At 46.5% G+C, this 288,358-nt stretch overlaps 1 protein-coding gene across 4 annotated transcripts; it reads left to right on the top strand.

The window, feature by feature from the left end:
• The first annotated feature begins 24,677 nt into the window (after positions 1-24,677).
• On the top strand, positions 24,678-228,596 carry BMPER (BMP binding endothelial regulator). 4 transcript variants are annotated; one of them, XM_059655832.1, is made up of 15 exons: positions 24,693-25,597; positions 26,627-26,712; positions 58,619-58,718; positions 75,145-75,227; positions 78,245-78,335; positions 82,634-82,716; positions 134,078-134,177; positions 135,738-135,847; positions 138,727-138,867; positions 141,391-141,495; positions 145,483-145,528; positions 162,825-163,154; positions 170,410-170,746; positions 223,131-223,261; positions 228,127-228,596. In XM_059655832.1, exons 1-15 carry the CDS (start codon positions 25,465-25,467, stop codon positions 228,306-228,308), a joined length of 2,058 nt encoding a protein of 685 aa, XP_059511815.1. In that variant the 5' UTR covers positions 24,693-25,464; the 3' UTR covers positions 228,309-228,596. The 4 variants fall into 4 exon arrangements, with proteins under 4 accessions (XP_059511817.1, XP_059511818.1, XP_059511815.1 ...); XM_059655833.1 differs by having other exon boundaries at positions 24,697-25,458; XM_059655834.1 differs by lacking the exons at positions 223,131-223,261; positions 228,127-228,596 and adding an exon at positions 192,740-193,371 and having other exon boundaries at positions 24,678-25,597.
• Positions 228,597-288,358: the final 59,762 nt, after the last annotated feature.

Here is a 288,358-nt window from a genome sequence, read left to right on the forward strand (position 1 = left end):
AAAGGAAAGGAAAAGGGAGCATACATACCACATGCACATTGCATTTAGTTTCAGGTTCCAAAAATGTCACGTCTGGAACATAATGATGGAGAATTTCCATTAGGTCTATGCAAAGAACACCCATGATAAGCAGGGGAGGAAAGACGTAGGGGTGTGGCCTTGGGCGGTGACATAATTCCTGCTACTGGCGACCAATTAATCCAACCCATCAGAATGACCTTTGCCCTTGCTTTTAAGTAGTTTATAAAAAGGGCCAATGGAAAGAGCAGTGCTAGGAGCTTTTCAGGATTGGAAATAGTATCAAATTGGCTCCAAAAACAAACAAACAAAAACAAACACAACAACAGCCACAAAATACATATAATATAATATACAACAAAATCAAGTTTTAAGTACTATTCGAGCCAGAGAGGCCAAGGGAGAAGTGCTGATCCTTTGGGGGAGAAATGACGGAGGGGTGAGCTGGGGAGGAAAATGGGAAGGGAAAGCTAGATATTTCATTTCCAGCATCAGTGTTTCTGAAGCCAAGAATATATTGCTGACCCAGGCATGATAAAATGTGCAGGGATTTCCAGTAATCCACAGTCAGCTGACCTGTGTAAGGAAAAAAGCAACAACTTTAAAATAATAATGTTTGGGCTGTAAATATAATTTCTTATCTGGGATCCTGGTTATTTATACCTCGAGGTGAATAGCTACATGAAGATCTGACTGGTTCTCACTGGGAAAGCCTCAAGCCCAGGACTGCCTTGACTTCATCAGAAGAAAATGCTGTATTTTTATGTGAGAGACTGACAGGTTTCATTCAATAGCCACTCAGACAGTTCCCAAGACGCTATCCATGATATAAAACCAATATTCATCTTATTGCTGGCCATGTGGCAGTCCTGTTCTCCTTTCAAAAGCTTTTCGTTTGAGCCATTTCACATGTTTGCTGTTAGAATAAAATGATTTTGCTTGGCCAGTGTAGCTCAGTGGTTGAGTGTCAACCTATGAACCAGAAGGTCAGGGTTCGATTCCCCATCAGGGCACATGCCAGGTTGCAGGCTCGATCCCCAGAAAGGGGGCTTGCAGGAGGCAGCTGGTCAATGATTCTCTCTCATCATTGATGTTTCTATCTCTCTCTCCCTCTTCCTTCTTCTCTGAAATCAATAAAAGTATATATATATTTTTTTTACATTTTTAAAAATAATTTTTTATTATTTTTTAATTCTTTATTAGTTAAGGTATTACAAATGTGTCCCCCCCATTAACTCCCATCCTCCCCCCCCGCCACTCATGTTCTCATCCCCCTGTTGTCCATGTCCATTGGTTTGGCTTATATGCATACATACAAGTCCTTTGAAAAGTATATCTTATAAAAATAAAAAAAACCTCTAACATGGGTCTCCAAGAAGTTAACACAAGGTGAGGCGAGCAGCCTCCTAGAATTCTCATCCTTGAACAATCCCCTCCCCTTGAAAGCAGGCTGGTGTCTCCATTTCCCTCTTTATTTCTCCATTCCTTTACCGCATGTACATTTATACTTCTTTGACTTCTTCTTTGAATTACTTACAACATCCACCTGTTTCCCTCATTTAATTGAGATAAATACAATCTTATCTCTGTATGACAACCATGATTTTTGCCTTATTTTGAAAATTAGCTCTTAACATGGTTATTTTAAGCCATTAAGTTTTGAAGTGCAGCAATGGGTGAGTGAAAGCCATAATAGAGCAGATTTCTATTTCTTTGCTGTCCATATCACTAGTAGAAAATGCCGCTTTTGTGGCATAGGTGATAAGCATTGATAACGGAAAATGTTGAGAGCACAGCCCTGCAGCATTCTGACTACAGGGAGGCGGAAGAGGGATGGGGTCAAGGTCGTGATGGGCTTTTGCCATTTAATGTGCTTAGGTTCAAACCTAGACTTCACCAGGAATCAGCTGTGTGAACTTGGACATATTTATTAATATCTCTAAGCTTCAGTTTCCTCATGAACCAAAACCATACTTACTGCATAGAATTATAGCAAACACTAAAGGAGACCGTGTAGCAGACACCTCGGATGGCCCACTTGGCATCCCATTCCTCACTTCTGAACAGAGTCCCAAGTTAGTGTAGGCATCTGCATGGTCTCTAGCTCCCAGGGGTGCTCTGAGCCATGAACCTTGGAGCCCGTGGCCCTTCCCTGGCACCTGCTTTTGTTCAGGAGCGGGCACAAGGTTGAGCTGACCCAGTCATACCAGCTGGAATAATTTGCATCCCTTGTTGGGAGAGAGCATTCTTTTCTCTTTTTTCTTCCTTTTTCTGCTGGGTGTGAACCAGGAAGTATGTGAACCCTTATTGCTGTCGGCAGCCCTCCTGCAACCAAGAGGCAAAACAGCCTTGGAACCGAGCCTCGATGGGAGTCAGAACAGAAGGTCCGGAGCTGTAAGCCCAGGGCCTGCCCCGCCAGGGTTGAGTGTGTGGGACCTGCTGGCAGCCTGGGCTCTGCAGAGCTGGGTGGGGAGGAGCCCTCATTTGAACCTGCCCCAGACGGACTCCTGAGTGTTGGCCCGCGAGGCCTGGAAGGGCTGCTCTCTTTCCTGTATGTTGTGTAAGGAAAGCGCAGTTGTAACATGTGACCTGCCTTGAATGGTTGTTCTTCTTAAAACCCAAACTCGAGCCCAATTGGGACACTGGCCTCTGATTTCACTGCTTGTAGTTATAATTCATCTCTGTCAGAAATGCCGTCCTTTTCTGCCAAATGGTGGAAATTACAATTTTCAAGAGTCTGAAGCGTTTTCCCATCAGAGATAGCATTTCTTCTGTGGCTTTTGCCCATTACATGATACGATAATAACAGCCGGAGTCTTGCTTCTGGTAATAGAAGATCCTTCATCTGCTATCACCACCACGAAGCATCACTTCCAGGCCCAGCCCGTGTTGGGGACGTGATAACAGAGCAGGACATCGGTGCTGGCCGACACGTAGCATGTTAAATGTACGCTTCCGAGCACTCTTCTGCATCCAGTTTTGCCAAGATGCAGACGTGCACGCACACACAGTTGTTTTTTAAAAACCAAAACCAAAAACCACATGAAGGAGGAAGAAGCACAGTCTTTGACAAGGCAGGAAGTCTTGCTTTTCCCCCCTAGCACCTTAAAAGCACGAGTCTAGTTTTAAGATGTGGGATGAGACACAGAGTGTGTCCAGAGTGATGCCTCCCCCCCCCCCACACACACACACACTTTTTAATATGAGACTAACTGGGAAATATGTAAAGTTTGGGAAAATGGCTAACATGGCATGTGTTTGAGTCACAGGACCAATTCTTGAGTGATTTTTTTAAAAATATGTTTTTATTGATTTCAGAAAGGAAGAGAGAGAGAGAGAGAGAGAGAGAGAGAGAGAGAGAGAGAGAGATTGAAATATCAATGATGAGAGAGAATCATTGATAGGCTGCCTCCTGCATGCCCCACACTGGGGATTGAGCCCACAACCAGGCATGTGTCCTGACTGGGAATTGAGCCGTGACCATCTGGTTCATACATCAGTGCTCAACCACTGAGCCACACCAGCCAGGCTCTGGTGTGATTTTTATAATCCTCTACCTCATCTCCTGACGACGCCCTGGTGGGCGCCTCCCCTGGGGCAGGCTTTGGCACTCTTCAGCAGGAGCCAGGAAATCTCCCCAGTCAAAGGTCAGCTTGGGCTCTGGACTGGAATCGAGTCCTTCTGTGATCATTCCGTGCCTGAGAGAAAGTCCCAGTCCCAGTTAGGGTTAAATGTAAAGTCCTGTCTGTCGGTACAATTCATTAAAAGACCATTTGCCTATAATAGCTACTTAATGTGTCTGCAGTATATTTTCACTATAGACAAAATCAATAGAGGCGATCAATAAAAAGAATTATCACAAATTTCCTGACAACTCCGTGGTGGCAGCAGCTGGGAAGCCACGGCGAAGGGGCGGCCGCTGATGTTGGGCGGGGGTTGTCTCCCAGCCACTGGAAGGCGTCAGGACGGCTTCTCTCACAGGGACAGCCATGGCGCCCTCCTGGGAGAGCTGCCTCCAGACCATCACCTTGAGCTCCTCCTACTTCTCGCCTTGGCTCCCAGCCCTTCCCTGCGTGGAGACTGGATGGGTGAGGCCCTGAGCCTGGACTGTTTGATCTTCATTCTTGTTAACCCCAAGCAGGAACCTCTTTTGCACCAAGAGAACCAGCTGCTAATTCAAGCCGAGAGGGGTTACAGCGGAAGGGAATGCGCCTTCGTTCCCGCTGTCCCCATACTGCTCTGTGTTTGTGTTTGCCTGCTCTATTTATGCACACAGGAGCTGAGCCATCTCACAGCAAGGACAACACGTACAATGTAAATGGGATAGGAAGTCAAAGTCCTGGACCAGGAGGCGTGGGGCTGCTTCGTGGCTACAACTGAGTTGCACAAAAGGCCATGAACCGACAAAACTAAACAAAACAAAGAACACAGGTCTGGAGGGTGGTGCCCAAGCCAGACCTGACTCCTTCCCGCTCAAGCGCCAAGTTTACTCGGGTAGCGGGTAGCGAAGATGTCCAGGCCTCAGAGAAAGCCATTCCTTGCAGGAGCCCCACAGGGAGCCTGTCAGGGCTTCGGTTTCCATCTGCCTGGGACCTTTCCCCCAGCCCCTTGCAGAGCAGGTGGCCTTTCAGACCAATGACCTGCGAGGGGAGGTCTCGCATTCTGACAGAAACGCCTCAGCCACCCTGTCCTGCCCTCTTATGACCTTGGTGTGGAAGCTTGACGGGCTGTGCTTCTACTCAGTCACTCCGAGGGGAGGTCACGGGCATCTTATTTTGAGCCAGAGGACAGGCGCTTCAGGACAGAGGCTTCCTGAGCCCCCGATTGAGTCTCGCTGACTATTTATCCAGCCCCTCCATCAAGCTCACCTCTTCTTCCCCCACCCCTGGGCTGATGGCCCTGCAGCAGCCTCGCTCCCCCGCCTCAACCCCAGCACAAGGTGAGATCAGACACAGGTCTACTTTAGCCTAGAGACATCGGGGCTAACCCTAACCCTAACCCTAACCCTAACCCTAACCCTAACCCAATTCTTTGGGATCTGAGGCTGAAAAGTAAGACCAACCAGGAAGGAGGGGAGAGACAGTCTCTTCTCCTCTCCTCTTAACCAATATTTTCTCATTTGTTAAACTGGACAGCCAGGGTGGTCACCAATGGAAACAACCAGCTCTAAGCCTTACTTATTCCATTGATCAGCCAGCTCATTTACTTGGATGTCATCTCCTTGGACAATAGTGAAGTGAATCGTCGTGAGGATTTGTTTTGGGGGAACATAGAGGAAAGGGGTGGGGAAGGTAACACATTCATTTTTTTTGTATTTTCTATTACAGTTGATGTTCAATATTACTTTGTATTGGTCTTGGGTGTACAGCATAGTGGTTAGACAATCATCTACTTTATAGTGTTCTCTCCAATGTTCCCAGTGCCCACCCGGCACCACAGATAGTCATTCACACACTCCTCTGTTGCATGGAAGCCTTGGTGGCTCGCTGTCCATCAGCAAAGATCAGCCCTGGCTCGGCCTGAGACACAGGGTTCAAACTTTATATTGTTGGAAGCTGTGAAACCAAAGTTTTGAATTTTACTCAAGAATTTTATTTTTAATAATAAAAAAATCACCAAGCCCATGTGTCCCATAAAAATAAATGAACGTTTTCACTCTTGAACCAATAAAGCAGAGGAAAAAGTTGGAAGCCACGGAGTGCTTTCTGTGTAGCTCATCCAGGCCGCACAAGGCTTTGGAGAACCCATCGCTGCAGGCTTTGCAGATGGGGGAAACTGAGGAAGCACCAGGTCCCCGGCCCGTCTGCCAGCTGCCCTAGGTGGGAAGAGCGGCTCTCCTGCAGGTTGGCGAAGAGCCTGGATTCCGCAGCCTGGCAAGTTCCAGCCTCTCTGGCCCGTTCAGCTGCATTTCCTGCGGAGTCGTTCCTGCACCCAGCGCCCCCCGAGGTTCTTCAGAGGGTCATGTTGCCTCATGCCTTTGTCCTTTGTGCACGCTGCCCCTTCTCGCAGAGATGCTCTCCTGCTCCTTCCCCACACAGCACCACCCTCACCCTCCGCTCGCTCCTCATCCGAAGCTGCCGGGCCTCCTGTGGGGCTGCCCTGTCCGGCCTAAGCACAGGCCTTGAACTCCAGGTGACACTTGTGTTCCCTTGTATCTGGCCATCGCACCACCTCCCACCACCACATACAGGGAGCGTTGTGAAGGCTGGATCCTGTCTAATTCATCTTTATGTTCCCAGGATCCGTCAATAGATGCTCCTTCAATGCTTGCTGAAGGCATAAGTCAATGAGCTGTTGAAGACATGGGGGAATGTTAGAAAAAAGATAACATTTTCAACCCCCTAAAAGAAGCTAGAGGAAGAAACCGGAAGGAGAAAGTCCATCCAAGTTTCTGGCCCGGCCATCTTTTCCCAGGGGCTGTGTCTTCACTCCTGGTCTAAGGAATAGAAACACTCAGATTTCTTTCATTAATAACTTCTCCTTCCATTAAAAAAAAGGAGGGGGGGGGGAGACTGACAGATATTGGGTGGGGGTGGGGAGAATGATTTCTGCTGGGCTGCCAGGGAGCATGTTTGTGGCTTGTGATAGGTATTTGGGCAAAGACACTACAGGGAGAGCTGGGATCACTTAGGAATTCGGGGGAGAATTTTTTAAGACTTTTCTTCCCTTGGCATTTGCTGTCACTCTAAGCTCAGTTGGACCTAAATGAGAAAACTCTGGACTTTGGCAATATGGACCCTCTTGCTCCTTCAGTACAAAGGCTGGGAATCCAGTAACAGTCCTAAAATCGGAGGAATTTTCCCTCGGGCCTGCGGGTGTCAGCCTCCCCACCAGGGGGTGGAGTCAGGCCTGGTTAAGGTATTTACCCAGGCCTCCAGGCAGGGCAGCCCGCTGTGATGGGGCGAGGGGGGGCAGGTGGCCCCCAGCCTAACCTGGGCCATCCATCCTGCAGACTTTCTTTCCAGGATCCACCAGATCCACACTATCTCTAAGCAACCTCCCCTCACAAGAGGGTCAGGCATTGGAATTTTTGTCATGGAGACTGGAAAATTGGGAATGGTTACCGATGGGAGAGGCTCATGAGACAGGGTTGGAGAGAAGTTCTAGAAGTTTAGAGTGATCTTTGCTCACTTCAGTGAGGAATAGGGATTCCAAAGAAATGATGGGGGTGAAATGGGGCAGGGAAGGGCATTCATCTTCCCGAGAGCCTGGTCCACTGGTGCTGCTTTATATCTATCATCTTATTGTAAACCCGTGTACCCCTGATTCCTGTATCACTATCCACTGCAGACATGACAGCGCTGAGGCTAAGGGGGGGCAGGTGGGGGGGGGCGGTACAGGGACTGCCTGAGGCCACACAGTGAGTAGATCTGGGGTCAGGATGTTAATATGGTCTGTCTGGGTCCAGACCATGAACAAGATATAAAGAGCAGAAAAGTCGTTGAAAAAAAAATAAATAAAAGAGAACTGTGTGTTGCCCAGTTTAAAATCAGGGCAGCTTACATTCTGTGAGTGGCTTTTCTCTGCCAGGCGTCATTGCTTTGGATCCTTATAAATGCCCATCTGTAGATGAGGAAACCGAGGCTCAGAGAGAGGTCATGCCTCTGGTCCAAAGTCATCTGACTTTGAATTCGTGGAGTCAGGATTCAAACCCAAGCCACCTGGAATTCTCATCATGTGGTAAGGCAGGGAGGAATCCTCTGTACGTAATGGAGCAGGAGAACATCAGAATAAACTTGTAGACTCTGATGGACCATTAGGAAAATAATGTCCTCCCAAAGTTACCCAGTTAAGGGAGGGCAGAATCCACCTGGTTTCAGGGGACAAGTAGGGGGAGCAATGGTGAGAAGAAAGGGAGCAGAGAATACCCGTGTAGGTATTCTCTATCACGCACTTCTCCTAGAACCTGAGATAAGTGCAGGCTCCCTGAATGCCAGGATATTTAAGTTCTTCTTGGGGGGGGGGGGGGGCGGCTATGTGCCCTCCCCTTGAGTCCCAGTGGGCTTATGACTTGTTTATAACCAATAAAATGTAGCAAAAGTGACTGCATGCTTTTCAAGGCTGGGTCAGAAAAGGCCATGCAACTGCCACCCTGCTTGTTGGGGCGCTCTCCTTTGGCGCCCTGAGCTTCCCTGTGAGAAATCTGACTCCCATGGGACTGCCGTGCCATGAGGAAGCCCAGGCCGTATGATCTGGCCAATAGCCCCAAGTGTGGTCCCAACCGACAGCCATCATCAACCACTAGACAAATGAGTCAAGACTTTTCCAGATGTTTCCAGTCCCCAGCTTCCAAGTCACTGCTCTGCTTCCCCCTCCAATCTTTGTATCTTCCCAGTCCAGATAGCATGGAGCCAAGACAAGCGATGCCCGCTGTGCCCTGTCAGACTTCCCAACACATGGGATCCAGGGCCATAACAAAGTCATTGTTCTGTGTCACCAAGTTGGGGGTGGGGGGTGGACTGTGGGGCGGCAGCGATAGTAGCCAGAACATCATCTCACTTCATTTACTTTTAGGGGCAGCCCTATGCCCCCTTCCTTGCCCACTCCCCCTGCCTGCCCCATGCCAAGCTCTTACTTTTCAATAAGCTGTGTGGACAAAAGTGGCCGCAGCTCTCTGAAGGCGATGAGGGCTGATCTCCTTTCATGAGGGCGGGCACTACTAGACTGGCAGAGACGAGCCAGCTACTTTATGGCGGCCCCTCCTGACCCAGCTCCCAGCCCTGCTCCATCCTTCACTCTGGCTGACAGCTTCGCACCCCTCCCCTGTGCATCGCATTGGGATGGCAAGCACCTTCCAGCCCCTTCTGCCCCCAGGGCAGAAGCTTCCCTTCAACTCCGGAGCCATTTATGCGGTTCACGCCTCCATTTACCACAACCCTGGGAGGCAGGGCCTCCAGGCTTTTATGCAAGGGGCTGGTATGAAGCCACCAAAGTGGGTATCTGTCTGGCTCAGGTTCTACCCCACTGGTGAAATTCCATGGTTGTTAAAATTCTTCAAAGACCTAGATGAGCTCATTTCTCCTCAATTAGTGCCGGGCAGGAGATCTCTCATCTTCCCAGCGCAGTTCATTATGGCGCTAACTCCCCATTAGCAAGCCTGTCCGCCAGTAGCCAGAGAGGGAAGTTCTGAGTCCAAATCAGGCTTTTCATCTCTTTCTTTCTGAGTGGACTCTGAAAGGCGGCATCCACACAGCATGGCGTGTGATGTAGCTTTTGGCTCTACATAGATCAATGTGCCCTCTACTTACTAGTGAGTGTCCTCAGCAAGTTACATGAACCCCCTGAGTGTCGCTCTCCTCATTGGCAAGGAGGAGACAACTCCTCCCCAGGGAACTGAGATAACATCAGCAGCCAAGTCGCCAGAAGTTAGGCGGATTGAAGGATGTGGCCTAAGATCTTGTTTGTTTGTTGTTATTTGTGGCTGCTCTTCTCCAACTCTTATCAGCTCTGCCTTCCAAACTCACCCGAAATCTGGCCACTGCTCACCATCCCCACTGCCCATCACCTGGTCCAAGCTCTGATCACCTCTATTTGCAGGATTGCAACCGCCTATCTTGTTTCCTGGTTTCATCCCAGATGCCTCTTGCCCCTCCTCACAGCAGCCCGAGCAACCCTGTGTCAGCTTGCCATGTCACTCCCCGGTTCCAAACGCTTCCATCGCTCCCCTTCTTATTCTGACTAAAGTTTTTACAGTGCTCTACGCGTCCGTGCGAGATCGACTCCTATTACCTCTGTGGCTTCATCTTGTCCTCTTCCTCCCTCTCCCATCCCACTGTTCCTCAAACAGCACGGACCCGCCCTGCAGCCTCTGCACTGTCTCTCACTCAGCCAGAGACTTCCCGGCTTGTGCCTTTATCTCTTGAAAAGCTCGGCTCAAATGCCTTCTCCTCATTGAGCTCTTCCTTGACTCCCCCATGTAAGACCTCCACCCTGGCTCTTAATGCTTTATTTTTACAATCAATCACCTCCCGTATCATTGACTTGTTTATATTTACTGTCCATTTCTCTCAACTGAAATACAAGCCTGCTGACAGCAGAGATCGTTATCTCCTGTGGTGCCATCTCCAGCGCCCCAAACAGTGCCCGGCACACAGTAGACCCTCAAAGGGGAGGTGGAACTGGCCATTGACCACAGAAGCAACTTACTTGGCTGCTTCATCTGTTGTAGTAATGAGGATGCCTGTGTGCATGTACTTCATCATCAGTAGTTTTGTTTAAAAACGCTCCCACCACCCTGCTGCCCTCCTGAGAGACTATGCTGAGGATTAAAGCTCAGAGTAAATCCATGGGAGGTCAAATGACACAAGAATAACACCTAGGTCTTCTGATTGCTGCTCAGAAGGCCCCCCAAAGTCAAGTGTGGGTTCTCGTCAGCACCACCTCTATCACTGGCAGCGCTTAGTGCAAAATGGACATGCGGTGTGGCCCCTTTTTCAAAATTATGAAGAATTTCAAGACCAGGGAGCCAGGGCCAGCCTCTGTCCACACATTCCTGGATCACGCTAAGATTCTCCTGCTCCCACCCGCTCCTCCCCTTCTCTGATCTTCACATTCTTCCCTTACATATGCTAATGGCCCCTCTTCCCAGCTACCTGGGGCAGCCTGTCTCCTGGAGAGGATTTGGTATCTCTAAGACCATTTATGGCTCCCAGAGAGTTGAAGTCTCAGAAAGTAGGCCTGTTTCTCTTGTTTTCAAGTTCAGGTGAGGGTTGCAGGCAGTGGGTACCGCTTCTGGGCCCCAGATGTGCCTGGCAGATGTTTTAAAGCCCTCACTCTTGGGCTGTGCTGAATTCAGAGCTAGATCTTGAAGTAGCCATTTTTTTTAATTGATAAAAAGTTGATAAAATAATTGATAAAATAGCTGACAGCTGATAAAAATTAGGTTGAATCATAGGAAACTGCTAATATTCGACCATTTTAGTTACAAATATGGCAATTCCCTGTGGTTCTACCTAGTATTGAAAAATGTTTGTGTTGTGTGCATCAATGAAGATATTGAAAGATTTTTGTTTCATCTATCACTGTGTTTCACGTCCCCTAACTTCTTTTCCCGTACCCTGCATACCTCCTATACAAAATAGCAATTACACACACACACACACACACACACACACACACACACACACTGTGACTTAATCTTCCTCTTCTGGGACCTCAGCATTAAGAGAGTCGGATGTCAATGAGGTAACACATTTACATGGATAAAAGGAAGGTTTGGGTAGTTCTACTCACAGTACTCTTGTCCTTTGTCCAGGGTGTCACCTCTCCTTCATCCTCTTTCCCCCAAACCCCCAGCTGTGCATGAAATCATTTTATTAGATTGAAAGCAGTGAAGGCAACCTCATGCCACAGGCTTGGCCAGGCAGCATGTGTATGGAACAAGCCTCAGCTCTGAGCCACAGAGATCTGCATCCTGCATTTGGTTTGACTGTTTCTTGGTCCGTGAGCATACCAAGCATACCATTTTGGGGGCAAGTTACCTAACCACAGTGTTTTTTCGGTTTTCTCATCTGTAAGATAGGGATAAAAATGTCTACTTTATAGAGTGGAAGGGGGCCAAAGGCTGTATATAAACGCCTCAAACTGTGCGTGGGACGTAGGTGCCTCAAAATGATGAAAACCCAAACAGATGAAATTTCCTATCCCCTGGAGCTTCCAGCCTCCAGGCCTACTCATCTACCACATGCGGCTCAGACACCAAAGAGCCGCTTTACTTGAAATGACATGTGGCCGGGGACATGGGGTGTCTCAGTGGTGACCAGTCAGCCGGTGAGTCACGGCTAGCAGGGTCTTTGCTGCCTCGGGAAAGATAACTTGCAGCTGGGGAGGCACAGAAGTGGCTTGGTGGCGCCAGTGACATTTGGGTTGGTCCCCGAGGATGGTTAGGATGTAGATGTACCCTCCAGGCCCGCGCCATCTCATGAAACTTTCTGCCGTGATGGAATATGCTATAGCCGGCCCTGTCTGAGGCATGTGACTACTCAGTCTTTGAAATGTGGCTCGTGTGATGGAGGAGAGAATTTTAACTTTAATTTTTAAAGATATATTTTTATTGATTTCAGAGAGGAAGGGGGAGGGAGAGAGAGAAACATCAATGATGAGAGAGAATCATTGATCAGCTGCCTCTTCCTGCATGTCCCTCCCCCGCCCCCCCCCCCCCCACATGTGCCCTTGACCATAATTGAATCCAAGACACTTCAGTCTGCAAGTTGATGCTCTATCCACTGGGCCAAACCAGCTAGGCTTAATTTTAATTTTAACTAAACAGCCACATGTGGCTAGTGTTGGGAAGTACAGGGCTAGGGGGTGTGAAGTGATAAGGGAAGAAAGTCGTGGGGCAGGCGTGGGGTGCACAATGCTCAGCTCAGCTGAAGCCCAGACTGTGTGAAGGAGGCGTGTGCCCCAGGCAGCTGGAGAGGGACAGGTGGCAAACGCTGCTCACGGGGTTGAAGAGCTTAAATGTGCTTTTCTCAGCTCTGGGAGCCAGTGGGGGTGCCGGAGCCAAGGCCTGACAGGCAGCAAGCGCCACCATCTCCACTTATCCAGCAGGGGGCAGGGCAGTGGGGTCTCTCCCATGTGACCAGATGGAAGCTGGAAATGGAGAACCCTTGGGGGTGACTGCCAACTCTAACTGAGCGCTGGCCACTGTGCTAACAGCTCTGCCTGAGGTATCTCGGGTGGCTCTGGGGAAGGTACAACCCAGTGATCCATTCTATAGACAAGGAAACGGGGTTCCCCATGTGAATTCACATGGCCTCAAGTAAGTACAGACACAAAAACTCGAACCCAGGTCTGTTGGATCCCAAAGACCAGAAAGGAAGTATTTCAGTCCACTCTGTCTGTGTCTGAGCTCTCCCTGGGAGGGGAGGAGAAGCTGGTCTCACCCGGCAGAGCTATCAGATGGATGAGCAGAGCCAGACACATAGGTGAGGACCGGCCTGTGCATCTGCCGGGATGTAGCTCTTCTCATGACTACCCACAGGAGATTCTTCTTTCCACACGGACTTCTGAACGGGACTCCCTGTTTTGTTACCAGCCTGACCCCTCTCATCTCCCTACTGCCTGGTGAGAGCCCAAACCAGGCCATGGCTGAGCCCACTGCTGGAGAATAGGCCAAAGGAGTCGTTATCCGCCTTTGGGACACATCCAGGACAGAAGAGCCGCTTTCCCCTCTTGAGAGCGCTTCAATTTGCAGGCATTTACCTGGCGGCTTGTACAGTTTCTTCTACAAACTTCCCTTAGGTGGCAGCTCCATGCGGTGTTGAAACCACCAGTTTGAGGACCCCCTCCCTGGGTTTGAACCCTGGCTTGCAGTCTGACTTTGAGCAAATTCCTGACAATATCACCTACCTCATGGCCCAGTCTGAAGAGTGAGTGAAAAGCGCGTTAGGATTGTGCAAGGCATTGATTAAATACGGTTTTTGAGCATTAGTGCTTGTCCCAAACTGGGTGGCATGGGGGCAGCAGGAGGAAGTGACTTTCTAAAATACTGGCATTGGTTAGAGATCAAGGAAGGCGTGTTGAGTTCAGACTCACATTTTCTACACGCGTGGGAGCAAACTCTTTGCAGGATCCGGCAGATGACAGGGGCTTAACCACAGCCCCGTCGCCGCGGGAGCTTAAAATGCGGCATCCGGGGCTGCGCTCGCCCTGCGGCCTCAGTGCTGCCACCTACAGGGCCTGCGAGGCCGAGCGCGCAGCCCTCGTGGCTCCTGGGCTGCTGGGCGCTGGCTCCCCCGCAGCCACAGTTAGCTCCCCTTTGCTCCAGGTTTTAAATGCGTCCGCCCCTGGACACAGCCGTTCCGAACACGCTTCTAAACGTTGTTTCTAACAGGGGGACATGACAACTAAAATCAGACGGAGCTCCACGCACAGATGCAGAAATGTCACATTGACAAAGCACCACGTGCCAGGCATTGACTCAGTGAGGGGGCAGGTTATTGCATTTAATCCACGTAAAAAATAGCACCAGTGTGATCACCCCCACGTCACGGTAGGAATCCAGTACATAACTGTTTAGAATCCGTGCCACTCACTTTCCAAAGTCCATATAGGTCATGACACAGGACCTGACAAATCATTTTTCCATCTTTCCCAAGCGTAAAAGCACACACAACCGAGTGGACCAAACCGTCACAAAGAGCTTCTGTTTGCACGTGGGAAACGCTGCTTACCTTGGCTATTGCTCTGAAAATCTGAACATGTTATTGCAGCACTTTTCATGTATGTAAGAGAGTCAGGTCTTCATTAGCAGGGCCTGAATCTGTGTCCACTTGTAAATTAACTTATTTCTATTCGTGCAAGCCAACCTGAGTGAATGAATGCCATAGGCTACACTACAAAACAAAGTGCCCCGTCTGGCTTTTATCTGATTTAATCAATATTTGGGCACACTTATGCTACATTTATATTACAAAGGTCATGCTTATTTATTTATTTCTTAGCCCTCACAGAGATATGTTTTTATTGATGAGAGAGAGAGAGAGAGAGAGAGAGAGAGAGAGAGAGAGAGAGAGAGAGAAAGGGGGAAAGAGAAGAGAGAGAGAAACATAAATTGGTTGCCTCCCATATGCGCTCCGATGGGGATCGAACCTGCAACCTGGGTATGTGCCCTGACTGGGAATCAAACCCACGACCTTCCAGTGTACAGGATGATGCTCCAACCAACTGAGCCACCCAGCCAGGGCTACAACGGTCATGTTTAACTGACCATCCTGTGGCGTTAACAGTGCTTCTCAAACTTGAGTGTAACTTGCTGAAATGCAGGTTCTGACTCAGGGGACCTGGGAAGGGGTCTGAGATGCTGTTTCTTATAAGTTACCATGTGATGTGACGCAGGTGCTGGTAGAGGCACTGGTCCAGCACCCACACTTTGAGTTCTGAGCAGTTTGAAGATCGCAAAGTTCCTTTGCATTGTCCAAGTAAAATTTTAATGGCACATTTATTCTATTGTTTCCTAATGCTTTGAGGATCTGTAAACTCTGCATTCCACCCAAAATACGTTATCAACTAGAGCACTGAATTTATCAGGACAGCCTAGTCCTTTGCCCTGCCTGGATTATGAAGTCCTTATCTTTAGGAAGTCTGCGACCTGCAGGAATTTTGCCTTCAATCAGAGAGTAATTCAGGCACTGTGCGAATTATGTTCCCAAACTCCAAGGGAGAGTAATGATGACACCAACTTAAGAAAAATGTGTCAAAATTAAACTTTCGTCTGTTCAAGCTGACCCTTTTGCCCTTTAGGGAATTGACTGCATGGAAGAGAGAAGTGGTCCCCGTGACCCACGTCAAAGCCAAGAAGCACCTCCTCACACCACCCAGATCGGGGCGGGGGGGTGGGGGGGGTTCTTTATGCTTACGCTTATCATCAGAGTCGCCAGTTGATGAAGGGCGAGAAGTAACACATTCACATGTGATGTGGAGCAAACGCCTATTATGATGCCCAAAGGACGCGCTATTCATAGCAGTCAAGAATAAAGTGACCCACAAACAGACTGCCACTTACTGGTTTGTTTTGTCTGGGGTCCACTTAATGGCATCTGTTAGTACTACAGTCGCTAATGCCCAGCAATTATTTCCACCAGGAACCTCTCGGGGGAAGGGCAATGCGACGGAACTAGCTCTTCTGGTTGGAATTGATTTTCCCCCAGATCAATTAAAACATTCAGCAAAGGTGCTGAGCTGCTCCCCACCCCTTCCTATTTACACACATAAAATGTATACATGTAGACGGTTCAACGTTTTGGAGAATATAATGTCTCAAATTCGAGTAGTGGAAATCAGGGCAACTCAAACGTGCAGAAAGTGAAAGTCCGGTAACTTACTGGGCACGGAGGACCTGTTATGCACACAGGAGCTCCAATCAAGGTGATTTACAGCCTCCAGTGGCCTTAAGATGGACCGCTAGGTTTGCATAGCAAAGACCAGTGTGAATTCTGAAGATAAGGGTGGGCTCCAGAGTGGGAAACAGGCCGCTGCTGTCTGTGTCTTGTGATCCCAGGGCTCCAGCAAGGCCAGGCTCTTTCCTCCTCTGAGGTCACATCCTGTCGACCTTTAGCTTCAGTCCCTCAGGCTGAGGCCTAGAGCAGGTGCTGTAGTGTGAGAATAAACAAGTCACCTTTTCTGTCAGAGAACAGTTCAGACAGCTGCCATTTTGGACTGTGTGACTTGGCAGCCACCGTGTTGGCCGCATGACTTGCAGCTCCCGTGGGGGCCACCATCTTGAAAGGGCAAAGGCCAACCTCTCCCTTTGAATTATCCAATCGCAAAAGACTGTGCGCCTGAGCTCCAATCAAGAGTGAGGGGCAGGTCACGTGCGTCAGGATTAAAAAGCCGAGCAGACTGCCTGCTCAGTGTGCACACCCTCCTGCAGGAGTAAAGATGTTTGCCTTGCTGCCTGGCTCCACGGTATGTTTTGTGTTCTACCAGGACCCCTGAATTTGGGGGCTCACCTTATTTCTTACATGTAGTACCTAGATATTGGTAATAACTTTGTATACTACTACTACTACTACTACTACTACTACTACTACTACTAGAGGCCCGGTGCATGAATTTCATGCACTTGGGGAGGGGCGTCCTTCAGCCCAGATTGCGAGAGGTGCACAATCGGGGCTGGGGAGGGACACAGGAGGTTGGCCATCCAGGGAGGGACCACAGGAGGGCTCCAGGGCGTGTCCAGGCTATCTCACTCAGTTCTGATCAGCTGGATCCCAGCAGCAAGGAAACCTACCAGTAGGAGCATCTGCCCCCTGGTGGTCAGTGCACATCATAGTGACTGGTCGACCAGTTGACTGTCTTCCCCCTGGTGGTCAGTGCATGTCATAGCAAGCGGTTGAGTGGCCTTAGCATATCATTAGCATAATATGCTTTGATTGGTTGAACAGATGACTGTACAACTGGACACTTAGCATATTCGGCTTTTATTATATAGGATTGTTAGTAATCTATATGTTGGCAACATTGATTCAGGGCCAACCACGTGGCAAGCTTCACCCAGAGAGGAAGAGGTACTTCCCCCTCAGTTCAAGTGTGAGAAATCCGGAAGAGCTGGGGTCGTGTTTCCAACCCTGGACCAGTGAATGTGGTCAGAGGGATGACATGCTACAACTAGCTCAGCTTGGCCATGGATCTCTGTGTTTGCCCGAAGTATGTGGTGGGGGAGGGAGGGGAACGGGGGTGAGGGGACTGCAGGGAAGGGGGTTAGGGGGAGGGTACAGTAGTCCCTGTTTAGCAGATTTCACCTTTTTCAATTTCAGTTACCCACAGGCAATCTCTGTTCAAAAATATTAAGTGGAAAATTCCAGAAGTAAGCAATTCAATAAATAAGTTTTATTTACTAATTTTTTAAAAATATTTTTGTATTGATTTCAAATAGGAAGAAAGAGATAGAAACATCAATGATGAGAATCATTGATTAGCTGCCTCTTGCATGACCCCCACCAGGGATCCAGCCCGCAACCCAGGCATGTGCCCTGACCAGGAATTGAACCATGACCTCGTGATTCATAGATCGATGCTCAACCACTGAGCCACACCAGTCTGGCTATAAGTTTTAAATTGTGCACCCTTCTGACTAGCATGATGAAACTCGCACCATTCAGCTCATTCTGCTCCAGATGTCAATCATCCCTTTGCCCAGTGTCTCCACACTGTACGTCTCCCCACTCATTAGTCACTTAATAGGCAGCTTGGTGATCAGACCGATTGTGGTGGTATCTCAGTGCGTGTGTTTATGTAACTCTTATTTTACTTAATAGTGGTCCCAACGTGCAAGAGTAGTGGTGCTGGCAACTCGGACATGCCAAAGGGAAGCCATAAAGTGCTTGTTAAGGGCCAGAAGGTCAGTAGTAGTCTAATGCTCCATCACAATGCTTAGGTCTTTCATCTCACCTCATCTTGTCACATAGGCGTTGTATCATTTCACATCATCACAAGGAGAAGGGAGGATAGTACAGCAACATATTTTGAAAGCAAGGGAAAGAGAGAGACTTTCCCTCACATAGCATTTATTACAATATCCTATATAATAAAAGCCCAGTGACCGAATGGTGGAACAATCAGAACGACCAGTCGACCAGTCGCTAAGACATGCACTGACTACCAGGGGGCAGGAGCTGCCGCCTGATGGTCAGTGCGCTCCCACAGTGGGAGCAGCTGCTCAGAGGATGGGTCCACAGCTGCTCAGTTGACTGGGATGAGCGGCGCTCCCACGGCAGGCCAATCCACGCAGGTCAAGCCCCCCCCCCCCCCCCCCCCGCCCAGTGCACGAATCCCGTGCACTGGGCCTCTAGTATTGTTATAATTGTTCTATTTTACTATTAGATATTATTATTGATCTCTTCCTGTGCCAAATTTATTTTTATTGTAGATTATACCCATTATTTTAAGTATGTTTTTATTGATTTCAGAGAGGAAGGGAAAGGGAGAGAGATAGAAACATCAATGATGAGAATCATTGATTGGCTGCCTCCTGTATGCCCCTCACTGGGGATTGAGCCTGAAGCCTGGGCATATTCCCTGACTGGGAACCAAACCGCGATCTCCTGGTATTTGCCTGATTTATAAATTAAATTCTATTATAGGAATGGGCATATAGGAACAAACATAGCATAGAGAGGATTTGGTACTATCCTCGGTTTCAGGCATCCACTGGGGGTATCGGACTGTATTCCCCATGGCTAAGGGAAAACTACTGTCTGATGATTGGCCGTAAAACCACATATTTTGAGGAATATTTCTCAAAGAGGGTCCTCGTTCTTCTGGAAAAAATTCACGCCCACTATAGCTGTGGCAAACGTTTCTTTGAACCTCAGTTGAAGAATTTGTGTAATGAAGGAGCAGGATTTGATGCTTTCTGAGAGCCCTTTCATATCTGAAATCTCTAGTTTGCACTCACCTTTCCTTATGCTGCACTTTGGGAAATGATTTTGCTTTCTGTCCTGACAGGCAAGCGGAGGTGGTGCTATTTCACCCTCTTATTAGACAGGGAAACTGAGCCTCACAAGGTCATTAATTTGCCTTACATCATTAGACTGTCAAGCAGCAGGACTGGGACTAGATATTAAGTCATTGGCTTAGTTTCAAAGAATCCCCTTTGAATGCTCTCCACATTAGTGAAATTAGTTTTGTTCATTCCGTAATGACCACTAATCTCATTGATAGCAAACTACTATAAATTAAGCTAGAGTTGATGGGCAACTTCTGATGAATGAAATCTTGGGCACTGGAATTTGTTATTTTGCTGTCTTCTGAGAGATGCTGAGATTGTGCATTAATATGATTACTGTCTTTCTGATGGGAGCTACTGGAAAGTGTGGTTTGGAGAAGGAGAAGCTACTGAGAATTCAAGTTGAAAGAGACCGATTTTAGGAAGAGATTGCAGACAAAAGTGGGAGGAACTGGTTATTGTCTTCAGCTCACAGACACTTGATATTATGCCATGAAGCTGATCGTGGTCAAATAAGTCACTATTGTTTAAGATTTCCCTAAATAAATATTTCCACCACACAATCAATGAAGCCTAGAAAGTCGATGGAATGTGTTTTGTTTTTCACAAGCCTTAAATTAATTGTATATCCTCGGCCTCTGCAAACATCTATTAAAATAACTCTGAGAAACAGCTCAGAGCTCCCACTGACTGGCTCTCTTTCTGAGCAAGTCTGTCGTCTAGCAGAGAAAAATGTTAAGACCAAAGGGAAAAATAATCTTTGATTAAGAATGTATAAAAGTATGCTTCAAGAGCCTAATGCACATGCCTTGGTCTGCCAGTTAATGACTTGATCCTCAGGAATTAAATATGAATAATAAAAGGATGTTCGTGGAAGCATCGCTTATAGTTGTAAAAAACTAGAAACAGCTTAGATGGGAGATTACTTAAGAGGACAGGGTATCTTCATAAAGTGGAATATTGTATGATTACTAAAATGATGTTGCCAAAGAATAATTAGTGACACAAATGGTTTTAATTGCTTAACCAGTTACAGCCTGACCTCCAGAGTCAGCCTGCCTGGACACTGATTCCAGCTCAACCCATTCCCCGTGCGTGACCTTGAACAATTTACTTGATCTCTTTTGTGCTTAACTTTACTCAGATGTAAATGGGGGCTGATGACAGTACCTGCCCCATAAGCTTGTTGGGTGAATTCAGTGAGGTAATCTACATAAACTGCTTAGCACAAACCAGCCATTCTCATAAGGTTACAACCCAATACATGTTTTTCTTTGCTAATCTGTATTTCCTACTTTTTGGGTCAACAATTATGTTAATTGGGTAATGAGAAAGAAAATCTAAACCTTTAAAAATTATTTTAAATGTTTTAGTTGTGGTAAAGCACAACAAAATTCACGGTCTTCACCATTCTTGAGTGTATAGTTCAGTCGCATTAAGCACACTGGGTTGCTGTGCATCCAATCTTCAGAACTCTTCATCTGCAAAAGTAAAACTCTATACCCATTAAATAATAATTCCCCACTTCCTCTCCCCCCAGCTGTCAGAACACCATTCTACTTTCCATCTCAATGAATTGGACGGGCTTAAGTACCTCATAAGTGGAACTGTACAATATTTGTCTTTTTGTGGCTGGCTTATTTCACTTAGCAGAATGTCCTCAAGGCTCATCCATGTTGTAACACATGTCAGAATTTCCATTTTAAAGGCTGACTACCATTCCATTGCATGAACACTAGAGTGCTTCTACCTTTTTGGCTATTGTGAATAATGTACCCATGAACATGGTATACACATATTTCAAAGTTCTTTTTTAAAAAGAGTATACTTTATTGATTTTTTTACAGAGAGGAAGGGAGAGGGATAGAGAGTTAGAAACATCAATGAGAGAAACATCCATCAGCTGCCTCCTGCACACCTCCTACTGGGGATGTGCCGGCAACCAAGGTACCGGCACATGCCCTTGACCAGAATCAAACCTGGGACCCTTCAGTCCGCAGGCCAACGCTCTATCCACTGAGTAAACCAGTTAGGGCAAGTTCTTTTTTAAGGAAAGAATATTATAAGCTCCCCTAAATCTCCTAAAGCTCATAAAACACATGTAAACGGGGACCACAGATCTGTGGTCTTTGGCTCTGAAGGTGCTTCCATCTTTAATTAATAAGTACATTAATGAATATATTTAGCTTTTTATTGGGTACTTATTCTTTGGTGCTAAATATATTTCAGCAGATTTATTTGGAAGTAACATGGTCAACAAAGAACGGCTATAAGATAGGTGCTACTTTTCCTTCAAAGTCAGGAAGGTCGGAGAGAGTCAGCTCCGGGTCTCATGTTGCCTAGACTGGTATCAGAGTCTAACCTTCTCTTTCCTTGTAGTGCCCCATCGCTGAAGCTTTCTTCTCAAGGTCTTTTGATGAGTCAAGGTGGTTGCTGCATTATTTATGCCCACATTCCAGCCATCAGAAAGGAGGAAGAGAAGAAAGAGTACTTCCTCCTTTAGATCCCCTGCCATTTCCACCCCGTGGGCCAGAAGTTAGTGGAACGTGGGTGGAAACGGTGCCCTCCATGTTGGGATTAACAATGACTCAATGTGCACATTGCTGAATACACCCACAGGAATGATTTCCATTCTAGAGAAAGGTAGCCTGGTTGTTTCTAAGAATTAGGAACTTACTCCTTGGTCAACTTCCTGTTGCTCAGGGGTGGGGTGGGGTGGATCCTTCAGGCGCTCTTTATGCATTCCTCATTATCTTTGCCTTCCCCCAGCTTCAGCTCAGCCTACAGAGCGCCAGAGAAGGACTGCCCCCTTCTCTTTACTAACCCCGTGTTTCCTGCTGGTGCTAGCTCTCTGAGGTTCCCGGACTGCCCTCCCCACAGTGAAAGTCTCCCCCTCCCCCCACCTTCTTCAAGGCTCAGCTCTGGAGCCGCCTTCTCCCAGAACTTAATCTCATCTCTCTTTAAGCTTCCAAGGCAGGCATGCTACCTCTTCCTCTTACATTCACTCCCTACCTTGCACCGCACTCATTTACAAACTTGCTGTGTCGTCCTTACCAGACTGTGAGCTCCTGGGTAGCACCTTCCCTTATCAGGTCTACAGCGCCTGGCCTGGCGTCCTTTGTGAGGTAAAGCCCAGGCGTGTTGGGGAAGACTGGGGCCCTCCTCGGGGTTGGTACTGCAATTCCTTTGCCAGGGCGCCTTTGGGAAGGGTCTATTCACTTCTGTTTATAAGACAATGGGTTGATGTAGCTTCTCTTGAGGTAACTTGGAGTCCACGTTACTAAGTTCTGTACATAGTTGGATTTTTCAGTGCAGAGTAAGCACCAGAGCTTTGCAAGGCGCTGGAGAGAGTTTCTCCTGCCTGTGTGGGCCTGGCTCCCGGTGACTCTGGTTCGGCTCTACACTTCACCTTAAAGGGGAGGAGGCAGCGCTTTGCCTGAGACGGGGCAGGCCCTGAGCTACACATGGTCTTATGGACCCATGACCTCCATCCCCTTGCAAAGCGTCATAAACAGAGAGCCAAACACACGTCGTCCCCGGTTTGATTTCTGGCAAGAGCATTTTGGATTTGGATATCGCCGCCATGTGTTTTAAAAGTGAAAGTAGATCTATGTGCCTTTCCTAGAGGCCTGCTTGGTCTTCTGGTTCTTTTCTGACCCCAGCGTATCTCAGTCTTGTGTAGGCAGAGACCACGGGCAGCTGTAGACCAGTCCCTTGGAGGGTGGCGGCGGCGGTGGCAGTGGGTGCACTCAGACGCGTTCTGATCAGCCGTTTGGGGAGAAGGATGCTCTTTCACAAGGTGGGCCCATTTGCTGAGAAGACAGCAAGCGAGGTCACTGGTGGCAGCTGATGAGAACAAATAGGAAGACAGACAAATAGGAAGCTTTTGCCTAAGGCTTCTGTACATCATCCGGGTAGACGAGAGGGTTTTCCAGATGGCTTGGGGATTTGTACCTTCAGGGAGAGCACCCCCAAACACCAGGCTCCTGGGTAGAGCAGTGCCACACACACCGAGGTTCCTCATGAAGGACTTGGTCACGCGAAACCTGGAGGCTGTGTGACCGGTGCCAGGGGAAGCCTATCAGAATACGTCACCCGCAGCTCTTCCCAGGTCCTGCGAGTCCATAACGTGTACTAATTCCAATCTACTGCTGAATCCAGGGCAAGGAAAGGCCGCCCAGCCGCCCCACTATTCCATTTCCTGAAGTCGCCATTAACACCCTTATCTGAAAAACCCTGCAGGGGGAATCTTTGTAGATGGAGGAGATAGTGGTTTCAATTGATGGTACTTATCTGTAGTGATAAGTTCTGATTATATTTTTTTGGCAGTCACTATAGATTGGAAGGCTGTTTTTTTCTTTTGTTTTTCTTTCTCTCTTTTTTTTTTTTGCACGTTCTCTTTCTTTATGATTAGTAAACACATTAAGCACACTCTGATTTTCAAGAAGCTGCCTGGCCATGGTTGTTATTTGAAGGGGGGTGGGGGGGGGGCGCGAACCCAACCACACATCATCTTTCATCTCTTTTAATTTAAGTTTTACCCTAAAAATCTGTTTTGAGAAGGAAATGGAGCATGCCAAGCTAATGACAGCCTTCCCGTCTCTTGTTTTTCCCACGTCAGAGCAATGCGCTCCTGTGAGCTCCTTGGCGTGCCGGGATGTTGGCAATGCTGCATTAATTAAGTGAAACCTCCAAACCACTCGAAAAAAACGAAAACAAATAAACACCACCGTCCCCTCCCCCGAAGCGGGGAGGGGTTAAGATGAAACTAGACTAAATGTGTCAGCAAACAAACTAATTTATTTTCAAAGGCACAGTCTCTGCGAATGCAGACAGCCCGCTCTGCTGGGAGACTCCTAGGTGCGCGCATTCCGCTGAGAAAAGCGCTGGGCGAGCCAGGGACAGCCCCTGGGATCCACCCAGGCCGACCCGGGAGGATGGCGTGCGGGTCCCAGTCTCCAGTCTCGGGGAGAGGAAGCCGGCGAACCACGGTCAGCTCCGAGGACCACTGACCATGAGGTCCCACACTTCCCAAGCACCCCCTGATTCCCACCGCACCGTCATAATTTGGTTACAAAAATCCTTCCTTCCTCTGCTGCACCTCCCTTTGGGCAGAGGGCGCCTGGGCTTGGGCGGGAGGCCGAGATCCGGCCGCGAGGACGCGCGGGGCTTGGGGGCCGACACCCCGACACCCGCGGCTGCGAGGCGACTAGGGCGCAGCCGGGGCCGCGGCGGCGACAGGACTCCCAGCCGCCGGGCGAGTCCCTCCCTTTTCGCGGGTGAATGAATGGTTAGTCAAAGGGCATCTCCCCGCCCGGCCCGCCCGAGGTTGGAAGGGAGGAGTCTCGGAGCCACTGTTCCTCTTTTTTTCGGGGCTGAAGAGCACTCGCCTCCGCGCGTGTTTTAACCGTCCCGGCGTGTCGTGTCGTTTCTGCCTCTGCCCCCCGTGGTGTCGGGACGCGCAGACACGCGAGCTCAGGGCGCGGATCTCGACCCCTCCGTCCGCCCAGCCCGCGAGTCCGCCGTCGCACCCCCGCCAGAGGGAAGCAGAGCGGAAAGTGAAAAGTTGCGCCTCCCCCACGCCCCTGCGCCCCGTTTGTCGCTCCTTCCCAAAGCTGGGGCACCTGGGAGCGAGCAGGGGTGGTATGGCACCCCTGAACCCCACTTTCTGCTTCCCTGTTATAACTGGGGCACCCCGGCGCGAGCAGGGGTGGCGCGGCATCCCCGTTAGGGGAGGGTTCCCTGGGTAAAGGGAGGAGGCACCGAGTGCGTGGGGCGGCGGAGACACGCCTGCCCCGCTCACATCTGCACTCCGCGGCCGGTGGCCTCCCTCGAGGGACACGGGAGCCAGGGCGCCCTGCGGGGACGGGTCGGGCGCGGGGCTCCGGCGCCCGGGCGCCCCCAGCGGGTTCCCGGAGGCTCCCGGTGCGCCCAGGCTTCGGCGCGGGAGCGAGCGTGCGCGCCGGCGGGCGGAGAGCCGGCGAGGCGGCCGGAGGTGGGAGGCTGGAGCGGAGGACGCGGCGGCGGCGGCGGCAGCGGCAGCGGCAGCGCCCGGGGCAGTGGCTGCAGCCCTGGCGGCGCGGAGCGCGGTGCGCAGCGGGCAGCGCTGCCAGCCCCGTCCGCCTATCTCCGGCCGCTCCGACACCCCCTCCTCCGGCCCCCTATCTGGCGAGGAGGCCGACGACTAAGCTTCGGGAGCAACTCCCTAAAAAAAGCCGCATTGGAGGAGCCTGGCCGCAGGACCCCTCCTCCCGGGTGCCCCCCACCCCACCCCTCGCCTCCCTCTCCCGCCTCCCCGCCCCCCCCCCCCGTCCCCCCTGCCTCTCCGCCCTCCCCGCCCCCCCCCCCCGCCCCTCTGCTCCCGGGCGCCCGCCTCCCTCCTTCTCGGACTGTCTCCCGACTCGCCCGCTGAGAGCCCTTTCTGATCGCGAGCGGTGGTGGCGGAGCCGAGGCGGCGGCACGGGACCTGCAGTCGCCGGGATTCCCTCCAGGTGACGATGCTCTGGTTCTCCGCCGTCAGGGCTCTGGCTGAGCGTCCCCGCCGGCGCTCGCCCGGGATTACCTGCTGCGTCTTGCTGCTGCTCAATTGCTCGGGGGTCCCCATGTCTCTGGCTTCCTCCTTCTTGACAGGTAGGGGAGGGGGCTGGAGGGACCGGCCTCTCGGGCGCCGGCTGGGTACCTGGGAGAGGAGGCGCTGGCGCGCCCGGGGATGGGAGGGTTCGGAGCGAGCACCTAGGCGCCTGCCCCTCTCTGGCTGGTGGGGATGAAGCGAAGCCCGCGGGGTTGAGGGGTGGGAGGCAGTGAGTAGGTTAAGGGCGGAGAGGATGCTGACATCAATATAGTGATAGAAACTCTTCCATCTGAAGGGAAGAAACCCCTTGATTTGTTTTTAATATCCCCCTCAACCCTTATTTTGACCTACTCGCCCCGGTACAAGTAAGGAAAAGTGCGCACCGTCTTTCACACATCCTTCTTTCTGACCCTCTAAGGTTCCAGTATATCTCGTGTTAGGAGTGCCTTTTACAGCACCCGCTCTTCAGACCTTGAATTTAGAGAAACGACCCTAATTTAAAAGGGCAATAATAGCGGGATATAGTAATTACATGCTTCCCGGCAGGTGAGGGCCTCAACTGCTATTCTGAAGGACATACTTTACTGACACCTGGTGCAGAAAAGAAAATATTGAGTCAATTTCTAAGAGAAGAGGAAAGATGATGTGATTCCAAATCAAGACAATAAGAGGCAGATTCATAGAAAGGCCTTTTCATTGACGCGGTCCTGAATGTTGTTCACATTTAAAATCTGCCCGAATGGCCAATTTGAATTTATTTGTCACATGGGGGTGTGTGTTCAGTTGAAATGCCTGTGTAAAGGAGGAGTATTATTAAAGATCCCGTGAATTGTGCTTAATCCCTATGGCTACAGTCCTTTAAAAAACACACAACAAAACCTGTTCAAATAAAACTATTTAGGATAGATTTTTTTAAAATAGGGGGGTGGAATTATATTTATTTCTGGTGAGTTTGATCATTTAAAACTCATTAGGAATTTCTGAAATTTGGGTAGTCATTTCAAAAAGCATTAGTGTAAAAATTTTAAATTTTGTAATAATGCCAATAAGCTAAGTTTAAAATATTTTTTTTTCCCTCTTCATTTCAGGTTCTGTTGCAAAATGTGAAAATGAAGGTGAAGTCCTGCAGATCCCGTTTATCACGGACAACCCCTGTATAATGTGCGTCTGCTTGGTAAGTAGGGAGGGCAGGTCACGGGAAGCCAGCCAATTGCTCCCTCTGACCAGGGAACCCATTCAATGTAATTATATAACCAGATCTTAAACATGGTTTTTGGTCATTACAAAACTGTGCATAGCTGGAGAATGGAGTTCAGTTGAATTTCCTAGTTTTATGGACTTTGGCAATTTCTATGTCATCTGGCTGGGAATTCTTCTCTTTGACCTCATCTTTACAGAAGTAACTTGAAGGATGGACTTTGTATGGCATTGTCTCGGTGACAATTGCCATCTGCACTGTCTGCTCCCAGGAATGGCCGTTGCCATCAAATTGCAGGCGCCATCAAACTTGTTGCCTTGATTCTGTCATCTGAGCTCAGTGTGAAAATGGCGAGATAACATGTAGGTATCTTACCAGTGATAAGGTGCGTTACAAGGGGAAGGAGAAGTGACAGTTACAAAAGGCAAACGTGAGGACAAGATGTAACCTGGGATTTCTTGGCCTGTTAGAGCCTAAACTCTCAAAAAACCGTCCTGATATTTTGGATTTGGAAACATAAGTCAGGAAGGACATTCGATTCTTAATAGAGAATGACACTTGGCTGTCAGCTTCTTCGTTAACCCTGGCAGTGGCAGTAGATTTTAAAAAAAAAAAGAATTTGTTTCAATTTATTTTAGCTTAATAGTTAATGATAAGAGCTAGTAAGTAACCACATGGGGGAGATTAAGTTATAGGAATAAGAATCTCTGAGATGAAATGTAGACTCACAAAGAGCAGCGTTTTTGTCTAAGGGAGTGTTACCTGCCAATCACTGTTGGCAAGCCTCGATGAAAAGCTACACACCACAAAACCCTGTTGGAAATGCATGAAGGCGTCAGTGCGAAACTGCAAAGAGAGAGGTGAAGGTTTGTGATCAGATCAGCATTCTGCAGGGAACTGGCGAAGGGGTTCTTCTCTGTGTAGGTGGGAGCCAAGCCATCTGGGTTTAAACTACCCAAACTTTTTCATGACGAGAGATGAGGTCAATGTTGTGAAATGATAAGTGGGTGAAGGTGCGTGCCTGGATCAAATGATGATCAGGTTCTGCTCACGAAGGGAACCAGCAGAATCAGAGGTGACCATGCCTTTCGCCGGCCGGGAGGAGAAACATTGCTGCCTTGATAGGGAAGGGCTCCGAGAGGCAGGCTCTTCAGATTTTGTGTTTGTGAGCTGCCCTTCATGATCTTTCACTAAATGACCTGTTGAAAAGAAACTCTGCATTTGAATTTTGACGCAGTTATATATTTATAAATGCAGTGTGTGTGTGTGTGGGGGGAGGGGGGGGAGGCGGGGTATGACTTTCCTTTCATTTTCTCTTATCTTGATATCGTGAGTGAATTATTTTATCTTAATCTCTTTATAGGAAATTACCCCGACGAACATGTAAATGTGCTAGGAGCTCCGAGCACATGTGAAAATATTGTTTTTTTTTCTTCCCCGATATTACTGTGCTTAAAGTGCAAATGGGCTGCTTGGGTTTTGCACAAGGTTCCCAAATTACATTATGAAAAATTTCCCGCAGAGCGTTCCCCTTCTTGGGACCACACCCTGGCGGGAAGAAGTTCTTTCTCTCAAAGTGCAGCCTTACTGATCATCCGATCAGGGCTAGAATCCTGCCCTCTGAGAGTAAGGAGTGACTCAGAAGAGAGAAAAAAAAAATGCATCTGCTGGTAATCCAGTGAAAATCATGTATATTTCAGAAAAGTATTGATTAAGCTTAGAAGGATAGCAAGTCTATGTATGTCTTGAAGTAACATTCGGAGGTATCTGCCTTGGTGGAATCCTTTTGAAATGTGCTCAGGGGGAACTCTGGCTCCCCAACTCAAGTTACTCAGAAGATGTCTCGGAGCCTCTCCCTAGCAAAGGCTCAGTCACGTGCTCTGTGGCCCGTGCATGGGTTTGGGGTCCTGGGCCCCAAGTTATCATAGTCATTATTGCTTCCTAAACATTTGTAATGGCTTGACACAATGGAGTAAGGATAGCCGGTTGGCGTGGCTCAGTGGTTGAGCATTGACCTATGAACCAGGAGGTCTTGGTTTGATTCCCAGTCAGGGCACAGGCCCGGGTTGCAGGCTCGATCCTCAGTGGGGGACATGCAGGAGGCAGCCGATCAATGATGCTCTCTCATTATTGATGTTTCTCTTTATCGCTCCCTCTCTCTTCCTTCCTTTCTGACATTAATAAAAATATATTTCAAAAACATTGAGTAAGAATAGATGGATGACCAGATCTCTATTGGTATATGCTCTTGTAACTTTCCACCGCAGCCCGTGGGTGTCGGAGTGGCCCGCACTGCTCTGAGGCTGCTTAGCCTTTTGATACATTTAACAGATGGATAATATTAGCAGTAGCAGCTAATATTTATGAGCCACTGTATTTGTGGCGCTTATCTACATCTGCATTGTTTCACTGAACCCTCTGAAAAATCTTTCGAGAGCCTTTACCCCCATTTTACAGATGAGGAAACTGAGGTCAGCGGAGTTAAAGGCATATTTTAGCAAATATCGGAGCTGGAACTCATTGTTTTCCTCTGCCTCCAAGGCAGCGGTTCTCAACCTGTGGGTCGCGACCCCTTGGGGGTCAAATGACCCGTTCACAGGGGTCGCCTAAGACCATCCTGCATATCAGATATTTACATTGCGATTCATAACAGTAGCAACATTACAGTTATGAAGTAGGAATGAAAATAATTTTATGGTTGGGTCACAACATGAGGAACTGTATTTAAAGGGCCAGAAGGTTGAGAACCACTGCTCCAAGGCACATGCCTGTTAGCAAGTGAAACAGGCTCTTTGCTGAGTGGACACGTGGAAAAGCGAGGAGAAAGTGGAAAGACCGTCACTTATTTTACTACTTGGCGTCGCTTTGAGTTATTTTGTTTTTTTCTTTGGAGTCTCTCAGGAGCCCGCTTAGCTAACATTTGTTAATCAGATTAGATGAAAGGAAAGTCTCGTTAGGAGGTCGGCTGACCTGTGGGGAGCTCTGGTTGTGAGCTGGTTTTGTGTACGTATGTTAAGAAGGTATGTAATAGTCAAAACTGTACTTTGGATAAAGAAAATAGTCATATTTAGTTTGTGTTGGTCCAGCCTTTTGGCAGAAAGGCACCTAAGACTGAACATAAGCTCATATCTTATTTCATAACATGTATTAAAAAAAAAAAGCTAACCTCAACGTATGCTTAAAAAAGACGTAAAATGTTACAGTTGGGAGGAAATAGGTGGCACAAAGTCCTGCATATAATTACGCTTTAAAAGCTTGAAAAACCCCACAAAATCAACTTGGCCTGATTTAAACTTTTAAGCTCCGAAATGTTTCAAAGGCGGAATGAGCTCATTTCTGTGGGAATTCTGAGGATGACAGCGAGGGCAGGGGCCCCGGCGAGCAGAACCGGAGGATTTTCTTCTCGTTTAGCCTCGCCTGCATGGCCCCCAGCATCTTGCCAGGACCAGCCGGGGTCCAAGAATAACCTGTGTGTTAGCTGGTGATGGCTATCGCTTTAAAGCGTGTGGGGCAAACAGCTTGGGTGCCTCTGTTCCAGGGGGAAGGTGAGAAGCCGGGACCCTGGCCTGAATCTGGGGGAGCGGGAGGCAGTTTAGGTGAAAGCTGCAAAGTGTTCCATTGTTTAGTTAGGAAGCAAAGCAGGGCTGCTCACCGTCTTACAAAATGGTCTTGTAAGAGGCGCAGGAAGGCGGGCCCAGACTCACTGCTGGTGTGTGTGAGTTTCTTTACCCCGTTCTTGCTAGAATTATTTTCCCATGATGTCTGGGGAAGCACATCAGTGCTGTCCCTGAGGCCCAGCCCAGAGGAGCCAGCCGCATCCAGATCAGGAGCCTAAAGCAATTGTCTGGCTCTTTCGGGCGTCCCCAAAGCCACCCAGTGGCCCTGAGACGTGGGGTCCTCCGACTTCTCACCCCTTTTCCTAACGGGCGCAGAGAGGGCGTGGCCCAAGCCGGTGCCTTCGGCCCAGTCCTGGAAACCCGACACAGCTTCGGAGGCCGGGACTCCGAAAACCAGAAGTCAGCCAGAGAGCTTAGTTTGGCAGACATTTTGTTCAGCGAGAAACATTATTCCGAGGTTTAAATTCCCTCTTTTAAATCCAATGGTGCCATGTCGACGTGGACCCTCTGCCCATGAAAAGCAACGTGAAATTCGGTGTCACACAAAGCGCCCCCCCCCCCCCCCCCCCCCGCCTCCCTTGGAGCCCAGCAAGTGGTGAAAACAGAGGAGACTTTGTCTGCTGTCTTCCACTTCTTAATCACAGAAGTCTTCCGTCACCGAACAAGTAGCTACCAGCATCTTGGGTTCTCTTGGGGGCCTTATCTCTATAAAATCCTCATGTATTTTTATTGTTCAAATTAACTGGCTAGAGAAAAGATATCTATTATCTGAACAAGTGTTAGGCACATGTTTGGGAATGAGAGAGATAACATTGCATCAGGATTCAATTCGTGTGAGTGTGCATGTGTGTGTGAGAGAGAGGGGGAAAGGAGTTGGGGTGCAGATAGGGAGAGAGGAAGAGAGAGAGAGCTAGAGAGATAAAGGAATCCAGATGTGTTCAGAAAGATACAGCACTTAATATATGCACATATACATAGGTTGCAGTAATTTTTTGAAAATTGCTTTGTATCATTTTTAGACTTTGCATTCTCACTAAGGAAGTGATCAGGATTCCTTCCTTCCTTCCTTCCTTCCTTCCTTCCTTCCTTCCTTCCTTCCTTCCTTCCTTCCTTCCTTCCATCCATCCATAGAAAGTGTTGTGACCAATTGCCTTTCCATGGAACAAGGTATTCAATAGAACAGTTTCAGGGAAAGGTAATTAGTTTGTGGCAATGTGTTGGCCAATTCACCAACACCAGCTCTGAGGCCATTGTTTTTACCGAGGCCTTATTGAGGCTCAGAGAGCAGAGCAAATGTCCTGTGGTCACACAGTTACTAAGAGACTGACTGGGATGTGAAGCCGGTGCCTTCCCCACTAAACCAGTTCGCTGCTTAAACATGTCGAAAAATACCTCCAAAGTCATCAGAGAGCGGTTTTGACCTCTGCAGAGCTGACCTGGGCGCTCTCCGGGGTCTTTGAGAGCGGTCTGGTCTCGTAGTTCATATCGTGTCTGGAACTGGGAGGGCCCTTTCAAAGGAAGACACAGTCCAGGTAGCTTTTGGTGGGCATCATGTCATTTCCGCCAAGGGCTTTGGCTCCGGCATCAGCTAGGCCTCGGTTCAAATTTTGGCTCTGTCACTTACTGGTGGTGAATTTGGGGAAGTCACCTCACCTTTCTAATCCTCAGTTTCCTCGTCTGGACAGTGGGGTGGATAGCAGTGCTGAGCTCACAGGCTGCCGTGAGGATTAAATGAGATAGAGCATCTAAGGCCTGGCATACAGTGTCTCTCACGATGACGTTCTTGCCTCAGTTCTCATTTCCTCAGCTGGAACAGGCTGCAGAGCCTCATCAGAAAAGGGAAAAAGGGGAGCTGGTGGAGAGGAGACGGAGGGATGCGGATGCCAAGCCCACCCACCGTGAGGCATGACCGGGGCTAAGTCAGTAACAGTTAGCGGGGTTTTCTGTCTCTCCAGGCTTGGACTGGGCCGCGCCCCGCTGCTTCCTAATTGGTCCAGCGGTCTGTGGGCCCGGGGATAAGTTTTCCTCTTGTTCTCCATTAAGCACTAAAAAGAAACTTTCCATGGAAGAGGGGCCTCACTTTTCTGCGGAGTATTTACATCTCGGAGCCTGTGGGGTCACCTTCACTTGTACTTTTGTTGGCAGCGGGGTAGGGTTGGGACCCAGGAGCGCTGTAATTCTGGAAAAACTGCCGAGTGGTCTGGCATCGCGGGGATTTTCCTGGCCCGCCTGGTGGAAGGCCCTCCATCCAGACCCCGGTGGGTTTTGCTGCCTAGCGCACGTGCTCCCCGGCCCGGCCCCACCCCATTGGAAACACCCTTTCATTTTGTTTGGCGACACCCGCTCTTTCCAGCGCACATCAGCAATCAACTGCGTTCTGCGATTCGCCTGCAGGAAATTCTGTGAGACACTAACATGGTGCAGGCCCGGTGCTGGGAAAAGCCAGGCCAGGCGAAACCATGGCGAGTGAAGGCGATCAGTAACAATCCGCTGAATAAATACAGGGATCAGTTTTTCACACCCTCTTCCACGGGACTTCTGTCCAACCGCCTGCATATGGACTCCTTTGTGCCATAAAAGAATAGAAATAACACCACCTTTCGTGGCACCGGGGGGTCAAGTGTGCTTGTTGAACTTAGCCAAGTCCAGCCAATGAGCTGGGTGTGTATTTTAAGACCTCTTGATTTTCAGCTCTAATTCTATAAAACAGCACTCAAGGCACTCGGGATCGCAGGTTATAAACTCCATAATATTATTCTTTCTTCCTTCTCTCCACACTCGGTTCTCCCCTTCCATTTCATGTTATTATTCTTAGCCTGCGCTGTGTTGGAAGCATTGTGCCGCGTGGGCACCTTGGGGAGGCCAAGACCAACAGGACGGATTCTTGCTCGTAGCCGAGTGGGGGAGACAGACACAGGCATAATACATCTTACAGGAGCGACCCAGACGCAGGCGCTCAGGGACCTGTAGATGCATTCTGACTGGGTCACCCAGGGCCTGGAGGGCGGGGGACGGGGGTCCTGACAAGGCCCCTTTGGGGGGAAAGGCACAGAGAAGTACATGTGTGAGACCCATAGGAATGACGGAGTGCCCTGCACCCAAAGCTCTGATGGAGCCCGAGTCAGAAGCTTGGTGGGCGCCAGTGAGGGGAGAATCGTGAGTGCCGTAACAAAGACATTAGTTCCGCTCATTAATCGGGGGAGCCACTTACTATGTTGTGCAGTCATATGATCTAATAAGATGTGTTTTATGCCCGGCCGGGATGGCTCAGTGGTTGATCATCGACCTATGAATCAGGGGGTCATGGTTTGATTCCCGGTCTGGGCACATGCCTGGGTTGCAGGCTCCATCCTCAGTGGGGGGCATGCAGGAGCAGCCGATCAATGATTCTCTCTCATCATGGATGTTTCTATCTCTCTCTCCCTCTCTGAAATCAATAAAAAAAATTTTTTTTAAAAAGTTGTGTTTTATGTGAGCTCCTCTGGGTGCTTTTATGGGGGGTGTTCAGAGTGTGCAGGGGCTGGAGCTGGGCTGGGCGTCCAGGAGTGAGCAGTGGTCAGGTGGAGCAGATGGGCAGCAGGAATGGGAAGCAGGCTTTGGGGTAAACCAGTGGGGCTCACCCTTCTGAATGTCTTTGAGCACCTTTTAGTTCTAGAATATTTGGATCAAAAGGCTCTAAACCAGCCGTAGGCAAACTACGGCCTGCAGGCCGGATCCGGCCCGTTTGAAATGAATAAAACTAAAAAAAAAAAAAGACCATACCCTTTTTTGTAATGATGTTTACTTTGAATTTATATTAGTTCACACAAACACTCTATCCATGCTTTTGTTCCGGCCCTCCGGTCCAGTTTAAGAACCCATTGTGGCCCTCGAGTCAAAAAGTTTGCCCACCCCTGCTTTAAACCATGCCCAGCAAGACGCGGCAGTTAGCCTGCAGCAGCCACCACAGTGGAGCCAGGAGTCTCTGGAGCAGGACGCTGCTACCTGGTTGGTTTACTTCCCAGAGCTCACTCTAAAAATTCTATTTTGGGTGCCAGCTCTCACTTCTTACTCACAGTGACAACCTGCTGTACATGACCCATTTGGCCAATTATGTATTACCATGATTGCATTCTCAGTGTTAGCCAAATTTTATGCAATAATTGGAATTGGGTGGCTCACTATAGAAAGGGGTACCAGTATGCTAGGACCCCTACGCTTGCATAGGAGTTTTGGAGCCCAAGTTGATAGCACTTGGCGACAAAATAGATAGTAGGGGTGAGAGGGGGGCGATTGAAGGGAATTTTGAGACTCACCAATGTTTTTTTTTTCCTCCATATGTTAAAAATTATTTTTACTGCTTTCAGAGAGGAAGGGAGAGGGAGAGAGAGAGAGAAACATCAATGATGAGAGAGAATCATTGCTTGGCTGCCTCCCACAGACCCCACACTGGGGAGTGAGCCTGCAACCCGGGCATGTGCCCTGACCAGGAATTGAATTGTGACCTCGTGGTTCATAGGTCGATAATCAACCACTGAGCCACACTGGCCAGGCATTTAGCCAATGTTATAGCCAATGTAGGAAGAGAAGAGACCAGGATGTGGGTGGGTGGTGATAGATTTAGACTTGATGAGTTGGACTGCGTAGACCTTCCAAGTAGAAAGCCGAGGAAAGGTGGATCTTGGTCTCAGTAGAGAAACCAGGACTAGAAAACACCAATTTGTTAACTGTCTGCAATGAAATAAACTTCAAGACTTTGGGGATAAATGACTTGTCTTGGGAAGGGGTCTAAACTGAGATGTCAAAAAATGGGCTTAATATAGTAATGAGGAGAAGGGTTATATTTAAGAGCATAGAAAAGGGAGAAACCCATGGAAGAGGTTGAAAAGTGGTTATGGACGAAAGAGGAGAACCACATAGAAGATGTTTGAAGAAGAGACAGTCCAGTAGTATTAATGATTGCAGAGTTAGACCGAAGATTCTGGAAGAATATGAAAGAAGGACTTCTCACAGTCTCGGATGATTCGGAACAGGCAGTAATGGTGCCCACCTCCCTCGTACCTGCTGCACATTTGCCCATGAATTGAGTTGTTGGTAGATGGAATTTGACAGAAATCCAAAACTTAAGGCTGCTGTAGGGATTTTGAAAATTGAGTGCAAAAATCACAGATTTTCCAAACCTGGATTTGAAAAGACCTTAGAAAAAGGGACTAAATACCACATGAAAATTTTAAAGGTACCAAAACAGAACTAATTTCATGGATAAAACTAATATACTTTTGCAAATGTCTTCGGAACGTTTCTGTCGTTAAGTGCAAAGTGGACAAGGCCACACTGAGGCATCTTTTTTTATTATGAAAAAAAGCAACAATATAAAAGAGGCTAATATAAAAACTTACCATTGTAAACTTTCAAGTTTGCTCTATTAAACTGTTAATGGTGCTTTTAAAATATTATGATATAATTTGATCTTCAAGAAAAATATTTCCCCTTTCCACTGAATTTTTAATGCCCGTTTTATTATTGAAGTACAGCGATGGCGTGCTGTCTGAAATTATGGATTCACGTCTCATCTGGGCTGCCTGGTAGCTGTGCACCACCAAGCAGGTGCCTTGCTCTCTCTGAGACTTAGTTGTGAGGACTGGGCAGGCCACAGTGGGGTGTGTGCCCTTCAGCTTCATCTCTGAGGAGGAATAACATTGCAGACCATGGCTGTTGGCAGTCGCAGTGGACAGAAGGGCTGTATATGGGTGGAATCTGCTGAAAGCCCTTTGTAAGCAGTGTAAGTGGCATTATTAAGAACAAGAACTTAAATAGAAGAAAATGAACGATAGGCCATAAACCAGTTTTTAGTACATCATTTCAATATATATTTTTTAGATTTTGGGTGAGTCTTTATTTTCATCATAGGGCTTTTGTCAGATTTGTAAGTCAAAACAGGTAAAAAATTCTTAAATCAGGGTCTGGCACATGGTGGGCACCTCAGAAATGACAGCTGCCGCCACCACCTAAATGCTGTGCAATTACTGTCTAGAGCAGTGGTTCTCAACTTTCCTAATGCTGCGACCCTTTAATACAGTTCCTCATGTTGTGGTGACCCCCAACCATAACATTATTTTTGTTGCTACTTCATAACTGTAGTTTTGCTACTGTTATGAATCGTGATATCAATATCTGATATGCAGGATGTATTTTCATTGTAACAAATTGAACATAATTAAAGCATAGTGATTAATCACAAAAACAATATGTAATTATATATGTGTTTTCCGATGGTCTTAGGCGACCCCTGTGAAAGGGTCGTTCGACCCCCAAAGGGGTCGCGACCCACAGGTTGAGAACCGCTGGTCTAGAAGGTACTTCTAAGAAGTGATGTAATGCACTGTTCTTACTATAGTTTATTGTCAACTCTATGAACATGTGTTTACTTGGAATTTCTGTTCGCATCAACAGTGGAACTGCAGTGAGGTGGCAGCTAGCCTTTCTGGGAAACCCTGGCCGTACCTGGGGCTTAGCAAGATGGGTCGCTCCTCCATTTTTATTTAAAAACCGGCGCATCTGCTTGGCTGGTGTCCACCTGCGGACAGCTAATCACAGGGTTGCATTTCTTTTTAAATATGTTTTTGTTTATTGATTTTAGAGAGAGGAAGAGAGAGAGAAACATCCATTAGCTGCCTCCTGCATGCCCGCTACTAGGGACCAAACCCGAAGCCTGGGCATGTGCCCTGACCTGGAATTGAACCTGTGACCGTTTGGTGCACAGGACGACGCCCAACCAATTGAGCCACGCCAGCCAGGGCCGCAGTGTTGCTTTTGCAGTGAGGGCCAGCTGTTGTCCTCTGGCACTGAGTCAGGAAGTGACAGGTGGGCGGCGAAGATGTAAAACTAATTCCTGAGTGGACCCACCGAGCCCGGTACCGTGAGTCCTCCCCACTTTGGAGTGTGCGGAGTCCCGCTATGGGACTGACCAGGTCACTCGTGCGTCCCCGCGGTGTGGGCCTCACAGCGTGGCTCCTGATGGCTGACGGGACCGGATTTTGACCTGTGGACCTGCCGGATGCACACCGCTTTGTGTATTGGTGATCAGAGGACCCGGCAGCTCCTCTGAGAGCCTGCGTCTTCTCTCCATCTGTGGCGTGGTTACTTGGGCGAATTCCTGCCTGAAAAGAGGAGGCCCTCAAGTCTACGAACCTCGTCCCGTCCTGTCTGCGAGCCCCATAGCTGTGGCGAGAGGTCCGCAACCTTGGACTTGAGTGGGAGTCGGGCCGGAGTTTCCTGTTTATAGTTTGCGTTGTTAACACTTGGGAGGGCTCCCCCCAGCATGGGACTCCAAGTTCCCAAACACGACTCTCCCAGGAAGCTTGTCACAGGAGGTCAACCTCTGCCCTAAACGGCATCCTAAGGAATCATTACAAAAACACATTCCCCCCTCCCCCGCCTGTAAATGGATTGGACTCACATTTGAAAATTTAGAGTCATATAGACACCCAGACCTGCTTTCCTTGGCGACCAGAGGAACATTCCCCCTGACAGAAATAGCAGCGATGCAGGCGACGGGGCGGGCACCTGGGATCCTCACTCCTGCTCTCAGAAGTCACAGTGAAAAATGCCTCGCGTCCCTGGAGCTGCGTCCCCCCTGTCCAGCGAGGCTGACTCCGCAACCTGGACACAGCCTCGTGCTTATGTTCGGGTTTGGATGGTAGCTCCCTTGGCTTCTGGGAGCTGCTCTGTGGAAAATTATGTTTTTCTTTTAAGGACAAAGGCCTTATTGTATGTGCATGTCGTGTAGCATAATGAGGTGTTTTTTTTAAATGTGAGGTGAGGGGTGGTGCTCACCCAGGTCTGCCAGATGAGAAAGGCAGAGGTCTTTGCCCTGAATGGCGAGTTAAGGTTTCGCTCAGGTAGCTCAACCAGAGGAAACCAGAGCGGGGACAAGTGGCATCTTCACTGGCCAGAGCATGTCCCCAGGTGACGTGCTTTGATGGAATAACCATAAACGAAGGCGGGAGAGGACCTGCAACCTGAGAGATGGCACCCAGACACTTGGGACAGAATGACAGTGACGATAGAAATCACCACGATTACAGCGTCACGTTTTCACTTACAGAAGCACAGTTTCCAAACAGCTCCCGCGCTCTTGGTCAGATCATGAGATGTGGCCGGATGTGCTCTCATGGCCGCTAAGGCCGCTGGGCGCAGGCGGATCCTCTTCTCAGACCCCGTGCGGCGGGCCTCTGGCGGGCTGCTGGCCTCCTGGCCGCACCCATCCCGGGAGACCAAAAGAGAAGCCCAAAAGGAGCTGGCACTCTAGGAGGCCCAGGGCTGTTCTAACATTTCTTCGGGCCTCCTTGGGAGGCGATTTTAGCATATGGACATGTTTTTATTGATTTCAGAGGGAAAGGGAGAGGGAAAGAGAGAGAGAAACATCATCAGATGAGAGAGAATCATTGGTCGGCTGCCTCCTGCATATATGTCCCTACTGGGGATCAAGCCCGCGACCCAGGCATGTGCCCTTGACCAGAATTGAACCCGGGACCCTTCAGTCCACAGGCCAATGATCCAAACCGGCTAGGGCCGTTTTTAGCTTTTTTATCTTCATTTCTTTTCCTCCTTCTCCATAAACTGTTTGTTTGTTTGTTTTGTTTTAACCTAACTTCCTAGGTTTCTCTTCGAGGCAGATCTGTGGATGGCAGCAATAATTAAGGCTCCTTTGGCCTCGCACTGATTTCATTTGATGAGCAAAGACATGGCATTTTCATTCTGTTTTGCCCCCTTTTTAAAAAAATAAGCTTACCTTTATTGTCGAAAGGAGGACAGATGTCCCTTTTTTCTCCCGCATTGTCTCTCCACCCTGCTCGGCATTTTCCTTCTTTTCCGTGTTATCCTCAGAGTTTGTTACTTAAAAAGTCCCGGGCCTTCCTAGTCCATATGATGCTCTAATGCAGCGGTTCTCAACCTGTGGGTCGCGACCCCTTTGGCGGTTGAACGACCCTTTCACAGGGGTCGCTGAAGACCATCCTGCATATCAGATATTTACATGACGATTCATAACAGTAGCACATCACAGTTATGAAGTAGCCACAGAAATAATTTCATGGTTGGGCCACAACATGAGGAGCTGTATTTAAAGGGCCAGAAGGTTGAGAACCACTGCAATGGGACAGAGCGGCTGGAGCGGAGCTGTGGCAGGTGCCCCCTCGGCCCCCTGAGCCTGCGTGTGGCCAGGGTCCCAGGAGCCCGACCCTTCTGCTCCATAAAGCCTCGCTGTGCTGTGTTTGCCTCGCTCTGTCGCTCTGTCCCTTTACTTCTCAGAAATTCACAAATTCTCGTGGCCTGCGGGGTCCCTCCTGCTTTGTGGTTTGTAGTGTGAGAGCAGTAGATGGGGACACTCACAGAGTAGTGCTTCCTGGACTCCGGGGGACACTCATTTCCCGATTGAGAGGACATGGAAGATCAATCAGATGTTTTCCCATGTGAGAGCTGCTGTGCCAAACCAGTTTGTTTCCCGCCAGGACCTGTGTTCATGACCCTGGCGGGGTGGGGGAGCCCGCCTATTAGAATTGAGATGTGGCAACTTCTGTTTTCAAGCCCGTGTGAACAATGGTTCCTGTGCCAGTGGGACCCGCCAGAGGCCAACTCTGAGTCCATTAGTGCACAGGTGGCCCCCGGGGTAGAAACCCCTTTCCTCTGGTGACCTAAGTTAGAATTTAGGGAGGAGCTGGATGGCAGCGAAGGGCCAGGAGCCTGCCCTTTTGTGATCTGGCTGGTCCAGGAGGAACCAGCTCCTCATCCTCCATGCTGGGATGAGCCGGGATGTGCTGGGATGTGCAGGGATGAGCTGGAATGAGCCAGGATGAGCTGGGATGTGCCGGGCTGGACCCAGATGTACTGGGGGTGCAGGTGCCAGAGGGCAGCTGCTTCCTTCTGTGAATGCCAGTGTGTGGGGGGAAGGAGCTGGGATTTATTACAGAATGTGATGTGGGTTTTTTTTTCTGTAAATCTTACCATGGACAAGGACAAAGGGAAGTGTGCTGAGAGGACTGTGGACACGAGTTCAGGTTTTGGTGTTCTGCTGAGCATAGGGACTTTCCATCGCCGGTGCTGACCTGTAGAATCAGCAGTTCCTCCTGTGGTTCCACCTGAGAGCGCGTTGAGCACCTGGAGACTTTTTCCGAGGGAGGAAGTCATCCGTCAGGTTATTGTGTGGGCCTTAGTGAGGGGGCTTTACATTCAGGGGGACTTCACTCTGGGTTCATAGACTAACAATGAAATGCAGCCAATACAGTAACATGCAAACGCCCCTTAATTTCCCACCCCCAGCTCTGAAGGAACTGGCCTTCCCTCATCCCCAGGAGCCCTCTGACCGCCGCGGGGAAGTTCCCTTGGTACCGATGATGGGAGCCCCTGGGTGCTCTGCAGGGCCGAAGTGGAGCAATGATTGATGGTCATTCGACTCAGCTCACAGTTATTGAGCATTTATGTTAATAACGGCCCAGGGCACTGTGAGATTGGAAAAGTCGCTTTTTTTTTTACGTGAACAAAGAGATTAAATTATGTTTCCAAAGGTTTTGAAGTTAGCTATCTTTTATTGCTTTAGAGTTCTTTGAAAACTGATGAACTCACGCAAGCCACAGATATTAACCCTTGGTTGGAACAGTTGATTAATCAGAACCGACCGCTAGATTACATATATGGATATATATGAGCACGTGCATATACACATACATATGTAAGGATATATATGTACCTAATATAAAATTCGGGTAATGGGTTTAGGTGGCAAACTACCTTCTGTCATTTAAAAAAAGTGTGACCATGTGATTGAACTCGAATTTGTGCACAAGCTGGGGGTGGCGGCGTTACAGTGGGGACAGGGGGCCCTGCGCACTGGGGACAAGGAACAGACAATCCTGTTCTGGCCCTGGCAGCCTGTCCTCTCCCTGCCCCGCACCCACACACTGACCCGACTCCCACCTTCTGTCTCACAGTTGCGGGTCATTAACGAGTCCCTTCCTCTGTTCTCCCACCAGGGCCCCAGCCATGGTGGCTCTCACGTGTAATGCACAGATAAACCATCAGGGAACTTGTTAAAAATGTAGATCCTGGGGCCTTACTACAGAGGGTCTGACTCAGCAGGTCTGACAGAGATCACAGAATCTCTGTTTTTTCTTTCTTCCTTCCTTCCTTTTCTTTCTTGTAAAGGAGGGATAAATGGTGAAGGAAGGAGACTTGACTTGGGGTGGTGAACACAATGCAATCTACACATGACTTATTATAGAATTATACACCTGAAACCTATAAGAATCAATGTCACCCCAATACATTTAATTTTATGAATCAGTGTCACCCCGTAAATTCAATAACAAAGACAAAGAGATTCTCTATTTTTTTTCTTCTCAGGCTTTTTAAAAAAATTAAATCTTTATTGTTGAAAGTATTACCTAAAATAATCTCTATTTTTAATACTCTTCCAGGGACTCTATGCAGGGGCTAATTTTTGAAAAACTATTTCAGCTTAGGGAAAGGGAAGGCTATATAAATATAAGTTCCCAGTGAAGCAACATATGAACGAGTGGTTAGGCACAGCCGACCTTCTGTTGTTGGTAAAACCCAATAGTAGGTCAGCTCTCATTTACGTACCGTTATTGTTGGGGGGTGTTCTCAGTCACCATGCACGTTAACCATATTCACCCAATGCCACTTCTCCTCTCGTCCTCTCCTCTACCAAGCTTCCCCTAGTCATCGATCAGAATTACTTATCCTTTGAAGCCTCACTTTGTCCCTTCTTCCTGCCCACCCTGAAGTTGTATGATTTGCACGGCCATCTCCCCGACTGGACGTGAAGCTTCTTCGGGGCAGGAATAGCGTCCGGTTCTCCTCAGCACCACTTCCAGCACCCAGAGCAGCATCTTGCGCACTGGAAGTCTCCGCAACTATTTTACGAAACAGTGGAAAGGCCACGTGGGTTAATCTGGGGCAGCCTGAGTGTCACTGTCCAGGCTGTGAGGTAGGGCCGGTTTTCTCAGGAAACCTGTCCACAGTCGAGATCATCAAGGCTCAGAAAAGTCAAGCAAGATGAACTCACACTGCATGCCATGGAGCCTCGGGACTGTAATTCAAGTTAGGAATCCTGGCCAGGCCGGAGACTCCATGAGATAGGTATCTTGCAGACAGTGCCTCCTGACCGCAGGGTTGAGAAAGCGCCCCAGGCCGGGTGTGAGAGAGACCCAGCAAATCGCTTCCCTGGGGATTCTGTTTTTCGCAGTCCTTGTGGTTTGGTTAGGTAGGGTTCTGCCTGGCGCCTTTGGGTGGGACAGGCTGGCCCTCTGGGGGACAGCCAGCCCTTTCCCGGGACGGATTCCCACGGGGATGCACTCCATTTCCTGTGGTCTTTCTGTGATGGGCAGCAGCTGCGCGATGCAGCTGATGTGACGTCTGTGTGTTGATCCTTCAGCATGAGCCAACTGGATGGAGCAATTCGACACAACGGCCAGGGTTTTATGACGGACCTGCCGGGCCGGCAGCATCTGAGGGAACCAGGGACAAGCGGTGGCCCCGCTGATGGCCATGTGAAGGGGTTGAGAGATGCCCCCACCCCCTCCCCTTCCATTCTTTCTGGCCATGCCCACCCAGCAGGTGCCTTCCTCATCCAGAACAGAAGCCTCCTGGGACATCTTAGCTCTTACCTCTCTCTTTAGGCTGCCGATTGCTGCCCACCCCAGCCTTTACCTGATCTCGGAGAGAGCGAAGCCAGGCATACCTGGTGCTGGTTCAGCCGCCTCCACACAGTTCGGGTCACGTTGATGAACTGTTGTCCGCGCTTTAAATGAGAATCCTTAAAAATTTTTTTTTTTTAAATTAGCCTGGCATTCCATTGTCCCTGGGTTTCACCTTTATCATCTCCATCTTTATTATTATTTTTTCACCATGTTATTTTCTTTCTCTGTAATTAGCCCAGCATTTCCATGATGTCACCACTCCCCAAGTTCTGTGGCTTGTTTTTCTCGGTTTCGGTTTTTAATTCTTGGTTTCAGCCTGATAATGAAATGCACCAACAAAATCACAGTGGGGTGGTTGTTCTTCCTCCACACACTGGGCCAGATGTGTGGGGGCTGGAGTGTCCAGTGGGGAGGTCTCTGACACAGGCTGTTGGTGATCATGACTAAGGGGTCAAGACCAGGATGGCTGGGAATAGCTACGGGGCCAGCTGAGAGCAGAGCCAAGCGCCGAGGTGGGGGCTAGGACATATTTTTCACCAATGATGACGCCCTGATATAATGTAGCCTGGTGGAGAGAAAGCCCGGAGGGACTTTCAAAGCCTTCAAATGCGTGGGAAGGAAATGTCTCGAAAGGACAGAGAGGAGTACAAATCCCAAAGTTGGGTCGTTTCCTCAGCTTGACTTCTCCACCGGCCTCTGCCTCTTGCACACACATCCAGAGTGAGCCTCAAGGCAGTTGTGGGGTGTCGGCTCCTCAGCGTCTTGGCCGATGCCTCCCGTGAATGCAGGCATCTTCCCTAGGGCCCTACACCCTAGGTACCATGGAGGAGCTCTGCTCAGCCACGTGTGTTGGGATCAGAAATTGAAAGCAGGGCCTGACTGTGGACTCGGTGGACTCTTGTCTTCAGACCTTGGTGTCATGGAGAAGGAAGACTTAAAATGAGGGATTTCCCCCTTTTCTTTCTATTACTCCATAGGGTTTACTATCCTCTCACCCCCACACCCACCTTTAGCACTTACCTAACCTTTGGTCGCGAGGCTCTGGTGGGCCCCAGCCCTGTAGGTTGGGGACATTGGTCCTAGAACTTTCCCCTGACGTTCTCGGCTCTTCCAGCCACTCAGAAATTTCCTAAACTTGAGCCTATTCACGCAGGGATGTAGCGTGGCAGGCATGGTGGGTCTTAGCACTCGGGTAAGGAGTGGCCAGCATGGCCAGGCAGCATCTTTGTGAGCCTCACATGGTGGACAGGGACAGGGAGAGGTATCTTGGCCTCTCGGTAGCTGGCACAGAGGCAGGTGCTGAGAAAAGGTGACCTCTGGTGATCACTAGATTAATGTCATAATCTCAACCAGTGACCGTGTACAGTTGTGTATGTGCGTGTGTGCGTAAGGACTTACGAGTATAGAGTTCTCAGCAGTTGCGTGATGGATTTATAAGAATTCTGTTTATTTGGCTATTCTTTACCAGACCTTTTTTGGTTGGGTCTTCCTGATCTTCTTAGACTTTGAATGTTGGAGGGCCCCAAGGTCCAATGAGGGTGTTTTCCCGTTTACAGCCCTTCCTGAGGTGAATTTATGTTGCTCCGTGGCTTCAAAGCCGCCTGTCTGCTCAGAGTTCCACGGTGATGCCTGACATGCCCTCAGCCCCCGAGTGCACACGTACATCCAGATGTCTCCGTTACCTCTCACATGCGTGTCTAGGAAGCATCTCAAACTGAAAATGGCTCCAGCAGAGATCTTGTTCTCTACCTTCCTCCCCCCTGAATCTAGCTTCCTCCAACCAGCAACCTCAGGCCACCAACCATGGGTCCTTTATTCCGCCTTCTCTTACACTCTACATTCAGTCTATTAGCAGATCTGGACAGCAAAGCCGTGACCATGTACCTGATCATGCATGTCTAACTACCTCCATGATCACTTTTGCCTCCAGACAGTAGATTATCAACTAGTGATCATTAAAAACATACAAACATCCAATTATTTCACTTTTTAATGAAAAACCCTCCAGTGACTTCCCTTCTCTCCGAGAAGACACTCTGAAGTATAACTTGGTCCACAAAGGCCCTACCTGACCTGGCCCTGATGCTGCCTCTGGCCTCGCCTCCCAGGGTATCCTCCCCTCTCCTCCGCTCCAGCCGCACCCCTCCGCTCCCTGCTGCTCCTGCACAGTGCCGGGCACTCATGCTGTCCAACACCCTCTCAACAAGAGTATTTGTGCTCGCTCTTTCCTGCACCCACAATGCACTGTCCTCTGCTTATATTTCCTCATTCCATCATTCTGGTCTCTGAGCAGTCAGTTCCTTTTCTGACCAGTCTCCCCAGTAGTACCATGCCTGACCATTCTTCCCTTGTCCTGCTTCATTTTCTCCCAGATCCTCCTCAGTGCCCAGTAAATGGTGCATGTCCATGTCTCCTGTAGGTCTCCCTACTGGAAGGTCAGTTCTGTGAGGAGGTAGACTCACTGTCGTGCTGTAGCCCAGGCCTGGGCCAAGGCTGGGCCCATTCAGTGCGTAACTGTTGGATGAATGAGTGTGTGCTGTTTGCATTTAACTTTTTTGTTGTTGTTGTTAATCCTCACTCGGGGATATTTGTCCATTGATTTTTTTTTTTTTTTCAAGAGAGAATGGAAGGGAGGGGGATGGACAAGAGACAGAGAAAGAGAAACATTGATATGAGAGAGACACATTGATTGGTTGCCTCCCACATGCGCCCTGACCAGGGCCTGCAACCAAGGTATGTGCCCTTGACCGCAATCAAACCCGGGCTCTTCAGTCTTCGGGCTGACACTCTATCCTCAGAGCCGAACCAGGTAGGGCACGTTTAACTTTTTTAACTCAGTAATTTGAAGATCTAATTCTCTGTCTCCAAAATAAATTACACGTTTTTTTTGGTTTCTACTTTACACTCTGCTTTTGCTGTAGTGGTGACTTGCCTTTTTCATAGCTCACATTACTTTGCATATCGAATCTGGTAGCAGGAAGATTATACAAATACACTGGCTGGAGGATGAAAAGTTGTCTCCAATGACCAATAACATAATCACAGGAAACTATATAATAAGCAGTAATAATTATAAAATGATTTTTCTATAGAAAACTATTTAAAAAAAATAGATAGTGCCGTTCCCACTCGGCAGCACGATTCTTATTGCTTTTGGGATGGAAATTAAAGTTCAGTGTGTTGCTACTTTATGCTTTACCTAAAGCATAAATATCCAGGCGCAAGGCTAGCAACCTGTTTTCATTATGACGATTTCGTAGAGAAGAGGAAAGCGGCACAGAATATTTCCCCACGACACACATAAGACGGATGGGTGTTCTGCTCGCAGCGCCGAGCCAGGGGGCCCCACCCGAATTGGAGCGCCCTGGGCTGTCGTCACCGAAGGAGGCCCCTTTGTGGGTTCTCAGATCCCAAGGTGCTGACGTATGTAGGTCAGATCCTGCCTTGGTGACACAGTTGTGCAACAAAGCTTTATTTGGGGCTTTTTCAGGGGCTCGTGTGGGGGTCTAAGGAACCGAGATGCATGGATGGGCCCTGGGAGTCTGTGGCAGTGAAATGCGGTTGAAACTGACCTTTCCCTCTGAACTCAGGGATGGCTGCGTGCCTGTCACGTTGCGGGGTGCGCGGTGCTTTTGCTGTGTCTGTGCCCTGGCCCCGCCCTCCTGGATGTTAAGCTCTGGTAGGGGTAGGGCAGAACACGTCTCCGATTCATACTTTCTGTGCCCAGCAAAACCTGGCACAGTGCCTGGCCCACAGCAGGGGCTCGAAAAATATTTGTTCAATAGGTTCGTGGATTTTCCGTCAGGTAGCCTGGAGTTCTGTAGCGCTGAGTTTTAGCCTGCAGGAAAACCCAAGCTCACAGTCAAGATGTCTCCTTTCCTAAGGGTCATTTGTCTTCCGTTGACACTTTCATCTTATTTTAGACTAGAGGCCTGATGCATGAAAATTCGTGCAAGAGTAGGCCTTCCTTCCCCCGGCTGTTGGCACTGGCTTCCCTCCGGCACCCGGGACCCGGGACCTGGGACCTGGGACCTGGGACCTGGTACCCGGGACCCGAGCTGGCTTCCCTCCAGTGAAACCCTTTTACTAGTAAAAGCCTTTTTTTAAAAAAAAATGGGGCACATGTTACAAATCTCATTAGGGACAAATTCATGTTCATGTTTTGTGGGTAACTAGTCCTTTTCTTGATCACCTCTCAATCAGAAGTAGATTATTGCAAAACTAGCATTCGTTGTTTGTTTAATGAGTTTAACGTGGAGGCGAATGGATACACATTTTGTTCTGAAGCTATGAAATACATCAGTGAGCCCTGGCCGGTTTGGCTCAGGGGATAGAGCGTCAGCCAGCCTTCAGACGGAGGGTCCCAAGTTCCATCCCGGTCAAAGGCATGCACCTCGGTAGCAGGCCCTGGGGAGGGCGTGTGCAGGGGGCCACCAATCCATGTGTTTCTCTCACTTTGATGTTTCTCTCTGTCTTTCCCTCTCTTTTCCACTCTTTCTAAAAATCAATGGAAAAATATCCTCAGGTGAGGATTAAAAAAAAAAAAGGAAATCCATCGGTGGCTTCTCCGGTTCTTTCTGACGTCTGCATGTGGCCCTCGGGGAGCCATGGCAAAGAGTGGGTGCCTCCCAGGGCCCTGGGGGGTGAGTCAGGACAACCTCACTCATGGGGCTGCCTTCCTGTGGGGGTCGCTGTGAGAGGCTGGCCTGTCTGTGTCCGTCTGTGAGCGCCCAGCCAGCCAGGGGCTCCTGCCCCCTCGCTCCCCCGCCTGGCGTTCCTCCCTCGGGCTAACTGGCCGCCCTGTGTAGTGGCCACCGCTGTGGACAGGGCCCAGGAGCCGGATCCTCCTGCACCTGCCACATCGCGGCGCCCTCACTGCTTTCCGGAGGGGGCTGGCGGGAACCGGCTCGCCAGCCTGGCGTCCCAGGGGGCCCTTTGAAAGCCTCTGCGATGGCTGGGGATCGGGGTCAGTTGCGCAGATGTCTCTGAAAGTGTCTCACCAGCGATCAGAAAGTTACTTTGTCAAGATGACAGATGGGCTGCGAGCGGCCCCTCCGCCGGCCTAGTCCCTGGATGTCAGCTCCGGGCACTTGTCAGAGCAGGTGTTTCCCAGCTCCCAGTGGTGCGTGGGCTTTCCCGGGCAGCCGGGAGCAAGCCGCTCTGTTCTGTTCTGCTCTGTGAGAAATCGGTTCGGTGGGCTCGGTGGCTTGCTGTCTGTCAGCCCACAGGAGGGAGAGGCATTGCAGATCTGGTGAGTCCCACCATCGTGGGTGGGGGACATGGGTAGGGACAGGTGTCCGGGGTTCGCCACCGCCGGTCACAGGTGGGAGCTGGGACGCCGGCTGCCGTGTGGGGGAGGTGTTCCCCTGCTTTGGCGGAGAATCACTTCTGTGCACGGGTCCACGGAGTTCTCCGTTTGTTTGCAGAGTCAGGGAGCTCGGCTTCTTCTAGTGACTGAGTCAGAAAAGGGGCGCTCAGCAGAGCCCCTCCAGCCCTCCAGCCTTCACCCATCACAGCGCAACCTTCCGCAGGGAAGTCGCTCTAGCTTTATGATTATTTATTTATTTTTAAATATATTTTTATTGATTTCAGAGAGGAAGGGAGAGGGAGAGAGAGATAGAGACATCAATGTTGAGAGAGAATCATTGATTGGCTGCCTCCTGCAGGACCCACACTGGGGATGGAGCCTGCCACACAGGCATGTGCCCTGAACCAATCCGTGACTTTCTGGTTCATACGTCGACACTCAACCACTGAGCCACGCTGGCTGGGCTATTTTTAACTCCTTAACTTTCACTCTACAGTTGCTCTAATGCCCCTGACTACCTGGCGGACAGCCTCTGTTCGGTCCTCCCCCCCCCACCCCCCCCAGACTGGAGAGCCTGCTGTGACCCGCTGAGCTATAGACCCTGCTGGTGGTCAGAGTTGGACCCCATCATCTTCTTGAGAATTCACAAGAACTCAGTAGAAAGGTACAAAAATGTTCCTAGAATTGCACCTCCCCTTTCTTTTCTGTTTTCTTTTTTGGGCAGAAGCAGCAGCTGATCCATTATTCCTCACGCGCTGAAGGGCGCCCTGCCCTGTAAAATAACCAGAGATGTTGGCAGAGGCAGCCGGGCCGCGTGTGCGTGAGGCCGGGTTGCTTTTCAGGACCCCGTGCCCCTGACCCTGGTTCACACCTTCCTCTTGTGGGGGGGTCTGTGGCCGTTCCTCTGTGGCACTGACTCGGTCCCACATCCTACTGTTCGAGTCCCTTCCGGTTGGGTAGACTTGGGCATGTGGGCCAAGTAAAGGAAGGATGCTGACACGGACTCCGCTCCTCCTGGTACCTGGCTTCTAGCTCCTGGCAGATGGGGACATGGTCCCGTCTGGCTTTCAGGTCTGCCCCTGGGGGCCCGAGGATGGTGGCAGCGCTGCTCCGGGACGGCCCTGTGCTCAGGCACTCTGACCCTGACACGGGTGGCGGCAGGCCCCTTGCTTACACACACGGTAATAAAAGCCAGGCGGTGCGGCTTTCTTTGGGCTACTACTTTTATTGGGTGGTTATTTCTTTCGTGTTCTGCCATCTCTAATGCGTTGGTTCTATTTCAAAATACGATTAAACAGAATAGGGAGCTGTTTGACACTGCCCTGTTTTAAATCAGAGCTGTACTTGAGGAGCCGGGACATTCTAATGGCCTGCATTTCTTTGTTCTGAGAGTTCCTTGAAAAGGCCAAAAAAAAAAAAAAAAGAAAAAAAAGCCAGATCTCAATCCTTAAATGGCATAGGACCCACAACAACCCCTGCAACAAACGAAAGCCCATTAAACGAGAATTGAAATGTTAGGTAAGTTAGATATAAAGGGGGCCTCCTTGTTAATCCCCCGTTGCTTCTGCTGGCACGCGTCGTATTTTCAAGGTACAGGATCGGGAGAACACTGTCATCTCGTGATGTATGAGGGCCATAGATCACCCGAACATCGTCTTTGTAGACGACACGGGCACTAAAAGACACGATTCTGGCCAGACGGAGCCACGGGGGGTCTCGCTGCTCTTCTGCACCCCCTGCCTTTTTCTTTAATCTCCCTCTGTTTTGTGTTGCAGAGAAGTGAATTTCTTCATGGGATATGACTTGTTGCAAAATAATCGGGGGGCCCCCGTGGGCTTCATAAAGTCTTTTAAATGGCTGGGCTTCAAGGGCAGCTTTGTTCGGAGTGCGCACTGTTAGCCGGGCCGGAGGAGGCGGCGTTTGCCAGGGTCCAGGCCTCTGGGGTATAGGCCGCTCAGCCTAGACGGCCCGAAGGAAGAATAGCACTCTCAGATGTGGTGCAGTGAGTTGTGGGATGTTTTTGTTGTTCTTGCAAGATGCTTCAACATGAAGCCTCCAAAAGCAGGGCCATGGGGTGCTGCTGGCCTCTCAGGAGAGACGCTCAGGGTCAGAGAGAAATCAGAGGACCTGGAGGCCTGGGGTCCGGGCCCTGGGCCGTCTTGCAGAGACCCAGACTCGTTTTGAGTGGTGAGGTCAGAGACTTCACCTGCCTTTCCGACCAGGCACTGTGTTTGCTCTTGGGTTCCGAGTGAAGCCATCAGCCACGGAGGTTTTATCATGTCTGAACGGGAGGCGTGCTTCTCAGAGGCAAACATTTAAATTCTCAGCTGCGAGGAGGACATGGCTCATCTCAGCCTCGAAAGCCGGCTGGCTGGAGAGCGCAGCCGGGGAAGCACCGACAGATACCGCTGCCCTGGGTTTGAATCTCTGCCCGGCCAGCTGGTAAACCTGGGCGAGCCACGAGAGAGTATTTTCTTACCCCAAATAGGGGTAAGTCAGAGCCTTCCTCGGCTCGTGGCAAGGGTTGAAAAGGACGTAATCATGTGTGTTCCCCGCAGCCTGGAAGGTGATAGATCTGCTCTGACAGTCAGGGGTTATTATTCTTAGTCGTTCAACAGCTGCCTGCAACACCATGTGCCCTCCGTTGGCCGGAGGTGGCTCAGCTCCGTGGCTTTGACTATCCAAGGGACTTGCCAAAGCAGTGGAAGTTGGGGGTTCAGAAAGATCTGAAAATGCTAATTTACGTTAAAAGCTAGGGCCAGGCGGCACCCCCACCTCTCCTGCCGACCCCCCTCAATTGGGAAAAAGAAGAGATCTTGGAAAACCATTCTCCTGGCTGGGAAGTTTGGGTTATTTTCCCTCTTAAACAGAGTTTCTTCACTTTAGAAATGGTTTTGCTAGTTGTTTAAAACAATTTTCCCCCCAAATTTTGCCTCCTCCCCCACTTGCTTTGAGCTGAGAGTCGTGGACCCAAAGGTTTTGCAGTGGACCAACTGCCTCCCCACCCCCCTCCCCCCAACACACACTTCCAGCTCTTTCTGTGCAAGAGTTATGGGGAAGTCAATTGCACTATTGGTAACAAAGAACAAGCCAGTAAAAGCTTAATTAAAATAATAAATTATCAGTCAAATTTAATACTGCCATTGGCAACCACTGAGCTATCTCAGGCCCCCTACCCCCACCCCACCGCCCTCCTCCCTCCTCCCTACCCCCCAGGCCTCCTGTGACTCTTTTCTAAGAGATGAAGACCAGAGTTTGTCCTAAGGAGACAGGCTGGAGCAGGTCTGAGCTAGTGTTGTCTCTTCTGGGAGGGGCCATGCTCGCTGGCAAAGGATTTCCCCTGACCACCTGTTGCAGGGAGGGAGCCCCTTTACTTAACATTGTTCATTATCAAAACTGGTGACAAGCAATGGAAGCTGCCCCCTGGGGTCTTTTGCCCACATCTCTGCATTCTAGACCCCTGACGTTTTGAAGTCAGGTCTGATTCCCCGAGTTTTGGCCCGTCCCTTCCAGGTTACCTTAGAACAGGGCGGGGATCATGGCAGGAGACCCGACAGGTCTGGCCGAGGGGACCTGTCTTTCTTGAAAGTTTCCCGATCAGCTCAACTGTATGCTGATCTCTTCCTAAAATCTCAGTGGTCACGTGGAAGCTAACCGAACACTAATAGGATGCATCCATGCATTTTAATGCTGTGCCTTAGCAACCAGCGTCCCTGGCCGGCCCCGTAACCCAGGCCCGGGGACCAGGTTGCATTCCCAAGTCCACTGCTAGCCAGCTGTTGGAGGGACCCGAGCCGCCTGGATTCATTGTGGGCTGTTCCTCCGCCTGTAAATCACAAGGAACCTGTGAGCGGAATGAACTGATGCCTGCAGACTTCGTTAGGAGAACGGCGCTGTGCGCACATGAAGTCTTCTGTTTATGAGACGTTTTAGGATATTGCTTAGAAGAGGTTGCGGCCTGTGTTCAAAAGCACCATAAAGTTCCCTTTAGCTCTTTGGGGACTGGAATTGGGTTACCCTGGGGGCACTTCAAGGAGAAGCTGACCTCTGTGACCTCATGCAAGCGGGGGTGGGGGGGTGGGGTGGGGTGGGGGGGGTTGCGGGGGGGGGGGGGAGAGAGACTGGAAATGCCTAGGAGAGTAGTGTGCTGATGTCGGATCACCTTCCTTGGGAAACTTGACCTACGACATCATATTCCCAAAAAACGAATTCCTCTGTGAGCAATTTGGAGACTCTGCAATAGTAAAACCCTACTGTGCGTCTGCTCCAAAGGAATTCTTCAGTAAAAAGACTTCAATTACGGGTCAAACTGTCCTACGTGTTCGCCAACCATGATGGCTTTGGAGCAGGTGAAAGTGTCCCCTGTAAGCCTCTCTGGGGACAGAAGCGACTGCAGTATGTGTGTGTGTGTGTGTGTGTGTGTGTGTGTGTGTGTGTGTGATCGGCAAACGTCTGATGTCTTGTTTGCTCGGAGACGGCGTACGTCTCTGAAGAGTGGATAGCACACGTGTAGCGTGGTTTCATGCTCATTCCCACAGCCCTGGCGCAGCGGCACACATGCCAAGCCTTTGGTGCGGGCCATTCTAGAACTTCCTCTCCGGTATTTCTCAGAGCCGCTGGATGTCTGTGGGGTGTTCATCCCCTGACAGTAGCTGATGACAAAGGGAGCAGCTCATCCAGAATTAATATGGGTTCCCCTCCCCCCATGGATATTTGCATTGTGGTAGGGCAATTCTTGTTTGTTTGTTTGTTTGTTTTAAATCAGCAGGGATGAAACTCACTTAAAAAAATGTTTTTTATTGATTTTTTTAGAGAGAGAGAGTGAGGGAGAGGGATAGAGAGATAGACACATCCATGTGAGAGAAACATCAACTGGCCGCCTCCAGCACACCCCCTACTGGGGAACAAGCCTGCAACCCGGGCATGTGCCTTGACTGGGCATAGAACCCGTGACCTTTTGTTTCCTGGGTCAGCGCGCACCCACTGAGCCACGCTGGCTGGGCAAGACTCAGCTCTTTTGGAACCACATATCACTGTATTTCTATTTACTGATTTTGGAGGGAGGGAGAGGGGGAGGGAGGGAGGGGAGAGCAGAGAGGAACATCGATTTCTTGTTCCACTTATGTATGCATTCATTGGTTGCTTCTTGTATGCGCCCTGACCCGAGATTGAACCTGTAACCTTGGCGTACGGGGGTGACGGTCTAACTAACAGGGCGGTGGGTAGGGCGATTCTTGAAGGCAGCAACACCCATAGAACCCCTTCCCAAGTAAGACACAGCGATGCAGCGACAGAGGGGCGTGTGCGTGTGTGGAGGAGGGCGGGCGGCCTGGGCGGCTTCTCATTTAGGACGGAGAGTTGCTGGCACCTCTGTACCCCTCTTGTGATACCGATGCTGCCTGGCCTGTGTGTCTCATGGGCGTACTGAGTGCTGTTCGTTTGGGCGGGGAAAGCTATTGCCCCGTCAGAGCCTTCTTGACTTTTTAAAAGCGGGGCTGGCACTTAGAGCCTGCTGGCTCGCCAAAGGACAGCTGTTTGCCCCCCAGGCAGGCGTTGCTTTCATGGGACGAGGACGCCAGGGAGCAGATGCCACCTTCTAGAGGGGCCTCCCGGGCTGCCCCCTTGCCTTCCCCGTGGGGCTGCCGAGGGTCCCAGGCAGGGCGCCAGGTATGTTTGTTTACATTCTGATTTCAAGGAATTTGTGGCTCCGTTTCAGTCTGAACGGAGGGTCTCTGCCCGCTGCCTTTTCTCCCTGCCCTGACCACTCTCACCGTCGTAGCTGCTGTGTGTCCCTCCCCAGATTTCTATTTTATTATTATCTGAAACATAGAAACGGAAGGCCAGGCAACACCTCCCATATTCCTGGAAGAATCTTAGAAAAAAAGTATCTTCAAGACATTGGCTTGACATAGAACCAAAGCATCTCAAAACTTCTTTTTCCTCCCTTTTTTCCCCCCTGGTTTCTCTGAGGAAAGCAAACAGGACAATCTCACAGGGGTGATTTGTTCTCTTCTCTGCCTCCGGTCCCCTCCCCGCCTCCCCCCGGCCCCCCCATCAGGAAGCGGTTCCTTTCCCTCCACACCAGACCCTGGAAAAGGCTCAGGGAGGAGGTCCTTGTAGGTCTCAGGGCCACAGTTCCCAAGGCCAGGGAGCCGGCGAACTCGGTGCTGCCATCTGGTGGCGCATCTCCGACACAGCAAGCTGCTAGCCAGATCCTGTTTGAACTTGGCTGTGGCGGGAGCTGTGGTTTGGCGCGCATCCTTAGGGAGCTTTGTTGCCAGCCATGTAGGTTTTTTCCCTTTTCACTCCCGATGGCCCCGCTCGTTTCTGTACGTTGGCACTTAATTCCATGTGTCTCCAGAGGCTGCATTTGGGGTTTTGGTATATTTGGTCTTTGAGAAAGGAGACACTAATGCCAACGGGTGCCTTTGACAAGGGGTAGATCACAGGCTGGGCGGCCCTGGAAAGAGCTGGGCTCGGGGAGACAGAGGCTGTGAGTGAAACACGCGATGAGGTCTATTGCCCGCATTCACGGGCAAGGTCGGTGTTTCAGAGCGTGGTGACATGTGCCTCCGACCTATGTGCCGCCCTTTCTGTTGCTTAGATTTGGGGAGGCTCAGACCCAAGCTGGGATGTTGAGGGAAATTTGTTGGAGGATGCCAGTCTGGTTTCCAGAGGTGTGATTTGCCCAGAGACTTGTCCGTATCCAAAATGGCACATCCCCCTCGTTGCCAGGAGGCGGCCGGTGTTGGCAGACCTCCCCGCGGTGGGTGATGACCCGGCTCCTGGGAGTTTCTCTGCGCTTGTTGGGGAGCTCGGGGCGCACCCGTGGGGCTGCCGAGGTGGTGCCAATCTCCCCCGGAGCCTCGGGCCCCGCATTGTTTTGCTCTGCTGTGCATCCTGCACACCTGGAGGCCGCCACGTGTGACCTTTCAGTGCATGCCTTCGGAGTCAGACACAGGTCTGTGTGTGTGACCCGGGGGAGCTCCTTAACCTGGCTTCTTCATCTGTAAAATGGGACCAAGAGGAGCTTTTGGTGACGTAGCGTATATAAGATTCTTAGCACAGAGCCTGGTCCATAAAGGTGTTTGGTAAGTGTGAGCCGGTATCCGGGAACCGAATGAGTCGTGACCTTGAATCAGAGCAGAGGACACCTGGTCACGTGGGGGATGAGGCGGCCAGTGGAAGAGGCCTCCGAGGCCTGGCTTTGTGGGTGTCGCTCCTCACCGGAGCCGCTGGTTGAAGACCAGTGGTTTTGTCTTTTGGCAAATCGGGAAAAGTGAAGCGAGGGGGCCTGGTTGACCTGTGCTCCAACGTCCTCTGTCGCTGCTGCACCCACTCAGGGGATGGGGGCGTCGGCCTCTCCCCAGGGGCCTGTGTAGCTTTTCCTTCTTTCTTGGAGGGCCTGGGGCTCTGAGCAGGTGCTCCTTGTCCACGCCGACCAGACGCCAGGGGGATGATCCGAGATGGCAGCTCCGGACCCACGTGACCTTTGGTAGAATGTAAAAAAGCTCCAAGGGTTCGTAGAAGGAAGGAAGAAAACTCCTACTAACAGATAAGGTTTAGGTTTGTTCCCTGTGTGTGTGGACAAAAAAAAAATTCCAGATGTGACTCTACAAGCCATCTGGTTGGAATAACTTTTGTGCGGGGCTGTAATTACAAGCTATTTACTCTGAAGCTTGGGATCCTGTTATGGATCTTGACTGGCTCCCAGGTTTCTAACTGAGCACAGAGTTCCTGTACTTAGGAGCGTGCATTCTATGTATCAAACCCACTCCGACGCCCTCGGAGCCTGAGTTCTTGGGCCTGAGTCTCCCCTTCGGAGAGGAGATGCCCTTGAGGTGGTCCTTCCCTAAGGCTGAGCCAGCTTGGGGGGGTGGGGGGGTGTAAGGGGGCGAGGCGGGGGAGGGTGACAGGCTCTGCTTGGGAAGGGGATCGGGGATCGAGCCCACAGCCAGGGCATGTGCCCTGAGTCGGAATCAAACCATGACCTCCTGGTTCATAGGTTGATGCTCAACTACTGAGCCATGCTGGCCGGGCCTATTGCATTTTTTACTAGTAAATATGCTTCTTTAATGGCCATTGTGGCCATAACTCTATTCCATTTGTAATATAAAGAGAATTATGCCGTGAGCTGAAGGGCTGTGACTCACAGTGTCTCCCTGCCACCACCTCTGCCTGCCCCGCCACAGGAACGCTCTGTGGCCCTGGCTGACCCTTGGAATGACCTGGGAGCTTGGGGACCGTCTAGGCCTGATCCTCAGAGACCTCAGACCCGACCTGCAGGGCGGGAGGCAGAGCCGGGCGTGCTAGGAGCTGCCCGGGTTCTGAGTTGGAGCCTTGTGTGGGGACCACTGCCTCACGGGGCTTTCAGGAATTAATGAGGGCCCTGACCACATAACAGACACCCCGGGGAGAGAGAGGAGGAAACTGGATTACTCAGGCCAACCACCAAAATCAGACACCGACAGCTACTAAATAAAAACCCAAAAGGTCTGCAGCGCCAGCCCGCGGAGTGGGTGCAGGCGGCTGAGGACGGACACCCTGCCTGGGCCAGGCAGGCCCTGAGATGGCCTCGCCAGCGAGTTTACCGCGTTGGCCTCAGGGGTCCTGACCTGAGATGCTGGTGAGATGCTGTGTCGTCCAGTGGAAGAGGCGGAGCAGCATTCTTCCCTGGTGGCTCGTGGTTCCCAGCTTCATGGCCGTGCGAAGGGAAGCAGCAGGACTGGAGAAACAGCTGTTGGAATGGCAAGGCCCCAGGCTCCATACACTCCCGCTGTGGGGAGCTGAGTTCTGGGGGAGTGGGGTTCTGAAGGAGTGGGATTCTGGGGGTAGTGGGGTTCTGGGGGGAGTGGGGATCTGGGGGTAGTTGAGTTATGGGGGAGGGGTTCTGAAGGAGTGGGGATCTGGGGGGAGTTGAGTTCTGGGGGAGTGGGGTTCTGGGGGGAGTTGAGTTCTGGGGGAGTGGGGTTCTGAAGGAGTGGGATTCTGGGGGTAGTGGGGTTCTGGGGGGAGTGGGGATCTGGGGGTAGTTGAGTTATGGGGGAGGGGTTCTGAAGGAGTGGGGATCTGGGGGGAGTTGAGTTCTGGGGGAGTGGGGTTCTGAAGGAGTGGGGTTCTGGGGGAGTGGGGCCCTAGGGGGGAGTAGAGTTTTGGGGGGAGTGGGGCCTTAGGGGGGAGTGGGGCTCTGGGGGGAGTGGGGCCCTAGGGGTGAGAGGGGTTCTGGGGGAGTGGGGTTCTGGGAGGAGTAGGGTTCTGGGGGAAAGGGAGTTCTGGGGGGAGGGGAGTTCTGGGGGGAGGGATGTTCTGGAAGGAGTGAGGTTCTGGGAAGAGTGGGTTCTGGAACGCTCAGTGGTTCTGATCACTTGGAAGGGGAAGGGCTGACAAGCTGGATTCATTCCAGAATTAGACCCTGGGAGCATCTTGGGGGCTGGTGAATTCCTAAGGACTTGAACGAGAATGAAAGCCACAGCCCCTGGCAGTTAGCAGACACTTGTTAACAAAGCCCAAACTCTGCTGAGTTCTGGGACGCGGTCATTTTGGTTCCTGTGCATTCAGCCCACAAGCAGGCACGTGCATCCCCTCCGCATGGGTCTCCTCCAAGAAGCTTTACCAGCTGACCTCTCAGGGTAAAGCCAGGGTGCCCGTGCCCGCCTCCTCCCTTAGCCGCGCTAATGGGCCGCAGCTGTCCCTGGCTGGGCTGTAACACTGCGCACTGTGTCCTGCTTGGCCTGGGGAGTATGCCCTTCCCTCTTCCCGAGCCCAGGCAGTCCTCCGCCTTCCTTGGCATTATTTGAGTTGGAACTGCAGGTCGCTGCATTTTAATGCACTCCACTCTGAAGGGTTGTTGGACGGCCCTGTGCAAATATTTTTGTTCTCACGATGCAGTCCTGGCCCAGGTAGCCCAATGGGCAAAATACGATTTACGCAAATATTATGGTTTCTGTGGTGCGTGCTGAGCGGAGCCCTGAGAGTGGGGCGGAGGAGGCCTCTCTCTCCGTCGGGGATCGGGTGTCCAGGTGAAGCTGGCTTGGCAGGAAGGGCCTCTCCAGGCCCTCGGTCTGCCCTGGATCTGAAAAAGCCGTGCGCTCCCGGATGAGGACTTCTGCTCCAGAGAGAGCACGACCCTGCTGCTCTCACAGAGCGTTCCTGCCAAGATGCAGGCCAGCGGGGGAGGGAGCGGGGAGCACCCCGCGTGGGCTGGGATTCGGGGCTTCTGCTTGAAGTTGATGTCGAATGTCTCTTGTCTCTTTGCCCAGAACAAGGAAGTGACCTGCAAGCGGGAGAAGTGCCCGGTGCTGTCCCGGGACTGCGCCCTCGCCGTCAAGCAGAGGGGAGCCTGCTGCGAGCGCTGCAAAGGTGACTCACGGCTGCTGGCGGCCTTCTCTTGCCTCCCCTTTTATTCCTCTTTCTCTCCCCTTCCTCTCTCTCCCCTTCCTCTCTCTCCCCCTTCCTCTTCGCTCAGCCCTTGGCTGGGTGCACATGGGTGTTGGGAGGGAAGCTGGTGTGTGTGTGTGTGTGTGCATGCATGTATGCATGTGTGTATGTACATGTGCGTGCATGCAGGTGCGTGTGTGCATGGTGTGTGTGTGTGGGTGTGTGTTGGGGGGCTGGTGGTGGTCAGGGGGCTCTCCCGGTGGGGGTTTGGAAGCGTGGTGAGCATCTCTCTGCCCATTGCGCTTGTTTCTGCGGCGAGGTGCTGCAGTGTCACAGAGATGTCCACGTGAGGGCTGTGCACGCGCACGTGGGCATCTTCGTCTGTAAAGTAGTTCCACTCTCAGATTTTCCCAGGCTCCTCCTATGCCCTGCCCACCTGAGCCCGAGCCCCGAAGCCCAAACGCTATCACTTTGGTCCCCGTTGCCTGCTTGCTTTCCTTCCCAATGAAACGTCAGCTTTTGTCTTTGATGCATCCCCACGGCGCCCGCACCCCGACCTCCTTTCCTGTGGCCTGCGGTGCACATGTCCCCCGGAACACACTGTGGGCTGTTTGTTTGCTTTTGCTTACTTGTTTATCATCATCTTCAACATTCTAATTACCGAGCGTCCCCCGCGTCCGACGCATGTGAAGGCTCTCTGAGGCTGTGATGGTGTGTGTTTGTTTGATACTTTCAATATGGGAGAAGCATGGAGAGAAGAAGGCAGAGAAGGCGTATTGTTAGCTCATTCATTCTACTAAGGGAGTTGGACCATTGCAAATTCCCGTATTAGGCTGTGCTTGTGTTCAGACTCATATTCTATCCTATGTGTACTACCATATATTTGGGCACTTCTGTAATTGTGTTGATAGTTTATGTATAACTATTGGACCCCCACTTCATCCCTTAAACCATTACAGGAGTTTCTGTGCATTGCACCCTGGTAGTTGTGACCATGGCCATTCTTGATGGGTTTTTCCTGGCTCATGGCCAGCCTTTGATTGAGGCCAGGCCGCTGGTCAGGATCATCTTTCCTGAGTGAGGACACTGTTCCTTGGAAAAGCCCCGGGCCTGTGGGTTGTGAGGTGTGAATTACCTGGTTGATTTTAAGACCCCCCCCCCCCCCCCCCGCTGTAGTTTTCATCATGGTCCAGAGGGACTTGCTTTCCCAAGATGCTGGGTAATGGGTTCATTGTTTTATACTCATCACGTAGCCCACACAACAGCAGGTCATGTCGATCTCATTTCCATATGAGGAAACTGGGGGCCCAAAGAAGTTAAATCATAGACCCCAAGATCAAGCAAAAGGGTGTCTGTGCCTTCAAGGAGATTGCTCTACTGGAGGGGTCAGAGAAATGCCATCGTGCGGGACATTCTCCAGGGAAGCAGCCAGAGGGGAGGCGGACAGCGGGTGGGCCCGGGGCTGGGAGTGTGCGGGCGAGGGTTGCCTGAAGGGGCAACCCACTGAACAAGAAGGAGTTAATCACATCCAAAGAGGGCTGTTCAGGGGAAGGCTCCCAGGGAAACCGGGCACACAAAGGCACGAAATAGTTCTTAGGCCCCGCCTGCCACTTACAATCACCCGGGGAACGTGTTAAAGTGCCAGTTCCCGGGCTTCCCTCCAGATCTGCTGAATTAACACAAATCTGGAGTAAGTTTTTGTTTGTATGTTGCTGATTGTTTGGGGGAGGGGCAAGGGGCAGGCAAAAATGGAACAGAATTCTCTCATGATTTCTGTTTTCCTCTGAAAGAGTTGTTGCTGTTGAAAAGGCAATTCGGGTTGAGGACAGAAATATAAAAACTCAGGTTTCCAAGAGGATTCTTGATGGTGTGTGTGTATGCATTTGTGTTCTCATTTGTGTTCCTGTTTGCTTCTGATTACTCATGTAGTTCATTCGTTCGTTCATTCATTCATTCATTCATTCATTTATTCTCCAAGTACTTACTAACCTACATGCCGGGTGTTTATGGCATGGCACTGCTTTACCAATTGTTCTTAACTTTTAGGAAGCCAGAATATTCTTTTTTTTTTTTTTTTTTTTTAAGTAAGTAAATGATAAGGAACTCTTCTCAAGCCAGTGTTTCAGTGTACTTTTCAGATCATTTTATGTTAGGAATGGTTATACATTTTTACCCAACTTTCTAACAACACTGCAAAAGTCATCTAATTAGAAAACACTCAATATTGCTTGAGGAAAACAAATGAGATCATTGAGAGTCAAACAGGCATTTTTGGCCTGTTTTCTGTATTTACTTGGACTGAGAATCACCCTTTCATTTGGGGTTCTTTCATAAACAATAATGTATTTGTTACCCGACTATATGTTTGTTATTAGTGGATCGTAAACAAATAAGGTGTGTTTCAAATATTTATAGGTCAGATTCCATCTCCTTCATGTGGAGCATAAAATATTAATTGTCTGCAATACTTCGACGAAAGACGTAAGAAAAGAGTCTTTCATTTGTCAACTGGGGTTTGTTTTCCACAGCCTTCTCTTGTCTTTGATTTCTGTGAGCTGGGGCTTGTTTTTCTGAGTGGTGATCCCATGGGCTGCATTTTTTAAAACAGTTTAACTTTCATATTTGATTTAAAAAATATCCTCCGATGTCTTGGAAAATGAAAGGAAAGAGGTAAAATGTAAATCTTTGCACACCAATTTCCAAAACTAGGGCAGCCTTCCTCAGTTCTGATAAATAAGATTTAGAGAGCAGAACACGCATGGAAAATTTTCAGGGATTGGGCTCATTGATGTAGACCAAGGACTGACCAGTGTAACTGTGAATAATAGTTAAAGATGGAGCCTTATTCATTATCACTCGCTTTTCATACAGTACAAGGCCGTGGATTAGGGGCCTCTTCTCAATGTTGCCTTGAGAATGACCTGGAACATGACCGTGTCTTTTAGAATATTACTATGTGGCTGTTTTTGAAGAGGTCCAGCCACTTATCATATACAGGAATGAGCATTAAAAAAAAACACACCAAAAAAACACAACTAAAAAAAATAAAAAATAACCACACTCTCTTATTGATGGAGTAAACTGACTTATTGTTTAAACTGTGGAAGATGGAAAGGCTGCGTTAGCCATGCATGTGTCCGTCTGTTTGTTTTTAACCAAATTTCCTTTGGCGATTGCATCCATGCATGGCCCAAACAACAGACCGTCACTTCCCTCCACTTCTGTGTTCCTTCCCCTTAGTCACAACCGAATTCTTAGTAGCATCGATCGTATTTATGATGCTGTTTGCCCAGGTTTCACATCCCAAATAAGGAGCGACCTGGACTTGCTTCAGGTCCACGTTCTGTCATTCGTCCTCACTACACTGCGAACGAGACTTGGAGACTATTTGGATACCCACAAACCCCGTCTTTAGATAGTCAGAGATACCGCTGTCTTCAGCCTGTGGTGGTGATGGTTATCCTTCTGCCTGAACAGATGGGGAAACAGAGGTTGAGGGAGGTGATCGTGTTTTCCAAGATTACACAGTTGTGAGAAGTTGCAGGGCCCCTGGTGCAGGAGGCTTTTCTTGCTGGTATCACACTGCCTGTGAGATAAGGAGGGAGGAGAGACCAGGGCAGTGAGGAGGGGTCTGGAGACAGAGGAGAGAGAGAGAGAGAGAGAGAGAGAGAGAGAGAGAGAGACCTGAGGTCAGTTGGCCTGCACCAGTCTGCCACAGCCTCCTGGGCGGACCCCCGCGTCACAGGAAGGATGCGGATGGAAGCTGTGTGTGGAGGCAATTGCAGATGGCATGTGGCTTAGAGGCAGGGGCTTTCTTACTAACTGACATTCTTTTGGGAAACCCTAACTTACTCTTTTCCTCTTCAGCATCCAAGATGAGCTTGACTCCTCTGTGAGGATGTGTGTGCCTGATTTCCTAAAAGAGTTTTAATAGGCAATTCAAAGTATAGAGGCATCGATAGTAAAACCAGGCTTCCTCCCTCTCTTGACCCCGGCCATCGGGTCCCCTTTCCTGGGGACAGCCACTTAGCAGGTTCCTGGGGACCCTCCAGAGCCAGGCTCTGCATGCGGTGAGCGTGGTTTTCCATTTCCCGCCGCACAGAGGTCTCCACCAGTTTACTCCCAGCTGGGTTGTTGTTAATCCTCACCCGAGGACATTTTTTCATTGATTTTTAGAGAGAGAGGAAGGGAGGGGGGGAGACAGAGAGAGACAGCAACATCAATTGGTTGCCTCCCACACGTGCCCGGCCAGGGCAGGGGATGGACCCTGCCACTGAGGTATGTGTCCGTGACTGGAATCAAACTCGAGATCCTTCAGTCTGCAGGCAGTTGCTCTATCCACTGAGCCAACTGGGCTAGGGCTGCTCCCAGCTGTTTTAATGCAGAGGCTGACCTAGCACTTAAAACATCTTGGGAGAGTGTGTTGCTCTGAAGAACATTCCCACCGCTGAGCTACCGCGGTCTACTGGCAGTGCTGTATTTTCCTCTATTTAGAGCTGAGGCGACTGATGTGTTTCTTGATGAAAATTGTTAGGTGACGGTATGCCAGTAACTACATTGAACCGATAATTATTTGAACCTTTAGCAGTATGACTAATTTTGTCTACCCAGCCCCAGACATTTGAGTGGGGGTTGTTAATATATTTTTAAAGCTGAGGGGAAAAAAGTATGGGGTTTCTTTTTCACTCTTCTTTTCTCTAACTGAAAAAAGATGTCTAAGAAGCTATATTTCATAGTTTGGCTTTTCCATAATATATACCAGGCTATTTTGGCATTTAAATAAAAATGACCCTATTTGTTTGAGAAGATTTTGTGAACATTAAAATCATCCTTTACAAAAATCTGTTTTCATTGTTAAAACAGGTCAGAAAATTTAAACCAGAGATCAGCTTTCCCTGTCAGGTTTGTCCCAGTTCATCTCTCCGGGCCTCTGTCTTCCGCATCCTGTCGGCTTTTGGAAGGCAGTGTAAGCGGGGAGTTTGTGGTTGCCTCTGAGTTAGAAGGCTCCATGGCCAAGGCTGGCTGCTGACTTGGGCTGCACCAGGGTTCACTGTTCTAAAGTGGGCGCGTTGAGAATGTTCCCCATTGTGACGAAGGGGGCTGGGGGCCCCTGTCCCCCTGTTGAAGCGCTGCTCTCAGCACCTGGGTGTCCTCTCCTGTGGCCCCTGCCTGACAGTGCTGTCTCCAGCGACTGATGCCCCGTCTGCTAATTTCCTACTGATGTGTGACAAGGTCTGAGGAGCTTAGCGGCCTAAGATAAGCTTGGCGACTGTGAAATGAAATGTATGTCTGAGGGTGTGACTTGGGTCTCTATATGAAGATGTATGAATGTACATGCACCTCTTCATTATTTTAAAAATAGTCACCAGGCTGCAGTTATAACCATTCTTATTGGGCTTTGATCAGTCTCTTCACATGTTGGCACTTTTTTTTTTTTTTATTAACATCAAATGTTCCAGGTTTGTGCCCTGGTTGAGCAGTGGTTAGAGCTTCTGCCTTCAGACCTAAGGGTCATGGGTTCGATTCCCGGTTAAGGGCACGCACCTAGGTTGCAGGTTCAATTCCTGGCCCCAATCAGGGCATGTGTGGGAGGCAATCAATGTGTCTCTCTCACATCAATGTTTCTCTCTCTTTCCCTCTCCCTACCGCTCCCTTCCACTCTCTAAAAACCAATGGGAAAAATATCCTTGGGTGAGGATTAACAACAGCAAAACATGTTCTAGGTTTGCTTTTTGAAAGGAACCTTGTTGAGAGCTCATGCGCATCTGCCTTAGGATTCTGTCTGCTAGAGAGTGCATTTACCGGTACTGATGTGGTAATGGAGGTGAACGAAGTACATTGGCATGCCCGTGAACTTGAGTGCCTCCTTCACTCAGATGAGCTTATTGGCACCAAAGCCAACTAATTATGTCTCCAGTAGCTTCGTGGTGAAAGGGCCCGAGATGTTTATCTGCAGACGTGCTCGGGCAGCGACCCCCTGATGTAGAACACAGGCAGCCTTCCGACCTCTGGGGAACGTCTGGGCATCCTCCGAGCCAGGCCCGGGACAGGCAGAGGGGTCCGATTTAAACGTGCACTCTGAGGTTTTGACATCGTGAGTTCTGGGGACTGTGGGATGGCCAGCTGCATGAGGCTGTGAGGGCAACTTCAGACTTCAAGAAGCCCTGACGGCCGCATTGAGGTGCTGAATGAGAGGGAGTTCCTGGGCCGTGGGGCCTGTGCGTTGGAGGATAGTGATCACAGCCCGCAGTCACCTGACGACTGGAGGGAAAGGGGACTGGACTTGGAATTAGGTGTGGAATCCATTCCCTCCTCTGCCGTTTGGATGACTTGACCTCACTGAGTATAAGTATGTGCTCTTTTGTGTCTGATTTGTTTCACTTAACATCAAGCCTCATTCATGTTGGAGCATGTTTCGTTACTTCATTCTTTTTTAAGGCTGCATAATATTCCATTGCATGCATATGCCGCATCTTCTTTATTCATTCACCCATCAATGGGCATGTGGGCTGCTTTCACTGGGCAGCTGTATTCTTATTAGCCCCCAGCTGGGGAGCTCGGGAGCCACGGGAATGAATGTTCTTCTGGTTAAAGGATGAGTTCTTACGTGCTAGGAGGAGAGGACGGCCAGGTGCAATGCCACAATGGAAAAGATGCGAGTCCTGGTATTCTTATGTATTTTATCTAGGTATCAATAAGTGTCTGTCCCACTGGTAGCTATGACACGCACTCACCACCAGGGGGAAGGTGCTCAACACAGGAGCTGCCATCATGTGTACTGGCCAGCTATAATAATAAAAGCGTAATATGCTAATTAGACCAGATAGCTGAACGACCTTCTGAACATCATTCCGGACATCCTTTTGGATGACCTTCTGGACAAAGCCGCAGCGGTGGGGGCCGAGGTAAAGATGGTTAGGGGTGATCAGGCAGGCAGACAGGCAGAGTGGTTAGGGGTGATCAGGCAGGCAGACAGGCAGAGTGGTTAGGGGTGATCAGGCAGGCAGACAGGCAGAGTGGTTAGGGGTGATCAGGCAGGCGGACAGGCAGAGTGGTTAGGGGTGATCAGGCAGGCGGGCGAGCAGTTAGGGGCAATCAGGCAGGCAGGCAGAGGCGGTTAGGGGCAATCAGGCAGGCAGGCAGGTGAGCAGTTAGGAGCCAGTGGTCCCAGATTGCGAGAGGGATGTTCGACTGCCTAAAGTGGCAGTCAGACATCCCCCGAAGGGTCCTGGATTGTGAGAGGGTGCAGGCTGGCCTGAGGGAGCCCCTCCCCTCTGTGCAGGAATTTCATGCACCAGGCCTCTAGTTTAAAAATAAATGGCATCACGGACCTGGCACCGACAAACTAACACTTGGCTTCCCTCAAGTGGGACCCAGGCCCTCCTCACACCCCAGAGCAACACCCCACCAAATCGCAGCAATGCTGCCAAGACCCCATGTGGCCCACAGCCCAGCCCAGCCTGAAAACAGTTGCTGTGGGTACCAGGTAATGACATCACATAGCAATGCCTGGCTTCCTCTCCCTAGCGACTAGCCTCCTTGGAGTTTCTTCAGACCAGGAACACGACTTGCTTTATAGCCAGGTGCAAACATTTTACACTTTTACCAAATGTTTGTGAAGCATTTTTGCGTACCTCATCTCATTTGATTCTCACGCAAGTCCTGGAGTAGGTAGATAGGAGACTCGGTGGAATCCTATTTTCTTTTCATTAGCCAGAAAATGGAGATTTAGAAAGTTTAGAAACTTGACCCGACTGAAAAGAAGTAAGAAATGTTGAAACTTTGAAAATGACCTCAGGTTTTCTCACTGCGCAGAATATAGTCAAACACTGCTGCAGTTAAATATTGTACCCTTTGTTCTCCCTGCATGATCTACAATAATTAATCTCCTTCATGTTGATATTTGCTGCTGTGTTGCTGACAATTACCTGAAAGAGAAGTTGGGGTGCTTCACTGGGCTGGAAAAAGTTTAGCTAAATTAGAAAACAGGTCTAATTAAGCAAGTTTATTCTATATCTATAAAAGGCTATGTGTTGCACATGCATGATACATATAAAGCTCTCGCTGGTGCCAATCGCACACGTGTGTTTCGATCTGTCATTGTTGACTGTGAATTTGGTTGACACTTCTATTATAGAGACAGGGCAAATAGTGATATTAATAATTAATTTCCTTTCAATGTGCACGAATCCATGCACCAGGCCTCTAGTATAGAATAAACAGCTTGACCTCTGATGCCCATAAAATACCCTAAACTCTAGCCAAATGTTCCTGGCCTGTTGTAGGCAGAGAAAAGGTTTCACAGACCCAATAGTCTCTGATGTTAATAAATAGTTCTGGGTACAGTGGTGTGTTGGTAGCTCGAAATGACCATAGTGGGAGTCTTTACACCTTGGAAACTGGAACACACTAAAAATCGGGGCTTTTAGCAGCATAACTCAGATTGTCTGGTGTTTTGTGTTTTTTAAATTATCAACTATTTTTTTTAATTTTTAATTTATAATTTTTTATTGTTGGCAGTATTACAGATGTCCTCTCATCCCCCCCCCCCCATATCTCTCCTCCCAGCCCCTGCTGCACCCCAGGCCTTCACCACACTATTATCTGTGTCTATGGGATCCTGGACAGTGTGGACATCAAGCCTGACTTTCTCATATCCATAACCTAAGAAATGGTATGAGAAGAGATATGCCCAGCATGGGTATTTTGTACACATAAGTTTATTCTAACATTTCTATAAAAAAGCAAAGGACCTACAATAGCTAAAATAATTTTGTAAAACAAGAATAAAGTGGGGAGACTTTATTTTCTAAAGCTGCTACCATGCACCCTGACCGAGCTGTGAAACATGTGCCTGTCTGAAAAAGGCATGAATCCACCCGCGGTGTCTGAATTTAACCTGGTGATCTCTTATTGTTTGTCGCTTCATAGCGTCAGAAGCCTGAGGCCCAGCGTGATTGGGAGCCAAAGGTTCAGGCGTTTAGAACAGTTTAAACATAAATCCTCAAAACCAGGTTCTGCCTCGTCGGCTACAAGGCCTGCATTTTAATTTATCATATTGGCCTCCAGACACCCTGGAGCGTGACGGTAAAGCTTCCCTGAAAGGCAGGGGCCGCCTTCCCCAGGGAATCATCTTCTCTGAGCTTCTCCCAGGCCCCCGGCAGGACGCAGCTCACGAGCGGAACGTGGATTTCGGAGCAAGATGAAGAGTGTCTGTGTGACCTGCACAGAGTGATGTAGCTTTTGTGGATCCTGGTTTCCTCGTTTTGAAAACTAGGGGTAAAATGTTCTCTGCCTAGAAAGCATTTTATGGGGATAAAATGTGAAAACGCCAAGTCTGATGCCTCACCTATAATAATTATGCAATGATTTTAATTTTCCCTCTTCTTTTCGCTTCTCCTGTTGGAGGATGACGGAGCTAACGTTTATGAAAGTAGTTTTTGGAACTCATCCTTGGCAATCACCTCGGTGACCAACATCTCCTGCCCACATCAGAAAACCAGCCTGGTGACCTCACAGGACGGGCTCTCCCATGTTTCCTCCCTTTCCCACTTTTGCTCAGCGTGAGCTCAGCTTCCCTCTTTCTCCTCTGCCCACAGAAGCAGTGGGCGTGGGCTCTCTGAAGGTGGGGCGCTGAGGGTGGAATAGCGGCTGCAATGCTGACTCAGCCGGGGGTGGACGCACTCCCACATTTAGGGGCGATTCTGAAAGAACCGAGCAAATGCAGGAATGATGGACCATGTGCTCATATAAAAAAGTGGTTGCAAGTATTTTTTTTTCCTGAACACATTGCATATTTCCTTTATTGTATTAAAATTTTTAAAAGTTAGAAAACATATTATAACAAATAGAATACTGAGTTAGTTTTGGCTCATAGAATCTGTGTTACTACCTTGATGTATGCCAGATAGTGTGTATGTCATAATCCCAGGCAGTTCAGAGGCTGGTTCTATAAGCCACACAATTCCATCACTTTATAGTCTCCAATAAACACATAGATATCCAAGGCAGTCACATGGAGATTTCTGTGTTCCTTTTTATTGGTGAAATGAGCTGAACTTGCACGCCATCTGTACTCATCTGATATTTCTGTATATTCGGGGTTTTATTTCTAAAGCCATCAAAATTAAGTAGAGCTTTCTATCATTTCTCTTCCTATTGCTGATGATTTCATTTCAATCATATATTTAAATCCTAATTGGAAAACAAAACAAAGAAGTTATGAAAACGAATGTTGTGGCCAGAAGGCTCCTCTTTAAGAACTCGGTTCATGGGTCTGATCCTTTCTCTTGGGATCGAGGAAATGGTTTGGCTATAAAATCTCCATTAGCCCCAAATAAGCAGCATTGCCTGCAGGATCCCCGGGAGGTAGGGCCTGGAAGAGTAGTAACGGCCTGTTTTCAATGAACTCCTAAGGACACCATTTAAGCCCTAGAATGGCTGGTCCGATTTTATGTTTATCCCTCCTGACTCTGCTTCTTCATGTTTCTGGAGAACAGCGTCTGAAAAGTGGTTCATTACACAGATTGCATGGGCTGGGGGAAATGGGCTCATTGACCAAGTCCAGGGCTGGATGCTGGATCAGGGGGCCCGGAAGCTGCAAAGCCTGGCAGACCCGCCTGCTCTGCCACCCTGCTCCATGCAGCATGAACTGACTTCAAAGACCCCTCGTTCGGTTTAATTTAAGTAACTGTCATAGTTTGCATGCTAACTCTGCCCCCAACGGACAAGAATAAACTAGTAATTTTGGGGAAGTGGATTTTGGAAAGAAAAAGACACCTTCTGGAAATCAGCTGGAGGTGAGTCTTGAAGAGTGTGGGAAGAGGGGCCGGAAAGTGTTGATATACTTGTCATTTCGAAGGTTTGGTAGATGGTGGGATGCTAAAGGGCTTTCCAGATTGTGTTCCGTCATAGCCTGCCTGGTCCGCAGAGGAGGAAGGAGTCGGTTAGGAGACACAGATCTAGGAAAGCTGGCTGTTTCTGGGGGTGGAATAGTGAACTGAGCTGTCCACCTGCCAAGAGGAGAAGACAGGAGGTCCAGGGAATGTCATGCTTCCTGTGTTCGCCGCCGTGGTTTCTGGGAATGGCTCTATGTTGGAACTTACTGTTCATTACCAGTGAAAGCAAACAGTGATGAAGCACCAGCTACACACAAAGTACTGTAAGGGATTTGGACATGGGTATTTCAGAGGCCACGTGTGCATGGAGAAGGGGCATGCCCTGAGTGGGGATGGCTTCCCAGAGGCGGTGACCTTGAGATGAATCTTGAAGGAGGAGTTAGTTAAGGAGAACCTGGGTGACCTGGGTGTGTGTCACTGTGGGGATGATGGAGATGAAGGGAATGGGTAAGATCTGGGTTTTTCAAGCAGGGACCAATATTTGCAAAACATTGGGATGAGACCTTCTGGCCATATTGGTGGGGTGGGCGGATTCTAAGTGTGGCATGCCTGCGTGGACGGAGTTTGGGAACAGCAGGTAAGAGAATGAAGCAGTGAGCACAGGCCAGGCCCGAGAGCTCTATATGGTACGAAGTTTGACTTGTAAAGGCTCCACTTCCTACCTCCAGAGACTCGGATCCAGTTGGTCTGGAGAAGGAAGGTTGGGGGTACCAGTCGACACCTCAGCCAGGCTGTGAACCAGTCACTGTTAGGGTTCAGCTGTGCGAATGAGATAGTAAGACGGGGATTTGAAGGAGCCCACACTTGTAGCTGTGCAGGAGGATGCTTGAGAAAGCCCTGTTTCTTTGAGAAACAGTCAGTGAGCCTCTGTGATGGTCCAGGTGAGAAATAACCAGAGGCTTAGTGGAGGCAGGTGTGGAGGGAGTGAGGATAATTGGAGGAGAGCATCTAGAAGGCATGTGGGGTGTATGAGAAGCAGAAAAGTGTGGTCAGATGGCCACAGAGAGGAACTAAAAGGTAAAGACTGGGTGTCCTTGGTTTTGGCCCTTCGGTGGGATGTCAGTGGGATGGTGGAAGCCAGATAGCCTTGGTTGAAGAACTTAACCTGTTTTAAGAAGCAGTCAAGTTTATTATGATCAAGGAAAGGTGTATAATCCCAGGGATCTAGATGGAGTTCCAGGTGTGAAGGGGACGGGGATGGTAAAGTAAGTTGGGGCCATGGCATGGGCTTGACTTATTGGTAGCAGGAACATCAAGTTCTCTGCTCGTGGGCTGATGTGAACTTGAGAAATGGACAGATTGAGATTAGAAGGGTGAAACCAGGTGGGATGAAGGCTGTTATAAGGCCATTGCTGTTTTTTTTCTAGTCCTGATGATATTTAACAGCTATTTTAACAACAGAGTGATGAAAATGTGTGGTATTCTCTCTCCCTTGGGATACTGTGGCCACTGAGAAAGGCCACCACTAATAGGAAAAATGAATTTGATTGCTTAATTGTGGACTCAATTTATTTGTGTTCTTCCTTTGCCACATGTTTTCTGAGTTGACTCATTGACTACGCCAAGTTTCTCTCTAAGAGTATGTGTGTTTACCAAAAAAAAGCTCTGCAACTCTTCTCCACCCTGAAAATATTAAACAAGCAAAAAAGGCAATATACACACAGAAGAAAAGTGTAGCTGGCTTCGTCTTGTTTTTGTGTTACTTCAGTTTTGTAAAGAAGACCCACTTCGGGCTATGTGTGATGGTTTAGATCAGGGTTTCTCAGCCTTGGCGTAGTTGACAGTTTGAACTGGTTGCTTCTTTGTTGTGCATCATAGGATGGTCAGCAGCATCCCTGGCCTCTACCCACTAGGTGTTCGTAGCACCTTGATCCTCCATTTGTGACAACTGAACATATCTCCTACCATTACTCAGTGCCCTGGGTGGGGAATGGGGGAAGGCAAAATTGCCCAGACTGAGAATGATTGGTTCAAATGAAGTCTAGTGATTTTATCAGAAAACAACCACTTCCTCCTACTGCAATGGTTTTATTGAAGCTTGTGGACTCGGCACTGCTTTTTTTTTTTTTTTTTTTCTTGCCAGACGAAAACTAATGAATGTTTATAAATTCTTTTGTCGAAAGTTTATTTAAAAATATTTAAAGAGAAAGGAAATGCTACTTTACTGGTTGCCTAACCATTCATTTGCTTACCCCACTTACCCAGTCTTTCATTTAGTTCTTGGATCTGCTCATTTAATTTTATAAGGATAGAATTGGCTTTTCTCCTGGGCCTTTAACTCCTCAGTGCAAAGGTATTATGAATTCAGAAGTGCCCAAATAATACTGCCAGTTTAGACCTGGGTGTGTACGTGTCGATTTCGCACAGGACTTGGATTCCAGTCTTAATTTCACACGAAATGCCTTCTTACCTTGAGTAAGCTACTCTGATTTTCCTGTGCATATCTTCTCACCTGTAAAGTGAAGGAGATAATCTATATTATCAATAAGTTGGCTTCTAGTTCTAACTATCTAAGGTTGAAATATTTTGATTATTTCTTTGGGTTGGTCCTGACCCCACAACACATCCCCCAGTATAGTGCACCCCAAAATGTGCTTTGTCGGCCACTGATGACCCATAGACCACGACTGGTCTACAATTAGGTAAGTGCAGGAATGGAGAGTAAACAATTAGAATTTTTTTTAATTTTTTTTATTTTTATAATTCAAGTGTGTAATTCTATGCGTGTTACATTTAATGATAAAGCATTAGGCTTATATTTTGTCCTAGTCTTTTAAATTTAAATTTTCTAGTAATTCATTTTGATTATAGTTTATGGAGTTTTAGTCCACGTTTAATTGGGAGAACAAAACAAATTGGCCTTTCACCAGAGGTAGTTTGAGAAGCACTGTCGAGTGTGCTTAAGGTATAATGGAACCTTTTCTTTGCCTGCTCATCTACTGTGGCCAGTAGGAGATATGTAGTACATTACTCCTCTGGTGAAAATAAAAACAAAGGCAAGATAATGCCTGTCTGCCGTATTAGCAGCATAAAGGTGGTGGCTAATAGAATTTATTATAAAGAAAGTTGCCTTACAGAGAATAAGAATTAATTCTAGGGTAAACCCGAGGTTCTTTTTGATTGCATGTACATGTGTCTTCACATAGCTCGTGTTAGAGTTTGGCTTAGGATAACATGTTTATCTTCGACTATGAACCAGAGAGCAGTGGGCATAGCCTTCCTTTCAATATTTTATTTCCTAGAATCCCTTAGGTAGGGAATCTACCATCATGCTTGGTATACTGGAGTCTCCATAACTAGCCGATGCTGGTGAGGTTAGGCGAAGAAGGAAAAGGTACGGATGTGCATGGCATTCACTAAAGAGATTATCACCGGTGTTTTTGAGTCTGTTCTGTCACTCAGACTCCTCCCACATTTGGGAAAATCTATTCCGTGGAGCCAGGTGTGGTAGGCTGACAGGCAAACAAGGGCAGTGAAGCAGTAGAGCAATTTACAACTTGACCTTGGTCTTTGCATGTTGAAATAGGGGAGAGGAGCCAAATTTCCAATCGACAGTTACTTGAAGCAGAAAACCTTGCTGGATTCCCTGCACCGAGGACCACTTGTTCCAATAGCTTTTATCCCACATCGAGCGGGATGATTCAGAGAGGCCTTTCCCCTCCTGGGAGCCCGTGCACATGAGCTGGCCTTGCTGAGCAGCCTCTTGGCCAGCAGTCCCTTCTTGCTCTGTGTGGGTTTTTTAAGCACTTCCTCCTCCACAGTCAAAAGGCAAGAGCTTTGCCTGCCCTATTAGCGGCATAAAATCACCCTTTCTTTCAGTTTTTTGTGTGTGTTTTTTTTAATCCGGAGGATGAAAATATATAACATATTTGGAAACCCCACGGGCGGACTTGGCAGGCATCTCATATTTACTTGGACTGAACACGAATTAGATTTGGCCCCTGATTTCCCCGCCTCCCTCTCTCAGAACAAGTTATTTATTATCCGCGCGAGTCTGCCTTAGCGGATCAGACATGCACAGGGCGCGTCTGTTGTGAGTGCGTGAGTGCAGGAAGATTTATGCTCGCCCAAATTGTTTTATATTGGTTTTCATTGTTGAAAATTCACTGTATTCATTCTTGGTTTGGCGTACGCATTTGTAGTGTGCTAGGGGTTCCGGTGGTTGAACGTTTTATCGCTGTAACACTTCATGCAAAGGAAATTAAAAAATATATAGTGAAAGCATTTCCCTAATATGTTTTCAATCAGCTGTGTACTTTCGTAATTTGATTTGTAGGAACTAGAGAGGAGAGCATTACTGAGCTCTTTTCAATCATTCATAATCCTCTGGGAATTCAGAGCATGGTTCCAAGCCCATGAAAATGTCTATCGAAATGTTCTGAAGCCCTTTATCATTCTGTTTGTATGTAGTAAGAAGGGTTTATTGTTGTTACCACAGCAGAATTCAGGGAAGGAGGTGAATCTCCTCCCTGTATCCTGGACAAGGAAAAATGATGTGAACTGATGTGATTGGCTTGGCAGACGTCAATCATTGGTACCAAGAGGCGTGTCCTTTTAGTGCTACATTATCCCATGTGTGTGTCCAGCCTCTGTACTCTTTGGGCTAAGCACTCGGATTCTCACTGATAAATCCCTTTGCCCGGTGGACTCCTAATAATCTAATATGTGGTGCTTCTTCCCACAAAGTGTCACACACAGGAAGGCGGGTGTTATTTAGACAAATGAAATCAAGATCTAGGCTGTGAGCTTTGCATCATTATTTCTTTGGCTCTTTCTACAGGGACTTAACTGGCTAGGGGCCTCTTTTGAGGATCTCTGGCCTTTGGCTTCTGCTTGTTTCCATGAGTGAGCCTGACTTCTGTTTGGCTAGTGAATTAACATGTGATCATCTATACATTGACCTTTTCGGATTTCCTTAATCTAGTTCACAACTTGAAATAAATAAAAGTGAAATATGAAATCATAGCTCTAAGGGCTGGGAGGCAAGACTTGGGGGGTTTCAGCTGGTGAAGATCATAGCTTGTCAGGAGACTCAGATGGAAATGGAATTTTGCAATTATTTCCTATATTTTAATTTTCTGCTTTTAGTTCCTAGCATGTTTTAACCTTCCCTCTTGACCTTCAGCAATTTTGAGTCCACTGAATCTTATATAAGATCCCTTTCACTGTGTTGTTTTAGCCTCGGTCCTCCTCATATTTCATGTGGCATAAATAAAGTCACGTACAAGGTTATGCATTTTGGCCAAGAGGGCTCATCAATCCATGCTTTTTCATGTGAAAATATAGTCTGTGCAGTTAATCTTCTCAGTAGTCAAAGAATTAATGCAAGCGAAAGCCAAGTGGATATTTTAAAAGCTTAGTTGTGTTTTGGGGAGAATAGCAAAGCAACTTGATGGGTCCTGTAATCACCAGTCCTGGCTGAGATGACATGACTTCTTTTGCTTCAAAGATAAAGGGAAAAAACCCATATTCATCGTTGGCCTGTCTTCCTGCTTCCGTTTCCTGTCTAGGTTGCACCTATGAAGGAAACACCTATAACAGCTCCTTCAAGTGGCAGAGTCCTGCGGAGCCCTGTGTCCTGCGCCAGTGCCAGGTACGGTCCGGCGGTCTTATCCTCCCATGAAGGTGAATCTGTAGAGTCCTCCTCAGAAGTTCCTTTCAGACAGTACAGACCAAAACAACAGCAAACAACAACAAAACCCAACTGTGCTCTTGTACCTATTTATTGTGGCATTCACCGAACCAAGACAGTACAGGGTAGATATTGTATAGGACTTGCTTCTAGAAGCACACAGCGAAGTTGTTCACCGTTGTTCCATTGTCCCTGAAAAAACTCCTGGAAGATGCATACGTCCTTGGGGAGAATTCATGACTTCCTGTGAGCCAGCTTTAAGCAAACCCCAAATTCCTGTGAGCAGAAAGAGGTACTGTTAGAGGTAATGTTTTCCTCCTTTGATTCAGACACATTTTGAATTGGAGCCAAGCTGTGCACTATATTCAGTCAAAGCAATTAGGGCACTGCAACCTCCATGATTTCAACCCAACTCATTGAAGAACCACCCGGTCCGCTCCTGAGCAGCCCACTGTGGCTGGTGCTTGTGGAACTCGGAAAGAGCGCTGACCCCATGCGGCTCTGATGGTGACAGGTCTGAAACACAGCGAGATAATCAAAAGGACAAATGCAGAATCTCAGTGTTCAAACTTCTTTTCTTACCCCTTGAGAAATGCTCTTTCAACAATGCTCATTGGATTTGGACATAATTTTAAAAGTCTCCTCTGTAGAGAAGGTGCTGTTAAATCATTCTACCCCACCCCACTTCACTGTCCAAGCATATGCTTTTGCATTTAAAGGAGGAAGGTTAGTATAATAATGTATATTTCTCTCTGATCTTTTTCTTAAAAATATGTTTTTACTGATTTTAGAGAGGAAGGGAAAGGGGGGAGAGAGAGAGAAACATTGATGTGAGGTGGATCAGTGGCCTCCTGTATGCATCCCCAACTGGGGATCAACCCACAAACTAGGTATGTGCCCTGACCTTTCAGTGCACAGGATGACGCCCAACCAATTGAGCCACACTGGCCAGGACTCTCTCTGATCTTCTCTCAAACATTTATATTTAGCCTGGCCAGAGTGGCTCAGTGGTTGAGCAACAACCCATGAACCAAGAGGTCACCCATTTGATTCCAGATCGGGGCACATGCCCGGGGTGTGGACTCAATCCCCACTGGGAGGTGTGCAAGAGGCAGCTGATCAATGATTCTCTCTCATCATAGATGTGTCTATCTCTCTATCTCTCTCCCTTCCTCTCTCTGAAATCAATAAAAGTATATTTTTAAAAATTATATTTACATTTAGTTTACTGAAATCTGAATTTTACCTATTCATGTTCTTATTAAACGCCCACAGGTTCAGTAACAGAGGAGAGAGTGCAGCGTAGCAAGGGACCTATGGGCCTGCCACTCATGGCACTTGCTATCTAACCTCCCTGGACCCCACTTCCATCCCCGCAAAATGAGGCTGGTACAGTCTCACCGGGTGGTGGTAAGCAATGAGGAGCCTGGCGTTAAAATCACTTCAGGTAGAGCCTGCGTGTCTGGGGTCCAACTTGGTACCAGACGGATAACAGCTGGCCTGATGATCTGGTTTATTTCCATTTGCGTTGAATTCGAGCTTATTTCTTAGACCCTCCTACCAAAGGAGTTCTGATGGTGAAAAATTCACCTTGGTTTTCTGCTTCTCGTTTTTTACTGGCAGAGGATGCTCTGAAGATGAGACAGGAAATTCATGCAAACCTGAATTCTCCATCTGGATTGCAGATAATAAAGGGAAATGGATGTTGAGCCGTAGCTCGTTGCATTGCTTCAGTTATATAACTAAAGCACAGATCCTTTTTTGATGTCTCTTACAGAAATTTGGCAGCTGTTTTGTTCTTTCCCACTGTGATATAGATCACAATGAACTCCACTGGTGGCGGACGCCTCCGGCCCGACAGATAGGAAGACATGTAGGAAAGAACCCTTCCTTGTAGGAATGAGATGCGCTGGTGGCGGACACGATGAAGAAAAGCATCTATTTATTAGATGGTTACATTATTTTTAGCCTGTGCTACACCTCCCCTCAAAATAAGACTAAACAGTCAGCAAACATACATACACAAATCCATGTATAAAATAGGTAGAGAATATGGTGAACGTTCTTCAAAAGCCAACTCTAAAAATTAATTCAAGTAATGTTTCAGTTGACGTTAAAATACTAGAATCCCAGGATCAATTTACAAATGAGTCACTTGATTTTGCTATTAAGACCTGAAGTCTCTCTTTTGACATAGGTATTCTGAACTTAAAAATCGTTTTATCTAATCTCTTCAGTGGATGTTGGCGAGCCAGTCTCAAGGAGGCAGAGTGGAATGTCTAAATTGCGGAGCTGGTCTAGGTATTTCTAGAAGGGTTAGGATTTACGTCTCCAGATGCCCGTCTGGGATATTATCGTTCATACTCTTTGCCTCAAAATTAATGGCTTACAGTATAATGACAGTGATAGAAAATACAGTAAGTGTTGAAAACTTAAAAACAATTGTGAATGAACAGCAAGGCACTGCAGGCTACTAACTGACATCAGGGTCTTAAACACTAGATTTATTTATTTAAAAAATTATTTTTATTGATTTCAGAGAGGAAGGCAAAAGGACAGAGAGATAGAAATATCACTGATGAGGGAAAATCATTGATCAGCTGCCTCCTGCACACCCCCTACTGGGGACCCAGCCCGCAACCCATGCATGTGCTCTGACCGGGAATCGAACTATGACCTCCTGGTTCCTGGGGCCACGCTCAACCACTGAGCTATGCTGGTCAGGCTTAAACATTAGATTTAAAAGAAAGAAAGAAAATAGGGCCAAAGAGAAAGAGTAAGATTAGGGTGAGGAACTAGCCTCCATGGGCTGAGCCAGGGAGATCTGACCTCATCTGGGCCACGTACCTCTGGACCTGACACCACTCTCGCTTTGCACGTTTGTGTTGGGACTCCTCTCCAGTTACCTTGGTTACTTTCCAAAAGTGAATGAGTCTGCAGCGGGGATTCTGGGCTGACCTTGCTGTTCTGTTTTTCAGGAAGGCGTGGTCACCGAGTCTGAGGTGCGGTGCGTCGTGCACTGTAGAAATCCCTCCAAGGATCTGGGACTGTGCTGCCCCACGTGTCCAGGTAAACTCCCGGGACGGGGAGGCTGCAGTTACTGCTGGAACCTCTGAGCGCTGTCCAGAATGCCTGCTGTTCCCCTCTCCCGACCGGACTGTTTCTCCCTTTACATCTGTGCACCTAATGGGTTTAGAGAGCAAACTTCTTTGCCTAGAAATGTCTGGTTGGCCTCCCTGGGAGCCCGGGATGAATGCAACGCGCTGTAGGTCTTGGCATGTGGCTGCTCGGGGCTCAGCGGCCTGCTTTCCACTCCACGGGCCGCAGGTAACGCTTATTTTGGAAAGAGAGGCTGTGGCTTTGCCTCGCTACCAGAAATGTCTTTACTGCTTCAGTTTGCAATCCCTTGGCCAGAGCTCGCCTGGGTGATGAGGTAACCAGATGTTTGCTGAAAACCGAGAGCTGTGGCCCCGAGGGAATTCAGCCTAGGCTTGTGCTGGCCTCCGCTGTCCGCCTGGTGCAGCAAGTTGGGCCCAGGTCTTCGCAGAGGCCCCGCAGCCCAGCTGACGGTGGGGGGCTCCTTCCTCTCAGTGGCTGGAGGGCTTCCTCTCACCTCCGAGCAGGATTACCAAGGCCTTCTGCACCTTTGCTCGCCCTAGGCCTGAGCCCGGGGATTGTGAGGTGAGAGATTTTTTCCTGAGCCCTTAAGCCCCTGGCCCATCCTCTTAGACAGATGTTCTGCATTTGGGGCTTTTCACAGAGTGTTCTCCTCATTGGAGGTGATACCCACAACTCCTCCTTGCTTTTGAGGTTAATCTCCAAAGAGCCTTCTGTTCTGCAAACCTTCCTGGGTCATGGCTATGGCCACACGGTGGGTCGCTCAGCAAAGATGAGGCTCCCTGCTCAGGCGCCGGCTGTTCCCCTCCATGCTGTCTGAAATATATCCAGACCCGAGTCCCTTCTGAGGTCTGGTCTTTTCTCATCTTCAAATGACATAAGGACAGGCCCCTCTCCACTACTTCTGACCTTCCTAAGTTCCCCCGCACAGTTTTTTCCATTTTTTAAAAATATGTTTTTATTGATTTTCAGAGAGAAAGGAAGGGAGAGGGAGAGAAACATCAATGATGAAAGAAAATTATTGATCAGCTGCCTCCTGCATGCCCCCTATTGGACATCAAGCCTGCAGCCCAGGCTTGTGCACTGTTGGGAATCGAACCATGACCTCCTGGTCCATAGATCGATGCTCAACCACTGAGCAACACCAGCCAGGCCCTGCACAGTCTTTATTGAGCCCATCTTCCTTTTCACAGTGGGACTGCTGTGGACTATTATTGGATGAGCTTGCATGAAGACCAAAAACTGGTTGATAATTCTTTCCATAGTCAGTTTTTTCTTCTGAGTGCGCTAAATATGCTTTGTATCATCTAGCCATGCTCATAAATGCCTAAAAGATCTTTATTAAGTTAGATCACTAGTTTTCAAGGCTGCACATTAACATCACCCAGGAAGTTTTAAAAAATAAATCTTGATGTGTAGGCTGCATCACAGAGCAATTTCATCAAAATCTCTGAGGGTGGGACCCAGCCCTCCCAGGTAATTCCAAGCTTGAGATGGATAACAGAGCAGTTTTGTTTTTTTTAATGCTGTATAGATTTGAAAATTGTCATAGCTCTTAAATATGAATTCAGTCATGTTGAGTAGACTGTTGTTTTATTGATACAGAATCCATTGAGCACATATAACATTCCTCTTCAGTCAGGAGATAGTTATATTTTTTTTGGCTGCCTTTGAAAGTGTGAGTGTACAAATATCAGAGTGACAAAGTGACTTTATTTCAGCAATTGAAGTTATCATATTTGAGCAACTGCTGCTTCCATTTTGTTTTTGGTTGAGTTCCCCGAAGGAAAGGGTGAACTCCATGACTGTACATACCACACTATTGAATGCACTTGACCCACCAGTGAGGTACTGCCCGAAGTTCATAGAGGAAGGAATGAGACCCAATGGGAATAAGACCTGTGAATGAGAAAAGGCCAAAGGAGTTAGGGTCTGGCTTCCTCTCTTTCATGGCCACCATATTGTACTTCCTCCCACCTCCCACCTCCCACCTCCCACACACCATGATAACTGTTCTGCTTGGTTTCCGATGCCCTGGGAGGCAAATCTTTAAGTTAGCATGCCAGTGGCACACACCGGGCCCTGACAGCTGGGCAAGCTCTGTGCCCTCCACTATGGGGTCAAGAATCAACTGTTGCTAACTTTAAAGATTTGCTCAGTGGTTGAGCATCAGTCTATGAACCAGGAGGTCATGGTTCGATTCCCAGTCGGGGCACATACCTGAGCTGCGGGCTCAATCCCCAGTAGGGAGTGGGCAGGAGGCAACAGATCAGTGATTCTCTCTCATCATTGACGTTTCTATCTCTTTCCCTCTCCCTGCCTCTCTCTGAAAATCAATGAAAACATAAAAAAAAAAAAGAATCAACTTTGTTCCCTCCCCTCTACCCCTTTCTCAATTTCACAGGCCAACCTTTGGGATGCAAATCAGAGGCCACATCCAGAATGTGTCACCCTTTGTCTTGGGAGGGTGGTCTCAGCTAAGTCTAGACAGGGACCCTCAAGGGAAGCTGTGGGACATTCTCCTTCATTAACTCAGGACTGGCATCTGTCATTGATCAGGGTGGTTTTTCCACATAATGACAAACATGCCCAGTCTGTGGTCAGCTTCCTCCTGAGACACACCTCAGGGCATTCTTGGTTGTCTGCTCCTTCCTTTCCTCCGACCCTTTGTTCAAAGATGGCGAGTTGTGATGGGAACAGTTTGCATGAATTTTCATTTAAAATTCCTTATTGAAGTTGTCAAACGTGGATTGTTGTGGTTAATCATCTGGAAATCTGTCTGACAGAATCAGCGGTGCAAACACATGAAAGAATGGAAGACCCTTTGTTGGCAGCGTCCTTTGTAAAGAGATGACCGGGTACCTGCCTTGATGAGCCAGGCTGAGCTACAGCCACTGGGAGGGCCATGGGTTCACCAGGTCTTCCCTAATCAATGGGAACAGCAAGGAGGTGGGGGAAGGCTGGGCGTGGGCATCAACAAGCAGTTTCACTCAGTTATTCAGCGTCAGGCTCAGTAGTGTTTGTCTCCACGTCTTTCAGTGAACAAAGGGCTCTATATCCAGCTTTAAAGTGAACAGGTCCAGCAGCCACATCAGGTGGATGAGGGTCATACTTGTTTCTTCTTGGAAGGTACCAGCTGCTTCAAGGCTTTGGTGGGTTCTGTTGATGAGTTCAGTTGGCGGGCCTTGAACACTCATTCCCAGGGGCATGAAGCTGTCTTTTGCAAGAGCCCCCTTTGCCGAGTGTTGGCTGGCAGACTGCTGCCTCCAGCACCGTCTCTTATGTGGAGAGTGACCTCAGCTATTCTGGCAAAGTGCCTCCTGAGCACGGACCTGAGGAATAGCTGGCAGTCCCCCCAGGGCCTGGGTCATAGGGGATTACTGGCCAGCTATGCTCTAGGTCATTTGTGAGATTTGTTACGAATATAACAGTGTCCTGAGCATCTTTCTGAATGGGAGACACGTCCTGGGCTTCTGGTCCTATTTTTATCCAGACTTGGTGGGGGAACACAACCCCTTTAACAGGACAAAGGGTGGGACTGAAAACCTGTGGGTACCTCCTGACCTACCTTTGTGTCTTCTTGTCTTGGTGCCTGGTTATTTGTACGGTGTGGCCAGTGGGTCAGAACTGAGTTTAAATCCCAGCTCTGCCCCTGGCCAGCTGGGTGAGTTACTTCTCTCGGAGCCACGTCTTCCCCATTTATGGGGACAGTGACAAAAGTCCCTACTTGGTAGCTCACTGGTGAAGATGGAGGAAAATCATGGGTATGGAGGGCCTGGAAGAAGCTGGGCAATTCCTGCTACTCACCGAGTGGCAGCTCTTTGGGTCATTTGCTATTTAGCTCATTATTGGTTTCTCTCACTGGGACTTCTTCTGTCTGTTGCCTCTGGTGTTGGTTCTCTGGCCGTGGTCAGTGAGGTCATGGTGAGTTCCACAGGCTCTGCAGGGCTCACCACTGTGCACTGGTCCCCCTTAGGCTGACCTGGGCCCAATCTCTAATTGCTTTCAAGCATCTTGAGATTTTTGGGCCCATGTCAATCTGTTGTACTCTTTTGGTCTTTTTTTCCCTCCCTCCCTCCCTCCCTTCCTTCCTATCTTTCTTTTTTCTTACTATGAAGCGATATTGTCCTCTGGTTAAAGAGGATGCTCTTCGAGGTGGAGATGGGAGATGGATGAGCAATGGATAGAAAAATAGGGTCAAATTGAACAAAGGCTGCTGCCCTCATTCGAAGCTCTCCTTTGCTTTCCAGGCTGTGTGTTTGAGGGTGTGCAGTACCAAGAAGGAGAGGACTTTCAGCCCGAAGGAGACAAGTGCACCAAGTGTTCCTGCGTTGTAAGTACTGCCCTGGGTGGTCCGAGGATGTTCCTTCCGGTTAATTGCAGCTGGGACTCACCACGAGCAGCCCTGACTCCTTACAGTCTCTCCTTCTCTCCCTCCTGCTATGGAACCCGGGGGAAAGCTCATCTCTCTATGGCAGGTGTATTGCTAGATCTTGGCACTGTTAGCATTCGGGGCTGGGTAGGTCTTTGTCGTGGCAGCTGTTCTGTGCAATTGTAGGATGATTAGCAGCATCCACTTTCGCCCTCAGTTTTGACAACCAAAAATGTCTGCAGATACTGCCACCTGTCCCCTGAGAACAAGGTCACTCCTGATTGAGAATCACTGGGCTAAGGAATGAGGGGAAGAGGCTGGCTTTCCTCCACTTGCATCTTCTTTGGGGAGACACGGATTCTCTGCTCTTTGGGCAGAGAAGCTTCTTGCTGACGCAGCTGTTGAGTTTTTTAGTCAAATGGGAAGCAGATGGGGTCAGCTCGCCTCAATGTATTCTGTGTGGTGGAGAACCTGGTCCAAAGATTGGTCAGTTGTGTTGGGGGAATAAACAGGAGGAAGTGGCCCCTAAGCTGTGGGTTCGGGGTGGAGTAGAGATTGGTGAGGCAAAGCCACAGACCTGCCTCTCCAAGCATTGCTGACTGGTAACTCATGTGCCAAGGATATCTTCAGAGTGCTTAGGAATGAAAAAGGGAACTTGGCTGATGTGATGATGTTGAGGGGATCTTTGTTTTTTAATTTCTTTATTGATTAAGGTATTACAGATGTGTCCTTATCCCCCCATTATCCCCCAACCCTCCCACTCATGCCCTTACCCCCCTATTGTCTGTGTCCATTGGTTAGGCTTTTATGCGTGCATACAAGTCCTTTGGTTGATCTCTCCCCCTTACCCCCACCCTCCCCTACTTTCCCTCTGAGGTTTGATGGAGGGGATCTTTTTTATTTATGTATTTTAAATTTGGAGTAAAATCATTGGTGATGATGGTGGTCACAGTGATGATGGGAACCTAGTCTTAACAAGCCGCTCCAAGTTATTTACACCATATATTTTTAAAGCTTTTAATCTTTTGTCATAAAGAACATACAGTGTGCATCTCAGAATATTAAAAATAATAGGGAACTCTAGCATCGTAATTTCACCAAAGTAGAATCATATGTGGATCATCGTAAATCATAGCATTTGTCATTTCTCTACACGTCTTTCCTAAAATCTTTCCCCTTCCTACAGCACATACAACTTAGAGAGTCCCGAGTGAAGTAAGCATGACTCAGGGGAGGGTGTTTTTGTAAGGGGAAGGGAGAGGATAGAAGGAAGGGGGATGGAGACTGGGAAGGAGAGGATATATGTGTATATGTTTGTAATATGAGGTATATAATGCACATAATATTGTATTATATAAAAACAAAGATAATTGACTAATGAAAATGAACATGATTTTGCATATTCAGATTCCACGTCCATGTGGATAAACAGCTTTGTTTTTATATAGATAATTTCTATTTGCTATTAAATATTGCTTATTTTTTTCCTATTGGCAGCTGTAAAGTTTGCTGATAATTTTGTGTGTGTATCCCATTCTTATGGGTAGATAGAGGAAAAACAAGGCACCTCTTAAGTAGGAAATTTTAAATCTGCACCTAAACAAACCATCTTTCCCGGAAAGGTATGCCAAGGCTGAGCAGATGAGCCTCCTTGAGGGAGTGGGGGTGGGATTTAGGACGTGGAAAGAGGATGGAAGATCCTGTAGATTTACCAATAACAGTATTGGGGAGCGGAAGTGAGTTTGGAGGTCATATGTGCAGGGTCACAAACTCAAATGCACTCAAAGCATTCGGAGTCCATGTGTTTCTAAACACAACACACCCGAGGGCCAAGCTCAGGGCCCTGGAAGTCCTGCTTTCAATTTTGGTTGAAGAAATAAAAGTTCAAAGATGTTGGTTGCCCAAGCTTTCCTGTTCAGTGAGTTCTCTAAAGACCTATATTCGATATCATTTTCTGTACCCCTACATCTGATTGCCCATGTTCTTATAGTCCTTATCCTATATTCTTTCTAGTTCCCTTTTGCTCTCCTCAGCGCTTTGGAGCCACTAATGGCTCTGATGTCCATCTTCCCACTGATAGGACGAGCGGCAGAGAGGGCGGAGCCATGCTTGGGGATAGGACTCTTGTGAGTAAGCTTAGGTATGAGAGGGCCATCAGAGCAGTTTTTATTTTTGAGAATACAAAATTTTTTTTGCAGCTTATTTTTTTTCTTTATTGATTAAGGTATTACATACGTGTCCTTATTCCCTCTGCAGCTTGTTATTAAAATAGCCTGGGTGTTTTTTTATTATTATTATTAATCCTCACTCGAGGATATTTTTTTCATAGATATTTGAGTGTAAGGGATGTGGAAAGATACATCAATTAGTTGCCTCCCGCACATGCCCTGACCAGGGCTGGGGATCAAGCCTGCAACTGAGGTACATGCCTTTGTGACACAGCACATTAAAACCAGGACTGTCTTCTGTTTCAAACTGTGACATTCTTGCCCTTTAAAGCCACCAGCCCCTTCTTGCTGGGGAAGAATAGCTATTGTTAGATAGATATCCCCATCTCATTAGATGGCTCTCTGCCTCAGACCACCACCTCTGTGAGGAATCCTTCGTGAACATTACCCATCTCTGATAATCTCCAACCCTTCCAGTTGCCCCCCCCCCCCCCAACTCTCTAGTAAGTACTGTATATGTCAGCTGGCTTGTGTTTCGTATCCAACCACCTTAGTTACACTCTTCAAATTTGGGAAGCTCTGTCTACCCATGGTTTTGTGATGTGGTGACGGAGGCGGATGACTGGAGAGACACCCATCTCATTGAGATGGCTTCTTCAGATAGTGAAACACATACCTGACCCATGATTTTACATCCTGACTCGGGTCGGGCAGTCTATACGGCGGGCGTTCCAGACAGCTGAGCGCATGCTGACGTTTGAAGATAACTGGAGAGGATTTCACAATTTCACTCTGACCCGTTCCAGAAGCAGAGCGCCTGACATTTTTAGGGGTGAATATCATCATGACTCATGTGAAGAACCCTTTCCTATTTCTTGTGAAACCGTATCACCCCCATCTACTCAGATACATAAGAGAGCCAAGAGAATCCCTTCTCCAGAGTCCCAATACTCACCAGGGGGTGCAGACCTGAGCCCCTCTGGCTGTTCCTCAGAGTTGACTGAGTCATTTAGTGTGTCTTCCTCATGGCCTGTGTTCAGTCTGAATAAGTCCTATATTTATTTATTTTTAATATATTTTTATTGATTTCAGAGAGGAAGGGAGAGGGAAGGAGGGAGGGAGGGAGGGAGGGAGAGCACGAGAGAGAGGGAGGGAGAGAGAGAGAAACATCAATGATGTGAGAAAATCATTTATGGCTGTCTCCTGCACACCCTACACTGGGGATCAAGCCCACAACCTGGGCATGCACTCTGACTGGAAATCCAACCATGACCTGGTTCATGGGTCAACACTCAACCACTGAGCAACACTGGCTGGGCTCTGTATTAATTTTAAAAGGGAAAGAAGTTGACTCTCTCCTAAGGCAGAAGGAAAGCATATAGTTTATACCAAGCACTGGTTAAAGCACACATCTGCGTCTCTTTTGCTTAATCTTGAGCTTTTATTACCTGCCTCATGGAACAGCACACAGCTCTGCATGCCTTTGTTAGGCAATTCGCAAGGAACGGGGTGGTGGCAGTGGGCACAGACCTTTCTATGAAATCCCGGGTCTCCCAGGCCTCTGAGGCCGAAGACCAACGTGCCACTGAGGGGTGTCTGCGCTCTCTTTCCGAGAGAACGATTGTGAGAAGCCTCGGGGCTCTTGGAAACTGCTGGCTGAAGGGAAGGAAGCCCACGGAGCTGTCGGACGCTCTTAAAAGAGTGGCAAGTCCTCAGTCTGTAAAAGCAGCCAAATTAACCGGCCAAGATCAATTACTTCTGCTGACAAAGGCGTATTAAGTTCCGAGGATTTTTACTAATAAACATGGGTTGTTAATGGGCTGTCTGTGATGAAGGAGCCGTGCTTTATTGGCTCTTGGAGGCCCTGAAGTCCATAAACACCTTTGCTCTCACTTACACTTCGGAGATTGCAAAGTGCTGTCTCCCGGGAAAACGAACTCCGAGGATGGTTGTTTGGCGAGAACAAAGGAAATGGAGATCTTCATGGTTCCCACCCCTCTTAGACCCAGGCCCCTGACCTCTGCCAGGTTCTTTCGTTCTCTCTGCTCTGGCCTCTGGGCAGAACCTCAGGTCCTCACTGCACACGGTGTGGACCAGACCCGCAGCCTTGGCCTCATCCCAGAGTTTCTTAGAAACGCCGAACCTTGGGCCCCTCCCCAGGCCCGCTGAGTTGAAATGCAGTTTCACAAGCTTCTCGGAGGATTCATTTGCCGAACAGAGTTTGAGGGGCACTGGTCTAACATTGCATGGCCTTGACCTGGGCTGCTTTTTCTTCCTTCTGTCCTTTCGCATCTGTCGTGCCCCGTACCTAGCTAACATCCACCCATCTGCCTGTAGAAGCCCACACCTTCCTTCTGACTACCAGACCAGACAAGTCCTGTTGCCGAACCCTTCAGAGCAACCATACTTTACTTTCCAGATATTGAAAATGATCGCTAATATTGTTGTGATTGATCATTTTAGTATTTCACTTCACTGGGGTACAAGGCTGACTGTGTACCTTCAGTGCGTGGTCCATAAAGGGCATTCATAAGCATCGCTCAATTTTCCTGTATCCCCCACTGCCTCTCTCACACTCTGTAGCTTTATTTCCCCGGCGCTGTTAGCCCTCACCAGTTCAGCAGGGAACAGGGAGATGCGCATCGCAGTTGATGGCGCTCAGAGAGGAAGACGGATTTATAACCCGCTGCTGGAGCACTTATTATAAATTGCATGGAATGTGGATGACTTCCCTGGAGATCTCTGGCTTGAAAAGTGTTCTCTCAGCCTCAGAAATTGCCACTGTGCATGGCAGCAAGACGCAGTGGCAGGAAGCGCCCACTGATGATCTGGGCCACGCTCAGACTTGACCTTGGACTCAAGCAAAGGGGGGAACCTCCAATCTCTCCCTGTAACATTGTCTGGCTTCAGGGTGCGCTTTGCTGTAATAGAAAGCACTGGGCATTCCCAGCAGCTCCGTGGTCACAAGAAGCCACGGCCATGCAGGTGCCGTATTCCCAGCCACACTGCTGTTCCTCTGGCAAGACTGGGACCCGCAGCGCGGAACCCTCTCGTGGCCTCCGTCTTACTTGTAATGTGCAATTCAGCGCGTTTCCATTACAGGCTGTCTCTTTGTCTTTTCTGTCTAGAGGGAGGAATTTGGCTACATCTGGGCAATAAATTGGAGAATTGAGCAACTATTGAGTTGAATTAGATCAATGTGGGCCCCAAACCCTCCGAGTTGTTTGCAAAACTATGCTGAAATATTGGGGGTGTTGCTGCAGTGTTCCATTTGGCATCGTGGATGTACCATCACTCTGAGGACAAGATGGTCTTGGTTTGGAATAGTCAGTAGGGGGAGGGGGTAGGCTAGGCTTTTCTTTAAGAGCTGGATAGCATTTAACAATTAGGAGGAGCCTCCAACTTGCTTGGGAACTGGCCGGTGCCCTTGGTGTCTTATGTTTGATGGATCTGTGCAGTTGTGATCCATCTGTCAGCTGAGGCTTCTATTGGAAGGTCTGCTGCAGTGCCATTCTCTTTAGATTGAATCCAACTATTGTGCGGGAAGGGGGGTGTCGGACTGTTGCTTCTTGACAGTACCATCCAGATGACCTGCTTAGAAGACAAAGTTGGGTTTATTGCTTTCTGTGGTCGTTGATCATTACCTTGACAAAGCCTTAAGATAGTGTCTTAGAAGGAAAAGTCTCCGAAATCAATAGGGGGCCTAATTTTATTTGATGTTGAAAAGATTGGGAATGATTTATATTTTTTGAATTCTATTTCAGCCCCGCCTCACATGTTTTCAGGCCAAATCCAGAATTTTAATCCCCATATATGTCTTTACTTTTTGTGTTTTCTAAGGTTCTTTATATAATTTATAGTTGAATCACCCTGCAAAGTTATTTTTCTACCCAGGAGCCATCATCCTAAAAATGAGTCAATAGGGAAAATAGTTAGAAAGAAAACTTCTCATATGGCATTTGAGCATTTAGAGGAAAACACACAGTTTGGAAACAAATCAGCAAGTGAATTAATTACAGAGACATTACTAATAACAATAGCTATTTTACTGAGTGTATACCCCATGCCAGACGCTTTAATGTTCATTTTCAAAATTGTTCTGCAGCAAAGGAGGTATTAGCCCCATTTTTTTGATGAAGAAGCTGAGGTTCTGATTAGTTTAGTAGCTTGCCTCAGGGCAAAGAGCTGAAATCCTGAACTGCCTGATTAAAAAGCCACATGTCATTTCTCTTCCATTCTCCATCCCTCCCCACCAACCAATGCAATTCTGGGATATTATGTATGAGTGTGTGTAGGCATTTGAAAGTGGGAAATGCCACTTGGATCTATGGAGTGAAGAGCAACCAGACGTTTTGAAGGAGAAATAATGGTGACGTGACATGAGCATCTGCAAAGAACCCCAGTTTTGGTGTAAGAGATATTAACACACGAAGATGTGAATTATTCTTCCTCTCTCTGAAGTTCACAAGTCTAAGCAAGTTTAAACTCATACCAGATTTCAGCCTTGGGCGCTCAGCCGAGTGTCTGTCACCGTGATGCCAGAGGGGGTGAGGAAGGCATATCTGTTACCCTCAATCAGCTGGAGAATGGAGACACCGCATCTCCAAGCCAAGAAGCTGTGAATACACACAGAAAATGTGATCGTTGCTGGGACAGAGCCATTCTTGTTGTCTGTACTTCCAAAGATGGATAGAAATACATGTTTATCTGATGGGACCCATCTATTCCCACTAATGAAATTGAAGCATCAATTTTGGAAAGCCTTCCTTGGAGATTATATACCTAGACATGCGTCTCAGTGGTTCTGTGAATTAAGTGCATCCTCCTGGTAGGTTGAAGGGGACAATTGTGTGATTGCTTTTGAACAGTTGCTTTCTCCTGTTTCTCTAAGAAGCAGATGCATTTACAAATTTGAGCGAAGTGTGGAATAGACATTGCGAGTTGGTAGAAGAATGAGCTCAATCAATGAAATCTTATCCCATTGTATCCTTGTGAAAATCATTCCTTTTATTTTTTCCCCTCTTCCTTTATCCTCTTAAAGGCCTGCCACACCATGAGCCCCTTTCAAATCCCGAAAATCCCAGGAAAGATACCAATTTTACTAAATGCTGAAGAGGTTTCCAACTCTTTATGCATTCCTCTTTCCATCTTTCCATCCATCACTTATGAAAAGTGGTCATTTATTAAGGTAAGAATGATAGAATGTCTCCTGTGCGTTAGACACTATACGTTAGGCACTGAGTGCCCAAAGATGAAGGGATTTCACTTTTTCTCTACAGATAATTACAGTGCATTGGCTTAGATATATTTCTTAAAAATAACCCCCAAATCAAATCATTCTGCAACAGTGCTGTGTTTGCTATGTATAAGGTAATAAATATATGTGCCAACATAAGATATATGGTAATTATAAGCAGTCCAGATATATTGAAAAACAGAAATAATTATACAACTCAAAGTTAACTACTGATGATATAATTTGATATATTTTCTTCCAACCGTTTTTTCTTTATATTTACATGTAGTTATATAACTAGGTAGGATCACATTTTGTATGTAGTTTTGCATCCTGGTTATTTTCATTTAATATTATATTGTGAGCACATCTCCATTTCATTAATAAGTCATTGTAAAATAATTTTTAGTAGTTACATAATATTCTATCAGTACAGTACGTTCTTGGGTTACATCGGAGAGCCGTTCCTACGGCGATGTAACATGATTTTCGCCGTAAGTCAGAACCCACCTACATAAGCACCTACGTCACTCATGTGGAGCACATACATAGCAGTAATGAAGTGAAACAGTAAAAAAAAATTTAAAAGAAATAGAACAATTCCTGACCTTTACTTGTGGTAAATACAGCAAATAATAAAAAACATAAAGCACATATGTACATACATCGAAATGACAGAACTTTTTTTTTTATATATAAATAAATGGGAGATGGCGACATAACCACAAAATGACCTATGTCAAGTCTGACATAACCCGAGGACTGCCTGTATACTGTAATTAAAAAATAAATTTATTGGGGTGACATTGGTTAATAGGATCATATAGGCTAGAATTTATTTAATAATTTTTCTGGTATTAAAATTAATACTGTTTTCAGTTTAAGCTATTATGAATGATGCAACAAACATCTTTGAAAATTAATCTTTGCTTGTTTCTCTGAGTATTTCCTTCCAGTGGTCGGCAAACTGTGGCTCGACAAACCGCAGCTCGCGAGCCACATGCGGCTCTTTGGCCCCTTGAGTGTGGCTCTTCCACAAAATACTGACTTCTGCGCATGGGCCACGAAGTTTCAATCGCACTGTATGTGTGTGCCCGCACGTGGTATTTTGTGGATGAGCCACACTCAAGGGGCCAAAGAGCCGCATGTGGCTCACGAGCCATGGTTTGCCGACCACAGCCTTAGGCTAAACTCATAGGATAATTAGTGAGTTAAGGATACAAACATTTTGAAGGAGGCATGTGTGTGTGTGTGTGTGTGTGTGTCTGTATTGCTATAATACTTCATATAGGTACATACATGTACATACGTGTATATTTTCCTGTCTCAAAACTATTTCCATTTGAGAATCTTGTTTTCACTGGTGTTTGGCTTCTGAAACTGAATGTTTTTCATACATTTATTAGTCAATTGTGCTTCTGTAAATTGTGTGTTTTTATTCCTCATTTTCTATTGAGCTGTTCAAGTTCCATTGAAGTCAATGTGTGCACTATGGATATGAATCTTTTGGTAGTTCTGTAAAGGTATGTTTTTAAGAACTCTGAAAAAACTCTGTGTGCGCACTTTGACCTTAGTGTGTGTTGCATGTTGGATAATGGCAGAGTTTGCCGAAATCCCGTGTCTTCTTCCAGACTTTTCTTAAATCTAGATCCAAATATATTAACAAGGAGAAAAGTGACTCAACATTGTCAGCTCCCAAGTTTAATTAGTCCAAGACTTTTCTTTATTTACACTCCTCTCTCTCCATCTCTGACTCCCTCATTTTAAGATAGTGACCTTTAAGATAGTGACCCTGCTCCCATACTAAAATGATGCTATTCTTTGAGTTCCTACAATGCCTCTTCCCTTCCCCATGGCTCTGCAGCCTCCCGCCTCTCTCTGTCTTGGCCCAGCCTTCTCTTTCTCTCCTGACTCAGAGTGAGGAGTGTTTGAGCTACTTTCCAGGCCTGATCATATATTTGGGCTCTTCCTCCCATCCCTTTCTGCCTCTTGGTCTTCTTTGTTATAGATTTTAACTTAAAAAAATACTGATTGTCTGCCTCCTAGATGCCCCCTACTGGGGACTGAGCCTGCAACCCAGGCATGTGCCCTGATCAGGAATGGAACTGTGTCCTCCAGGTTCATAGGTCAATGCTCAATCAATGAGCCACACTGGCTGGGCATAGATTTTAACTTTCTTGAGGACAGGCCCAGTGTACCTCACACCTTTGAGTACATTGTCTTGCATGTCATAAACAGAAAATATTGGACTAAATGCCTGGCCTTAACCCTTTTTGATTTGAGTATTTATGTTCTTGAAAATGAGTTATATGATCTAGAACTTTCTTTCTTCTTACTTAGCTCTTTGTTTCAATCTATTCACTGTTTTTCAGTGAACATGGTGACATGAAGGATTTATGATAAATCTGTAGAGAAAGAGAATTCAATCTAAAGCAGTAAAAGAACCACCTGTTGAGAAAGCTTCAGAGTAGCTGTGTGAAGAGGCTGGGGTAGGGCTGGGTGAGCTCTGGCTCCTCACAGATAGGATCGCAAGTATAAGAATGCATCTTCCTGTATGTGAGAGGAAGAGAAAGGGAACAGGTATTAATGAAAGGAAAAAGAAATACTCTATTTTGTCAGCAAAATCGAATAAAATACAGTGATACAATACTGTAGAGTATTTCTTCTTTTTCTCTGTTATCTTGACTTTTTTCTGGTTTTTATTATTATTTTTTTTTATTATATTTTTCAAATAGAGTTGACATTCAGTATTATTTGTGTTGTTTTAGGTGTGCAGCATCATGGTTAGATGAGACCTTACCTGTTTTTTAAATGGGAGCCTATGGGTCTGCTCCTCTCTTGGTTGCCTTGTTTCTGCTTCATGGTGACACCTACCTCCCCACCCACACCTCCACCCCTTTCCCTTCCCCTCCCACTTCCATTTTCCTTTCCTGATAATTTTCCGGTCCCCCCCTAAGCTGTCCCTCTTGGATTCTCATCAGGAATCTCCCAGAATAGCCTGTGTTAATAAAGCAGCATCATTCATTTTCATTGCTATCCTGGGCTCTCCTTGAATAGCCATCCCAGAGTGTTGTATACACTAGATGTTCAGGAAATATTTTTTGGATGAATCGATTACAGTTTGGCACCTTTTAAATGTCATTCAAATGTTCGATTTGGAGGGTGGCAGCGTTTTTGTGGTCCCATGAATGGCTTCAATTATCATTTCCTTTGAGTGGAATTTTAAATGGTACCACTTGTCAGCATAAGCAGCGATGTGTTCGGTTCTCCCAAAGATTGGGGGGCACTGAACCGCAAACATAGGGGAGAATTATTCTCCCTGTGTGCATCCAACACAGTCTTCTAAAGTCCATCTCTGAGTCATCGGCGTGAACCATCCCCCGTAAGCCCACCGAAGCCCTCTACCTGGGTTGAGAAGAGCCAGCTTGAAAAATTGAGCAGCCGTTAGTGTTTAGAAGGGGGACAGGCCTCCAGGATCTGGGCGAAGCTTCTGTGTAAGGAGACCGTGAAATGTATAAATTACCTGGAGTTATATCCCGTGTCAGATGCCTCAGTCATATAATACCTCGCACTACTGTTTCCCTCCAGTGCCTTTCTGTTCTCTATGAGACACATCACAGAATCAGACAACGCGGTCCCAGTTAAAAGTATCATGTTCTAAATGTTGTACGCAAGGACTTTTCAAACCTCTGACTATGGCTGGAGTTAAACAACAGGAAAACAGATACATTCCTAATGAATAAGAGGACATTCCCTTCAGTGAGGGGCAGAGGTACCTGTTTCATTTTTGGTCAGATTAAGTAGAAATTTGTAATGTAGTCAAACATCAATAAAAACAGTTATACATTACACAGGAATATCCCTTGTTCCTACTTTAAGAACTAAAATTCAATAATAGAAAAATTACTTTCTAATTTCAAAATGAGAATGGAAATTTATGCTCACCGCTTCAACACGGATACATATCTTAACGTTGTCATCCTTTAATGGGACAACACAAGCTTCCAATGTACTTCCCCGTGTTTGTTGCAGGGCTGTGTTGACCTTAGGGCTCTTCCCTCACCAATCTGAGCTGGGGACTGTGATTGGTAGATGACAGGACTGACTGTTCCTGACATCGGTGGGAAATGAGTGTCTTTTCAGTTTCAAGTTCAAGAAAAGGCGAAGTGGGGACTCTTGAGACTTTCTGGTTTTGTTATTAGGTTTTCAGCATCCACAAAATTCATAAACAATGGACACAGCTGTCTTTAATAACACAGCCTGCCGGCGGAGAGAGCCGAGCACACGCCAAGGAACATCAGGCTGCAAAAGGCTTCTCCAACACAGAGATTTTCATATGCTGAAGCAAGATTGCATTTTTAACCAAACTGGATGTTTACCCGAAATGTCTATCAGTAAGTAAAATCATTTGGCCAAGCGCTAGGAGAGGTGGAATGACCTTTTGGTATTTTTAAAAGCCTTCCATTTATTACTGTATGGTTCTGAATGGGTTCAGGCGTGAAGATGTATCCCTCAGGAGGCTTTGCTGTGGGCAAAGGATCTCAGCATTGGTTAGACCTGTGCTGTCCAATGTGGTAGCTGCCAGCCACACGTGCTGCTGTATTCACAACATGGCTAGTCTGAAAGAAGGCTGTTTGTGTGAAATACACAGCAGAAGTTACATCCACGGCAGGTATGAAAAGAAGAAAAAATGGGGAGCCATTTCCTGGCAAAAAAAATAAATAAAAAATAGCCAGGGACCTTATGTTTTCTTCCTCTAACTAGAACAATCCCAATATTAAGGCAAACAGGACCTACAAAGCCATTCCATACGCAGAGGGTCTTAGGCAAAACGAAAAGGAGAAGGTCCTTTGCTTCCTGCTGTAGAAACAAAATAGAAGCTTTTAGAGAAACCATTGCCACCGCCATCTTTTTCTTTATTAAATAAAAGAAGTCCCGGCCGGTTGTGAGGATTTCGTGCATGGGGTGATGAATACAAACCCCCTGGCCTAGTAACCAGCACTTAGTAGGTGCCTTCTCTTCTCTGCGGGACCGAATACGTGTTAGTGACAGTCCTTTCGATGGTGACCTGTTTCAGTTCAGGGCATTTATGTCTGTATCGAACCTCAATATTTAAAGGCAGAGTTTTCTGATGGGTTATTCTGCGGAGAAACCTACCAGACAGCTGCTTGGTGTCCGAATGCTGCCCTTCGCCCAGAAGGCTGTGTGGGGAAGCTGCCTCTTTGCCCGCAGATGCCGGCGCCTCACTCTTTGCTCGGTGGGAGATTGGATTTTGAAGTCGGTCATCCTGTCTCTTCCCTTAAGGAGCTGCTGCAGTTTCTTAGGATTTCATGATGAGGAGGCCTGAGCACCATCCGGGTCACACTCTAACCCGCCCTGTGCAGTGGGAATATAAGGGAGTCACACGTGCCATTTTAGATTTTCTAGTAGCCGCATGGAAAGAAGAGAGAGACAGGTGAAATGAATTTTGATAATACACTACATTTAATCCTTTGTATTAGAATATTATTTCAATATATAGCATTATATAAATGGGACATTTTACATTCTTTTTACTTTTTTCGTATTTGCTGTGTATTTAGCTTCCCGTGTGTATTTCCCATGAACAGCGCTTCTTTTAGACTAGCCATGTTTCAAGTACAACAGCCCCATGGCTCCTGGCTGCCACGTCGGACAGCTCAGGTCTAGCCAATGCTGAAAGGTAAGAAAGGACCAGGTCTCACATCCACACTCAACAGGACTTCCCTCCTGCCTAGCTCCGTCACGTGCCAACTTGATGTTCTATTTGTGATCTGCCTGGTTGATACGTGCCAAGTGCCAAGAAATCAGCATGGACGTTGTAACCAGCTAGAGTGGTCCTTTCTAAGGGTTTGCCTCCCACTTCTCTGAGTCCTCCAAGGGCGCCCCTTCTTTTTCAGCCAAAGCTCTACCCCAACCTTATTTTCCAAGATTCCCCCATCACATAAGCCTTTCCAGACACAATGGACTCCTTGCAATTCCTCCAACGTTCCAGGCACACTCTTACCTCAGGGTTTTGTATTTCTAGAGCCAACCCCGTGTCTGGAACATTCTTCCCTAGATGCCTAGGTCTGGCTCCTTCATCTCCTTCTAGGCTTGGCCTGAGTGTCACCTTCTCAATGATGTCTTTCCTCATCAAGTATTGTCTAAAATGGTGACCCTGCTTTGCTACCAAAGTCCCTCTGACAGCTGCTACTCCTTATTAAATCCACTTTGGTAATTTTATTATCATCTGAAATACTTTTTTCCCCCTCTGTCCCCCCTGCCCCCCCATCCTACCTCCCTGAGAATACAAGCACCATTAAGACAGGAACATGGCTTTGCTCATTGCTGTGTTCCACTACCTAAAATGGAGCCTAGCATATAGTAGGCTCTCAACAAATATATGCTGGATGAATGAATGAACAATACCAAGCAATACTAGGAACGCAGAATTTTAATCATGGTATTTACCAACAATTGATTAATACTTGTGCAGTCCTAACTACCACCCTGCCCCAGATAAATGGAGTTGCCTTGCTTCACTTGGAAAACACAATTGCATCGTCGGTGCCTTAGCTTTGCTCTGGTTTGGGACTCCCTCATGGACCCCTGTGTTGTTCAGGTCAGCGAGACCCCAATGGGAGTCTGGTCAGCGCCTTCCAGTAGGCACTGTGCAGTCTCAAATGGGGACTTGTTGGACTGTCAGAGCAGATTCACATTCATGCGTTCCTGAAGGCGTTCTTTCTTTGCAAGTAGATCCTTAGGAATTCTCAAAAGTTAGCCACTCTCAAGTTGACTATTTAACAGAGGCAGGTTGGTTTACCTCCTGTCTTTACAAATCCACAAACCCTACAAACAGACCTCTCCCGTTCAAGCTTAGCGGAGTCCTTGAGAACGTTGAGAGCATGTGCACAGGGTCAAGGCTGAATGGGAAGAGGGGGTGTTGTTGTTGGCCGGATACGTGGGGAGCAGTGCTAACCATGGGGTCGTGCAGCCAAACAGTGTGATGTGATCCTCCGGTTGCCGAGGGCCTGGCAGACACCAGAGTCTGGCGCAGCGGCTGCCTCGCTCTGCGGAGGAAAGGCCAGTCTAATTTAGGAGCCAAATATCTTTCTGTTCTCTTACTCGTTTTTTTTTTCTCCAAGAAGGCATTGTTTCGAAGGCCTCAGCAGGAGGAAGTGTCCTGTGTCGGGGGCTCTCTCAGATGAGAACACAAATATCCTGTCTAGTGGCTGCTCCGCTCCTGACCTTCCCACAATCCTCCCTGAACAAGCCAAATGCTTTTCAAGGACTGATGTTAAGCTATGTGTACAGTTGGGGCCTGGGGTGATGAAGAGACATGGGGACAGGGAACCCATTTTGTTCTCCGGTCTCTCTTTGAAACCTTCCTTCTGTTTCCTTCTTCTAAAGACCTCTTTGGTTTCTCCCACCTCCTCAGAACTTCAAAGGTGACCATGGTTGAAAGTAAGTTGGAGAACTTTGCCAACCCTCTAGTAGGGGGTGTAATATCCAGAGCTTCATGGTTAAGATCTGCAAGTTTTTCACTTGTCTGGCACAAATTGGCTGATGACGGTGTTCCTTTTTTTCTGGTTGTGATTTCTGTAACAAACCCATAAATCCCATAATATTCATATGCTGAGTGCCCAGGAGGGAGAAGCGAAGGTGGGAAGGAGGGTTGGGGACACCTTGAGCTTTAGAAGCTGTGTGACTCTAATATACCAAGTCTCAAGTGCCCTTATGACTTTGACACATGTTAGTGTGGGAGGTGAAACCATTTACCCATTCTTCCCCTCTTCTCCCAGGGTCAGCAGGTTAAACAATTACTTTTAGCTGCAAATGCTTTTGTATAGTCATCCTTCCTCACACATTTTGTAAACCACATGCTTCCTCAAGCATGCCATGTCTTCTCATCTTCGTGACTCAGGACAGTGGTATTTTATGTCTGCAGTCTTTTCCTTCTGTTCCTCTTCTAGACACCTTTGAAAAGGAGCTTAGATGTTGTCTCTTGTGAAGCCTTGCCTGGGCACCCAGATTACTTCCTCCTTTCTCTACATGCGCTTTGTACATGGTTGACTATTACATCTATCACATTGTTGCGTATATTTGTTTGTGTTTTCTGCATTTTAGGAATACTCATGTATGTCATGGTATTAGGAAGGATAGCCTCCATTTTTTTCATTGAGAAAATTCAACAGAAAAAACCTTTGTGGTCAACTTAGATAAATATATTTGGGGGGTTTAGATGGGCTAGTCAAAAGCATACTTTTTAATTTTTAACTTATTAATTTAGTTATACATACATATTTAACACCACTTGTTATATGAAATGCTATTTAAAGAACATAACTGTTCTATTATCATATCCCATAAAACAGGTTTATTCAGACTGATTACATGCCTCCTCATCATGGACCTTTGATGTTGGTAGGGCTACTCTTTGAGTCACACCTTGGTTTTCTAGAGTAAATCATCTTCATCTCCATTTACGGTGTCTGGGATCCAGTATTTATGAAGTCCACGCACTATGTTGTCACAAGTACCCACTGATAGGACATTAGAGATACTGGTTTGTTTCACTCATCTCTAGGGTTATATTCATGTGTTGAGTTTCACCATGCAACTACATGCTGTACCACTTTTTAATATTTTGTCTAGAATAATATTCTATGCTTATTAAATGTGAACTTTTGCTCCAGGAATAATCACCTTATCTTTGTTAAATTTGTTTTCTTTTTTACTGATTCCACTCGGTGACCTTTTAGTTAGTACTGATTAGCATACATTCGGGCTAATGGGTCTTACTTAAATAGTAATTTAGAAAATGGCTTCTTAAGAAGAGAGATTTGTGAATGTTTCAGTTTAAGAGGAATCCCTTTTTTCTGAAGTATAATTTTGAGTTAAAAACAATCTCTTCAACTTAAAGTGGGAATCTGTGGTGTTGTGTTTTGTGTGTGTGTTTGTGTATATGTGTGTGTTTTTGAGAACATGATTTTTTGGGGGTCTTATGTTTCTTTTTATCTAGGTACTGATTCTAGTAAGGTTACCTGTTAGAAAATAAAGAGGTTAATTTAACCATTGTTAACATATCTGTCTTAGATCATGGGAAGATGGTAAAACCAGAGCTTTTTTTTTTTTTTTTCCTGAGAATTGACCAAATGTAGCTTTGAAGTCATGTACCCCATTGACTTCTTGTTTGGTTATCATGTAAGCTACTTAAACGCAAAGAATCTCAGTCTTCTCTATAAAAAAGTTGAGAATATGTACTTTGCAAGACTGTTATGAAGTTTAGAAATTATAATACACATATGCACATATACAGGCATGCATATATATAGTGCATACATATAGATTCTGTGCATACATATAGATTCTGGCATCTGGAGCATCATTCATGGGTCAGTAGCAGCAGCAGCAACACCTGGAATCTTGTTGCTTCTCAGACTTGAACATGCACATGCATCACCTAAGGCTCTTGTTAAAATGCAGGTTCTGACTCAGCGGGTCTAGGTTTCTGATGAGCTCCCAGGCACCTTCGAGTAGCAGGGACCAGGAATGATGCTATACCTTTAAAAACATTTTTTAAATCTTTATTGTTGAGATTATTACATATGTCTCCCTTCCCCCCCCCCCCCTCCATAGCTCCCCTCCACCTGGTTCCCACCCCATCCCAGGCCCTTACCAACCTATTGTCTATGTCCATAGGTACTGCATACATGCATATAAGATCTTTGTCTAATCTCTTCCCCCCACCCACCCCCTTATATCTGAGAATCGTCAGTCTGTTCCATTTCCATGCCTCTGATTCTATTCCATTCACCAGTTTATTCTGTTCATCAGATTTTTTATTCATTTGATTTTTAGATTCACTTGTTGATAGATATGTAAAAATGTATTAGAAATTTGTTTGGCCGCCTTGGAAGGAATCACTGAAAGGAAATAAAAAGCATGCGTTGCTTATGCAAAGTTTCACAATGCACTGAGCTCACTCACGCTCATACCACTCTGTATGGAAGACGAGTTAAAACTTCCATTAAAGGAAAACCTTATAAACCAGAATATAAATAAGGGCTTTGCTGCTTCCAGTTGGTCAGGGCAAGAAAAGCAAGTTTACACTGTACCTTGGAGTTTCACTGGAAAAGGACAACACGTGCACGCCAGGGATCCAGGTCCTGCTTTTAGAAACGACGGCTCCTTCGCTGGGGTTTTCGTTGCTGGAGATATGAAAAATGAAAGCCAAGTCCGAACTGCAGGCCAGGACTCAGCATTTGGAGTTGAAAGCCAGTGATATTTTCCCTGTGAAATCTCTTTGGAAAAGCTTTCAGATCTGAGTCAGCGAGGGTAAACCCATTTTCCGAACTCTTGTTTCTGGAAGCATTTAATTGAAAGGAAAAACCCCAAAAATGCAACCAGAGTTGAATGTCATGCAGCAGTGGGGAGCGCCTTGAAATAGCAACAATGGGGATAAACGAAGCCAAATGAAATCTGCAAATTATTAGGATGAAATTGGGAAGGGGCGTAGAAACTTAATAAGAGGGAAGGAAGGGAAATCAGTTTTCCAATACAAACTCTGTACTGAGATGATGTACAAAGGAAGGCTGGGAACAGGAAACGTCTGTAAGTTAAAAAGATCGACGAGGCTGAGCCTTCAGAGGAGACTGGCTGCTGCTTCTTGCAGTTTGATTTCCTCTGAGAGATGTTAGCTTCAAAATCTCATTTCCATGGTAGTCCTCAATGCAGCCCCTTAGACCTTCTCACAAAATATCAAAGAATGTACTCCCGAGACGCTGAATGCTGAGATAGGCGGAACCCTGATGCTGGCATCTGGAAGGAACTGGCGCTGATCATAGGCAAATAGGTCTCAGTGAGGACAGTGACTTCATGTTCAGCTTGCGACTGTTTAATTTTCTGTTGTTTAAATGCAGAGGACGTTCTGTAAGACTTGTTTTCCATACGACCTGATATGCCGCACATACAGGAAAATAGACACATCCCTTCGCCATCCCTTCTGTAGGGTGTTCTCACGCAGGGGGGACGGAATCACCTTCTCAAACTCTGGAGCAAAACAAAAATCAAAGGAAATGCTGACAGTATACTCACAAACAAAATATGCCAGCACCGAATTATCCCCATAAACTTCATAGGACAACAGTCTCAGCCAAAGGAAATGATCCACGAAGTCTGAACAGCAGGCTTAGAGCAGACTGATAGGAAGAAAGTCGAAGGTGTCAATCATTGTAATAAACCTACTTGGGTTAAACTAACTGCTTTAAATTTGATCTCAAATGGGATAAATATTAAACATTTAGCATTCTGTTGTTTCTAAACTTTTTTTTTTTAAATTACCCGCACAGAATTTTTGAAAGGGCAGCATCTTTTGTTGCCACTTTTGGGGGTTGTCCGACCTCTGGAATCCCCAGATATCTCAGCCTGGATGCCCTAGCTCCACAACAGGCAGACGTTGCTAAGAAAGAACCGAAGACCTAACCATCGCATGCAGAAAAATCACATGCGGACACTGTATCCTGGCTACACCGCCCCTGCCCATCTCTGCATGCTGTTCCTCAGGCGCCATAACCGAACTCATGGTCACCCCCACCGGTGCTGCTTCTGTGCAGCTCCCTGTCGCAGCAGTGCTCCACTCTTCGTCCTCTTGCAAACCAGACACCCAGGAGCTGTGCTCTGCACCTCCTCCTTCTACCCATCCCTCCCTGAAGCCACCAAGTCTTGAAGAGTTAGTGTCATGAGTATTTCTGGGGTCTATTTCTCTCCACCTCTGTGTTTCCACCCAGTTTCATCTGTATCATCACTCTGTCTACCTCTAGTGACGGTTCCCTAACTAGTCTCCTCACTTTTACTATTTTTATTTTATTATTTTAAAAGTTTTAGTAGGTTTAGTAGATTTAAAGTTTTAATAGGTTAATCCGAAAGGGAATATTGACCACTCAGAGGGGTATCAGGACACAGGAACTGCAGCCTTTATAAACCGTGGTAACAGGAAGTCGGTGGGACTCTTTCTCCCTTCCCACATGGGAAAGTCCGCTGTGAGAATCGTTCCCTTTCCCCATGTGGGAGTCTTTACTTGTTCTTCAATAGATTTCCACCTTTACTATAAAAAAGAAGTTAAAGTGGAATAGATCTCTTATTTCGCATTCTTTTAAAAAACTACTCTATATAATTTAAATATAATTTACGTACCATAAATTTCACTTGGTTCAATGTACAATTCAATGATTTTTTTAGTACAGTTAAAGTTGTGCAACCATTACCAAAATACTACATTCTTTCTTCAAAACTTTTATTATGTGAAATTAGTATATACAAAAGTAAGGAGAATAGTATCATTTCATTTGTAAATACTTCAGTATGTATTTTTAAAAGGGAAGCGCTCTTTAAAATAATATGACCATGATTGCATTATCACACCTTTAAAAAGCTACCAATAATTCCTTAATGTTACTAAGCGTTCAGTCTTTAAACTTCTCTTTGACTTTTCATGATTGGTTTGCTTGTATTCAGACAAGGTTCATATATTACAGTTGATTTATTCTCTTACGTGCAAATTTTCCTCTTCTTTTTATCACTTTTTTGTTGAAGAAGTCACATTGTTTGCACGCTGAAATTTCCCAGTTTCTAGGTTTTCTGATGGCATCTCCCCATGGTGTCATTTTTTATATGTTTTTTAAAAATTGATATTTGAGAGAGAGAGAGAGAGAGAGAGAGAGAGGGAGAGAAACATTGATGTGAGAGGAACATGAATCAGCTGCCTTCTGCACACCCCCTATTGGGGATCAAGCCTGCAACCTCAGGCATGTGCCCTGATCAGGAATCAAACCAGAGACTTTTTGGTGGATGGGACGCTGCTCAGCCAGTTGAGCCACACTGGTGTCATTTAAAAATGTCCTTCTGTCCTTTGGAAGCTGGTAGTTATGTCTAGCAGGTTGATCAGACACAAGTTTGATTTTCCTAAAAAAATTCCATTATAGCTGGTGTCATGACCTTCCACCGGGGCACCTGATGTCTGGTTGCACCTGTTTGTGAGGTGAACTTGACCTGTGGATTGGACCCGCGGGCTGTTAGGCTGATCCACCCATTCTAGTTTCTCACCCTTTCCTCTGAGATTTTACAGCAGCTGTTGATAGTCATTGCCCACAGCCGAACTGCAGAACTTTGTTTTTCACCCAATGAACTTTTTAAAAAAAATAGCTGCTTTTTAAAAAATATGTTTTTATTGATTTTTTTAAAGAGAGAGGAAGGGAGAGGGTTAGAGAGAGAGAAAGGAAACATAATGGCTCAGGGGAATTGAAACAGTGGCCTCTTGGTTCCTGGGTTGATGCTCAACCACTGAGCTACACCGGCCGGGCTATACAAGGAACTTTTAAAAATGAAAATCTGATCATATCTTTCTTCTGCTTAAAACACTTACAGGTTTCCCGTGGCTCCCTCTCCTTCCCCTCCTTGCACAGGCCCCTGAATAGAAGTGGTCGGTGGGGATGACTCTCTGGTCTGTAGCTGGTCATTCTACAAGCCTCGTGAGGGCACAGGCCCTGGGAGCTGCCCCTCCTCACCAAGGGACAGTGCTCACTGAACGCGTGTTGAATGGATGGAGTGAATGAACACGCTCACAGGCTAAACCTGAGGAGGATGACAGCATCCATAAGAAAAAGGCATGTGGTGCGGGTTTTTACATTTTCCCTTTCCGGTTGTGGGGAAATGGGAAAGGCAAGCAGAGACCGAAGAGCCCGAGAGAGCAAAGCCAGGAGGAGAGTTTTGGAAGAGCCCCGTGTTTTTGACGGTGGTGACAGTGCGGAGCTGTGCTCGTTGCTCACGGCGGAGGTGGCGGCCAGGGAGGGCCCTGGGAGTCCAGGATGACATTAATGTTTGGGGGTCACAGTGAGGAGGGAGGAGGGGTGTCCTTGAAATAAGACATGCTGTGCTCCGCGAATGTGTGAGGCAAGTGTCCCATGTCAATGGCCCTTGAAGGCGTCACTGTGATGCGATGAATTGGGGCCAGTCAAAGCAGCCCATTCATCTCCCGCCGCCTGTGGGGTCTGCAGGCCGCACGGCACAGCACTGCGCCAGGCCAGTAGCGCACAGGATGGAATTTCCTCCCATCGGGGCACTCAGGCCCTGAACACGCCGCGAAGGAGACTTCATGGTTGGTCAACTTGAGGTCTTATAGGAGCACGATGCTGGGGAATTAAGGTTGTAAGGGACCCTCGTAGCCTGGGAATAGGACCTGCCACCTTTTACAGTGTGTATAAAAGGTGTCAGGTTCTATATTTATAGTGAGTATGTTCACTGCATGAAACAGTCAGATCAGTGCAATAGAGAGACTGGCTGTATATGTTGCGCATCTACATGAGCAAGAATAGGTACCAGATGATTCATTTTCATTCATTCATTTTAGCTTATTGGCATATTTTCAGTATTTTCCTCTTTTTTAAAGGATGCTTCCAGATTTGTTTTGCTTTCTCACCAGTCATATGCGCATTAAACCAGGGTTTCTAGCTCCTGTGGTGTCCTGTCCTTGTGGGGGGAGCAGAGTAGTGAGCGCCCTGTGACTTCTCAGGAAGAGCCTCTTATTCCACTCTGCCTGTCAGGACCGGGCGTGCTCGAACGTCCAGCTGCCTGGGCGCAGAAATTCTCTTGGGTTTAGGGAGACATATACAGAAGTAAAGATAAGCTAAACACAGCAAAGACATTGAGAAAACCACTCTGGAGTCCACATACCTGGTTTTGGATTGGAATTTCACCAGCAGTCAGCTGTGTGAGACCTTGGACGAGTTAATTCACTGCTGTGTGTCTTCATCCCCTCATCTGTAAAGTAGGACAATAATATCAATCCTTGAGCTGTGTGATCTTGGACAAGTTACTTAACTGCTCTGTGCCTTTATTTTCACATCGGTAATATAGGACAATAACATCAACACTTCAGTGTGGGACAAAAATGGCATGATTTGTTAAAGTGCTTAAAAGAGTGCCCAGTACACAGTAGGAGGTATGGAAGCGATGCCTATTGAGGCTGATGTTATCAGTGAACAGTCCAGACCCATGAAAAACTGACGTGGGGGAACCCGAGGGGAGCGAGGCGTGCTCACGGTGCCTAATACCTGTGGGTGCTGTGGACACAAACACGCCCACAGTTGCTGCTGTGACAGCATTCCCAGCGCTCCTTTAGTGAGATGCTGAGCAGCCACAAAACAGGTCAGTTCATCATGACAGGGAACTGCACATTCTCTTTAGAGCTGAGCACATGAAAGATGTGATTGATCAGTGTAATACCGGCTTTTCTCAATTATCTGATGATTCTGATCAGAAAGGGTTTCTGTTGAAGATGAAGTGCTCACCCCTGTGAGGCTGAACAGTGGGGCATTTTTCCCGAACCTAGAGCTCCGAGACCCTTCTCCCAGCAACGGGACTGAAGCAGAGACCGGAGGGGGTGTTCCCCCACCCCCCGAAACAGCACTCTTGGAAAATAATGCAAGGTTTTATCAGCAGGTGCAGTAGAATTTGGGAAATAATGGCTTGGGCATTTCATTCAGATAGGACCATTGCAGAGTTAGAAAGAAAAAAAAAAAAGGAAAAATGAGAAGGCTAAAGTTTTAAGGCTTTTAAAGAAAATGCAATCAGGGCCTTAATCTACTTCCTGGTCATATTTATTGCACTGATGGAACACTTTCGTTTTGGGTGGCACTTACCATTCGTCTCACATAGTTTCCTCTCCCCAGGAAAATAACGGGACGCTTGCCAATTACCTAACAGAAATAGACGGACAGCGCAGCCGAAATAGCCTTTGATCCCCAGTGACTACGTGAAACAGACCTGAAAGGGTTTTTCACTGTGATTGTTTCATTAATAACCACTGCACGTGACTGCAATCACTTGACTTTCTTTTCTGAATGTTCAAACCTATGTGTTCAATGCAGTGCCTGAAAAATTTCTCAAGCGAGTCCTTAAACTCCTGGGTCTGAAATCTGCAAAATTCGACTTTCCTTTCCTTTCAAAATTGAGCTCTCCACAATGTCTCTGATTACTGACTGCATTTTAAGATAATACCTGCAATTTCTCTTAGTTCATGGGATGAAATCAATCTGGACCTGAGACTTGAATTTCTCTAAAGTGATTGGATCGTCTCTATCAGCTCACCTCCAGTGGATGTGAAATTCTTCATGCTGTATTGTCCTCTATGCTTCCCAATTTTCCTGCTTTATCCGAGTAACTTGCCCCTCGTACAAAACACCTTTGTTCATCTTGCCACTCTCCTGCCAAAGGCATGCTTCCCGCTCATTGGAAAAGCCATTTCTGGGGGGAGGGATGGAGGGAGGAAGGGAGCAATTGGCAGCGTACCACTTAATATATATTTCTTGCAAATTCAGAATTTTCAGGTAGAATGTTGGTGTTAGTCAATGTTACCATTGTTTTACTACCAGCGACAGAAATCAACTTAATTTTAAAGCAGAAATCAACGTGATACTAAACCCAGGAGGGATTTGAGAGACTGGACTGAGACTGGGTGAGGCCAGAATTGGAAGATTGTCCACATCCCTGTGGAATGCCGGGCACTCGCTCCACGGAAGTCTCCCGGTGACCCTGCTGGTTGAGTCCTGAGTTAGTCAGTGGTCCCTTATTGCAGGCTGATCATTTGAACGCGAGGGAATATCCGGTTCAGTATGTGTGAGGTGGCCCTTAGAGTCAGAAAGCTTTCAATTGCTGCCTTGTGATGCTAGTGAATAGCCAGATTTGGAAACTATTGGATGAAGCAGTAATTTTCAAACTTGAACCCCCTGAAGTGCTTGTTAAAAACCAAATAGCTGGGTTCTGGCTGGTGTGGCTCAGTTGGTTGGAGCATCGTCCCATACACCAAAAGGTGGCAGGTTCTATTCTCAGTCAGGGCACAGACCCAGGTTTCAGGTTCAATCTCTGGTTGGGGCACTTGGGGGAGGCAACTGATTGATTCATTCTCTTTCTTTCTCTCCCTCTCCTTCTTCCTTTCCTTTTCTTCCTCCCTCTCCCTCCCCCCCCCCTTTCCTTTTCCTTTCTCTAAAATAAAGAAAAATAACAAATAGCTGGGCCTCTCACCTTCAGAGGCTCAGATTCAGTGGGTCTGGGGTGAGCCCGAGAATGTGCATTTCAGCGTGTTCCCAGATGTTGCTGGGCTGCTGATCAGACCACAGAACCTCTGGGCAGAGGGGTAGCCAACTCTGGATTGTCATGGAGACCTGCATGTCTAACTTCTTTCTTGTTATCTCTGACATTTTAACCTCTCTCAGGAGACCCAGGCCGTTCTGTTGGGTGCCTCTACTAAAGACTCGCTGGTCAACAAAAGCCAGTAGTTGAGTTTTCTGAATGAGTACTGGGCAAGCGGTATATTCATTCCCGTGTGGCTTACCATCCACTCCTTACCTTGTCACTGCTGGTGTCCCAAACCACTGTGGCCTGAGCTGCATTTGTGGGGTTTGAAGTCACCACCCACATCTAGTCTGCCATTCACCTGCCTTGCTAGGAGGAAACAGAGAACATGCTGGTTTGAAGGTTTTGATGATGAGCTTAGAAAAACAGGTTGACTTCAAAGAAGAGACCTGGGAATATAAGGGGATGTTTCCTCTCCTAGCAACCAAATGGCAGTCTGCTCCTTCCACCCTCCACATCCCCATGCCCTGAACATGACAGGAATGGTCAGCTTTCACGCAGATGGAGAAGCTGTAGATGGTTCTGATCTTTGCAAGTTAGCAGGGGCAAGTGGAGGTCTGGTGTTGAAGGTGGGCTCAGCTTTGTAGCCGTCAGACCTTTATTTAGAAAGTCTGGACGGATCTTCACCATCACCTTGAAGGGCCGTGGCCAGATTCTGCGCACCCCGCGGAAGTTCCGAGATGGAGCCGAGTTGGCTCTTTCATTTGCAATCTAAATGTGGCTCGCACTTGCTCCGCGCTCCAGGTTCCTGACCCTTTTGATGTAGGACCGCCTTGACTTTCTCACACCTGCTTCCTGCGATGCTCTGATGCTCCGTGCTGGAGAGAAACCACGTAGCAGAGGAGTCTTCCCTTCGACCTTGTCTCCCTTTCCTCCTGTAAGTCTGGAAGATGAAAGGCACATTCCCAGGAGGTAAGATCACAAAACAAAGCCTGAAAAAAGGACAAGAGAAAAGAAGAAAATCGTATGGCTTTCCGCCTCCTGTGCCTTGTCTCATGTTGGAATTGCAAAGTGCTGCTGACCTTCACTCAGGAAGGGACTGGCGGATGGAGACGTCAGTTGGCCACAGGAAAGACCCTGGTGCCTGATCCACGTGTGAAATCCTTGTGGGTGCTCAGGGTGGGGCAAGGTTTGCAGAGGACTGAAGGGCCACGGCCCACAGAGGGATGACCTGCTCTACCGCTGACTTAATGACTCCCGGATAGACAGGGAATGAAAGCCTTGTTTTGGAGATGAGTTGCTTGCAGGATTGTGTCACCGTGTCTAGCTTATAGCTTTGGAGGAAAAGAACATCACTCTCGCCCTTCAACTTCCAAAGAGCTTGTCTGCAGTGGAGACTTGGGTTTCAATTCTCTCATAAATCACAGGGTATGGACAGCTGGGATTAAGGAGAAACTGTGCCTGTTAGCAGACTAGGAGCCAGTCTCTGGTCAGGGGACAAGATCAAGGCCTCTATTTATTACCAAAGGGTTGACTCTTGGCTCAGCATCTCCCACTCCGATGTTACCTCTGGGAGCCAAGATGCATTCAGAACATTTCTCCCTCCTCTGACTCTGATCTGGGTAATTTGTACTTTCAGCCTCAATAAAGTCCTTAGAGGATGAGCTCACGCAGCCTCCGTGGAAAGCTGCCTGATGTTGCGGAGTTTAGTCTCCTCCTTGAGTGATGTCACAGGGACAAAAGCATCTGTCTCCTGTTCCAGGGAGTTCAGGCAGCAGGGACCACTCCTCTGTTTGTTGATTCATTTCACAAGGACACAGGGAGTTCCACTGTGGGGGGGGGGGGGGCTCATGCTTCCTGCTGGGAGTACCATGGTGGGTCGGACCCACGTGGTTCCCGCTTCAGGGAGCTGTGATGAAGAGTGAGAGGAAATAAGCCAGCAACCACAGGGCAGTGTAGTAAGGACCGTAAAATGCTACGGAGGCTCTGCACGAGTCACTGGTGCTCAGAGGCTGGGAGGAAGTGCCAGTGAGTCTGTGCAGGAGGAACGGGCCCTAGTCTGGGAGACAGGGAGAAGCTGTTCTTTTGGATTTTCTGGAAGAAGTACTCGTAGCAGCCAGGCTGAAATACGGAAAGTGAACGTATTTCAGAGGAAAGAAGAATGTGGAAGGGAAGCAGACAGCCTGTGCAAAGGCTCAGGTACCAGAGAAAACACGGAACATTCTAGAAATGGTGTAGGGTGGGTCAAGTGGGCAGTGGAAACAAGAGGCGGATGGAAGCAGTTGGAGATTTCTTTGCTGACTTTTATCCTGAGAGTAGAGAGGACCCCTGGAAGCTTTAAGCAGTGGCACAACTTAGACTTCTCCTGGATGGAGACAAGGGATTTTGGGGTGAGAACTCGAGGGCTGGATGACTGGACTGAATCACCCAGAATTATTTCCTGGGGGGAGTGTCTGCTGAGCCCCAGCAGACAGGAGTGCCAGTCCGTTATGGGCAGATGAGGACAGAGCAAGACATTGTTGGTGTCATTCACGGGCAGAGTGGATTTTTCAGTGGGATTTTACCTTTTTTTTTTTTTTTAATGTATTTTATTGATTTTTTACAGAGAGGAAGGGAGAGAGATAGAAACATCGATGAGAGAGAAACATCAATCAGCTGCCTCCTACACACCCCCTACTGGGGATGTGCCCGCAACCCAGGTACATGCCCATGACCGGAACCGAACCTGGGACCTTTCAGTTCGCAGGCCGATGCTCTATCCACTGAGCCAAACCGGTTTCGGCGGATTTTACCTTTTATAAATGCTTCTTCCCCAACAGGAAGCTAACAAGTCAAATCATCTCTCTCTGGGGAGCATATTTCTTTTAAGGAATGTGAATATACACATGCATCCATACACCCATATTTCATAGGTGTGTATGTGCGTGAAGAGAGGTTTAAGATAAATACCATAGGGGTTGGTTTAGCTGGCACTTTCCATTCCAGTTTGTCAGTTGCTTTATAAATACTCATGTTTGCTGTGGAGGGAGGTACTTCTCAAACCTTGAGCAATTTTTTAAGAAATGGCTCTTGAGTTGGACAAAGCTAATGGAACTATGGCAAGAAATTTTTTTAAAATGTTTTGACACTTTTGAACAAATAGTTTAGGATGACTAGCTTTTTAACATGAGTTCCAACCACTGATGTTTATCATCTCTGGATTTTTGGCAACAATGAATGATCGATTGTGATAAAGTTTTCTTTTATCTGGTGAAGTGAGACTATTTTCCTTGTGCAACTATGTAATTATAATAAAATAATTCTAGATATTCCCTCATTTAAAAGATATGAATCTGACATAAATAAGGGAAAGTTAATAAAAATGAATATTTTTTATACATGCCAGGGACTGTGAATGAGGGTGTAGGTGAGACATCCACAGCACCCATTTCAGAGGAGGCATTTATGCCTATGTTCACATAAAAATTAAACGACTGAGCTAGAACTGGAACCAACGTCTGGCTGCAAAGCACATCTTCAAAGAATTTGTTGGAGAATTGTGACTCGGGAGTTCGTTTTCTAATGCTTTATTAACATCTCTTTCTCAGTGGTTGTAATGATGTACAAACAAACGATGTTTCCCAGGTCTCTTAGTAATACTTTTGTTCTTGCGGACATGATTGTCCTAAGAAAATGCCAAGTTCTCGTCCTTTGTGTCTGGGGCATTCATTCATCATCCATCCATTGGAGATTCATTGCGCGCTAGAAGCTGTGCAGGAGTGTGAAACATATGAGTGGACATAGCGCTGAGCCCCTGCCATCAGGGAGCTTATGTTCTTGTGGAACATCGCTGCTCTTGACATGTGATGACCATGGTGGGATACTCGTGAGGACAAGTAGTACAGGGAGCTCAGAAATGTTAATGATCGTTCTGCTCCAGGGTCCTTCAGTCATGGCTTCTGGGGCCATCTTGGCATTCATGACAGCTGTCCCGCTTATGTAAAAACTCCCTGTCATCTAACGGGCTGGGTCCTTGAGATATTCTTTCCAAATTACAGGGCTCAGGAAGTTGCTTTAATTTTTGAAAATATTAGAGACTTGCAACTGAAACATTTCCCATTCAGTAGGACTCGCTGTTCTGGTATCCTTTTGACTGGTGCCTTCCCCTGTGTTGTGCTAGGTTTTGGGGAATTCACAGTGAAGGGAGCTATTCAGGTGACTTCTTTCTCCATTTCCCTGGCTTCTTAGGCGAGAGAAACTCTTGAATTCCATCAGGTCATGAAGATTTCAAAACATTTGAGACTTCAAAAAACTGGAGGAAGAGTCTGAACTCCTTTATGAAAGTTTTCTCAATCAGGAAACTCCAACTCAACATTTAGTTAAAAATCTTTGTGAAAGGTCTATAGGCCATATAACAGACCTTTGTTATAGCCAACTTTCTGCATTCTACTGCTCGGCCTGGAGAAGAAATAGCCTGCAAGAGTAATTTGGATTTGGCTTCACTTAACAAGATTATGACTGGGTGGACCAATCCCTTTAACATTTGCCAAAAAAAAAAAAAAAAGGCAAAAAAGAGGCGGAAAAGGAGTTATCATGTTGGCAACTTGCTCAAACATCCCTCGCCTTTCCCAGCAATGGTCCAGAGTTTGTCTCAGATACTGTAGTTGTCTCAAGCGGTCCGTGGTGATAATGTGACTGATCACCCTTCTGGGCTTCCCCTTGGACGTCAGATGGGAACTGTGATGTATCTCTGGTCACAGAGGTTGCTATGTGATCTGAGGGCTTTGAGCCAACTTGGAATGCCCTTGGAAACCAGCTAGAAGATGAATTCAGACGGGTGGAGAGGGCCACAGAGGGGAGGGAGAACCTGAAGGAACCTGTATGGCACTGGACACAAGAAAGGTCTTCTCTAGAAAGTGGCTTCCCTGCGGAAGGGTCCAGTTAGTCCCCTTCAAATTAGGTCTTTAGACTTTCCCAGGCGACACAGAAGGAATTACGGCTCCGTGATAGATGAACCGTTTGTCCTGTTTGTGCCAGTGCCCAGCGCTGTCACAGTTTGTCACCTATGGCTGGTCATCGTGCACCTTAGGCAAGCCAGGCTCTTCACTTAAGATATTTTCTCATTGTAATCCTTGGCTGGGCACTGATGCAGCGTGATGGACCTACAGTCCAAAAACCGTTAGCTTTCTCCTGTAGGAAACACATCTGATGCCAGGGGATTGTGCTGTTAGAGGGGCTCCCCTTTGGCAGTGGCCGGGAGGGATGTTTGTCGTAGAATCCACTCTCCTCTTAGCTCGCTGTCCTTCTGTCACATGGCTCCTGTTCTCTGACTCTCCCCTGCCTCGGTGCTGAGCACACCTCTCCCAGCTTCCAACATCCTCTGCCAAACTTCTCAATGATCTCAAGTCTCGTGAGACCCTAAATATAAGAACTCCAACCCCAACAAATTTGACATGAAGATTGGGCAAAGAAAAATTACAGGACTTAGAAAAAATTACAGTGAATATTGAATTATGCCATCTGCCCTCCTATTACATTTTAATAGGAATTATGTAGCTGTTGCACAGGAAATCTGAAGTGATTCCTTGCAGGAACTTAATGGTGTTTTTGCACCATTAAGAGGTTCTGTGAAATTTTTTTATTCATTTAATGGGGTAGATAGCCAAGCTAAGGGTTAAAGTAATATGTTCCTTATATATATATATATTTGTTTAAAGTAAACCAAAATTTAAAAATCATTCATCCTTGATTCCTACGTTTTTTTCTAAGTAGTACCATTTTATAACCATAGATGAATGGAAATATGGTGGAAACACTAATCTAAATAGATTTAAAATATTTGAATAATAGAGTGTTTTATTTTTAATACATTTTAATTTTGAAATTAAATTAATATGTGGTTATGGAAAAAGTCAAATAGTGCTATAGGTTAATCATTCCCCACCTCCCCACTCTATATTCTTTCCCCAAAGTGACCAATTCCAATGCTTTCAGCTATTTCTTTTGATGTCTTTCTTCTCCATATTACTCAGTAATACGAATGTACTGTTCATTCTTGATTAATCACTTTTAAATATTACTTACAGAATTCCTATAGTGGTTGCTGATGCTTATTTTAGCTCTTATGCATGTTCCTCTCTTTACTGACCTATTATCCGGATATGTGACGTACTTACTAATAGTACTCCTACTACTAGTACAAATCTTGAATGTGAAAGCATTCATTAAAATCCCCGGCTCTGCGCTCAGATGCGGTTACAGCTGCAAGGAGAGCAGGGAAGCCCGCTTTCATGCAGTACGCACCTACACAAGTGACTCAGACACTTCTGATGCAGCCTCGGTGTCAGGTGGCGTTGCATGTCCAGAGGTGTGGAGGATGGAAAGGCATAGTAATTTGTAAGCAATGGCTCAGGGGTTCTGCTTTAATAACTAGATGAATTTAATCTGTAAACTCCATGCAAATTGTTTGTATATAACTATGTAATTGCTAGTCATAAATAAGATTTAAAATGGTTTATTCCCCCACAACAAATATGGACCCCCCCCCTCCCCCATGGCTTCCCAATGAAAACTTTAACTTGACCTTTTAATCCTGTGATTATAATGTTTGAAAGAATATGCTAATTTGTATCTTTGATTTCTAAATATATGTTTGTCTGTGTCTAGGAGCACAGACGCTCTCAGGGGGTGGAGAGAGGAGGTAGTGGGTAGGCTCAGAAAGCCAAAGGTGCACCCAGGCGAGGGCTTGGCACTGGGTAGCAACACCTGCACAGCCCAGCGCAGGCAGATGGTTAGTGTCGGGGCCTGCGGTGAGCTGGAGGGTCCCAGGAAACGGCGTATACTTCTGGGAGCAGAGGAGCGCACGGCGCTCACGCATCCAGGGAGGCGGGTGTCACGTTCTCTTCAGGAACTTCTACCCCGTGGCCTGAGGCCCAGGGGCAGAGAGAGAAGTGATGCTGGGCCCCGGGTGTTAGGCAGAGTCAATGTTCAATGATTTTAAAGGGGCCACGGTGGACGACCAGCCTGAAAGCATGATGCAGTTTGGGTGCGAGCAGATGGGGAGACTAGTACTCATTTCAGACCACGGGAATGTTAGTCTGTGAGCAGATTTGGGGAGAGCAGGGAAGCCTAGCGTGTACGAATGCGCTGCTAGTGCCTGAACGGACAAGCTCTGGAGAGAGAGCTGCCGGGATATTTCTGTCCTACCTGTGAGGCTTTTGCATTTGTTTGGAAGCTGAAACAGGCTTCATCAGGTAGCTTGTCTAGCTCTGGGGACTTTGGGAGGGCAGGAGATGCCCATGACCAGGAGGTGTCAGGATAAAGCTCAAGAACTCTTGGAGTTGCAGGAACAATTCCAGATTCCCCTCCTTTGGGTTCCGCATTAGAATTTGACCTCCTAGCCCAGCCTTGTGAGAAAGGTGATCCGGTATGACGTACCTCGAGAGAGTTAGGAAGATAGAGGGCTTAAGACTGGTTGAGCCCTTACTTTGTTTTGCCCTGGAAACTGGGATGGTGATGTGGCTCCAGATATATAGATTTGGAGCAATGGTGGGGAAACAGGACTAGAGAGAGTTAAAAGATGACCCTATTAGACAATCAGACATTTTAATTATCATCACAGATTTTCCATTGGGTAATTTTCTTTGTGGGTCAATTTTATAAAGAATTTCTTAAATTTTGCAATGAGGGGGAATATGGAAACTTCTCCTTTAGCTTTCTTTAGGTGAAAATTTAACCATTTTAATGCCATAAGCATCTATAGACACAAGCGGCGGACCTTTTTAAATTAAATTCAAAATATCGTGGCAGTTAACTGGCTAAGCAAGTAGCTAAAAATGCCATGTTGTTGACTTTGGTACACCAGGCTTGACTCTTGTAGGTCCCGTGTACACAACAGAGTGACTGTCTTGTGAGGACATCCTGCCTAAAGCCCATCGGAGAAGGGTTAGCTAGAGTCCCACAGGCATCAGATTGATTACCCAGAGCTCAGAGTCCCTAAAATGAAAATGGCCACTGTGTTTATTTATAAAAGTACTTTGTTGGTCCTCTAAGTTGAAGTTGATGACAGATAATGTTTTTAGAGAAAAAAGCACAAACTCTGGAGACGTAAGCATCTGCTCTTTCTCAGTCTTGCCTCCTAGGTTTATACTTCATTTTTTAAGCCACACAAAGGGCTGTCTTTTTTCTACTGAGTACCTGAAAATATGGGTGTAAATGACTAATATGGATTCTTGACAGTTTTACTGGAACAAAACGGGTGTGTTCAGGCTTTGATTGCCCAGATCTGGCTGCTCTGGGGTGGTGTTGATTGTCCTTTTCCGCCCATAGTCCATACGGCCTTACAGTCCACTAAGTGAACTTGCTGGGTGAAGTGATGATGTGCAGTGTTTCCCTGGGACCGTACAATTCATTTCTGTGACCCAAATGTGCGGCTATACTTCGGTTTGTTTTTCAAGGTTATTAAGAATCACTTCATGGAGGTAGACCTCCAGAATGTGAAAGCCAAAGTTTTTGAGTCAGCGGTCCTTAAAGTGTGGCCCATGGACCTCTTATAGTCCCCAAGACTATTTCAGAGTGTTCACGAGTTCAACACTACTTTTATCATAATACTAAAGCATTACTTGCCTTTTTTTTTGGGTCGGGGGGAGGCTCTGTTTACATTTGCATTGATATTGAGTGAAAGTGCTAGAACCTCAGCATGGTCATGACAATGGCACCAAAGTGGTTGCTGTGTTGGTCAGTAGCATGTACTCTCGGTTAAATAAAAAAAGCCACTTTTACTTAAAAATGTCCTTGTTGAGACTAAAATTATTATGTTTATTAAAGCATATCCTTGAATATACATCATTTTAACATGGGAAGTATGCAGAAGGCAGGCTGCTGAATATTGAGATGAGTGGACATCTAAAGGGAAAACACAATGAGTTTTTGAGTTTTTTTCATGGGATTACATTTTTACTTGAAAGTATGACTGACAGACACATTGTTTGGATTTGGGCATTTGGTAGACATCTTCTCAAAAATAGAAGAAGCAAGCGAGCATGTCATTTTCAAGAAAATAAATGGCAGCCTAAGTCACCAGTGATAAAATTTTGGTTTTTGTGGGAAAATGAGACTTTGGGAAAACTTTTATTTGCCACTGTGAGCTTGTCAGAGTTCTGATAATTAAAGACTTTTCTGAAGATGTAAGAGATAGTAATACACGTAGTTTTTGATATTTGATAATGAAGTATACCGACATTCGGAAGATCTGCCTAAATCAATATTTTCCAAATGACCAGTGCTCAGTGTTACCAGAATCATGCGTGGGGAATATGTCCACCCAAAAAGATATGGTTTTGAATTCTGCATTCTAGCCAATCTTTAAGATTGTTGAATATGGCACAGTATCAAAGAAGAGTATTCATAATGATATGAAACAGGTCTAAAACTGTGCTTCTATTTTCTAGCTACGTATCTGTGTAAGGCTGGATTTTCTTTACATACTGCACCCAAAAGACAGATGGCAATAAATTGAAAGAAACTAGAAAAACCCCAGATCTCCTCGTAAGCCAGACATTAAAGAGATATGCAAAGAGGTAGAACAGTGCCACTTTCCTCACTAATTTTTTGTTTGTTTTGGAAAGTATATATTTATTTGTAATAAAAGCATGCTACTTATGTTAACATAATTGATTTTTGTTATTTTAATAATGAACAAGTTTTAAAAATTTCTCAGTTTTAATTTCTAGTACAGTGCATATTAATAGATATAGCCCATGTAAACAAAAACTCTTGGGTAGGTTTTATAATTTTTAAGAGTGTAAAGGGATCCTGAGATCAAAAAGTTTGAACTACATTTTCACACATATGGCCTAGTTTAGGAATCCATATCATGTTTAAATATAAAGCAAATCATCTTTCACATTTCCCCTCCAGTTTCCTTAGCATTTCCACTATTTGATTCCCATGTGTTTATCCAGAAATGTCCATAAGATATCTATCTATCTATCTATCTATCTATCTATCTATCTATCTATCTATCTATAAATATATTTTTATTGATGTCAGAGAGGAAGAGAGAGGGAGAGAGAGATAGAAACATCAATGATGAGAGAGAATCATTGATCGGCTGCCTCTTACATGACTTACACTGGAAATCGAGCCCGCAACCTGGGCATGTGCCCTGACCTGGAATTGAACCGTGACCTCTTGGTTCATAGGTCAACACTCAACCACTGAGTCATACTGGCCGGGCCATAAGAGATTTTTTTGCTGACCCCCATTCTGAAGGCTCCTAGGTATGCACACTGTCCACCTGGGAGGGGGTATGAACTGTGGTCTCCACCCACCTGGACGGGAAGGGAAGAGCTGTGTGTAGTGATGGACAGCTGTTACCATGTTTTACATCTGACTAACTCCTTTCAAAGAAAAGATGGACAGCCAGCTGGGCTGTGCTGACTAACCTGAATGCCTTTGTGTAAAACCTTTCTTATCTAAAGACACAACTGGAATTTGGAGGTGTGCTCAGGAGTTCATCATAAAGAATACCCTCAATAGGATGGAATAGTACATGGCCAACGCAGTGTTAATTGTGGAAAATCATGAAAACTGCTTGCTAGGATTTAAAGCAGGGAAGGTAGAATACCTGAGGGCATTAGTCTATCAAAAAAAGCTTTTATTATTGGCAGATACTGGGGACACGCTGATGAACAAGAGACACAATCCTGGACTATAGATATACAATGATGCCTGCATGTTGACACAAATTTGACAGTGAGGTGTAAAAATGAAAACAGATTAATGGGGAAGCTGCTGCAAACCTAGTGCTTTTTGAAAGTGGTGTTTTGTTGATATTAATGTTTATTTCAATACTAGAGGCCCAGTGCACAAAATTTGTGCACTGGTAAGGTCCCTAGCGGCTGCCGGCTGCCGGCTGCCGGCTGCTGGCTGGGTATTCCCTCCCTTCCCCCAAACACCTGCTAGTGCCAGGGTCTTCCTCTCTTTCCCTGGCCACCTACCGCCGCAGCTGGCCAGGGCCTCTCTCCCTTCCCCCAGCTGGCCCGCCCCCTGTTGAACTCTCGGAAGACTGGTCGATGGGACAATTTGCATACTATGCTTTTAGTATAGGATCAGGGAAAGAGGGGCTGGAGATACGTGTGAGATTCATGCTATGTTGACCTCTGTCTCCTTAAAACACTGGGCACTGGGAAGGGCGCTGATCCTCCTGGCGGCTCCCAGCCTGATGTCCTCGCCTGATCCCCAAACTTCTGCTTCGATTTACCCTGTTTATGCAGCTCCTTGACCTAACCTAGCCTGGGGCTGTCACAGCCTCACTGTGGCTCCAGGGGCTCCCACTCAAAGGGAGCTACAGCGGGAAGCAAGCCTTTTCCTTGGATCTTGGGTTCTGACATTGCCACCTTCTGAGGGTCCTACAAGGGTTCTATTTGTGTACAATGTGCCATTTCTTAAAGACCACCCAGAGGTGGAGGTGGAGGGGCAAGTTTGCTGGGCAAAAAAAGACAAGAGAAAGACACGTCTGGAATAGTCCTCAGCGTATCCTACAAACACGCCTTTTAAATACGGGTGACCACATGTGCCGCAGAGTCAGCCCAGGAGGGAGCAGCCAACTCTATTTTCAGAGGATGTGGGAGGTGGAGTTTTCGTACTGTGGTATTTAGAAAGATTCCAGAAATGCCAGGCGTCGGTAGGGTGACCTGGTTTATGGAATTGGGAAAGGGCTTAGAATTCTATTCTTCTGTAGTAAAATATGGAAAAGTCCTGAAAAAAAAAATCAAGATAATCCTGAAAAAAATAAATAAAGGAATGGGAATCCCGGGATAGCTTGTAATGACAGTATCCTGCAAACAAACAAAAACCACTGTGTTTTTTGAAATGTATAAAAATATAACCTGAAGTTGACTTTGAAGAGCAAACTATTTCATATAGTATTTACGGGGGTGAGAGAAGGTTTTGGGGAACAAAATTGATTGCTCAATTAAGGAATATTGACTATGCAATATAAGGTCTTATTTAACCAAAAATTGTCACCCGCAAATTTGTGCCAAAGACAAAGAATGCTATAGTTGCAGATGCTGAGGACTGATGTACAGTAGTAAATTGAAGATGGCCATCATTTTAATTGTGGTCCTCATTACACTGTACCGGAATATGTTCATGTGCTGTGTCAAAAGGGTTCTATGGTCAAATAAGTTTGAGAAACACCGGATCCCGTATTCTACCCATTGAATATGCATATGAGTTAAAGGATAAGAAAAGTCCTGCGATAAAGAAACCTATGTCACTTTGGTTAGCACAACCTAGCCCAGCCGTGGGCAAACTATGGCCCGCGGGCCGGATCTGGCCCCTTTGAAATGAATAAACCTAAAAAAAAAAAGACCGTACCCTTTTATGTAATGATGTTTACTTTGAATTTATATTAGTTCACACAAACACTCCATCCATGCTTTTGTGCTGGCCCTCCGGTCCAGTTTAAGAACCCATTGTGGCCCTCGAGTCAAAAAGTTTGCCCACCCCTGGCCTAGCCCATTTCTTGGTAGGAATATTGTGTCATGGAGTCCCTGTTAACCTCGTTGGAAACAGGATTCCCCAAAGTACTAGTTTAGGAAATGCTACAGAAGCTAAAAATGCTCTCTGATGATTTTTGGATGGAAAGATTCAGCCAATCCAGACACTTCTTCCAGTGCCTGCAAAGAGGACAGGTAAAGGCCAGCACATGCTGGGAAGAAATTGTCATCGTCTTTCCCCTCTGGCTAATGCCTTTGTATGAGAAGATGGCCAGCCAGCTGGGGCTGGGACAGTCTGCCCGAGGGATTCTGTGTGCAGAAGGCCACCTATCCTTCCCTCTGGACCTCGGGTGGACTGTGGTCACAGCACCCATCAACACTGTGTTTTACAGAAAAAGCATTTTTAAAAAATGGTTACACAGCGACCTATTCTATCTGCAAATAGGGGAGCAGACCCGTGTGTGTTCCTTTCTATAGCGAGATGAAATGGTTTCCCCCCAATGCCAAAACACACCCCTCCTTAGGAAAACAAACATTTGCAAGTTTACTTTATAAAATCTGCGTAGAACTTATATAAATATATTGTGACAGCCGCTGTCACACTGCACATATCAAGAAAGTGCTTTGAAACTTTATGCAAATACATGGGTGATATATACACTACTGTACACCCCAAAGACTACTCCATGTGTTGCTGGTGCCAAGGAAAACACCAGTGTTCTCCGGCAAATTCACAGGGAGAGCCACTGCAGCCCAGGACCCTGCACGGCCGTGTTCTCCTGGCCAGTGAATGGTACCTTGAATGGCTATGGGGTAAGGGAGCTGAAGGTTTGATTTTTATCGGTCAAATACATAGGTCAGGTACTGCTCTGGGTACTTGAAGCACATTCACTCATAACATTTTCACAACAGCTTTGTGAAGAAAATGGCATTGTTTAGTAATAATGTAACGAAGACTCAGCTGAAATAAATTGCCCAAGGTCACTCATTTATTCATTTATGGAGTTGGCTGGGATTCAAAATTAATTTGACCCTGAGTATTTGCAAGAGCCAACATTTAATGAGCACTTACTGTGCACCAGGCACTGGGCTAAAAGCTTTACCTCCTTCGTCTGATTCTTTATGTGCGCTCTGAGAGTGGGTACTGTTGCTTTTCCTAATTTATAGTGGAGGAAATCGAAGCTTAGGGAAGTTCAGTCACTTTGGTGCAAAGTAGTAAGGAAGGTGCAAACTGGGGTCGGAAGGAGCCCTTAACCCCAGGGGTTTGTTCCTTTGAACCGCGAGGGTTTCCAGTTTTCCTTCTTATTTTTAAAAAATGTTTTTATTGATTTTAGAAAGAGAGGAAGGAAGAGGGAGAGAAGGAAACATCCATTGGCTGCCTTCTGCTTCTCTCCCCGCCCCCCGCCCCCAACTGGGAATCTGGCCTGTACCCCGGCATCAAACCAGCAACCTCTTGGTGCACGGGACAATGCTCAATCCACTGGGCCACACCGACAGGGGCCAGTATTCCTTCTTGATTTATAATCTGGAACCTTTCTTGATTTGTACTGAGCTTTAAGGTATAACTGATTTGCTCGTGCCGTCACCGACTAGGAGTTCGTAAACATTTTAAGAAGACATTATTTTCCCTCAAATTTTCGATTCATCATCCAGTTTCTGGAGTTTGGTATCATTGCCACATTCATGGATGTTTTTTCTGCAACTCTAAGAATGGATCAGATTTGCACTTTTGAGAATATTTCAATGCAAAGACCTCACGTATAAATATTAGCTGAAGGACATGGCCTTTTTGCAAAGATGTGCAGCCCTTAGCCCGTCACATTAGGGCACGTGTAATACCGAGCTTCTCCTACTGGTATATCCCATGGACCCCGTGGACCTGGGAATGTTTGAGAACAGAATCATTTAAAATTTTTGCTATGAACAATTTTGGTGCTAGTACTCCTCTGGTCATTTCCAAGTTCTACGAACTCTTATGTTTTTTTTTTTTTAAATTTTTATTTTTATTTCAGAGAGGGAGAAAGAGAGAGAGAAACATCAATGATGAGAGAGAATCACTGATCGGCTGCCTCCTGCACACCCCCTACTGGGGATCAAGCCTGCAACCCTGGCATGTGCCCTGACTGGGAATCAAACGGCTTTTTAAATTGGAACCCATGAGACCTTGTGAGAATTATGGATTGTGAATCCTTATCCCTGTGTGGTTGCCCAGGTTCCCCACCAAGGCATGTTTTATTACAATTGAAAAGAGAGCAACAGTTTTCCAGGGAGAATTGGTCCAAGGGAATGGGCCACTTGTGATTTCAAAGTGGATCTGCTGGGGGAGGAGTTTGTAAAAAAGGGAGCAAGACCTGAGCCTAATGGGCTCTCAGGCCACACCTGTTCAAAGACTCAGTGGGTCATACTCCTGGTCCCAGACCACTGGAAACACCTTTCCAGAACAAAACCACAAAACAGTAATTACACAGAATTGTCCACACTGTATTGTAAGTAAAATCTAGAACATAAGTAAGTGTATTTTCCACCTTAGTGTTTTACTTGAGGGGAGATGGAGACATTTTGTTTTGGAGTCTCACTCACAGTCTCTGAATAGACCTTATGAGAGAGCTCCCCAGAGAAAATATAAAAAATTTATGTCACATCTAAAATTTAAGGGAAATACTTCACTGCAAGGGCAATATTCACCATCTCCACACTCATGGATATGCCAGACATTCTTCAGATCACCAGTGTAGTCAACCAATCAGAAGTAGCATTGTTCTGCTCAGCAGTTGGTCATATACTTTGAGTTACTTGATGACATCAGTTCTCTGACCTCAGCAACCAACCTGTTGATAAGGCTCTTTATAAATAACACAGATGAATTTAAAAAGTGATTTTTCTGGATTTCTTGGTCATAAAAGGGTTGGGTGTTCTGCCTTTAGTATGTAAACTTTCAGTTAACCTGCCTGTCTTCAAGACGTTGTCACCATCCTCCGGTTGGCCTGGTGTAATAAAACGGTGGATGATTTTGAACCACTGCCTCCCTGAGTTCTGGACATTCGCCCCGCAAACACTCCCGTTCAACTCTGGTCTTTGAAGAGAGCCTCTGGGCATGTTCTGAGTGCTGCTGGTTTTGGTCCACTGACCATGGAAGTCCTAACTGTTCTACGAGGGTTGGTCTTTCCAACCCCAGGTGTCCTTTCACTCTCCTTCCATCAATTCCTAGGAAGCCTGGGGACGGCCCTGGTTTGTGTTGAGGCCTTCAGGGTAGTTCTCTCATGCACTTGAACTTCTGTCCTAGTGATGGCCTACAACAACGCGTTCCGGGCTTCCGGCCTTTCCGTATCGTCCTCTCGTAGAAGGTGCTCATTGTGTTGTTCAGGTAGAACTTTTCCCCATTCCTTTAACAAGGTTGACTTCATGCTATGGCTCTGCATCTTTTTTGAAAAAACTCCGGGGTTGCTCAGCAAGTTGTCACAGTTACAGAGCTCTTGTCCACTCAGACCTTGTACGTGTCTGAGCAAGCTTCCTATCCAGCTGCTACCTCACTGAGCTACCTCCTCCCTTTTGGTCTCTCCACAGCATGTTCTGGCCACGATTACAAGACGCTTCTGAACCTGACCTGATATGATTCCAGGAGAAGCTCAATTTATAGAACTCACTATTTCTATCAGAAACCGAACACTTTCTCTATCTATCTGGCCAAATATGTAAATACAGTTGTCAGAGGATACACCTGGGCCTTGTCCGTAGGTGCTATCTTATGCTGCCCTGTGCTGGACACTGAGGCCAGGCTTCCTGAAGTCAGTGCTCGTGAGAGAGGAGATGCCACTCTCTGGGCTGGATGAGTCCCCTGCTGCTGTGTCTGCTGATGTTGCCTTGCACTGCCACCACTTGGCTGACACTTGGGTTCTCAGCCTGGCGTGGCTGCTGCTGCCACGCGCTTGGATTGTACATTACCACTTGTGTCCTGGCGGCCTCTGAGGACCGAGCATGTGTGGAGGGGAAGTGGGAAGGACCAACATCTCTTTCCTCTGTGTATGTTTTACTCAATTATAGGAATCCCAAATTCATGGGGCCTGTCCGGGAATATTTCACAGGGGTTTAGTGCCGCAGTCCTTTCAGCCTTTGCTTTCAGCATCTTCCTCCCCTTGGACCAACGCGGGCATCCATGGTGCTGGATTTGGGATGAGTTGAGTGGCAGATGCCAAGATACATTCAGATACCACCTCCCCCCTGTCTGTCGACTCAGTGACTGGTGATTCTGTGGTGCTGCCTCTCTCCCTCCCTCAGGATGGATTTTTTTCTCTCTCTTTCTCATGAGAAGCCAAACGAGTGAACCTCTCCCTTTCACTGGACTTGCCCAGACATGTCAGAACACTAGCATTGGCTCAAACCGGGACCCCCCACCACAGCTGTTTCCAACAGCCTGGACGCTTCTTTTCCTTTGATCATAGTTGGCCTCGATCGCAATCATCCCAAGAGCTTGCCAAGATTGGGTTGCAGCCTGATTATCTCAGAACATAAACTTCGAATTGGTTGACAAGACCAATACCCAGGGGTATTACCAGTTTGAATGAATAGTGCCAGAAACCTCTAGTCAACCTGGACCGTGTCCCTTGATGGAGGCCAGAGTGTTTATGGGGCCCCATGACACTTTACTTATAACGGTTTAGTATTTTTCAGAGTCTTAGGCAATTGGCACCTGATACAAAATAGAGAAGTGTACATAGTAATTACACTGAGTGGAGATTTTGAAAAAGTTCTCTTTGTAAGACCACAGTGTCTAACACATAGAAACTCACAAATGTGTTCAATAGTCAAAGCCAAAATGCTGTGACTAGTCCACTGCTATTTGGACATTAAAATAGACTTTAAATGTAATTTTATTTTTCAGGAGTGTGTTCAGGCGTACTGTATTAGGGAATAGTTCAAAAACTTCTAAGTATAATTTTGTCAATACGCTGAGGGAATCCAGACATACGTTGTTTTTTAAATATGTTTTATTGATTTTTATAGAGAGAGGAAGGGAGAGGGAGAAGGAGAGGGAGAGAGAGAATCATTGATGTGAGAGGGAAACATCCATCAGTTGCCTCCCACACGCCCCCTACTGGGGATCAAACCTGCAACCTGGGCATGCGCCCTGACTGGGAATTGAACCAGTCACCTTTTCAGTGCATGGGTGACACTCAACCAATGGAGCCACACGGGCCAGGGCCGGGCATATCTGAATGAAGACTAGTTCATTTCAAGACAACAGATATTTTGGTGCCTCAGGAAACCTCCCTGGAGCATGCACACTTCTGAGTTATTTTCAGCTTTAACTGACAACCCCACAGGTAGGCGTTGAACTGAAAAACCAAGCAGGTCTGATGTTACGTTGTCTTGCCGTGGAGCTAGGAAGGCACTTGAGGACGACAGAAGAAATATGAACGGGCTCCTGCCCTGCGTGAACGCTCAGCCTAGCTCGGGGCAGTGATAAGTCCAGATGGAACAGTAAGGAAACAGATGAAGCAACGCGCAGAGCACGTGGTCTGCGTACATTAGTTTTGGTAGCCGAAACTGAATGGTCAACAAGAAGATTCTAGAGAAGCAGTTCACCACCGATGCCCGTGTGTCTCTCTCTGCGGGGCAGTATTTCCAGGGACTCTTGCCCCCTCCGAGGTCTTTGCGTGCCTTCGTCCTTCCCGCACGTCCAGCGCGTCTGCGGTGTGGCCCGCCTGGCGAACGTGAGCAGCGCCCCTTCTCCCGCACAAGGGTGTTATTTCCTTCCTCTCAGGACTGGCTCATAACTCATGGAAGGTGTGAGTTCTGAACGATTGTTCCTTTCATCTCCCTGGCAGCGGGCCAGCCTGCGGATAGAGCGTTTGATGTGCAGCGGTGGGCTTGCAGCAGCCCCGACTCCTCACATGATGATGAAAGGGTGAACTCGGATGCAAACGGCAAGAGGAGGAATGGGGCTCGTTTCCTTTCCTTGGCTCTTTCTCTCGGGTGGCAGTTGAGAAACGTCCTACCCGGGTGGTCTCCGGGAATGTGCACTATTGGGAGGGAGTTCTCTTGTAGATTTATTTGTTTATTTATCGATCGTTTCAGAGAGGGAACACCCGTGCTCGCTGGCGTGGCCGGGCCAGACTCTCAGGGTCCCGTCAGCAAGCCCTACCTCTCTGCTCTGGGAACCCGGGAACGAGGCATTACGTTCCTCAGGGCAGATGGCTTATGCTCAGCTGTCCCTCTGCACAGGCCTGCAGACACCAAACAAACCAGGGCTGCCAAATGCATCCTGATGGCTGGGGCTTTCCTCGCCCCGCCCTTCCCAGGGTGTTTGCTCAGCCGTCTCATCTGAGCGTGGTCCCATAGGATGGCCGTCTCCTCCTGCTTCTGAAATAGAAAAGAAAGGAGTAAAATATTTGTGGAAACCCAGAACTAGTTGGAATTTGCTGCAAACGGTACCCCAGTCTTGTCAGTGATGTGTGTGTCTGACTGTGTGGAACCCTGGGTTTGGGGAAGAGGAAAAGTTTCTAAATTTTATTTTTTAAAGCAAAAACATTAAGAAAACAAACACAAAAACCTGCCATTCAGCTAAGTGACAGGAAAGAGCTAAGAGCAAGGACTCAAAGAAGACACACTTCACCTTTAAATATGAGGCTTAACATACAACAGTGAACGCATGCATACCACCTGTTAATCGGGGGGGTCTGATGTTTATTTCAGGGGAATTATGAGCTCTGGCTCTACCTCTGTGCACGTGCAGTCTGCACAGCCAGGCCTGCCTGCTCACTCAGGTGGGCGAAAGCCGGCCTGGAGCTGTGCTGTCAGCAGGGAAAGGCCTCACTGTGGTGCCTGCAGACCCCTGTGGAGGCCACACAGGCACTTTCCTATAGTTTCTGCAAGTGTCTTTCAACAGGATGAGCACAGTCGACCTCTCTGGGACTCATCTCTCTGGCCCTCAGAACACACTGCAGTCCCGACAGGGCTGGTTGGCGGGGGCCAGACGATGACTGGCCAAGTCATACAGCTTGGTGGGAACTTCAACTTAGGGGGTTTACTGCTCACCAACAGGGCTGGCATTGCGGCCTTAAGGAAGCCTGTGGGCAACCTGGGAGATTTTCCTACTTTATTAACCCCCTGAAATTGTTCCTAAAGCTGCCCATCAGCATGTGGGATTTTGCCCCTGACAAGGAGAGAATAAGGTGAGAAATTCAGATGGTCTGCTTGCAATGTCACCTTCTAAATTTAGGATGAAATAACTAGGCACGCACATAAGGAGAAGAACAAACAACTTGTTCAGCTCAGCAGCCATGCAACCAGGGTTGAAATTGAGATTCTTGAGTATCTTTTCTTTCTGAAAAACATAAGAAAACCAAGCCTTTTCAGTAAGGGGAAGGTGGATGGAACAGGTTATATTGGTGTGTTGTAGTGACTTCAGGCCTGAACTATTACACCTGGGCCTGCACAGTGAAATTATATGTCATTTCTTTTCTTTTCTTTTTTTTAAAAATATATTTTATTGATTTTTTACAGGGAGGAAGGGAGAGGGATAGAGAGTTAGAAACATCGATGAGAGAGAAACATCGACCAGCTGCCTCCTGCACACCCCCTTACTGGGAATGTGCCCGCAACCAAGGTACATGCCCTTGACCGGAATCGAACCTGGGACCCTTCAGTCCGCAGTCCAACGCTCTATCCACTGAGCCAAACAGGTTAGGGCGTCATTTCTTGATTAATAATTGTGCTAGGCAGAATAATGTACCCCTCGACTCATGAGATGTCCCTGTCCTAATCCCCCAAATCTGCGACTCTTACTTTATATGGCAAAAGGGACTTTGCAGATGTGATTAAGTGGCGGCTTTTGAGATGGGAGATTACCCTGGGATATTTGGATGGGATCTGGTACAAAAGTCCTTATAAGAGGGAGGCAGGCGGGCCACGATCACAGGAAATGTGATGACAGAAGCAGAGGGCCAGAATCAGAGCAGAGAGAAATTTGAAGATGCTACACTGATGGCTTTGATGATGGAGAGAGGAGGCCATGAGCCAAGGAATGCAGGCAGCCTGCAGAAGCTGGAAAGGGCCAGGCAATGGATCTTCCCTGGAGTCTCAGAAGGAATGCGGGCAGCCCTGCTGACACTTTGATTTTAGCTCAGTGATTGATTTCAGACTCTGACCTCCAAGAACTGGAAGATAATAAATGTGTGTGGTTTCAAGCCACTGAGGCGGTGTGGCAGTTTGTTGCAGCGGCCATAGGAATCCAACACAGTGACATTAACAACAGCACACTTGGACTTAGACCCATTAATTGATGGGAAAAAGAAAAGGGATTTGCTTACGGTTTGATTCCCAAGACAGAGCAGGAGGTCATGGTTCTCTGAATAGGCAGTGAAGGACAAAAGGGTTTTTATTTTTGTCAGCCCAGAGGGTACTTCCCACAGGTATTGTTTGCTTAAACTTTATGGGACAAAATAGGTTATCTTGGCCAAGCTTTCCCCACATGTCCTTGACTCAGTGTAAAATCGAAGTTGGGTTTTATTTTACATTTTGCAAAATCCGGTGCCTCAGGCAGCAACATCTAAATCACCAGGGCAGGTTATTAAAGATGCAGATGCCTGGACTGTGGTTGGGGAAACTTTGATCTAGTGCTATTGTTGTCCACTGGGAGTGATTTTGTTCCCTGGGGACACTTGGCAAAGTCGAGACATTTCTGTTTGTTACAACCAGGGGATGAAGGGTGATACTGGCATCTAGCGGATGGAGGTATCTACTAAACACCCCACAAAGCATAGCACAGACCCCAGAGAACACTGATCTCACCCAAAATGTCAATGGTATGAACCTCTAAAAACCCTAGTCTAATGGTTCTCACAAGCGCACACCTAAATTATTATACCACAGTGGTATATGCCTGTATGCCAGTGTAGAGTGTGTGTGTGTGTGTGCGTGTGTGTGTGTGTGTACCTTTCTCTCTAAGTAGGCTCATTACCCACCAAAGTTTGGGTGTCCTCTCTCCCCTTTCCACTCTACTTCTGTTCTTTTAGTTGGACAGCTCACCTGCTGCCCCTCTCTGCTTGACTTCCTGCCTGCACTGGCCAAGAACAGGGAAAGCCAAGCACCAAGAGCTTTACCCCTGGAAGTAACTGCCAGGCTCTGAAACTTTACCACAAGAAATATCCAGGTCAAAGTGAGGTAGGGCCAAGGACAGTTGGTTTTTCACGTGTGAAGTTGTTTTGTTAATCCTCACCCGAGGATATTTTTCCATTGATTTTCAGAGAGAATAGAAGGGAGGGAGACAGAGAGAAACATCGATGTGAGATTCATTGCTTGGCTGCCTCCCACGCGTGCCCTGACTGGGCCTGGGGATCGAGTCTGCAACTGAGGTACATGCTCTTGACTGCAATGGAATCCAGGACCCTTCAGTCCATAGGCCAATGCTCTAGCCCAGCCGTGGGCAAACTATGGCCCGCGGGCCGGATCCGGCCCGTTTGAAATGAATAAAACTAAAAAAAAAAAAAAAAGACCGTACCCTTTTATGTAATGATGTTTACTTTGAATTTATATTAGTTCACACAAACACTCTATCCATGCTTTTGTTCCGGCCCTCCGGTCCAGTTTAAGAACCCATTGTGGCCCTCGAGTCAAAAAGTTTGCCCACCCCTGCTCTAGCCACTGAGACAAATGGGCCAGGACTCATGTGTGAAGTTTTTTGACCCAATTTGTAACTCAGAGTGGGTGCTCTGCTCAAAATCAGCTTTGCACCACTGTTTGTTATGACATAAGTATTCTGTGTCACTCACGATGTTTTTCTCCCCTACACCAGCCGCTCCCGTGTTCCTGTCCCCTTGTTCCCACCTTCATCTGGATTGAGTGAGAACTCCATTCTCTTGAAAGAATTGAACACTGGACAAAACAACCATTGCAGAGTGTGCCCAAGTGCAGCTGATTGGCTGTAACTGGTTAGAAACGCACTGCTCCGCTTCTCGCCTCCCGTTAGAGAGCTGGGCTCTGCGTCCTGGTCCAGGGATGGGTTCCAGGCCGCAGGACGGTTTCCAGCCCCCACTTCTCAGTGGTCCTCAGGGATGGGGGAGGCATCCTGCCTGCACATGGCTATGGTTTTATCATCCTGCACTCATCGCTCTGTTCAGGAAGATAGAGTTTTATTATGCAACAACTGCTACTCTAGGGTAAACTTTGACACAAAGCATTGTGTTCTTGACTGAATCAGCTAAAACAAAAGTCAGGGGGCAGACAAGAGACCGGGGACATGTTTCAAGTCTTTTAAAAACAGCTACTCTTGGAGAAGCATTCAGATACGCAATTAGAACAAATGGCCACCTCTAAAGAACACACTTGCCCTTCCAAAAAAAGACAGATGGTGAATGCCATGACTCATCAGTGCTGGGGAAGGTCCTGGCATTCCTTTCTTTGTTGACCAGGTGAGAATATAGTAGTTACATGAAGATGTTCAACTTTATGGGAGGGTGACACCTCTCACCCCTGAGTTGTTCAAGGGCCGGCTGTAGTCAGTAGTCTCTATGTATTTTAACAATCTAGTAAATTTCAAACGTTTAACAAAATACATAGGATCCTAGGAATCCTACCAGCTTTCCAAGTTGAGGTTGACTGTTGGTTTTTGAAGTCTCAGCACCAACAAATATTTGATTATTACCTAAAATGCGCAAAAGTCAAGGACATACAAACGTCAGTGGATACAGACAGCCCTCAACTGTGCCTTCTCATCAGCATCCTGTGGTTAAAGACGTCTGAAGAATTCAGCCAGTTCTAGAGCTCAGCAGAGTGGTGGCTTTGTCCTTCATGCAACAAACTTTTACTGAAATATTCCTTGAGCCTGTCACTTTTATGAAGGATGTTGGGCTCTAAGGACTGATTCCTGCCCCAACAATAATCTAGTTTGAAGGCAAAACCAGTGTCGTCTTGCCTGTGTCAAAAATACAGGAGAATAGATGAGAAAAGAAGAGATTTGAGAAGATGGAAGAGGTTACCCTGACACAAACAGATTTAGAAGGCTTCATAGATGAGAAGAGGCTTGAGGTAGACCTGGAATGAAGCGGGATTTCCATAGGGGTCAATGATGGGGGGGGAGAGGGGAAGAGGTATGTTTAACAGGCAGAAGTTGTAAGACGTGCTTAAGGCAATGAAGAAAGAAATGAGGTACCCTGGACCTTCTCTGTAGGTTGGAGTTGGGAGGGAAGAAGATTGGAAAGAAGATTATGGTATCTTGACAAAGTAGGCTAACAGTGGTAAGAGAACTAATGTGTCCGAGGGTTTTCATGCAGCATTTTGTTTGTTTTCTTGCTCATTGAACAGTGGGTAGATTTCCATATGGTGACTGAGGAAGCAAGCAGGCTTTTTCCATTTCTTGCAAAGTTCTTGATGTGCCCTCCATTCAGCCTGTTATCCATCCAGAAGAGAGAGAATAGAGAGAGCATTGTGATTTTTAAAATTTTATTATTTTGAACTTATTGGGGTGATATTGGTTAATAAAATTATATAGGTGTACAATTCTATAATACATCATCTATGTATTGTATGTTCACCCCATGCCAAGTGTTCTTCCATCATCATTTATCTTCCCTTCACCCTCTCCTATCTTCCCTCAACACCCTTTCTCTCTGATTGTATCAAAGACTTTTGTGGTATATTATTTCCATTCACCTCCTGTTGGTTGGAACTGAATCATATGGCCACACCTAACTGCAAGTGAGTCTGGGAAATGTAGTGCCTCTGTGTTGGAAGGAAAAAGAAACAAATGTCAGCGAGTGACTTCTTGCCTCGGTGGGTTGAACTTGATCCTGAATGCAGTGGTAATTCATCCTCTACCTTAGCATGGGGGCATGCTCAGTGGTGCTGCAAGCTCCATCAGAAGAGTGATTTATGGATGTTACATTCACTGCTCTATCCCCAGCATATGCGAGGCCTCGCCTCCAATATTTGATCAAATAACGAAATGATGGATGGATGCTGGAAAGGAGTCCTGACCATATGGAACCTTCCAGGATCAATTAGGGGAAGAGAGTTGAGGCAGGGACGCCAATTAGAAGGCGATGGCCATCATCCGATAGAGCCCGAGTGTGTGCAGGTACCGTGGGGATTCGTACATTTTTAGAAACAGGAATGTTTACTTCTGCTACTTTAACATTTTTAGTTTACAGCACAGCCGCAGCTTAAAGTTTAACCAGAGTCCCTGTGGAGCTGAAATCATAGACGCAGCTTGTGAGCCAACCGGCCTGGGGCTCTGTGGAGGCATCCCTGGGCAGGCAGCCTGGGGACTGGGACTGTGCCACAAGCTGCAACCCAAACCAAATAAAACTCGACCAAACCAGCAAACCCCCATTGGAGTTCAAGTTACTTTAGGGGACTCTGGGGAGACACACTCTGCAGCTGCATTATGTATGCAAAATGCGCTCTCTGACCTCATTGTAAGGAAAATTACTGGCGTCCACAGAATCTTTTGCCAGCTTTCCAAAGTGTTGGACAAGTTCACTCCTGTGCAATTATGCAACATTTAAAAAATTGTAATTTTAAAACATGTCTGAGAAATAGATGCTGATCCAACAAGAACAGAGAGTGTCCCCGAGAAGAATCCGTTTTCTGTGCTCCCGAGAGAAGCCCGCACACAGCTCGCCCCGTGCGGCCAGGGCTCCCACATTTTAGGGAGTGATTTGCAGATAGATTTCTTGGAAATGAAAAGCTAAGGGCAGCCGGTGTCCTCCCTCTCCATCCGACATTTGTGGCTTAGGGATAAGCTGGGGCCGACCTCAGCGTCTGGCCTCTCCTCGAAGTCCGCATCCCTGAAGTCCGGTGAGGGGCCAGCCTTTCCGGTTCTGCGGGGGCCAGCCTTTCGGGTTCTGCAGAGTCCAGGGAGGAGCTGCCCCTGGAACAGCCAGGATTCTTAGGAGCTTTTTAGTGATTCTTGCTGATCTGAAAATAATGGAAAAGCAACAGAAGAGCTCTTTGTGGTATTTTCACATGTTCTTTATTGGTTTGGGGAAGGATCCAACAGTAAAGTGGTTTAAAAATCATAAATATTTAAAAAGACATCATGTGCCCTACCCTTTTCACCCATCCCCACCAAAAAATAAACTATAATAATACAAATGGCAGGAACAGGAAGAGAAGGCAGCAACAACAGGAGACGGCAGTGTGCTGGGAGGGGATGGCTGTGACCCAGGCGGCTAGGCGGCTACGCGGAGTCCCTGCAGAAGGTGCTGGGGACTGAGGAAATGCGAGGGGGGTCTTTTCCCGCCAGGCCCGGGCTCTGGGAGGCCAGGCCCTCCTTTCCCGAGGCCTCTTGAGATATAAGTTATCAGCCTGAGACAACGGGTGCCTGCGGCTCTTAATTTGGTTTCTATCTCAAATCCCAGAGAAGCCAACTGTTGAAAATTATTCACAAATTTGTTAGCAAATTCATTTTGCACAGGGTAGTTTTCCCATGAGCCTTGCAGAGGTGTTGGATGTAAGTTGACTGAAAAGCTGGTGTTTTTGTTGGGTTTCATCTTGTTTTTCCCCAGTCCTGGCTTTCTGAAGATTCACTTACAAGTTTGAAAAACAGGTGCCTCTCTGAGGGCGAGAGAAGGGAGTGGGCATACTGTGTGTGCGCCTTCTAGGAGGAAGGAGTGGGCGTCAGCAGTCACAGAGGCTGGAGGGTTGAGAATGGGGGGCAGGGACAGTATCTGTAGGCTCCAGACTTCTCCCCGGAAGCTCTGCCAGCCTTCTCAGTATCATATACCTTCTACCCAGGTAATTGACAGGTTGGGTTAGCTTGGTAAATTCAGTGCGATAGTTTGTCTGACTACCGACTTACAGTGCACCCAATCTGAGCAGATTGGCCGCCTCCCCTGATCCCAGCCCCACTGAGCCATCCCAGCAACACCCGTAAGCTGTGGCAGGCTGGGGCGCCTTCCTGGAGGAAGGTGTGCAGAGCGATGTGGTCTGGAAGAGGGGGTTACTTGGCTTGCTTGGGGTGGGGGAGCTAGGCCAACTCATCCTGGTTTGCCTGACAGTTTCCAGTTTTAGCCCCAAAAGCCCCAAATCTCAGGCATCGAGACATTGGCTGGTCCTCAGGAGGACAGATAGAGGCCTGGCCAGGGTGAGAGTGATGCCCTCACCGCCTCTCGGAGGGCAGGCTTTTTGCTGGTGCAGTTCCTGTGGTCTACAGGGAAGGGAGGAGGAGGCTTGGGAGAAGTTACGTGGGTCCCAGCAGTCACCCGGGACTTAATATCAGGGAAGGCCCTGGTTTGGTCCAGAAACCTTGGTCATCGGATCTGCATTCACTGACTGTGCTAAATGTGCTTCTCTCTCTTCCTCAGGGTGGCAGGACACAGTGCGTGCGCGAGGTCTGTCCCATTCTCTCCTGTCCTCAACACCTTAGCCACGTTCCCCCGGGACAGTGCTGCCCCAAATGTTTGGGTGAGTGACAGTTCTAAGGTCAAAGAACATTGTAATATATTCTCACTGGGTTCCACTGAGCGTGTTCATCCTCATGGCTGTGCTGGGTCCTCAAGGTGTCCTGTCTTCATAGCAACCTTTCTAATTAAAGGAGCATCGGGTGGGCACGAGGTGCAGGGTGGGGGAGGGTGTCTCTTTTCCCAGGCCTCCGTGGAGGTTTCTTCTCTCTTGGCCTCCCTGCATCTGTGACCTGGTGCACCAGACAGTCTGGGGCAATGCCCTCTTGTGGGAGAACAGTATTGAACACCCTAACCTATAACCGGGCATCTGATGAGTCGGAACACATCCTAAAGGCATGTGAAATAAACGGAGGAATACAGACTCCTGGTACTTTCAGAGGGAAAAAATAACATGCCAAAACAAGAGGTTTGGAAGGAAAGCATGGGTAATAGCCAAAAAAGAAAGCACTAGCTCGCTGTCATTGCACATTTCCTATGTACTAGGCACCATGAGAAATAGTTTATATGCTTCTTCCATGTAATCTTAAGAATCTCCTGTGCACCTGAAACCTGTGTAATTTTGTTAACCAGGTCACCTCAATAGATTCCATAAAAAAGAATCTTAAGAAGCTGTGCTATGTAGGAGCCAAATACAAGACATCATTCGAATGTGTGCTCTAGGTGCGACGATTAGTTTTATTGTCCTGAGAGGGAAGGTTTCTGGAAGGTGGCGCAGCCAGGGGGTGACCTGAACACGATTCTCTGTGATGCCTAAGCTTATGCTTGAAGCTGCTGCAGCCTGACTGTCCTGGTGGCACGGAGGCAGCAAGCACATCGCCACCTGGAAGGAGACAGTCCATGATGGAGGCTCTAGAGCAGCGGTTCTCAACCTGTGGGTCGCCAACCTGTGGGTTGCAACCCCTTTGGGGGTAGAATGACCCTTTCACAGGGGTCGCCTAAGACCATCGGAAAACACATATATAATTACACATTGCTTTTGTGATTAATCACTTTGCTTTAATTATGTTCAATTTGTAACAGTGAAAATACATCCTGCATATCAGATATTTACATGACGATTCATAACAGTGGCAACATGACAGTTATGAAGTAGCAACGAAAATAATGTTATGGTTGGGGGTCATCACAACATGAGGAACTGTATTAAAGGGTCGCAGCATTGGGAAGGTTGAGAACCACTGCTCTAGAGCATGAGGTGGTTTGGCGGTCGTTTGTCATCCATATGCCAGCTTCCTCCATATGATCCTTAGTCTCTTGAGTTAGAGGTCAGACTATTTAAGATTCAAATGAAAGTCTATGTCTTAGTCCTCTTGGTTCACTGTACGGATATTCAATAAAGATTTGTTGAACTTACAGCGAGCAATCAAACTCTTCGTAAGAGAAACTCTCTAAATTAATGACTCCTGGGGATCCCCTGGGAGCATCTGACCCATGGCTCTGTTCTTGTGCATCGGCTGGACCTGGGCTTGTGAGAGTGTTGAACTGCCTGGGCTGTAATTGCTGATGACGAGGGGGGCGTCCTTGGCTGCCTTGCTTACACTCTGCCGCTGCTTCCCTCCAGGCCAGAGGAAAGTGTTTGACCTCCCGTTTGGAAGCTGCCTCTTCCGCAGTGATGTGTATGACAACGGATCCTCGTTTCTGTACGACGACTGCACGGCGTGCACCTGCCGGGTACGGTGGTTCCGAGGGGCTGCCGTCCGACAACAGGGCATCTTGGGCTTTAGTGTTAACATTGTGGCCAAACACGACGTGCCGTTTCTCAGAGGGAGGCATTATTGGTGCCAGTTTAGGGTGAAATCACACTTACGGTCACAAGGACCCAAATTACAATTCACTGTCATCTTCCCGAGAACAGCAAGTTAGTGTTTGGTGGTGAGCACTAAACTCTGAGGGGCTGTCTGCGGCACTTGCTAAACTCAGACAAATGCACGCGGCAGCGCTCTCTGGAGCCGCTTATCCACAGTGGGACCTCTGGCACAGTGGCCTCACATCCGAGAGAAACGAGCCGCATGGATTTTCAGTGCAGCCATCACAAGGTCAGCCTGGGAGTTTGGGAAGAGAGTATTTATGTTTTGTTCACCGTGTCCTTCCTCATTTGAGGCATCACTCACTTTTCTCAAAAGGCAGCCAGAAGCGTAATGACTGGTAAAGAAGGAATTCTACCACTCCCCTGTTTTAAAGGGATACGCACCCCACACATTTCTAGACTGGGCTTATGTGGCGATTTATTTTTGGAACCAAGAAGAGAATCATTTATATGGAGGACTTTAGGATCATTAATTAGTGAGTTAACCCACACGTCTGTGTAGCCTGCGTGTGGTGCTGTTGGCGGTGGTTTTGTTTTTAATAGCTAAAGGGCAAGAGAGGGCCAGCGGGGAGGTTTGCTCAATACCAGCTCTGAGTCAGTAGCCATGATGAGGGTTCAGAAGGCCCTGATTCCTCGTGGCAGGCTTTGCGACATAGCAGTAGCAGCACTGCTGCAGGGAGGTGGCTGAGTAAGGGCTGCCCTGTGTGCTCCCTGGCACTGAGCCCCGATCCGTTCCTAAGCCTGAGGTACTTTCCCGAGGCTCCCTCCTCTCTCCGTGGCTTGTATTAGCCTGTGGTAAACAGAAGGCCACTCCTGCTGTTGGCCTGACCTCCATCCTCAGGACTTCTCTTCCTCTCCAGGAATTTCACAGGTTATAGCTTCCTCTTGGGCAGCAGTTCTCAAGCTGTGGGTCGCGACCCCCTTGGCAGTCGAATGACCCTTTCACAGGGGTCGCCTAAGACCATCCCGCATATCAGATATTTACATGACGATTCATAACAGTAGTAATATGATAGTTATGAAGTAGCAACGAAAATAATTTTATGGTTCAGTCACGACATGAGGAACTGTATTTAAAGGGCCAGAAGGTTGAGAACCACTGCTCTTGGGGATCCTGAGCTTTTGATAAAACCCATGTCATTCCCAATTCTCTTGATTGCAGGAAAGCCAGAAATCCCCTGAATGGGAATTAGTTCTGCTCACAGTGCTTTGGGTCTCATGGATTCCATGAGAGATGACTAAGAAATATGTCCCAGGACTCAAAAGAAGTGTCACCAACACTGTTCCTTCAAGAGGTTGTTTTATCACGGTTCACAGTCATCTTTGGGAAAGTGAATGTCTGAATAAGCAGGCTGCAGTCATTTAGGATAGTCGGTATGATTTTCTCTTCGCTTAGAGCAGGGGTGGGGAACATCCGACCCCTGGGCTGTGTAAGGCCCGCGGAATCATGTGGTCTGGCCCTGCCAAGGCATTAGGGGTGAGTTAATTCAATGTTTGACCAAATATAGCTGACTAATTTTTAAGTTGATAATTTTGTATGGCCCGAGAATGATGTTATCAATATCTAAATGGCCGTTGGCAGAAGAAAGTTTCCTCACCCCTGATATAAAGGATATCAGATGGCATTTTTTGAAGGATCACTTCAGTGTCATATTAATCTTGTATAATGAATCCGTGAAACTATAGTAGATGGTACCAGAAGTACCTCTTGAAGTTATATAATTAGCACAGAATCTATGGACGTTACGTAGGTTTATACAGCCTGCATGTATATAATGCTCAGAAATGCGTCCTGGCTCAAAGCTTACCAGTGGGGTCTGTGTCCTGGAGGGGGGTTTCATCTCATTTCTCTGCCGTTGTTCATTCTCACCTTAACACTCTGAGGGGATTGCTGATCTACCAGGGACACTTCTCTTCTCCATCCCTGTCTCCCACTAAATTTCATGGATGTTTGGCTCTTCCAGTCCTTCCAGCCATCGACCTGCTCCGGTTGGAGTTGTGTCTTGTTGGCTGGGGAACTAGGGAGGTTTCCTTTTCTTAAGCTGCTCTGAACCTCTCTTCCGTGAGTGGTTGAATGAATCAGTAGACTCAGTTCACTAAGCCATTTAGTTCATGGGATACCACTTCTTAAGAAACCAGGCCACGCCCCTTAAAGTTCCTGATATCAGCTTGTCACCCTCCGAGGTTCGGTGGCCTGGTGAAGGTCGCGCAGTTTATGGAAGAGCTCTGGAACCCAGGTCCAGTTTTGGAATTGCTCCCTCCATTCCTGTTCGAACACAGAAGACACTAAGAGATTTCATTTTGAGGTGGAACCTTAACTGTTCATTTTGCTCTTTGATCAGAGCTATCCCGCCTTTACGCTGAATTCCTAGAAGGTGGCACAAAGCCAGGCAGGATCCCCAGAGGGCACTGTGAGTGAAGAAGGAAAGAGGAACAGGACAGGAACTGACTGGCCCATCATGAACTGGGCCTTCTTGCCACACGGTGACTAAAGCAGCACCGTTAGTCCCTTGAGCATTAAATTATAAACCCTCGGAAGGTAGGGACACTTTTCATAGTCCAGATATTTAATCAACAAATAGTATTTTGAAGTGGATGAAAGATTGATTGCAGTCAATTAAAATTCGGAATCTTCAGACTGTGTTTGAAAGCAGTGAGTCGTGGGTAGTTAACGCCAGGCCAGGGAGGATGTTTGGTGCGGGTGGGAATCGTTTTAATCTCCAGCTTGCCTCTGGGCCCCCAGGACTCCACTGTGGTGTGTAAGAAGAAGTGCTCCCGGGCCGGTGGCTGCGACAAGGGCGAGGAGGCCTGCTGTGAGGAGTGCCTCCTGCACGTGCCCCCGGAAGACACCAAAGTGTGCAAGTTTGGCAACAAGGTTTTTCGGGTACGTCATGAGCCAGGCTCACGGAAATGACTGTATACACTGAATTGTAAAAAGCTCCAGACAACATGCACATTGGGGTCTTCCATATTGTGCGTGGGTATGTGTATGTATATATATACATGTATGTGTGTTTATAACTGCACTTATTTATAGTATAATATTTATATGTGTCTATATTTAGAATCCAGTACACAGAGAGACAGAGAAAAAAGTGTTTGAAAAAGTTTCTCTTGGTCAAATTTTTCTTTGAAAAATGCTTTTTTTTAATATATATATTTTTGCTTTATAAGATATTTTAAACTTATAAAAGCATCATTGCCTTTTCCCAATGTGGTCAGCCCGTGGCTGGGGTTGAGCTGAAACTGCCCCCCTGGTGGTGCCGTTACGGGACCTTGAATGCCCGCGACCATCTTGGCCAGAGCGGCTCAGCGCCCCTCGCCCGGGTCCTGATGGTCTGCAGCTTGATACGTTCAGGACGTTTTTATGATGCTGCTTTTCAAAAAGAGATTTTCTCCTTCGGGAGATGGTCAGGTGAGGATGCTCACAGTGCACGTGGCCAGCACCGCAAGTGAGCAGAGGTGAGAGAGCGCTGCCCCGGCCGAGCCAACGGGCTGTTTGCTGGCCACGTGCTCCCCATCGCAGGTATTTTACACTGTCTCCTGACAGCCGAGTAGTAAGCTGTGCAGTGGCCAGTTACTTAATTTATTTATTTTTAATCCTCCCCAAGGGTGTGCTTACTGATGTGTGTGTGCGCGTGTGTGTGTGTGTGTGTGTGTGTGTGTGTGTGTGTGTGTGAGAGAGAGAGAGAGAGAGAGAGAGAACATTGATGTGAGAGAAAAACATTAATCGATTGCCTCCCATCCCTCCCATACCTACTGGGGATTGAACCCCCAACCTGGGCATGTGCCCTGACTGGGAATGGAGCCCACAGCCTTCTGGTGTACAAGAGGATGCTCCAACCCCTGAGCCACACCCACAGGGCTGTGCAGCGGCCATTTAAATATCAGGATGAAGATGGTTGACTTTGTTCAAAGTCCTTCCCATCTTGTCCTTGTTCCCCAGGGGTGGAGGAGTCCCTCTGTCCCCGAAGGTCTTTTCGTGATCCGCCTGAGAACTGAGACCCCCAGAACCAAGCAGATGGGGAGCTCCTCTGGCAGGCTGCACCGAGCCTGGCCTCCTGTTACACTGCGGGATTGGAGGGGAGCCCTGGTTCTTAGGGAATCAAGAAGATATGGCCTGTCGTGCCCGAGGGAAGGGGTCTTATGCGTGTGGTACTGGCACCCGGCGCCCAGAGTTCTCGGGTCCTCTCTGCATGCAGTCACCCCGCCCCGGAGCCCCCGACGCAACCGACTCCTCCTCGTGATGGTGCTGTGTGCCAAGGGCTTTCCAGGCCCCTCCTGACGAGGTTCCTTTATGTGAACTGAGGCAGGAATCGCTGACGGGTCATCCTGGAAACAGAGGCTCAGGAACACGCTCAGAGTCTGCAGTAGTCAGAGGCCCTTAAGACAGATTCAGTCGGGTCTTCCTCTCGCGAAAATAAAGGCACTGGAGAGCAGGCAGTTCTTGAAACAGCTCCAAAGAGCGAGAAGCGAGAGGAAGAGGTGCAGTCGACCTCGCAGACCTGAGCTGGTGTCTCTGTTTTTAACAACATTTGCTGCTGAGACCCTCAGGAAGGAGTCCTGGTTTGTTTTCAGGCCCAGCTTGATTGCCTGCAATCTCTTTTCCCAAAAGCAAGGGTGCCCATCCCTGCCTGTTCTCCGGAGGCACGGGGGTTCCTGTGGCCGGGCCCTTGGCAATGGCGGGTCGTAAGTCCAGTGAGCCCAAGCCATTCCTCAAGCAGCGAAAAAATGTGTCCCCGAGTGCTTCCCAGCTTGTGGGGAGCAGAGCGCCTGTCAGGCAGGGACACGCATGAGTGGCTCCCAGCGTTTGGACAGACCCCTCGCTTTCAGATGGCTTCCCGGCCAGGTGTCTGCCTGGGAAGTGTGAGTCGTTTGAATTAGCCTCTGTCCTTGGCATGTTTGTGCCCAGTGTGGTCCAGAACCATGTCCCATCTGGGAATAAACTGACCACCGGCGGACATGTCAATTAATGGCTAGTGCCTGGCTCAGCTTTGAACATATCCGTCTCATCAAATGGGAAAAATTAGACCTTTGTTATGATATCATGTATGAAATTCCTGTTTGTCTCCTAGTGCAGGAGGAGCAAGATGCAAATAGGACTTAGCTGCCCAAGAATTCTTTTTATATCCTGGATAGGAACACACACACACACACACGCATGCACACACAGAGACACACGCACACATGCACACACAGGGACACACATAGGCGCACACGCGTGCACACACCCCTTAAATCTGATCTTACATTAAACCAGGTAGGTGCAATAGATACCTCAGAGTTGTGTAATCTAATGATGGCATCCATCGCTCATTAAGAAAGGCTTCCCGTGACAGAGTCCAGCCTGCTGCTCTAGCTCCCCACAGCACCCCCTGATGGTGGAACCCTGTGCTCTCTCCCCCAGGACGGAGAGATGTGGTCCTCCGTGAACTGCACCATCTGTGCGTGTGTGAAAGGCAAGGCCGAGTGTCGCAAGAAGCAGTGCGCCCCCATCAGCAGCTGCCCGCAGGTACGTGTGGGGTGCAGGCGCAGGTGCCTTTACCAGGATTGGGGAGCGTCCAGTGTGTGGCAAGTCCCCTGGGCACCGAACCCCGTTCCCCTGAAACGTCCAAGTGCGCATAGAGCCCCCTGCCCCTTGCAAAGCGCCCTCCGAGGGCCCCTCTGCAGCCCCCCGGAGTCTAGCCTTGCATGGAGACACTCCCACCTTGCTCTCGTCTCCGCGCCCCTGTCTGTTAGTGACTCTGCCCAGGTCTGTGTTTTCATGCCTCCAGCGCCTGTCGGTCTGCTCCCTGGTCTCTTTGGCCGGGTTTTCTGTTGAGTATCAGCAGCGCCCTTCGCATTCTCCTCCTTTCTCTCTCTCTCCTCAGATCAGAGTCCCTTCCCGTAGTCATTCAAGTCACATGTGGTTGTTTCTCAATAAATTTCCCAAGGGTTTTCTCCTACCTAGCAGCACCCCCCCCCCCCCCGCTCTGCTCCCCTCTGAGGTTTTCCCTCTCGAACCCTGGCTTCCATTGTAGCCCCGAATGGAAATTGCGTCCTGGTGGAAATATCTCTTTTCAGAAGCCCGAGGTTCCCACTCGCTGAATAAAGTGCCCATTATCTTCTAAAACTTGCGTTCAGTGAATTCGCCTCAGCAACTTGAAACCCATGCATTTTGGGGAAATGTCAAACCTATTCAATACCTTGCAGTGAACGAAAAAAATACATGCACGGATCCAGGGCATGTCCTCCCTCCTCTGGTATCGACAGCCTTTCATTTCGTCCCCATCTGTGGTTATTGTAAACAGCACGGCGCTGCTTTTGCTTGACTACCAAACGCAGCATGAGAAACAACAGCTGCTGCTATTGCACAACCGAATAAAGGGGGAGAAAAAAGCGGGGGAAAAAAACCCCACCTAAAAAACCCTAATTAGTCTTGCTTTAAAAAGCCTCGGACATAAAACCGAAAACCTCCCATAAAAAAGAAGAAGGGAGATCCAGTCCGCAGACTTGAACACGGTCTGCTTATAAATATTCATTGGAGAATAAGATCACTTCTCCGCCAGTCCTGGGGGAACCCTGGCTGCTAATGACCGCTTGCAGCACATGTTAGTAATAACGGGCTTCCTATTCCAGAGACAAAATCAGGGCGCCGTGCCAACCTAGTGGCTCCAGTAACAAGCTCCATGGGCCGTGGTGAGAGTCCGGCTTCATGGGGTCCTGCCGCCGTGGCGGGGTCGCTGGTTTTCATCGTCGTCCTGCTGTGGGGAGGTCAATGCTTTTTATGTCACCGGTAGCCTCTCGTTAGCCTTTCTTCTTGGCGGGCCACGTTTGGGCCAGGGGCATCCATGCCTCCAAACGCAGGCCTTTCCCTGGCTCCCTCCTCGGCTTGTCAAAGCTTGTAGTGCCCAGCTCCTGCCTCAGGGGCCGCCTTCGTGTTTCTAGGCATCTTTCCAACCATTCCTCCAGCGCACACACTCCCTCCTCCGTGACCAGCACAGGACTTTGGGAGAAAACTTAGTTCTACCATGAAAATCCTGTTGAACACTTCCTTCCCCTCCCCTGTGTTGCCTGGAGAGATAAAAACACTCCAAGGAATGGTCCCGTGTCCCCTGCTCTGTCCTGGCCGGGCACTGCGCATCTCTTTCCCCAGAAGTGTGGGTGCCTTGTTGAAGGAGGATCTTAAGGTTGGATTCCTTGTCCACCCTCCCTGGCAGCTCCCCAGAGGCAAAGGACTCCCTTTCGTGAGAAGGGCTATGAGGGTCCCAGTGGGGACAGGGCTGTGATGACACCATCATCTCACCATCGCTCACATGGACTGATACTTTCTCTGCAGTCGCAGGGCTGACCCCATTTAATGCTGAGACCACCCCTCCGAATGGTTGTCATTACTGCACCCTTCTTACTGCTGAGGTGGTAGCATTCCTGGAGTGCCACAGCCAGGAGCCCCGACCTCATAGCTCGTGCTTGAGTTATCCCCCCTGGTTTAGTAATAGGACCAGCCCCACTTCCATTGTCTAAAGAAGTTGATGGCAGTTCTGCCAACACGCAGATGTAGGGGATCACATCGCCATGTGTTGTTGGGGGCTTTGGACATAGACAGCTCTGCTCTATTTGGATAGAGCCCCTCACTCCTCCCCCTGGGGTTGGCATGCCATTGGCCAGAGCCAAGCACATTTGGTTTTGTCCTCAACTGCTTTCAGTCCGAGAAACCCAAGGAGACCTGGCTGCCCAATAGAAATAGAAGAGAGAGCTCTAGGCAATGAACGCATGTCGTGATGCCCCACTCCATGGAATGGCTGAATGGGACTGAGTTTTAAGTCTTATTCAAAGTCATCATGGCCCTTATACAATTTAGGTCTAACTCAGTGAGTTTCAATTGGTGTGCTGTGACACACTGGTGTGCCGAGACATACTGGTGTGCCACAAGAATTTCTTAAACGTGCCATACCTATTAGATTGCCAAATAAAAAAATGACAACAACCAAAACAATAGCCATCTGGTGTGAATAAGTCAAAATTATATCTATTTTTTTTTGTCAGATTGGCAAAACATGCTATATATTTTTTGGTGTGCCGTAGAATTTTACTAATTTATGGATGCCATGAGATAAAAAAGGTTGGGAATCACTGAGCTAGCTGATGGGAAAATGAATTTGACATGGCCCTGGTTCTTCCATTGCTAACTAGCATATTTTGAATCAGTATGATCTTCTCTAGGTCCTAAATCTGTTCTTGATGCCACTGACCAGTCGTGAATGAGTGGGTGAACCTTATATTAACTGTGTGGCCTTGACATGGGCCTTAGGCCACCTCGCTGTGATCTCTGTTGCTTAGTTTCCTATAGAAAGGCCTAGGGACACCTACATTTAGAGGGTCATTGTGAAGTTTAAATGAGATAAAGTATGAAGAATGCACAGCACTCATGTATAGCAGGTGCCCAATGAATATTACATCCTCTTAGAGATAAAGGATGGAAGAGGATAAAAATCTGGGGTGCCAAGCAGATGGCCTTTAGGGTTACACAAAATTAGGTTTGATTTTGGGTTCTACCACTGTTGCATTGCATAACATCAATCTCTTCACCTAGAAAAAGGGAGATACTTAGCTCCTAAGGTTATTGTTCATCTTCATAAGGGTAATTATAATATATACTTTATTAATTAAATCTTAAATGCTTTAAGTATTAAGTTATTAAATCCTTATAACTAACCTGAGGTTGGATAGCTTATGGAAAATATCACAAAGGGTGTTTGTTAGCAAAGTGCTCTGTAGATGTTCATCTTTCCCACATTTCTTTTTCTCTTTGAGTCCCCTTGAGTCAGAGATAAGGCAATGCCATTTGCTGATAGGGGCCCTGAGAATAGGTTTCCTCCTTGAAACGCCATGCACTAAAAAAAGGGGAAGAAATGAATTTTAGGAAATTACAAGGTGTTTCCAGAAAGGTAATGGAAAATTACTCAGCATTTCCCAACTCTCAGCCTCATTGGCTTTGACTGCAAAGCAGTTTCTGAAAGAAGAAATGTGACTGAACTTGATCTGTAACACAGATATTGTCCGATCCGTAGACCCCCACTTGGCTTATTGTTTGGGCCCCTCCCGGAAGCCAAACAGAACAGAGGCCTTACATGGGTTGGTGGGTTGACAGCCGATTCCTATTTTTATGTGTGTGCTCTCGGTTTACAGAGGGCTAGATTCGGGTATCAGTGAAAAGGTTGGATCCAGACAGTCTCATCTCCTCTCTGTGTGAGAGGGATCCCACCAATGAGTCCTTTAGATATTCTATTTCCCGGCGGATAAAAACAGAAAGCTTTCTGAAAGGCTTTGCCTGGCCTGAGACCCTGACACTTGAAACTTCATTTTCACCGTCATCATCGCCATCACACATTGAGTTAAAATATAACTTGGACTGATTTCACTGGTTTGTCTGGTATTAGAGTTAAAAAAAAAAAAAAAAAAGTCCTCAGCAGACTCTGTTTCTTAGTATTAAACTCTTGTTTGTTTTTCTTTTGATTAGGGTAAAATTCTCAACCGAAAAGGATGCTGCCCTATTTGCACTGAAAGTAAGTTTATTCCGTTGGAAACGTGCTGTTACTGTTTATTTTGGTTTTATAGTGCGGCAAGAAAAGCGGTGGTGTGAGTTTTCTGCACATATTGTTCCTATTGGTATAGGCTGGGGTCCTCCCTCTTCCCTGCAAACACTTTGTCAATTACAATCCCCTCCCAGAAGCACAACTGGAATGTGTTGCTATGGGAAATTTGGGAGATGAATGGTCTGATGAGGTCTTAAGAAGGACCAGATAACTCTGAGCAGTTTAACTGCTCATCGCATTTGCAGTTCTAGTGGCTAAGGTGGCATCCAGTAAAACCAAACAGTGTGCATCATCGAGGAGGGAAGTTCCTTCCATCACTATAAAGCCAAGCAGCTGTGCGTACTTCCACCTCCCTCACCCCCCACGCTCAGCTCTTCACCGTTTCACCTGGGCACATCCAAGGATTAAAACAAGAGGTCTCTGGTCTAGTGATGGTTTGGCCATCCTAGTATTTTTTAAAAAAATAATTTCAGAGAGGAAGGGAGAGGGAAAGAGAGAGATAAAAACATCAATGATGAGAGAGAATCGCTGATTGGCTGCCTCTTGCACACCCCCTATTGGGGATTAAGCCCGAAACCTGGGCCTGTGCCTTAACTAGGAATCCAACCTGTGAGCTCCTGGTTCATAGGTCGATGCTCAACCACTGAGCCATGCCAGCCAGGCCTTCCTGGTATTTTTAACTGAATTCTAACATGGCCCATTCTCAGCACCATCTGAGGCTGCATTACTAACCACACAGACCAAACTTAGCAACGGTCTGATGTCCTCCCCACGTGCAGACAGCTGCCTGGATCTATTAGCAAATTTAGTGTCTTCCTCAAATTCATACGGAGTTGAGACAGCTCTCTGAAGGGTTTCATTGAAAGAGGAGAATTAGTCATGTCACCATCAAATTAGTTTCCAAGTATGAAAAGCAGAATTAACAAAGCCATGACATCTATTAGAAAGTATTTTATGAGCCGGTCGGGCTGAGAGAAATGGGCTCTGTGGATGGCTGAAAGCAGTTTTCATGTGGGAACAGGTTTGTTTATTCCACTTGTCTAAAATATTTTGGACAATAGATACAGAGATTTTTCAATATCATAGTATATTATATGTAATATATACATATATACACATGTCATGGAGTTTTGAGATGGAGAGCTATTAAATACTTATGCATTATACATTGGATAAAAGTACTGATTGAATCAATGAACATTAAATTATAGATTTAACAAAATAACATTTTTTTAAAGTACATAAAATAACTCAAAGGAGGCCAACAAAATATGACTTAATAGATCCCCAAAATTAATGCAGAAAGAATTAGCTAAGATTAGCACACCAGTTAATTTCTTAACACATGTGGAAGCTATTATACTTCACCCTCCTCCCAGGAGCCCTCTGAGGAAACTTTGTTTACAGGTGGTTTGGGGGCTGCCTCCAGCTCAGGTCCTTTCTGGGTGAGCAGAGTGGAGTCTAAGTGGATGGTTTTCTCCGTATCCATGTCAATGAGTTGTTTGCATTTCCCTAGAGAGTATCTCCTAGTTGAAGGCGAGGCGGACTTCAAAGGAGCCCCTCGGATTTTTCTAGCGAACCTTTCAGTTTGCGTGAGCGCAGATAGGTTGCATGTGCCCACCACACCGCTTAGCAAAAACACATGGCTGGTCTGTAACAGCCAGGGTCTGGAATAACCGGCTTTATCCTACAAGAGTCAGGGTGGTGATTACTGGGAGAGCTAGAGAAAAGCTGCATTTCATTACTGCTTTATCCGTGATGCGTTAGCCTTTCCATATTTAGCTGGGTTAGCCTTTCTATATTTAGGATCTGTGTGACTTATCAGAATAAAAGAAAGGAGAGAACTAGCAGGATGGGCATGACAAAATCAAACCAAGGTTCCAAGCAGTCGTGTTAAATATTGCGTGAAGCCTGTGAAGGAGCCCATGACCTCTGTCCCTGAGAGAGGCAGTTGGCACGAGGGAAAGCCACCCAGCTGCAGGGCACCCGGGAGACAAGAACTCCGTGCACCTGCATCCGGCAGGGCAGTGCTGGGGGGAGGGGCGGGGGGAGAGCGGGGGGCATGTGGTTCTCGGTCCAGCTCTCTATGACATCATCAGATGCCTATTTCTCAGCTTCCTTCGGCGCTTCCATCTGTTTACTCTCTTGCTGTCCAGCAGTTCTCCCACCAGGGCTGCAAAACACATCCTATTGGGCGAAGTTTATTTGCTCAGATGGCGTTCAGAGGCGGGTGACTCCCACCTTTTGTAAGCACGAGTGCATCCAGGTGGACTTGTTCTGGTGTCCTCCAGCTGTGGCCAGAGGCCTCCTGTCTTGAAATTCGCTTGTCATTATAACCAGGGTCCAGAAGAAACCTTCAGGCTTTTTTCCTCCTCCATCCGTTTGGAAAGCTCCTCTGATATGTGGGTTTCTAGAGCAAACGCCCTAGAGGCTGAAGTGAAAACTAAGGCTAGTGTTTTCTGAAACCAGAAAATGGTTTTATTCCAACAAAATCACACGTATACGTACCCCATTAGCTCCTGCAGGATTTTCAACTTCGCTCTTCCTGGTAGGTCGGCCAGATGCTTCTCAGTTGTGGGCCTGGCCTGTGCATTGTAGGATGTTCAGCAGCACCTCTGGTCTCTACCAACAAGATGTGGGAGCAGTCCTGTCCCCAATGCTGTGACAGTCAACAGCGTCCCAGATGTTGCCAAAGGTCCCCTAGGGAGCAGCATCGCCCCTGGCTGAGAGCCTTTGATATTCCAAACGGGTAACAGCAGAGGTGAGTGTGGAAAGAAACACCTGCCATCCTAGCAACAGTAACTCCCTCTCAACTCGCAGTGATTACGTGAGATCAGCGAGTGAGGCGAGGGTGTCCTGCTGCCAGTGTGAGCCGGGACAGACCAGAAGCCTCCGGATGCAATTGACATGTTCTGGAGTTTCATTGCCTCACCCTAGGAAAAACTATAAAGGCATAATTACACCGTGGGAACAACGTCACCATCTAGTTGCAAGGAAGCTAGACATTAATTTGCAGCCTGCCCCCAGTGGCATGCAGTTTTGACCAATGAGCTTCCTCCTGGCTTCAGGGTCTACATCTGCCCTCAGTGTTGGGAATCATCTAGTCCGCACGCCTGTCAACTACGTGCAATCCTTTCTTAGGCAGAGGCGGGATAAACGATCCATATATGCACATGCTTAAGTGAGATGGATTATGGCATAGCCTCAGTACTGGATTATCTGCACTAGGTAGAGGTGTGTCAGGCACCTGCTGTCAGCAGGGGTGACATTGCACTGTTTAAAACCCCACAGAATTCCTATTCCCGCCCTCTGGCTGCGCCGGCCTGTCTTGCTAGTGCTGGGCGCTGTTCAAGCCTCTGAAAGGAACAGGAAAGGGGACAGGAAGTCGAGGTAGAACATTTCACAAGCTTCTCTCTGCAATAGTCAAAGGTAGTGGTTCACTTAGAATTCAGTAGGTAGGAAGCTGCAACTGAGGCACTAACTGGTTGACCTCCCCAGATTAGGGTAGGCTTTGTAGGATTGGTCTGAGAGGGCAATGATGATGCTATTTAAAAACAACAAAAAAAAGAGTCCTCTTAAAATCAGACCCAAAGGAAATATGAAAAGCATCGTTGGATTCTACTAACACAGGAATTCTCCCTTTCTCCTTTCCCAATGCAAAAGAGTTACCGTGGGTTTGGATGATTTATTAAAAATAAAATACTGAAAATGAGCTGAGCAAACTTTAGGACGCGTTTGTACATGTGCTGTTTCTTGCCAACGTATGAGCTGTAGCCCAAAGTGAGTCCCGCTGTGCCTGGACCTGAGTCATGGGACCGAGGGTGAGGTGCCACAAAGGCCACTGTCCCTTGTGCCTCTAGCTCTTGGTTTATGTGAGACTAGAGGCCCAGTGCACAAAAATTTGTGTACTAGGGGTGGGGGGAAGGGTCCCTCAGCCCAGCCTGTGCCCTCTCGCAGTCTGGGACCCCTCAGGGGATGACCACTTGCTGGCTTAGGCCTGCTCCCCAGGGGATAGGGCCTAAGATGGCAATCAGACATCCCTCTGGCAGCCTGGCAGCCCTCGGGGGATGTCCACTTGCCAGCGGGGAGCAGACCTAAGCTGCAGTCAGACATCCTTAGCGCTGCTGAGGAGGCAGGAGAGGCTCCCACCACCACTGCTGTGCTGGCAGCCATCAGCCTGGCTTGTGGCTGAGCAGAGCTCCTCCCATGTGAGAGCACACTGACCACCAGAGGGCAGCTCCTGCATTGAGCGTCTTCCCCCTGGTGGTCAGTGTGTGTCATAGTGACCAGTCATTCCCAGTCTTTCTGATGCTAGGGTCAGTTTGCATATTACCCTTTTACTATATACGGTAGAGGCCTGGTGCATGGGTGGGGGCCGGCTGGTTTGCCCTGAAAGGTATCCCGGATCAGGGTGGGGGTCCTGCTTGGGTGCCTGGCCAGCCTGGGTGAGGGGCTGATGGCTGTTTGCAGTTGGTCACACCCCCTTCAGGGTGGGGGTCCCCACTGGGGTGCCTGGCCAGCCTAGATGAGGGGCTGATGGCTGTTTTCAGCCTGGCCACACCCCCTTTAGGGTGGGGGTCCCCACTGGGGTGCCTGGCCAGTCTAGGTGAGGGGCTGAGGGCCATTTTCAGGCTGGAGGGCAACTGAAGCTCCCAGCTTCTCCTTTTTTTCTTTTTCTTTTTTTTATTCTGGGATTTATTTACCTTCTATAATTGAAACATTGTTGCCATCATGGACGCTCCCAGCTCTGAGGCCCTGGCCGGCTGAAAGCAGGTATCTGGGGTTTGTTTAGCTTCTATAATTGGAACATTGTTGCTTCCAGAGCTCAGAGCTGGGCCGCGGCAGGCCGGGAACCTTGGCTTCCTCCATCACTGGAGCAAGCAAGCTTCCTGCTCGCTTCAGCTGCGTGGCTGCCGGCCGCCATCTTTGTTGGCTGTTAATTTGCATATTGCCCTGATTAGCCAATGGGAAGCATATCGGAGGTACAGTTAATTACCCTTTTTGTCTTTTATTAGATAGGATTATCTTACTGTGTGTCGGCAAACTGGGTGGAATCTTGACCCGACCACCCAACAGAGACCTGAAGCAGATAAATTCTTTGCTGGCAGGATATCTGTTTTCAGACATAGAAATTATACTTAGAAGCAAACTTTTCACTGATAAGAGAGGTGTATGTGTGTGTGTGTGTGTGTGTGTGTGGAGAGAGAGAGAGAGAGAGAGAGAGAGAGAGAGAGATATGATGTAGGGGAGGGAGAGAGAGAATGAGAAAGAATTTAATCTCAACCATCTACAAGACCAGAGGCAGCCAATGACACCCACCATGGATGCCCAGCCCCAGGTCTCCTAGGTGCATGAAGCTGTGCCTGTAGCTGTAATAGTCCCAACCATTAGACTCCCAACCCAAAAGGAAAGTTCACGGTTACATAACACGGGGGTGGGCAGGGCTACACTCAGCACAGATGTGCGTTTAATTGAACTAACCTCAACAACACGTCCCACAAGTAACAGGAAATATCAGATTCCAGCAACTCGGGGTGCAAGGAGGCTCACAGTTGCCAGGTGACCTCCTTAAACCCCCCAAGGGTTAGTTTCCAGCTGTGTGCAGCCCAGTGAGCCTGCTGTGCGGAGGGCCCCCGCCTGCTCCACGCACCCACCTGGAAGCGCCCTGGCTGGTTTTGGCACATCTTACTGAAGCCTCTGGCACGGCTGCCGCTATCACCAATTAAAGAGTAGCTGCAGGAGGGGGATTGCAACAACAGTTTAATGAAACAGCGACCTTGGGGCCCATTTTATGAGAAATCTCCCCTGACAGAAGTTCTGCAAATTAGTCATTCTGTGTGTGAGCATGGTTTCTGGCCTCCGAGACTGTAAGCAGCTCCAGGTCCCTTAACACCAAGAGTCTGTCCTTAACTCGGGGAAGCAAGGAAATTTGAAACCGGAGCTCAAGATGCTTGTAGAATAAGCATGTGTGGTGTGGACCCCAGCCCTGCCAAGGAGGTGTTAAGCTCAGTGGCCACTGAACTTTCTGCATGAGCCCCTGTGGCTGGGGTTGTCACTGCTCCTGAGGCCCAACCAGCAGACAGGGTGGCAAATGAAACGCAACTGTCCCACACGTGGCGGCTAGGAAACCCCACACGGGCAGGACCATTGGAGGGAAGAGGAGGAAATCTGTTTGTTTTATACGCTGTTCTGTCCTAAGGGATATTTTTACTTTAAATTTTCTGGGGCTGTGAATTGGTGCAAAGTTGAAGGAGGAGCCTCAAGTAATTAAGGGTCATCCTTTTTTATAATAAATGTTTTTATTGATTCAGAGAGAGGGAGAGGGGGAGAGAGAGGGAGAGAACATTGATGAGAAAGAAACATCGATCGGATCGGCTGCCTCCTATATGTCCCCTACTGGGGATCAAACTTGAAACCTGGGCATGTTCCTGACCAGAAATAGAACTGGCAACCTCCTGGTCAATAGGCTGACCCTCAACCAACCGAGCCATACTGGCGGGGCAATGGTCATCTTCTATCCACTGCCTACTGTTGGTCCCCACAGTGTGATAGTACTCCATAAGTTCTGACTGTTTAGTTAATAGTCATCATCATTTTCATCAAATAACAACAATGGCAATAACAGCAGTAGCAGCAGCAGCAGGAGGTAATATTTACTCAGCATCTGCTACGTGTCGGGACCCTGACATGGACTATCTCATTTGATCCTCCTTAATTCCCTCAGCCATCTTACGGTCGGTCGAGTAAGCTTAGTGGTTCAGAGGGATCCCCAAGGCGAGTGCGGAGCCTGGATTCCCATAAGGAAGTCTGGCCCCAGGGCCTGGGCTGGACTTCCTCCCACTGACTTCTAGGTCATTGTGTTCAGTGTGATGACAGTTGCAGTTAGGAAGGAAAGACAAGGTCTGCGGGGCTTCAGGACTGGTGAGGATGGGAGACAGGAGAAGGACATTAGGAGAAGTTTCCCTACTACAGTGCCCAGGCTGTCATCTGCCCGGTGACACCTCCACCTTCTCAAGTTCACGTGCAGAGCAGTGATGGTTGGTCTCCTGGGCACTTACCCACATGTCGAACTGGCTTGGTTGTCCATGTCCACTCATTTTTCCAGGTTTTTTTTTCTCTCCTGGTAACTCAGGGTGAGACATTTTCAGTGATAAGTGATGATCTCCCCCAGTCTTTATATTTACATTAAAATATACACAGTTTTAAACTGAAATTAATTGTGTGTAATTTCCATCAGGAATGAGAAAAAGCAAAGTTATGTCACTCAAGTTCATCAGCATTTAGCACCATGGGAGTGTATGAATGAACGGACTTTAATGAGTCAACCCTCCCACTTCCTAGGTGAGGACAGGGAGGCTCACATTCACTGTAGAATTAACTGGGCATACTGGGATAAGAATCTGCTGTTTTTATTTTACCTGCTTAGGTTAGTATTTATTCAGACCTCTGCTTGGGAAAGTTATTTTTTCATATACAGTAGATGGACTATTATCAAATCTTTCAAATACAAATGATTTTCTTGCCTAATTTTTGTACATAAAGAGATCTATAAATTCATTATTAGATACCTGGTGCATTTTGGGCTAGGCCGCCATCTTGAATCTTAAGAAAGACTCAGGAACCCAGTTTTGTTTTGTTTTTTTAATATATTTTATTGATTTTTTTACAGAGAGGAAGAGAGAGGGATAGAGAGTTAGAAACGTCGATCAGCTGCTTCCTGCACACCTCCTACTGGGGATGTACCTGCAACCAAGGTATATACCCTTGACTGGAATTGAACCTGGGACCTTTTAGTCCACAGGCTGACAGTCTATCCACTGAGCCAAACCAGTTAGGGCAGGAACCCAGTTTTGACTGAAAGAGCTGGTGACTAAAACCCCTGAAGCAAGTTCCACCTAAAATACTAGTACAGTGAAGAGAGAACATACAATAAGGACACAAATCCCAAACTCTGACACTGAGAAGCACATTGTGTGGGAAATACATCCCCATATTATCTTACCTAATAATAGACAGACATGTAAATTGACCATCCCTCCGCTACGCTCACTAGCCAATCAGGAGATTATGCAAATTAACCCAACGAAGATGGCGGTTAATTTGCATATGTAGGAGCATAGTGGTGGAGCGAAGACTGAAGGCTCTGGCTGGAGTGGTGGCCTAGGTCCTGGGTGCTGGACGAAAACTGGTGCCAGCAGCCAAGGGAAGGGAAGGCCTATTGCACGAATCTCTTCATGCAACAGGCCTCTAGTGTATAATAATTGCCCTTGACTGTATGCTGGGCTGAGGCAGGTTTATTCTTCTCTGGAGGTCACATCTATGAGCAAAGCTTAGCACAACAATTGCTACTTCTGCTGGCATGCCATTGTTCCTAGTGCCAGCACAGATTTATGACTGGGAGGTCTGTGTCAGGCCATGTGATAAACACTCTCTGTGCATCTGTCAGTTACTCCCCATGGTGATCCATGAAGTACAAACTATTGTTATCCCCATTGTACAAAGGAGGGTCTGAGGTCTGAGAAATTAAACCGGGCAATCCCCTGGCCCAGGAGACTCTGGAGCCCACACCTTCAAGCACTGTTCTATGTCCTCCATGGACTGCACTTTTATTCGTTTTGAAGGTCTGCCTTCAAAGATATATGAAGTTTGCCAATGTCTTTTCTCTCTCCATGACTGGGGACTATTTGAAAGCAGTTGTGTTTGCTCACCTTTCAAAGCTATCGATGCTCATGAGGTCACTTAACCTCTTCAGGCTCTTGGGTTACAACATTCGAGTTCTAACCTTCCCTGGGAATTTGGAGAACTGACTCCTGAGCAACACTCCACAGTTCCCTCTGGTGTGAAGTTCAGATTCATGGATGTTATCACTCGTTCTCCTTACCAGGGGCCCCAGCAATACTCCATGTCTCCGCACTGTCCTTTCTTTCTCTTCTTGGTGCTCACATCTCCTGCTTTGATTTTTTGCCCTTTCATCCTATAAGCTTCCAGCTCTGCCTCCCTGGCATCCCTCCCGTAGGTACTCTCTCCTTCTGGGTTCAGATGATCCAAACTTCGAGGTCCCTAAGATATGACTTCTTGATAAGATGCTATTTCGGCAGATGTCAGCACTTAATAATTTTGGAGACCACATTCTTCTTTGAGTACTGCATTTGGACTGTATTCACCATTGCTACCTTGATTCTCCAACTGTTCTGTGTGGGGAGTTGGATGAAGGGTTGAATGGCTGTTTCCAATCCCTGTCTATTGACTAGGTCCTGGCACCCCCATTATCCCAGCTGCACAGGTTGTGAGCCTCTGTGTTATTTCTCATACTTTTGGCATTTCTCTCCCATGTTGCTAATCAGTCATCAAGTCTGTGGATCGGCTCTTTGTCTTGTTTTTCTAATAAATCGTTTTCTTCCCATTTCCACGGCAGTCACACCTTCTTCCTACCGCCAGCAACTAATTTCTGCTTTTTCTCCAACAACCCTTCCCTTCTGCAGAGCCTGTCAGAACCCAAACTTGGCTTCCCTGAGACCCGGCACCAGCTTCCTGCACTGGTCCCTCGCACAGTCTCCCAGCGTTTGTTTTATAAAACGTTGGTGCTGAGGGATAGTCATGAGTAATGTTTTCAAAACAAGACTCTGTGATTAAATACATTCGGGAAGTGCTGGGTCAAGTAAACCGAAATACGTTTTCTTGCTAGAGAATTCTCAGAGCCTTTATTGCGGCGAGCGGGGTAAACTTTCAGGAGGGTGGTGGAGAGGAGGGAGCCTTGGACGTGTTGGAGCTCCAGAGCTTTTGTTTATTTCTACTTATTTTGGCAGAGCCACGGGCAGGATTGATGTCTCAGAGGAAACACGTTAAGAACTGTTGGTCCTTTGGAATATATTTAAACTTCTCGGCTGGCAATTAATCTCAGGCCCATTTATTTAGACAGCGCGGGTTCTCACATCTCTGAAGCAACTCCCCACTCCAGTCAGATTGCTGTCTGGATCTTCTTGGGCTAGTTGCAAGCTTTTCTGTGTCTAAGACTTATTCACAGTCTTCTTTTGGCCTAGAGGGCTCACTCCATTCTAGCCCCCACTCCGCATCTTATAGATGGACTCAAAATGTCAACAAGTCTACGTTTACATGTACTTTCCCAGCCTTATTTTAGCCAGCGGCAGATATCTATTTGCTGGATTTGCATAGAGTTTATAAGAATAAATCTAACAATGACTTTTCCCTGAGCATCTATTATGCTCTCGGCATTCTGGCAGTGCTGCCCTTATCATTATAACCACCCTTCCAGTAGTTGTTCTTAGACCCATATTATAAGTGAACAAACTGAGGTTTGTAGGTAGTCGGTCCTGGTTTTGTATTCATTACGCACCAAGACTGGGATTCAAACCCAGGGCCCTTTTCAAAGCAGGGCGTGTTTGCAGAGCTTCAATGTGGTGGAGGTGTGAAGCTCATCTCTTCGGCTGAGGTACACACCTCTCTTCATTGATACATGGCAGTTTCTAGTTTAAGGTCAGAGCTTGGATGATGATGAGTGGCAAAAATGCATGTTCTAGAGCAAGTTTGTATTAACACTTATTGAGTTTCCAGCATTCTGGAAGGTGCCCTAAAGGGCACGGATAAGAAGCTGATGCAGACCCTGAGTTTAGGAACATCTACTGTAGCTGGGGAGATGAACTGTAAGTATATTAAATATGAAAACCATGGAATATCGTTTCTAATTAACTTCTAGATAGGCATGCTGTAACTGAAGTTCATGCTCTCAGGAGGTCACTGATCAGTCTCAGGACAGGGTGTCTATGAAGCTCTACATTTGAGCAGACATACTCGTGCATTTGGAGGGAAGAGTGTCCACACACTTCTTCAGACCCCCAAAGAGCTCTGTGATCCCAACTAGTTAACAACAGCTGCACAAGATGCTGTGGTACTGGAAGTGTCGGGTCATGGTAGGGAAGAGACCGGGTTGGACTCTGCCTTGACTGCTATTGGCCAAGTGACCATGGGCATCATGGCAACCTCTCCAAATTCACAACTAAAAAATTAGGGTAATAATATACAACGTGTAGAAAAGCAGTGAGGATTAGAGATGGTGGCAATGGTACCCGGCATAAACTAGTCACTTTAGACTAGTTGCCTTGGTTTTCGCGAAGTTTATTAGTTTCCTATTGCTGCTGTAATAAAGTACCACAAACTAGGCGGCTGAAACAATACACACCTATTATCTTTATTATCTTACAAGTTCTGGAGGCTAGGAGTCTGAAATGGATCTGAATGGGCCAAAGTCAAAGTGTTGGCAGGGCTGCCATCTTCTGGAGGCTGCTGGGCAGAATCTGTTTCTTCCCTGTCTAGCTTCTAGGGGCCGCCCGCATGTCTTGATTTGAGGCCTCCTTCCATCTCCAAAGCCAGCCATGGCGAGTTGAGTCCTCCTCACGCTACCTCGCATGACACTCGCCTGCCTTCCTCTTGCACCTGTAAAAACCCCATGATAGCACTGCTTTGGCTTGGATGATCCAGGACCATCTCCCCATCTCCAGGTCAGCTGGTCAGCATCCTTCATTCCAGTTGCAGCCTTAAGTCCTTGTCCTGAGAGCATTGGTCAGTTAATCAATTGATTAATTAATTAAGCAAAATCCTATATGCCAGTCATTAATACTTACCTATTTTAGGAAGTTCAGTGGGGGCAGTTTATTTTTTTCCCATTAAAATATATTATTTAATTAATTAGCTCATACATTCAGCTAATATTTATTGATACCTAATATGTATTGTACCAGGTATTGCTGTGAGTAGTGCAAAGAGGAGAGAGAGAGAGAGAGAGAGAGAGAGAGAGAGAGAGAGAGAGAGAGAGAACTCCAATATACAGGGCAACAGGGCAGCATGCCAGGCACAGAGAAATTACATAAAATATACATCAGATCTGATTTATATAGAGTTTAAGTCATTATAACTATAAGCTAGGGTAGAAATTGATGATCATAATCATGCTATGGATTTGCTGGCCATATTTTCAACCCCCAAACTGAAAAACATATGTGTCTCTAGGGTAGAGTATTTGAAATTATGACCATCCCAGAGCCTCAGAGCCATGCGTCAGTCCCACTTAGAGATTTGGAGGGAAGGAGAGCGGGGCATTCATGAAGTTGCAGCTGGAAACTAAAGGACTCTGTGCTGGGTAGTGTCAAGTGTGCGGCAGACATGGGCCACTGCAGAACGAAGGAGGGAGATGGGGAAGGGGGCACTCAGCTGGGAGGCCTAGGATGTCAGCCGTGGCTTTAGGGGTTAGATTTAGCTTAGATTAGATCTTGAAGGTAGGAATGCTTTCCTTTGCTCTTCTGTTTGAAGTTGGTGAGTATCTGGGGTTCTAGAAAATATGTAAAAAGACATTTACATTCTTAACAATATCCCTACTTGACTCTTTCTTTAAATATTGGTTTCAGGCACCTACTAAATATTAGTTTCGGCTTTTTAAAAAATTAGATTTTATATGTAGATGTGTAACTCTACCTGGTGGATTATAGATTGGTGGAAAGAGAGCCACAATCCCTTTCTCGCCACATTCACACAGTAAAGTTAAATTAAGTTCTTGTAAGAAGTCAAGGATGTAAAACTTGTAGGGATGCACGTGATCCTTGGCAGGGCATCTGTTTGCCCTCGGTCCCCAGGTGACACCTGAGCTAGTCCAGAACATAGAAAAGTCCAGGTCACACACAGCCTGTTTAGGAGGAGCCGAGACCCATAACATGGGGTCTGTGTTAAGATCAGTGTTTCCTATCCCACCCTTTCCTGGTCCTTGACTCAAACTTAACATCATCGTGACAACTCTTCCCCATCTGGGCTTCCCAGGAGCCCCTGCATGACCCAGGGACCCTGGAGTCCGACACGGCCAGTGTCCCTGCAATTTGTGTGAGGAAAGCTGAGAGCCTTTCTTTTTTAATTTTTTTTTATTTTTAATTTGATAGATTTTCTCGTGGCTAGAACACTTCTCTGGAAATGTACTGATCCGTGGTGGTGTGTGATAGGATGAGTTGGAGAGAATTTTCTCTTTGCAGAAGTAATGGACGGACAATGAAAATCACTTTCTATGTTTTCAAAGTGATTTTAATGACTGGGGAAATCTTGTGACATGTTCAGTGAAGAGGAAGTAAATTTTGAGTACAGGATATTCTTAACTATGTTAAAATACACAAACACACACTCCCCCCTCCCCCGCCCCCAATTATAAACAGTGGTTATTTCTTGATGGCAGAACCATGAGTGATAGGTTTTTTTTCTTCTTTATGCTTTTCTGTTATTTTGTTTGTTTGTTTGTTTGTTTGTTTTTTATGTGTTTTGGGGGAAGAGGTTTGGAGTCTACTCAGTTTCTCTTATTTTCTTCCTCCATATCATGGAGTTGTATAATTTCCCCTTAATTTTCTTTGATGGATGTTTTGAGAATAATCACTACTCTCAGAAGGAAGGCATTTCATTAGAATAAATACACCCAGGACAGAAATAAATGTACTTGATGACGTTAAAGCAAAGCATTGGAATGATGTTTTCAGAAGTAGTCGACTTTCTTAATTCTCATAGCAATCTTATTAAAGTATCTAACAGCAAAGTAATATGTTCTACTCTAATGTTTTTAATTTTTTAAAGCAAATATTCTTATTCCAAAAGTATACATAGTCATTTTAAATCATGAATGTAAATGTATAAAATAATGTAAATACACATAAGTGAGAAAGGAAAATAAATGTCACCCATAATTCCATAACCTAAGAGAAAAGATGACACTGTTCACATTCAGATTTATATGCTTCTAATCTTTTTTCCCCTTTGCCTAGACCCTTGTATACATATGTTGAAGACAAACAAATAAAAACAACATCTGATGATTTGACTTAAAAATAAGTACCACCAAGGGTAAACTCGCATTTTCCTCTTCTTCTGACTTACACATTCTCGAGGTTAGTTGTAGGAGAGTCTGCTTATTTAGCCCCAACTATCACCCCGAGCTCTCCAGACAGTGTGACCAGACATCTGGACACCCTGGATTGCAGCTCATTCCACTGCGTCTGCTGGAAGAAAACTCGATGAGAATACAATGTACGTGTGTGTCCCGAAGAGCCTCCATAGCCTTATTCCTTCTCAGCCCGGCAGACTTGTGCAACCCTGGAGTTCTCACTTTCAGTCACTCCTCAGTGTACGTGTCTACTGTCCCTGCAGGACCTGGCATAGGGACCGTGAGGTGCCAGGAAAGAGGGCCAAGGCTTCCAAATTATTTTAGCTCATGCTACAAATGTCCCCAAATGCAACACATAATTCTCAGGCATCTTTGCGGTCATGACATTTTGTTGGCCCCTTCCATATTGCTGTTACCCAGAAAAATCATCCTGATCTCCAAACCCTTCTCTTCCTCAAGTTAGGGCCTCTTGAAAAATCGCTTTCCTGACAGCCCTGCTCACACATGGCCTCCCTTGCCGGTCTCCCATGTCCTCATCGCTCTCTGCCCGGCTCTGAGTCAGCTCAAGCTCTCCCAGCGCCACTCAACACAGTATATTTTCTGTTTCTTTTTTGAGGATTTGTTTTGTCACATAATTGGCCTTATCTACAGGTACCCATATTTTGACTCTTTAAAAAATATATAACAACTAAAACAAAATTAGAAAGGCATAAGGAAGAAAGAAAAAGTATCACTCATGATACTGTCACCAAGAAATAACCACTGTTCACAATTTTAGTGTGTGTGTTTCTGTATTTATTCTAAGACAGTCAAGGTAGAACTTTGGCCCAGCCGACGTGGCTCAGTAGTTTCAGCATTAACCTATGAACCAGGAGGTCACGGTTTGATTTCCAGTAAAGGCGTATTCCCAGGTTGCAGGCTCAATCCCCAATATAGGGTGTGCAGAAGACAGCCAATCAATGATTTTCTTTCATCATTGATGTTTCTCTCTTTCTCTCTCTCTCTCCCACTTCCTCTCTGAAATCAATAAAAATATATAGAACTATGTTTCTCACTTTCCACTTACTATGTGATAAGCATTTTTTTTCAATCATGAACATTATTTACACACTTTTTAATGACCAGATAATAATCCACTTTATGGATTTGCTACCAAGTGCTCAGCTGTTGTTTTAATGTTAGGAGACCATCTAAATACTTCTTTCCTGTAGTGTATTCACGATCAGCAGGCATGGAGAACATAGGGCATGTACAGAATTCTCAGAAAATGGCAGCGGTCACTGTTTTTGTTAATGATCATTTTGCTGCTCAACTGTTGTCGGGACACCAGGAGAAGCCGTGGTTGCTTCCTGTTCAGGAGAAGATGACACTGCGAACTCTGGGTAGAGGGCGGGTGTTCCCTGAGCCTGCGCACAGCTGAGAGAGGATTTCTCCGAAGGATAATTTTGAATCCAGTAATGCGCTGGCCTTTCCAAGCTGAGATCCATCCGTTACAAGCTCAAAAGCCTTGATGGGGTTCGGGTTTTCTTGCTAAGTATGGAGTTAAGAACTTGAAAGAAGCCATTCTCTTGAGTTTGGTGCATCGGGTGGTCAGGCCCTTGTGTGGCATGTGGTAATATCAACTGTGAATTATAATTATCCTGATGTCACTCAGGGAGTCCCCAGGAGAACCCTTGCTCCCTGTTAACCAGAAAGCACCATGTTTATGCCAGGGAGAGACTGTTAGTCAGAGGGTGAGGGAAGTGTGTGATAAGACAATTTCTAAAGTAATCACAAGGAGAAAGGATTGAAAAATTGCTGTATGGGGTGATTAGATTGGTGAGAACACTAGTTGAGGGGGGATATAGAATCAGAAAGGTGGGGGTGAGGTAAAGGCGTAGCAATAAATGAGCAAAATTGAAGTCAAATGGAGAAAACCACCAAGAAAAGGGTAAGAAAGAAACAGAAATGGAAGGTGAATTCAAATATTGCTGCTGACCTTGCCTCTCCTCCCCATTCTTTCACCCGCCTCCCTAAATAGTCTTCTACACAGACCTCTAAATATTTGTTCACCGAAATTATTGTACATGCCCCAAACTCTCTTTTTGAGTTTCTATGAACTATTGATAAGGAAAACTTAGAACAATTAATCTACCAAATTCCAAATACATATAATTTATATGGAGTAACATAACATTGCCATTGGAAATGACATATCACAACATAAAACAAACGTAGTCTCCAAACACTTTAGACATGAAAAGCAAATGTTAGCCGCGAGTCCCATCGGCCCTGTGGGATCTGTTGACTCATCTGCCTCTGTCTTGACTTTTAGGTATTCAGAACAATTGCTTATGTCATATTCTCATAGTTTTGACCTGTTCTGGTGTTGACTGGAAATTGTACCTTTTGCTATAGTTCTTTCATCATTTGGGCTAATATCTCTCAATGAATTCCTCATTTCCTTATTGTACAAGCCTCCTTCAAAACAGATAAAATAGCTTTAGATGGAGAACAGATCAATATCAAATTTTGTTTTAAAAAAATAAATATTTAATTTTCTATAAAAAATCTTTGAGATGCTCAAAAATGTCAAACTCTCCTTGGGTCTTGTAAGTATTTGAATGAAAGGTATTTTGAAGTGGTGAATTCATTGGAATTAGTTAAATTTACTAAATGATGGGTTTTATGACTTAGTTTTTTTAATCTAACTCAGATCAAAGTATAGGAACCTTGTATTTCTATAAAACACATAGAGACTCTTAACTTTATCAGAACCTGGTTCCTTGCGGTATTGAGCATGTATCTGGCAATTCTATTTATTTGTCCTTAGTAAATATATATGTTGAATATACTGCTTTAGTTTAAAATCACAAGTAACATTTAGACTATCATGTTTACAAATTTTTTAATTAGTTAGATGGAGATAACACTGTGTTGGTATATTGTCATTTATTTTGCTACCTCTTATTTATTTATGTTTGTTCTTTTTTCTACGGGTTATAAAATTAGTCCAGTTCTATTTACAAAATTATCTTAGTTCCATTCCTCCATCCCTTACATTAAGAACACGGATGCATATCAAGGCTCCAAAACAGAGATGCTTTAAAAATGCAGAAGTATTATAAATAAGAAGCACCAGGAACATTCCATGTCCTATGAGGTCTGGCACAGACTTTTAAAACCACCAACCCACCAAACTTTATTTTGTGTTAAGTTGGTTTTGCTTAGAGCATCTCTGTAAGGCCCTCCCTTACCAGGCGGGTGCCCCTTCCAGGTTTCCTGCAGGGACCCCCCCCCCCATTTCCCCTTGAGTCCTGCGCTCGGTTTGTGACCCTGCTTTTGTCTCTCGCCCATCCGCAGAGCCCGGCGTTTGCACGGTATTCGGAGATCCCCACTACAACACTTTTGACGGACGGACATTTAACTTTCAGGGGACGTGTCAGTACGTTTTGACGAAAGACTGCTCCTCCCCTGCCTCGCCCTTCCAGGTGCTGGTGAAGAACGATGCCCGCAGGACCCGCTCCTTCTCGTGGACCAAGTCGGTGGACCTGGTGCTGGGCGCGGGCACCGTGAGCCTCCAGCAGCACCTGACCGTGCGCTGGAACGGCTCGCGCATCGCGCTGCCCTGGCGGGCGCCGCACTTCCACATCGACCTGGACGGCTACCTCCTGAAAGTGACGACCAAAGCAGGTGGGCTTCCGGAGCACGGGGTGTGTGTGGCCCTCCACCTCGCCAACCCGCACAGCAGCATCGCCTGAGCACTCAGGACCCGGCTCCCCCTCTGCTCAGGGAAACCCAGAGGCAGGGAAGTGGCCCAGCTGCAGGCAGCAGATCTTGAAGATGCCCCTGAACAGCCGGAGACGTTGGCACACCCTCTGCCTTGCAGTCCCACGCCAGTCCCACCAGTCTTGCAACCCCCGGACACCCAGGGCCTTTCCATCCTCATTCCACAACCAGCAGTCCTGCTCCCCACATAACCTCTTCTTGTGTTTTGTTGCTAATTTTAGGCCACCGATGGCCAGCTTGGAATTGTCAGTGTCCCTCCCAGCTGAGTCAGTAGTGTGCCGTTTCACATCTGTGAGAGTGTTTCCTTGTCAGCATGGGTCCAAGGAGGGGGAGTCCTCCAGAGGAAACCGCAGTGTGTGTGGGTGTGCAGATGCAGTGCTGGGGCAGGGCTGTGTGACCAGCAGCCCTGTCCGTTCTGGACCCTGGGGAAGGATGCTCACAGGGTTGATGGCTGGAACCTTTGGCTCCCGCTGGAGGACCCTTGGGAGGCTCGCTGAGAGCTCTTCCCCTGGCCTTGGGCATGTGGAGCTGACCCTGAGGCCCTTTCTCAGCAGCCCTTGTTTGCCTGAGGCCCACTGGACTCTGCCTTTCCATTGAAAGGGTTAGCTACATCTCCAGCAGTGGTTGCTAGGGTCACCGTTGCCAGGTTACTCCTATGGGCTCAATGAGGTGCAAATTTTTGTCTGTGATGTGCTGCCTAAGAGAGTCATCGTAGGAGCAGAATTTGGTTCTTCAGTATTGGCCCGAAGTATGAGTTCAGCTCATTTACACGGTGTGTTTTATCCCATGTGGTTCCTTTCGGGCTACCTTTGGTTCATTCATACTGTTTGTTAATTGGGTGTTAGTTTGCGTAATTTCCTGGCCTATGCTATTTGTTTAAGTGTGATTCTTGAGGAAATCAGGGTATGTCTTGCTTTTTGCATTGATGAGAATTTAACAAAGTGAAAGCATCAATTGGGTTCCAGTTCCTTTCAGCGGTTCTCAACCTGTGGGTTGTGACCATCGGAAAACACTTATAGCATATCAGATATTTACATGACGATTCATAACAGTAGCAACATTACAGTTATGAAGTAGCAATGAAAATAATTTTATGGTTGGGGGTCACCACAACATGAGGAACTGTATTAAAGGGCCGCGGCATCAGGAAGGTTGAGAACCACTGCTTTAGATAATATGCATCCACAAGGGAAACATTGGCCAGGGCAGGCACTTTGGAGGGGCTATAGAGACTGTTTGGCTCTACTCTACCTCCAGAACCCTGTGAACTGTTTCAATTCAAGCCAAATATATGTTTGATAAATTGATTTAGCCTATGGAATGCCAGCCTAACTAAACAAGGCAGGAAGCCAAGGAGAAGCCCAGAGAGCTTTTATTTAGAGAAGACAGCATGGTTCCAGTGAGAGCACGTTCATTGTTAATGTACTGCAACATCCTATAAAGGGGAAAAGATTCCCATGCTTGACCTTGAGTGTGGCAGATGTGCGGCGCTCCATTCATTCAACTTTAGAGGGATGAGTCCTGCTCAGAAAATATAGCCACCTGCTGTCGGATGCAAATGACAGGCCTCTCTTCAGATAGAGGCCTCGGCTCATTCCCTCAAAGGAGGCAGCAGTTGGTGGGTCCCTGTGAAATGTGCACCAGTGACACATGAGTAAACAGCACTAATGAGAAGCGCCTGGCCTATCTGTGCGCCAGCCAGCTGAACACAGTGGGTTCTACTGATATGGAAATTATTAGTCACCCACAACCCAATTCTCCCATGGATCCTGGATGCTCAAAGATTGCTAACAGCTAGGAGGTTCCACACCGCTCTGTTCCCAGCTGGCGGCACCTTATGGAATAAGTGTGCTCTTTGTAAGGCGTCCACATTGTAAAAATGAGCACAAGGATGAGGCTGCTAAGAAAATAATAATACATCATAGGCACCATCATTTGATTAGTGAATCTAACTCTTCTAGGCCGTGAACTTAGTTTGCCAGTTTCATTAATTTTTCCATCTGAGGATTCAAGTAATTTATGTGGTTCCCTTCATACTCAGCTGAACAGTTTCTTGGAGCCGTGAAGCTCACAGGCTCTCTGCTTCCTGGGGAAGATCTGTATTCCTCTGGGCACTCAACTGGCGTTGACACTACCCTTTGAATGGGACAATTGCATTTCCAGACAAGAGTCTTTTCCACTCTGGTCGACCACCCTCAGTTTGTACTACCCCTTAGGGATATTTTGTTTTTATCACCTATCGATTGTCTGTTTAAAATATCCTTTGAGGGCTCTTCTTCCATCATTTTTTTTTCCAGCTTCATAAGCTCATATGATCAAAGGGTACTTTCTTTAGAGTAACAGCTTAAATCAAGCCTGCGCCTGGAGGAAGGGGAAATGGGAGGCATGACTTTGCCCCTTTGGTTTATGGACTCAGCATTTCAGGATGGGATCACCTGCAGGGAGCACTGTGGCCTGTCACTGGGGCGGAATTCGGTGGTAGCTGCTTTCCTGGTAACATCGGGGTCGTACACAGGGCTCTGAGCAACGCTTGGTAGCTTAAGAAAGCACTGCCCATCCCGTTACTTCCCCCACCCACTCTCGGGACTTGGCAGATAATTGAAAAATATTTCCTTTCTGCCATCTGTTCGTATCATCAGCTCTACCTGAAAGAGTTACAGCAGACCCACCTGAAAGGCATTAGCACATGTGATTGTGGCTTTTTATTTAACTTTGTTTCCGGGTTCATCAAGAGTTCTACACTTGGACCTGGAAAATATATATTTTATTTGTTTTTCTTTTGATATAAACTGAACGGAAAAGCATCCATTTTTAAGCACCTCTCTGGTATGTCTGTTGATTTCCCACCTCCTCTCTCCTTTAATGGATAACAAAAGCAACAATAACAACATAAAAACAAAACAAAGCAGAACAAACAAAAACAACCATGAAATAAAAGAACAACTCCCCATATCTGCCCCCAGGAAGTCCCCCAAACTAGGGGTCTGGAACTAGGTCACATGTTTGAAGGATGAAGAACAAGTTAGTAAAACACGCACTGGTGTGGAGGGAAAGTTGGAAGGCCGTTCATACAGCGGAAGGAATGCGGCCACTGCTCAGCCCTGGATGGGAAATGTGCTTCAGCTCCAGCCTTCTGACTCTGCCAGTTGTTTCTACCCAATTTCCAGCAAGAGAATTAGGAAACTCATCCCAGCTGCAGAAAAGATGAACCCCAGCCCATACTTCCATGATATTTCATCTCCTAAGATGCTTATTTAAAATATCTTTTGGAAGAGCAATCTCTTCAATTACAACTTGTTAGGGCTTTTTTGCCTGTCACTACTGTGATCTATTTTAATAGATTTTACTAATGTAGAGAGTAAAGAAAAAAAATCATGCCAACACATATGTATACAATACAACAAGAGACAAAGGCATCGGTAGTTGAATAATATATCCCTTCAGAATATGAAAGCTAGCATTGGCCCATGGAAATCCTTTTAATGTAATAAAGAAAAGAGGAGGAAAAGAAAGCGAATTACAAAGTATGCTCTTACTTTGGGGACCATGTTTTATGAGTGAGATGGTAAGAGTTTTAAGAAGAGTTTACTAAGAACACAGTGGGTCTCCCCAGGCCTGCACAGACCACCAGTCCATTGCAGAGAAAGAACACAATGACCGCCTTGTTCACTGTGAGTTGAATTCCCATGAATTTAGTTGCCAAAGTCTCAAATTTATTATGTTATTGTCAGTAGTGATGTTGGAGCTTCTTTGGATAGAAATTCTCAATCATTGTGGCACTCGGAAGAAGAGTGTTTGCCTGCTGTCTAGGAAAAAGATTTGTAGTTTGGAAAATTTTGCAGCACAGAATAGCCTTGGAATTGTGCTGTAACAGTTAGAGTGTGGATGAAACTGATTTCCCCCCTCATTTCTCTTGCTGGGCAGCTGCCTGGCTACAGGCTTGTAAGGTCAAGTTTCCTCTATACCGTAGAGAGTGTATTACAAATCATATTATAGTTTGCTTGTCTTTTCTCAAAATTGTTATTTCAGTGCCTTAACCAGCATGAAATTCACAATTTCCTTGGCTTCGCATGATATATCAATTTACAGGGCAATTCATTCATTTAGTAAGTATACACTACGTGCCAGATACTGTGCTAGATGATGGGGTATGTACACATATAAATCAGCGTATCCGATAGTTGTGGTTGTCAGAGTTGACACCATCTTCTCAGAGAGCCACATGGGAGGTCAGCCCGGCATGTGGAATTCTAGCAGTGTGTCCCTTCTCTACTCGCCTTGTCCTATCACTGTCTTCTGCTCATCAGATTTCTCCCAAGAGAAACTTTCTTAGGATCATCTCTCTCGCTTCTTCACCTAACTCTACTTCACTGCTTTTCTGAACTCAGCTTTTATCTCAACCCAAAAAGCTTTTCTACCATTTGTTGTGAAGTAAGAATGCATCCATTCCTTTAATTTACCGTACAGTGATTTACATATGGGCTTTTCTTTCTTTTTTTTCTTTTTTTTTTTAAAAATATATTTTATTGATTTTTTACAGAGAGGAAGGGAGAGAGATAGAGAGTTAGAAACATCGATGAGAGAGAAACATCGATCAGCTGCCTCCTGCACATTTCCTACTGGGGATATGCCCGCAACCCAGGTACATGCCCTTGACCAGAATCGAACCTGGGACCTTTCAGTCCGCAGGCCGACGCTCTGTCCACTGAGCCAAACAGGTTTCGGCAATATGGGCTTTTCTGTTTATTTCTTGAGATATCCAGTTTTAGACCACTGGTTTATTCTACCAATAACTCTCCCTAAAGCAGATCTGTAACTCTTTCTTGTGGCGGTTCTGTGGCCTCCTCACAGGAATGCTATTTGGCCAGCCTTCTCTCCTCATGGACCACGTCCAAACGTAGGGAATATTGGCTTTAGAACCTTACTTCTCGGTGTTTTACTGATCTCACTTGGATGTTCCTTATGCCAATTTTTATACCCAAGCAAGATCCTTTCCCTTCCGCCTCCTTTCCCATCACTACCTTATTCCCCAGCTTCAGGGCATCTTCTGAACATTTGCTCATCAGCCTCATTTTATACTCCAAGAGCACAGGCAGGATCTTTCAGGAATAGAGTCATGTTGCTCTTTCCAGATGCTCAGAACTGGCTCAAGGAAAGACTAGTTTTTGTAAAACCCAAGAGAGTAAGATTAAAAAACACACGGGGAGACTTTTTTTTCTATTAAAAAGAGCTTTTTTGTGTGGGTTGTCACTCTTAGGAGACAGTGGCAGTGAAAAAGGAGAAGTCCCAGAGCAGACATGCACATTGACCTGTTGTAGATGTTCCCTGGGTGGTCATGCCCCAGGTGGCTCTCTTGCATTCATTGGTTTTCTAGCCCAACCATTCACTGGGGGCTCAGGCACTGCCAGGGTATTACCACGAGAACAGTAGGAAACACATCTAACACATATTTGTGACCAAAAGAAACCTTCTTTGACTAGAAGAGCTTGATAGTTACTTTGTATTGAACCTCAAAAGGCTTTTTAGAAATAAGTTTTTGTTGACATTTAGAGAGACAGGAAGGGAGAAGGAGAGAGAGAAAAACATCAATATGAGAGAGAAACATCAATTAGTTGCCTCCCACATGCACCCCTACCAGGTATTGAGCCCACAACCTAGGCATGTGTCCTGCCCAGGAATCAAACTGATGAGCTTTTGTACATGGGATGACGCTCAACCAACTGAGCCACACTGGCCAGGGCCTCAAAAGGCTTTTCATTGAGGCCTTTCCCTTCTCTGGGGGCGGTGTCTCCTTACAGGATGGGAATGCGGACATTCCTTCCTTACCTTCTAGTCACACTGATCTGTGTGTGTAACAGGGCAACATGTGGCTGTACCACCTGTGACGGCATAATCTGGATGTTCTATGTGACATAGAAAATCCACCTTTCAGTGGCTGGAGTGGCTCCTGGAAGCCTTGAGCAAGCATTTCTGGAGAAACATGAATGTTCTCAGAAAAACCATTCAATGTTTTAGATGGTCAGTTCAGCAAGCCAAGTCTATGGTTTGGCCAGTGTTTCAGTAGTTGAGTGTCAACCCATGAACCAAGAGGTTACCTGTTTGATTCCCAGACAGCTTACATGCCAGGTTGCTGGCTGGATCCTCAGTAGAGGGCATGCAGGGAGCAGTTGATCGATATTTCTCTCTCATAGATGTTTTTACCTCTCTATCCTCCCTTCCTCTTTCCCTAAAATCAATAAAAACATATTTTCAAAAAAGGGGGACCTATGTTCTCTAACTTCTGGAGTGAAGATTGTTTCCATGGTAAAAAAGACTGTGCTGTCCTGTTGATTCTATGCAGTACAGGGGGAATTTTTGCCTATGGCCTGATAGCCCCAATGCCTCCAGTGTTGAAGCCGTCCTTTGAAAAGGATTTATTCAGAAGCTATACATTTATTGCTTTACTACAGTCACTATAGCAAATAATTTGAAATTTTTCACTTGGTATTTTGTGTAATCATATGGGGGATTTGGAGATAAAGAAAAAAATACATTAAAATTATCATTTTTTGTCATCTTTGCATTTTTGCATTAGAGTAATCATCAGACAAGTGAAATCATGATTTGGGCCAACACAATTCCTCTGGAAAAGGGCAAAAATATATACCCTAGAACTGTGGTCGGCAAACTGCGGCTCGCGAGCCACATGCGGCTCTTTGGCTCCTTGAGTGTGGCTCTTCCACAAAATACCATGTGCGGGCACACGTACAGTGCGATTGAAACTTCGTGGCCCATGCCCAGAAGTCGATATTTTGTGGAAGAGCCACACTCAAGGGGCCAAAGAGCCGTATGTGGCTCGCGAACCGCAGTTTGCCGACCACTGCCCTAGAATAACATGGCCAAGGAGTAGTAATTTACAAGTCAAACCAGGATACATAAGATATCATTATAAGGGCAAACCATGTATAGTTTAAAAATTCTAAGTCCTAACAAGTAATTGATTTGTGTAATTTCACATGACATTTAATATTGCAAGGATGAAAGGTAACCAAGAATGTGGACCAACCCATAGTATTCCTTGTTAGCGGATGGTCATATGTGCTGTATAAGGATGTATACACTTGGGAATTACTGATATGGATTCAAGAGTGGTTGATCCCCTTTTCTTCTTTCCCTCTAGGTTTGGAAATATCCTGGGATGGAGACAGTTTTGTAGAAGTCATGGCTGCCCCTCATCTCAAGGGCAAACTTTGTGGTCTCTGTGGCAACTACAATGGACATAAGCGTGATGACTTAATTGGTGGAGATGGAAACTTCAAGTTTGATGTGGATGACTTTGCTGAGTCCTGGAGGGTGGAGTCCAATGAGTTCTGCAACAGACCCCGCAGAAAGCCAGTGCCTGAACTGTGTCAAGGGACCGTGAAGGTAAAGCTCCGAGCCCATCGAGAATGCCAGAAACTCAAGTCCTGGGAGTTTCAGACCTGCCACTCAACAGTGGACTATGCTACTTTCTACCGGTAAGTGCAGTGCTCTGGGGGATGGGATTGGGTTACAGACCAAGGATAGACTTGATCTTGATGCGGAGTGTGTCACATCTCTTGGTGTACAGAAAAGGGTTCCCAAAGTACAGGGTAAACACTCCTACGTCTTTCTGTTCAGCAGCTGATTTCATCTTGAGTCAGTCCCCCATTATATCCCAAATTAGGAAATTTCAGGGAGTATTTCAGAGTAATACCCTATAGGTTATTCTATTTTTGAGTGTCTACAGAGTCATCGGAAAGCTGGTGACACCCAAGATTTTACCAGCTGTTTGCTTTACTCGAAGATCAGAACTTGAGTACTTCCCAAGTTCTGGTCTAAGCCACAGTGGTATAGGGCAGAGGTGGGAATCTCAAATCCCTCTGGCTGCCTGTGTGGGTTTGAATGAACTTGGTTATTCTAAGTTTGAGGAAGAGTTCAGGTCTGCCTAGTCATCTAGAACAAAAAAGATTTGCATGTGGAAAACAGGGCAGTGAAGTGATGACTCCTTGGATCTTGGCCAACTAGGTGTCCAGAGTCAGGGAGAGTGGAATCAGAACTTGAGGGTGAAGAAAGGAAGGAAGGAAGGAAGGCCTCTCTTCGACAGTATGTTTCCTGGTTTGACTTGTAAATAACTGCTCATTGACCTTTTCTAACTCTTATTAATCCCCTTCTACACAAAACAACCAGTTACACAGGAGACTTGCATTTGACTTCCGTGTTACAAGTTGCATTTGTGAGTTGATGAGTTTGGCCTGATTGTACTTCTACTTACTACACAATTCCATGGGCTCAAGAGCTATGACTGCCTGTAACTTTAATCACAATGGGTGTGGGAGGAAACGCGAGAGCAACTCAGCCTAAAAGGCCTTAAGTGATTTGCCTGTGCCTCTTAAAATGAGCAAACGCCTGTGGTCTGAAGCCACAGAGAAGTTATTTTTACTCTTTAATTGCCACCAGTTTATTTCCCCTAGTTCTCATTAAATGTGATCTTTTTTATTTGATCTTCGGACATAAAAGATAAAGTTATATAAAGGCAGCTCAAAGGGGTGGAAAAAGGACTGTCCCTGTCATCACAAATCCCTGAACATGGCTGCATCTGCCAAACCATTTGGCTGCAACACATACGTTTAGCTCTTTCAATCCATTTTCCTGTTATAATTTGAATCCTCTGGATTCCCCTTTTCCTCCCCTACATTGAGCCCACCTCCTGCCTAATGAAATGGAAAGATCTTAATGTTAGACTTTGGAGTGAGGTAAGCAGCTAGACAGGCAACCTGGGTTTTATTTGGAATCTAATGCCCATCACTTGAAGGTCTGATGGGAAGCAGTAGAGCATAGCAATTAGGAACTGTGCGGTCTCCCAGGGCAAAAAGTCTAGCCCAGCTCTACAACTTTGAGCAGTCATCTAAGCTCTTAGACCAAATTCTTCTTATCTGTAAGCTGGGGATAATAAAAGAGGTTACCTTGAAGAGTTGTCATTCAGGTTCAATGAGATTATGAACATAAATGCATATGCACAGCCCAGTGCCCACACATAGTACATGCTCCATAGTTGTTGGCTGCTGTCATTTCCTCTGTTAATTAAATGATTGACAAGTGTAAGTCCTCTTTTGGGAGCTCCCTACCTGAGGAATAGAGTTTGATTGGGTCCTTGTCTGTCTAAAATAAATGAAAGGCTATGCTTCTCCTGGGGCCCAGCAGTCTACACTTTTTGTCTTCATCCCATGTCCAAAGAATGTGTTGAAAACAAAAATTGGAGAGCAGGCCTGCAGAGATTAGTTCCCCCCCCTTTTTTTTTTTTCAATTCTATTTTTTCCCCTTTGGTGATTTATTTTGTATTATGATCCCTGGACTGCAAACAGGAATATGATGAACACCTTGGCAGAAGCTGTGAGAAACCACTTTGATATGAACAGAGACCATTGGAATGCTAGGTGGCCAGGCAGATGCTCGCCTTCTGTCTCTAAACGCTGCCATAGCGGCCACAGCAGCACAGTGGGGCCTCTGGGTTGTGTAAGGGGCCTGGTGCATGAAGTTTGGGTGCTCATGAGAACTCTCCGGGGATAATTGTGCACGGAGCTTGGAGGTAGGGTGTGTGGGAGATGGGCTCGTGCTCAGCATGCATGGTGTGGTGGCAGAGCACCCTTCCACAGTCAGCCACCCCTTCCTGGAAGAGGCAGGAATGTGTTAAAACCCATTCTCAAGAGGGGAGAGCTGGAGACCCTGCCTGTCACTCACCCTGCTGGGCACCTCACTCCCCAACCCAGAGATGCGTCTTCATGTGTTTTCAAGTGAGGGAAGAACCTTAGCTTCTTCTCTTCTGCCAAGCACACATGTGGCAAAAGAAAGGAAATAAACTTGGACAATGTGGGAAGGCAATTTTGTTCTCAGGGGATCTCCAGGGAGGACCAAAGCTTAGGGAGGCATGGACAGAGAACACTTTGGGTGATGCCAAGCTGAACCTCATCTCAACTCTGCCACCGTCTAGCCGTGTGGCCCTGGCAGCTAGCTGAGTTTCAGTTTTGTTTTTTTTTTAAATATTTTTATTGATTTCAGAGAGGAAAGGAGAGGGGGAGAGAGATAGAAACATCAATGATGAGAGAGAATCATTGATAGGTTGCCTCCTGCACACCCCCTACTGTGGATCAAGCCCACAACCCACATGTGCCCTTGACTGGAATCGAACCCAGAACCCTTCAGTCCACAGGCCAATGCTCTATCCATTGAGCCAAACCAGCTGGGGCTGAGTTTCAGATTCTTTACCTATAGAGTAGGTGTGACAGTAACTACCCGGTGGGTGAGATTGCTCCTCCGAGGACTGGAGGAGCAATGCAGTGGGCAGTGCCGTGTTGTCACATGATAGATGGAAAGAGTTTTGTTGTCTTGTGTCCCCTCTTCTCTATGGAGAATCTGGCCCCTGGCTGAGCCACTTATCTTTCTGATTTTTGATCATTCCTCCTCTCTCGTTGTGGAGAACTGATTAGATGGATTCTCACTGATGAGTTTGTGGAACAGTTTTAAAATGAACCATATGTCTTCCGTGACACTGACTGTGATAGTGTAAGAGAAGGCTGCATTGCAGTTCTTTAAAGATTTTTTGTTGTTTTTGTTTCATAAGAAGAATAGCAGGTGTTCACTGTACAACAGTGAAGTCATGTTGGAAAGAATAAAGAAGAAAATAGCAACCCCATGATATTCCACACCTGGACGCTTTTGCCTGTGTGTTTTATGTCGCTGGTGCAATTGCTGGAACGAACCTGAAAGCACAGTCATGGCCGTGGCTGTGAGCTTTTTTATGGGTCATCACAGAACCAAACAGGTTTGCCTTGATATCACGGGTGGGCATACACATCAACCGAATACAAACTTCTTTCCTTCAATTTTCCCCTTATCCTCCAAAGAAATATCTGTACTTTCCTTTAAGGACAAAGAACAAAATCTCATAACATACACAGTCAACTTTCCAAGCATGAGCACGACTATGTTTGTAACATCAAGAAGGGAGGCAGCAAAGTCATCTGAGGAAATGTTACTTCTTTGGCATTTTCTGAATCGTATGACAAATTCCCTGGGGCCAGTTCTATAAATATGAGATAGCTCTTCTTATAAGGTCAAAATAATTCTAATTTCTATGAATTAAACTTTACTTGTGAGATGTCTAGGATTTAAAACTCGTATTTTATTTTGGTCTCCCACCCAGTTCAATATTTTTAATATACCATCCATTGCCTAAGAACTTGAAGAGCTTTGTAAATGAATAAGAAATGACTACATTTAACCAACCACGCCCCCCCCCTTTTTTTTTCTTTTGGGAACCTTTCTTTTTTCTATAGTGAATGCACAATTCAGTTTTTTTCAGAGCAAAGAAAAAAGATACTTTTGATCACACTGGAAGAAACTCAGCCATTGGTTTGGAATCTGTACCCAAGCTACACATGCAATGAGGATAATATTCTGCGAATACAATTGATTTGCTGCTGCATTTGTCTAGTGTTTGCCTAATATTAACAATTATAAGCAGAGCAGGGCAACTAGTATTTGGAACAATCCTTACAGTGTTGTAGTGTCAGGCACAACTTTCCACTTCCCTTCACACCACTGGTTCTCTTTGCGTACCTGTGCATCCTCTTCGTCAGCGAAGTCATTTTTGATATTGAAGGGCTTGCGACTCTCTCCAGGGTTTGCCCCTTGATCATATTGGCAATAGTCTGGCATATAACATCAGGCAAACCTTTGATGTCTAAATAGTTTGCAGTCAGAATAAATTCAAAAAGTGTTCCTTGATTAACTTTGAGAAATTCTTGGTCCCAAACCGGGGTATCATCTGTTCGCGTTTCTTTGTTCTCATCCCCCTCAGGAGGAGGAGGGTCATCCTTGTGGTGGGTGCACCTCTGAAGGACCTTTTATAAGCATTGCTGCGTCACCATTGGGTAGAGGAACTGGGTCATCATCGCCTTCATCTCCATTCCCAACTCTTCTAACATGGTCTCGATAGTCACAGATTATTTGGCAATGTCAACATCAACTTCAAATATCGCTCCATCAGAATGCTGCAATTTAATTGAAGGCATGGTGCTTGGTCTCAAGGAGAGAGCAGGCCAGAGGCTGATGAGAGCAGGGCAGTGTCAGCAGAATCAAAAGAAAAAGGTGGAGAACAAAGTCACTTACAGCCTCTTTTGGGAACCTTTTTAAGCTTTGCTGATTTGTTTTGTCACAAATGTGGTTCATCCATCATGGCCTCATTTGGCATGAAAATGTAATACTTAACTAGTCTTTGTGATCAGCAAAATTTGCTATAATTATCTAATTGAATCTGTTTGGGTGCAAAATAATTTAATTATGAATCATATTACATTTTTAACTACTTACCTTGTAACATGTGTTAAGTCCTAGAGTTGCTAATTGACTTGTCCTTAAATCCTCTAATAATTGTTTGTGTTATCCTTCACTGGTGTGTTATGGAGCAAATTCCAGTAGCTAGAGAAGCCGGATAGTGTGGAAACATTGATGTGGGATCATTGAAATCACGTTTGGATTGAAGCAGAGGCCCTCCCAAAGGGAATGTGTTGAGTGTGTGATCGTGTCTCCTTTCTCATTCCTTACTTGCACTCCCTCTCCCAGCCTCGGTTGTCTTCTCTGCTTGTGTCTCCCATGCCCACTGAGAACTCCACGAGGAATAGGCAGACCCCACCACCAAGGCTCCCTTGAGATTCCAACAGCTGATATCAAATCCATTGCCCATGCTGACTGAGGCCAGCATCGGGCAGCTGCGGGCAGAGAGAGGCCAGGAGATGGGCTGGGCTCTCTGCAACACACCAGAGAAGGAGCAGACCTCAAATATTTGGGGCTCTTGGATGAAACACCAAAAGGGAGCTTTTTCCTTAACTCAGACTCAAACCTTAGATGAAATCATTGCGGGTAATTGTATCCTGCCAGCCAAGCAGGACCTTTAAGTCAGGGCAGGAACAGAGTTCACAGAAGTCCAAAGAATGAACGTGAACTGCTGTGAAGCCCACACTTGTACAGTTCACAGTCATTGAGGACGCTTTCCTATCTCCACTCCCCTTAACGCGGTGTAGTTCACCGGGCAAAAGCTCTCTTCACTTGTTGGGTTTGGGAAAGTGTCTGGGGACTCCCGGTCTAGGAAATGTTCCTTTCTTTCCATGCAGTGGTTTTCCAGCTGTAAGGAATTGAAGGAATGCCAGAGGGTTCGCAGATGTGTCCTTCCTGCGGAGGTGCTGGGAGGCGGAGGTGGGCGGTGGAAGGTGGGTGGTGGGAAGTGGAAGGTGGGAGGTAGGTGGTGGGAGGTGGTGCAGGAGAACATTGGACCTCGGAGAGCATAATAGGGCTGGATATACTGGTTCCCAGGTGGCCAGTGGCTTCCTTCCAGGAGATCACAGACTTCGTGGATGACACCCTTTGTGTTTTCCTTTAGAGGAAACTAGTCATTTATTATAAAGCAAAAGGAGAGATCCCGGCCAGGAGTCCAGACTTTACGTGTGCATATGGGAAAATTACATAACGATAACTGCTGTTCTATAATTAAAATCAAGTCAATTTTTTCTTGCTTCAAAGAGCATACCTGAAGTATTTCTGTTTACATCTTGTAATGCTTATCCCAAATTGTCATGAGAGCTAGGGCCCTAAATCAAATGAGATGTTTGTTTTAATGCGTGACATTCCTTTTTATTTTTCCTTTAGCAACTCGCGTTTTAGGATGAGTAGTTACTCTGAATCTGTAATGAAGGTATGCTGTCACCAGGTGGCAGTAGACACCTCAGTTGTATCACCGATTAGACTTTAGCCCTTACGTGTCCAACCTTAAATTTCAAAATATTCCTACTCATTAGCGTGCTCTCTCCCTCTCTCTTAAACGTCTGGCCTACTTAAACTTCTGTCACTGCATCTAAATATACAATGCACATGTATGTTTCTGGGTCATGTCATTTCCCTGCCTGTGATGCCCTCGTTTTCTATATGGATTTAAGCTGAAGGTACAACACAACTTTCATCTAGAACTCTGTAGAAGTTTCTTTAGTTTCTTCGATATGCTGATTGTGTTTATTATTATTTAGCATGCATACTAGTTTGCACTACCACTGTCTCCCTAGCATTGGATTCTAGGTTCCCTGGGAAGTGGGGAATGCTTTTCCTACCCTTTTGTATTTCACCCAGCATCACCCTGGAAGGTTGGCTCTCAGGAAATGTTTCGCACCTCCCTTTCTGGCCTCTGTCCCCTCTCCATCCTCTCTGATCCACTGGTGACTTTTGCTACCCCCAATTCCAAGTCCCTCCTAAGTCTTCATTCCCACACTTGGTTACACACTTACAGTCAGAAGTGCAGCCGTCTGTGTCCTTTCAGGGAAATGACTAGTCAGAGCAGGCAGAACCTCTGGTCCACCTTCGTTGCTCCAAGAACTGTCATCACTCCTTACTGCATGGTCTTCTGCTGTGACTGCCAACGGTAGTCCCATCTCAGCAGCTGCCTCTGCCTGTCACAGTTCACTTCTGAGCCACTGGGACATCCCAGGTTCTCTTCTGTTTCTCAGCTCACATTTGACCTGGCCCTCTCCTTATACACTAGTTTGATCCATAGATGTTTCGACATTGGTCCCTTGCAGTTGATTTTAGGACCTCAAATTGGCCCCTCTCATGGAGGAAAATCTGACCTCCAACAGGCTGATTTTTAAAAATATATATTTTTATTGATTTCAGAGAGGAAGGGAAAGGGAGAGAGATAGAAACATCAATGATGAGAGAGAATCATTGATCAGCTGCCTCCTGCACATCCTACACTGAGGATCAAGCCCGCAACCTGGACATGTGCCCTGACTGGGAATCGAACTGTGACCTCCTAGTTCATAGGTGGATGCTCAACCGCTGAGCCACACCAGCCAGGCCAGGCTGATCTTACCAAGGCCAGCTGACCCTCTTCCCTGGCATCACTCAGCACTCACTGAGAGGCCACAGTCCTTCTGCTTTGTCTCTGCCCTGAGCCTTCTGTCTAGTTCCTACCCAAGCCTTAGTGTGGTTTCCCTTGAACCATTCCTTCATTCTTCTTTACCTCAGTCACAGGTAGTTTCCTCTCTGTCTGATCCACCAAAGTAACCCAAGAAGAAGGCCTTCAATTGCCTCCTAGCTTTCTGGATTTCAGCTCAGAAAGGGCCCTAGCTAGTTAACCTAATTTTCATGGGGCTAACGCAGGAAAAAAGACATACATACACCGAGAAAGGGTATGAGGATGTTTGAGGATTCATTTTTCCAAGACCCACATCCTCTCATGTTTAATTTTTTCATGTCAAAAAGAGGCATGTATGCATGGAACAGACTGACAGGTCAGAGGGGAAAGGGACTGGGGGAGCTGGATGACAGAAGGTGAAGAGATAGCCAAAGAGCATGTATGCATATTCCATAGGCACAGACAACAGTGTGGTGATGGCCAGGGGGAGAGGGGCCGGGGGCTGAAGTGGAGGGAATGGGGGACATCTATTATAGTGTCAACAATGAAAAAAGAAAGAAAGAAAGAAACATCATCTTTTAAAAAAGAAGAAACAAAGAAAACTGTATTTATTTTAACCTTTGAGGAGAGTTTAGGTCACCTGTACAATTAACCAACCCAAACGTTAGAGGGAGCACAGCGCACGCTTGCTTCTGACGTTCACACTTGGAGGTGTTCCCAAAGCCACACTCAGGGTCAGTGATTTTCTAGAAGGACTTACAGAACACTGCCACTCATGGCGATGCTCTATTATAGGGATAGCATCCAGGTGAACATCCAAGGGGACGCATAGGCAGAGTCCAGGAGGGGTCCACCCCTGGAGCTCCGCTGTCTCCTGTGGAGTCAGGGACAGTGTTCACTGCCCCGGGTTACACTGTGTGACACTGTTCATGGGGGATTTCCAATCAGGGATGTTCACCTGAGACTTTGGTGTCCAGAGATTTTACTGGGACTTGATCTCGGGCTGCCTGTGTGGTTGACATTTAGTTCCCTGCTCCTCCTGGAGGTTGTGTTAATGCCTTTAATTTCCAACCTCTCTGGATGTTAGTACTATTGCCATGTGGGCCAAAGCCCCCATAATAAATCCTATTGTTAGAATGGGCCAGAGCCTCCAGGCAAAAATGTCACTCCTGTTAAGACAGTCCAGGGGCGTGCAGATCACCGGCCAGGAGCCAAAGGCCAAGGCCAGCCTCTCTCTGGGCAAGGTTAACTCTTCACTACTTAAGCTGCCTGGCTCAAGGTTAATGTAACTTCAGTTTGGTTTTAATTTTAGCTTCGAGTTTATTTCCAGCGTAAACTTTCTAGAATCCAGCAGTGTTTCCCCTCAGAAAATTGCATTCTTGGATGCAATTAGATGAGGCTTTTAAACACAGATTTGAATAAGTGTCATTGTCACAGGTAAAACACTAATTATTTTGTAACATCTCTCTTGGCTGCGTAGGGGACTTCTCGATTACTTCTTAGTAAGCAGGAGGCGGTCTGTGTAACTTCATTACATTTTCATTATTTATGAGTGTCAAACCCTTTTCATCCACGAGCGCGAGGCTGACAGGAGTAGTGTTTTCCTCATTTTATTCCACTGTTCCCAGCTAATGGGGGCACCAAGAGGTGAGGAGACTCATTCCAGGCCACCCATGGAGCCCGAGCAGCCAGCCTGACAGCACACCTGCCCTCGGGTCTCTGTCAGAGAACTTGGCAAGAGCCGCCAGGGTGACAGCGGGGTCCAGCGCTGTCCGCTCAGGTTTTAAATACCCTGCTTCTGCCGTGAGCTTTCAGAGGAGGATTTTAAAAACCACTTAATGCGCTCTTTTGACAACTTCCAACTGAGCACTTGTTACCTGACAGGTACCATTGCAGGTGTGGCGATTTGGGACTGAACAAGGGGGACAAAAGCTCTTCCTCTGGGAACTCGCAGTCTAGGGTGGGTAGACAACTCTAATTAAGAAACAAGGTCACTGCCAACTGTGAGAGGGGTCATGCGGTGATGTGATAGGTGGGCTGGCGGCAGCCAACTTTGAATTAGGTGGACAGCAAAAGCCTTCAAGAGTTCACCTTTGAGTGCAACTCACTGTGCATGGGCAGGACTGGTGAGGAGGCCTGTCTGGGGCAGGCAGAAGGGCAGGCCTGATGCCGGAGAGGGTGTGGCCTGTGTGAAGACCAGAAAGGAGACTAAAGTGACTGGCACTTTCAGAAATTGATGGGTGTTCTGCCAGCAACTATATGAGCTGGGAAGCAGATCTTCCCCGGTCGAGGTTCAGATGAGATCACAGCCCCAGCCCACACCTTTACTGCAGCCTCTGAATCCCAGAGTAGAGGCCATGCTTGGACTCCTGATCCACAGAAACTAACATCAGAGTGTGTTGTTTTTTTATTTTAAATTTATTATTTTTATTTTAAATTTATTATTAAGGCCACTAAACCTGTTACACAGCAATAGACCACAACTTTACATAGAAATGAATTTTGGCTTATCTTTAGTTTTGTTGTCCATTAAATATTGACAGAAAGTGAAATATGAGCACTTTGCTTTCCCCTCCCCCCAACCATTTTAAATTTATCATTCTGTATCATTTGATGTAACTCCACCGAGTCTGCATTACCTGTCCCTACTACGAGGTCCCATGGCACTCTGTACTTCCCTTATCATCCTAGGCATTAAAAATGTGTTGTAAATGTCTGCTTTTAAAAAATCTCTATCACCACAAAGCTGTAGCCTCCTTGAAGCCCCTAAGTTTCATTCATTTTATATACCCAGCACCTAAGGTGGTGCATGACATGTTCTTTGGTTCTCAAAAGTTATATATGTTGAATAACTAAACAGGAAAAAATACGAATTAATGAAGTAAAAATATTTTTTAACAAAGCTATGGGTAGAGTGGTACAAAATGAGTGTGGCATAGTTGTCGAGCAGACTTGGGAACCTGAGATAACTTCTGAGCTCTTCCATGTCCACGTTGAGAGTTCTGTTGGGCAGGCTAGTTCACCTGGGGAAGTCCAGATGCCCCGTGGGTCAAAGGGAGTGATGAGAGGACCACAGTGCCCTGAGATTTGTGGTGAGGATTGCAGGAGGTACTCCATGTGGTATGGACTCCAGGCCTGGCATATGGCAGATACTCAGTCAAAAGCAGTTTTATTATTAATACTAGAGGTCCGGTGTATGGATTCGTGCACCGGTGGGGTCCCTCAGCCTGGCCTGCACCCTCTTGCAATCCAGGACCCCTGGAGGGATGTCAGAGAGCCAGTTTCATCCCGAGCCACACAGGCCAAGACAAGGGACCCCACCAGTGCATGAATCTGTGCACCAGGCCTCTAGTATGCATATAAGAGCTTTGGTTAATCTCTTCCCGCCCTCCCCTCTACCCCCTTCCCTCTGAGATTCACCTGTCTGTTCCATGTTTCCATGCCTGTGTGTTGAGCATCTGCCCTCTGGTGGTCATTGTGCATCATAGCTACCGGTTGAAGGGTTGAAAGGTCGCTTAGGCTTTTATATATATACTAGAGGCCCGGTGCACAAAAATTTGTGCACTCGGGGGGAAGGGAGAGGGTCCCTCAGCCTGGCCTGTGCCCTCTCGCAGTCTGGGACCCCTCAGGAGATAACAACCTGCTGGCTTAGGCCTGCTCCCAGGTGGCAGAGGGCAGGCCTAATCCCTAGGTGCAGCCCCTGGTCGGGCTCAGAGAAGGGCTGATTGGGGAGTTGGGGCTCCGCCCCCTGTCATGCACAGAGCAGGGCGGATCGGGAGGTTGTGATGCCACCCTCAGTCACGCTCAGGGTAGGGCTGATTGGGGGGTTGGGGCACCGCCCCCGTCACACTCAAGGAAGGGTCAATGGGGAGGTTGCGGCACCACCCCCTGTCACGCACACAGCAGGGCCCATCAGGGGGTTGGGGAGCTCCCCCCTGTCACCCACAGAGCAGGTCCCATCAGGGGGTTGGGGAACTCCCCCCTGTCATGCGCAGAGCAGAGCCCATCAGGGGGTTGGGGAGCTCCCCCCTGTCACCCACAGAGCAGGTCCCATCAAGGGGTTGGGGAGCTCCCCCCTGTCACTCACAGAGTAGGGCCGATAGGGGAGTTGGGTCACTGCCCCCTGTCACGCACAGAGCAGGGCCGATCAGGGGGTTAGGGTTCCATACCCTGTCACGCACAGAGTAGGGCCCATCAGGGGGTTGAGGAGCTCCCCCCTGTCACTCACAGAGTAGGGCCAATAGGGGAGTTGGGGCACCGCCCCCTGTCACACACAGAGCAGGGCCGATCAGGGGGTTGGGGCACCGCCACTGTCACACTCAGGGCAGAGCTGATGGGGAGGTTATGGCTCTACCCCGTCACACACAGAACAGGGCCCGTGGGGTGGGGGGGTTGGGGCGCCACACTCTGTCACACACAGAGCCGCAGGGCGATCAGGGGGTTGGGGAGCTCCCCCCTATCAGGCACAGAGCAGGGCTGATCAGGGGGTTGGGGCGCCTTCCCCTGTCAGGAACAGAGCAGGGCTAATAGGGAGGTTGTGGCCCCTCCCCCTGTCACACACAGAGCCACAGGGTGATCAGGGGGTTTGGGCACTGCCCCCTGTCACGCTGATCCCAGTGCTGGGAGGCCTCGCGGCTCCGCTGATCCCAGTGCTGGGAGGCATATTTCCCTTTTACTATATAGAATAGAGGCCTGGTGCATGGGTGGGGGCCAGCTGGTTTGCCCTGAAGGGTGTCCTGGATCAGGGTGGGGGTCCCCACTGGGGTGCCTGGCCAGCCTGGATGAGGGGATGATGGCTGTTTGCAGCTGGTCACACACGCTTCAGGGTGGGGGTCCCCACTGGGGTGCCTGGCCAGCCTGGGTGAGGGGCTGAGGGCTGTTTTCAGGCTGTGACTGAAGCTCCCAACTGCTCCTTTTTTCCTTTTTCTTTTTTTTTTTTTTATTCTGGGCCAGCTTTAGCCTGGCTCCAGCTCTGAGGCTTCCGCTTCTGAAAGCAGGTATCTGGTTTGTTTCGGTTCTACAATCGAAACTCTGTATCAACTCCAGTTCTGAGATCCCAGCTCCCTGAAAGCAGGTTTCTGGGTTTTTTTTTTAGCTTCTATTTGTTACTATGTTTCTTAAACTGCAGGCTGAGAGGCCGGCAAGGCAGGCAGGGAACGTTGCAGTCCTCCGTCACTGAAGCAAGCAAGCCTCATGTTCAGTTTAAGCTTCCTGGCTGCTGGCCGCCATCTTGGCTGACAGTTAATTTGCATATCTCGCTGATTAGCCAATGGGAAGGGTAGCGGTCGTATGCCAATTACCATGTTTCTCTTTTATTAGATAAGGATAGATTATTTTGTTGCCTGATGGGAGGGGGGCTGAGTGAGAAAGGTGAAGGGATTAGTAAGTACAAATTAGTATTTACAAAATAGCTACGGGGATGTAAAATACAGCATAGGGAATATAATCCATAATATTGTAATGACTATGTATGGTGTCTTGTGGAAGGTACTAGACATGGGGGTGAGGAGGAATCACTTTGTAAATTATAAATGTCTCATTACGAAGTTTGGGAGTAAGTGGCGGTGGCCACGTGAAAGGGACCTAACACTTCAGAACTCCCATGGTCTTCATTGTGAATAGTGTTCCCAACATGTGGCTCATGTTGCTGGAGGAGGTTTGTCTTGTGAAATCCACATGGAATGATCAACGAGCCCATTTCCTCCGGCCCCATCGCCAGCGAGTCTAGGGGCACTCACGAGGACAGGCCTGAGCCCTGTGGTTTCAGGTTGTCCTTTGGACAGTCCAGGAATGCAATAGGGTTCCAGAGCTCCCCAGTGTCAAAAAAACCTGGGGCGGGGTGTCCACAGAGATGGCCCCGCGGGGGCTGGCTCCCATCAGCCCACAGACAGACCTATTGCAACCTGGCTGGGTCGTGAGTAGAGCGCTCTGACTCAGGGAGACACGGCAGCTCGTGAAACTCGCTGGGGTCCTGGCAGCATGACAGGGTTCTCCAAGGTGGCATTCTGGCCCTCGCTGCTCTGGGGGCACCGACGGGCTTCAGTCCAGAGCTCGGGGCTGTGCTGTTTGGTGGCCATCCAGGACTCCGTGACTGGCTCCAATCGAGCTGGCACAAATGACGGTTGTTGGAGAGTGTAAATCCAAAGGAGGGAGAGCCCTTGTGGTCTTGGATCTTCCTACACACTGTTCTCTATTTACTGGAAATCTAATATTCCATCTCATTTTTCTTCTGCCCGGGCAAGTTGCAGGGGTGTAGGCCTTCACACGCTGGCTTTTGGAGGAGGCAGTGTCAGCCAGAGACCAAATATTTAGGAGTGTGTATGTGTTTTTTTTGTGTGTGTTTTTTTAAAGAGAGAGAGAGAAAAGAAAAAAACACTGAGCAGGGGGCAGTTTCTATTAAGAAAGAAAATGCTGAATTATTTTTTATATCCACAGGCCTCATTTCTAGGCTAATAGTCAATTACCCTTGTTTAAGTCAATGAAATCAATCAATAATAAATGAAGGCCCTGATTGGATAGCTCAGTTGGTTAGAGCATTGTCCCAATATGCCAAGATTGCAGGCTCAATCCCCAGTCAGGCCACATTCAAGAATCAACCAAGAACCCTAACCAGTTTGGTTCAGCGGATAGAGCATCAGCCTGCGGACTCAAGGGTCCCGGGTTCGATTCCAGTCAAGGGCATGCACTTTGGTTGCAGGCACATCCCCAGTGGGGAGTGTGCAGGAGGCAGCTGATCGATGTTTCTAACTCTCTCTGTTCCTCTCCCTTCCTCTCTGTAAAAAATCAGTAAAATATATATATTTTAAAAAAGAATCAACCAAGAAATAAATAGAACAACAAAATCAATGTTCCTCCCTCTAAAAGTCAATAAAAATTAAATAAATTAAAATAGGTATATATTATCTATTACAAAAAAACAGATTATTTTATAGTTACACTTGATTGCTTGATTAAACAATTCAGCAGGCACTGTTGCAGGTGCTGGAGCCGTGGCTGTGAGTCTGTAACTGAGTCCCCTGGTTCCAGAGTGTGAGTGCCGGCGAGTGGGCGAGACAGACAGAGTGCAGACAGGGAGGGATGCTCCGGGCCCCTGCCAGGGAGGAGGCTGCCTGGGGGAGGTGACTTCTACCCTGAAGCCCAAACCAGACGTAGCGTTCAGTGGCACAAACAGAAGAGTTGGGTGTTGGGGAAGAGAAAAGGGGAAAATTCCAGCCATAGAAGATCGCACGTTCAAAGCTATGGAGGCCAACGAGAGCCTGGTGCAACTCACAGAAAAATATCCCACGGAGGGTGTGAGTCCAGAGGCAGAGGCCACACCCAGATCTTGAAAGTTTATGCCCCAGCACCCATCGGACAGGAAGGGGGACACTGTGATGTCTTTCAGCCATTACCTGGGAGCTGGGTATACTGGGCAGTGCTTGAGTAACGCTGAGACTTTTCATTCATTCATCATTCGTTTCGGTCTCGTTTTTATATACACCTGTCATATGCTCTATGCGTGAGGTCCTGGTTCCGAAACTTCAGCAGGAATCAGAATCATGGAGAGGCTGATCCAGTGGGTCTGCGGTGGGGCCTGAAATGTGCATCTCTGACAAGTTCAAGGTGATGCCGGGGTCGGGAGCCACCCCTGGAGAACCTCTGCAGCAGGTGTAGGAGTTCTAATAGCTGTTGGTGGTCCCCAGGGACTCACTCCTTGGAGACTTTGTCCCCTCAAAGACTTTTTCTTTGCTGACAGGGCTTTGATGTCTTGTGTCCTGCACAGTCAGCCTCCAAACAGCGACTGCAGTGCAGACTGGGTCCCTGCGTGCAGGGATCAGGAACTAAGCATATGCCAACCTAGGCTCACGTGGTCATTGGCGCTCAGTGGCATTTTCTTGGCGTGTAAAGCATAGCCACCCAAGCAAACCGTTTTATGTCTTTTTTGTAAGCCAGAGGGTATGGGCCTTGCTGCTTCTTCCTAAGGCCTGGCCCAGCGGAAGTATGGCCTCGTCTGACTGGGTCATTTGTGGGCCAGAGAGAGAATCGGAGTCAAAGTTCTCCTGGTCACTGAAATACTTTCCACAGGGAGCCACCCTGGTCAGATTGATTGATTGATTGATTGATGAATATATTTTTATTTATTTCAGAGAGGAAGGAGAGGGAGAGAGAGATGAAAACATCAATGATGAGAGAGAATCATTAACTGCCTCCTGCACTCCCCACACTCGGGATCAAACCTACAACCCGGGTATGTGCCCTGACCAGGAGTTGAACCATGACCTCCTGGTTCACAGATCGATGCTCAACCACTGAGCCATGCTGGCTGGGCCCCTCTGGTCACTTTTAGATGAGTGACCAGGGGCCACCAAGTATGGGAGGAGAGAGCACTGGATACAAGGCAGCTTAGTTGCTGGACCGAAGGGAGCTCCTGTGTGGGTGGAGGCAGAGTTGCCCAAATCCTCTCCCCGCCACCAACAGGACCAGAGCCCGGGGCCAGGACAGTGCGCCCAGAGCGGACAGGATGTATCTGTAAAAATCTGCTTCCTGCCACTGGCTTCAGGCTTTCAAAGAGCCTGGCCACTGAGCACAGAGAGTAGAGAACTGAATGCTTTGCAAGGAAACGGGGAAATCTGGTGACGATACTGGAATTAATAATTCTTTTCACATGAAAGAGCTGTTCTCTATGATCTTTATTTACTGTCTTACCTAGAGTTTGGAGTTTGAAAAAAGGGAGAGAGGGCGAGCTGGTTTCTTCATTGTATCCCAAGCCAATGGCCCATGTGTGAGCACGAAGGTAGGATCTTTGGAGCTGCTCAAAGAATATGGGCCAGGAGACCTTTCAGAACCCTGAAAGCTTTTCCATATGCAGAGGAAACCAGGAAATTGGAGTCTTCGTGTTGTCTTTGCCATCAAAGCCAGGGAGGAGAGATGTTAAGCAGATACTGACCCAGCCTTCCGTGGCCACCCTTAGGATTTATTGACCTGGAAAGCAAGCAAGGCCTGCGGGAAGGCCCAGGGTGGTATTTAGTGCTTGACGAGTGGGAAGATTCCGCTTCAGAGGCCGACCAAAAGCAGTGGGCTGCATGACTGCAGATAATGAGCAATAGAGAGTAATGAGCACCCTTAGCCAGCGTTGATTGATTGACATGCATTACGCCCCTGAAACCGGAAAGCCTCATTCTATGTTACAGTATTAATAATAATGGGTCAGGGCTTATGCATTTGAGTGCTCACTATGTGCTAGGTGGCAGCGAAGGGCTTTACCTGCATATATTGTTTCATTTCTGTGGATGAGGAACCCGAGCCTGAAGGAGTGAAGGATGTCACCCAAGGTCACCAGGCAAGAAAGAGGCAGAGCCAGGATTTGAAACCATTAAATCTACTTGATCCAGAGCTTGTGTTTTTTTTTTTTTTTTTTTTTTTTTTTTTTTACCATGACCACCATCATCTGGTAATAGCTCCCCTTACTCAGCCATCTCTAACCCTAAACTTTCTCCGTTTCCTAAAATGAGCTAAAACACTCCGATTTTGCAAATGTTCCATGTATAGTTGACCCTTGAATAATGTGTTTGAACTGCACAGGCCACATAATATGCAGATTTTTTTTCAATAAATACAGTCAGCCTGGCTGGCATGGCTCAGTGGTCGAGCATTGACCTATGAACCAGGAGGTCATGGTTCAATTCGTCAGGGCACATGCCCGGGTTGTGGCTTAACCCCCAGTAGAGGGCATGCAGGGCGCAGTCGGTCAATGATTCTCTCATCATTGATGTTTCTATCTCTCTCTCCCTCTCCCTTCCTCTCTGAAATCAATAAAATAAGCATAGATGTTAAGAGAATGAACTGTGCCCTTCTGTTCGGTTATTGTCCAGTTATTAAACATCGGCCTTAGGCCCTAGGTGGACCTGACATTTTGTTCCTTACCCTACATGTTTCCCATAACCACATGTTTTGAAACTCAGTATTCTGCCCCTCTGTCTTCCAGTCTTTGCCTCTTGATCCCCAGTGTGAGTTCCTTTGAGTCCAATATAAGATTGTTTTCTTCTGAATTTAAACTCTGAGCAACCCCTCCCCTCCCCTCAACATCATACACATGTGAAGCTAGCCACTTCTCCTGTTCCTCCTCCAGGCGGAGGGGGAACGCACCTCTTTGTCCTCATTTGGACTTGCCTAAGAGAGGTCTGCGGAGACAGGCTCAATCTGGGCTTTGTTCTTCTTGCCTCTAGTCGGCAGTGGAAGGAAACTAAAAGCACCTGAGACCTGTCCAAGTCAATCATATTTATGCTTATAAACCAAGTTTGCCATAGAGGGCTGATCGGTTGTGTGTGGACTCACCCATGATGAGAACAGTTTGATCTCTGACTCGTGAGCCCAGTTGTATTTTGAGGGGAAGATGAAATAATTTCAACATGTGGATTCCTCGGTGGACATGAAATTAGTCCTTTTTTGACTTATGGACCACGAGACAATTTAGTATACAAAGTGCACATGTACTTGACAGTCCTAGTTAAGAAAGATGGTTGTGTTCCTTCCAGAGCATCCATCTGCTTGGAAGTGAGGATATCAACTATCTTTTATTTGAGTTGGGGACGCTGTTTCATTTGAGCTAACAGTGCCCTTGAGCTGAGGGAGCATTGAAACAACTTTTACTGCTGCCTTTTAGTGGATTAAAGAAGTGGAATGAACAGGTCACATGACCCATTTTCTCCAGGTGACCCAGACTATGAGAGATACGTAAGCATTGGGTTAATGCTCAGGCCAGCAGTGTCCCAGCTCCCAAAGCCCATCTTCCAGATGGTATTTTGACTCTGATCAATAGAATAACCTATGTAGACCTGGTACTAGATGCCACAAGACCATGTACCCAAAGCTTATGCCAAATAGGGGGCTCATCTCAGGCCTGGGTGGAACTAAAAGAATGCAGTCCTTGGTGTGGCTCTCCTGGGGACAACCCCACACATTTACAGGAAAAAGTGCTACCCTAGGAAGGGAACGCTATGTTTCCTGTGCTCTTCTTGGTCCATATTTTTATTAGGAAGGATCTGGAGCCTTTTCTGCTTGAAACCTTCTAGGCATAATTCTGCGTGATTGCCCAGTCTTTCACACCCTCTTCAACCAGTTGCACCTCCATTCCTTTATGCTGTCTAAGAATGTATGCACATATCTCTCTTCCATTTACTGGCCCTGTGATTGGGTCACTCCCTGAGCTTTTGTTGTCTGTGAAATGGGGCGAGTGAGCGCTATGCTGTGGGTGGTTCTCACTTAGAACCCAGTGAGACAAGGAGTATAAAACACCTGGGCACAGTGCGCAAGTGTAGATTGGCTCAGCCAGCATTGCTCACCTCTCCCTGCCTTTCTCCCTCGCAGATGAAGTCTGAGCCCTCATCCCCACAAGCCCGCACTACACCGTAGACCACTTCATTGATTTGGTTGTCAACCAACCTACCTAGCTTCTTGTTGCGGTCATTGATGGGAACTTACATCCTCCGTCACTGTCTATCCTTTTTGCGGCTTAGTTGCCATCTTCTCAACTAGAGGGAGTAAATGTCACAAAGTGAAGGACTATGTCACGGTTACATTTCACGTTTGCTGACATGACCTTCCTTGCATTGGAGGCTCCTAGTAATTGATTCAAGGCAAGAGAGGTTCATGATGATTAGAATAAATGTTTTCTTTCTAGAATTCTGTTTTTAGCAGTAGATGCTGCAACTCAACATGCAACATCCTACTGTCGTTTGGGACATGCCAATTGGAATTACCTCACTAACCGTGCAGCATTCTCAAACTAACTTGTCACTGTATCCTCGGACCCTAATGCTGATTCTTTCAGACTTGATAACTTGTGCCAAACCTCCGAGCGTGGCTCTGATTCACATCCTCCAGAGACCTACCTGGAGCAGAGCAACTGACCAAGTCCACCGCTGGGAGTGTTATGTAATTTGGTTGTAGACTGAGGTTTTTTTTTCGGAAGCAAAATAGAAATATGATACTGACTCAGGCCCAGGTATTTCCCCCCTCTTTTCTGTGTTCTTGTCTTTAAAAAATAAATCGAGGGCAGTTCTCTATGTTTTGGAATTGTTTTTCCAATGGGACTCTTTCTCATTTCATGGGATATCAGGCCCCTTTTCTGGTAGAAGCTGTGTGGGAGCTGAGGTTTGATGCTCCATGGATGAGGTGTACTTTGGGTTCTTTGGTGTGCTGAGTTTTGGTGCAGTGGCTAAAAGTGAGGGCTTATTGTCTAGTCACTTGGGTTCCAATCTTGGCTTCACTGTTACTGTGTGCCATTAGGAAACTGACAAACTTTTCAGGCCTCAAACTCCTAATCTCTGAAATGCAGAGCTAAGTAACATCTACATCGTAATATTCTTGTAACTGTTACATGAGATAATACATTTAAAGGACTTAGCACAAAGTCTCTGATAGAGTTAAAACTCAACAGATGTTTGTAATTTTTAAAAAATGCTGTATATTCACTTGCCAATGCAGTGATAATCACATAAAACAAAACAAACAAAACCCCTTTTCAGTGTGTGATTCTGCATCAGTACGATTTTGTAGAGATTTTAAAAATATCAATGAAAAGTCTGTGCTGATTCCAGAAATCTAATTAACAGTGATGTTGGCACAGAGGTGGAGAAAGTTCATCTTTCCATACCCTGCTCCCTGGAGTACTGGACCTCTATGAAGGGGGTACAGTTGTGGCTTTTCCAGTGTTGTGAAATGAGCCCGGCTTATTGGAAATGGTCTTGCCTCATAACCCTGGATAAGCCAAGGACACATATGAAGCCAGTGGAGGACAATGTCTCTTGAATGTGAAGTCACTCACTCCTAGAGCCTCTGACCTGCCCAGGCAGGTCACACCAGAGCTCCTGGTTTCCACATTAGTTTTTTTTTGTTGTTTTACTTTACATTTTAAAAATTATGTATTTTTCAATTACAGTCTACATTCAGTATTACTTTGTATTGGTTTCAGGTGTACAGCAGAGTAGTTAGATAGTCATTTATAAGTGATCCCCAGTAGTTCCAGTACCCACCTGGCACCATACATGGTTATTAGAATATTGTTGACTATATTCCCTGTGCTGTACTTTACATCCCCATGACTATTTTGTAACTGCTTCTTATTCCCTTCACCTTTTACATCCAGCCTCCCAACTCCCCTCCCCTCTGGCAGCCATCAGTCTGTGCTCTGTATCTATGAGTCTGTTTCTGTTATGTGTGTTCGTTTTGTTCTTTAGATTTCACATATAAGAGACATCAAATGGCATTTGTCTTTCTCTGACGGACGTATTGCACTTAGCGTAATACCTTTACGTTAGTTTTTTTCACTGTCTCCTATTGGTTGCCGATCTCCAGGATGCTAGAGTATATCATGATCAGTTGGGTGGCACCTAGAGTGTGTGTTTGCTACTGACTCCCCTACTCCATGTTCTTAGGTTTCCCTGGAAGGTTTCTGTAACCTATAGAGTCTTGAGTATGAGAGTGGAGAAAAGAACCAGAGTTTTCTGACTGCACTGTTTCGGTCTGTATTTTTTGAAGTATTTACCCAGGAAACATGAAGGTTTAGCAGTGGTTCTCAACCTGTGGGTCGCGGCCCCTTTGGCGGTCAAAGGACCCTTTCACAGGGGTTGCCTAAGACCATCCTGCATATCAGATATTTACATGACGATTCATAACAGTAGCAACATTACAGTTATGAAGTAGCAACGAAAATAATTTTATGGTTGGGTCACAACATGAGGAACTGTATTTAAAGGGCCAGAGGTTGAGAACCACTGGTTTAGAGCAATTTCTACCTGATGCCAAATTCCTGGGTTGGAACAAGAAAAAGGTCCTGACAGTCCCATGGATTTTTGCATGTTCCTAAACATTCGATACTCCCTTGAGTATTATATAGTTCTAATTTTTAGCCCAACATGGGCTACCAGAGGGTCTTAGTCATAGAGTCGGCCCTAAACTATTTCTTACAAGAGAGGGAGAGTATGATTTTCAGTTGGATTGGTGTATTAATCAGGGTTCTCCAGAGAAACAGAACCAATAGGACCTATAAAAGGATTTATTATAGGGAATTGGCTCCTGTGATTATGAAGATGGACAAGTCCCAAGATGTGCAGGTTGAGTTGGCAAGGTAAGGGCCCAGGAGAGCCAATGGTGTAATTCTAGTCCAAAGGCAGGAGGCTTGCAAGACCCCAGAAGGGCGGATGTATCCGTTCAAGTCCAAAGGCAGGAAAACAACCAGTGTCCCCATAGGAAGGCAGTTGGGAAGGATTCTCTCTTACACAAGGAGGGTCCGACTCTTTGTTCTGATTGGATGTTCCCACCCACATTGGGAAGGACAATCTGCTTTACCCAGTCTACCGATTTAACTGTTAATCTCACCTCAAAACACCATCACAGGAACATCCAAAATAATGTTTGTCCAAATACATGGGTACCCCATGGCCCAGACAAGTTGACACATGAAAAGAAGCATCCCAATATGGATTTTCACTTTGATTCAATTCTCCAAGTCATCCAACAGCTGTTCTATTCATTTGCTATCCTTTCTCAGATTTCCTGACTGGCATGGTACATACAATGGTAAAGAGCCTTCAGCTCAGGAAGCAGTTACTGAGTTCCCACTAAATGTGGTCGCTGCTTAGACTCTGGGGACGAAGACGGACTAGGTGTGATTTCTGCCTGAAGGTTAAGACTTCCTCCATACCAGACGTCTGCTGCCAACCTAGTTTTAGAAGTTCATTTTCTTCAAGCTAATCGATCTTGAGTGTGTCAGCATTTGGAAGGGTTCTTTCAAAATTGACTTTCTTGAGTTTAATCAGTATCAGTGGGTTGGTTCCACTTGCTCTAGTTATTTCTTTTTTTCATCCTTGCAACATGAACGAGCCGCTTTTTCTCCTGGTTTTTAATGTTCTGTAGAATCTTGCTGACAGTCACTATACAGTGAGAGGGGAAATGCCATCCAAGGAAAACCCTGTGCTGCTCCAAAGCCTTTCAAATGAAATCATGCTTCTGATGAGCTTTGGAAGCAGTGATCCGATTTTGACCCGTGTCTCAAGGTTTCCGCTGGCTCTCCTGTGCCCTGGACTTTGCTGGCTGATAGCCATTGGCTTTGCTCTGTAGTTTGCATTTTTATCATCTTTGTTTTTTTTCATGAGCCAAGAACACCTGACTTTATAAGCACCAAGGTTTTTTTTTTTACCTCCGATTGCCAGTCCTCGGCCAGCATGTCCCAACAACTTCGCTGCAGTTGCCCCGTCCCTATCCTGTGCGCCGCGCCCCGCCCCCCCCCCCCCCCCCCCCCAGCATCTGTCTGTCCAGGTGAGGGTGTGGGGCAGCAGGGAGAGAAGGAAAGTGGATACGCAGGTTAGCATCTGCTTCCTGTTCGGGGTGGTGAGCAGAGCGCAGAGGGTAAGTGCCAGATTGCAGAGCCTCTAAATGGTTTAGAATAGGATGTAGTGATGAGAACAACAGCTGGCCTGCTGGTCTGGGAACCACAGAAGGAGTATGTTTGTCACTTTCCTCATCACTGTTGTATGTGCTTTCAGACTTTATATACCGTGTGTTCCTGTGAAATTTGGAAGAATCTGTGCAAACGGATCTAGGATGGAAAGGTTTAGTGTTGTCATATGGAGACCCTGGAAGGGAGTTGCCTGTGGGAGCCAAGGGTGCTGGCCTCCCACTCTAAAGCCATTCTTTCTCATCCAGGTCAGATTTTTATTTTATTTTAGAAATTTATAATTGGAAGTGAGAAGTGAATCCAGACTGAATAGTCAGACAAGAGTGAAGAGTTAGAAGTAGCACAACTAATGTTAATCTTAGGGTCGTGAGATGATCGTAAAACTCCGGGTTAAGGGGTAGGAGACACAGGAACCTCTGGAAGGATGAAGATTGCTTCTGTTCTTAAAATATTTTCAAGGGACAAAGTCCTTCTGGTTCTGTGGTTTCCTTTTAAGACGAATGGCTGAGCCATGCTTTCAGAGCAAGGCAGGGAGGCTAAATGCTGGGATTTCCATAAGGAAGATTGATGCTTAAATTAGTTTTCAGTGACATGGGCCTGTTAACAGCTCCTTGGAAAAATTACTGGGGGAGAGACAGCTTTTTATTATTTTTTTATTAAGCTTTTATGGAATCTCCTGCTGTTTCATAGAATTTCAAATGGGAAACCGGAGACTCGGTAGCATCCTCTTTCGGCCCTAGGTTATTAGGGGAGGTCTCGTCCTGGTGAGCTCCAGGTACCTCAGGTTTTAGTTACCCATGGCCCTGCATCAACTCCTTTTCTTCAAATGTAATTTGGCCCCCCAGTTACCTTTGCCTGGATATGGCTTGTCTGCTCAATCCATCAGATGGATTTCGCTGTTGGTTGATCCAACTGGGTTGTCAAGACTTTGTTGATTGGCTGGCGCCTGAATGTTCCAATCATTTGGAGGCAGCTGGGTGGTCTGCTGAAAATTAAACTCATTTGGGGATAATGAGGTGAGGTCAATCTGCATTCAAGGTTTTGGTTTGGATCTCAGCTGGCATTGGGTGATGTTAGAAAGCTTTCCTTGGGAATCTGTGTGCACCTCCCAGGCTAAGTCCCCTTCCAGCCCTCCGAAGAGAAGACAATTGAAGACAAAAATATGGCCCTTGCGGAATGCCGTTAATTCTGAAATGAACCTAGAAGAAAAATATCGTGTCTTATCTACATGGTTGCTAAAGAATGGATATGACTATTTTAAAACAGAATTTATAGAAACATTCATATAAATTTTTACATTTAAACTCTTGGGCAAGTTTACAAGATTTATAAAATTCTTTCTTTTAGCAAGTTGAAGTTCCAACTCAGTATGCTTCTAAAATGTATTCCCCATGTACCATGATGCTGCAGGAGAGTTAGGAAAACAGAGACAGTGAAGAAAGTAAAAACACCTCCAGCAGTATGCCTGGTTTTTATTATTTTCAGTCATATGTATATATGTATACACATATACATTTATTTTACAACAGCCAGATCATGTTGTATATAGCGTTATAAGCTGTTTTTCCCCCACCTAATAATATATCATTCATATCCTCACATATCAGTAAATACTACTCTATAGTGTTATTGTAAATGCTTGTATAGTGTTTTATTTATTCTTCTTTTCACTTAATAAATACCTATATAGAGTATATAATGTTCCAGGCAAACTTCTTTATAGGGATCAACTCATCTCGTATAAACATAGATGTAACATAGTTCATTTACCACCATCCCACCAATGTGGGGCATGTAAGGTGTTTTTATGATGATTTGAAGTATCCTTGTAAGGAACATATTTCAATAGTTGTGATTATCTTCATTTCCTTGAGCTAAATGTTCAGAAGTGGAATTTCTAGGTCAAATGGCATGCACATGGTAAGGCCTTTGATATGTATATTGCCACCAGGAAGGCCAAGCCAATTTTATATTTTAACCAGCAATAGAAGAGCAGGCACTCTTGCTAACAGTATTTTCATTAAAATAAACAGTAAAAATCTAGAAAACTCAAAGGCAGAGCAAAATGGTAGGTAAACAGTAATTTCTCACTTTTAATGACATGCGTCTTTTTCTTGCTGATTTTGGGGAGCTCTTTTGATATTAAAGATTTTACCCTTTGTAGCATGTTGTGGTTTCCCCCCACCTCATTTGTTCGGTGACTCTGATTTGGGGGAGTCAATACATCTTATTTTGTGGTTTATGGATTTTCCCTTTGCATTTATGCTTATATGAGTTGTATTTGCTCCTCGATTGTATGAAAATATACATAAATTTCACTCAAGAGCTTTTATGGTTTCATTTATTTCGTTTTGACTCTCTCATCCAGCTGGAATGTATTTTGGTCAGCACACATTTTTTAAAACCATCCAGAATGCTTTCCGTCCATAGGAGCAACTGCCGTCCATACGGGTTTGGAGCAAGTTACATAATGAAATATGACACCTTGGGTTTAATAATCACAGTTTTAAAAAATCAATATTTTCTTACTTCTTACCACATGTTAGGTAATGTGCTAAGGGCTTTGCATGTATTCATTCATGAGCTTCCAGCAAGAAGCCCAATTTAAAGTGTCCTGTAGTAATCATGGTAACCAGTCATCTTTCCCAACTGGCCCCCAGACATTGGGTAAGGGGCATCGTTGCCCACACACAATCCCGGGTTCACCTGTGGGTTCCCTCCTCCTGTCCACGTCTCCCCTGCCACTAGGATGTAATCTGGGCGGGGTCCCTGTCCCTCCTTTTCCTGCTAGATTCTTCCTCTAATGCAGCTGTTCCCCTGGATGAGTGTTGGTGCGTCTTCCCTTACTGACAGCATTTATTGACACAATTGGCATTTTTATTGCCTTTCTGTTTTCAATCTCGGGGAGATGATTCCTGCATAATAGGCCTGGGTTTCCATTTTTAGGCAGCTGTCTTCATGTGGCCGTGTGTTTCATCCCCTTCCTCTAATAAACTCCACAAGCAGCCCCATCTGCACATGCTTTTCCGGGATCTCTGGAGTTCACCTCCATCCGTGTGGGCCCCAGGCCCAGGAAGTTGCCTCTCAGCCCGCACCTCCGCCTGTGCAGCCAGCCAGGGGCCTACACAGCTTGTCTGTTTGCTCCTGTGCCCGGCAGTTACCGTGCATGCGTTCTCATTGTCCCTTTGTGCTTTTGCTTTTTAAACCAGGTTCGACACGTGAGTTGTTAATTTATGAAGCCTTGCTCATATGAGCACTTAGGGTTCTCTGCACTCTGTTTTTCTTTATTTACTATTAAAAACTCAATGCTCCATGGTTGAGCATCAACCTATGGACCTGGAGGTCATGGTTTAATTCCTGGTCAGGGCACATGCCCGAGTTGGGGGCTCAATCCCCAGTGTGGGGCGGGCAGGAGGCAGCCGATCAATGATTCTCTCTCGTCATTGATGTTTCTATCTCTCTCTCCCTCTCCCTTCCTCTCTGAAATCAATCAAAAAATATATTTTAAAAAACTCAAAAATCTCAATTCACCAATTCACTGGGAAGCATTTCTCAAGTGCCAAGAACTGTGCTGGACTGAGGATGCTTTTGCAAAAAAAAAAAAAAAAAAAAGGGCAGGGTGTAGTAAGGCGAGTTTAAATGTAGTGAGAAAAACAGTCGGTCACCACACAGGTGAAAGTCATTGCAAATTGTGACAAGTGCAAAGTGTGATCTGGAGAAGTGAGAGGAGTTATAAGAAGCTATAATGTAACCTGCCGGGGTCTTGGACCCCAGGGAAGATGTGACGAGGAAGGGAGCCTGAAGCAGACATCTAAGGAGATGTGGGCATGAATCAGGTGAGGTCAGTGCAGGGGAACTCAGTGCAAAGGCCCTGGGGCAGAGAGGAACTGAAAGGAGACAAGAGGCAGAGGCTGGGTAGCTGATACGAGGCTGGAGAGGTGGGTCCAGACCTGGCTGCATACGTCACAGTAATGATCTGGGTCATGTCAATGTCACACTAAAAAGTGTAGTAAGGAGTCAAGAAAGTGTGAAGTGGGAAAGATTGTCATTCACTATGTGTTTTTTTTTTGTTATCCAATTATAAATTAGCATTAATCAAATAATTTTTAACCAATAAATGGTCCAATCTCTCAAAAGTATATTAAGTGGTTACTATGTAAATGGCTTTATACTGGGTGCTTCAGGGTCACAAATATGACAGAGGTAGAAGCCCTGCCCTCCAGGAGCTTGCACTCTAACAGGGACAACAAACCTGCACAAGTCACTTTAACACAAGTAAGAACACACAGATACACAAGCACAGATATTCCCAAATGGGACGATTGTCTTGGCAGAAAGGTGACTAATCTCTTCAAAAAATGGCTATGACATTACTTTTTTTTTTTTTAACAGTTTTATTTAGGTACTAGAGGCCCGGTGCATGAAATTTGTGCACAGGAAGAGGGGTGGTGTCCCTCAGCCCAGCCTGCACCCTCTCCAATCTGGGAGCCCTTGAGGGATGTCCAACTGCCCTCTCACAATCCAGGACTGCTGGCTCCCAACCGCTTGCCTCCTTGCCTGCCTGATTGCCCCTAAATGCTTCTGCCTGCCAGCCTGATCAACACCTAACTGCTCCCCTGCTGGCCCGATTGCCCCAAACTGCCCTCCCCTTGCCATCCTGGTTGCCCCTAACTGTCCTCCCCCGCAGGCCTGGTCGCCTCCAACTGCCCTCCCCTGCAGGCCTGGTTTCCCTCAACTGCCCTCCCCTGCAGGCCTGGTTTCCCCCAGCTGCCCTCCCCTGCAGGCTCAGTCCCACCCCCCCCCCCACCTGTCCTCCCCTGCTGGCCTGATTGCCCACAACTGCCCTCCCCTGCCAGCCATCTTGTGTGTTGGAGTGATGGTCAATTTGCATATAACCTCTTTGTTATATAGGATAATTCACACACATACCATTCATCCATTTAAAATGTGCAATTCAATGGCTTTCTATATCTTCACCGATATGTGCAACCATCTGTGCAGACCAGGTAGCTCAGTTGGTTAGAGTGTCGTCCCGATATGCCAACGTTGCAGGTTTGATCCCCAGTAAGGACTCATTCAAGAATCAACTAGTGGATCCATAAGTAAGTGGAACAAGAAATATCGATGTTTATCTCTCTCCCTCTCTCTCCTCTCTCTCTCTTTCTCTCTCTCTCTAGAAAAAGGAGTAAAAACAAAACCAAACAAAAAGAAACCGCTTATTCTTTAGTTACATCCTTCCTATTCTCCTCCTCCACCCAGCCCTACGAAACCACTCGTATACTTTCCATTGCAATCAATTTCCTGATTCTGACATTTGTATGAATGGAATCATTTATCAAGTGATTTTTGTGACTGGCTTTTTCGGTTAGCATATTATAAGGTTCATCCATGTTGTAGCATGTATTAGTATCTCAGTCTTTTTTTATAGTTAAATAGTATTCAATCCCATGGCTATACCACATTTTGTTTATCCCTTGGTTTAGTTGATGGACATTTGGGTCATCTCCACCTTTTGGCTGTTGTGACTAGGACTGCTAATGTACAGTCATGTACTTATATTTATTTGAACACCTGCTTTCAATTCTCTTAGAGTGAAATTGCTGGATTGTGTGGCCTCCCTGTGTTTAATCATTACAGGGATCTGCCAGACTCTTTTCTAAAGTGGCTGCCATTTTTTTACTTCCATCAGCAGTGTATTTAGGTTCTGGTTTCTTCACATCCTTGCCAACACTTACCATTATCTCACTGTTCGATGATGGCCAACCCAGCAGGTGTGAAGTATCTCTCATTGTGGTTTTGGTTTGCATTTCCTTGATGATTGTTTGATGTCCAGCATCTTTTAATGTGATGGCATTTGTTCTTATGTTAAAAAATAATGGATAACTCCTGTCATTTTGCATTGAAAGAAAGAAGTTAAAAATGAGGTAGAATATAAATTCTATGAGAATAGGGACCCTTTTGTCTTGTTCATATTTGCAGGCCCAATATCTAGTACGAGGCAGCAGTAGTACATAAACGAAATATTGCATGGATGGGTGGGTAGGTGGATGGGTGGGTGGAAGAGTAGATGAGAAGATGAATGGATGGATGAATGGATTTGGATGGATGGATTGGATGCCTTATTACTTAGGATGAAGTTAAAGATTTCCAAGATGGAATGTAGTTTTTTCCATCTGCCTTTCCCTTGACTTAAATTCAGTTTATTGACTCATTCCTATATTTTCCCTTGATGTATTCAGTTTGACTCATTCCTGTATTTACAAAGAAAGAAAGCTTGTCAGGTAGAACTCTGTAACTTATTTTCTTTGTTTCTCTGAATTATTCACTTTCCAGAATTACAGAATTGTGGAAGTTAGGAGAGACTTTTGAAGTCTTTAGAAACCCAAGTTTTTCATAATACTGTATTGTTTTTACCTTTCCAAACAACTGTTGTCATCTGTTTAGCTGTTTTCAGGGCTCTCAACAAAATCAAACAACAACAGCAAAAAGATTATCCCACTCCAGCAATCGTGCATGAATAAACTTCCAAAGCAAATTGGGATTCTTAAGTCATTATTTTTCCTTAATGGGTACTATTATTGGAGGACATAGGCAATAACGCTATTAAAAGCTGGTGGGGCAGACTCTTAAGTTTGAAGTTAGACCTTCAAGAATCTCATCTATTCTTGAGTTTTTGGAAATGATTTATGATACAGTAAACTGTCAGAGCTTCCGGTCCGATTGCCTCATTCATCAATGGGAGGCCACCTCAGAAACATAGGTCTTTCTGAATTTAAAACTGTGCTCTTTCCACTTGTCACAGCCATTTTATAACCATGAGTCAAAAGTATTAAGCTTGCAGCCTCATCGGGATGTCTCAAGGGTCCCTGAGTCAGAAGCACTGAAATCAGCTCCTAGGAAGAATTTATCAAGAGACCATATGTTGCCCCAGGTCCTTTTGGGGTCAAAAAGTCCTCAGTAATTTTCCTACCAGGCGAGTAAGCTGTTGACAATCACTCTTAATATTCAGTTTCTCTAAAGAGAAACAATAAAATTACTGTCTTGTTAACCCCAGGGCCTTTATGATAACAAGAAGAAAGGGATTTTTAAAGTGTTGTTATTATTTCCCTATTTACTATTATCTTTACTTTTCTTTTTGGTCAGCTGTTATTTAATACCTTGGAAGCTGTGGGTCTCTGAAAAGGCTGCATAGCACAAGCCAAACTTGCTTCAAAAATCATTTTTCACCCAAAAACAGAAGGTTGAGATAGGAGACGTTCTGCCAATTTGGCCCCAGAATGGTTGCTGGAAGGCCAGTGAAAAGGACACTCTGCTAATATAATAAATGCAGGCCATCCTAAGGGGATGAAAAAGCATTTTCCAGAACTCCGATTCCTTGTGTTAAAGATTTAAGCATAAACCTCTGAAAATTCCTGAGAACGAAATTTCTACCTTCAATGCATTTCTTTGTTATGGTTTTTCCACTTTCTTCTTAAGAAAGCCTTGAATTCACTTAACCCACTTTATAAAAACAAAGCAAAATAAAACTTAGAGTCACAGGAGGTAATTTCAAAGAAATTATTCTATTCTACCCTCTCTGCACAATACTATTTCTATTTGCATCTTTTTTTTTTTTTTAATGGGGCCTTCCCTCCTCAAAGGGATTAGAAGGGCTCTAGAGCCAAGTCCCTGTGGTGGGAGGGTAGCCTGTTCACCCGGGATTTATTGCCACCGGGGGTGCACTGCCTTGGGAAAGCAGAGGACAGCAATGCCCTGCACATAGTTGGTATTCAGTGAAAATTTGCTGGGTAGATGGATAAATGAATGAATAATACAAACTAGGGGAGTGTGATGGTTAATGTTATGTGTCAATTTGCCTAGGCAGGGGTGCCAAGATATCTGGTCAAACATTCTAGATGTTTCTAAGGATATAGTTTAGATTAGGTCAACTTTTAAATCAGCAGACTTTGAGGAAAGCAGATTACCCTCTATAATGTGGGCGGGCCTCATCTAATCAGTCCATGATCTTAATAGAAAAAGACTGACCTTCCTCAAAGAAGAGGGACTTCTGCCAGCAGCATGCCTTCGTAACCACAGAATCGTCCTGTCCCTGCATCTCCAGCCTACTCTGCACATTTTTAACTTAACAGCCTTCATACTTGAAATAACTCTTTAAAAATAAATATCATAAATCTCTCTCAACCTATCCATCCATCCATCCATCCATCCGTCCGTCCATCCATCCATCCTAGTAGTTCTCATTTTCTGGAGAACCCTGACTAATTCAGTGAGTTCAGGAGAACTTTCTGGTTGCGTATGTACATCACTGACTAGGACTTGTGAGAGTGAAAAACAGCAGAGGTGTGTGACACAGGTTGAGTCAAATGCTACAATTGCATGTGCCAGGGCATTTACATGGCAACCGCAGCAAAGAAGGGTAATGGTGCTCAAGGAAACCAGATGGGCTGGACATCTATCAACCAAACACTGGCATCCTCTACATGGTTGAAATAGTGGTCCACATGGGACTTTACATTCTGCTTCTCCTCCTAATACTAGAACATCATTCAACATTTTTTCATTATGCTATACAGGCTTCAAAAGTAGCAGTGGTTATAAAATATTTCATGATGTTCTCTATTGTTGCACATATGTTTCTAGGCCAACGTTATAGATAAAGCTTAGTGGGATATCTTCATATACATGTTCGTTCTGACCTCTTAATTGTTCTATAGGGTGGCTAGCCAGTAATGGGATTGCTAGGTAGGACAGTAACAATATTGGTTGTCTTAAAGGAAATAGAAACTAGAAAATGGAGAAATAAAGAAGAAAAACCATTATAAATAGAAATATAAAAAGATACAAGACAAAAATCCAAATAGATCAATAATTGGGAAAATTATGAATTGATTGAAGTGGCCTATTAAAAATTACAGACTCATTTTGCATTTCGAAAATAGTAGTTACATATGGTTATATGTGGTTTGCAAGAGCAATACCTAACAGAATGCACAGAAAGATTGAAAATAAAGGGGTGAGAAAATATATCCTAATACCAACCAATGAAAGTGCTATAGCAGTAATAGCAGATAAAATCAAATTAAAGGTGAAAATAAGATACTAGAAACAATATGCTAAAAAGATGTCACATGTGATTTCTGTCACATTGCCTTCACATATACATAAAAAATTTTTTAATTTACTAGTGCAAGTAGAATTTGGCAACTCTTGAGTCATAAGGAAAGACTTTAAGGCACTACTCTTAGGTCAGCTGAAAAAATAGTAAAAAAATATAGAAAATGTAAACAATTAGAATTAAGTGTTATTTAACAGACATATAGAACTCTGCATTCAAGAATTGGAGTATCCATTTATAAGTGGAATTTGTGAGAAATTGACCATTAGACTCCAAAAAGTCTCAACATGTTCCAAAGATTGATATAACATATAATACAATTAAACTTTTAAAATTTTCAAAAAGATAGCAAAAATACATATACAAGGATTTTTATTGGGAGCACTTTTAATAGTAGACACAAATTGGAGATACCTAATTGTACATGATTAGGTGAATGGCTTACAAAAATAAAACATTAGAAATTGGTTAAAGTGAAAGAACTAGATGTTCCGTTATTAACACTCATAAATTTTGAAAACATAGCATTGTGTGGAAAAATCAAGAAGAATATACAGTATGATACCATTTGTGTAAAATTAAAAATATAAAATAAGACCACATATTGTTCATGGGTATAATTATATGTAGTAAAAACATGAAATTATTGTGAAGAAAGAATAGTCGTTTGCCTTTGAGGAATGAAATTAGAGATAGAGGGGATGAAAGAGAATTTCTGCTATACCTCTAATGTTTTCTTTGTTTTAGAAACCTAAAACAAATACAGCAAAATGTTAACATTTGTTCATTCTGAGTGCTGGAAACACAGCTACTTGCTATATCACTTTCTATTCCTTTCTGTTTGAAATATCTCATTAGGAACAAAAGTTTGAGTTACTTGCCCAGGGGTACACAGCTAGTGCTTGGTATTTTAGTTTCAATATTTTGGTTTCTTTATTTTTTATTGTACAAAAATTCTTAATGTTTATAATTTCAAACTGAATTCCTTCCATTTTTTCCTAAGTTTATTTATACTTAAAAAAGTGACTTGATTTTTAGTCTTTCACTCTTGAAGTCTAGTCTTTGTTTGCATTCTTACTCACTTTTCTCTTTGACCCCCGAGGATTTTGGTCATAAATATTCAACAAGAAAGAATTATTGAGTCAGTCTTCCTTGGGAGGACCTTAGAGTACAGATGAAATACAAATCTACCTTTGTCAGCTCTGAATCAAACTTGATTGCAATTCAGTGAGCATCACCCAGGACTTCTGAAGAAAAGTTTCCTTTTCCTTTTTAATCAAGTAACTGTTATGTTTACTGAGCATCTTTGACACAATCGATGCAGTGTGTCGGAATCTAAAACATTGTGGAGGACCCAAGAAATAGAGAGGGAGAACTTTTTCTACACCTAGAAAAAGGTAACAGTCTACTTCGGCCCTTTTTAAAAAATCTTCACCCCAGGGAGGTTAAGATGAGAAAGAGAGAAAGAAAAACATCAATGTGAGAGAGACACATCCACATTGATTGGTCGCCTCCCGTACTCACTCCGACTGGGCCAGGGATTGAACCTGCAACCCAGGTATATGCCCTTGACCAAGATCAAACCTTAGACCAGTGGTTCTCAGCCTACTAGCCCTTTAAACACAGTTCTTCATGTTGTGACCCAACCATAAAATTATTTTCGTTGCTACTTCATAACTGTAATGTTGCTACTGTTATGAATCGTCATGTAAATATCTGATATGCAGGATGGTCTTAGGCGACCCCTGTGAAAGGGTCCGCTTCCCTAGATCCTTCCATGTGTGGGCCAATGCCTCTTTGGCACTTTTAAGGTTGGAAAAGCTATTCAGCTTGTAGAAGATTCTAAAAATTTGCATCTTAGTTGCTTTGTTCTAAAAAAGTGAGTTTATGGACTCTGAGGATTCCTGTGGAGAATTGGGGGCGAGTGCAATCTGTGAACCATATGAATAGGACCTTCCTGGCTGTGTTTGATCTCAGGTAATATCTAGACCATGAACCAGTTCTGCTAGTGATGAGGACCACTTTCTGGGGTTCTTCAGAGCTGCAGCAGAGTCACTGGTGGGTTTATTGATACCCTGGCCACTCCCAGACCAATGAAGTCAGAATCTCTGCAGGCTGTGGCCCCTGGCATCACTGTTGTTTCAAGCTCCCTGCTGATTCCAAGATGCAGTCAGGGCTGAGAACCAGTGGTCCAGAGGTCTGAGTCCTCTTTCACGTCTACGTTTCACTCTGCATTATAATCCTCTTGGGTTATGGTCTGGTTCCTCTGCATTTGCTGAGTTTGAGCCAAATTTACCGAGCAGTTTTACGCCCACCCATCCCGGTAGTTTTAGGTTCTCCATTAGTCAAACACTTAGGCTCTCCCCTGGTCATTCTGTAATGTGAAAGCATACTTGCTTCCCAATTTCCTGCTAATCATGGATTGAATTCCATTAGATTTTTGTTTGTAGTTAATGAAATACATGTAGGTTTCTTGTGTGTTGAAACTGGTTTTGTTTGTTTCTTTGTTTCTCTTTCCTGGTGCCTAATTTAGTGCTTGGCACATGGAAGGTATTCAGCAAATATTTGTTGAATGTATAAGCCATGGACTCTTCTCTCTCGTTTAACTCTGATGCTCAAGTATTCTGACAGTTTCTGAATCATGTTGATGTAAGCTCTTAAACATACCTAAACTCCATTTCCTTGGTTGCATTAGCAACCACTGTTGCCTTGGTGATGGCCATCAGTATCTCTTCAGGGGTCGAGGTCCACCCCCTCCTCTCCCAGGTGCCTACTCCTCCCATACTGGACACTAACTCTGCCTCTACACCCCAGCTTCCACTGTGCAGCCACAGAGATTTTTAAAAATGAATTTTTTCGCATTTATTACTTTGATTCTTACCGCATTATTAAAACTTACCTAATGTCAAATTTTTAAATATAAAAATAAAGTCTGCTTTATTTTTAAATCTAAAAATGAAGTCTGGAAATCTTTCTTGGTTTCCACATGTCCTTATTATTGTTTGCTTCATATAGCTTCTGCATATATATAATTTCAGAGAGGAAAGGGAGAGAGAAATAGAAACATCAATGATGAGAGAGAATAATTGGTAGACTGCCTTCTGCATGCCTTATACTAGGGATCGAGCCCACAATCTGGTCATGTGCCCCAACCAGGAATCTAACCATGACCTTCTAGTTCATAGGTCCATGCTCAACTACTGAGCCACACTGGCTGGGCAGCTTCTGCATTTTTAAGTCTTACTTCTGTTACATTGATTTTTTGACAGCATGACCTCTCTTTTTGTACGGTGTGCTTCCTAAGAAGTTCTATGTCATTGATAAATGTTGCGTATCAATGACTGTTCTACCTACTGCCCATTCCCATCTTTCTCCCTCTCCTCAGGCCTCCCTGAGACACAACAATATTGAAGTTAGGCCATTTTTTTTTTTAACCCTAAAGTGACTTCTAAGTGATCATGTGAAAGGAAGAGTCTCACATCACTTTAGATCAAAGGTTAGAAGTGATTAAGTTTAGTGAGGAAGGCATGCCAAAAGCTGAGACGGGCCAAATAGGCCTCTTATGCCAGACAGTCAAGCTGTGAATGCAAAGGAAAAGTCCTTGAAGGAAATTAAAAGTGCTGCTCCAGTGAACACAGGAATGATAAGACAGTGAAACAGCCTTATTGCTGATGTGGAGAAAGTTCTATTGGTCTAGACCCGTGTTCGGCAAACCACGGCTTGCGAGCCACATGCAACTCTTTGGCCCCTTGAGTGTGTCTCTTCCACAAAATACCACGTGCGGGCGCGCACATACAGTGCGATTGAAACTTCGTGGCCCGTGCGCAGAAGTTGGTATTTTGTGGAAGAGCCGGTATTTTGTGGAAGAGCCACACTCAAGGGGCCAAAGAGCCGCATGTGGCTCGCGAGCTGCAGTTTGCCGACCACTGGCTAGACCAGTGGTTCTCAACCTTCCTAATGCCGCAACCCTTTAATACAGTTCCTCATGTTGTGGTGACCCCCAATCATAAAATTATTTTCGTTGCTACTTCATAACTGTAATTTTGCAACTGTTATGAATTGTAATGTAAATATCTGATATGCTATATGTGTTTTCCGATGGTCACGACCCACAGGTTGAGAACCGCTGGTCTCTAGACGGGACGTTAAAATCAGCCACAGCATTCTCTTAAGCCAAAGCCTGATGCAGAGCAAGGGCCTAACTCTTAATTCTCTGAAGCCTGAGAGGGGTGAGGTAGCTGCAGAAGAAAAGTGTGAAGCTGGCTCATGAAGTTTAAGGAAAGAAGCCATCTCCAGAACATAAAAGTTCAAGGTGAAGCAGCAAGTGCTGATGTAGAAGCTGCAGCAAGTTATCCAGAAGGTCTAGCCAACATGATTAATGAAGACGACTACATGAACAACAGACTTGCAATGTAGACAAAACAGCCGTGTGTTGGAAGAAGATACCACCTAGGACTTTCATAGCCAGAGAGGAGAAGTCAGTGCCTGGCTTTAAATCTTCAAATGATAGGCTGACTCTCTTGTGAGGGGCTAATGCAGCTGGTGACTTTAAGTTGAAGCCAGTGCTCATTAGCACATTGTATGCAGGAAACGTATTTATGTTTTACATATTTATACATTCTACCAGTGTAGTAGAGCGTGGGACACGTATTAATACGTTTTTTATAGACTAGCGGTAGAATACGTAAACTAAAGTTATCGTAATTTTACTGAATGTTGCCATTTGCGCAAAAAATTAGCAAAAATGGCCCGCACCACCTGTTAGCACGCGATAAAAACTACCCACAAACAATGTGTTACTATCCTGAAAATCCCGGGGCCCTTAAGAATTATGCTGAATATACTCTGCCTGTGCTATACATAAACAGAAAACCAAAACCTGGAGGAGAGCACATCTGTTTACAACATGGTTACTGAATATTTTATGCCCTCTGTTGAGACATACTGCTCAGAAAAGAGATTCCTTTCAAAATATTACTGCTCATTGACAGCGCACGTGGTCACCCAAGACTTCTGATGGAGACGTACAATGAGATCAATGCTGTTTCATGCCTGTTAACACAGCATTATTCTGCAGCCCATGGCTCAAGGACTAATTTTTACTTTTAAGTCTTACTACTTAGGAAATGCATTTATTAAGGCTATAGTTGCCATAGAGTGATTTCTATGATGGATTTGGGCAAAGTAAATTGAAAACTTTCTGGAAAGGATTCACCATTCTAGACACTATGAGGAACATTTGTAATTCATGGGAAGAGGTCAGACTATCTACACTAATAGGAGTTTGAAATAAGTTGATCCACCCCTCATAGAAGATGACTGAGGGGTCAGGACTTCAGTGGAGGAAGTATCTGCAGATCTGGTGGAAGCAGCCGGAGAACCAGGATTAGAAGTGGGTGGAGCCTGAAGATGGGGCGGAATCACTGCAATTTCATGATGACACTTTAGCGGATGAGGAGTTGCTTCATGGTTGAGCAGAGAACGTGATTTCTAGAGGTGGAATCCACTCCTGGGGGAGATGCTGTGAGGATTGTTGAAACGACAACAAAGGACTTAGAATATTACGTACATGTAGTTGATAAAGCAGCGGCAGGGTTTGAGAGGATTGACTCCAATTTTGAAAGAAGTCCTGCTGTAGGTAAAACGGCATCCCGTGCTACAGAGAAATCACTCATGAAAGGAAGAGACAATCGATGTGGCAAACTTCATGGTTGTAAAATTTTAAGAAACTGCCCCAGCCAACCCCAGCCTGCAGCCACCACCTCCCTGGTTAGTCAGCACCATCAACATCGAGGCAGGACTCCCACCAGCAAAATGATTACAACTTGCTGAAGGCTCAGATGATAGCAACATGCTTTAGCAGTCTTTTTAAATGAAAGTATGTTCATTTTTAAGAGAATGCTACTTCATATTTAATAGACGACAGTACAGTGTAAATATCACTTTTCTATGTACTGGGAAACCAAAAAATTCTTGTGGCTGTCTTCATTGTGTTATTAGCTTTATTGAGGTGGTCTGGAACTGAGCCCATACTGTCTCTGAGGTATGCCTGTAATTAGAGAAATTCCTGATTTGACAGAGGGTGGGAAAGTGGGTATAGGGGGTTATTTTAGATACTGGTGGTCCGAGAAAGAATGTCTGAGAAGGCAATACAGTGGAGCCTTGACTTACGAGTTTAATTCGTTCCGTGATGGAGCTCATAACTCAAATTACCAGTATGTCAAATCATTAAAGTGAATGAGTGAGACACGTGATGCTGGGCTGATGTTGTGGTGTTCACTGTGACGTTCACTGCGCCAACTAGCAGTGGGGTATCTGAAGCTGGCTCGTAACCTGAATTTTAGCTCCCAACTCAAAGCAAAAAATCGGCCGAGAGACGGCTCGTATCTCGAAAAACTCGTTAGTCGGGACACTCGTAAGTCAAGGCCCCACTGTATTGGCCTGGAAGTTGAGAAGGTGCGAGCCACTCCTCCAATGAGAATGTTCCAGTCAGAGGTGGCCATGAGCTTGGCACATTGGAGAAGCAGGAAGCTCAGCCTGGTGGAAGGTCATGAACTAGGGCTGGTAAACAGAGATAAAGAGGTAGATCAGGAAGGGGTTAGATCGCCAGGGGCACACGAGCCCGGGTTAGGGGTCAGGGAGATTATAGTTTGTTTGTTTTTTTAAAATATATTTTTATTGATTTCGAGAGGAAGGAAGAGGGAGAGAGAGAGAGAGAGAAATATCAATGATGAGAGAGAATTATTCATCAGCTGCTTCCTGCATGCCCCACACTGGGGATCAAGCCCACAACCCAGGCATGTGCCCTGATCAGGAATCGAACCCTGACCTCTTGGTTCATAGGTCGATACTCAACCACTGAACCACACCAGCTGGGCAGGGAGCTTGTAGTTTTAATGTGATGAGACATCTTCAGAAACTTTTGATTAGAGGAGTGATATGATTTGTACTTTTAAAAGAACATTTAGCTGCTACATAGAGAATGAAGAATGTATGTTCCCCTAAGTATTATTATAAAGCATGGCTGCACAGACATGCTTGCCTGGCTGCTATGTCTGGAAGAAGGCACACAGTGATCTCTGTGCCATCACTGGAAAGGTATGGGTGGGAATGATAGCATTTTACTCCTGAGTCCTGGTAGAATAGTTTCAACCATTCCTTTTTCCTCTCTTCTTTCCCAGTGCATGACTTTCAACCATCATCTTTATATGGACTATTCACTTTTCTCACCTTTTAAATTCCTTGTTTCACATAATACCCCTTACCAACTTCATGGCATCATGGACTGCCCCAGTATTAATCAGGCATGTTGCTAGATTGTTATACTCCTGGAAAGAAATCAAGAGTAGCATATAGTTGATGTTTTTTAAGCCAAATTGCTTCAGCAATATACTATTTCATGACAGGCAAAACAATAATAAATCTTAAAAGAGGAATCTTCCTGAGACATTATGAAAAATAAAACGAGAGTAAACTCATTGGTAGCTGTCAGTACTTATTTTCATGATGTTGACATGAATATTGGTAACAGAATGAGAAAACTTATTTATGGCTTTCGGCTGGCATTGGAACACATCAGCAGGGGCGCTCTAGTCTGTCACTAGTCATGGTGTTAACTTTGTCTCACAAAGAATCACATTTTGTTTACTGGACAATAAAGAATGCTCTTGGCTCAACTCCTGTCTTCCTCTCCACCATCTGTTAAATATTTCAGCTGGGTGCAGTGGTGTGCTAGAGCAGGCTTATGAGGCTCTCTAGACCCAATTGTTAGCATCTCTTCCAACTTCGTGTTCAGTGATCAGTGATCTCATGTTGGTAGCTTGAAAGTGCTAAAGTGGGAGAATTTACACCACAGGCATTGGCAGAGACTGCACATCAGGGGTTCTCTCTTCTCCCCAACACCCCCAAGAGCCCGTTGCTAAATATTTACAATCACATCACTGCCTGGGTATTTCACTGGAATCTCAGCATGTTTAACTATGAACCCCTTGTCTGTCCTTCCACTCCCTCTTTTCACTATCAGCTCCTCCTCCTGCATTCCTCTTATTCGTTGACAGACTTCAAACCTAGTCTCAAATCTCCAGAGGCATCTTTGACCCCACTTTTCCCTCTTGCCCCAACATAAAACCCTTTTTCAAACTCTGCAGCTTATGCCTCTCCTATTCCACGGGCTTTGCATTTCTGAATTTCTGCTGGCATTTCCCCAGATAAGACCCTGGTTGTGTCTTTTTTCTCTCACAACCCCACACTGGGTTATCAGCAATAGCTCCTTAATTCCTCATTTAATCCTCCTCCTCCACTTCCCTCAGCCCACCTAACACACTGTTATCAGCTTACTTTCCGGAGGTGTATTTTGTATGTTATCACTTTGTGCTCAAATCTGTCAGTGACTCCTCTGATCTTCACAAAAGTTTTATGCTTCTTTGTAGGTTGGCCTACAAGGCACTTTGTTACATGAGAACAACCTACCTTCCCAGTCGATTCCTATGACTTCTGTTCCTGTTCTTAATGCTCACGAGTCCCCCACTGGTACCTGAAGCATTTCAGACAAAAGCATTTCTAAAATATGAGTTTTCTGAAAGACCTTCCTTCCTTTTTGCCTGGGTAAAACGTATTCTTTCCTTTAAGATATAACTCAAATGAAGCCTCCTCCTTGAAGTCTTTCTAACCTCTCACTCCCTACCCTACTTTCTCTCCTCTCCCCCGCCACCTTGAAGTTCTTTTGTAATACTGCACTGTTTTGTACAGCACTCATCATTTTCCTCTTTTATTACAATTTATTGTAACACGTTGTGTAGTTTGGAGTTGGAACCCTATTACACCTTTGCCCCTAACTTGGAGGCATGCACAATGTCCCTGTTTTGTAGAAAGAAAAAATACAAAGGAAAGAGGGTTTAGATGTCCTTTAGCTGGTAGGTGTAAAGGAAATAGAAGCACAGGAATTAATACAAATGTTTTAATTTGCATTAATTAATGTAATTAATACAAATATTTCCGGAAGTCCCCCCCAAAGTTCACATCTAAGTGGAACATTGTTCCTTTTTGTAATGTGTTTGAGGAGGATATCACAGGAAGCTGGGATAGCACAGAACAAGTCCACAGGGTAACAGAAGGCAGAACCTGAGCAAATGGGTGGAAGCTACAGAGCACACTCCCATTTAATCTACAAGGAAGCTTCTTTAATTGTCTATTACAGGAATGAGGTTCCTAAAAAGCTCCTGAGCCCTTATTACAGACGATGCAGATGCATGACCATCTGTCCAGGATGTTATAAAAGGAATTCCTGCAGGGAGTAGATGTTCTCCAATGTCTTTTTAAGACCCTTGATTTTATGATTCTGTGACTGTTTATGACTCACCCAGCCTCTTGGTTGGATTTTTGAGCCCTCCCTGTCCTAAACCAGGACGGGTTGCCGCAATGGTTCCCATGACGACCTTTGATGTACAGTTGAGAGCATTAAAACATCCAGGAAGAAAACATCTAGAGAAGCCCACCCCACACGAGGAAAGTGGTTTCTGAATTTCAGGTTGTTTGATTTGTGGGGAGGGAATCTTCCATCACTCACCTCAGATCATAAAGTAAGGTCTGGAAAGCCTGTCATAGTATCTTTCTCTCCATAGGAGCTAAGGGCCTATGTCTCCAGCACCCAATTTCTGTCTGATTAAAACCAGAGCTCAGTTTTATTTCAGTTCCTTCACCCTTGGTCCCCACGGTCATAGATGGAGACCAAGTAGAACTCTCCTTCTCTAGAGGTGGTCATTTTGCCCTTGTCTGGAGTCTTTCCTCACCTGGCAACACCATTTGAAAATTTCATTCAATTCTACTCCCTTCTTTGCTAGATATTTACATTGGGGCCTTGGACTTCCTTCACCCAACTGTGTATCTAGAACAAGCATGTCAGACTCACAGCCTGGGGGCCGCATGCCTCATCTATTTGGCCCGTGTTAGCCTTTGGGTTTGACATGCTTGATCTAGAAGGTAGCCTTGATTTTCACCCCTTCCCCTACTGTGTCTTATGTAAGTATAGGACATTTTATGTTGTTTTTTTCCCCTTTTTAAATTCATTTATTTAGTTATTTATTTAGGAAATTATAGCAACTCTAAGTGAAGAGAATGGCAATTTTTTTACTTAATTCATGACCCATCCTCACTTATTTTCTTTAGGACATTACTCTAGGGGTTAAGTGGTTCACCTACCCCCTCCTTCTCTTTAGCTTCAACATCTTCTCTTGGATTTCTTTATTCTTGGAGCAAAATATGTTTAAGCCTTCTTAATCCTAACACACACACACACACACACACACACACTCACACACACACACACACTCACACACACACACACACACACTCACACACACACACACGCACATGCACACACACCTGCCTTCCCTCCAACCTATTGCCCATTTCTCCTTCTCTTCACTGCCAACTTACTGAGAGATGGTGTTTGCTCAATGATTCACATATTTTTCACCTTTAATACATGTCCAGATGATTTCTTCCTCTCCCCGCCCCCATTCCTGTGAAACCAATCTAGTTAAGGCCACCACTGACTTCCTAAGTGCCCAGTATAGTAGCCAGTTTTCAGCTCTTATTCTACTTGGCCATTGGAAGTACTTAAATCCATAGCATGCTCACTCCTTCAAACTCTCTTGGGCCATTTAACCATCTGATTCTCATTGTCTTCTTAGTAATCACCTCATCAAGACTTGACTACATGAGCATCTATAAACAATTCATTCAGAAAAACAGGTTTTGAGTATCTACTCTTGATCAGGCATTGCACTGGGCTGGTGAAGGTGGTGAGCAAAATCTGCCCAGCCTGGAGTGTAGTGGGGTAGATGGAGTGAGGGGCCAACCACAGGAGAAGGGGTAGAAGAACATGCCAGTGAAAGGAACAGCAAACGGCATGCGCTATAGCAGGTAACATGCTGTAGGGGAGAGAGCATGGACCTAGTTTTGCCACCTACTAACAGTGTGATGTTAAAAAAAAAAAAGGAAGGAAAACTTCTTGACTTCCTTGGCTCTTAGTTCTATTCTGTTAGACATTATGCAGTCAAGATTATAGGTGCGCCAGAACCAGTTTGGCTCAGTGGATAGAGCGTCGGCCTGCGGACTGAAAGGTCCCAGGTTTGATTCCTGTCAAGGGCATGTACCTTGGTTGCGGGCACATCCCCAGTAGGGGGCGTGCAGGAGGCAGCTTATCGATGTTTCTCTCTCATCGATGTTTCTGGCTCTCTATCCCTCTCCCTTACTCTCTGTAAAAAATCAATAAAATGTATTTTTTAGAAAAAGATTATAGGTGCTCATAGATGCAATGCACCTAACACATAGTAGGTCCTCAGGAAGTGTTGCCTCACCCCCACCTCTTCCTCTCTTGGGCTGTGAGCAGCCTCCTTGGTAGCTTCTGGGAAACAGGCCTTGCATCCTATCTTTCAGGGGCTCACAGGAGGCACACCCACTCTGGAAGAGGCAGCTGAGGAGGTGGCTGGCCCGTAGTGTTTATGGTTTGGATTTGGGGACTGTCTGCTCCATGAACCTCTTTTCAGCGATGGGAGAATGGCCGCATACCATCCTCCGTGGCAGGGGGTGGGGTGGCCCCTGGGGAAGGGTATGTCTCCTTGGAGGTCGAGTGGACTGAGTTTTCCCTCTACATCCCAGCTTCACAGAAGATGGGGTGCAAAAACCCATCCTTGTGCAGCGATTGGACGTGAATTCTGGTTTATTGTGGAGCCAAAGGGCTGGGCTGATGCTTGATGAAAGGCACCCAGCATCTGACAGAGCTCACCCGCGCGCCACATCCTTCAGAGGCGGCCTGCACAGCGCGGAGGGCTGCGGGCCTTGGCAGCCATCCACGGCCTAATGCAGAAAAGGCCTCGGGAGGGCTCGGCCCTTTGAAGCAGTTGGGCGGGTGGCGGCTGCCGCGTGTGGCTGGGGTGTGGCTTCCAGATGCTGGCTCCTTCCCTCATGGCTTTTCCCCGTGGCCACTTGTGTCTACACACTCCCCGCAGCTGCCCTTCAGCAGGCAGCCGGCCACCAGACAGGCAGACCCATCCTGACTCTGGGCCATAGGTGGCCGGATGGATGTGACAGGCACCGCTGGGCAAGACGTCCCCGAGAATGGTGCCCAGGGGCTGCCACCCTAGCATGGGAGAAAAGGAAAGACAGACAGCCTTCTCTCTGAACTTCAGCGGGGCAAAGCCAGGAGACCACGATGCCCTGTCCACGGGTGGCTAGATTTCTCTCCTCATCAGACTGGCGGTGGCGGGAGGGGGATAGTCTGCTTTCTCATGTACTTTTCACTGGAGCCCTCTGAGAGATGCTCGGGAAGACGGGCATAGAAAATGGGAAGCATGGGCCCTGCGTGACAGCCCTTTGCCTCACCTGGCTGCCTCTTGCGGCTCCCACATCGCTCGTTCTATGGGGACACCCGTGTGGGCACAGGTGTGCACAGATGAGTGGGGCCCTGGAGCATGATTCAAGGAGCCACTCCCTCCAGGGCAGCCCTGCCCTTCCAGGAGCCTCCCTAAGGGTGCTGGGTGTTACCTGCTGCCTTGATGGGTCTTGCCCTGCCCCCCTCACTCACTGCCCCAAGTTGAAGGTAGGGTCCTCTTTCCTTCTGCCTCCCCCACAGAGCCTTGCACACAGCAGACACTCAGTGCATGTTTGACGAGTTGAATGGGACAGTCTCAGTGATGGTATGTACCCGTCCATGTGGGGTTAGAGAGCTAATGAGACAGCTCACTATGGAGAAGAGGGATTGCTTGAGATGTTCTGGATAGAGAGCCCCCTCTCGTTTCTGAAAGGTCTTTCTAAGTGTGACTGTCACCTAGATTGGGGGCTAGCTGAGCGCTAGGTGCAGTGTGTAGGTTTAGGTGCAGTGCATAGGGTTAGGTGCAGTGCGCAGGGTTAGGTGCAGTGCATAGGGTTAGGTGCAGTGCGTAGGGTTAGGTGCAGTGTGTAGGGTTAGGTGCAGTGTGTAGGTTTAGGTGCAGTGCACAGGGTTAGGTGCACTGTGCAGGGTTAGGTGCAGTGCATAGGGTTGTGTGCAGTGTGTAGGTTTAGGTGCAGTGTGGAGGTTTAGGTGCAGTGTGCAGGATTAGGTGCAGTGCATAGGGTTAGGTGCAGTGTGCAGGGTTAGGTGCAGTGTGGAGGTTTAGGTGCAGTGCATAGGGTTAGGTGCAGTGCGCAGGGTTAGGTGCAGTGCGTAGGGTTAGGTGCAGTGTGTAGGGTTAGGTGCAGTGTGTAGGTTTAGGTGCAGTGCACAGGGTTAGGTGCACTGTGCAGGGTTAGGTGCAGTGCATAGGGTTGTGTGCAGTGTGTAGGTTTAGGTGCAGTGTGGAGGTTTAGGTGCAGTGTGCAGGATTAGGTGCAGTGCATAGGGTTAGGTGCAGTGGGTAGGGTTAGGTGCAGTGTGGAGGTTTAGGTGCAGTGCATAGGGTTAGGTGCAGTGCGCAGGGTTAGGTGCAGTGCATAGGGTTAGGTGCAGTGCGTAGGGTTAGGTGCAGTGTGTAGGGTTAGGTGCAGTGTGTAGGTTTAGGTGCAGTGTGCAGGGTTAGATGTAGTGCATAGGGTTAGGTGCAGTGTGGAGGTTTAGGTGCAGTGCATAGGGTTAGGTGCAGTGCACAGGGTTAGGTGCAGTGTGTAGGGTTAGGTGCAGTGTGTAGGTTTAGGTGCAGTGCACAGGGTTAGGTGCAGTGTGCAGGGTTAGATGTAGTGCATAGGGTTAGGTGCAGTGTGGAGGTTTAGGTGCAGTGCATAGGGTTAGGTGCAGTGCGCAGGGTTAGGTGCAGTGTGTAGGGTTAGGTGCAGTGTGTAGGTTTAGGTGCAGTGTGCAGGGCTAGGTGCAGTGTGCAGGGTTAGGTGCAGTGTGCAGGGTTAGGTGCAGTGTGTAGGTTTAGGTGCAGTGTGCAGGGCTAGGTGCAGTGTGCAGGATTAGGTGCAGTGTGCAGGATTAGGTGCAGTGTGCAGGTTTACGTGCAGTGTGCAGGATTAGGTGCAGTGTGCAGGGCTAGGTGCAGTGTGCAGGGCTAGGTGCAGTGTGCAGGATTAGGTGCAGTGTGCAGGACTAGGTGCAGTGCATAGGGTTAGGTGCAGTGCATAGGTTTAGGTGCAGTGCATAGGTTTAGGTGCAGTGCGTAGGTGAAATGAGATTTACAGAAAGTGGGAGAGGGCAGGCTTTTTCCCGCTGATGCTGCACCTGGCCTGCTCTGCAGATGCGGCTCCCAGAGGCTCCCCTCGTGGCTGCACCTGGGCAGGCCCTTAGGCTTATGCAGGGGTTTGGTGCACCAACCAGCCTTCTAGTTGTTTCTCAGTGGGCGTGACAATGGGGAATTGGATGTCTTTAAAAGAAAAGTGATTGATTTTCTGCCAAGCAGCCATTTCCCCCCCCCCCCCCCCCCATTCTCTTTTATCAGCCAGCATCCCCCAAAGTGTGAAGAGTAAGAAGCAAATGCTGGAATAAGAATGAGGGTTACTTGACGCTCTAACTCTCGGCCACTAGAGGGGGGTAGTGACCAGGCTTCCCCTCTCCCTGGCTGGCTTGTGCCACATCTTCGCCCAAACTGAAAAATGAGTTATCCCTGGAAAAGGGACAGCTCAGCAAGTGTCTGTGAATCCTGGCCCGCCCCTCACCAGCACCCCCCACTGTGGAGGCAGTGTTTCCCACCCCAGCAGAGAGAGCTCACCTTTCCCAAGAGCAGTATTTCTGACCCATGGTGGTTCTAGTCTCCGGCGTTGGCCCCTTAAAAGTCATCACCCCTGGGCATTGGGTAAACAGGACGGTGCACACCCCTCCCCCGGCCCTGAGACACAAGACAGCTCCGGGCACGAGATCAGATTCTCCACAGAGGGTCTGAGAAGCGGCCTTATCGAGGGAGGAAGACTGTGGGTCCAGAAAATGCACGGTGGTTGTTTGGTCTCCTCTCTCAGCAAGTCCGAGGGAACTGCTTTGAAAATTGGCATCTGTGGGAAGCTGTCAGCGTTGCTGCTCTTGAAAGGTGTCCTCTGTGTCCTCAGATGCCTCCGTTATTCCACAAAACCGATCTCTAGCTTTAGGAGGGCGTCTGGGGCTGATGCCCAGGATGGAACTTCTGTGCCCCACTCGCGTCTGCTGCACAGGAATGGCGCTGCCTCCTGGGGAGTGCTAACAGGATCAACGCAGTCAGAATTTTCCAGCATCTAGAGCAGTGATGGCGAACCTTTTGAGCTCGGCATGTCAGCATTTTGAAAAACCCTAACTTCACTCTGGTGCCGTGTCACATATAGAAATTTTTTGATCTTTGCAACCACAGTAAACCAAAGACTTATCTTTTTGATATTTATTTTATATATTAAAATGCTATTTAACAAAGAAAAATCAACCAAAAAAATGAGTTCGCGTGTCACCTCTGACACGCGTGTCATAGGTTCGCCATTACTGATCTAGAGAGTGTCAATTAGGTAGAAATGTAGAGCCCTAGGTTTTTGTTGTTAATCCCCACCTGAGGATATCTTTCCATTGATTTCTTTTTTTTTTTTAAGAGAGTGGAAGGAAGTGATGGAAGGGGAGAGGGAGAAGCATGGAGGGAGGGAGGGAGGGAGGGAGAGAGAAACATCCATGTGAGAGACACATTGAACATTGATTGGTTGCTAGGTACCTAGGGCTTTCTGCCCTGGTGACCTTCATCCTTGCTGTGCCCACGCCTGTCTGACTGACCGCCCACCACGCTTGGAGACCCAGCTCCCATGTCTCCCACTCTGTGATTCCTTCTGGACAGTCACCCTGGCCCGCCCGCATGGAATTGGTCCTCAGGCTCTATCGCACTGGCTTCCTGCCCATAACAGCCCTTCGGTCATTTGGGCTCTGGCTTTTGGGGTCCGCACACTCTCCCTTTCTCGGTGGGTCCCGCTCGTTCATCTCGGAGCCTCGCTTAGAGCCTGGAACAACAGAGCTCAGTGACCGCATTCCTGGCCCGTGGGAGGCCTGGCGTGTGTCTGTGCGGGGCGTTCGGTGAGGCGGGGCTGCAGGTAGGCTCCGGATTCACAGCAGGAGACCCGGCTGCCTCGGGTGGAGTGTGTGAAAGGGACAAGCCCACCCAGCAGCCTGGCCTTGCTGTGCTGTCCCAGCAGCCCCGGCAGCCATAGGACCAAGACTGAAGCCAAGACTTGCTGTTGAATATTCTCACCAACATGTAAGCCCCAGAGGTGCCGAGCTGGCTGGCCCAGGAAGGGTCTGGAAGGAGCAGCAGGGACTCCTGCTGGGGCTCTGGGGGTTTGCTCCCCCTTTATTAACAACTCAATGAAGCGACCCCCTGTTTCCCAGCATTGAATCTTCAGCCCTGTTTTTAGTGCTGCAGGAGCACTGTTTCCGGTGCCTGTGCGAGGGTGCCCACAGGGTACTGAGGAGAAGGCAGAGGTAGCCACTGCTGAGTTAGGGATGGGGTCATGTGACATGGATATGCCTTCTTCCTGTGCTTACTCCCTCTAGTTACTTCCATGCAACTCAGGTGAGGGAGGGCAGGGCAGAATGTCAAGGGTTAAAGTATAAGCGAATGTTTTGATAGTCTCTTGGAGGTTAAACACACTGTGTCCACCCAGGTGGGACTCTGCCTCCCCGGCCCTCCCCCTCCTCCCCCATCTATGCCAGGTGCTAACAGGCCTGAGGTGCCTTCACACGGGTCTGTGAACTTTGCTGGAACACACAATAAGGACAGCCAGGGATCGTGTGTCGCCTTCCAGCCCCGATTCTACTGTAGCTCCCAGAAAAGCTGACCTCACGTCATCCAGCCACGGGCTCTTCCTGGGCAGCGGCCTCTGGCTGCGGACGGGCTTCTGCCCTCCCTCCTGCTTGCCTTTCTATTCTCTCAGAAGCAGCGTGGAGAGTTCCCAACGGCTCAGACTGTGCCTGGGTATCCAAGGCATGAGTGCTCGCCTCTCCCCGACAGGGTGGCCCTTGTGCCAGAAAGAACAGAGGCAAAACCGCCCGGTATGCTGTTGCTAGGCAGCCGAGAGATGTTGGATGTTTTGATTTTAGCAGCTTTGGAGGCTTGCCTTTTTAATAACAGGGAGATCTATAGGTTATTCTGACAATATTGAATGCACTTTTCTGAAAATACGTCATGAGAGCAGAACTCTCGCATCCAGTCCTTTTTTCCACCATTAAATGAAAAACCGTAGATCCCCTTGGACTCAGGAGAGCAGGACAAGAAGTTCAGAGTAAGCCTGGCAGTAGAAGGCCCTGGGAGAAGCGGCTTAGTTCAGAGGTGGCTGCGGCCGGCAGCACCCAGGGCCATGGCCGTGTTGGGCGGCCGCCAGGGCATCCGGGCAAGGACATCTGTGCCCAGCGTTCCGGCCTGAGGACGCAAGGAACGGTCACTAGGCCATTCCGCCCAGTCTCCTGACAATGCGCCCTGACTTTACTGAGCCGTGTGTGGTTGGATGAGCCAGGTACATCCTCATCGTCCCACAAACAGGGAAAGGAGCAACTGGGACGCAAAGGGTCCCTGCAAGAATAAAGGCAGGGAGGGGGCAGGAGCCAGAAAGAAGGGGCTTGGCCTGAGAGCGCACAGGGTCGCCCTGCTGCCAGCATGGTTCGGACTGGCGATTTCCACCTTCTTTCCCAGACCCTGGGCACAATTTTGTGTAAAAATTGTCAACCTGACAAGTGAAAAAAAGACATCTTGTGTTTTCACTTCTGTGATAAAATACATCTTCCAAACCCTCCGAAATGTGTGAAATGTTTCGAGCGAAGGGCTGGCTTTGACAAACGTTTTTGGCCTCAGATGTTGTCCCTCATGAGTGCCAAGTATCCAGTCAGCTCCCATCTAGTCTTCGTTGTCAAGGGCAGACACATTAGCACTTGTGTGTGAGGAGCGGTGGGTCTGGGCTGGGGTGTCTGGACGGGGTGGTTATTAAATGTGTGCCTAAGCCATGCTCTCTCACAGTCTCCGGGAATGGGAGTTAGCTGCCCACACTTTAACCTGAATAAACAGCTTCCTAAGACAACCAGTAGGAACAAAGAGGGAAGAAGGGAAGCATTCGCCAACAGTCCTTCCACCCAGAGAAATGAAACTGAATCCGTTTCCTGTCCGCACACCTTGACAGAACCACAATGGATGGTTTTCCAAATCAGAGGATGCATTTACTCCTGTGGAGACCAGCTCTTTTCCATCAAATTCTGTCCTTTTTCCAGGCCCATGAGGTGCCCTTCCATCACTGTCACCTCAAGGGTTTGTGGACAAGGGAAAGGGACCCCCACCCCAAGGGTCAGGAAGGAGGGTAGGTGACAAGTGCCTCCTGGGAAGGGAAGTAGAAATGGGATTAGACAGGAGGTCCCAGGGTGGGGCGGCTGCAAATGCCGCCGTGGAGTCTGAGCTTGCATGTGATGGGTGAGGGTCAGTCGGAAATGACAATGGAAACAGCACAGGGCATGGTGGTGAGGAGGATTCATTCCCAGGCATCAGGCTGTTTTAAGGACCGGCTTCCTTTGGCTTTTCCTGGGAGCCTGGAGGCTCCACATAGATTTAAAGACACAGCACTGTGTGTCTTGTCATGTTCGCCAGGGAACATGAATTCGCAGGATTTCTGTAACGTGAGTGGGAGACGCTATTAAGAAATGCAGCCTTGGTGATTACAGAGAGGAGAGAGATCAGTGCTTCCGTGCTGATCACCGTGTCATCACGTCATCTCTCGCTTGGTGACGTGGAAGAGGCTCTTTGGGTTTCAGGTTTGCCCCTCTCTTGCCCCTGTAGTTCACGTTTCCCCGGGCTCTGCCCTGGAGTGTTGGGCTGCAGTAACTCTGGGGGTGCCTGGTGAGTCTAAGGTCCTTTCACATGGTTTCCGCCATTCTTGTTCAGAGCAGGCGGGAGAGCTGGCTGGTTGCTCTCTGATCAGATGGGCAGACATGTCCCACCAGGAAAAAATGGTGACGTGTTAACATTGGGTGACCGTGTGTGTCCTGATCACTTTTCAAGGTCGTCTGTGCTACTTGTCATCTTGAATTCGGTCCTGTAAGGAGGAGGTTTTGCTGAGAAGGAGTCTGACAAAACAAGGGTAGTGGATTTTATTAATCTCGGAGGCCTCTTGCATAAATGCTGAGTCAAAATTGTTAGGCAGGGAACTTGCTGGAAGGTGAAGATTGAGGACGGTGGTGCAGTCTGATAAGAAACAGAAGCACTAGGCTCAGAGTTAGGAAGTGTAATTCAATCCACTCTTTTGCCACTTGCTCATGCGACTGTGGGCACATCTACTCACTGGTGAAGTGACCTCTTCCTTTAACCAACAGAGACTGCTCGATGTCCTACTGCCTCACAGTGACAGGCTGCACCTCATGAACTGTCATATTACAGGCCAAGGGCAGGTTATTATTGTGTCTTTGAGGTTAACATGTCTTCAAACTTGTTACTTTTGCATTTAAATATATTTCTGTTCTCTTTGTGTCCTGGTGCATCATTCCATATTTCAAGTTAAGCTAAGGAGACCTCGGTTCGGTCCTCTTTCCCTTCCAGTCTCATGAGGGGCCAGAAGTTTTTCTTTCTTAGGACTTTGTCACACCACCTTCTTAAAAACGGAGTTCAGTGTTTCTTAAGAGACCAAGAATCAAGATATTGCCGTGGGATTTTGTGCTTTCGTCCCTGGTCACTTTTTTGGTTCTATTGCAGTAGTGCCTACCATTCCTGTGTCAGAGCTAGTCACCAAAGAACAACACCTTCAACAGCACTATATTCTAAGAGTTGCATTTCCAACATGACAACCCCTAGGCACACATGGCAATTTACATCTAAGTTAATTAAAATTAAACCAAGTAGCCCAGCCAGCCTGGCTCAGTGGTTGAGCATTGACCCATGAACCAGGAGGTCACAGTTCAATTCCCGGTCAGAGCACATGCCCAGGTTGCCGGTTCCATCCCTAGTAGGGGGTGTGCAGGAGGCAGCTGATGGATGATTCTCTTGAAAGAGAGAATCATCCATCTCTCACTCCCTCTCCCTTCCTCTCCCTGACAGCAATAAAAACACTTAATAATTTAACTTTAAACAACTTGACTGTAGAACAAAGAAAAAACAGATCGGTTCCTCAGTCACACCTGATGCACGCCCAGTGCTCGGTAATCAGGTGGAGACAGTGGCTGCTGCTCTGGACGCTGGAGAAGCCAGACATGACTTTCCCTGGGGAACACCCTGCTCTGAGAGAAAGGGACTCTCAGCCATGCTGCCGGGAGAGAGCCAGCCTAGGTTCCGTGCGGAATTGTCCTAGCAGTTTTAGGTGTCCTACCTGAAACAGCAGCCTGGACTGGCCAGGCAAGCTTCCCCACTCACCCCTCACCCCTTGCTGCAAGTCACGTTTAGGGTGTTTGATATTCCTGAATGTTTCTCTTTCTCTTGGTCCCCGCAGGTCCTGCGTGACAGACATGTGTGAGTGTCCAGTCCATAAAAACTGTTACTGCGAGTCATTCCTGGCATACACCCGGGCCTGCCAGCGGGAGGGCGTCGGCGTCCACTGGGAGCCCCAGCAGAGCTGTGCAGGTGAGCGGGTCCAGGGCCAACCCAGCAGAAGTTCACCTCCCTGCTCAGGCCAGCCACGGGGGAGACTTGGAGACTTGGAGGCGTGAATGGCCACATCCTCCCTGGGCCAAAGGGAAATCCCGGCAATGGCCCAGCTGGATGGCAACTTGACAAAACACCGGGCTTCCCACGAGGGGTGGATAGAAAGTGCTCAAGAGAGATGCTCGGTGAGGAGCACATTTGAGCAATTGAAGGATTGCCTCTATTTCACAACCTCCCAGCCTCAAGCTGCCAACTGCAAGTGCTTAGCACTTGGACAGTCTCAGCTCTGCTTGGGGTCTGTGTGGGGCAAAGCAGACTCAGGACAACTGCAGTCATCTCAGGTCTTAGGAGAGTGGTGATTTTTTTTCTTGAGAGAGAGAGATTTGTGCTGCAAACCCTAGCAGAATGTCCCTTTGCTGAGGTAGGTTTCTATAATAGTTGTTTCAGCTCTTTGATCTCAGGCAAGGTCGTTGGCTTCTTGGATATGTATGAAATGGACATCTTTGTTCATCCAAGAAATACTTCCCACAACGTGGCTGAGCACTGGGCATCGTGCTAAGCACTGTGGGTACTTTGGTGACTCTGACCCCGTGTCATTGAGGTGCTGGCAGTGCAATGGGAGAACCGGACAACAATGGTAACCTGCACCAAGTACTTGCTCAGAAAGGTCAGTGTGATGAAGGAAAGAATCGTCTGGAAGCTGTGTTTTCAGTGTATGGACCTCTTGTTCACTTAGGCCGGTGGGTCTCAGTTTGGCTGCACCTTGGAGTCACTTTGGAAGCTTAAAAACAACACAAACCCAGAAACCTATGCCTGGGCCCCGTGCCCAGACAGCCTGCTTTAATTGGCCTTGTGTGTCTTTTAAAACCTTTCAGGTGGCTCTGACCTGCGGCCAGAGCTGAAACCACTGAGTCAATGTGACGGCTTATGCTGAGGTGGGTGGCTTTGGGGGAGTAGCTGGAGGGTATTTGGAGGTTACTAAAGCCTCCTCCAGCCGCCCCTGACGCAGTCACTAGTCTGTGTCCTTGCAAAGCACCGCGGCCCTTTCATCTCCTGTGACGCTCCCTCCTCTGCAAACCCAAGTCCAGTCTTTATGTCTCAGTTCACTTCCCGCAGCCTTAGCGCCTCTCTCAGTGCTGCCTGCACCTGGAGGAATGTGGATTTGGTGAAAAATAGCTCGCACTGAGGTGTGGCGGTGGCTCCTGGAGGTGAGACCACTGGCTCACCTCTCTCTCCCCTGAGGCTTCAGTGCGGGTTAGCATAGAAGGGCAATGTTTCTGAGGTACTGGGCCCCTTCGGTACCTCTTGAATACGCCTACTGAACACTCCTTCTCTCTGTTGAGTCCTCTTGCCCTCGAATCGACCAGAGGATGAATAAAAGATATGGAGTCAAGCCCCCTCACCCAGCCTGGTGTAATGCTGGGCTCAGCAGAACTTGGCGGATTTGTTAGCTGCGGTGAGGATCATATTAGATACAGAATCTATGAACTCTTCCTGGCCGAGAGCTATAGTTAGCACCGTTTCAGTGCACGCATTGCATTTGAAGGCTACGCATTTCGTGTCAGCATCCTGATTTCAGGGGCTGAATCTCAGAAGCTAAATTTACTTTTCTAATGGAAATGGAATATGGATCCTGAAAGGTTTCATTTACCACTTACAATTATGGAGCCATCTGAGTGAAGTATAACTCCATCAGTGTGCTGCTGCAGGGGAGCCTTCCACACACACACACACACACACACACTGAATTTCTGCAGATACACACACACACACACACACACACAATGAGCTTCCACAGATTTATAGACACACACACAATGAATTTCTGCAGATTCACACACACACAATGAACTTCTGCACACTGAGACACACACACACTGTATGAACTTCTGCAGATACACACACACACACACACACACAATGAATTTCTGCAAATACACACACACACACTATAAACTTCTACACATTGAGACACACACACACACAATGAGCTTCCACAGATTTATACACACACACACACACAATGAATTTCTGCAGATTCACACACACACACACAATGAACTGCACACTGAGACACACACACACACTGTATGAACTTCTGCAGATACACACACACACACACAATGAACTTCTGCACACTGAGACACACACACACTGTATGAACTTCTGCAGATACACACACACACACTGTATGAACTTCTGCAGATACACACACACACACACACAATGAACTTCTGCACACTGAGACACACACACTGTATGAACTTCTGCAGATACACACACACACACACACACACACACTGTATGAACTTCTGCAGATTCACACACACACACACACTATGAACTTCTACACATTGAGACACACACACACACAATGAACTTCCACAGATTTATATATACACACACACACAATGAATTTCTGCAGATTCACACACACACACACAATGAACTGCACACTGAGACACACACACACACTGTATGAACTTCTGCAGATACACACACACACACACACACAATGAACTTCTGCACACTGAGACACACACACACACTGTATGAACTTCTGCAGATACACACACACACAATGAACTTCTGCAGATACACACACACACACACACACAATGAACTTCTGCAGATTGACAGTGAGTACGTGAGAAATTTACAGAGACATGCAGGATCCCTCAGTAGACTCATCTGGAATTCTGAAGACTAGAAGAACACTCTTTCCTTATTTTTAGCTCCAAGAGAAGGGAAATTTTCCAGAGTAAAAAGCTTGGAAGTTGAACAAATAAGAAGCCAGCCAGGCTTGAAACTCTGAATGAATGAGGGACTTTCCAAGTGTAGCCTGGATTTTGACAGTATCGTGACTACCAACTCAAAGCACATGGCCACTAGCTGTGGGAGGAAGGACCAATGAGACTCCAGTGTAGCATGTGAATTACCAAATACAATGCAGTATGCGAGTTACCATTTTCTAAGTACCTCGTAGCCCCCAGGACTACGCTGGCATTTTTATTACCTTGCGGCACATCTGATTTCCCCCTATCTGGCTTTATTCTTTTGACACATTATATTTTAAATTACAGTTTACATTCGGTATTATTTTTTATTAGTTTCAGGTGTACAGGATAGCCATTAGGCAATCATACTTTACAAAATTCCCTCCCCGATACTTCAGGTACTCAGCTGGCAGTATAGTTACTACAGTATTATTAACGATATTCCCTATGCTGTAATTTTCATCCCTGGGACTATTTTGTAACTACCAATTTGTAGTTCTTAATTCCTTCACCTTTCTCATCCAGCCCCTTCACCTCACTCTACTCTGGCAACCATCAGTCTATTCTCTGTATCTATGTGCCTGTTTCTATTTGTTTGTTCATTTATTTTGCTCTTTAGATGCCACCTATAAGTGGAATCATTTGACATTTGGCTTTCTCTGTCTGACTTATTTCACTTAGCATAATACCCTCTCGGTCCTTCCATGCTGTCACAAATAGAAAGATTTCATTCTTTTTTATGGCCGGGTAATCCATTTACCACAGCTTTTTAATCCACTCATCTACTGATGGGCACTTGGGTTGCTTTCACAGCTTAGCTATTGTAAATAATGTTGCAGTGAACATCGGAGTACATATATCCCTTTGAATCGTTATTTTGGGTTTCTTCAAGTGAGTAACCAGAAGCGGAATCACTAGGTCATAAGAACATTCCATTTTCAGTTTTTTTCTAGGAATCACCATACTGTTTTCCGTCGTGGATGCACCAATCTGCATTCCCACTAACAGTGCATGAGGGTTCCCTTTTCTCCACATCTCGCCAACACTTGTTGTTTGTTGATTTATTGATGGTAGCCTTTCTGACATTTGTGAGGTGGTATTTCATTGTGGTTTTGATTTGCATTTCCCTGATTAGTGATGTTGAGCATCTTTTAATATGTCTATTGGCCATCTGTGTGTCCTGTTTGGAGAAGTGTCTATTCAGGTCCTCTGCCCTGTTTTTAATTGGATTGTTTGTTTTCTTGGTGTTGAGTTGCATGAGTTTTTTATAAAGTCTGGATAGTAATCCCATTACCAGATATATTTAGCTTTACTCTTGCTCTAAGTTGCCTCAAATTGATTAATTCAACACATAATTAAAATGTGATTAAAATATGTGAACACATTTTCAATATCTTCGGTAGTTTTTTCCTGTTGTGTAATTGTATTTATTTGAATATTGGTGTGTTTGCACAAAACGTTTGTATTCATCACAGCTCAGTTGCTTGAAGGACTCCTTGGAGTTCATTTTTCACAGTACTATCAATAACTAAATGACCTTATAGATTTTCTTATAGCTTTACTAATGTATAGTTTGTCTTATCTTGGAATAAAAAGCTTTCATTTTATTTTATTTTGAAGTTCACTGGCCCAGCAGCTGGGTCTTTGATGTTATTTTTTTAGGTGCAGGTGATCCCAGGGTGTTTGCGGAATGATAGGTGTTTATTATTCCTTTGTTAAAATGCAAAAGTATCAATCTCGAGGGGGAGGGGGAGTTAGTGGTGGATGGGGGAGGGGGTGAAAGAGATTAACCAAAGAATTTATATGCATATATGCATGACCCATGGACACAGACAGTAGTGTGGTGAAGGCCTGGGGGGGAGGGGCAGGTTAGAAGGGGTGAACAAGGGATAAAAGGAGACACCTGCACTACTTTCAACAATAAAGATCTTTAAAATACAGAAGTGACCCGTGTTGTGGAAAGGCCTGGGCCGTGGGTGACATGAGCCTGCAGGATGGCATCAGGCTGGGGGTGAACTGATGAGGCCGTTTCTCCGCATCTCACCTTGGTCTCCTCCTTTCTTCCAGCCACGCAGTGTAAGCACGGGGCTGTGTACGACACCTGTGGCCCAGGATGTGCCAAGACCTGTGACAACTGGAATGAGATTGGTCCGTGCAATAAGCCGTGTGTCGCGGGCTGCCACTGTCCCGCCAACCTGGTCCTTCACCGGGGAAGGTGCATCAAGCCAGTCCTTTGTCCTCAGCGGTGACCTCTGTTCAGCAGCTAAAGACTTTGAAACCTGGTGCCCTTGACACTGGCATGGAAGGGCCAGTGAGGGACTGCCATGTTTGTGTGCCCTCCTGTGCACACACAGAGTATATACGTGTACATATATAGATATAGAGATATATTCAGAAACATTTTGTCATTTATATAAACTACAGGTGGATTATTATATGTATATTTTTTGCTATAAGACATGTATTGTTTCTAGAATCGTAATCTGTAAGCCATTGGACACATTGTATAAATAAACCAGGTGTTTTTAATTTAAAAAGGCAGCATGCGGACATGTTGGATGGCTTTAACATCACATACGTTGTCATTTAGAAGGAAGTTTTTCTAAAAAAAACCAAACCCTCAGTTGCCTGCCTGCATTAATTTTAGCTTTGAATCAGGATTTGCAGTTGAGTGAGAAGTGCATTTCTCTGGAGAAGGGCAGCTCTGTCTAGGGGTGTTTTGTGATTGCAGAGAAAGGAATGTTTCCGGAAAGAGACAGCTGCTGATTGGGCACAGGCCCTAATGGTGCGTGGAAAGCAGGGCGTAGCTTCTTAGACATTATTGGGTCATGATCCGGTATGATTTCCCACACTGATTGGCGGGTTGCCAAGAAATGGATATTTGTTACTGGAGCATAACCAAAGAATCAATTGGTTTCTTACCATCTTTGTGTATTCCTGGAGTCTCCTGATTGTACACGTGTGTGTGTGATGGATGCATCCACTTGTATGTCACGCATAGAGATTATGGGTGTCTGGGTGACATGGTAGTTTTATTGGGCATGAGCAAATATTTGGAGAAACTTGCACAGCATAAGAAAAGCTAACCATTTCTCTGAACCTCAGAACAATTTAGGATGGGCAAATCTGATGAGTCGCTGTAAGCCATCCCCATAGTGTGGCTGTTCCAGTTATAAAGTGAAAGTCTTTATTTATAGAGGATCCCCAGTTCATTGCTATTTGGTGACTGTTAACACATCGTAGTTATTAGTCAGAAGGAAAGTCTTTACTGAGCTGTCAATTTAACATTAGCCCAAATGAAGAATGGTCTATATACTTGCGCTACTACCCTGATAGGTTACTGTTAGTCACCATGTGATTTTCCTGATTTCTTTTCAGCTGCATACGTGAAAATGTCAACAAAACAAAACCCACTGATGTCTAAAAATAACATGTTTTGCATTGTAGTAAATAAAGGGCTTAAGATTTAAAACTACATATTTTCCATTTCAAGATGTGCTGTGCTGTACTTTATAAATAAGCTATACCAACGCCAGGTTCCTTGATCTCTAACAGCTCTATTTATATACATTCTATATACCCTATAATGCATTATAAAGAGTATTATTAACAGGTAACAGCGGAATCCCAAATTGTTGAGAGTCAGCATGTTGCCATCACTTGTGAAGACATTTGTGTTTAGCAGATGTTCCTGACGGATGGACTGGATTTCTTACTGGGACATGTCTCATTGTTGGAGTGAGCAGAATAAAGCGCACAGTGTAATAGTGACTGAGGAACCAGGGAGTGTGGTTGTTATTGTCGTGCTTGGGTCCTAAATACCCCACTATCTGGGACCCACGGTATCCAGGCCACCGCGTCAGTGCTGTATGTAGAATGAGAGCCTGGGCTTAGGAGACCCCTTCCAGGTGTAGTTTGGGACCTTGTTTCTATTGTTTGAGGATTTGGAGCCCCTCTTTTGCTTATCTGTAACGCAAAGAGGTAGTGTCCAGGCAGGGTTAAGAACCAGGCGATCTTGACCCCCTGCCACGACTGAGATGACTTGCAGAGTCATCCAGACACAATTTGCAATCACGTACTTCTAATTTCATCTACTCCCACACTGTGCTAAAAGGAGGCATAGGGAAATCAGTTGATCTGCCCTGTTCCTTTTTTTATTTAGATCCTCTTTCAATTCCTTCCCAGTTCACTCTTCATGAAAGAGGGATGCAGCAGGAAGGTGATGCAGAAGGGAAATTGTGGGTGGTTATTTACTGCTCATGACTCATCCAAGGGCCGAGTGTACCCAGCGAGACGCAATAGCCTCTTTTTCAACATTGTCAATCACAGCCAACCCTGGGGGATGAATGATGAAGGCCCTTTTTCATGGATCAATTTCATGAATTTGGGTGGCTTGATTAGAAGTTTGTGTGACATTTCTTCTCTGGGGTTTAGTTTAACCTTCGATCTTTTTTGTTGTTGTTTCCATGCCTATTCGTAGAAGAAGGAAAGAGAGAAGACAGAGGAGAGTTTGGGCCTACTAAGTGAAACAGCTGTCTGATGAGGGAGGGAGGGGACGTCAGCTCAACAGGTGGTTTCCGTTTACTGTTATTGGCCATGGCTATAGTCAAGCAATGATTTTTGGCTCAGACGGATTGTAATGCAGATTAACCAAGTGCTTCAGTGATAGTGGGCCCACTTTGTTCACATGGGATGTTTTCGTGTGTTCTCAAAGGCAAGCTCCTGCAGAGTTAGGTGATTTGAAGTGAAAATGTTCCATTTCACTCATTAATATACATAACCCAGGCTAGCAGTGAATGTGGGTTCCGTGATACCTATGAAATTAATAGAGTGGTTGATATTGCTCTGTCTACATGTATAGAATCCCTGTGTGGTTTATGCTATTAGCTATGAATATTGAATTTGATGAGGGAACCAGCACTATTATGATTCTCATTACACATGGTTCTAAGGGAAAGTAAGTTCTTTCCTTTCTTCCTATGAGAATAGGAATGTTTGAAAGTTTTGGGGTTTTGTTTTCATTGGTTTGAGAGAGAGAGGAAAGGAGAGGGAGAGAGAGAAATATTGATGTGAGGGAGAAACATCTATCAGTTACCTCCCGTTTGTGCACTGACCGGGGATCAAATCTACCACCTGGGTTTGTGCCCTGACCAGGAATCAAAACCCCCGACTCTTCAGTACACGGGATGATGCTCCAACCAACTGATCCATAGCAGCCAGGGCCTGAATGAAGAGTTTTGAAGTAGGAAGGAAAGGGAAACCTTGACATTGATAGCAGTAGTTATTTATTAAAATGGTGGCTCCGTGTGGGTTCCGTGATACCTATGAAATTCACTGAGAGTCACCAACCCTTCCCGTCAAAGGACTCTCCCTCTGAACTAGTTGCGTGTGTCCTGAGCATCTGACCACCAGCCTGTGAAAGGCCACCTTCCAACGAAACAAGAAGGACCCGGAGGACTCATTCCTCAGCTTTCATTGAACATGGATAAGCCATTTAACTGGAAAAGTCTCTCTTATTATGAAATATTTCAGACATACAGAAAGGTATGGAGACTAGTGTTGCAAACACCCATGAGTACATGACCTAATTAAGAAAAATAACCTGATGGGTAGTCAGTACATTTTTGTTGGAGAAATAAAATCAAGCCAAGAGCCATGGCTGCAACAGCGCCGTGTGGAGTGTTTGCTTGTTGAGCTTCTGTGTACTTGGCTGCTTTTCGTCACTCACATTCTCTGGATCTGACAAGTGTCGGGTACGTGAGCCAGAAAGCTCTTGGTGTAGGAGAAAGAATGCCTGAGGGGACAGGCGCCAAGATATTTTAATCAGTTATCTCCTCCAAACATCACCCTCAGGAACAAGCAAAAATTGTCTCTGATTCTAAATCCTGATGTACAAGCCTTTTCAGAATCCAGGATTTTCATTCTGAAAAAAGACAGGATTCAGGTGGCCAAGAATGAGTACACGGGGAGAAAAAAACGAATGCTGGTGATTATGCCGACCCTAAATGCAGACCCAGACACCGAGTGCTCTAGGAGACCTTTTGGGCCTTAGAGCCACGCTGCTCGGTTGGACTTCATGAACCTGACTGAATGACACCCGTTTGAGATCCGTCTTCATCTAAGTTCCCTTTCAGCTTAATTCGGAGCAGCTTTCAAAAGATTAAGGTGGGGCAGAGTGAGCCTTAGGGATCATTCCGAGTGAGCCTGGCTAAGCGAAGTGGGAAGGGTGTTCCAGGTAGGGTTTTGTTCCTTAGGGAAATCCTTTCCAAAGTGCTGTATGCCATAGAGCAGTGATGGCGAACCTTTTGAGCTCGGCGTGTCAGCATTTTGAAAAACCCTAACTTTGGTGCTGTGTCACATATAGAAATTTTTTGATATTTGCAACCATAGTAAAACAAAGACTTATATTTTTGATATTTATTTTATATATTTAAATGCCGTTTAACAAAGAAAAATCAACCAAAAAAATGAGTTCGCGTGTCATAGGTTTGCCATCACTGCCCTAGTGCATTCCAAAAATAACGTTTGTTTGGGTCCGGGGGTAAACAGACAGAGCTGCCTGTGACTAGCACCTCTAGGGACATCTTAGGTCCCGTCCAACTGCTCCAAGAGTGGAATGGATGCCAACCCCTCTCACCCCTCCCCCACAGCTCCCCGTGGGCTGTCGCACTAGCTGGGAAGGGCCACTTCAGGGCAGATCCAGCTACGGGACGGGGTTAAGCATTGGAGTGACGTGGCCAGAGCGTCTTCTCAGCAAGTGGAGTGGAGGTGACATTTTGGGATAAAAGAGCAGGTGGGAGGCCCCTGAAATAGTCCAGGTGAGACACAATGAGCCCCCAAACTAGGAGATAAAAAGGGGAGAAGTTTGTGACAGATTGGATGATAGGTAGGAAGGTTTTTGGCTGGAGTGACAGGTGGTGATGGCGCCAGTCTGTCACCCGAGGAACACTGCTGGGGGAGCAGCTTTACTGGAATTTCTACTGTAAATCAGATTTCGTCTTTGGTTGTATCCGGTTCAGTTCAACAGATATCCTGAGCTTCAGGACTAAGAGATGGTCCTTCTTAAGACACTCACAGCCCAGGATGAATGATTTGTAAACCAGAGGATCACACAGCTGACCGTGGAGTCTCAGGAAGTCCAATTTCTGCTTGGGGGCATGTCACAGTAGCTGGTCAGGGAAGGGGACGCCTGAGAAGAGCCTTATGAGGCTGAATAGGTTCTACCTTTGCAAAGACCGGTGTGTGTGTGTGTGTGTGTGTGTCTGGGAGTTTAAGGCGTGAGTCACTGTGTGGATGAAAAAAAGACAAGCAACAAGGCAGCCGACTGGGAATGTGGAGAGCACAGGTTTTGGGGGACTGCTGGGGTACAACGACTTCACAGAACTTTTCTGAGCTGGGGCAATGGAGCTCGCATACCTTGAAAGGCCTTTGCGAGCCTCCCTTGGTTTTTAGTGAGCTTCGGGAAATGTTGGCATTTTGTGATAAGCTCTCCTTCCTTCTTGCGTCTGGGTGTGTGCGAGTTTCCCTGGTGTGCTGCTGAGAATCCAGGGGAAGGAGACGCTTCTAATGGACCTCCAGAGAGGAGGCACCGTTCAGACCCTCCAGACATTGGTTTCTTTAGCAGAGCTGGTCCAGGGTAAATACATTTAATCACCACCTTTGCGGACTTGGCTGTGGCCCCATGGCAGGGCTGGGGGATGCTTAGGGTCCAAGCAGTTGAACCTGCCAGTGTCAGCAGCTCTTGTCACAACTACAGACAAAAGGCCTGAGAAAACAGCACACCCAGAGTTCTGGTTGGAGCAGTTCTGTTATGTTGTAGCCCTTGGTGTCCTAGTCCAGCTTATACTTTAAAAACTGACATCAACACCTTCTCCGCTTCCTCCAACTGGAACTCGGCTGCCTAGGAAATTCCTCCGAGGGGTGCTTTCAGTGGTGAAATTTGGGGGCTTTGGGAAATGTTTGTGGAGGAGAAAAAGTCTCACGTTGGCTCCAAAAATGTAAATACCATTAGTTATGTTGCCATTTGCACCATGTTCCTGTATATAATTTAAAGAATCAGACTCAACAACCCCTCCTGGCTCAGCTGTTTAGACAGGCATGGAGGGGCATAGAAGTCAGCAGAAAGCCTGGTGATCCCACCACGAAGAGCAGGCCACCAGGAACCCGCATTGTGATAACTCACTGTAAGGTCCCTGCAAAAAATGTGAAGACTGTGACTCAACGTATCATTGCCAAACAGTATGGATTCCAAACACTAACCTTAACCCTACCTGAAACCCTAACAATAACCTCTAACCCTAACCCTAACCCTACCTGAAACCCTAACAGTAACCTCTAACCCTAACTCTAACCTCAAATCCTAACCCTAACCCTAACCCTACCTGAAACCATAACCCTAACAAAAATCTTTAACCCTGACCACACAATATGGATTCCTAACCCTAATGCTAAGCCTCCACACAATATGGATTCTAAACCCTAACCCTAAACATAAACCTAACTCTAACTTCTAACCCTAACCCTAACATCTAACCCTAACCCAAACCCTAACACAGAATATGGATTCCTAACCCTAACCCTAAACATAAACCTAAATATAACCTATAAGCCTAAGCCTAACCCTAACACTACCTGAAACCCTAACCATAATAACCTCTAATCATAACCCTAAGCCAAACCCTAAAGCCTAACACTAACCCTTAACCCTAACCCTAACAATAGCCTCTAACCCTAACCCTACCCTAACCCTAACCCTAACCCTAAACCCTAACCCTAGCCCTAACCCTAACCCTAACCCTAAACCCTAAACCCTAACCCTAACCCTAACCCTAACCCTAACCCTAAACCCTAACCCTAACCTTAACCCTACCTGAAACCATAACCCTAACAAAAAACTTTAACCCTAACCACACAATATGGATTCCTAACCCTAATGCTAAGCCGCCACACAATATGGATTCTAAACCCTAACCCTAAACATAAACCTAACTCTAACCTCTAACCCTAACCCTAACCCTACCTGAAACTCTAACCCTAACAATAACCTCTAACCCTAACCCTAACCCTAACCCTAACCCTAACCAGAGAATATGGATTCCTAACCCTATCCCTAAACATAAACCTAAATCTAACCTCTAAGCCTAAACCTAACACCACCTGAAACCCTAACCATAACAATATCCTCTAACCCTAACCCTAACAATAGCCCCTAACCCTAGCCCTAACCCTAACCCTACCCCAAACCCTAAATCTAATGATTAACCCCAATCATAACCACACAATATGGATTCCTAACCCTAACCCTACTCAAACCCTAATCCTAACCGTACCCCAAACCTTAACCCTAACTCTAACCTCTACCTCTAACCGTAACCACAAAATATGGATTCCCAACTCTAACCCTAACTCTAACCCCCCATGCAGTATGGAGTCCCTTGACTCTCTTGAAGACAGTTGGACCAGGGGGGTATCTGTCTTAGGAAACTTGCTTGCTCACTTCACTTGCTCTCAGAGCTAACTGACTATGATAGAAAATTAAAGCAAGACAGAGGAGAGAGGATGGATAGACAGGTTTATCCATAGTATATACCCCTCCTATGTACCCCTAAAATGTAAGGGGGACATAGAGCAGAGTGTTGGATGACACTAAAGAACATTTCCTATGCTGTTCAATGAGATGACATTTGGGGAATATATCTTTTCATAGTCAAAACAGATCAGCCTGAGCAGTTTCATTCCCATGATGGATCCACTCAGCTCCTTTGATTCTGTGATTCTCTGAAAGGAATTGGGGAGAATCCTTCCACTGGTCTGTTAATAGGCAGGTCACCCCACTCAAAGGCCCTGGCAGGTTAATGTAAACCCTAAACCAGCTTGGATTTACTTGATTGAGACCCCGCCCCCCAATAGAATTCATGGCATGATTGTCTTGCCCATTTCTTTGCTTTGTCCTTGGCTCCCACCATAGAACTGTTGGGTTGCTTTGGTTAAAGGAGATAAAGGTGGCAGCCAGGAGAGCATTCCAGAGGAGCTGGCATGTCCAACTGAGCTGGGAGATGTTTACAATACCTGCTGTTCCTGGGGGTCAGAGTGCATGCATCAGCTTCATCCTTTTGTTTGGGGATGGAGAGTGGGCAGAAAGCCTTTTCTCTCTGAATTTGCTATTTATCTCCTTTGGTTTTACTTTGGGGGGAGGGGAGAATGTCAACAAATAATATGCTGAACACATTTTAATTTATCATCTTACAAAATTTGGGTAAAATAAAAACAGTTTTCAAATTTGGGGAATTTTATATTTCTTTGGACTCAAGTGCTACCTAATCTATTCTTAACATTTATTGAATGTTAAGACTTTCATATTTAGTTGACTTCAAGTACACATATTTGAATGCAATTTTTCAAAGCAACACTGGTTTTCCTTGAAATGGGTTCCATGAGTTATTATTCATATGGCTAGTTCATTTGGGCTATCTGTTCTGTGACAGCAAATGCATGGCAATTCTTGCCTAAATAATGCATATGCACATTATTTTCCTCACATAACAGATTATTTTTAAATCAGTAATGCACGAAGCTTCATTTGTTTATGTTCCTCCAAGCACAAGCACACGGTCCTTCTTACTATGAAAGAAGAGGCCCAGGAGGAGCCAGGGAGAGGCCAACAGCAGAGACCCAGCAGATACAACCATGTGTGTCTGTTTGCAGCACAACCCCAAGGTCTCTCTCACGCAAGAGTCATGCAGATGTGATTTATCCATGCTGCCTTCAAACAAAGGCAAGCAAATAAAATCCAGTTCTGAGATTCTCACCCTCTGAACAGTATGGCATAACCCACATTGTCTTCAAGAATGTGCCTTTTATGACACATGGGAGCAGGGTCCCCATGGCTCAAGACATCCACTGAGCACCATCAAAGCTGTGATCTGCCATCCAGATGTCAAGGCTGTTGGGGGTAGGGGCCAACTTCCAGATGGACTGGCCTTCTTATGGCATGAGCTGGTTGGATGCTGGGAGTTGTGTGGACCTGGCCTGACTTGGTGCTTAGACCCGGATGTGAGCAGGTGCTCTAGGCAGGCCACCGCAGGTCACGGGCATGGGTATGGACATGGCGGGGGAGGGGTTCCTGCCAGAAGTCTAGTGAGCCTGTAGGAATGGCCTTGCTCTTTGTGCTCATGCTCCTTCTCTGGCAGGGAGCGGAAAGTCCTCCCTCACAAGACCAGAAGTTCTCAGTATTTCTAGCCAAAGATCCCAGCAGCTGGATTGGAGCCTACAGGGCCAATGACAATTCTCCCACTCAGAGAAACAGACCACTATGTAGCTTTTTGAGATTTTTCACCAAGAATTAAAACACATTGGCATGTCATCTATTAATGTGTGCCACTCTCCCTTCCATATGTGCTCCCTGCCCCTTTATAATCCTCCTCTCTTCTCCCTAAATCAGATGCCCCATGCTTCTCTCTACCATCCCCCCGATCTGCATTCCAAACTGGCCTGCCCTCCTGGCAGCATCTTAAGTTCCAGTTCTTTCCTGGCACTTTCAAAAATGTAGCTGACCAGGTTTCTACTCCCTCAAGAATCAATTTATTGAAAACCTATTTGAGATGCTCTGAGATTTATGCAGCATCAGTTGTAGGGACCATACTTTCCTTTCCTTATCTCGAGTCTTCTGGAATTTAACATCTTTGACCAGTAGACTGGCTCTAATGTGGGCATTTAAGGCACCATATGAGATGAGAGGACAGGTGGACAGTCTTTTGCCCCAGCAATGTAGATACGATGTAGACTCTACCTACTAGGGGACTGGCTCTGTTACATGCCCTTTGAAACCTTTCGTGTAACTATTTTTGTTTGTAAAACATTTCTTCTATTTTTGGGTAGAATGTCTATAATTTCTGATGTCAAAAGCCATCAAAGAAAGAAGGTTTTATTTAATTTGTCCTCTCTTGTGTGTCCTGACCCATGTCCCCCTTCTCATGAAGAGTGGCCTCAGCTACTTCCTTATAGCAACACAAGTGAAGGTCACAAGACTTTTCTTTCTAAGGGACCTGGATGAAATTCCAGAAATAAGGCATCAGAGTGCAGCTCAGAAAAATCAACTTTCTTGCACATCTTAAAAGATAATGAAGTTCAAATGAGACAGTTTTCTGATCGGATGATAATATATAAAATGTATTTGTCATCCCTCTGCAACATGGCTTATCTCTCGAGCCAAATGCAGTAAGTGTTAGTTATTGTTTATGTGCGGGGTTGGTGGCTGTGAATCCTTTCCCAGACTCTGTGGGAAAGAGGGTTATGAGCCACTGGCAAGGTCTTTGTAAGAGGGGACCAGTTTGATCAGCCGTCCTGAGCTTTACCAAAGGGATGGATTCCATGGCTACCCAAGAGTAGTTATCGTCAGTAAGCACATTCTAAAAAACACAACACACGCACACACACACACACACACACACGCACGCACGCACACGCACATGCACGCTAATGACAACGGGAATTCACGGCACCTTTAGGAGTCTTTTGGGTAGAATTTTATGTTTCATTTGACCTTCTGTTTGTGATACAGACGTTCTCAAACATAAAAACGAAACGAACCAGTTCAAGCTGCTTGTCAAATTGCAGAGCGGAAACCTCAGCTTACTACAAATTGGCCTAATTAAACCGTATTAACACTGGTACCCTAGGGTGAATTTTTCTCCCTTGCACAAAGGATGACGCTGCCAATTTCCATGTACAATGCGGGCGAGTCTGATGCTTTTATGGGTGATTTTCCAAATGGGGATAGTAAATGTGCCAGGGACGGCGTCTCTAAAGCAAGGGGGAGGTATAACTGCGCCATAATTGCCATTTTCATTTGGGCAAATTAAATGGAAATGAAAACAAAAACCCCGTCCTGCCTCTCCTGTGGCTCTGCAACTGAGCCTCGGGCTGGGGTTGCGGCTGTGGACTGTCAGAGGTGCTCCTGGGGACTTAACTGCTCATCCTCTCCCACCCACAACCACTTCTCTCACTTCCTTTTCTCCTTCCTGAAACCTCAGGGGGGATCTGAGTGGAGGGAAAAGGCTCCCGCCAGACAATGTCCCTCCGCAGAGGTGGCCATGCTGACTGTCGATGACAAGCTTTCATTCTCATGTGACTGTCTTTGCAGTCACAGGCCATGGTGCTGTCTGTGGTTTCACTGCTCCCTGCATCCTGTCAGCTCTGGGAAGAGTCACCATCAAGGAAACAGTGGGATTCAGAGACCCATTATATGTGAATGTGGGGGGTGCTGTGAATGGAGTCTGTGAATGTGGGGGTGCCGCCACCCCCAACACAGGGACCATGGAAGACAAGTGGCCTCGTCTCTTCTGCATAGTCTGTTCTAAATTCCAGACTCAAGTCATCCAACTGCTTTCGTGCCATCTCTGCATGGAGCTCTAACAGGCAACTCAACCTTTCTGTGTCGTCCTGAGCTAAGCTCATCGTGTCTGCCTGCCCACTCACCTCTCCCTCCTACAGGATCCTCATTTCAGTAAAGGAGGTAAGCTTAGAGTTGCAAAGCCTCTGCAAGGAAACTCAGGGTCACCAGTGAGGGACTGAGAAGACCAAAGAGGGAAGAGGGGACTCCCATCCAAGGGAGTGTGGTTGAACTGATGACTGCCATGGGCTCCTGGGGGCTCAGTTGCATCTGGCTCTCTCTGAAGAGCTGTTAATATTATCCACTTATTCCAAATCCCCAGTCATCAAAAGATGGCCCTGTGGTGTGAACTTCTTGGATCTCTCAGGCTTCCATAGGTACCCAAGTGCCCTGGGACAGAAGGCAGGATCCACAAAGTGCAGGCAGCCAGGCCAATGTGCCGCCAGGCCAGGCAGACTATTGCTGCTCATCTCAGCTGGAATAAATTCCAAATCCCTTCTAAGATCTACGGTGTGTATCCTTGGTGTGTTGGTTCTTTGCTCTCTTTCTGACCTCATGTTGTACGTCTCTGCCCCTCTCTCACTCTGCTCTAGACACTGGTCTCCACTGGCCTCTTGCTGTCTCCAAATTGCCAGACATGTTCCCGTGTCAAGGCTTTTGCACCTGTTGGTCCCTGTTCCCACAATGCTATTCCTTCAGCTATGTGTATGTTTCATTCCTCATTCAAGTCCCTGCACAAATATCACCCCATCCAAAAGTTTTTGTTCTAATCATCTTTTCTAAATAATAACTTCCCCTCTCAGAATCCATTTCCTTTCCCTCGTTTTTTTTTCCCTTATCTAAACATTATGAATTTATTCCTTTGCTTTTGTCTTCCCTTCTCCCAATTCAATGCTAGTTCATGAATGCAGGGACTTTGTGAGGTTTTTCTTTTGTTTTGCTTTTTACTGACATGTCTCTGTGCCTAGATCAGTCCCTGGCACACTGTAGACAACATTGCACTCAATGAGGATCCTCCAGAGGGGTGGGTGGCAAATAGTCTAATCAGACACTTGCTTTTGGACATACACAGAGCAGGTGACAGTGTGAGGGTAGAAGGTCTTAGACCTTGGTGCATCCTGAAAAAATGCCGCCCTCTTGCACTGGCTCTCCATTTTCCATGTTGGATCCTGCAGGGGCCAGGTTGGCCGCATGGCCAAGAAGAAGATGCTAGACATGGTCACCTCAAATCTGGGTATTCTTACCAAGATCTCCAACATCACCGAAAGGAACTTCAGCACACATGCCTCTTCCTCCTTCACTCCAGGAATCTGATGAATAGAGCCATTGAGTCAGTGAGACTCTCTTCAGAGAGCTCTGGCCACCCGGTGTTTTTTTTTTTAGCACAAATATGCACTTTCTTCTTTGGGATGAACAAACCTGCTTCTCCATGACTGTAATGAATTTCAACCTAGGAGAGGAGAGATGTAAAATTATAATCTGAGACCTGGTGTGAGATGTCAGTTTAATGCATCAGGCCACCCTGTGAAAAAGGAAGGAGGAAAAGTGAGTCCATGCCTTGGTGTTGGGTTGGAAAGTACCTAGCATACAATTTAAGAACCTGGCAAAGGATGCTGGTGCTATATGAACCAAGGTAGTGGCCTACTTGGGTGGGGCACATATGGTTCATGGGGAAATCTGGCCCATTGCCATTTTTTTACAAATAAAATTTTATTGGAACACAGCTATGCTCATTCCTTACAAATTGTCTAGAAATATGTTCATGCTACAAGGACAGAATTGAGTATTTTTGACACAGACAGAAGACTGAAAATATATACTAGCTGAACATTTATGGAAGTCTGCCAACCCCAGAGTGAGTGGGAAGAGCCATGTTCTGAGAACCTGATTCTTTAGGATCCCAGTCCCTGCCCTATAACTTAGGATGTCTGTGAGCAACGGATCTATCCTCAGTGAGATTTGGTTCATTTAAAAGCTCTTAGCCTAAAGAAGGTACTCAACACAAACTGGCTGAACAACAGCAGAAAAAATAAATTACAATGTCATGGGAGTGTACTCTGTGCCTGTCTAGTGCACGGGGCTACAGTGACAATCAATGAAATGAGAACATTCGCTGGGAACATTCTGAAGCCTGAAATTCTCTCCTAGTGATCACTGAAGGCCAGACTAGACTTCTACTGTCTACCCACAGCGGCACCTCAGGCACTGGGCGAGGTGGTGGCTCCACAGGTGACCTTCCCTGACCTGGGAGGTTGAGGGAGAACCTACAGCTGCCCCTTAGAATGCTTCCTATGCTTAGAGGAGGAGACTTGCAAATGATTCCAAATGACATATGGAATAGGGCGGAATATGAAACTGGGTTGGGGTAGAGGTGGGAGGGGCCACCTGAGGTCCATTTGCCCTTCTCTTAAGACTGTCCTCAGGGTCTGGTCTCTTATGGTGTTCTTGTTGCTATTTAGCAGTGTCTGTGCTGTTTCTATATGTATAACTTGGATGAGTTTTTGTTTTTTGTTTTGTTTCTCATTCTGGGAGCCCCCTTCCTTATTTCTAGGAGTGTCCATGGGGCTCCTGGAGAGAGCATGGGATTTGCAGTTAGAGGAAGCTGGCATTATATTCTGGGTTCCTCGTTACCATGTAGTGTGACCTTGAAAAAGTTGCTTCCTCTTTCTGAACCCCTGTTTCATCAACTATGAAATGAAGACAATCCATCCTCATTAAAGCACCATGAGCATTTTAATGAGACTGTACACCTCCCACCACCCCGTTCCCTGCCCTTTATAAAAATAGCTCTCTTCCAAATGAGATGTTTAAAGTCTGAGGCAGCCTATTGTCATTTCCAAGAGATGAATCCTGGCAGGCTGGTGTCTGATTATTTTTAAACTCTGCTAACATATATATAGAAGGTGCGGGGGAGTGTACCCCTTACTTCTTTTAGAACAAGCTCCTGAAGGTCTGAGGATGTTTAAAGCAGAAATGTATTTAAATGCAGACATAGGTCATAGAAGGACAAGAGTCTCACACGATCTATCAGACGAACGATGGTTCAATGAGCAGGTAGCCCGGAATCCATAGGTATCCTGGGCGTTCTCTCCGTTGTGTGTTCTTTGGGAGGCCTGTGCCAGGAGAGTCAGAGAAGCCCAGTGTCCCTATCACTCATCGGAAAGTTCCAGGTACGGGATGAAGCATCTGTTGTTTGCCAGAGAACATTTTCACTTCAGCCCCTGTGAACCTGGGGCCGTGAGAAGTTGTTGGCGTTCCTTTGGGCCACACTCTGTGCATCACTCATTTGATGGAGCCCTCACTCTTACGGGGAAGAGGGTTGGAGAGGTAGGGTGACGTGCCCACATATAAGCAGCTGGAATATGGCAGAGGCAGGAGTTAAAAAGCCCATTTGACTTACATGATTTCCCCAGCAACCTTGAAGCCCCAACAGGATGGCCTGCAGAAAGTGGGCGTTCTACTGAGTTCAGCAAACTGCTAATTGCTTGAGGGTGAAGACAAGTGTGGAGGATTGAGCCATCAATCGTTGGCACTGAGCAGCAGTCATTGCCCTGGGAGGGGCGAAATTAAGGCTTCCCACTAGATTTCTGCCGACTCACCCTGTTACATGTGCTCCCCTCACGGCGTCCACTGTCATAAGAGGTAAAAGGAGGGTCTCCTTATTACCACCAGGTGGGTAGGAAAGTCCTTGTTCCCTCCTCAGTCTTCTCTGACACCACCCCAGCAGGGGAGTGAGGCATCTCGTTACAACCTGGTGAGTGTAGAAGACTATACTTTCCAATCACTTGTCTGGTGGGGGTGCTCATACTGAGCAGGGTAGTTGTTGTTTTGCTGGAATAGGGTCGTTGTTGCCTAAACGTTTTCTGTCTTGTAGGCTGGAGAGAGCAGGCATCTCTTAGAGCTCTTCTGTCTGCTCCCATCCGCAGTTCTGGGTTGCTGGTTTCTCCAGCTCCTACTTTAGGGTATCTTAAGCAAAAGAGAAAGCTGGAGGGACTCACTCTTGTGTCATCAACTGGGTCCCAAGGACCTCAGCCAGTCTGCCTTCTCCTGTCTATGATCCTGCACTTTCTTGTTTGCCTTACGCATGATGTCCAGCTCTTCCTGTACTTTCCCCGATCACTCTTCTAACATTTAATCCACATGGAATCTATGCTGGCAAAGGGAGCTGCTGAACCACTGTTTGGACAAATGTCAAATGAACTTATGAAGAACCATTAAAAAAATCCCTTTGCCTGCTGGCTACAATTGCACTGAATTTTGTATATTTGCTTGAAGATTGAACCTTGTTGGTGTGAGTGAGGAAACTGAATCTAAGACTATACAATGAATTTTTACTGTCCCTGAGGTCTAACACAATTTACATTCAAACAGCTTCTTTAGGTTAAAAATATTTTTATGTGTATCAATCATATCATATTCTCCGTGCCCACTGCTTTGCAGGTAGTATCTCATTTAGCTCTCCCAAGAACCCTGTGCAATAAATAATATTTTTATTAGACCAACAAACAATGAACTACCTTGCCTATGGTCACATGCTAATTAGCAACTGAGTTTGGGTCATAAGTTAAGTTTCCTGATTTATACTCGATTTTTCATTCCTTATGTGTTCCAGAGCCTGAATGATTTTCCTCCGAGGATGATGGATTGCTTCGAACCTGCCAAAATTAGATAAATAAAGCACCGTGACTGGATATCCATCACTAGGAGTATGGAAATGCCTCACTGAGATGTAGCAGCAACATTCTCTTTGTAATATATTTGTTACAGTGAGTTTTTTAAATAAATGTGTCAGCTCTCTTCCCATGGGAGGAAAGAAACAGCAAGCATAGACAACTCAAGTCATGGAACTATAAACAAAGCAACGTTTTAAATAATTCCTCAGATAGTATTACACTTTTTCCCTTTATGACAAAGTATTATGATTGCCTTCAATGGTTTGGGTTCAAAGCAGAAGAAAAATACTTGCCCTCGCCCCCCCCCCCCTTTTTTTTTTTGCCAAGTGAATCCTCACCCACATCTCCTCTAAGAACCACCTCTCTAAGTAGGTGAATTTAACCTGGACGGGTTTAACGAAACAATAATTAAAGTGTTTCTGAGATAGTGTACGTCTTTATTCCCAAATATGTTCAAGCAGGAGCAATTTGAACGTAAGGACCATGGGCTGATGTCTCATGACTCATGGAAGTTGTGGAAATAATCCTCAAGAAAAACTTCACAGCAGGTCAACAGTGTAGCTGGTGTTTGAGGACTGGAGGGAGGTAGAGGATGAGGAGCCCGAGGTGTGGACTTGGGTCTCGGGAACAGGCTGGCACTCAGGCAGGAGGGCCCTGGGCGTGAGAGTCTTCAGCTTGGCTCTGTGGGTGTCTAGTGTTCTGAAGTCTCCTGGCCCAGCCCGGAGCATGCCTAGGTTGTGGGCTCAGTCCCCAGTAGGGGCGAGCAGGAGGCAGCCGATCAGTGATTCTCTCTCATCATTGATGTTTCTCTCTCTCTCTCCCTTTCCCTTCCTCTCTGAAATCAATAAAAAATATATTTTTAAAAAACAGGTAATTAGATAGAAATAATATTTGAAGAGATAATGAATGAGGTTTTCTAAAACATAAAAGACACCAACTTATGGATCTAAGAAGCACTGTAAACTCTTAACAGGATTTGTTTTTTAAAGAGCAAACATACGCAGGCACCCAAGACCAGGCACATGACCTTGAAATAAACAACTATAAGACTAACACCCGACTTCTCCATGGGAATAAGAAATCCAGAGAACAGTGGATTTTCATAGTTTAGTACGATTAGTATGAAGAGAAAAGCCAACCTAGAAGTCGACGCACAGCAAAAAAATATTCTTAGAAATAAAACCGAAATGGATTTCTGAAAGTATATTTTCAAAAATAAAAACACACCAAAATTGAAACAGTTTATTGCCAGAAAGCATGCACTTGCGGGGATTTTCAGACAGAGGAAACCGATCCCACAGAGACACATGAAGATTCAGACAGGAATGCGGATGCAATCAAAAGGGTATTCGTGTGGGCAAATAAGATTGTGGGTCAGTAAATACTGACTGTGTGAACAGGAATGACAATGTCTTATTTTACAAACACAGAGAATAACAGTGGCATAACAGCAATACAGGAAAGATGGGGAAAGAGGGAAGTGGCATGGAAGTGCTCCAGGAAACTTTAAAGAGTAAAAATTTCTACCAGACTTAGTTAAATCGCCTGTGGTAGGCTCTAGGATAACCACAGAAAGACTCATGAAAAGACAGTATAGCTAAGATGCTAATGGGAGTAACACTGAGTGATAACAGAGGGAAAGGGTGGCTGTCCTTCACTCTAAGTCAGCGGTTCTCAACCTGTGGGTTGTGACCCCTTTGGGGGTTGAATGACCCTTTCACAGGGGTCGCCTAAGACCATCGGAAAACACATATATAATTACATATTGTTTTTGTGATTAATCACTATGCTTTAATTATGTTCAATTTGTAACAATGAAAATACATCCTGCCTATCAGATATTTACATGACGATTCATAACAGTAGCAAAATTACAGTTATGAAGTAGCAACGGAAATAATTTTATGGTTGGGGGTCACCACAATATGAGGAACTGTACTAAAGGGTTGCGGCATTAGGAAGGTGGAGAACCACTGCGAGTCTAAGTGATCTATGTGCTCAGGAAAACCCCTGGAGGGACTGAGCGTGACATGATAAATCCTTAGTTTGGTTTGGGTGGCAGAGAAATGAGAAAACAGGTGTAGCCTCTATTCCACATGCAGACATCCGTGAGCTTTGCCCTGGAAGTTAAAGGTGTTCAAATGAGCCCTACAAAGAGGAATAAAAAAATACAGTGAGAGGCCAGCGCCCAGGTGGGACATGAGCAGGGAGTGATACTTCGTGGTGGCGCTTGGGTTGCCTCTAAGCCTTCATACAATCGTGGAATTCACAAGCCCAGGTGATAGGGGACAGGTGACTGGGGGAGGGCCTCACCTGAGCACAGCAGGCAGGCGTCAGACAGTGAAGAGGGGGTGAGAGTTTAACCAGAGCTCACACTCCCAGCAAACAGGCCCCAGAGAACAAACCCCTCTGGGAACGTCTGAGAAATCTTTATGATTTGCTTCTGTACTTGTCTGTGGGATGAAAGGGTGGCTGGACTTCCCTGGGTGCTGGGGTGGTAAGCATTTTATCTGGAGATTCAAGTGCCCCAGAAAACAGGGGAATGGGAGGGGGAGGGGTGCTGGCTGTGCATGTGATGTGTTCCTGCCCATGGTAGCCCTGGGTAGGTCCTACTATTCCCATTACAGTGTCCACAGAAGATAAAGTGTTTTCCATCAATTTCTTCTCCAGCCCCTCCCCCTTCTCCAATCTCCACTGAAATGAATGCAAGATGTTAAGTTAGGGATGGTTATCTGGAATCCTACCTGGAAGCTTTTTTTATCACAGACAAAATCCACTAATGAGGAAACAATGTCGTCTTTCACATATAAAACTGCTTTGAAGAAACTAATTTATGGCGAGTATTCTCTCCTCCAGGCTGTGTCCTGGGCTTTCTCCCTTCTACCCCTCCCACCCCCCCACCACCACCCCATCACACCTCTACTTTCATTAACTCAACCTGCAGGAAATCAAAGAGAGAGTGCTTTTCACACCTTTTACAGGAGAGGAAGCCAGGAGGTGGCCAGGACCGGCGCCAGGCAAGATCGCCAAGTCTCCGTGCTTTCTCAGGGAGCCTCTGGCTTTCCTTGGCAGCCTCCCCTCACACCTTTGTCTCTCCCATCGGCCCACTGTCATTTACTACGCGGCTGGTTGAAGTGTCTCCTCTGTCCTCACCGAATGGATCCTCTTCCACGCTCTTTATTGCTTAGAAACAAGGAGCTGAGCGGGCTGCGGGCTGCGGGCTGGCTGCCTAGGTTGAGAGCAGTGTTTTCCTGCCTATGGGGGAGGACACGATGTGCAGGCTTCGGGAGGTGGAGGCTGGGGAGAAATCCAAGTTATTTGTTGCCAAAATGTCCAGGGACTTCCAAGGGCGATCACAGGAGGAGGTGGGAAACACCAAGCAGGGGCCAGGAGAGTTAGAGACAGTTACAGATGAACAGGCCTCCTGTTTTCATGTTATTTTTCTTTCCCAGCTGCTCCTCTGCAGCATCAGCGATAAAAGCCATGCATTGGCCTTTGCAGCCGCAGGTGGGCTTGGCCAAGGCCACTCTGTATCCCGCCAGCACCCAAGGGGACCTCCAGGGACGTCCTGGGTGGTGGCTGCTCCGGAGCAGGGAGGAGAAGGAGGCAGGAATGCCCAGTCCCTGGGGCTGTGACACGGGAAAGGAGACAAGTGAGTCCCTTGAGGATCAGGCAGTGTGTCCCTCTTCCAGCCTGAGTCCTCCAGGAACGGGCCGGGTCTTTTCACTTGTGTATTCTCATTTCCTTCGGGATCTTGACACATACCCTAGGGGTTCAACATGGGGATGCCACAGAAGAACGAAGGAATAAATATATGGGGGCCACAGCTCCCCGCTACCATAGATGATTTATGCCAATCTTGCACCCAGTATGTGTCGATCTCAACACGTTTGGCCCTCGGAGTACACACAGGCTGGCTCGCTAGTCCTCTTTGTGCTCACACACCTCTGTGTGGGCAACCAGGGCACCATGTGGGTCCATTCCCAGAAGCAGGGAATGGGGCATGGTCTGGGCTGAGGGTGGGGTCTGGCCTGAGGGTGGGGACTGGGAGGAACCACAGCAGAAGCCAGGCGTCTGAGGACTCTGGAGGCTGGATGATGCAGAGCGAGTTGGGGCGGGCTGGTGGTCTCAGTCAAGACTAGCTTGGACATGGCAAGTGTCTGGGGGCAACGCCACCAATTCTGCTACTCTCAGCTCACCTGACCTTGGGCCATCCCTTGCCAGATGAAGCCACCCAGGTGCACCTGCCGTGGCAATGCCAAGCTTCAGTGGAGGCCAAGACTGGAGGGCACCTGTGGTTCAGGCCACGCGCCACTCCCTGAGGTGGCAGGGCTGGGTTGGTCCAGGAGGTCAGATCTGGATGGCCCAGGGGACTCTGAGCCATTTACAGGGTCTGCCCCGAAGGAAGGAGATGTGGCCCGCTGATCCGCTGATCCTGTCAAGGCTTCTGAGCGTCCCTCCCTGGATCCGGGCAGCCAGGCCCACCTGCCGTGGTGCTCACAGCGTCTCCACAGCAGTCAATGCTGTGCGGAGCGAAACGATACAGATACACGGGAATGGTGAGTAAATCACTTCCACTTGCCCTTAGCGGCAGGTCGGGAGGCATGGAGGCCTGTCCCTCACAGGTCTTCCATTTGGAGCCAAGACCATTTTCCTGTGGAGGAAAAGGAGGCCCCGAGATGGGTCCAAAAGGGGCAGAGCTCAGTTCCCCAGGCCAGGCCCCTGGGCAGTGCACAGGCTGCCCGGCCGGAGTCTGTCTGCTCCCAGCCTCTCCCGCAACGCCAGTCCCGTGCACAACAGTTCCCCCCTGGTCCGCCCAGATGGCTGGAGAGCGCTTCACCTTCTTCAGGTCTTTGTTTCTTCTTCCCAGGCCCCAGGAGCAGGCTTCCGGAGGGGAGCAGGAGCAGCAAAGCCAGGCTCTTTGCTGGCCGTCACGCAGCGCCTCTGGCGTTTCCAAGGCAGGGCTGGCGTGCCAAGAATGAATTAAATGTTTCCACAGAATCATTTGCGTCGCTCCTACTCGGCGCTGTGAAGTCTTTTCCTTCCTCTCACTAGTTTCAGAGGGACTCACTGGCTCCTGTGGTCGGGGCTTTTGGGAAACAGAGAAATAGAAAACAGGAGAGGCCCTTCTAGAAGTGCAGGGGGGAGAATGGAAAGGTCTGGGCTGAGCATGGGCTCGATGTTGAGCAGCAGGGAGGACAGAGAACAGCACTGCTGGGAAGCAGGGACCTCTGGGTTCGTGGCCCCGGGACTCCACAAGGTCACCCATGGGAGTCACAGGCGCAGTACCGTGACTCGCTCCCGATGTGAGATCCTGGCAGGCCAGCCCCTCCAAACCCATGTCTCCAGCTCAGAGGGGCTTCCCTTCCCAGGGTGGCTCACTCCCGGTGATCTGCCTCCTGGTGGCCTTCTGGCTACCGGTTGCCATGGTGACCACCTGCAAATGCCCCACAGGTCTGGGTACCCACATTACCGCTGCAATGCTTTCCTCCCCCTCGTTCTGGGAGACCCGGTGGGCTCTCCTTTCCAACGCAGCAGGCCCCACACCGAGGGACTGGCAAGAGCCTCAGTTTCCCCAAGAGTATCGCGCTCTCTTTTGGAACCACAACGCAGCACGGCCCGGGCCATCCATGTCCAGTTTTCTTTGGTTCTTCATTCCATGACCGCTCCCTCTCCTCTGAGGACTCTGGAGAACCAGGCTGGAGGCCCAGCTGTGGGTCAGGGCTCTGGGCCACGGCCCGGCCCGCAGGTCTGTCCCCGGGGGTCAGCCCCTTGGCGAGATGTGCACAAGGCTCCCTCCATCAGCTCAGCGCCGTGCTCCGCTGGGACACTACTTCAGCCCGTTGCTCCCCTGAAATGTGGGGGGTCTTCTGGGGAGAAGCTGTTACTACCAAAGCACTCGGTGCTCTGTCCCCCAACTGCCCCTTTCTCTCCCACGAACAAATCATCACTGGGCTTGTCCCCGCAGCCTTGCATCTGGAGGCCTCTACATAGCAGAGGCTCGGGGGCTGGGTCAAGTGGTGTCCCAGGCACCACTCCCGCTTCCAGCACAGCGTGGGGACGCGGCTAACGGAGCAGCTCTCTCCTGGGGAGCCTCAGACTCCTCCGGACACCACGCACCAGCCTGCTGCCGCCAGCTCATCAGCGGGGATTCTTAGGGGACACCTTTGTGCCTTCCTCCGCTTAGGCTCCGCCTGCCTCTCCCCTCCCTCTAACCCAGTGGTCGGCAAACCGCGGCTCGCAAGCCACATGCGGCTCTTTGGCCCCTTGAGTGTGGCTCTTCCACAAAATACCGGCTCTTCCACAAAATACCGACTTCTGTGCATGGGCCACAAAGTTTCAACCGCACTGTTTGTGCGCGCCCGCACGTGGTATTTTGTGGAAGAGCCACATTCAAGGGGCCAAAGAGTCGTATGTGGCTCTAACCAACACACCTATAAGCACTCAAACATAGCAGATACTTAATGGCAGCCTGCACGTGACTTTGACCTTAATAGAGCGTGCTCTCTGCCAGAGAGCTTACCGTCTGTTTCCGATGCACCAGCGAGATGTAGGTATAGGTGAGTGGGGAGGAGGCGCTGCAGCACAATTCTATTGAGGACAGACTGTGTCCCTTTTCAGAGCTGGGACTGTGCCTCTTCTTCCTGCTCCGTTGTCTCTCGCTGGCCAGGTGAACGGAGGTCGTGCTCTGGAATTCCTGGGCCCAGATGAGCTGGAACTCGTCCGGAGAGGCAGAGAGGGAGTCTTTTTCAGCAGCCTCTCTCCTGCAGCAAACCCTGTCATAACCAGGCCAACCCCTGGCCGTAGGAGCAGCTGTAATAAGCAATTCTCACTTAACAGAGGTCATTACGTAATTAGCTAACTTATTACATAATAAGTGCCATGTGCACACTCTCCCTGACACAAAAGAAGAGGGACATGATGAATTGCAGCTCCAATATTTTCATGAGTTACATGAAAATACATTAATGTATTTTGGATTCATTAATAGGTGTCAGAGCGGGGTGGAGGGAAAGATGAAAGTAAATGAAATAGGAATTTATCATGTGAGAAAGTTAAAAGATGTTTTCTTTATCAATGCAGCAAACAAATAAGTCCAAAAGCAAGCAAAGAGAAATAAAGTGCTCAGTTCTAGCCTTCTTTGAAATACAAGACTCAGTTATGTAGCTGAGGGCTAGAAATCAGTTTCTTCTGACCACCCTCCCCCCCCCTCGCCTCCCACAGTCCCATTACCACAGGGCTCTCTGGCCAGACGTTTGGGACTGTCATGTTTGACTGCATTCCTTCCCGTGCCTCCTCATGCCCCCAGCTCTTCTGTTCCCAGTCCGCTGGCTTTGCTTGGCCCCCCAGGCAGCCCACCCTACACTCAGGGGCTCCAAGGGTCCCGGGTCTCAGGGTCTGGGACCCTCCTCTGACATGGGATCTCCCTGAACTCTTGCTTTGGCCCAGGCCTTGTAACAGAACTCCCACCTGCTTTCTCCGCCCGGCACTCCAGCTGCTCCCGGGTTAGGGGTCGGAACTCATTCTGCCTTTCTCCAGCTCAGCCGAGGGCTCCTTCCAGGCCCCAGTCGGTCTCCCACTCTCTCTAAGGCCCATGTTAGCAGCCGCCCTGTCCCTGCGCCTGGGGTGCGTGAACTGCTGCTCACCCAGCTTTTCCTTTGCTTTGCGGTCCCGGAGAAGAAATTCACTTACATTTCATCTCAGCGGGGTTGTTGCTGTGTACTCTGGGGGTGGCGACCAGCAGCCTTGGCCTTGGTTTCCAATAGTCCCTTTCTGAATGGCAGCTGCACTCTCTCTTAGCTTTTTGTCATTAGTTTTTACTCTGAGGGGTGGACCCATTCATTCAACCTGGAAGCAACTTGTAATTTATCCCTTCAAGTTGGGACAGTTTTGAGAACGAAAGGGGTCGCTATTGATAATTATGCCAGAACAGCAGGAATAAGCCAGGACCTTCACAGGTTACAGTTACCTTCATATCCTGACCTTGCCCTTGGCAGCCAATGCCCAGCAAACTTCCCTTGACCAGGGGCCATATCTCAGGCCATTTCTCCAAGAAGCGATAGATGGACGTGACAGCCATCAGATGGCTTTCAGTTCAGGAAGATCTGTGTGCAGCTCTTGCATTGACTGCTTCTAAATGAATGGACCTGGACAAGTAGTTTTCTTCGGTGACTCTTTGATTTTCCCATCTGTATAATGGGTATAACGGTAACTAGTTCATGCCTGGCTTTAAAGATTAAGTAATATAATGTGTATAAAGCATTTGGCTTGGGATAGTTCAAAGAATTCTAGGTTTTCCTTGTCTTCATCCTGCCCTAACGAAAGCCCTAGAGCAGTGGTTCTCAACCTTCCTAATGCCACGACCCTTTAATACAGTTCTTCAGGTTGTGGTGACCCCCACTTTCACTGTTACAAATTGAACATAAAGCATAGCGATTAATCACCAAAACAATATGTAATTATATATGTGTTTTCCGATGGTCTTAGGCGACCCCTGTGAAAGGGTCATTCAACCCCCAAAGGGGTCGCGACCCACAGGTTGAGAACCGCTGCCCTAGAGCATGCCGACCGTAATGTGTATAAAGCATTGGCTTGGGATAGTTCAAAGAATTCTAGGTTTTCCTTTTCTTCATCCTGCCCTAATGATGCCCCTAGAGCACGTCGATTCGGCTCCAGTTCCCCTCTGCTGCGGGGAAGAGGTCTGTGATCTACTCAGTATTCCATCTTCAGCCGGATTCTGATTTTGCATTCCTCACATCTTCTAATGTACCAGATAAAAGGGCTGAAATTCTCTGCATTAAGTGAAGTGACTTTAATACATGAGACAGAGATTCTGCTCATGAGCCAAATGTGCAGGAGCCTGTGATGCATCCAGGAGACGGTGCTGCCGGGTGATAAGAATGAAAAGGATGACGGGGGCGCTGGGCGTAATGAAATCACCGACAGGACGGCTAATGGCTCCAGGATGACCCTTTTAGCTGCGGGCCACTGGCTTTAATTCCACATCGAAAACTATTATGCCCGTTGCTGACTGCTGGGCGAGGAGACAGACCAGAGCCGGTTGTCATGTGCGGAGAGCGAGGTCTCAGCCAGAAGCCCTGTGCCCTGGACTCGGTCTCTCACTCTCTCCACTCCAGTTTTCCCACCTGCAAAATGGGCACAACAGTAGGCGCTGAAGAGGACTGTGATTATAGTTAAAAGGGACCCAGCAGACCCGGGTTGTGTGGGACAGTCACATATGCCCTTAAATGGGTTAACACCTTCATTTTTCCTCTTTAGAAATCCAAATTGCATCTGGAAGACCACGTGCCCTTACAGCTCTCCTTGAAACTTCAACTGGCTTTTTCTATAGGGTTTAATGAGAGTGTCTTGTTTTTAGAGTTTTGGGGTCTAGATGTGGAACACCGACTGATCTCAAGTGAGAAGTGAAGGGGCACCGGGTGAGAGATCCCCGGGACCCTCATCAGGCCTTTCTAGACGACTGACCCCCAAAACACGAGTGCTGTGCGACGTCATAGTTGTTCCTCCAAAAACGGGATGCAAGCTCAATGTCTTTGGGAAGTGCTGGGTGAATGAAATGCAACAGACTTCTTCACCGCTCAGCTTTTCAGATATTTAAATGAAGCCGCAAGCATCTCCAAGATGGGCCCTGTCACTTACGCTGCATCACAAGTGTGCTCCCCTGGCCCTCACACTTCCTGTGGGATGGCCTCCGAGACCATTGGTCCTTGGCATACTTTGGCTAGTAGTTCTCTAATCATTTTCTCGGGTGTAGGAACATGCTTATGTTATGATATTCAGTGAGAAAGCAAGCTAGTAAACGGCACACACTGTAAAATCCTGACGATGTTAACGTGTATTTAAGAGACTGACAGGAAATATATCAAAAATCTGAACATGTTCACTAAAAGCGGTCATCTCAGGAGAGGGGAGAATAATGGGTAGTTTTTGTATTTATTTGAGTTAGCGACGCTTCCCAAATACTCTTTTATAGTGAGCACGTATTATTATAGCCCAGACATGTTACTTTTCTTTCTCCTCTTGTTTAAACAGCAGCAGGAGGGACAGTTTCTTTTCCGGGGACCATGTTAGATCCGCCTGCATGAAGTTGCCTTTCCCTGCGTCCTGAGGAGATGGACGGAGCATCAGCAGCCCTGGGAGCCCTTGCGGAATGTTGAGGGCAGTAAAAGCAAAGGCTGTAAACCAAAGGAAAACACACCCAGTGCTGAGAATGGTCAGAGGAAAGGAGGGGAGAAGGGCGGGGGGGGGGGGGGAGGGATATTGGGTATCCACAGAGGAAAAATAAGAAACAGCCTTTCCTGGAAGAGAAAAGGAATCTCATGGTAAAAAATCAACTGTGGGTTTCTGTGAGAACTCGCCAAGAGAAGGAAGCAGCAGCCAATGCCTCACAGCCTGACGGTCCCCAGGAGGGTGCCTCATCGCAGCCCACCTTCCTGCCTCAAGCCAGACAGATCGCTTCAGAGTCACCCTGAACATGTTCACATATGACAACAGAGGGACCCACTTACACGGAGCCTCCTTGAACCCATGTCTGGATCCTGAATGAAGAGGCTGGACAAGGAGCAGAGGGCCCAGGAAGAGCTATTTGTGGGTGGGGCTGGGGGAGCGGGAGGGAGGTGTGAGCAAAGTGCTGTGAGCCCCACGGATTCCCAAAGGCAGCCGTTCGATACGATCTGGACATCTGCTGTCTGGGTTTAATTCTTGGCTCCACTGCTTACACTTGTGTGGTTTTGGATGCTTCTCTTAACCCCTCTGTGCTTCCGTTTCTGTATAATGGAGATATATACATACATATATGACCTGTCAGGGAGCCCTTTATAAATGGTAGCGTTAGTATTAATAATGAAATGAATCGCACCTGTCAATAGTTATCCAGGGTTTCCTCGATTATAACACATGGGCACACCATCCTCATTCCTGGACTTCATGTTACTTATACAGTGAGTGGCACGTCAGCCACACATTGGCCATATTCAGACAACACTGAGTGAGGAAGTTTCTTACCTGGCTCACTCCCTTCTGGATCCTAGGAACTTAAATGCAATTATCAATTGAGTCGAACTTCTCATAGGTATTCCAGGAAGTCTCTTTAACGTGGGACTTGTGTTAACCAGGCTATTCTGCAATGATGCCGTGTAACAAACAGCCCCCTCACCCCTCACTCCTCACCCCTCATAGTAACACATATTTATTTCTTACTCACAGGCTTATGTCAGCTATGACTTTGCTGGGGCCTTGCTGGGCTCAGCGTGGCTTGGTTTCAGACTGTGGGCTGGATTCAGGTCTGCTCTGTGGGAGTCTCTTTCTGAGACAAGCTGAAGGTTACCTGGGTCGTGCTCAGGTCATGGTGAATGAGCAACACTTGAGACTCCGTGGGGACTGTAGGAAACTGGCCACGTCTCAGCTTGCAACATGCCGTCACCTCCACCCACAGGGAATTTCGGTTTCTGCCTGCCTGTTGCTTTAGGTTTAGAGCTTATGTCCATTGAATGTCTACTACTCTGATAATTTTTGTGTTTTTGGCGTCTGTGTGCTCTCATCTCCAGAGTTGCCCACGTTGCTCTTCATTCGTTCATTCTTGAGTTAAGGATGCTTGCTTACGCTGATGCTCTTTGCAGGACAACTGTCCTAGTTACAGGTGGCCATTACTTCCTGGCCCTGAAACCTTCTGTCTCGCTGACGACCCTGTCTGCCACCCTGTGCTTCAACAGCACTACCTCACTGTCTGCCATGCTGGGCAGTGAGAAGCTTATCTTTTTAAATGGAAATACAGTTTGCCAGGGTCCAACCCCAGCAGGTCCAGGGGTCCCCAAAGGCGTAGACGGAATTGGCGAAGAAGGAATGACATGGAGACAGCGTTCAGTTGATCAGCAGCCTAGCCAGGATCTCTAGCCCGGATCTCCAGCCAAGTTCTGGTCTGGATCTCCAGCGAAGTTCTGGTTCGGATCTCCAGCCATGTTCTGTCCAGGTCCAGCCAGGTTCAGTCACCAGGTTCTAGTCAGGTTCTCTTGCCATGTTCTATAGTCAGGTTCAGTCCAGGATCTTTTGCCATGTTCTCTCCAGCGAAGTTCTTCTGTCTCCAGGCTCCGTGTAGGTTCTGTCTTCTGAATTCTGTCTTCTAAGTTCTGTCTCTTGCTGTCTTGTTACATCTGTATTTATACCAGTTGATTCAATCCTATCAATCTCTATCACAAAGGTTAGGGCATTTCTTATCTCCATTCCAGGGAGTAAAGATTATGTAGCTTAAGCATGATTGTTCATAGTGATTAACTACCCGCCTGGCACTTAGTTAAGGAGTTTCATCCCCTCCCTGGCTTCAGGGAAAAATTCCTACCTGGGGAAACAAACTTTCTCGGAGAGGTGAACTTGGTTAAAACACACAGCGCTAAGGGGAGCAAACATATTAAGAACAGTATGCTATATACGCCAGGTCCCTTGAAACATATGCTGTGCAGATGTTTCTTTCCTGCAGCAACTGTGTCAAGCAGCAAGGATGGACCGGCTTCCGGCAACAGTTGACAGACAATTTTATATTAGTTTCAAGTGTACAGTTTAGTGATTTGATATTTATATTCTTTATGTAATGACTAGAGGCCCGATGCATGAAATCTGTGCAAGAGTAGGCCTTCCTTCCCCCGGCTGCCAGCACCGGCTTCCTTCTGGCACCTGGGACCTGGGCTTCCCTCACAGCCCCAGCTTCATCCAGAAGGTTGTCCGGAAGGATGTCTGGCCTAATTAGCATATTATGCTTTTATTATTATAGATCATCACAATTATTTGTCATCATACAAAGTTATTATAATGTTACTGACTACATTCCCTATGCTATACGTTACATCCCTGTGACTTAATTACTATATAGCTGGAGCTTTGTGCCTCTTAATCTCCTTCACCTCTTTCACCCATCCCCTCACCCTTCACCCCTATGGCAACCATCAGCTTTTCCTTTGTATCTGTGAATCTGATTCTGTTTTGTTTTGTTTGCTTTGTTTTTAGATTCCACATACAAGGGGAACCATGCAGTCTTTGTCTTTCTCTGTTTGACTTATTTCACTTAGCATAATACCCTCTAGGTCCATCCATTTTGTCACAAATGGCAAGGTTTCATTCCTTTTTATGGTTGAGTAATATTCTATTGTATATATGTGCCACATCTTCATCCATTTGTCTATCGATGGACACTTAGGAAAAGTGTCCTGGTCCTGAAGCCTTCTACAGAAGGGTACCTTCCTGACCGGGACCTGGTTGAAAATTAGTTCCTCCTCCTCAGTATTTAAAGAGGTGAACACAATGTGTCATATCAGTGAGACAGCCATGAATAGTGTCTCTTAACTTCAACAGGCTGCTTAACCAGGTAATTCTCAAAATTATATGGGCAATTCACCCTCCAGGGGCATTGCAAGACTTACACAAAACTAAACAAACAAAAAGACTGCAGACTCTAGGGCTGCATGTGCCTAATCACTTGGAAATATTTGTCAGTCCTCCTCCTGCACTTGAGAATCTTGGTTTCCCTTCAGTAATCCACAAGTCCATATGTCTGCCTCTGGGGTAAGAGATACACTGAGGTCACCCAAATATGGACACGGCACGTTTTCCATTATCCCCCCAAATCGTTACTCATATAAGGCGGGTCGTGTCTAATTCTCTGTCACTGAAAATATTTGGGGATATTAGAGAGACGGCGGCCCAGAGCAGGAAGCAGCCTCTGGTTGTATTGTCAGGAATTGCTATTCCTGGTACTGTGTCTGCCATCCACTAACCCCCAGCAAAGTCTCCACTTCTCTCTCCTGGTGGGACCTGGCTTCCCACCACATTGCCAACACCCTGTGTTCCTTCATGAGAGCTTCTCCTCTCACTTCTCTCCATTCCAAGACCCTCTGTCTCCTATTAAATATCCAAGATTTCCATTTCACTATTAACCTTTTTCTCTTAGATTATGGCAAAGCCTTACCTTTTACACACAGCAGGGCCATTCCTAAGACCAACAGTTTCCCTTGAGATTAAGCTCTCAGAACACAGAATTGATGACAGTCACTAAATATATAAAATGCGCCCTCTCCCTCCACTGAACATGAAGTAGCACAGCCCTTATAGAGTGGTCCACCCAACTTCCATCTTGGCTATCAACATCCACACACACCCCTCTCCCATTCTCACCCTTCACCTGCCTCTCCCCATGGGTTCTATTTATGCAGCCAACTCTGCAGCCCTTCTCACTTTGCTGGGATTGTAATTGATAGACCCAGACACCCGACCTCTCTGCTTTCTCTTGAATAGCAGGGACTGGGCCAAGATGTTTAACGCCATTCACCTCAACACATGTTATCAGCCAACATCCACTTCCTCTATTTCCATTTCCTCTTGCTCATGGGGCTTCTTGAACTGCTGGAGACCATCCAGATAGTACACTAACCTTCTCGAGGTTTATTTTTCTCTTTCTTTGACCTGCACCATTTAGTAAGTGATTGCTGGAGCACACCGCATGGTTGAAGGAGCCTCACAGAGGTCCTTCACCTCTTTCTTGAGAAAATGCGTGATGCTTGAAGATGGGGAGGAAGCCTTAGCCATTGCTGCCAAGTGCTCTTACCCTGCTCTCCTTCAGAAAACTCATCCATCAGCTGGCCTGGCCCTCCCACCTGCCTTAAGACGTGCTCATTTCTCATGAGTATAATTCATTGCTGACATTGAGAGCTTGGCGTTGATTCATATCCACTGCCTCCTGTGGCTTCTAAATAAAAACATTTTAAGCAAAGAATAGACAAAAGGGAAGGCTGAGGACAGTGATGAATTCCTACATCACTCCCAGCTGACAGGTGCTCCTCCCAGACCAGGACCAGAGCATTAGGAGTAAAGGGATCACTCATATCACGATATTTTTGTAATAAATTACAGTGCTCACTGTAGTATGATTGAAGCCTTTTTTTATGCAGGATGCTTTTAAAATGAAAAAGTTCTCCCTCCGTTCAGATAAGATTATACTGAGATTTTGCTAGAAAGTCTTGCTGGTTAACCTAACAGCGAGAATTCATCCAGGAGGATGCTGCCTCCATCTGAGATGCCGGGACCCTGGGACTCCATTGCTACATCTTTGCTTCTACTTCACCTGAATCCAGAGCTCACCCCAGAGCTCACTACCAAAGGTGGGTCTCAGGGCTGTCTAGTGTAGGTCTTCCCTCTGTTGGTTACTCCCAGGGATGTGAAAGAGCTGCTCTCTTTTTCTTCGGGAGGAGGAAATACTCACCCCACCAAAGCACTGGGAGCACAGGGTTGGAGGTGGAGCATGCGCTCTGGAAAGGGGACTAACCACGAGCAGGGAGGAGAGAGAGAATGTGACGAGGACTTCTAGTCTGTGCTTCTCCGTGGGTGGCCTGCGGACAGCAGCAGCAGCTTCCCCTGGGAGTTTGCTAGAACGCAGCAACCCTTCCTAAACCATCATCGGCATTCCTGACGGTCTAACCCCATGGTTCCCAGATGGTGATCCCGGGGCCGGAGCATCAGTATTTCCTGCAAAAGACTAAGTTTTTTTCTAAAACTATAGTTTTGGAAATGCCAAGTCTCTGTTCCTATTCAAGTCCTACTGAGTCACCAGACTTTGGGGACTGAGCCCTCCAGGAGATTCTAGGGCACACACATAATCTTTTCTGGGAGTTGGTTTAGCAACCCAGGCTTCAGCCAACTAATGGCCATAGGATTGCTTTAGGCATGTGCATGGGACCCCAGTGCAGGTTAAAGGGACTCCAGTAGCCTGGCCGGTGTGGCTCAGTGGCTGAGCGTGACCTATGAACCAGGAGTTCCAAGTCTAATTCCCAGTCAGGGAATATGCTCGGTTGTGGCCTCAATCCCCAGTGTGGGCATACAGGAGACAGCCGATCAATGAGTCTCTCTCATCATTGATGTTTCTATTTCTCTCTCTCCCTTCCTCTCTGATATCAATAAAAAAAAACATGTATTTTTTTAAAAAGAGAGAGACTCCAGTGGAAGGTTATTTGAATATTTGAGAGAAGTTTTGTCACATATAGACAGAGCTTTGGGGATAACTGGTTTCTCTCACTGTAGACAAGGCTGCAGCCATCTAGTTGATATACTAAAGGGAGCAAAGGCAGGGATGGGCACAGAGGAGAGGGAAAAACAGGCAGATGGCCTGGGAGCCTGCCTTCCTCTAGATTATAATTATATAAGCCACTTCCTTTCTTCACTTCAGCCAGCTCAAGTTGGTTGTTATTTATAGCTTCAAGCATCTCATCAACACAGTTCTGATGCAGTGGAAAAAGCTGTTTTTGCCTAGTTTTGCTGATGACCTCGACTCTCTTCAAACACTGGCATGATATTCAAACTATATTTCATCACTGGTACAGTCCAGGCACTGACAAAGGGGAGGGGGTGATGGCTGGAAGATTTCTACTACTCACTTAGTGGGGCTCAACCTAATCAGACCAGCCTTCTGATCATGCTTGCAGCAATGGTGGCACCTCATCAACAATACACCATCAGTGAAGAGCCTGATTTTTTCTTTCTCTAATGGGCCATTTTTCCTTTTCTGAAATCCTACAGGCTGGCTGGCAACCACAGGGACAGGTGCTACTGAGAAATTTCTTATACTCCAATTTCAGGACTCTTTTTTCTTCTCATATATTTCTACACATGTAAAAGGAATAGCAAGTACTCATATTTTAATAAATCATAAAATACTTCCTTCAACTCTCTTCCTCCCCTTCCTTAACATTTCATAAAATTTTGACAAGTAAAAATTAATAAAATAAAATTATTTTTAAAGATATATTAAAATTAAATAAATCGGGATTTAACACACTTATAGTAGCACAATGTATGTGAATCTAAGGCAGTAACTTTTTTCAGGACTATTTTAGTGTTAAGTTAATTCTGTTCAAATTCTTTGAAAATTAGTAATGCCTATAGAGTGTGTCTACATGGTGATCGCTCTTTATTAGTCAGGATATTTGATTCATTAGAAAGTCATTGCATCTATCTCAAACCAAATAGTATGGAATTTTAATGTACTCCATAAAGGAGAGAGAAAGTGGTTAAATTAATTTATTCAAATCAAACTCCAGAGCCTTTAACATAATGATCATGGGTATAATGGCGTATGAAATGAGACTTTGCATTTTAATAGAATTTTTGCCTTTAGAGCCATTGGTAATAGCTGGAGCATGAGAGCCTGAAATTCCAATCTGTGTGCCGGCTCCTGTTTCTCCTGCCCATCAAAGGCATGCGATTTTACTTGAGTGTGAGACACCGGTGATCAACAACTAGATCTTTCCCTTCTGGAAGCAGACAAGACTGAATATTTCATATCTCATTGTTTTCAAAAAGCAATACCATAGTGGGATTCTACTTTAATTCAGACCGAGATGTCACCCTGGTCACACCAATAGCTATATAGACATGTCATGTGTCTGGGCACAGCTAAGCCAATTATGCTTATGCAATAGATCATGGCTGCTGCCAAATGGTACTTAGTCTTAACTGTATGTTTTCTTTGACCCAGTAAGTCTTACTATGTTAGATGATTTCTCTTCCTTTGCTTAAGCGTATCAGGTGAGGTGTCACTTTGATCCAGTCTGGGAGATGAGGGAACTTCACTTAGAAATTGTGGATGAGCCTTATCAAAGAATACAGGTGCAGGCAAAGGGGGAAGGGGGACTTCAGATAGACCTCTAGATAGATTTGACTGTAAATATTGTCTCTGTAAATGGCTTTGGCTACTGGGGCAGGAAGAGAGCTAGAGCCAGAAGCACAGCCCAGTGAGACTCCTATTGAAGAATTTATCTTCCAAGTCAAAGTTAGCGTGGGCAACGCTGTCCCCTTTTTTATCTGGCATGAGTGCAGTGGAGGCTGTTGTGTTTTATTAAAAACATGCTCTCTGGGAATAAGCTGGGAGTTAGCTACTTCCCATACCAGCCTTGGCATACTTCCCAAGAAACTTTATTATCTTCTGTTTCTCACCAGCTGAGCTAAAGGTTGTATTCAGCTCCAGCCCCTGCAGCTTCAAGTTTGGGAGTATTTGGATGTGTCCTGTGGAAAGTGCTGTCCACTTCTGTCCACACCCACTTCCCTCTGTGAAAGAGTAGCTGGAGAAGAGGAGCAGTCTTTAAATAATAAAACAATAACATTTCAGGCCTTGCATCCCTGAGGAACTTCCTGGAGACTCCTTAACCACACTGCTCAGTTTGCTGCCCCCGCTGTCAATTTGGAGAGCCAGACCTCTGATGAAGGTCTAGGTCAGTGATGGCGAACCTGTGACACGCGTGTCAGAGGTGACATGCGAACTCATTTTTTTGGTTGATTTTTCTTTGTTAAATGGCGTTTAAATATATAAAATATAAGTCTTTGTTTTACTATGGTTGCAAATATCAAAACATTTCTATATGTGACATGGCATCAGAGTTAAGTTAGGGTTTTTCAAAATGCTGACATGCCAAGCTCAAAAGGTTCGCCATCACTGGTCTAGATTATAGAATCTGAGCTATTTTGAATCTGGCCGTCAGCCATAGAGTCAACTACTTCTTGTCCCATCTCCAGCCCACCCATCTGAGGAACCTCACATTCAATTCCAACTAATGTGCAAAGAGCACCTAGTATGGGTTGCCTTCTTTTACGCCTCTTTTCCCACACTTGTATGTTCTGTGGAGAATGTGGTTAAACATCTCATTGAGTCGTTGACAGTCAAAGTCACACAGCTATGAGGACTTAAAACAAGAGCTGATCCTAAATCCAGCACTTGTAGCATCCTCCTCCATTTCACCCGTATCTTACCGTTATAGAAATTTACCTCTTAACCTCGAAGGGCTTGCTGATAAAACCATCTAGGTTCTGAGCTATGTTTTCTCTTGACCAATTTTTCAAAAGAAAATCTCTTAAAGGTTCTCACCTCCAGCAGTCATGGAACCAACTTGCCAAGTGTGGCAGACCCTAAAATGTGCCTGCCACCATTCGGATCTTCGGGAGGGGTCCCCGAGTCCCCACACCTTTGCTTCTTCTCTTTCCAGATGATCCTTTGAAGCTCTTTACATGCCACAGTGTGGTTGAGTGGTTCCCAAACATGGTTTCATAGATTGCTGTCAGGTTCCTCACAAAGGTTCTGACTCAGTGGACCTGGACTGGGGTCTTCTCTGTGGTGTTGATGCACAGCCACGTCTAGGAACTGTTGGACTGGTTAAAGAGTATGGTCATGATATTGGAGACCAGAGGATTGGCCCTGGCATTACTGCCACTCCCTTGGGCATGGTGTGCTCCCTTGTGAGCTGGGAATGAATAATTCTTGCCTTTACACACCCTCTGAAGCAATTCATGTCATGGATGCTAACATACATGGTAAAATGCTTTGCGAATAAGAGTTTATCTCTATGTCTCTTCTCTACAGGCACTGCCAAGACAGCATCGGAAGTATAGTATATCAATTCAATATTTAATATCCGTCAAGTGTTTATCCAAGGGGAAAGATGTTATGCCTTCTTCCTCATAAAGAGTGAAGAACAGTTTCTTTCTTGAGATCTGCCTGTCAATATCTAGTCTGCTGGGCCTCTTCCAGCTCTAAAACTTCATGACTCACCCTTTCAGCTTTAACCTCACTTTCACACCACAGAGGGAAAAGCTTTCTGTTGCCTTCCAGGAGATGTCATTCAGGCTCCTTTGTCTGCAGGTCTGTCTCAATAAGCTTCCATGATCATCATTTTCCTTTCCATCCATTCAGTGCTTGGGCCACAAGATTGTCTCAAACATGAATGCACATTCTACGCGTCTGCGGAGCTGGCCATAAATGCACCTTCTCGGGTCTCACCTGCTATGATGTCGGTCCAGAAGGACTCAGATGATGCCCAGAAGGTTGCATTTAGAAGGCATTCCAGCAAATTCCTTACAGATGGTGCAAGAAGCACACTTTAGGAAACACCTTCTCATTAAGGCAGCACGTGTTCATTTTGATCCAGGACAGGGGATTGGTGGCATTAGGAAGGAACTGGCCTGAGGAAGGCCTTTTCTCTGGGATGAAAACTTTAACTGAGCACTATAGAGCTTGCTACTCAACTTGTGGTCAGCAAAGCAACAGACTCTCCTTACCTGGAAGATCATCACAAATGTAGAATCTTGGGCCCTGCCCTAGACTGTCTAAATTACCATCTGCATGCTAACAAGTCCCCCAGGTGATGCGTGTGCTCATGAAGGTGTCAGAAGCTCAGCTGCCAAGACAAAACATGGGTTTGGAGTGAAGCTGACTTTGGTGTTAGTGGCTTAACCTCTCTGGGTATCTCTTTCTTAATAAGTGAAATGAAAAGAATAGAAACTGCAAACATTGCTTGATTTTACTCTCCCCTATGATCTTAATAGAATTCACAGACAGAAAATAGTGCCTCATTAATGACAGTTTCTTTGCACTTTCTACTTACTTAAGTAATAATGTCCACTATTCATAGGGGAGAATATGGAAATTGCTGAAGAAACCAAGGTATTGTTTAAACACCACTGGCAGACAATTTAGATATACATTATCGAATTACACAGGGTGGCACCTGAGAGACCTGAGGACTGTCGGAGAGCAGGCCAAGGACTCTTTGTGTGACTAAAAGAAAAGAAAGATGAGGATTTGCAGAAGAAAACGTTGGGGATGGGTGACAAAGGACTGGGTTCCCTCCCCAGTGAGTCCACAAGAACTAGGCGAGTGGCACTGGAGGCTGAGAGAGGAGGCCAGGCAGCCACAGTGTGCCTGTGGCTTTCTGGAAGGTCCTGAGAGATGGGGCTATGCTGGGAGTGAGTCAGAGAACATCTCCCACCTGATGCCAAGTCTCAGCGTGGGCAGGGTCAGAGTGAAGACTGTGGAAGTGGTGAGCTTCGGAGGGGCTCTGGTCAAGGCATTCAGGGGCAGAGCTGAGCAACAAGAAGGTTTGTTACCAGACTAAAGGGGTCCTTCTGTCTGCTCAATAAGAAGCAGCAGGAGCTTATAGCAAAGAACGTGAGGGTTCCTTTTTAGGAAGTGGCCCAGCCTAGAGTAACAGGTTGAGCTAATGCTCATAGACCTGGCTTCCCGATGGCTTCTAGGGGATGGGTTATATAGGGGGAAATCATTAATCATGATGACAAAGGGAGCTAGGCCAACACTAGGGTAGGGGTCATGGTCATTGCATCTGGTCCTGATGTCAGCCATGGTGTGGCTTTATCTGGGTTTGCTGCTTTTCTGGGCCTGGAGCAGAAACACAACTGAGGCCTGGATGTTATTTCTAGTTTAACTGAAACTCTGACTCTGTGGTCAACAGACCTGAGGCTTTGTTCCTAAGATTATTTGATGCTGATCGGGATCTCATTGTCCTAATGATTAAGGCAGTGGATGTACAAGGGAGAAGGAGGCAGGCGAGTCAGGGTGCTGGGTGAGGCCAGTGTGAACCAAAAGGAAAGAAAGGTGAAAAGGTCATATTTAAACCAGAAAAGTTCATGGCCGTGCTACCTGTGACAACCAAAACCAATAAGCAGAGATAAGGATTGTATCTTTGTGGGCGCTTTATTCAGATGGCAGGCGATCTGAGAAGATGGCAGGTTATATATTCTAAAAGACCATCTTACCATCCCAAGCCAACACTTTTAGAAGAAGAAAAGTGTAGGGGAAGGGTTTGGAATTCAGGAGAAAGTAGGTAAGGGCTTTGGAATTCAGGGGGAAAGATTTAATCAGATAAAAGCTGCAGTCCGGTGATTTTCCCAGCATCCCTTCACCTGCTGACCCGTGATTCTCTATCTGTGAGCTGGGTGGCGGATGCTCTCTCCCTGGAGCACAATGACTCAGAGACCGTCTTAGTCACTGTGTCCTCCTGGGGCACAAAGGTCCTGAAGTCAGGGCAGGTCCAGCCACACATTCCAGTCCCTGATCCATAGCTTTCTACGTGCATTAATTACCAAGCCTATTAACTATATATCTAAAGCCAAAAAGATGTTAACTCCTTGAGTTCCCCATCAATATTAAATGACGTTTCTGTGCAGTTACAGGTTGCCACCGTGGCCAGAACACCCTCCTGGGGTAACGTGTTGATCTGGAGGAGAGATGGTTGCTCTATGCTAATGAGATGGCCTCTAAAACCAGGAATCCCCACCCGCCTCTTACCACCTGTGTACTTTGGGCAGGTTACTTAACCTCTCTGTGCCTCTTCTTATTTTTAACATACAGCTAATGATAGAACCTGTGTCGTACAATTAGTATGAGGTTTAAATCAGATACTGCACTATAAATCAGATACTGCATTTTTTTTTTTTTTGCTTATTTATAATTACAGTCACCGTGTAACATCCAGTGAATGACGATTTTGATGTGGAAGTCAGCTAGGAAATCTTTGTATGTCTAAACAACCCTGAGGCTCTTAACATTTGTCCTAGTGTAGAAAGTCAGTTCTGTTAGTTACATGTAATATAAGTTTATGATAACAGTGCTTGTCTCATAGTTTAGACATTTCCAGGAGCACTCAGAAAGGGGAGTTTATAGGCAGTTAATGTCAGTAAAGCTAATTACCCCAAGATTTCACTGACGAAGCTGCTTCAGTTCTGCTCTCCCCATGACTCTGTGGCGGGGTGAGCGGAGAGAGCGCTTCCAGGTCCGTAGCTCGCACCTCCCACTGTTTCCACTGTGTCCGCACTGGGCAGGAGAGAGCAGCCCTCGGGGAGGTGCGCCAGGCCCTCCCGCCCCTAGCCCCAGCAGGTGGCCCCACCTGCCTCCAGTCCCCTGCTGAGCCCACTGTCTGGATCTAGGCCGCGCATTATGTGTTCTTGGTTGAGAGACACCTTTTTCTTTTCATGAGATCCCTCTTGAAACATCTGAGGAGCCGCATCTCCAAACACTAATTCAAGTCTGACTGATGGCAGAGAATAATTGTATAGGCTGCCCCCAACGAATCCAACTGAACTGTGGCCATTCTGATTCGGTAGCTTTGGAATTTAAGTAACACCGTGATTTCAAATTCACATATTAAGCGTTTTGGTGGGGAGGGTTAATTTTGCTACTTCCATTGGGTCTTTTATTAAGATGGATTTGTCACTTTTCAGGGGTCAGTACATGAAATATCCGAAGCGTGTTGGTAACCATGTGGCTCTCATCATTGTTGTCATCATTCTCATCGTCCTGACTCCCCACAGAGGATAGAGCCAGGTTGGAGGTCCAGGAATTGACTCTAGAGAGCATCACTGTATAAAGCTAGTCACTGTATGGTGCAATGCTGGGGTTGGTCCGCCACAGGGAAACCATCACACTAGGCTGAAACACCAAGGGAACCGTGACAAAGATCTATGGGGACATAGGGGCCAGTTGGAAGGGGCTGGAGCCCTGGAGCCCTGACTGTGGGTGGAGAGCCTATTCAGGCAGAGAGCAAACGACATGGGAAACAGAGTCGCTGGGGCCCTACACGCATGAACACAGTTAGTGCGGGTTTATACCCTTGGGAGTGGGCAAGAGCCAGGGAGAGAAGCCCAGAAACAGATGGTAAGTGATCTCCTAGCCATGCAGGGCGGGGAGGGGGTTTGTCTTGATCTTGTACAAGCTAGGAATAGTATGTATAAGTGTAATAGGGTCAGAACCAAATATATTTCCTGGTAAAATCTTCCAGAGACTTCAGGGATAAAAATGGCTTTACAAGAGTATAAATGTCACAGATTCAAGGCAGCTATGAAGCTACAATCCATTTCATCTCCCACTGACAATGGCGAAGCACCTGCATTTAATGTTCACAATATGACTGCTCCACAAATAGCTGCTCCAATTCCCCCCCCCCCCCCCCCCGTACCTGTCTGGATGGCCACACGGGCCTCCCTGAGAGTCTTCAATCTTTGACCCTCTTTTCTATCCCGGCTCCTTCTTTCATGCTACCTCTCACTGCAAGTTCTCTGGGCAATATTTAAAGCTGTGACCTTTTAGATGAAATAAGTATTTAAAAGTCTTGCTAGCATTTAAATTCTGAGCACGAGCCAGCTGCTTTTTACCTAGACATGCCATGGGTATGAAAAATCGCTAGAGCAATTTAGGAGAGAATTTTCTATTGCCAATTGGCATCCAATGATGAATCTCGGTGTTTTTCCATCTTGTACAACTCAGATTGTGTCACACAACAAGATCAGAATTCACTCTTGCTGAATTTTGAGGCACTTCCTGAATGATCATTAGCTAGCTCAGTCCTACTCGTAGAGAGATGGTGGGGCCAACTCTTTCTCACAGCTTACAGTTTGGATTTATTTTTCCTCTGCTTTCTTCCAAACTATTATTTTACTGGCAGGAAAAAAAAACAGACCTCTTATGCTATCAGATAATATTTTGGAACTAGTATCCTTTTCCCACTCATAAAAGCCAGCTTGAAACAATCAGCAGGGTTATCGAAGTACCCATGTTTTGTCTTTTACAAATGACTGGAAATGACTGAGAGTCCTTACCAAGGAATTTCTGGACTCGGCGAGGGTAATGAATTATGATTTAATCTTTATTTTGAAACTGATTATCCTAAACTAACTTCCAGTTTATATCAGGGATTTCAAAGAAATTGGGATATGTTCTACATGAGATTAGGCAATTGGCTTCAGTCAACTAATCCTGTATAATTGCTGGTTACATCTCCTGAAACACATGGTCCTTGTTACAGAAAGAAAGCATTTGTCTTTAGTAGAGTTTCTGACTATTGTCACTCTTTTTTTTTTTTTTTTAAAGAAATGGTAAATGTGTAGGGAAGCGTTTGAGAAACTTAGAATTAACATGGAAAGAGCTGGGAAATGTGTAGGGAAGTGTTTGAAACGCTTAGAATTCACATTTACTATTGTCACTCTTATTACTATTATTATTGTGAGGGGCGCGCGCGCGCGCGCGCGTGTGTGTGTGTGTGTGTGTGTGTGTGTGTGTGTGTTTGTCTGTGCCCGCACATGCTTGTGGTGGGCAGTGGGGGAATGGATTGGGGTGTCGAGAGCTCCAGGAATTCTTGTGGTGAGGGCTCAAGTGAGACCACTGTTGGTAACCTACGTGCTCTCTTGTCTCAGATAGGTAAGAGCTGGGAAACACGGGTTATTGTATTAGAATTCATACGAGAAAGCCAGGGGTGTGAACAAAGTAAATGTAATCCCTTCCCCACTTCCACTTTCCGGCCCTCAGTCTTCCCATTAATGACTGCATGAGGCAAAAGCTCTTCCTCTTTTTCAAGGTCTAGTTCTCGGATCAAACTGAGACTGTCTGTTCACGGGCAGTTTATAAAGCAACTAACGGATAGTTTGACTTTGAACCACCTGTAAAGCCTTGGGCAAGGTAAGCTGGAGAGCCCTGGACACGTGGCCTCAGTCCAACCATGTTCTAACTTTGGCCCTGTCCTGGGCTTCCATGTTCTTTTCATTTATTCATTCATTTATTTATTATTTATTTTTCCCAATTACAGTTTACATTCAATATTATTTTGTATTCGTTTCAGGTGTATAACAGTGATTAGACAATCCTATACTTTACAAAATGTTCCCCCGATATTTCCAGTACTTACCTGGCACCATACATACTTTTGACAGTATTATTGACTATATCATGTATTCTAATAAGAAAGAATGAATGTGCGGTTGGGAGGGGAGGGAGGTAGTTTCTCTTGACATAAAAGCCACTGCCTTTATCCACACCCCTATTTCTAGTTCAGATGGATTTTGAAATTCATTTAGCGTCCCTAGCTGAAAGTCCATTATCCTGTCACACTCAATATATGTCACTCCTCCCACATGAGCTCCTCCCTTCCTCTCTTCATTCTTATTTCCTCAGCAGAACATCTCTCCATTCTCTTAATCTCCAAACTTAAAAAAAAAATCTTTCATTTCTCCCCTGAAATGCTTCCAAGCCATAAAACAACACATCCTTAAGTTATTCTGACAATTATTCTTAAAATGGCTAATCTCTTGCTCTTTGTCACCACTGTCCCACCATAATGAGAGCATCAAGCAGTTTACTACTGGACGAGTGTGTTCCTCCTCTATCCGAAGGCCACTGGCACCCCTCGGTGTCCCTCTGCTGTTTAGAGGGCTAGTGTGCTTCCCACTGCCCGAGCTGGCAGTTCAGCCTCACGCCCCGCTCAGCGCTGGCTGACCCAAATCATGAAATGCCCATCTCTTCTCAGGAAACAACCTCAACGCCAGCCAACGTCTACACAGAGCCCATGCATTTCCACATCGATGCGATTGCTTAGCTAATTTCCGAACCTGGCAACTCCTCCTCTTCCTCTTTCTCTTCCTCCTATCAGCCTTGCTCTTTTACCATCATCTAAGCCTATTTTAATTTTCACCGAGTTAGTAACGTGATCCTTAATGACTTTGGCAGCCACCAACCTTGAATAACTCTGAGCTACACATTTTTCGACTCATGATGGGCATTCAATAAACACTTGAATGAAATTATATTCTGTCATATTAATTTCCGTCTCCTTCATGTGAGAAAGTATTGTCCATTAAACTATAATATACGATTTTTGAATTCGATCACTATCTGCCAAATTGAATTGACTGGCTCATATCCTGGAATTAATTTCAATTTTTAAATCTGCACTTGGGCATCATCTAAAGTGGCCCTTTAAACACAAAGGACACATAAGCACATGTTTCTCTGCCACGGTTTACCTGAGAGGAGGAGGGGTGATGTGATCTCCCTCCTCTTTCTCCCTTCGGGGTACACGATGTCCTCTCAGGGGGCAGGGCAGGCTGTGGGGAAGACAGGTAAAGGAATGGTCCCTATGCTCTGAACTTCTGTGTTGTTGTGAAGGGAAGGGTAATGGAGCAAAGCAAGTCACTGCCACAGCGATGCTACTGGAGGTGAGCTAGAGGCATCCCAGAAGGGTTAGCGTGGACTCAGAGCAATCAGAGGAGGCCTCGGAGGGAAAGAGGGCACCAGAGAGGAACCTTGAGTAGAGTTTGATAGGGAGTGTTAATGCTCTGTGAGGGTGGGCGCCCCCTTATATTAAATGAGGAACTTGGGTGAAACTGTTTCCCAGGCTGCTTTCAGGGACCCTCGGCAGGGAGAGAGGGGCCATAATAGAGGAGAGACAGTGATCATAACAAAATAAAGGGCTGAACAAGTCTGGGCAGTGGCCTGGTGAGGGTTAGGAAAGCTCTTTGGGTGGTATTTCGCCTTTAAGAGGTAGATAGAGATGCCAGGAGTTCAGGCTAATCCAGGCAAACAATGCAAAGTATGTGGGGTGGGGGTGGGGGGCTTCTCCTGGTTGGGCACAGCTCCTGACACCCAGCCCCTGAGGGTTTTGGGATGTATAGGTCAGATGCAGCTTACACATGGCTTCAAGTTGTAGATGGATGTGTATGTGATGGGGAAAGGAGAAAATTTACCTGGCTAAGTTGGAAAACCTATTTTAAGGAGAAGAGTAAAATAAGGTCACCCTGGCTACATTTCAAGTGCTCAGTGTCCACATGTGCTCAGTGACAATCACACTGCATAGTGCAAATGCAGAGCATTGCCACCAAGGCAGGCAGTTCTGTCAGACAAGCCCAGCTCCAGAGACCACGGCGAGGTCGTCCTGCACCCCAGAATGAGACCAGAAGAGAAGAACACTCGCCCTCCCCAAGCTATCTTTGGTTTTATGATACTTCAAACATTCCCAGAATATCTCAAAGAATGACACCAAATTATTTTAAGTTAATTCATTCTAATTCAGGTCAATAGAAACAAAGAAAAAAGCTATGACACACCACTTCTTTTATTCTACGAAGAGCGACCCTTTTATTTTTATTTTCTATTTCCCAGGGTTTATATTTTCTATTTCCCAGGCTTTCAGGGACCCTCGGCAGGGCGAGAGGGGCCATGATAGAGGAGAGACAGTGATCATAACAAAATAAAGGGCTGGACAAGGGCTGGACAGTGGCTCTGGTGAAGAGTTGAGAGACTACTAGCAGAATGTGAAATCCCTGGCATGAATGTCACCCCGTTCACCTCCCTCCCTCCGGCAGACTGTCAACGTATCATTTGCTTATACAAATAGTAATTGAGTGTCTACTGTGTACTCAGATGGAGGCAGGCACTGGGGGTACCAGAATATAAACATCAGACAAGGTCCTTGCTCTTGGGAAGCCTGCCCTTAGCATTCTCCTGTTGAACGCACATAGGACCTCGGAATCCTTCTTCACATCGTGCTCACTAGTTCCTTAGACTGGTAGAGAAGAAAATGATCTCTATCCAGACAGATTCATATACCAAATAGTATAACACCGAGTGACAAACACACAGAAGGAGTGCAATGTTTTAAGAGAACAAAGAAAGTAGGTGACTTACCTGTGTCCAGGGAAGTCAAGGAAACTCCTGAGCGGTAATACGGTTTTCAGGGACTTGAAGGGAGCGTAGGAGTCCGCTGATCAGAGGTGTGGGTAGTCAGTGGAGAGAGGCACTGCAGGCAGACCGAGCAGCAAGAGCAGAGCCTAAGGGGTCAGAGGGCACCGTGATGTTCAGGGAACATGATGAGAATCCCCTAGGCCAGTGGGTGAAGCGCTGAGGTGACCAGATGTCCAGAGAGAGAAGATTGCAGAGGTAGGAATAGGCTTCATTTTGAAAGTCATCTATTTCATGCGGTGGCGTTGGGACTTTATCCTGATGGCAAGTAGGGCCCAGAGGAGCCTTTTAAGTGACGTGATTAAACCTAAAAGAGAAACAGCAGAGTTTAATACCTAAGAGAACATGACGCTGAGCCCAACAGCCTAGGCTTGAATCCCACCTCTGCCACTTTCTAGCTGTGTGGCTGTGGGCATGTCACTTAGCTCTCTGTGCCTCAGTGTCCTATGATGAATTGCACTGTGTTTTGGGAAATTGAAATGGCACACATTACAATAAAGCAAAGGTGCTCATAAGAGCACCCACCCCATCATGATGATTAAATGAGGTAACATATGTAAAGTGCTTAGGACACTCTGTGCATAGGAGCCTTCTGCGTGGGTTATTTCTATGCCTATCACCGTTTTTGCAAATTTGAAAACTGAGGCACAGAAAAAACAATCATTTACGCAGGACCACAATGCTCCTTTTGGGCGGAGCCTGGGCGTCTATCCATCACACCAAACAGCTTTGAACAGGAGCGCTATCAAACACTCATCTCTCCTAACGGAGCCTGGAAGATCCATTGCTGTTTGTTTAGATGATGAAGAGGAAATTAATTCTTCTTAACACTCTGTCACTTCTCTTTCCCCCTTTTATCTTGAGATGCTCCAGCTGCTTCCCAAATTGTGTTCCTGCGCTCCGTTGTTCTTTTATTGTAACGTGTACCATTTCAATTTCCCAAAACACAGTGCAATTCATCACAGTGCAAAGAAAATAAATAAATAAGTGAACCTGAGCAGAAACACAAAGCACTTTTTCCCCTCCAGGAAACCTCCGTCCTCAGGCACAGGGAGAGAAAACCCAGGGGCACCTGCAGCGTACATATGCATCAGGCAGCGCATCAATCACATCACTGGGGGAAACGGGTCCAGCTCTGCTGTAATTCTGTGCTTACGATTGGAAGAGAAAGCATGTGTTTGAAGATGGGCCAGAACTGTCCAATCACCGTGCCAGTCCCAGCCTTTTAAAGTTTGCAAAGCTTCCTACATTCACAAAATAAACACATTGGCCTTTAAATGGTCCTCGAGGAGGCATTTTCCCGAGATCTCTCTCTCTCTCTCTCTCTTTTTTCTTTTTTTTAAAATATATTTTTACTGAGAGCAGAGAGGAGAGAGAGGGAGAGAGAAATAGCAACATGAATGATGAGAGAGAATCATCAATTGGCTGCCTTCTGCACACCCCCCTACTGGGGATTGAGCCCGCAACCCGGGCATGTGCCCTTGACCGAAATCGAACCTGGGACCCTTCCGTCCACAGGCTGATGCTCTAGCCACTGAGCCAAACTGGCTAGGGCAAGATTTCTCTTTATAGTAACCCCAATCCTTTGCTCCGCAGATGAAGCGTACAATACCTGTGGTCAGAAGTAGGGAGTCTCCCCACCCCTTTGTATTAAGATCAGACGTGTCTACTTTCTCCAACGTGATGTGAGTGATTAGCCATAGGGATGTGCGACCTGGAACAAGAAAAGGAAGGAGTCAACGGCATCTTCAGCTGTAGAGCTTTGGGCAAGACGAAGGTTGCAGCGGTTTAGCAGCACACACGGGTCTTGGCGCTCTAGGTTTCTGCCGTTTGTGGGAGGGAGCAGCTGAGGCTTGTTCCAGAGGAGCTGGTGGAATGGGCATATGTTTGGTATAGTCTAGTATTTTCTGGAGGAGGAGTTCTCTGGGTGGAGTGAAGGCTATAAAACCGCAGGACAGAGAAGGGGTGGGAGTCTAGGCCTATGCTTAGGTGAGGGCTCCCCGTCAGCATTGCTATGCCCAGTGGTTCTGGGAGTCCACAGGCCCCGGCTTGCCACGGCTGCAGTTAGTGCCGTTGGGAGGTGGGGCCTTGCACTCAGCAGTTGGTTTGAAGCACAAACACCAGCCAACTGGTAAGTATCACAAATTTTGTGGTTCTCAAACCTGGACCACATTAGAATTTCTGGAGATATGTTTTATATACCCAGTAAAGTACAGAAATCCTAAGTGTATATCTCCATAAATATTTTAAATGATGCCTATCCCATATACCAGTATCGTCTGGATCAACATCGAGACCATCGCCAACACCCAGAGACCTCCCTTGTGCCCCTTCCTAGTCGGCATCTGCTGGACCCACAAAGGAAACCACCATCAGACTCGCCTCACTGTAGAGTTGTTTTGCCTGCTTCTGAGCTGTGTCTAAGTGAGGTTATACAGGATGTGCTCTGTTGTGCCTGGAACCTTCTGTCAGCGTGATGTCTATGAGATCCATTCGTGTTGCCACATATGGGAACAGTTTGCTCTCTTTCACAGGCGTATAATATATCTCTGGTAATAGATGCATACAAATTTATGTCTTATGGTATGTTTCTGTTGAATTATTATCTTACATCCTATTTATTGTCATGGATATGTCTTTTATGCCTAGTAACACTCCTTGCCTTAAAATCTTTATTGTCTGATCTCAGCAAAGCAACAACAGCTTCTTTTTGTTTACTTTATTTTAAATTTTTTATGTCTTGATTTGAGAGAGAGAGAAGAAACATCGATTTGTGGTGCCACTTATTTATGCATTCACTAGTTGATTCTTGTATGCAGCCTTACCAGGGACTGAACCTACAACCTTGATGTATCAGGACAATACACCAGGTGAGCCACCCAGTCAGAGCTAGCCAGCTTCTTTTTGATTAAAGTTTACATGACATGTCTTTTCCTTTCAAAATTTCTGTGTTTTTATGTTTAAGGTATATTCTTGTAAGACATATTATTTCCCCCCCAGTTTTTGTAGTTTTATAATTTAGTCTATCTACATTTAGTGTAATTACTGACATATTTAAATTTCCATATACCATTTACAATTAGTTTTCTATTTGTCCTATCTTATTCCTGTTTCTCTTTCCTTGCCTACTTTTATATCAGTCTAGTATTTTTAAATTCTATTTATATTTATATTAGCTTTTTAGTTATATATTCTTTTATTCTTCTCTTAGTGGCAGCCTATAATGAATAGAATCTACCTTAAATTTATACCTTAGGTACTTCTCAGATAATGCAAGAATATCACAAAATACTTTGATCTATTAATATCCTTTCCCACCTTTTGTGCTATGGCTGCTATTTCATTTCATTCTGTATTTATTTGAACCTTCATAAGGCATTACTTATGATTTAAAAGGGAATATTAATTTATCAACATTCCTCCCATTTTAGTGCTATCCATTTCTTGTTACCATCTAGGATTGTTGTGTGTGTGTGTGTGTGTGTGTGTGTGTGTGTGTACATGTGCGCGTGCACGCCTAATAAACTCCCTTTAACATTTTTTATTTTTTTTTGGTAGAGCCTTGCTGGAATGAATTCTCTCAGTTTTTTGTTGGTCAAAAAAGCTTTACCTCATTTCTGAAAGATCATCTGCTAGGTATAGAATTCTAAGCTGACATGTACTTTCTTTCTACACTGTAAACGTCCTTCTCCTGTCTGGTAGCTTCCGTTATTTCTATTAAAAATTTTGGTGTCAGTCTTATTGCTTCTTTTAAAAGGTTCTATGTCTTTTTTTTCCCTGGTAGCTTTTAAGATTTTCTCTTTGTTATTATGAGACGCCTACATGTACATTTCTCTGTATTTATCTTGTGTAGGTTTAAGAGATTCTTGAACCTGTGGCTTCTTATTTTTAATAAATTTTAGGTAATCCTTGGCCAGTTTTTCTTTGCATATTTCTTCTGCACCACTCTGTCTTCACTTCTTTTTAGATCCCAATTACAAAATTTAGATATTCTTCTATTTGAGTTGTACCCTTTTTTATTTCATCCCCCCTTTTTATGTTCTCCAATCTAGATATTTTCTATTGACTACCTTCTAGATGCTTAATCCTCTCTTCTGGTTTGTCTATTCTGCTGTTACACTCATATATTTAATTCTCAACTTTAGTATTTCATTATTTTTGGTTCTAGAATTTCTACTTAATGCTCTTTCTGGATATGTCACTTCACTGGAGAATTTATCTATCTTTTCATCTTAAACACAATAGTTGTATGTATTTTAAAGTCCATGTCTGACAACTTCAATATTGTGGTAATATCTATGGTCTGTTTCTATTTTACATTTTCTTTTCTCTTGCCTTTTAGTCATTTGGGCCAGTTTCCTGGCATGCTTATTAATTCAAATGCCAGACATTATCTATGGAAAACAATACGGGGCTTGGAAGATTTTATCTTCCTCTGGAGTGGATCTAATATTTTTCTGGCAGGCAGATGGATGTAGGCTGCTCATCTAATGCAAGCAGCAATTGCCATGAGTTGAGGCTTTGTGAGGCACATGCATTTTCTGTTTGCCCTTACCCCTCAGGAGTAGCTCTTTGGGGAGCTACGTCTCAGGTAAAATTCCAGGACATTCGTAAAGGACTCACCTCCCTAGCAGGCCCAACTCCAGTTTTAGTCTCCCCAGTACCATGAGACTGTCCAAATTTCTGTTTAGCTTTTAGCCTCTCGGAAGATGCTTCTGACTTTGTTTCTTGCCCTCTAGCACCACCTACCCCCATCCCCTCCACACACCACCTCCGCACACCACAGATGCTTCAAGCGAAAGTGACACACTTGGAGCTCACTTCTCTGTGGCTTTTTTTCCCCTCCAGGATCTTGGTCCCTCATGTCCTTGTCACATTGGCACCCCTGAACTCTACATTTTTATTTTTCACTGCAGAGGGATGGCTGATGAGTTCAGTCCACTGATTTTGGTTCAGCCATGATGCTCCATAACATGAATTGGCAAATGCCCCAAAGGATAATAAAAAAATACTAAAACATACACCTCAAATAAAACAACATAAATAAACAGCTGCTTATCTCAGTGTACCTTCCATCTTTCTAGGATCTTGATTCCTGCATTTTTAGGCTGGTTTCATTGCTCACTGGACTGCAATGTATGTACATACATTTATGTGCCTTGCTGTAATTTTGTAGCTTCTCTGACAGAATCTGCCTTTTAGTTATAGAAAGTTTTAGAAAATGTGAAATATATACAAAACTAGAGAGCATAGTATAAAGAATTTACAGGTATCTATCACCCAGTTTCAACCATTAAAAACTCAAAAGCAGCCCTCGCTGGTTTGGCTCAGTGAATAGAGCACTGGCCTGTAGACTGAAGGGTCCTGGGTTTGATTCTAGTCAAGGGCACATGCCCAGGTTGCAGGCTCCATCGCCAGTAGGGTGCATGCAGGAGGCAGCTGATCAATGATTCTCTCTCATCATTGATATTTCTCTCTCTCTGTCCCTGTCCCTTCCTCTCTGAAATCAATCAAACCTATTTTAAAAACAACACTTTATTTTATCAATATCCTCACACACATGTCCACATGTATGGCTGTCAAAACCAGGGGAGAGGGCGTGCTAATGCCATCTAGTGAGTGGAGACCAGGGATGCTGCTGAATATCCCACCCTGCGCGGAGTGGTCCCCCACAACAAAGAATCGTCCAGCCCCAAATGTCAATATCACAGCGGTGGAGAAACCCGGGTTAATTAAAGCCTTTCTCCTGCATAGAAGGTGTTTAAGACATTCAGATATGAGGTGTCCTGTTTAAATTCACTTAGTACCAGAATGAAGGCAATCACCCAGGACTGCAGTCTTTCCCACTGCAGCAGCCCACTTCCTTAACAGATCTCCATTTAAAACAAGCCCTCGGTACCCACACCAGACAACTGCACAGGGAATACGGCAGCGATAGCTTCTTCCCTAGTAAATCTGAGACCATTTCTGCTTATTTGGCTTTCTAGGTCAACTTAAATGTGGGAGATACTATAAAACTTCAGTAAATTAGGACAGCCACATGGGCAGCAAATACTGTCGCTTCTCTGCAAAATATTAAATGTGAAGTACACAGACCTAGAGCTAAGGAAGTTTACCTAAGGGCCATCCCATTCCACCTCTCATCCATCATAGTCATCCAGACCAACTCCACTCTGACAATTTCAGGGAGGGGAAGGTTCGGACACTCAGATGCAGGCTGGGAATGGTGATTACTGTAAATGCAAGGTATAATAGCAATTGCAACCGTGATTATGGTGACCATAAGGTAACAATTGAATTTATGTTCATAAATCAATCAGGAAAGAGTTTGTCAAACCAAACAATGTGGGTTTTGTTGAGCAAGGGATTCTGAGAGGGTGCAGAAGAAGGTATGGGTTTGGGCAGTGCTTTGGCATGACAGGTGATACAACCCAATTTTCCAGGCCCTACAAGGAATCTTGGCCTCCAAGGACAAAGGAGCCAACCCACTCTGCGGACCTAAGTTCCTGGATCAGAACTCTTCCTCCTGTGGAGAAAATTGTAGGAAGAAATTAAAGATTTAGTCATGATGGCTGGCTTAACCGCTGAGTTCATCAATGATCATAAGAGGGAGAAGAAAACCCCAAGGGTTTCTGGGAAGGAATCAAGCTAATAAGATCTCTGCGACTTTTCCTGTCACCTCTCTGGGAAAGGAAGAGAGGAGGAAACATTCTTTACTTGGATCAACATTTTACATTAATATTTTGAGTGTAAACAGAGAGAAAGAAATCACCCAAACTCTATATACAGATGTGAATTCTAGTTTGGAAAATTATACTGCTGATGTCTAAAAGTGGACTTTTGTTCTATAGTTGGATTGTATGTTACTTCCACCCCTCAACCTGACCTCCTTCCCATTTCCCCTCAGTCTTCCCCAAATTAATTAGTGGTGCTACCATCCACCCAGATGCTTAAGTCACAGACCTAGAGGTTATTCTTGATTCTTTTTGCTTCATGTCCTCTCACAACCATCCAACACCAAACCATAGGGATCCTATCTCCTGAAATCGTCTCAGTTGTAGACACTTGAAACACCTTCACTGCCGTGATCCAGGTCCAGGCCACCTTAGTCTCTTATTTGGAAACTTGTGCCATTTTTTTCTGATTACCCAGTTCTTGACCCCTTCTAGTCTGTTCTCTACACAGCAGAAAGAGGTTTTCACTTTGTTTGTTTGTTTTTAAAACAGAGATAAAATGATATAATAAGTCTCTTCCTGGATATGGACAACTGTTTTATCAATAAACAACTTTAATAATAATAACAATCATCATAATAATGCTTTTGATTTATATACCATTACCAATTGGTGCTAAAATGACATGATGTTGTTGTTATTGATTCTTGTCCTATGAATGAGGATATTGATGCTTGACAAGGTTCAGTGGCTTGCTCAAGATCAGAAAATTAACGAGCACTTGAACTGTGATTCAGCTCTGCTTGATTTTAAGATTTAACTGGCTGCTCTTGTTTCTTGTGTTTGAGAAAAGGCAAGTCCTTGTCTCCAATTTGCAAGGAGATACTTTCTATGTGTTGTATAGCTGACTATTCCCCAGAGTAGAAAGGGATTCTACTTCTTGTATTTTAATAATACCGCGAATGTAAGCTGGCTGTTGTGGTAGAATTTTCAGCATTCTTCATTACTGTTTAAGAAAAGAACAGAAGAAAAAAACTAATCACAGCATTTCTGAGGCTAGGTTTATAACGGTTCTCTTCTTACAATGAAACATAACTCGCCTTTTTCTTAAACAAATGAAGTTTAACAAAGAATAGCAGCCTAATAATGAAGAGGTGTATTTTCAAACACTTTAGTTTGTTTTCCACATAAATCTGGGACTTTGCTATCAAGGACTTTTGGTTTTGAATGGTATTTTGCATTTCACATTCAATTCAATTCATTTTAACACAATGTACTCATTATGTAGATAGGGAAGGCAGGATATGGAAAAAAGGAAGCTGATGTTCAATGATAAGATTTGGACCAAAAGACCTGTGTTAACCACCTGCTAAATGTATGAAGGTGTGTAAGTCGACTGCTCTCAGAAGTCTCAGTGAAACTCACTTGAAGAATGGAGGCTAATTCCTACCTCGAATGGTTGTTGTGATGATTGCCTGGGACAACGTACGTGTAAGTGCCTACCTTTGCACCGAGGCCATAGGAAGATTTCAAAAGAATATACTGTATCTGAAGTGTAACAGAAGCACAAGCCATGCGGGGTGATGGAGACTGGAGGAGGTCACAGTGAATGAGTGATGTTGCAAAGAGTCCACGGAGTAGGTGACATTTAAAGAATGGATAGAATTTCAACAGGTGGAGATGAGTGATCAGAAAATTCCAGTAGAGTAAATGGATTAAATAAAGGCAAAAAAAAAGTGTTGCTCTTATTCAGGAATCACTAGTGGTGAGGATTAGTGTGCTATAAAAGGGTAACAGAGGAAGAGATGAAGAATTAATAGGGTTAGATTGATAGATTCCATTTCAATCAAATCGAAAAATGCCACCCACAGTAAGCTGCACTATTATTTCATGCTCCATTTAGAAAGAAAGAGATCTCAACCAGCTCAACAGTGACACAAAATACTTATTTCATTGAAAGGGCTTTTTAAGAATTAGACATCATGTGCCATTCTCATGCCTAAGGAGGAAAGAAAATAAAAGCAAAATGAGTTGCTTTAAGAATGCCTACAGTATCATCACGTTCAGCATGGGGAATCACGTGGGCATTCGGCATAGGTTGTCCTCTGTGCCACCCAGAGCTCTGACGATGTGGGTTTCTTAGAGGAGGGCTCCCTGTGTCTTTGGGGCTCCTTCCCAGCCGCTGACACCCGTTCTGCGAGTTCTGATGTGTGTTCTCAGGCAGTGGCAACCATCTCATTGTGGCCACATGGCCGCCCGAGATCCTGAGAGGCACACTGATTCCAGTGATAGGAAGATGTGCTCCTTAGAGACTCTTCGGAAGTTGCTGGCTGTGAAAGGTGTTCACAATATATTATGTGTCGAGTCTGTGCCTTAATCCACAGCCAATGGAGCCGGCAAACTACTTCTGAATCAGGTGGGTGCTGGGGGTGGGTCATTCTGGGGGCAGGTTATGGAGGGATGGAGGGTGGGGCACTCCAAGGTCTGGGGGCTGCTGAGAGATGATGGCGCTCTCAGCCAGGGGAACAGTGAGAGCAATGGAAAGAAGCCAGAGACTTCCCAGGGGGATGCCACCCTACTGAGCAAGTTCACAGTATTTCTCTTTGTTATTTATACACAAATCTAATCTTCTGAGCCCCATTTGATTTTTCAGCAATCATAGATCTGGGCCCCACACTAAGAACGGGGAGATTTACACAGGAAATCTGCCAAGCTCCAGTTTGACAATGAATGGTTTCCACCTTTTGAGTCTGTAAGTGCGTAGTGGCCCTGAGCTAAGTATGGAATATGCAAAAATGGAATCCCACAGCCTTATAGGGAATGCAGAGAAAGAGGAGGTAGAGTCCCCCAGAAGGGATTCTGTGCGGAGTGACTCAGGGGAGGAAGCGTGAGCACAGTGGGGAGCGCGTTTGATGTCTCAGAGCCTGGGATGGCACCAAGGGAGCATCAACACAGCTGTCCATCAAGGCATCCAGCAGCAGAAGCAGGGCAACAGGGGGCGGGGCTTCCTGCTGGAATCCCAATGGCTTTCAGTGGGCAGCTGTATTCCTGTTTCCTTCAGGGCAGGCTACAAGCAACATCCTTACATCATTTGTAGAGTCAGGGTGTGCCAGGAGCATAGGTGGCCTTGGCCACTGGTCCCTCCCCTGTCCTAAGAGTGACCCAAGAGGGGGCAGAGCTCCTGGCCGCACCAGCAGGCACCGCCTGGGAATGTGCATTTCTGGTGGAGGAGGGACAGCCAAGTCCTCTTTCCAAGTCCATGGGTCTCTGCCTTATGTGTGTGTTGGGGGGGAGGGGTGGGTTGAAATATGCCTCTTGTATATTTACTCTGTGCTAGTGAGGAGTGGGTTACATTGCCTGCTAGGTCGACATGCGTGACTTGCACCAGAAAGATTTCCAGGAGGGAGTGTGGCGATACATGTAAACTCCGCTGTCTCGAGTCATTATGCCAGTGATTGGCGTGTGCTCTGCAGCGGCTGTCTGCCTATGGACATAAGGTGTGCTCAAGGCAAATGTCCTGTCAATTACTGAGAATAGCTCTGCAAAAAAAAAAAAAAGGCATATATATATATATATATATATATATATATATATATATATAATGCCAAAATAGAAAGTGTAAAAAAACCTGAGAATAAAATCTGCCTAAATGCAGCACCCTGCTGGTGCTGAGATATTGGTGAGGGAAATAAATCTCTTCGGTGGAGTTATTATCCATATGTTTCTGGCGCTTTACGTTTAATCTCTTATATTTAATGCTGGAGAGACTTTCTGCTAGAATAAGTCCAACTGTGGTAATAAACAAATGGCAAAATGCAAAATGGCTCAATGAAAAACGACGGGCGAAGTCTATTTCTTACTCACACAGAGTTCGCAATGAGCCTTTGTAGTTGGCCAGCGGCACGCAGCCACCCAGGCTGGCTCTCCTGTTTCAGAATTTGCCCGGCTCACGGGAACCCAGCACGTAGAAGGGGGACGAGGGTGGGGGGCAGTTTCTGGGGGACAGGCTTGAAAAGAGCCTGCACTTCGGCTCATATCTCATAGGCTAGAATTCAGTCACCAGTATTTACCTTTTTTTTTCTTGACTGCCCTGTTTTTCTATGCTTCCAGGTGTCTGGTGTCATGTGCATCTTCTCTAGACCCACTGAGCAGCTGTGTTTGGATGCAAGGGTGATGCTTTGGCCTGGCCGGCCATCCATCCATCCATCCATCCCTCAGGCTCACCTCACCTTTCTTTGCTCATGTCAAGATCGCTTTGGTTTCCATGTCTGCTACTTTAGAACATCCTCTCGTTCCGTGTGTTTTATTTGTGTGTGCACTCGTTTTAATTCATCCTCAGATCCCAATGGGATATAGCCACCCTTGCTGAGGTTTGGTGAGGTAAGTCTCCCCCCAGCTCAGGCCTGGCCGCTTTACAAACAGAAAAGCCCAAAAGTCAATGCAGCCAGCAGACATGAAACATGTCTGGGTGAGGCATCTGAGCTATTGTTACCGGGGGAGTCATCTTCTCGCGTTTTCTGACTTTACTTAAAAAGCCTAACCGCCTTGACGTTTGCTTAAACTCAAATCCAATTCCATCAGTGTGCAGTGTTCTGCTGCCTCACGTACATGCTAATAGAGTTTTGCACATTTGAGAATATATGGTCTTACAGTCGGAGGCTGTGGGACCCCTGCCGTCTTTCACGCTGTCCTCACTCGAAGCTACGTGTTTGGGCACGGACTTCTGATTTTCCTGCCTTCAGCCTGTCTGGACCCTGTTCAAGCTTTCCTCCAAAGCTGTGCGAGGGCTCACTTGGGGGACACAGTTCCTATTTCTGAGGAAGAACACTGAATTTTGAGAAAAGCAGTAAAAGGGCATTATGGAAATCTGTTCCAATTCTGTCCTCGCTCCCTCATTCTCTGTGTGATGCCACAATGATGCAAATCGTCTGCATGCCTGGAGCCAGGCGCTGCTTTCTTTTTTCTTTTCTTTTAATATATTTTATTGATTTTTTTTGCAGAGAGGAAGGGAGAGGGATAGAGAGTTAGAAATATCGATGAGAGAGAAACATCGATCTGCTGCCTCCTGCACACTCCCCACTGGGGATGTGCCCGCAACCAAGGTACATGCCCTTGACCGGAATCAAACCCAGGACCCTTCAGTCCGCAGGCCGATGCTCTATCCACTGAGCCAAACCGGTTAGGGCAGGCGCTGCTTTCTTAAATTGAGTTTGGGTCCTCTGTAGATTTCCCTGTTCCTTGGACTTGGACACAAAACAAGCTTGTTGCACTTTCACTGCTGCTTTTTAAAACGTATTCCCTTGGGGCCCTGAGCTCAGTGGGTCCCACACAATTTATCTCAGGCCTGATTGCAGCTGTTACCACTTTGCTCCCAAAATGGTTTTCTCAGATCCGATGACTTTGTCACTCAGCCTTGTTGTGATGCGGACATGTTATTCATCCCCGTGTCTCGTTACCTTAACACTCTAATGTGCTTTGGAAAAGAGCAAATGCATTCGCTGTCTCCCAGTGGCAGTCCTGGGCTGGGGGGAAAGGTTTATTTGTGAATTTGTCAGTCTAATTGGGCACTTTGCAAATCTATTCTACCATTATTTCATTTCTTTTGATTCTGTTTCAGAAACAAAGACTATATTTCTGGGGGACTAGTCAAATTCTTTTATGTATCGATGGATATTCCAGAAAGAAAATAGTCTATTTATCTCCATTTTCTTTCCTGTCCTTCCTTTACTTGTTTTCGAAGGTTTTATTAGGATGCTGACAGCACGTGCCATGAAATTTGTGAGGGTTTTTTTTTTTTTTTTTTTTTTTTTTCTGTTCATCAGATTATTTATTCACTTGATTCTTAGATTCACTTGTTGATAGATGCATATTTGTTGTTCATAATTTGTATCTTTACCTTTTTCTTGCTCTTCCTCTTCTTAAAGGATACCTTTCAGCATTTCATATAATCCTGGTTTGGTGGTGATGAACTCCTTTAGCTTTTCCTTATCTGTGAAGCTCTTTATCTGACCTTCAATTCTGAATGATAGCTTTGCTGGATAAAGTAATCTTGGTTGTAGTTTCTTGGTATTCATCACTTTGAATATTTCTTGCCACTCCCTTCTGGCCTGCAAAGTTTCTGTTGAGAAATCAGCTGACAGTCGTATGGGTATTCCCTTGTAGGTAACTGAGTTACTTTCTCTTGCTGCTTTTAAGATTCTCTCTTTGTCTTTTGCTCTTGGCATTTTAATGATGATGTGTCTTGGTGTGGTCCTCTTTGGATTCCTTTTGTTTGGGGTTCTCCGCGCTTCTTGGACCTGTAAGTCCATTTCTTTCACCAGGTGGGGGAAGTTTTCTGTCATTATTTCTTCAAATAGGTTTTCAATATCTTGCTCTCTCTCATCTTCTGGCACCCCTATAATTCTGATGTTGGTACGCTTGAAGCTGTCCCAGAGGCTCCTTACACTATCCTCGCATTTTTGGATTCTTTTTTCATTTTGCTTTTCCCGTTGGATGTTTTTTGCTTCCTCGCAATTCAAATCATTGACTTGATTCTTGCGCTCCTCTGGTCTGCTGTCGGGCGTCTGTTTAATATTCGTTATTTCAGACCGTGTGTGCTTAATTTCTAGTTGGTTCCCCAATATAAGATCGAGGGTCTTATTAGTTTTCGTGTAGATCTCATTAAGTCTATCGGCAGCTTCTAAACAGTTCTTGAGAGACCTTAAAAGTGTGGTTCTGAACTCTATTTCTTCCATTGACAATTTTGTCCTGTTTCTTTGTCTCCGCATTTTGTTATGCTTCCTTGGTGCACCCCCTAGTGGTCTTTGTTCGAAGTCTTATAGATAAATCTTGATTGTTGTAGCTAATTCCAGGGAGGGTTTGACCTCCAGGCCAAGTGGCTATGAGAATCAGCTGTGTCAGCAGTGAGAGAACTTCTGTCCTCTAGGGAGGTGCTAATCTAGCCTTTGCCTGAGGCTATCCGGTAAATGCCTCTGTGCAGGGCTTGGGTGGGGCGGGTCGCACAGGATCAACAGGGTGGGCCGGAGAGAGCAGTTATGGCGGCTCTCAGTCCTGTCCCCAGGGGCTCTGCCTCTCTGAGTCCCAGCACCCGCTGCAAGGCTCGGAGAGAAAGCTGCACTCGCTCTGACCGAAGCCAGACAGTCCGCTTCTCCCGTTTGAGCCTGGGTCCCTAAAGACTCGCCTGTATCTGGAGCTCAGAGTCTGCGACTCCCTCCCGATTGAAAACAACAACCGCGCCCTCCGACGCCAGCCCGCTCCGCGCACTCCGCACCTCAGAATTTGACTTCAGCACTGCGCCTCCTCTGAGTGTCCGTATGCGTTTCTCTTTCCTCCTAGTTGTAGGACTTCCACTCAGCCAGCGTTCCTGTGGTTCTGGGTGATGTCCGTTCCGTGTTTTAGTTTCACTTTTGAAGTAGTTGTTCAAAGCAGCAAACTCCGGCGTTAACCTATGCCGCCATCTTGGTTCTCTCTCAATAAAACATATTTTTTAAAAAAAGATTGGTTGATTGGTGAGGCAGGGGGTCCCGCGGGGGGTGAGGCCGAGGGAGTCCTAACGAAGCATGCCTGACTCCGGAGACCGGTTCAAGATGCAGATCTCGAGGGTTTATTTTTTAATTCATTTAACCAGAAGGCTTTAACCTCTGCCTTTTGAGGAAAATTCCATATTCCATTCTGCTCCCAGGAAGGGGAACCGTATCTCACAGCTACCCCTCATGTTAACTTTCCTAATTTCATTCTGTTGTTTTCCGGTTAGAACCTGGAGGACTTCTACCTTGTTCTTTGTTCATAGAATTTTGGAACTGGAGGGGAAACTAAGAGAATGTCTTGTCCATCTTCCCAATTTCTCAGATACCAGAGTTAAGGGTGGTTTAATGGGTTGTCTGTTGTTACAAAACTGGTCTTAGCAGAACTGGAACCAAAGCTCATGCCTTCAGATTCCTTTAACCTCTATGACGTTCAAGAAGACCGAGTATTTCTCCTTGTTTTGTCCAAGTTGTGTGAATTTTCTTCTTAGAATGTGTCACTTGGGTATGCCTCAGGGTCCAGAGGCCCCAAGTGGTTTAATTTCCCTTTCCAGTGATGGAACGTTTAGATAGAGATTGAGAGGGGCATTCAAGCATTCATTCACATCTTGAAAGCAGGAACGGTGTTATACTCATCTCGGTTAGTTCTAAGCTGAGTACCATTCCTGGTACATAGAATATTCTTCATAAATATTTGTTGAAGAAATGAAAGAATGAAAAACATCTCCTGTCTTACAACTCTAGGTGAACGATGAGGCATATAAAAAGAGGAAAAGGATTTACTGCCATCAGTGAAAATGTAATCTTGAAGTACAGGTGGGAAGTAACAATGCAAGGGACTATATTTAATTGCCAGAAAGAGAGTGCTATAAAAGTTCAGCAATGAAAAACTAGAAGAGCCAGTCTATAAAATATAAGGCGTGCTGCTAGAGGGAACAACAATAGTATATGTTGTGAAAAGTAGAGAAGTTGTCAATGTTGAGGGCATCTCTTCTTGACAATTTGAAACGGACAAATAAAGAAATACTTTCATTTCAACAGAGAACATAGAGAAAGACACCTGTAACCTAGGGATGAGAGAGAGATATAGAAAGAGAGACAGAAAGACAGAGAGAGAAGAAACTGCTTAATTAACTAAATTCATGAATAATAGAGTCATAGTTTTTATTTTTTTTATTTTTTTTTTCTTTCTTATTGAATTTATTGGGATGACTTTGGTTAATAAAATGATATAGGTTTCAGGTGTATACAACTCCATATCCCAGTTTCTAATTCAGCTTAAAAATATAAACCATTATGTGGGTTTTAAGAGCATCTCATGAATGCCCTCCAGAGCCTGTCTCACTGCTGAGACCTCTGCTGAGTAGGACGAATTAATTAACATATTTGTTATCAGCCAGATTTTCATTAATTTTGGAAGTGAATCGAGGAGGCGCAAATGTATTTCTTTGCTATTGATTCGAAACAGAAGGCAGCGACTTAACTCGGGGCATAGTTTAGGTTTGTGGCCACAGAGAAAGCATTGCCTGAGAGAAGACTTCGTTACTAAGGTTTGCTCATCCCTGGGATCTGGGGCTCAGGTTGTTCCTGAAGAGGGTAACACTCCCTCTGTGGACTTGGACTTCATTGGCTGCCTCTGAAAAATGGAAACTCTAGCCCGAGGCCTGCTTCTTGTTTGGAATAGAGGAAAGGCA

This window comes from Myotis daubentonii, chromosome 10, assembly GCF_963259705.1.
Source record: "Myotis daubentonii chromosome 10, mMyoDau2.1, whole genome shotgun sequence".
NCBI lineage: Eukaryota > Metazoa > Chordata > Mammalia > Chiroptera > Vespertilionidae > Myotis > Myotis daubentonii.

What these genes read in the sequence shown, in the direction of transcription:
- BMPER (XM_059655832.1), top strand. Translation starts at nt 25,465, where the DNA reads ATGCTCTGGTTCTCCGCCGTCAGGGCTCTGGCTGAGCGTCCCCGCCGG. An exon ending in GCACCAAGTGTTCCTGCGTT is followed by an intron (nt 82,717 to 134,077) that starts GTAAGTACTGCC and finishes TCTCTTCCTCAG; the next exon opens with GGTGGCAGGACACAGTGCGT. An exon ending in GTGCTGCCCCAAATGTTTGG is followed by an intron (nt 134,178 to 135,737) that starts GTGAGTGACAGT and finishes GCTTCCCTCCAG; the next exon opens with GCCAGAGGAAAGTGTTTGAC.